We start from the raw sequence: 243793 nt of genomic DNA on the forward strand, positions 1-243793 counted from the left end.
AATGTGACATGCAATAATTTGTCCTTTATTTTAAACCTACTCCAGACTATTGGATCCCCCTAAAATTGTTACTAATGTGGTAGGTCCCTTAATCTTTAAAGAGTTTTTTCTTATTCTCAGGGATGTATGTGTCACAGATGTGCAGCATACTTACTACTTAGTTAGACTGTTTGAAATGATCAATAAGCGAACATATATGATATTCTATAGAATGTCCAGATGGCCCAGGTTTCTTTGGACTAATTTATGACATAGAGTAGAAAAGCCAATACAGACTGGACAGACTGTCAGGGTAAGCTGTTTTCCTTCCCATGAAAGTGAACTTCAGTTCAGTAGCTCACTCGTGTCCAACGCTTTGCCACACCATGGATTATAGCACATCAGGCTTCCCTGTCCATCACCAACTCCCGGAGCTTACTCAAACTTATGTCCATTGAGTCGGTGATGCCATCCAACCATCTCATCCTCTGTCATCCCCTTCTCCTCCTGCCTTCAATCTTTCCCAGGATCAGGGTCTTTTCTATCAGGCATTTGGCATCAGGTGGCCAAATTATTGGAGCTTCACCTTCAACATCAGTCCTTCCAAAGAATATTCAGGACCGACTTCCTTTAGGATGGACTGGTTGGATCTCCTTGCAGTCCAAGAGACTCTCAAGAGTCTTCTCCAACACCACAGTTCAAAAGCATCAATTCTTCAGCACTCAACTTCCTTTATAGTTCGACTCTCACATCCATACATGACCACTGGAAAAAAACATAGCTTTGACTAGATGGACCTATGTTGGCAAAGTAATGTCTCTGTTTTTTAGAATGCTGTCTGTGTTGGTCATAGCTTTCTTCCAAGGAGCAAGCATCTTTTAATTTCATGGCTGGAGTCACTATCTGCAGTGATCTTGGAGCCCAAAAAACTAATGTCTGTCACTGTTTCCATTGTTTCCCTATCTATTTGCCATGAAGTGATGGGACCGGATGCCATGATCTTAGTTTTCTGAATGTTGAGCTTTAAGCCAACTTTTTCACTCTCCTCTTTCACTTTCATCAAGAGGCTCTTTAGTTCTTCTTCACTTTCTGCCATAAGGGTGGTATCATCTGCATATCTGAGGTGATTGATATTTCTCCTGGAAATCTTGATTCCAGCTTGTGCTTCATCCAGTCCAGTATTTCTCATGATGTACTCTGCATATAATTTAAATAGCAGGGTGACAATATACAGCCTTGATGTACTCCTTTCCCGATTTGGAATCAGTCTGTTGTTCCATGTGTAGTTCTAACTGTTGCTTCTTAACCTGCGTACAGATTTCTCAGGAGGCAGATAAAGTGGTTTGGTATTCCCATCTCTTGAAGAACTTTCCAGTTTTTTGTGGTCCACACAGTCAAAGGCTTTGGCATAGTTAATGAAGCAAAAGTAGATGTTTTTCTGGAATTCTCTTGCTTTTCCAATGATCCAACGAATGTCGGCAATTTGATCTCTGGTTCCTCTGCCTTTCTAAATTAAGCTTGAAGATCTGGAAGTTTACAGTTCACATACTTTTGAAACCTAGCTTGGAGAATTTTGAGCACTATTTTGCTAGCATGTAAGATGAGTGCAATTGTGTAGTAGTTTGTGTGTTCTTTGGCATTGCCTTTCTTTGGGATTGGAATGAAAACTGACCTTTTCCAGTCCACTGGCCACTGCCAAGTTTTCCAAATTTGCTGGCATATTGAGTGCAGCACTTTCACAGCATCATCTTTTAGGATTTGAAATAACTCAACTGAATTCCATCACCTCCACTAGCTTTGTTCGTACTGATGCTTCCTAAGTGCCATTTGACTTCACATTCCAGGATGTCTCACTCTAGGAGAGTGATCACACCACCATGGTTATCTGGGTCATGGAGATCTTTTTTGTACAGTTCTTCTTTGTATTGTTGCCACCTGTTCTTAATATCTTCTGCTTCTGTTAGGTCCATACCATTTCTGTCCTTTATTGTACCCATCTTTGCATGAAATGTTCCCTTGGTATCTCTAATTTTCTTGAAGAGATCTCTAAATCTTTCCCATTCTCTTGTTTTCCTCTATTTCTTTGCACTCATCACTAAGGAAGACTTTCTTATCTCTCCATGCTGAACTCAACATTTAAATGGGTATATCTTTCCTTTTCTCCTTTGCCTTTAACTTCTCTTCTTTTCTCAACTATTTGTAAGGCCTCCTCAGACAACCATTTTGCCTTTTTGCATTTCTTTTTCTTGGGGATGGTCTTGATCACTGCCTCCTGTACAATATCACAATCCTCTGTCCATAGTTCTTCAGGCACTCTATCTATCAGATCTAATCCCTTGAATCTATTTGTCACTTCCACTGTATAATCATAAGGGATTTGATTTAGGTCATACCTGAATGGTCTAGTGGTTTTCCCTACTTTCTTCAATTTAAGTCTGAATTTGGCAATAAGGAGTTCATGATCTGTGCCACAGCCAGCTCCTGGTCTTGTTTTTGCTGACTGTATAGAGCTTCTCCATCTTTGACTACAAAGAATATAATCAGTCTGATTTCAGTATTGACCATCTGGTGATGTCCACATACAGAGTCTTCTCTTGTGTTATTGGAAGAGGGTTTTCCTATGACTAGTGCGTTCTCTCAGAGAAGGCAATGGCACCCCACTCCAGTACTCTTGCCTGGAAAATCCCATGGATGGAGGAGCCTGGTGGGCTGCAGTCCATGGGGTCGCGAAGAGTCAGACACAACTGAGCTACTTCACTTTCACTTTTCACTTTCATGCATTGGAGAAGGAAATGGCAACCCACTCTGGTGTTCTTGCCTGGAGAATCCCAGGGACCGGGGAGCCTGGTGGGCTGGTGTCTGTGGGGTCGCACAGAGTCGGACACAACTGAAGCGACTTAGCAGCAGCAGCAGCAGCAGCAGCAATGCGTTCTCTTGGCAAAACTCTGTTAGTCTTTGCCCTGCTTCATTTTGTACTCCAAGGCCAAATTTGCCTGTTATTCCAGGTATCTCTTGGCTTCCTACTTTTGCATTCCAGTACCCTATAATGAAAAGGATGTCTTTTTTGAGTGTTAGTTCTAGAAGGTTTTGTAGGTCTTCATAGAACCGTTCAACTTCAGCTTTTTCAGCATTTCTGGTTGGGGCATAGACTTGGATTACTATGAAACTGAGTGGTTTATCTTGAAAATGAACAAGGATAATTCGGTTGTTATTGATATTGCATCTAAGTACTGCTTTTTCCCTCTAAATACTTCTTCAGCTATTACATATCTATTGATATGTAATCTTTTCATCTTCACCCAATTTTAAATATGTTCTAATTTTTTTATTTTAATTACTTCTCAGTTCCATGAATTATTTGGAAGAGTATTTTTAATTTCTAAAATTTTCATTCTTTTGGGTAATCTTTTATTATTGATTTCTAATAGTAGTACTTTGTGGTCTCCATATCAGTTTAATAGTTTGATACCTTTAGGCCTAATATATATTCAATTTTTGTAAATATTTCAAGTATGCTTGAAAACAAGGAGTATTCTTTAACTGCTGATTTGAGTTCTATAAAATCTATATAGGCTTACTAATTTTTTGTCCATTTAGTCAATTACTGAAAGTGATGTGTTACAATCTCTCACTGTATTTGTCAGCTTGTCAATTATTCTTTGTAATTTTATTCATTTTTGATTTATTTATTTTGAGGATTTATCAGGTGTCTACAATTTCTGAACTGGTGTATCTTTCTGGTGAATTTTTACTTTTATATTATGTAGCATAAGGGAGTGAGTTTGAGCACTTCGGGGCTGAGCAAAGATAACGTTGTGGCCATGAGGTGGCAGTAGCTGCACACGAGCTGTTCTGGCACTACTCAATAGGTCTGCAAGTTGGGAAAGGCCCTAGCACCACCCAGAGCTTTAAGGCATCAGGCCCCCATCAAGAAGGGAAGGAGGGCCAGCATACTGAGGGGGAAAGGCACCAGAGACAGAGGTTTTTTGTCTAGGGGGCTTATGTATTATGTTACTCAGCAGCACGTCAGGAGTCTCTGAGTTAGAGAGTTCCAAAGCAAAGAGGCAGCTTAGAGTCTTTGTTGCCCAAAGGCTTATTTCATCTTTGGCAAGCAGATTTTGGACAGTTTCACAGGTTATAAAAAGTAGGCAAGCTCTAAATGGCTAAAAATTGTTTGTTTGGATTATGTTTAAAACAAGTAGATGGGTGAAATTTTGGTTTGGTGTCAGCGGCTTTTGAGCTAGTGGGTCACAACCTACTCTGAAGAAATAAACCACCCATGGGCCAATATACAGAGGCCACCTTTGCTTCATAAACATAACATATGATAGCTTTCTTTATCCCTTTTTTTGGTTATCATTGTTTATTGTATTTTACTTTTTTATTAGTATTATATTATTTGGCAAAGTTTGTTTATAATGGTCTGCTATCTTACTATTTATTTATTATTCAAACTGCTCTAATAAGAATTACTTTATTCTTTGCTTCCACTTACCCAAAACTTCTCTGGGTAAGGTCATAAAGTGACCTTCATGACATCAAATCCAATTAATGTTTTAAAACTTTAAAAGCTTTCTTATTTTATATGCACATGTTTAATTGATATAATTTGAAAATGAGATCTCATACATAAATTTTTTTTTCTATTTGCTTATTCTTTCCTCTCTCCTCTTCCCTTTCCCACCCAAATTCCCATCTTTACCTACCCTCTCTAGATAAAAGATATCATCTACTTTCAGTTCAGTTCAGTCGCTCAGTCTGTCTGACTCTCTGCGACCCCATGGACTGCAGCACTTGTCCATCACCGACTCCCAGAACTTACTCAAACCCACGTCCATTGAGCCGCTGGTGCCATCCAACCATCTTATCTTCCGTTGTCCCCTTCTCCTCCTGCCTTCAAGCTTTCCCAGCATCAGGGTCATTTTTAATGAGTCAATTCTTTGCATCAGGTGGCCAAAGTATTGGAGCTTCAGCATCAGTCCTTCCAATGAATATTCAGGACTGATCTCCTTTAGGATTGACTGGTTGGATCTCCTTGCAGTCCAAGGGGCTCTCAAGTGTCTTCTCCAACACCACAGTTCAAAAGCATCAGTTCTTCGGTGTTCAACTTTCTTTATGGTCCAACTCTCACATCCATAAATGACTACTGGAAAACCATAGCTTTGACTAGATGGACCTTTGTTGGTAAAGTAATCTCTCTGTTTTGATACATCATTTTCATTTTTCTTCATGCTATAAATCATATGCAAACATATATACATACACACACAACCCAAAATAAGAGTATATAATATACATATTAATATATATCCCATCACTACTGCATAGAAATACTACATCAACTAATATAGCTCTAATATGTATTTTCCCTTAAGATCAATGTTGCAATAAAATATATATATATATGGACAAATATACTGTTTTTATTTCTGTAGGATTGCTGTGACAAAGAATATATTTCCTCCTAAAAGACTGTCACAATCTGTATTTCTTACTGCTCATATATGAGAATACTTGGTCCCTCCTGGAAAATTCCCACCAGCGATGGGTATTGCTCCTCTTTACATGTGACTACCTGTCTACTGGGGTATAAAATGACAGTCTTCTAGAGCTTTATTTGTATTTTCCTGATCACTAGTGAGTTTGAGCATAATTTTATATATCTTGTTCATTTGGACTTATTCTTCTACGGTTGTATCTTTGTATTTGCCCATGGTTTTGTTTGCCTTTTTTTTTTTTTTTTTGCCCATTTTTCAGTGCTCTATAATACATGTTATCATTACATATTACATAATCCAGAGCAATATAGATATTAACTCTTTGTAACCTACATTGCAGTTTCCTCCATGTTTATTATGTATAATTGATATTTGACTTTACCTCTTTTGTCACAAAAAATTGTTAATTTTTGCCACTTAGGTTTCCCTATCTTTAGTCTCTTTTCTTCTTCCCCACCCCCAACTCTCTTTCTAAAATAATAAAAAATATTTTTTTTGTTTTTGGCCATGCCCTCTGACTTGTGGGATCTTAGTTCCCCAACCAGGGGTTGAACTAAGGGCTCTGGCAGTGAGAGCACTGAGTTCTCACCCCTGGACTGCCAGGGAATTCCCAGTAATTATTTTTAAAATAATTTTATATCACATCAAAGCTTTTAATGAAAATTAGGAGTCCAGTGTTGTTTTCTGTTTGAATTAAAGCACCATATTCATCATATGTTAAATTTTCACCTCAATTCTTTTCTACCAATCTAGTTTATTCTTATTTAATGCAGTTATTTTTCTTACCATATTGACTTGATTCCAATGACTGTAGTATATGCTGATATCTGGTGAGTAAAGTTTCTCTCATATTGTTTGTTTTTGTAGAATTTTCTGACTATTCCAAATGAATCTTAAGATAGTTTAATCCAATTTAAAAATACTCATAATTCTAATGTGTTCTATTCAATTAACTTTAAGAGATTTGTATTTTTACAGTAGTGTTTTTTAGTATGTTTAAATTTTGTTCAGTATCTTATAGTAACATTTTTATAGGTTATTTTTTTCTTATAAGTATTGTACTTTTCTGAGCAAATTTATCCTACCTTTTGGGCTTTTTTGCTATTGTGAATGAAATATTTCTCCCATTAGCACTTCTGAGTGCTTATTGCTATTAAATTTTGTATATTCATCTGGTTTCTGAGTACTTTACTCAAAATCCCTCTCTAATTCTGTCTTTTCCAAGCTCTGGCATTTCCTAGGCATATAAAATCATATCAACAGTCACTGGATCCTCCAAAATACTCTTTAATAATTGACAGTAACCATTCCAGTTAGTTCCTGATTTTAATTGAAACAGCTTACAATTTTAAATAATTGCAGTTTTCATAAATACTCTTCATTGTTTTAAGCAGTTTCCTTCGATTTCTGTTTTACTCAAGAATCTTCATTAGGAATGGCTACTAAATCTTAGTAACGTGCCTTTCACCATCTATCGATATGATCATGGAGCTGAAGCTTCAGTACTGGGGCCACCTGATGCAAAGAGCCAACTCATTGGAAAAGACAGTGATGCTAAGAAAGATTGAAGGCAGGAGGAGAAGGGGATGATAGAGGACAAGATGTTTGGATGGCATCACCAACTCAATGGACATGAGTTTGAGCAAGCTCCGGGAGTTGGTGAAGGACAGGGAAACCTGGCGTGCTGCAGTCCATGGGATGGCAAAGAGTCAGACACGACTGAGTGACTGAACAACAACAAATATGATCATGTTTTTGCTTCTTTAATCATCTGGGTAACTGTTTCTGTTAATTGTTGTTCAGTTGCTAAGTCGTGTCCGACTCTCTGCGACCTCATGGACTGTGCATACCAGGCTTCTCTGACCTTCACTATCTCCTGGAGTTTGCTCAAATTCATATCCATTGAGTCAGTGATGCTATCTAACCATCTCATCCCCTGCCACCCCTTTCTCCTTTTGCCTTCAGTCTTTCCCAGCATCAGGGTCTTTTCTAGGGATTCTGCTCTTCACATCAGGTGGCCAAAGTATTGGAGCTTCAGCTTCAGCATCAGTCCTTTCAATGAATATTCAAGTTTGATTTCCTTTAGGATTGACTGGTTGGATCTCCTTGCAGTCCAGGGAACTCTCAAGAGTCTTCTCCAGCACCATGGTTCAAAAGCATCAATTCTTTGGTGCTCAGTTTTTTTTATGGTCCAACCCTAACATCCATTCATGACTTCTGGGAAACCAGCTTTGTCGGCAAAGTGATGTCTTTGCTTTTCAACACGCTGTCTAGGTTTGACATAGCTTTCCCTCCAAGGAGCAAGTGTCTTTTAATTATGGCTGCAGTCACCATCCACAGAGATTTGGGGGCTCAAGAAAATAAAATCTGTCACTGCTTCCTCTGTTTTCCCTATTTGCGAAGTGATGGAACTGGATGCCATGATCTTACTTTTTTGACTGTTGAATTTTAAGCCAGCTTTTTCACTCTCTTCTTTTACCCTCAAGAGGCTCTTTAGTCCTCTTCATTTTCTGCCATTAGAGTGATATCATCTGCATGTCTGAGTTTGTTGATATTTCCCTGGCAATCGTCATTCCAGCTTATGTGTTCATCCAGCCCAGGACTTCTCATGATGTACTCTGCATATAAATTAAATAAGCAGGATGACAGTATACAGCCTTGATGTACTTACTCCTTTCCCAATTTTGAACCAGTCCATTGTTCCATGTAAGATTCTAACTGTTGCTTCTTGACCTGCATACAGATACCTCAGGAGACAGGTAAGGTGGCCTGGTATTCCCATCTCTTTAAGAATTTTCCATAGTTTGTTGTGATCCACACAGTCAAAGGCTTTAGAATAGTCAATGATGCAAAACCATGTATTTTTCTGAAATTCCCTTGCTTTCTCTATGATCCAATGTATGTTGGCAATTCAATCTCTGGTTCCTCTGCCTTTTCAAAACCCAACTTGTACACCTAGAAGTTCTCGGTTCACATACTGCTGAAGCCTAGCTTGAAGGATTTTGAGCATAACCTTACTAGCATGCAAAATGAGCAAAATTGTCTGGTTATTTTAACATTCTTTGGCACTGTCCTCCTTTGGGATTGGAATGAAAACTAATCTCTTCCAGTCCTGTGACCACTGCTGAGTTTTCCAAATTTGCTGACATATTGAGTGCAGCACTTTCACAGCATCATGTTTTAGGATTTGAAATAGCTCAGCTGGAATTCTGTCACTTCCACTAGCTTTGTTTGTAGTAATGCTTCCTAAGGAAGGCCCATTTGACTTCACACTCAAGGATGTCTGGCTCTAGGTAAGTGACCACAGTATCCTGGTTATCCCAGTCATTAGGACAAATAGATTCAGAGGATTTGATCTGGTAGACAGAGGACCTGAAGAACTATGGACAGAGGTTCATAACATTGTACAGGAGGCAGTGAGTGACCAAAACCATCCCAAAGAAAAAGAAGTGCAATAAGGCAAAGTAGTTGTCTGAGGATGCTTTATAAATAGCTGAGGAAAGAAGACAAGCAAAAAAGCAAAGGAGAAAGGGAAAGATATACCCAACTGAATGCAGAGTTCCAGAGAATAGCAAGGAGAGATGAAAAGGCCTTCTTCAATGAACAATGCAAAGAAATAGAGGAAAGCAATAGAATGGGAAAGATTAGAGATCTCTTTAAGAAAATTGGAGGTATCAAGGCAACATTTCACCTCAGGATGGGCACAATAAAGAACAGAAACATTAAGAACCTAACAAAAGCAGAGGAGATTAAAAAGAAGTGACAAGATTGTATTAATAGATGTGCTGAAATCAAAACACTCTTGAATTCCTGGAATACAATCCTTTTTGCCATCGTGATTTTTTTTTTAACAGTGCGACACTTTTGTTTGGGCTTCCCTAGTAGCTCAGCTGGTAAAGAATCCACCTGCAGTGCAGGAGACCTGGGTTTGATCCCTGGGTTGGGAAGATCCCCTGGAGGAGGGCGTGGCAACCCTCTACAGTATTCTTGCCTGGAGAATTCCCATGGACAGAGGAGCCAGGTGGGCTACAGTCCATGTGGTGGTAAAAAGTCAGACACAAATGAGTGACTAAGCGCAGCACACCTTTATTTAGAATTTTCATCCATATGTATAGATGAGATTGGTCTTTTTTTGGGGGGGGGGCTTCTGTTTCTTTATCAATTTTTTATATTAATATTATACTAGCTGTATGAATTGGAGAAGGAAATGGCAGCCCACTGCACTATTCTTGCCTAGAGAATCCTGTGGACAGAAGAGCCTGGTGGGCTGCTGTCTATGGGGTCGCACAGAGTCGGACAGTTTGCAGCCACAGCAGCAGCAAGCAGCTGTATGAAATGAGTTGAAGAGTTGTTCCTTTTTGAAGAAATTTGGGATACTTTAAATCACATTAGAATCATCTCTTTGCAAACCTGCTGCTGCTGCTAAGTCACTTCAGTCGTGTCTGACTCTGTGCGACCCCAGAGACGGCAGCCCACCAGGCTCCCCCGTCCCTGGGATTCTCCAGGCAAAAACACTGGAGTGGGTTGCCATTTCCTTCTCCAATGCATGAAAAGTGAAAAGTGAAAGTGAAGTCGCTCAGTCGTGTCCGACTCCTAGCGACCCCATGGACTGCAGCCTACCAGGCTCCTCCGTCCATGGGATTTTACAGGCAAGTACTGGAGTGTGTTGCCATTGCAAACCTGGAACTTTTAAAATTAGGATTTTCAAATTTGCTTCTTTCATTCATATCTGAAAATTGGTCTATTAACATGTAGAATTTTATCTTGGGTCGCTTTTGATCTTTTATGTTTTACTAGGAAATTATCCATTTCCTCTAGATTTTCCAGTGTGTTGCTACACAGTTGCATGCAAAATTTTAAAGTGAATGTACTTCTGCGTTCATCTTATTTCCCTTCATGGCAGCAGCATCTTGTTAAAGACGCTGTACTTCTGTCTTAAATTATTGAAGGGATGTTATTGATTCTTATCTTTAGTGTGATTAATGCAGAGGAATTTATGATGGATACTAATGGAAAATTACAGGAAATTTGAGAATTTAGTGAACGTTGACATTTTAATTTTCAATTACAAGGTTCATCTCTGTAATTATGCAATTTACTACTCTTCTCCCATTTCTATATTATTTTGGAAAATTACAGCTTTATAATAAACATCAGTAACTTGTAAATATTGTGGCTGGTTTATTTGACAACAGTGTTTTAAGAGAACAGAGTCACAGAATATACTTTTTGTAAGCAAGAATCAAGGATTCAAGCCAAAGGAAACTTAGAAAGTGATGTCCTTTCTGGCAGAGATAATGCCTCTCGGAACAGATTTTCAGTGTCCTTCAAAACCATAAATGGAACTCCCTGGAGGTCCAGTGGTTACGACTCTGTACTTCCACTGTGGGGGTCATGGGTTCAATCCCTGGTCAGGGAACTAAGATCCTGTATGCCATATGGCCAAAACACACACACACACACACACACACACACATTTATATATATATATATAAACCTAGTAGAAAATTGCACAATAGTACTGCTAGTAAGTAATATGGTCTACTTTTTATATAAAACTAATGCTTGCTTCAACATAACCTCCAAACAAATTGGATTTCTGCGAAAGATAATAGATGTCTCTCTGAACATGATACCATGAGCTTCCAGTAAAAAGTTACTGTGACAACTAAATCATAATCTCAGATGACGCAGCATAGCTAAAACAGAGCAACAGCCCTGAGTCTTCTACAGTCCTATCTCTGGTGCAAAGGGACTATGTGGTCAGTAAGGCAGTCACAGAACTACAGCTGAATGACTTTAAACATGACTTGTCATCCTCCCTAAGGTGGAGGAGGTTATCTAACTTGATTTATGTGGTTTAAATCAGTGTTCCTTTAGTTTTTCTCATATTTTAGCAAATTAAATTATGTAGTGAATTAATCATTAAACCTGAAACATGTTTCAACTGAATGAAAAACTGCCTATGAGAAAGCCTCCAAATATCAAGGAATGAGTCAAGGTATTTCCTGCATAAACTTTCCACCTGGATACCACTTTAAGCACTCAGCTTTTAACTGTATGAAGTAGAAATTGGTATAACCAAACAAAACACAAATCCTACCTTCTTACATACCTTAAACTACTTCAGTTCAGTTCAGTCGCTCAGTCGTGTCCAACTCTTTGTGACCCCATGAACCGCAGCACGCCAGGCCTCCCTATCACCAGTTCCCGGAGTCCACCCAAACCCACGTCCATTGAGTCAGTGATGCCATCCAACCATCTCATCCTCTGCTGCCCACTTCTCCTCCTGCTCTCAATCTTTCCCAGCATCAGGGTCTTTTCCAATGAGTCAGCTCTTCACATCAGGTGGCCAAAGTATTGGAGTTTCAGCTTCAACATCAGTCCTTCCAATGAACACCCAGGACTGATCTCCTTTAGGATGGACTGGTTGGATCTCCTTGCAGTACAAGGGACTCTCAAGAGTCTTCTCCAACACCACAGTTCAAAAGCATCATTCTTCGGCACTCAGCTTTCTTTACAGTCCAACTCTCACATCCATACATGACCACTAGAAAAGCCATAGCCTTGACTAGATGGACGTTTGTTGGCAAAGTAATGTCTCTGCTTTTTAATACGCTATCTAGGTTGGTCATAACTTTCCTTCCAAGGAGTAAGCGTCTTTTAATTTCATGGCTGCAATCACCATCTGCAGTGATTTGGAGCCCAGAAAAATAAAAGTCAGCCACTGTTTCCACTGTTTCCCCAGTTGCCAACATCCGCTGGATCATGGAAAAAGCAAGCGAGTTCCAGAAAAACATCTATTTCTGCTTTATTGACTATGCCAAAGCCTTTGACTGTATGGATCACAACAAACTGGAAAATTCTTCAAGAGATGGGAATACCAGACCACCTGATCTGCCTCCTGAGAAATCTGTATGCAGGTCAGGAAGCAACAGTTAGAACTGGACATGGAACAACAGACTGGTTCCAAATAGGAAAAGGAGTACGTCAAGGCTGTATATTGTCACCCTGCTTATTTAACTTATATGCAGAGTACATCATGAGAAACACTGTTCTGGAGGAAGCACAAGCTGGAATCAAGATTGCCAGGAGAAATATCAGTAACCTCAGATATGCAGATGACACCACCATCTTGATACAAATCCATCATTAAACATCACTTGTGTAATTGGACCACAGTGATGCTCTTAGGCACTGTGTTGTGGAGGACCCTACTTTAAGTTTTCTCAAGTTGCTACACTTTTACTGTTCACATTAAATTTATTTTTTGGTTCCCTCCCCTGCTGTCAGCTGTCACATTATTTACCTGACTCTAGAAGGACCCTGTCGATACTTGTGATTTGTTCAGGAGCAGAAATCAGATAAATAAACTTGTTAGAATTAGAGGTGAAGTAATAACAAGCCAGGGCTTCCCAGGTGGCGCTAGTGATAAAGAACCTGCCTGCCAGCATGGGAAATGTGAGTTTGATACCTGGATCCAGAAGATCCCCTGGAGGAAGGCATGGCAACCCACTCCAGTATTCTTGCCAGGAGAATCCCATGGACAGAGGAGCCTGGTGGGCTACAGTCCATGGAGCTGCAAAGAGTCAGACACGACTGAGTGACTTAGGACAGCACAAGAACAGGCAGACGCTGAAGTCGGGGATCTGCGAGCACTTCTAAACAAAGTCTATAAGCCTAGTAAGAGCTCTCCTGATCTTCTCAGGATTGGTGATGCTCCACAACTGAATTCTAAACAAGTAAAGGCAGTTAGATGTTTCTGGTAAGTAGTAAATAAAATACCTATCATAATTTAAGAACCCTGTTTAAAAAAATTTAAAACTCTCTTTGCAAGGTAATAGCATGTTTCTAATGCAAGACTGTAGGATTACAGTAAGGAAGACAGAACTATATAGATCAGCAGCTGGCTTAATTAGCTTGCCATAAACTTATTAACAAATTAGGTTACAAAATACAAAAGCAATTTAATGAATCATCATATGAAACATTGAACTCAAAACTGAATTGTAATGTGCTTTTCATAATGTAACTTGCTTAATCACCTGTAAGAATGAATCACTAATACCTCAAGTCCTGCTCAACAGTTTTGGATACTTATTTATGTAATGGTGGTGCTCACGTCTGAGTAAGGCAATGACTGACTGGTTTCCTGGGTAAGGAGCAGTAGTCCTCAAAATGATTATAATGTGACAGTAACAATATGGCTGTTTCTAGAATGTTCTAGGAACCCAAGATATGTATTTCAAGAGCTAAGGTATCCTCCATTGTATCAATTTACATGTAATTAGATTTCAATTAAATATCAATTTTTTAAGACAGACATGATAGAATTCTGTGAACTTACAAGAGGAAATGATAGCAACTGGTAACACTGCTTATGTAAAGAAGTAATTAAAATAACAGCTTACTACCAGCCCAGGGCTTCTGAAGGAGTTGCACATGTGGGAAAATATTTGGGTGCAAATGTAGGGAGGAAAAAACCGTACTCAAGAGTATTACCTTCTTTTTTTTTCTTCTCCACATTTTCAATTGTTAAAATTGGTTAAAGAAAGAAATGGCCTAGAAAAGAAATGACTGTTTCTTTCTTTAACCAATTTTAACAACAGAAAATGTGGGGAGGAAAAAAATCTTATTCAAGAGTGTAACCTTCTTATTTTTGGAGTATTAGAATTACCTTTTATGAGATGAAAAAAGTTCAATTTTTTAAAATCTTCCTACCTAACAATTTTAACATTGGTAGTTTCATTCTAGTCTCCACATTGGAGAAAATTTGACCTTCTCTTGTAAGATCTAAGAATGACAACTACTAGAACATGTACAAAACCATGTTGCTCTGATCTGCAGTGAACAGTTTTCAAGAAAAGCATTATGGACCAGGCTATGCAGAGTCTCAGTGAGGAGCGTTTTCCCCAAGTCTTGTGATCAACTGTGGAAAAATAACTGGTTAATCTGACAGTTGAAACCTCAGAAGGGTGTTAAGAAAAAGGTCTTAGGGAAAAAATACCAAAAGTGAGAGCAATGTCGTATTTCTTCCTACTCACAGCAGAAGAAAGAGCAACAATTTTGTACATACACCTTGTAAAACTTCTCAAAACCATACCTACATTTCTAACCCTAACTTAAAAATTCCTGCTGTTGTTCACCAGAAACTCAAGATCACCTAAATCGACAGAAGCTTTGATATTAAATGTGATAAACTCTTCATAAAGATCCAGGTATCATGCTTAGTGCAGTGTTGTTACATAAGTACACAGTAACTATTAGCTTTGATGATTATTGGAAGAATTAAGTATGACTGCCTCCTGAACCGTCTTCATATATAAAGAAAGCACAGTGGACTGACTGATAGCTATTAATATAAGAATTGTAATATGAAATTAAATTGACTCAGGCTAAAAAAACTACGAAAGTTTTAAAGATTCTCCAATAAGTTTATTTTGCACACATTTTGTATTTTGTTTTACTGGTTTACACTGTAATGAAGAGGAAAATGTTTATACAGATACAATTTTGAACAATGAACTATTATCATATTACTATAAATTCAGATTTTTAAAAACTATTTCATATTGGGGTTCAGCCAATTAACAATGTTGTAATAATTTCAGGTGAACAGCAAAGGGATCCAGCCGTACCAGATTTACTTTATTTTTAACTGACCTTCAAATTGCAGCAGCTCATGAGTTGAGCTCTAAGTAGTCTTGCCATCCTACCCGACTTTGTCACGGAGTCAGACGGCTCTGACATACACACACACAAGACATGTAAACAGACACAAACAAACCTTTTATAAACAAGTCTTTTATAATGTAAATAATTGTTCCTGGTTGAAACTTTATACCCAGTTCCTGTTTTTTCTGAAATTCGGGTATTCACATTTATAGAGAACAATATTTTAAAAGCAAAGAGTTTTTTTCTTTGAAAACTCAAGCAATTCTGACAGCAATATTTTTCTTACTGACCTAAAAAGAATGAAATATGGAAGGGGAAAAAAATCACTGCAAATGATCAAAACAGAAGGGTACTAACTATATACATATTTAATAGTGGAGGCAGACATTTATAAAGTATAGATTCCGTTGAAAATATTGATGTTCAAACAGCTTTGCCCTCATTGCCAAAACCTTCTCAATTAAAATTAAAAATGTTGATTTTTTTTTGTAGGAAGATACATTAATTCTTTGAAGTCAGAATGAAAGAACTGTCATTTAATTTCTATATAAAGACTGCTTGAATATACAAAGTATCAAATATAAACAGTAGTGTAAAAAGAAAATAAATTGGCAGAAATAATTATTCAACCAGTAGCAATAATTAAGACCACCATTTGAAAGATCTTCTATAAACAAAGAATGCAAAAATATTGTTCTAACTTTTTACAGCACAGAATTGAATTCCATCCTAATTCATTACTATTACACTTCTTTCTTCTTCAGTATTAGTGGACCCACATTATCTCCTGTCAATTCATTGTGTTTATTATGTGAACCATCACAGGCAGGAAACTAGAAAGGAAAAAATTGCAGATGTTATTTTTCAAATGAGTCAGTAAGTAGAAATATTTTTGACATGCTCTTATAAAGAAAGTCCATTACTTTGGGAGAAAAAAAAAACAGATAGCTTTTCTGAGCAACAGATATATTCTATAGCTAACTACCTTCCAATACTATGGCAAACCTAACATTTAAGTATTTCATTATTTGGCAGATTTTAAAAGCTTTGGATGATTCCATACAAGTCAATATGATAGTCTTAAAGGGAGATCAAAATAAGCTCCTATTTTTTATACAGCTCTAACTCTGAGCTTACCTTTTCAATTATTTTAAATTTTTAAAGGATGTAATTTAAATTCAAATTAAATTCGTTCATGTTTTCTCACTATAAAACTTATGCACACTATAATACTTTAAAAAACATTATAAAATATATTTTTAAAAACTTACTCATAAGTAATAATTAACAATTTGGTATCTTTTTTCCTCTATTTACTATGTGCACTCTTGTATTATACCATACTGTAATCATTCCTCTATTATCAGATATCTAGATTGTTTCTAAGATTTTGTTATTATAAATGATGTTATGATGAACATTATTGTTCTTAAAGTCTCAAATAGCCTATGACCAAAGTAGCAGAAGAAAACAGATCTCATCAACTACTTACAATGTATCATTCCAAACTCCTCCTCCTTGTCTATTTATTTGTTCTTAATTGAAATATAATTGATTTACAAATTGTCGAAAATACTGCTGTATAGCAAAGTGATTCAGTTATACACATATATACACTCTTTTTTAAAAAATATTATTTTCCATTACGGTTTATCATAGGATACTGAATAGTTTTCTATGCTGTACAGTAGGACCTTGTTGTTTATCCATTCTATATATAAAATCTTTATCTGCTAACCCTCACCTCGCACTCCACCCTTCCCCACCTCCCACCCCCTTGGCAATCACCAGTCTGTTCTCTGCCTTGATTCTCTGTTGCATAAGTAGGTTCATCTGTGTCTTATTTTAGATTCCATATATGATATTATATGGTATTTTTCTGTCTGACTTAATTCACATCATATGATAATCTAGTTGCATCTACCAAATTCCTTTTTAATTTCCATATTCAAAATCATCCATAATTACAGCTGCCATTCACTAGCTCATACTACATAGAAGGCACTGTACTATACATACATCATCTCACTAAATCCTCAAAAATTTCTGTGATATTATCAGATTAAAAAAAACTGACAGAGATTAAGGATTAAGTAACTTGCTCAATTAAGTTTCCGTGCTGCTCTAACTTTCCTAATGTAGGAAGTATATTGATCAGAAGAGGCAAACTTTAATTTATAACAGATTTTCAGTGCTGAATACTATGGAAAATTCTCTCATCTCACAGAACCTCAAAACCAGGGATTTAAGAAGCAAAACCATGTTAACTGCACAAAATTTTAGTGTATGTGTAAATGGACATCTTACCGTCTTAGAACGCCAACACCTACAATAAGCTGCTTTAGTAAGGCACAAATCTTCGATGTTTATTTCATTCACCACTTTGGGATTTTCCTTTTGTATTTTAAGATTAATCAAGCTATCCTTCTGTTGCTTTTTCTTCGGGAGGAATGGACGAACCGCAAGGTAGCCAAGTAGTGCGAGTACGCCAAGGAAAGGCAACAACCGAAGCCATTCTGAAACTAAAATTACAGATTTGTTAAGAGTCTGAAAAAGGACTCAAATAGGGATGGACTGGGAGTTTGGGGCTGACATGTACAGACTGCTATGCTGTGACCAACAAAGAGCTACTGTAGTCTAGTTAAAAATGAAACATAAATATTTTAAAATTAAATAATACATGTAAATTACCTAGGTCAATACCTGTTGCATATAAGTACCAAATAACTGCTTATTCCAATTGCTAATGATAAATTAATAAACTTTCATTGATTCCCCCCCAAAAAAGGACCTACTGTAAATAAATTTTTTTCCAGTTTTTAAAAATTTATTTTTTATTTTTTATTTTTTTTGTGAATTTTTAAAAAAATTTTATTTAACTTTACAATATTGTATTGGTTTTGCCATATATCAAAATGAATCTGTCACAGGTATATATGTGTTCCCCATCCTGAACCCTCCTCCCTCCTTCCTCCCCATACCATCCCTCTGGGTCGTCCCAGTGCACCAGCCCCAAGCATCCAGTATCGTGCATCGAACCTGGACTGGCGACTTGTTTCATATATGATATTATACATATTTCAATGCCATTCTCCCAAATCATCCCACCCTCTCCCTCTCCCACAGAGTCCAAAAGACTGTTCTATACATCAGTGTCTCTTCTGCTGTCTCGTATACAGGGTTATTGTTACCATCTTTCTAAATTCCATATATATGCGTTAGTATACTGTATTGGTGTTTTTCTTTCTGGCTTACTTCACTCTGTATAATAGGCTCCAGTTTCATCCACCTCATTAGAACTAAAAAAAATTTTTTAAAGAACTTAAATAGCATGTCTCACCCTTCAGCTAATTCTTTACTTCTCACTCTAATTTCTTACCTTATTTGTAAAACTGTGAATAAATATCAAGGAACCAGTACCTAGGACCACTTCATTTTATTTGTGGACTGCCTTGAGACTTTTGAAACTGGAAAACAAAGTTTTCAGAAATAAACCCTCTATCCAATACCCTATCTCATTATCCTAAGTATATTTGTGTTTAGTTTTATTTCAGGAATTACAATCACCATAATTATAAATAAAACTCAATTTTATATGTTTAGAAAACATTTCCACCATGTCTAAAATCATACAACAGAATTTCCTGTAAACTATTTACCACTGATTTATAATTTCAGACAGACTATGTCTTCAGTGCTTTAATTTACATTTTTTGGTAAGGCATAGTGTGATTCCTATAGAAAAACCTAAATGTTGTGTTGTGTAAAAGCTATTTTAAAGAGCTAGGTGAAATTTTCACATACTAAATAATCTCATTATTAGATACATCTTACTTCATAAGTATTCATTAAAGCCTCTTGTACTCAGCACTGTTTTGGGGGATAGGAAATATAAGTGACATAAATGAAATGTTCTCTATGTCTGCAGAGAGAAACACACCAAGGAGGCAAAATATTTATATTTCAGCATGCATTTATCAAATGTTGGCTAGTACACTGCCTCTGCTGGGTTCCATAGGGAATCCCTTCTGACCTTAAGAGTTATCACTTGTCATCATTCACTGAGTGCTAACTGACACCTTGCTAATAAGCACTGTAGCTTAATGGAGAAAAAGAAAAATTGAAGGTCATATGCTAAGGCATGCTAATAACTGTTAATAATAAATGAACAGATTATGCTAAGAGTGCAACTATAATACCTCAGTTAACATTGTGTTAACTGAATTTAGTAGGCACCATTATTATTCCCATTTTTCATGTGGGTAAACTGGAGCTTAAGCAGGTTTAGCCCAGGAGAGTAAGTACAAAGCCTATTCTCAGTCACTATGAATGAAATTCAACAGAGCCAAAATTTTATCTGTTCTTCTCTCAGTAAAACTACTCTCCAGAGATAACTGTTCTTACTATTCAACTATTAAAAGGCTGGCTTAATACTAACTCTTCCAAAACGAAGCTATTTTTGATATAACACCATGCCAAAGGTTTGTTATGAGCTCTAGATGAAACAACCTATTTACATATGTGCAGCACCTATAAGAGTGCCTGGCACAGAGAAGGTAAAAGTGAATGGTAGTTTTTATTAAGATTATGAAAAAACATTTTGCCGACTCAACCTGACAATACTACATGGCAGAAATCTTTGGGGATATAATCTTTCAGTCACCAGAATGAAATTCTGTAAGGGTAAGATCTTGCCAGTCAGGCTGATCTGTTCTAGTCTCTTAACAAAAGTGCAGACACTCCACAGAAACACTCTGAGTGAATTAACATTCTGAAAATGACAAAGAACTGCTTCCTGGGGTTAAGGGTCTATTTATAGATCTTTGCTATCCAAGACCGTAACCACTAGCCACAGTTTTGTTTGCACCCAGGATTTTGTTATAATCAGATATGGTAAGACAACAGACATGGATACAACTGCCTTGAAAGAAAAGTTTACTTACAATTCACAAGAGGAGGGAGCACAACAGGCCACCCATGACCATATAGGTAAGTATGAGGCTTGGTCAGGAGCAAGGTGAGAGAAAAGGGCACAAGCCTTTATTGTGGTTTACAGAAAAGGCAAGGTAAAGCACAGTGAACAGTTTAGTATTGGCCTGAATAATTTCAGTGGGCTTTGGGCTAGAGAGGTAGTCCCTAACTGTCTCATATCTGGCCTTGGGTGATTTAGGGCAGGGTGAATACTGCTTGGTAAGTGAGAGTTAGATAAAGGTGTTTGGAGTGTAGGCTTTGGATTGGTTGGTTTGCATATCAAAAATACGCTCACAAGCAAGTAGTTTACTATCTTTTGGCATCAGCTAGTCCGGGGAGTGGGCAAACCTCCCTGGCCAGCAAGGTCCCCAAGATGTCCAATTATCATAAAAAATAGAACATAAAAAACATGATTAATACATGTGGCTATTTAAATAAAATTAAGTAGAATTCATAATTTAGTTTCTGAGACACACTAGTCACATTTTAATAGCGCCAGAGCTATTATGTGTGGCTATGCTATGCTATGCTATGCTAAGTCACTTCAGTCGTGTCCGACTCTGTGCAACCCCATAGACGGCAGCCTTCCAGGCTCCCCCATCCCTGGGATTTTCCAGGCAAGAGAACTGGAGTGGGGTGCCATTGCCTTCTCCATATGTGTGGCTAGTGGCTACTATGTTTGATAGCACGGAAAACATTTCCATCATCACCAAAAGGCTTTTGGATGGTGCTGCTGTAGACCAAGTTTCCACAAAGTACCATGTCTATGACATGGGAAGGCTACTTTGACAGTGTCAACACCCACAAATATCCCATCCCTCTTGTACTTAGAGCCAGCCAAAGCTACTGATTACCTAGTGGCAGGTTTCCTGTGTCCTTTGCATGAGGGATTCCTTCTGTCTGCCGTGCCTTTCTACTTGTGGTCTACCTGACTCATTTATGTGGACCCTTTAAAACTAGGGTCAAATACTGCTTCCTCCAGAAAATTAAAGTGAAGTTGCTCAGTCCTGTCTGACTCTTCGGGACCCCATGGACTGTAGCCTATGAGGCTCCTCCATCCATGGGATTTTCCAGGCAATAGTACTGGAGTGGATTGCTATTTGCTTTTCCAGGGGATCTTCCCAACCCAGGGATGGAACCCAGGTCTCCTGCATTGTAGACAGATGCTTTACCATCTGAGCCACCAGGGAAATCTTTCTCAATTTCACAAAGCAAATCAATCGCTCCTTCCTCTGCTTTCAAGCCCCTTTTCTTCATTTTCTTTTATCATACAAAGTTTACAAAGTTGATTCCTCCATAATCCTACAGGAAAAGGAGCTCCACTTCCTGGCACAAAGTAGAACCTCATAAATGTTTTATGAGTGACTTAACGAATGAATGAATTTAAGTGACTTAATGAACGAATAAATGACATCTAGAGTGTAAATGTCAGTCCCTTTCTCACTCACATTGTACTGTAATTATTTATTTACACTTATCTTACAGATCAGGCAATAAATGTCTTAGACTGTTATTGGCCCCAACATCCAGTACAATATTTTGAACCAGTACTTATTCAATAAATGTTTTTGAATGTAGTATAACATTAAGCATTATTATGTATACTACGAAATTTAAAAGTCTCAAGAGGTTGAGTAAATCAAAGTCAAAAAGTTAAGAGAATGAACATGTAAAGATGATAACCTCAACTTAGATTCTTAAGTTTAACATTCCCTATCTTAACCTACAAATCTCAGGGAATAAATAGAATGCTGTTTTAAAATTTACTTCAGAAAATTTTCTTCTTTCAACACTTAATTCCTCGGTAAAACATCGTAGGAATACAGTGATGAAAGGTACTATTATTTCCTACAACAAAATAATTTATACAACAGTCTTATGTGGGAAAATTTACTTTTAAAGATGACAAACTTCAATTTAAGCACAGGAAAAATTATACAGGAAAATAATACAGCCTATAAAGCTCAATTAAATCATTTAAATTATATGTTAGAGCTGATTTTTGGTAAATATGAAATACAGAATAAACAAGAAATTTTTTTAAAAAATTTAAGATTGGCTATTTCTTATGAACCTGTTTAATATATATTGAGCTACGGCAGATATATTAGGTCTGTAAAGGGAAATCTACTACCCACTAATTGTTAGGTTTAATGTGTATTTTGTACAGTACATTCTAAAAATGTTTAAGGATTACCAGAAATAGCATTTAATTTATAAAATCTGAAAATTTTTAAAAAGTATAAAAAATAAAATAACTTGTAATCCCACCAGTCAAGAATTGGTAACACTGTTCATTTCTATTTTGCTCTGTTTTTTCTTACTTTTCAAAAGGTTGCATATAATGATCCCATAAAAATAACACTGGTAACTTGATTGCTGATAATTTCATAAATATTTTCTAATGTTTTCTAATGTATCAACATGGGTAAAACATAGAAATGACTTCACTTCTGAACTATAGAAAGATGAAAATAAAATATTTTTAATGGATGGCTTTACTATTACCACGTAAAGACTACTTAGGACCAAAGGGCCAATAAAATGAAATTAATAATCAATTTTTCCACTCACTGCTATAAACAGAACAGTGTCCCAGTATCTAGAACATTGCCTGTCCCACAGTAAGTGCTCAACAAATACTTGATGACACGAGGAATTCTAAATTGCAGAGTGGTTACATGGAAGAAAATGTTTTAAATGACATCAAAATTGTTCTTCATAAAAGCTTTTTAATTACACTGACTTTTAAATTTAGTTGGTCTACCTCGGAAGAGGGGAAAAAACTTTTTTTTTCTTTAAAAAGGGGAAAAAACTTTTACAACTTACAGTATGTAAATATTTTCCCAAAGTCTCAAAAATAAGTTTTCTGAAATAAAATTCTTTAATCTTTTAAAAATAAACTTTATTATTTACATGTTAATAAATGCAACTCTTTAGCTTGAACTTAATCATTTATTACACTTTCCTATTAAGAAAATTCATCTTTTGTTCCATTTCTTAAAAAAAAAAAAAAAAGGTAAATTTACATACAATAAAACAAACAGATCTCAGGTGTTCAGCTCTGAGCTGTGACAACTAAAGACACTGTTTAGCCTCCACTGAGGGGCTTCCAAAGTGGCGCTAGTGGTAAAGAACCCTCCTGCCAATGCAGGAGACATAAGCATTTGATCCCAACTAGTTGCTTCAGTCATGTCCAACTCTTTGGGACCTTATGGACTGTAGCTTGCCAGGCTCCTCTGTTCATGGGATTCTCCAAGCAAGAATACTGGAGTGGGTCTAGGCTTCTGGGGTAGCTCAGCTGGAAACCCCAGTTCAATTTCTGGGTTGGGAAGTTCCCCTGGAGAAGGAGTGAGTAGGCTACCCACTCTACTCAAGTTTTCTTGGGCTTCCCTTGTGGCTCAGACAGTAAAGAATTCACCCACCATGCGGGAGACCTGGGTTTGATCCCTGGGTTGGGAAGATCCCCTGGAAGAGGAAATGGCAACCCACTCCAGTATTCTTGCCTGGAGAATCCCCATGGACAGAGGAGCCTGGCAGGCTACAGTCCATGGGGTCACAAAAGGTCAGACACAACTGAGCAACTAAGCACAGCACACAGCCACCTTCAGTCTATTTCCTCGACACTGATTCCTACAGACAAAGGCTTTCTATAAAATTTTTGAGATTCATGCAGTAGATCAGTAAATCATTCTTTTTTATTACTAATCAGTACTCCATTCCATGAATACACCATAATTTGTGTATCCACTCTCCTGATGGTGGGTACCTGGGCTGCTTCCAACTTGGGATTATTATGAATAAGGCTGCTATGAACATGCTTGTATAAGTCTTTCTGTGGATATATGTTTTCAATTCTGTTCCACTTCTTTAATTCTTTGCTCAAAACTGGTACTTTCTAGAGTTAATCCTCTTGAAAGTGTCAGCTCTGACATATTTGTGTTACTCTGGGAAAAATATTACAGTCCAAGGATTCATAGCTGTAAGAGTAAAACCATTACATTTCAAAGAAACTAGCTTTTTAAGTGGGGAAGAACTACTATATTCAGTTTCACAACTAGCTTTTCAATCTAGAAGTAAACTTTTTTGACTTTTGAATGGGAAGCTTTTTGTTATTCTATTTTAAAAGGTTGTATGACAGGGAAAGCTTTTTTAAAGGTTAATATATTTGAATACAATATACTTTAAAAGGGGGAATTATACTAATTTACCTTAAAAGCCTCACTGTTAACAATGTAACCCAAACAAAGACAGGTTTTTGACAAAGTTGTCTTGACAGGTAAGGGCTGTCTATAAATACTGTACAGTAATGAAGGATCTCCAAGTGTTTACTAAGAATGCAGAGTCATCATGAGAGAGTCAATTGCTTTAAAACACCACTGGATCCAAATACGGAAGGAAAAACAGGCAACAATAATGTGAAATGTAACTTTTTTTTTGCTCTAATTATCATAGAGAAGAAATGAAAATATTTTTGATCTGGTAGACATTTTAAACAATTTATTTTGAAAAGTTATCTTCCAGGTTTTTATTTCAACCAAAAAAAGGTCTAAGATGGATTCTAAAAGTAGTTCATTCAAGACATCCAAATGTCATTAGCTAATACAATCTAATCAAGAGACGCAGCTCAGAGAGGAAATTGGTCTTTGAAGTTTTTCTTCCATAGTGCTCCACAATAGATTCTGCAACTGTCATATTATCATTGTCCAGTGCAAAGCAGACTGTCTCATTTTTTGTAATTATTACAAACATCATTTCCTAAACAAATGGACATTACAATGAGAACTAAAATGTAGACACACTGTAATGCGACAGGTTAAATACGCACTATAAAGATATTTATCAGAGTTGTCATTATTTCTGAGAATCATTCTTCACATTAAGTATTTAAGAGCGTCAAAGAAGAAACTACTATATATTATTTATTCAAGAGGGAAAAGGTTTAGGTTGAGTTTCCTTAATGCCTTAATAGGAATTAAATATTTGTTGACAGAATTTCTTGAGAGGGAAAAAAAAAGTTTGAAAGTCTTCTAGTCATTAAGTCAAATATCATACCTTCCAGTCTCCTTCATCTACACTCTATTTATGGAAAAATTTAATATAAAACCAGCCACATTCAGAATCAACACACATAATTAAGGTTAAACTGGGTTCACCCTGGTGGCTCAGGGTAAAGAATCTACCTGCAGTGCAGGAGCTGCAGGAGACCTGGGTTTGATCCCTGGGTTGGAAAGATCCCCTGGAGAAGAAAATGGCAACCCACTCTTGCCTGGAGAATCCCACGGACAGAGAAGCCTGGCAGGCTACAGTCCATAGGGTGGCAAAGAGTTGACTTAGCATGCACAGGTTGGCATGGGAGTAAGGGGATTTTTTTTTCTTTCTTGACTGCTAAAAACTCATCAGTTAATTTACACAAATTATTAAGAAAGTAAGTTGGCAACTGGGAACAAATGTCACAAAATGATTGTATCTTTTTGATGTATTATTACCATTTAATGAATACATTTAAAGGTGTAATTTAAAGAGGGAAAAAATAATTGGTATAGGGCTACTTACCCACTGAACATTAAGAATAAAATATATATATTAAAAACATTCAAAACTTCCAGCTGCAGGGAAATGGTTAGGCCTGCTGCTGCTGCTAAGTCGCTTCAGTCGTGTCCAACTCTGCAAGACCCCAGAGACGGCAACCCACCAGGCTCCCCTGTCCCTGGGATTCTCCAGGCAAGAACACTGGAGTGGGTTGCCATTTCCTTCTCCAATGCATGAAAGTGAAAAGTGAAAGTGAAGTCGCTCAGTCCTGTCGGACTCTTATCGACCCCATGGACTGCAGCCTACCAAGCTCCTCCGTCCATGGGATTTTCCAGGCAAGAGTACTGGAGTGGGGTGCCATTGCCTTCTCCGATGGTTAGGCCTACTGTGATGTAAAAAAAGGGGAGAAAAAGTCAAAATTTTACATAATTGCTGTAATCCATCAGAATAAAATAGTAAAATCAAAAGAGGACTAAGATGTTTACAAACTCTTGATCTGCAAGCATTTTCATCTTATGTTACTTTTATGTTTCTCCTTATGTATCGATTTTTTTTAGTGTTTATTACTCAGTTACCTGGTGGTTCAGACAGTAAAGCGTCTGCCCTCAATGCGGGAGACCTGGGTTCAATCCCTGGGTCGGGAAGATCCCTTGGAGAAGGAAATGGCACCCCACTCCAGTACTCTTGCCTGGAAAATCCCATGGACGGAGGAGCCTGGTAGGCTGCAGTCCATGGGATCACAAAGAGTCGGACACAACAGAGCGACTTCACTTTCACTTTCACTCAGTTACCACTCTTTCTATTCAATTACATGCTTTCTGTCAAACCTTTTAACACCTAAAAATGTTAAATTTTCACAATCCATTTGTCAACAAACCAAATGTCTGTGATTATTATTTAAAGAATCTCTAGATTTAGACTAGATTTAGACCTAGTTTACCACATCTTACCTATCCACCACCAGACACCGCCTTTTGTTTTTTTTAAATCTCTGAGAGGGGATAGCTCTCACAGCACCCTATTAAGGTAAAGCATTCTCTAATTAAAAAATAAAAAAAAAAAGAATTCCTTTAACATGCAACTAAAACCCATGTTCAAATAACAATCACTAACTTGGCCCTAGTTGTCTTCTGGTCTACACAAAATACATCTTATTTTTCTTCTACCTGTCAGCCTTCCAAATACTGCGTTTTAAGTCAGCTACCATAGATGTCTAAACTGCTCCAGAAGCAGCCCTATTTACCTCAAAATTATCTTAATTCATGCTTACATTCCCTGGTAATCAGTCAGAACATATGAGTTCAATGTTTGCTTTATCAATAACCAGCTTCCCCTCCCTCCTCCCCCACCATCATCCTAATCAGTCCCTGAGTCTGGTTTACCCATATGTCACTTGCATTGTAAAGCTCAGAACCCAACAATATCTTCCAAGTTTTGGCAGCATTCGGGAAATGTTCATCTTTTAGATATGAAATCCCGCGCTGTGGGTTGTATTTTGTAAAGGAGGGAACTTAAGTGCAAATGTTACATGTCATCAGTAAATTTCACTTTCTAATTTTTGGTCTGTCATGCCAGCAAAAGTATCTTTCCTCCAACTCAAGTAAACTAAATTGCTTCCAGGCCCATAGTTACGGTGATGACCTCAAATGACCCCATGACAGGTTGACACTCCCCCATGGAACTGGAATTGTCTAATTTTGTTAGTAAATAAAACCACCAAATACATGTGTATGTGTGTTTCTCTCTCACACAGACACACCCACACTATGTGGGTCAAACTCAGCCAAGAGCTGGGACGGCCTGATACACAGAGCCTTTGAGCCTTGGATAACGACTTTTCCTACTTTAAAATAAACCAGCAACCTTGCAGGGAGCGACGGAGATGAAAAAAATGGGCCTGTTCCCAACTCAGCACCTTCTCTGCAAAAACCTGGTCTCTCAACACGGAAGGACACTGCAGACAGACACGAAGATAAGCTCAGGGGGCCGCCAAGTCCCAGGATGTGGCCTCACACACACTCTGAGGATGCAGTGCCAGCGCGTGCCCACCTATTCCGCGACTGCAGTGAGAGTGGCAGTGGGGGTGCTGTGCTCAGTCCTGTCCGACTCCTTGCGAAACCACGGATTGTAGCTCACCAGTCTCCTCTGTCCACGGGATTATCCAGGCGAGAATACTGGAGTGGGATCCCAGGTCACGCGCCACCCGCCAGGCTCCGCCCCGCCCCTCGGCCGAAGGACTTTCAGATGCCCGCCCCCACCCTCCGCGTGGAGAAGCCTGCAAGGATGGGGACTGGCTGAAGGCCAGGATTACCTGTGAGTCGGGCGAACCCTGTAATACTCTCGGGCACTGGAAGCCGCTTCAGATACGCGGGGAGCTGCACCTTTACGATGCGGGCCACGCTCTCCAGCACCATCCTGGCCAGCGGCGTCCGCTCCTCGCCCGACTCCCGCGGCTCTCCGGCGGAGCTGCTGCGCCTGCGCCCAGAGCGGAAGCGGCCTACCGGCGCTCTCTGCCGGGGCCAGGCCGGGGCGGGGCTGGGCGCCTGCACTGAGAGGTGAGCTGCCGGGCGCCGATTGGCAGCGGGCGGGTGACGTGCGCGCCCCGCGGAGGCCGAAGGGGCGCGGGCGGCGGTCGGGCAGCGAGGCCCGCTTCTGAGTCTTGAGGGGAAGAGGGCCTTCACGGTGGGCCTTTCACGTCCGGAGGCCCAAGAAAGGATACTGTGTCCAAGGAAGTAAAGCACGTGAGAGCACTGTGTAACCGGAAGGTGCCTTTCAAAAGTGAGTTTCTCCTGGCGTCGCTTTTTACCTCGGGCCCTCTTGTCCCAGCCACGACCCCAGAATTGAAAATTCTCCTTAGAGCAGCCTTTCCCTCGAACCCCCGCAGTGCCTAATTTCGCTGTCTCCCCTCTACAAATTTTTTTTTTTTTTAAAGAAAGAAGATACCTAAACTAGGCACTGCTCACAGCCTTGCTCTTTGGCTATTTAGTGCCATCTTGCTCCGAGGCCTTGACTCAGACCAGACCCGTTAGAGTCCTTACTTAGATATCTGTTTTCAGTAGATAATTCTTCTTTCCTACTGTAGATCAATTTTTTTTTTCGGTTAACTAAAACTGGGAACGTGGTAAAAGAATATGAAGATTTAGGGTTTCCTTTATTTCATGTTGTAGGGCTTCTGCTACAAACTAAAGTATCCTTGGAGAGCTTTAATTTTTATTTAGGTTTATTAACACCGAAAAAACAGAAAGGAGATAGCTTCAGTCCCTTGAAGCACCTTCCTTGACATGACTGTTTCATGTTTTTAAAGTAAAGTATCCGAAGTAATGCACTTGCTGATTGCATGCTGTGTATTTGTATCTTAATAACCCAGCCTCATTTCCTTTCTGAACCCTGCTTGACCAATAACATAGAACAATGAACTGCAGAAGGGCCAGTATTTCACCTTGTATGATTTAAAATGTAACAACCAATTGTTAACATGTAAGTTTAAAAAATTTTTTCTCTTGGTATTTCATCTTAAAGTGAAAAGGAATTTTTTTAAGCAACTTTTCATTCTCTGGACTGTTTAAATTTAATATTTGTTATCGTCCTTCACTAAAAAAATAATCATCAGTAAGATAATTAATTGAAATCTAGATAAATCGGTTTTCTGTCATTTTACCTTGGTCAAAATTGTCAAAGTAAAATTATAATGGAAATTTCTTCCAAGATGTTTAGAACAGATTCATGTTCATGAGCTAGGGTAGTATAGAAGATGATAGACTACGTGATGATTGAAAGGTTGGTGTTTACATTCAGATTACTTTCAGTTTACTCCTGGGAGCTTACTTTTGATTTAGTGAAAGAAGGACCCTGGAGCTTGTTTATCCTGAAAATGATGATCTCAACGGCCTTGTCCTTAAGACTGTTCTGTTGGGAGGTGGTTGAGGCAGGGTGGTTTGAGGGAGTGGGGCCATTAGGGGAAGAAAGCTTAGAGAGGCCACTAAATATTCGTTTCTTATTTAGAGGCTTTGTTGTCCTGACAGGAGCAAAGCAAGCTGTGTTGAGTGAGATCCCTAAGGCCTCTAAGAAGTTTTTCTTTAAAGGATTAAGAGATACATACCTCAGTTAAAAGGTATGTAATGAAATGCTCAAGTGCCAAATGACCAATTCAATGTAACCAACAGCCAGATCCACATACACAGAATACACCAAACACACCATAGAGTCTCTCTATGTCCCTACTAATCACATCCCCTTACCACCACCACCACTGTTCTTCCTCTACATGTTCTTACATCATATAAAAGAAATTATCCTCTGTGTAGTTAAATTATCCTCTATGTAGTTCTTTTGTGACTGACTGCTTTGAGCAGTGGATAGCTGTTTTACTATTTCCAAGTATAAGAAATGCAGTGAATAGAAGTCTATATGGATGAAGCATTTTTCTTTTTTTGTCTTAAAATTTCAAGATGTGTAGACATATATTCGGAGAAGGCGATGGCATCCCACTCCAATACTCTTGCCTGAAAAATCCCATGGACGGAGGAGCCTGGTAGGCTGCAGTCCATGGGGTCTCGAAAAGTCGGACACGACTGAGTGACTTCACTTTCACTTTTCACCTTCATGCATTGGAGAAGGAAATGGCAGCCCACTCCAGTGTTTTTGCCTGGAGAATCCCAGGGACGGAGGAGCCTGGTGGGCTGCCATCTGTGGGGTCGCACAGAGGTGGACACGACTGAAGCGACTTAGCAGCAGCAGCAGCAGCAGCAGACATATATTAGCTATTTCTGATGCATTAAATAATTATATATATGTATATATATAACGTATAAAAGGAGATAGTTCCTAACCCCACCAATTAAAAAAAAAACCCTTATTGTGCATTTTAGGGAACATTTTCTTACATTCCCTTTGCTTTAAATTTTAAGTCCTGTTTGACTTTATTTTTTAATTTGCATTTCATTTCCACCACCCCACCTTCTTGGCAGAACATAAAGTAGAGGAGCTGAAGGTAATTGTTACAAACAGGAGTGGCAGGTTTATCTGACCACCTTCTGATGTTGTTGTTAAGTTTCTAAGTCACCTCCAACTCTGTAACCCCATGGATTGCAACACACCAGGCTTTCCTGTCCTTCACTATCTCCTGGAGTTTGCTCAAACTCATCTCCATTGAGTCCGTGATGCCATCCAACCATCTCATCCTCTGTCGCCCCGTTCTCCTCCTGCTCTTAATCTTCCCCAGTATCATCTTCTGATGTAATACCCAACAAAATGTGGGGTTTTAAAAATTAATTAATTTGGCCATGTCACATGGTGTGAGGGATCCCCAACCAGAGATGAGACCCACACACCCTAAAGAAACTTGGAGTCTTAACCACTGGACCACCAGGGACATCCCCAAATCTGGTTTTATTATAAGTGTTTATTTCTTATATTTAGATCTCATCTTTTTGCCTGGAAAATCCCATGGATGGAGGAGCCTGGTAGGCTGCAGTCCATGGGATCGCTAAGAGTCAGACACGACTGAGCGACTTCATTTTTACTTTTCACTTTCATGCATTGGAGAAGGATATGGCAACCCACTCTAGTGTTCTTGACTGGAGAATCCCAGGGACAGAGGAGCCTGGTAGGAGGCCGTCTATGGGATCACACGGAGTTGGACATGACTGAAGCGACTTAGCAGCAGCAGCATCTGTAAAAGACTTAGTTATGATCAGAAAAAGCCAGAGAAAATAGTATGTCGATAAGGTTAAAGCAGTTATTAGTATTAAGAATTTGAGTGAGCAGACTTCCCTGATGGTCCAGTGGCTGAGACTCTGTGCTTCCACTGCAGGGGGCATGGGTTCCATCTCCGGTTGGGGAACTGGGATCCCTCATGCTGTACAGCCCCAGGCTGGATAGGGGAAGAGTGAGGATTGGTAATCCTTTGCTTGCTTTATGTCCTAGCTAGGCCCAAATTTCTATTTGCCTTACATGCTGTCCTGGAAACTCATCTAGTTCTGTGAATTCATATATGATAAGTAAGTTGATACAGCCCAAATCTCTATTTCCAGCCCAGATTCTCTAGTACTAATCCCAAATGCCTCCTGGGCATCTTTGGGCATCTTTGTCCATTTTTTCTATTGCTTTGCTCATCTTTTTCATTGATATATGTTTTCTGGATAATAATACATTGTAGGTTGTATTAGTTGCATGTCATCCTCCAGTCCATGCCTTTTCTCTGGCGTTTGTTATGGTGTTTTTTTTTACACTGAAATTTAGTTTGAATTAATCAGATTTGTTCATCTTTTCCTGTATATTTTTTGCTTTGGGTGTCTGATTTAAGAAATCCTCTCCTAAAGAAAAGAAGTCATTTCCTATCTCCGAATCACAAAGATATTCATCTTTTTGTTAAAAATTGTAAACTTTTATTCTTCGTATTTTATTCTTTTTTAACTCAAACTACTATTTTTGTGCATAAGGTAGAGATCTAATTTATTTATTTCATATATAAACAACTAATTTTTCTAGCAGCAACTATTAAATAGTGTGACTTTTCTTAAGTTTGTAATGTCATTGATTTCAAATCAGGTTTCCACACATCCATGGATTGTTTTTTCTTTACCATTGGGCAATGTGTATGACCTCTACTATATTACCACACTACCATAATTGCTGCAGCCTTATTATAAGTGTTAATACCCAGCAAGATATTAACAATGGTTAATATTCACGTATTTCCTTGGAAATGCCAGATTCTTTCCTACTGTATATGAATTTCAGAATCATTTTATTAAGTTTTATGAAAAACTTTAATTTTACTGAAAATTTCACTAGGGCCTCAGTTTCTCTTCTGTAATATGCTGATAGTAATGGTTGTTATGACTGAATTAATTTTTTTTAGTGTGTGTGCTTAATAAATGGTTATTATCACCAGTATCATCATCAATGAATGAGCATTATTCTGGCTGTGAGATCTTAAATTCAGAAATCCTATCTTCTAACCACAACTTGCTATATTTGTTTATACATTGTCCACTCTGTTACTCCCTCTAACCTTATTCTTTGACTTCTTCAATATATTTAGTGTTGAAACCATTTCTATTTTTCTAGCTGTCAGTTCATTCCTGGCTTTATTTATTTTTTTTCCCATTCCTCACAAAAGTTGCTCCAAATCTTCACCGTTCTTTATTAATTACTTATTAAGCCTTCTAAGTTGATGCTACCAGTCTTATTTTGTGCTCAGATGACCTTGATTTTTAGTTACTGGAGATTTTTTCCTCACCATCATCTCTGAATGTAGCTATAATTCCTCCTGCACTTAGCATCTTCCCAGTCCTTCAGGTCTACCAGCTCCCTATGCTCTAGAACTGATCCTCTAAGATCTTGTTCCATCGGTTATCTTGCCTCAAATGTTCATTGTCTTTCTCTCTACTGGTCCTATAAATCGGTGATTTCCAGGTTTTCACATTTCACCAGCCAATAAATTTTTAAATTATGGAAATAAACATGGGTTTGCCAACTTTTTATTTTGTCAAGAAAAGATATTTTAAAATAGTATAGTAAACAGCAAAAACTGACTAGCATCTACTACTGGAAAGTAGTATAGCATAATAGTTAAGATCCCAAGATTCTGGAGCTAGACTGTTTGGACTAGAATTCTGGCTGTGCCAGGGTAGATTATGTAACCTATAAAATGAAGATAATACTTACCTCTTAAGGTTGTATGCTATATACTAATTCAGTGAGTTAATATGTATGAGGCAATTGAAACAGTACCCGGCACATAGACGTGCACGATACTGTTAGCATTTATTTTCATCATAATTATTATTTTTACATCACCATCAACACATCTTTTTCTCTTGCAGCTGCATCTTGTTTTGTTTTTTACAGTGGTTGCTCTAGGGTTGCACAATGTGTGTGATAGTACAGTGTGCCGGTGCTAATCACATGTGGCTCTTGTGGTGGGGGTGGGTAATTAAGATTGCTCTAAGTATAAAATGCTGAAGGGGACCCCACGCTGATTTCTGGAGCTTTTTTCCTGTGTATCTCCCGCCTTTCTCTTCTCTGTAAAGATAACAAGTAGAGAGACAAAGAGTAGATTGTTCAAGTTTATAGAGAGAAAAAACAGATTTCATATGATTCGTACAGAGATGAATGTGTTAGACTTCTCAGTAACAATTCTGGAAGCAAAAGGGTAATGGAGCAATGCTCCAAAATTCTGAAGGAAAATTACTTATAATTTAGAGTTCTGTACAGGCCATGCTAAAATAAATTATTTTCAATCCTAAAAGGTCTCAGATATGCAGTTCACACATCCTTTCTAAAGAAACTAATGAAGGATGTGTGCCACTTACATGACAAACCAAGAAGAAGTAGGACATGTGATCAAGGGAATAAGCCCAAAGTAAAAGAAAAGTAAAAGGAATTGCAGATTGACAGACTGGAACAGTAAGATGAAATTAATGGGATACTTAATATGCTTGAATAGATTGAGAGGAGACTTACCCTCCTGGGCTCAAATGGATGATTATTACATGAACAACTAACCAAATCTTTTTTAAAAAATAATTTAAACCTGTCAGTTTATGTGTTAAAAAAATTTTAAGAGATAAACAAAACTTTTTTTAAAAGAGGATTTTGATTTTGGTGTTTGGCATTTTTATACTTCCCCTTTCTTTTGAGGAACCACGTTTTAACTGCCCTCCCTTACCCACAGCGTTAAGAGGAAGAGGAAATGCAGCAAACTGGAAATAAAAGCAAAACTAGAGAAACAAAACTGGTATTTTAAAATTAATAACAACTGGTAAAACTTTAAAAATCATTTTCTGAAATACTTGTGGTGCTTAAAACAAACAATATACACAAGCACCTAATAGAAAATTCCTAGAGACATGGTAGAGTGAACTTGGAAAAAAGGCTTTTTATCCTGTAATAGAATCTATGAGTGTGTATTGAGATGCCACTTTTTCAGTCATTGACTAGGAAAAGATTATAATTTAAAAGTAAATACTGGAGAAGGAAATGGCAAACCACTCCAGTATTCTTGCCTGGAGAATTCCATGGACAGAGGAGCCTGGCTGGCTACAGTCCATGGGCTCGCAAAGAGTCGGACACAGCTACAATACACACACACATAGAGATCAAAATAACAGTGGCTTAAATAAAGTACATTACTTTGTTTAAAAACATACAAAATCTATGTATGCAGATATAATAAAGAGTTTGATTCTATATAGATCTTTGAAGTTTTTTTTAGAAGCCACCTTTTTGCCTTAGAAACTCCATGCTTACTGTAATCTTACTTATTTGGCAGCATCGTGTCTTAGCTGTGGCACGCGCTTGGGCTTCCCTAGTTGTGGTACGAAGGCATTTCTCTAGTTGTGGCATGCTCCCTGCACTGGAAGCTTGAAGTCTTAACCACTGAACTGTCAAGGAAGTCCCAAGAAATCCACTTGAAATATAAAGACACAGACAGGTTAAAGTAAAAGAATGGAGAAAGATCTACTATGCTAATACTAATCAAAAGAAAACTGTAGTTGCTGTATTCAGACAAAACAGACTTCAAAACAAGGAAAATTATCAGCGATAGGAAAGGGCATTACATAAAGAGGTCAGTGCTTCCAAAAGATATACCGGCCTTTAATGTGTGTATGTCTGACAACAGAGCATTAAAGCAGCTAAGGCAAAACCTGATAGAACGGCAAGGGGAAACAGACAAATGCACTATTATACCTTGAGAATTCATCACCCCTCTTTTAATAAATAATAGATCTAGCAGGCAGAAAATCAGTGAGGATATATTCATTAGTTGAACTGTGTAGTACCATCAGTCAATTGGATCTAATTGACAGCTATAGAGTATTTTACACAGCAGCAGCAGAACACACGTTCTTCTTTAGAAAGATAGACATTTGTCAGTATAAAAGACAACTTGTATGCAAAAGATATAAACATAGTTAAAATTAATAGACATAGACTAAAAAAAATATGAGGTTTAACATCTTTAATATTAAAAGAGCTCTTTAAAATTCACATCAAGGGAACAAGCAATTCTGTAGAAAATGGCTGGGCAAAGAATATGAATTCAGCAAAGAATAAATCCAAATATGAAAAGTCACTCAAAATCAGAAGAAATCACGATAACGCAAGTAAAAGTAATAAGATGCCAAATTCAGGCCTATGTAACAGATTGGCAAGCCATTCATTAACTAGTCTTTATTAAGTGCCTGTTGTGTGACGGGCTCTTGGCTAAGCACAGACCTACTGTAGTGCTCACCAGATCATTGTGAAGCAGATCTTATCCCTGTTTTACAGTTGAAGAAAGAGGATCAGATAGGTAAATCGACTAGACAGAAATCACATAAAGGAATCTGGGGAAATACTAGAACTATTTTTCTTTTTCTTTTTGAGGAGTAATTCATTCAAATGGTAATGTGTGTGTATGTGTGTGTATCTAGATAGATAGGTATTTATGTTTTGAGTTGAAGCTTCCCCCCACTTATCTGTCATACACCCATTTCCTGTGCCAATACTACCTGTCTCACAACCACTTTATTAGTTTCTCATGTAGTTCTCATAGCTTTTTTTATATGAGTTTATTCTCCTTTTTATTAAAAAAAAAAGGTTATAATAATGTGCTATATTTGATAACTCAGTTATTTAAGTAGCTCATAATGAGAGTCCTCATCCTTTTAACAGCTGCATAGTATTCCACTATGAATAAATTCCACTACAGGAATGCCAGAATTTATTTTACCAAGCCTTTACGATGGATGTTTGCTTTGATTTCAGTCTTTTGCCTTTGAAAACAACGTGGTAATGGATAATACTGTGTACACTTTTGCCTCACATGTTCAACATTTCACAGAAATAAGATTGTTCCATCAGAGGGTTTGTATATATGTGTGATTTTGCTAGATACTGCCAGATTTCCCTGTGTTATATAAACAAGTAACTGCACCCACAGCATTTTCATTACAGTATGTTATTGAACTTTTGGTTGTGGGACTGATAAGTGAAAGTGTTTAATCTTGCTGTAGTTTTACTGGGCATTTCTTCTATTATGAAATTAAGTGAGAATCTTTTCAGACTGGGCAAACGTTAAATGACCAATAGCACCTGTTGCCAGTTGGATCCAAGTGAAAAGTTTTGTTATACGGTGCTGGTATAAATGGGCTTCCCAGGTGGCGCTAGTGGTAAAGAACCCTCCTGCCAATGCGGGGGACATAAGGATGCGAGTTTGATCCCTGTATTGGGAAGATCCCCTGGAGGAGGGCACGACAACCAACTCCAGTATTCTTGCCTGGAGAATCCCCATGGACAGAGGAGCCTGGCGGGCCACAGTCCATAGGGTCGCAAAGAGAAGGACATGACTGAAGTGACTTAGCATGCATGCACGCTGGTATAAATGTGAACTTTTTCAACCTGTTTGCAAAACGGTCTGGCAACCTGTGTTAAATGTTTTAAACTGGAAATATCTTTTGTCCTAGCTATTTCTTTCTTGGGAATCTGTCCAATAGGTATAAAATATGTAAGTGAAAGTCACTCAGTTGTGTCCTACTCTTTGTGACTGCATGGATATATAGTCCATGGAATTCTCTAGGCCAGAATACTGGAGTGGGTAGCCATTCCCTTCTCTAGGGGATCTTCTCAAGCCAGGGATCGAACCCAAGTCTCCCGAATTGTGGGTGGATTCTTTGCCAGCTGAGCCACCAGAATACTGAAGTGGGTAGCCTATCCCTTCTGCAGCAGATCTTCCCGACCCAAGAATCAAACCAGGGTCTCCTGCATTGCAGGTGGATTCTTTACCAGCTGAGCTACAAGGGAAGCCCTTAAAATATGTAAGGATCTAACTATAAGAATATTCACTGTAGCATCATCCATAGTATCTAAAAACAAGTAGCAAAGTGAAAGCTCATTATTAAGAAAATGGTTGAGTGAATTACAGTTTTTGTATCCAACAAAAGGAATAAATTAAAGCAGTATTAGTTGAATTGTGATTTCCACAAGATACTACTACTAAATGAGAAAAAGCAAGATGAAGAAAAGTGTGTATAATGTGATCCCAGTCTATAAGTCAGCAGCAGCAGCACACATAAATGTTTACATATTTGTGTGTGTGTATGTTTACACTCAAAATATTTGTATTTGTAGATATACATATATACATGTGTATTTGTATATAACTATATGGGGGAAATAATGGAAAATACATATTACTTGGGATATAGGTTTGGTTGCTTAAAGGCCAACATAATAAGATGAAAGTTTATTTTTTTTCTCTTGTAACATTTCAGAGATAATCAGTTCACAATTGATACAGCAGCATTAGGTGTTAGGGATCCACCCTCATTCTAGCTTGTTAATCTGCTATACTCAATATGTGGCTTCTATTTCATGGCCTAAGATGGTTGTTTCACCTCCTGCCAAGATATATCTGAGAATGGGAAATGGAAAAACAGTATGCCTCTTCTTTTTAAGGGCATGTCACAGAAGTTGCAGCCATCATTTCCTCTTTTGGCCAAATTGTAGTCGCATGGCCAGACTTCCAAGGGATGCTGGGAAATACAGTCCTTGCCTGTGTGGCAAAGTCCTAAGTCAAAACTTGGGAGTTGTAATACTAAAGGAAGAAAAGAAGAAGGGACATTGAGAGACAAGATCAGTCTCTGCCACAGCAGACTAGATTATCTTCCTGCGCTATGAGTCAATCACAAACTTAATGGCTAAAGTCAATAATGATTTATTATTTCTCACCATTCTTTGTTTTGACTAGAAAGTTTTTCTGTTGTTTCTTCAGGGCTCATTCACGTGGCTCTCTTCACATGGTCTTTCATTCCAGACTTACAACATAGAGGCCCAGGGCAGTGTTCTAGAAGGTGACAAAGGAAGCTGTAGAGCCTCTCTAGGCCTCATCCACAGAAGTTGCACTAAGTCACAGCTACTGCATTCGGCGGTCAAAATAAGTCACAAGGAAGGCTAGCCTAGACTCAAGAAGTGGGGAAATAAAGTACCTTTTGATAGTTAAAGTGGCAAAGGCACATTGCAAAGAGGCACAAACAAAAGAGGCATGATACACTGGGAACAAATATTGTAACAATCAAACATATGACATTTTTATACTTACATGTATATGTAAATTTTTGTCCACATAGTCAAAGAAATATAAATAAGTATAATTAGTTAAGCAAATTCATGGTGTGCAGATATGACAAACAGGACCACATCACTCCCTTATTATTGCTTTACAGATTAAAGCCCAAGCCCCTTGGCCTGTACCATTTCTCCTATATTACAGTATCTCCCATGAGATGTAATGAAAACCAAGCAGAAAGATAAGTCATTTCTAGCTGAAGTGGTTGGACTTCAAGTTAGTTGTGGAATCTGAACCAGGCCTTGAAAGAAGTGTCTGAATTGATGGCGAGGGGCAAGTAGGCATAACTGGTAGTTCCCAGTCTTATTAGCACTAGCCTTTTAAAAAACTGAAATACAGCATACTGCAGAAATAAATGCAGTATCTATCAGAGGTAAAAATATCCCTCTATCCACCACCCAAGAAATAGAATATTACAAGTTACATAGAAACCTTTTATGTGACATCCCAATAATTATACTGCCCAACCTCTTCCCCAGATGTAACCACTCATACTAACTTATAACCATAGATCTGTTTTGAATCATACATGAATGAAATTATATGTGTATTTCAACCATTATATTTGTAAGGTTTATCTAAGTTGCTTGTAGAAGTAGTTTGTTCATGTTCATTGTTATATTCCGCTTGTGGACAAGCTGCTCTGTCCATTCTGTTGTAGCTATTTGAGTTGTTTCTACTTTGGGGCTGTGTGTGCATGCGTGTGTGCTAAGTTGCTTCAGTTATGACCGACTGTGCGATACTATGGACAGTGGGCAGATAAAGTAGATTTGTAGTACCAATTAAATGCTCAGTTCTTCCAGTTTTCTTACACTAAGGTTAGGATTGATGAGAAAGGAGTGGGACCCTGAGACATTGAATGGGGACAGTTGGGCAGACAAGAATGAAGCTTTGGGGCAGCTCTCTCTCGTTAAGTTGATTCCTACTGTCCTCAGAATTTACCCTCGCCACCTCCCAGTTCCTCCAGGCAAATCCCGACATAGCATCCCCATCAGAGGAGTACACAGCTTGCTCTGGCAAGTGATAAACTACAGAAGAATTAAAGATCTTGCTGTTTTGACCAGTGAGAACCCGAGGAATTAAATTTGAAGCATCTCATCCAAGTCACAGACTTGGTACTTCTTGATGGGGAGAGATTTGGCTCCTTCAAGGAAGAACCCTGCAATGCAGCCACAGCAGTATAATCATTGATCTTCTCTAGACCCAGTGGTCTCCAAACTTGTCTGGACATAAGAACACCTTAGAATTCTAAAGCCAAGGATACACCCCAGGCCAGTTAACTCATCATTTCTGGGGGTAAGACAGGCCTTTCTTTGTATTTTTTAAGCTCCCCCAGTAATTCCAGTGAGCAAGTTAGGCAATCATTGTCCTAATCCTTCTCCATTGGCTATTTATTGGTTAGAATAGGGGCCCCCAAGAAAGTCGAGTGACAGATGGAGTCCAGGCCTGAGTCTGGCTAACAGCCCAGAGAGACCCATACTGGTTACTTCTCCAACCCCAGATGTGTGGTAAGAATGAATACATTTTAATAACTGAAGCAATCTTCATTTTCATTTCCTGACCAATGGAATGAGTGTTGTTATGGTAGGTAGGACTAGATAGAAGTTCAGAACTGATCGATACCACTCCCTCTCAAGACAGTAAAAGAAAAGCAGTACAGAAGTTAGTGCCCCTGTGCTGGCATGACAACTGATAGCATATTCCCATTTAAATTCCGTGTGTGATCACCAGATGGATCATGGAGATGACAGTGTAAAAACCAGATGGGTAGTGAAAGATGACAATGGATTATTGCAGAGCTTAATCAGGTGTGGGTGGAGGTGGGGGGCAACTGCAGTTGTTCTAGCTGTGGTATCTTCATTGGAAGAAATTAATATAGACTTTGACATGATACATAGGTATTGATCTGGAAATGTGCCCTGCCCCCACTCCCACCTCCTTTCTAATCAGTAAAGAAAATCAAAAGCATATTGCACTTAAATGACAGTGACAACGGTAAACCCTAACTGTCTTGTCTCAGGGCTATGTCAACATTCCTGTTGTTTCTGTGGTGTAAAGGGACCTTGATCATATCACTATGCCACAGAATATCATACTAGTCTATTATATCAATGAAATTATGTTAAATGAACCTAGTGAGAACGGAGTAGCAAGCATTCTGCATGATTTGATAAGACATATGCCTGCCAGAAGATGCAGCAATAAACCCAGGACTGCACCAAGTTTCTAGGGTTGCAGTGGCCGGAGACATGTTTGAGTATCTGTTCAAATAAGTGATGGGTAGTTGTGTTTCCTACCACTACAACAAAGAGAAAGGAAAAAAGGTGTAGCAGACTTCTGGGGGTTCTGTAGGCAACAAAATAAAGCACATTTGGGTGACCTGCTCTAACCTGTTTTCTGGGTAACCGTAAGATTGCAAGTTTTGATGGGGGTGGCCTTGTGATTAGGCAGGTCCATTGGTACTGGAAGTTCACGTGGTAAGAAATATTAAATGAAGACTTCAGTAAGTTCCCATAGGGGAATTACAACACAGACCCTTCGGTTTGGAAATAAGGACATATCTTCCTCAGCCAACAACATTTTCTTTTGTTTCTTTGAAAGGCTGCTCCAGATTTGCTCCTGCTACCTGGTAGGATGGAACACCTGACCATGGGACATCAAGTGACTGCGTGAATAATCAAACCACCTGTCGTGAACTGATGTTATCTGATTCACCAAACCATACAGCTGGATGAGCACAGAAGCAGTCCACTCCCTGTTAGACTGGGAACTGGCTACAGCTAAACTAAATGAGCAGGTGACTCAGACTCCTGTAGTCTCTGACCCTGCTCCTTCAGCATTTCTCCCCCAACCCATATAAATTGGCTTCAGGAGGAGTTCCTTCTGTCCAATTAATGGAAGAGGAAAAAAGTGTGGGTCCTATTCATTCTTGAAAGAATCTGCAGTAAGCTGGCCACAGCTGGATGTGAATGGTCAGTAAAACCACCACTCATCAGTGGCCCCAACACATAACAGTAAAGGGAATCTTTCCATAGGGAATAACTTTAGGAGACATGGCCTGAGGTAAGGGTATATACTTGTCACTGGCTTATGAGTTGACAGGCTAGACGAGAACTCAGAACAAATCAGAGAACTGGCCAGTTATGATACAATAACCTGCAAATTAGGGATGCTGGCCTAAACAATGAAGTATATGCTTAGAATCCATAATCAATATATGGTGCTACCTTCCCCAGAAGGTGCATAGAGTGGGGATGAGAGTAGTCCCTCTATTTTTCAGTATGATTAATTTTGTAAAAAAAAAAAAAAAAAAAAAAAATCAGGTGGCATGTTTTCCAAATTTGGTGAAAAGCATAGAACTATAAATCCACAAAGCTCAGTAAATCGCAAGCAGAAAAGTTACAATGAAAGTCACACCTATGCATGTTATAGTCAAACTGATAAAATACAGAAAAACAAAAGCATCCAGAGAAATTATACATTATATGCAAGATGACAGTTGTATTTTTTTTAAATAAGCTTTTTAATGGAACCATAACATATGTATAGAAAACCACAAATATAGTTGTTTAGCATGACATCACAAAATGAAGGTAACTATAGTCACCACCCACATCAATAACTATGTCCATTCTTAGTCATTACTCTTCATCCTTCCCAAGGGTAATCACCATCCTGAATTCTAACACCAAAGATTAGGTTTGATAGTGGTTAACCTTTATATAAATTGAATGCATAATGTATCTTTAGTTTTTGGCTTCTTTTATCTAACATTGTAAGATTTATCCATGTTGTTACCTGGAGCAGGTAACATTCATTCATTCATTTTCATTGCTATTCAGTATTCTACTTTATATCACATTTATTTATCCATTCTATTCCTGATAGATTAGAGATGTTTCTAGTCTTTGGCTATTAGGAGAGCTTCTATGAACATTGTTGTGTATGTCTTTTGGTGTACACACATACGCATTTGTGCTGCATTCTCTTATTATGCCTAGTAAACCACTAGAGGAATTTTTTGGTCCGTGAAGCATCAGTCTTAGTGGCTTTGGAGGTTTTAGTACTCAAGGGAGGAATGATTGCTAGGAAACATGGTTTCAGTGAATTAGAAGTGGACATGGCTTGCTGGCAGGACTTTTTCCTATCATTAACCAACGAGGGGGTGGGGGTGGGGTGCAGGGGAAACACTACTGACAGAAGGGAAAGAGTCCTTTTAAAAGGGGGAGCTTCGATTGCTGTTGCTTAGTGGAGTGAGTAGGACTTTATATGGAATGTCTGATGTTCACCAGTATTCTCTTGGCCAACAGTCAGTGAAAACACTAGGGTAACCCAAAAAGGACCTCCACTTGGTTTCATCTTCTAAGAATGAATGTTTGGATCACCCTACCTGGCTCAGACGGTAAAGCGTCTGCCTGCAATGCGGGAGACCCGGATTTGATCCCTGGGTCGGGAAGATCCCCTGGAGAAGGAAATGGCAACCCACTCCAGTACTCTTGCCTGGAAAATTCCATGGATGGAGGAGCCTGGTGGGCTACAGTCCATGGGGTCGCAAAGAGTCGGACACAACTGAGCAACTTCACTTTTACCTGATAAAGAATTCCATTAAGCTTAGGTGCAAGCAAGGAGTGAGAGAAACCTAGATGGGTGGTGATAGAAAGCAGCTATGCTCACAAACCTAGTCTTCATGACCAGCTAAAACACTGTTTTATGAAACTATAAATTATGTTTTGTTACTTATTTCTTTTCTCCCTTACCATATATGAAGAAGTCTGGGGTGGATGTTTTTGGCTTCAGATGAGAGTGTGACTGAATTGATACCACCCCATGATCAGCTATCACCCGTAGCTGATAGAAGGAGTGTATGGTGGAAAAGAGTTGAGATAAGTGCTTATATTCCCCCTGGCTCCCTCCATTAGAGGTTGCTCTGAACTGATGTGTACCGTGACCAAAGAGCTTTGCCTCTCTCACCTTGAACTCTTGACAGTTCTCTCTCCCTCAAGACTTTGGTTAATTTCTTCTGTCTCTTGGAGCTTAAGAGAGGTACAGTTCCCCTGTTGTTAGCCCTGGATTACAGAACTATCCTTGTAATTCTCTTATACCCTATACACACATTTGTAATTAGTCCCTCTGTTTAAAACAAACAATCCTGATTGTGTTACTTGTTTCCTGTTAGGGCTCTTGACACGTGAGCTTTATATCTCCTGTATTGTGTCTTGGATATTAGCATAGCCAGTCTTTCTTTTAGTTTTTGCATATCTCTTCACTTTAAACTTTTCTGTATTCTAATATTTACCTCTTGAAAACAGCTTAAAGGTGTATCTTTATAAATCCAAGGCAACAGTCTTATCTTTTAATTGGGATAGTCAATTTAATGTTAGTACTGATATATGAGGCTTTAAAGCTGCTATCCTACTCTTTGTCTCCCGTGCTCTTCACTCTTTTTTCTCTGCTTTCTTCATCCTTTGTGATGCGTCAGATTTATTTATTCCCCTTTTCCTTATAGTTATGTATTTTTGTTGTTGTTTAGTCGCTAAGTCATGTCTGACTCTTTTGTAGCCCCACGGACTACAATCCACCAGGCTCTTCTGTCCATGGGATTTCCCAAGCAAGAATACTGGAGTGGGTTGCCATTTCCTTCCAGGGGATCTTCCTGACCCAGGGGTCAAACCTGCGTCTCCTGCACTGGCAGACAGATTCTTTACCGCTGAGCCGCCAAGGAGGCCTGCATGTCTTTTTACTATAGTTTAATTGCTCTAGAAATTAGACTGTGCATCCTTGACATCTAAAAGTCTAGTATAGGCACTTCTCTGGTAGTCCAGTGGTACAGACTTCAGTGCTGTGCAGGATCAATGATAACAGCACTTATCAATGCTGATCCTGGTATAGGATCAATGCTGGGGACCCAGGTTTGATCCCTGGTCAGGGAACTAGATCCCACTTGCAAAACTAGGAGTTTGCATGCTGATATAGAGTTCACATGCCGCAACTAAGACCCATCGCAGCCAAATAAATTAAAAATAATAATAAAAAAATAAAAGTCTAGTATACTTTAGTACTTTATCCACTTCCTGGACAACGTGAATACCCTTGACCACTTTATCCCCTCTTCTCAATTTATGTGTTGTTAATGTTAAAATCTGTATGTTTTAAATACCACAATAAGTCAGCATTGTTTTGTAAAAGTAATTATTTGTTGACATTTACCCATATATTTTCTTTACTGTTCTTCATCCCTTTCAAAATCTAAGAACTTCCATCTGAGAACATTTCTCTCTACGCAAAGGTTACTCTTTCCTCCAAGGCAGAGGTGAAAAAAGTGAAAGTGAAAGTCTGGCAGTTGTGTCCGATTCTTTGCGACCCCATACATGGAATTCTCCAGGCCAGAATACTGGAGTGGGTAGCTGTTCCCTTCTCCAGGCGATCTTCCCAACCCAGGGATTGAACCCAGGTCTCCTGCAATGTAGATTCTTTACCAGCTGAGCCACCAGAGAAGCCCAATTTTCAGTTTCTGTTTGTTTGAAAATAGCTTTATAGTGTCTTAACTTTTGAAAGTTATATCATCTGAATATGAATTCTGTTTTCTTTTAGTACTCTAAAGATAGCATCATTTGGTTCCAAAGGAGCTGTCTTATTGTCATTCATTTGATAGCATAATTTTCTTATCTACGGATGCTCAACATTTCCCCCTCTTTGAATATCAGCAGTTAGCATCTTTCACTTTTAGCATAGTTAACATAGTTCACTTTTAACATGAAGTGCTTAGGTGTTATTTTCTTTGCCTTTTCCTTAAAGGTTTATAATGCTTCTTGAATCTAAAGCATGATGCTTTTTGTTTATTTGAGACAGCTCTTTCAGTATTGCTTTGTTACAGTCCCTCATGCTTCTCCTTCTGGGTTCTAATTATATACCTATGTGGGACTTTTTTTTTTTTTACTCTGTATCTCCTACCTTTTAAATTTTTTCCGTTTTTCATCTTTTAGTCTTTTTGTTAATCTGTCTGCAGATTCTTCTGAATTTTCTTCCAGTTCCCTAATTTTGTCTTCAACTCTGTATAATTGGCTATTAAATCCATTCACTGGGTTTTTGTTGTATCTTTCAATAATAGAATTCCATTTGGTTGTGTTTCCATTCTCCACATACTTACTCATATTTTAAGTTCCTGAACAGATTAATCATAGTATTTTGGGGAATTTGGGGGAGGGCTGTGCCACATATCTTGTGGGGTCTTAGTTCTCCCCAGCCAGGGATTGAACCTGGGCCACCTCAGTAAAAGCCCTGAGTCCTATCCAGTGGACCACCAGGGAACTCCCTAATTACACTGTTTTAAAGTCTTCATTTCATAATCCCCGTGAGTCCTGTTTCTATGGTTGCTTCTCTGTCTTGTCATGTCATCTCATATACCTGATTATTGTTTTATGTGTGCTGGATATTGTATATAAACAATTGTAGAGATATTTTGAGGCTTGGGATAGCATGAGTTTCTTTTAGAGAGGATTTTTTTACTTCTTTAGGTAGCAAGGGCCATTAGCATCCTCAGATCACTGCAATCCAGTTGAGAATGGAGATGATTCAGTTCCAATCTATTTTTGGTTCACTCTGACTTGTAGGGTGCAGCACGTGAGAATCTCAACAGAAAGACTGAGGTGCTTGTCTCTTGGTGAGCCCAACTCTAGTTTTTCTCCTCTTCTACCCTCATCTAGGTCTGTGAGCTTGCAAAAGGCTTTGTTCTTAGTTGCTTCTGGAAGAGACAGAGGCCTCCATCAGAGAGGCTGTAAGCGCCTCTCCAACCTGTCTGCCTCTACTAGGTCTTAGCCGTGAAATCCTCACAGTTTTGAGAGCTTTCCAATGCCTTCAGACAGATATATTTCTTTGTTTTGTCTCAGCTTTCCTAGTTGTTCTCAGCAGAAACGTGATCAAAACCACATAGTCCTTCATTACCAGAAGTGGAACCGCAGCGGTCTCATTTTTTTTAATTACGGTATAGCTGATGCACAATATTGTACTAGTTTCAGATATACAACACAATGATTCACAATTTTTAAAGGTTATAGTCAGTTTATAGTTATAAATAAAATAACCATATTCCCTGTGCTGTACAATACATCCTTGGAGCTGATTTATTTTATGCCTAGTTGTTTGTATCTCTTGATCCTCTACTCCTGTTTTGCCCCTTCCCCAGTCCCTGTCCCCTTTGGTAACCACTAGTTTGTTCTTTGTACCTGTGAGTCTGTTTCTTTTTTGTTATATTCACTAGTTTATTTTTTATATTCAACATATATATGAGATCATACAGTATTTGTCCCTGACCTATTTTACTGAGCGTAATACCCTCCAAGTCCCACTGTGTTGTTTGCAAATGGTAAGATTTCATTCTTTTTAATGAAATAGTATTCCAGTGTGTATGTGTGTGTGTGTATATATATATATATCTCACATCTTCTTTAACCATTCATGCACTGATGGACATTTCTGTTGCGAAGACTTTTTTTTTAATGTCAAAAATTTTACCGCTGCTTCCTGCCCACTCTCCATCAAAACACACAAGGCAGTAGTTATACATATACATGGTCTATAAACTATATATAAATAATGCATATATATATAATAAATGTTCAGGTCCCTGCAATAATTGTTACTCAGGGATATGTAACTCAGAGAAGGGAAACACTGCTAAAAGCAAAGGCAGTCTCAGGAAAGTTAAAAGTTATGTTCAAAGGAACAAGAGAAGCCCGGTATGATTAGAGATTTCACATATGAAACAGAGATAAGATTCTGATCTTTACTGTCTGCATAATAGGAAACCATTGGCAGCTTCTTTATTGAGATATCTTTCAGTAAAAGCTGTGTTTAATCTGATACTGATACGCAAGATAGAGGTAAGAGTAAAGGCAGAGAAAATCACTAGAAATCTAGAGTAATGGACCAAATATGAGTTGATGAGAGGCACCATAGTGTAATGAAAAGAATGGTGACATTAGGATCACAGGACTTGTAATTACTGGTCCTGTCAACTTAGGCAAGTAATTTAACTTCTTACTCTGCTTCCTGTTTACATGCCAGTCACCTTGTAGGCCCTTCAACAGGATGATGAACTGTTTATAACTTCTGCGTTACTCACAGAGTGGTTATACAAATACAATGATGAACATATTTTAAAATGTATATTAAAATGTATGCATTTGAAGGCCCAACACAGAGACTGATAAAAGAAAGATAAAAGAAAAAAAAAATTAACTCCAATATTGAATCTTGAAGACTAGAAAATACATTCATCTAAATATGTCAGTTAGAAGAGGAGCTGATTTTGGAAATCAGGAAAAGGGTTTGTGAAAAAATAGTGATTTACTTAATTTTAATTGTGGAAATGTTCAGCAGGTAGTTGTTAGTTACATTTACTAGTTTCATGTATTATTAGGTATTTTTCATGTGAGGTCATTTCATTCAGTCTCCTTCATAAATTTTTAAGTTCTTAGAGAAAGAAATTATTTCCTTGGGAATTTGTATTCCTCTTCATTTTTAACTTCAAAAAAAGTTTGTACCTACCAACTAATTTGATAAAGTTTGATTTCTTTTGTCCAATTCATTGGTAAAGTGATTATATAGGGCATTGACTGGTTTAAAGATTGTTTGGTCCTCTCAGTTGAATACCAAACTGTAACTCTTTATGTACCTCACTCTACAAAGTTGTCATGCTAGTACCTTACCATAATCCAGGCAAACAGTTTCTTTAACCTGTATTTGAATTCCATGTGAGACATAAAAATGTCTTATAGAAAGTCATATGTATATGTTTCTTTTATATTTTAAATGTATATGCTTTTCATTTGGATCCTGAAATTTAAGATGGTTTCTATTCCTCCTGAAATCCTTCGTTTCTCTTAATACTTTTAAGTTGAGGTACAGTTGATTTATAATGTTGTGTCAGTTTGAGTTGTACAGCAAAGTGAGTCAGTTGTACACATACATATATTCACTGTTTTTTAGATTCTTTTCCCGTATAGAGGCCATTACACAGCACTGAGTTCCCTGGGCCATACAGTAGGTCCCTATCAGTTATCTGTTTTATACACCCATGTTGTATGCATGCGTGCTAAGTTGTTTCACTCACATGTAACTCTGTGCAACCCTATGGACTGTGGCCCGCCAGGCTCCTCTGTCCATGGCATTCTCCAGGCAGGAATAGTGGAACGGGTTGCCACACCCTCCTCCAAGGCATCTTCCTAACCCAGGGACTGAACCTGCATCTGTCTCCTGCATTGGCAGGCGTGTTCTTTACCTCTGGCACCACCTGGGAAGCCCTATTTTATACATAGTATAATGTGTGTATGTCAATCAATTTTTCCCTCTAGAACTTAAAAAAAATAAATTGTAATGAACACTCAACTGTATCAGTCACTTACTATCTTTTGTGCTTTAAGAATTTGCCTCTCCTGCCCAGTTTGGCATCTCTAGACTGCTGTACTGTGTCACCAAATCTGTAACTTTAAATTTCTGATGGCATCCAGAATCTTGGTTAAGTTTGGACTTCCTCTCGTATCATGGTTTGCTCCTTCTCATTGTAGTCTAGTTTCCTCTATTCCTACGTGAATAGAAATTTGGTAATATAGAGCTGTTTACCTTTCCTATTTTTTGCCCATTATAATTTTCTGTGTTTAACATCCTTTGTAGTAATTCTTCTACAAAAAATATTTTATGTATTTTTTTATTTCAGATCACGAAAATAATACATTAGCACCCTTCCTTACCCATTACTCAAACTTTGGCATTCTCAACCTTAGGAAAACTTGGAAGTAAGAAAAAAACTGAGCAGCAAGGAAAATAGGTGTTGTAAGCTTTGTTCTGTAACAAAAATATTGATCTGTTCTTGAGGAATTGTTTCACAAAGGTGAATTCTCCATGTAACTGAAGCTTCATTATCCATCATGGACAGTAAGTTAGTGTAGTTTGAAGGGTCTTTACCAGTATGCTGTAAGTTTAACAACTAGCCTCTCCAGGGTTAAAAAAAAAGTTCTGATTGTGATGTTTGCTAATTCCAGTGGGGTTAAATACTCCCACTGTGACTCTCACTTCAAGCTAACACAGGACATCATTGAACACAGAGTTGGAAAGAGGGGTGGACTATCAGATTATAAGATTTCCCTCATGTGCACACAACAGACATAATCATAAAAACATGGATAATAATGAAATAGTAAACTAAAAATGAGTTTTGAGTATTTATTATTCAGTAATATTGGATTTTACTATATTGACTCATTGGAAAAGACTCTGATGCTGGGAGGGGTTGGGGGCAAGAGGAGAAGGGGACAACAGAGGATGAGATGACTGGATGGCATCACTGACTCGATGGACGTGAGTCTGAGTGAACTCTGGGAGTTGGTGATGGACAGGGAGGCCTGGCGTGCTGCGATTCATGGGGTCGCAAAGAGTCGGACATGACTGAGCGACTGATCTGATCTGATCTGATCAGTTTATATAATTTCTGATAATGGCTGTGTTTAAATTCTGCAGAATTCTTAAACTTTTTTTTTTTATTTCATTTATTTTTAAACTGAAGGATAATTGCTTTACAGTATTGTGTTGGTGTCTACCAAACATCAGCATGAGTCAGCCATAGGTTTAACCCTTCTGAATCAGCACTCCTGAGGCAGCGTGAGCCAGCCCTAGCACACTGCTGTCGATGCTCTTAGCTGTGAAGTGACAAGGACTGACCAGTATGAGTTGAAGTGGTTCTGCTAGCTAAAGCTAAACCAGATTTAATACTCAGATTTATATAGTGAACCCTGAAATTCCACTGTCACACAAAGTAAAGTCCTTGATAAAAATAAAGTCTACATATTCTTCGACGTATATGCTACCTTGTTGTGTGACTTGGTTACTTCTTAAAATCTTGGCTGCTGTAAATGTTTAATCTGTGTTGCCTGTAAATAAATACTGACTAAAGGAACCCAACAAGCAGTGGGCAAAAAAATGGACATAGACATTTCTTCAAAGAAGGTATATGAATGGCAGAGCAGCACATGAAAGGATGCTGAACATCGTCAGTCACCAGAGAAATGCAAATTAAAAGGACAATGAGATACTACTACATACCTATTAGAATGACTAAGATTGAAGACAAATCATAAGAAGGCAGGAGGAATTGGAATCCTCATACACAGCAGGAAGGAATGTAAAAAGGCATAGTCACCTGAGAAAGTGTAGCAGATTCTTAACGAGTTAAACACATGCCTACCATATGATCCAGCGATTCCACTTCTAGCTATTTACTCAAGACAAATGAAAGCACATGTCCATATGAACAATCATACAAGAATGTTCATAGCAGTTGTATTTGTAACAGACAAAAACTGGAAACAACCCAAATGTCCACAGGTGAATGGATAAAATAATTGTGGCATATCCATAAAATGGAATACTACTCAGCAACTTAAAAAAAAATGAACTATTAAGAGACACAACATAGATAAATCTCAAAACAATTATGCCAAGTGTAAAAAGCCAGAGAAGAGAATAGGGCATACTCTTATGACTCTATTTAAATAAAATTCTAGAAAGTACTAATCAGAAAACAGACCAGTGGTTTCCTGTGTATGAGGGATAGAAGAACGAGGGGGAGAGAGTTCACACAGGAGTACAAGGACACTTGTAGTGTCATTTTGATTTTGGTGATAATTTCACAGGTGTATACATATGTCAACTCATCAAACTGCATACTTTATATGCAGCTTAGTTTATTGTCAATTATATTTCAATAAAGCTATTAAAAAACACAGTCTACTCTCATATGACCAGGAGACATGAGCAAAAAAGGAAACTGCTTTGTTGTGCATAACTTAGTTGCATCTTTCATGGTAAAAATGTATAGGTCCTTTGGGCAGCCCTAGGCATATCACTGTTGTCTTTATCACATGCTGTTAGGCCAGATTCTCTTCATCTGAGTGCCTGTCTTCACATTTATCTCTAATTAAACTTCATATTGTTTTTGTTGTTTAGTCGGTAAGTCGTGTCTGACTCTTTTGTGATCCATGGACTGTGTAACCTGCCAGGCCCCTCTGTTCATGGGACTTCCCAGGCAAGAATACTGGAATGGGTTGACATTTCCTTATCCAGGGGATCTTCCCGATCTGGGGATCGAACCCACATCTCCTGCATTATTTGTTTTACATGTGACTGTTACAGTGAGGCTTCAGTATTAATATTCATTAGATCTTTGGTTTTTCAGACCGTGTTTAATGAACACTAGGGATACCCACAGAACCATCTGAGGTATCCTGAGTGGAAATGGGGAGTGAAGATGGAAGGAAAGTGATGATCTGAATGGACAAGGCTTCAGATGTCAACCCAGGCACATTCTTTGTTTTACAGACTTAAGGACTACTGGGGAGAAAAATAAAATATGAAAACAATGTAAATTTTACAAGCCAAGCTCAGAGCTTGATGCTTGGTAGATGTTCAGTAAATATCCACTAAGTGAATTTTGATTAAATGTAAACTGCCTCTCCTTTCTACACACCCTCTTTCTCAATTTGGCATAAAAAGTTTTATTCTGTCATTTGAGTTTCTTGAGATGGGAACAAACATTTATTTTTGAGAAGAACTGTTGATTTTATACTTTAAAAACAATTATACAACAACATGGAAAACTTCGCTAACAAATTCATGATCTTCTACGTTACGCCCTTAAGGAGGCCTTTTTTTTTCCTTTCTTCAGTTCTTCAGTTTCCCTCTTCAGTAGTCCCACACTTACCTCCTTTTCTCATGCCCAATTCAGTCATCACATAGCTCTCCTTCCTATTTTACCAAGAAAGCTGAGAACATTGATCATTAATGGCCAACCTCCTGCCTCCTCACACCTAAAATTTATCTTCATTTTTATGAAGATAAAATTTATAGAAAATCTTATCTTCATTCTAATCTTCTTGACTGTAGTCCCTGATAGGTTGCAGTGCTAAGTCTTGTCCAACTCTTTGCAACCCCATAGACTATAACCCACCAGATACCTCTGTCCATGGGATTTTTCAGGCCAGAATACTGGAGTCATTGCCATTCCCTTTTCCAGAGGATCTTCCTGACCCAGGGATCAAACCTGCATCTCTTGCATCTGCTGCTTTGGTAGGTGGATTCTTTACCACTAGCACTTGTCTGAGCAGCCCAGATACATTTATCCCTTTTATAGAATCAAATACTGTTTGACCTCCTGTCATGTCTTCTGAAGAAACTAATTAATTAATCTTGCCATTCTGTTCTGTCTCATTGGAAAAGACCCTGATGCTGGGAAAGATTGAGGGGAGGAAGAGATGGAGGCAACAGAGGATGAGATGGTTGGATGCATCACCAATTCAATTGACAAGAATTTGAGCAAATTCCAGGAGCTAACGAAGGACAGGGAAGTCTAGCTGCAGCCCATGGGGTCACAAAGAGTCAGACATGACTTAGTGACTAAATAACAACAAAAACCACCTTTGATCCTGAGTTCCTCTTACCTAATACATGGGAGAAATATCAATAGCCTCAGATATGCAGATGACACTACCCTTATGGCAGAAAGTGAAGAGGAACTAAAGAGCCTCTTGATGAAAGTGAAAATGCAGAGTGAAAAAGTTGGCTTAAAGCTCAACATTCAGAAAACGAAGATCATGGCATCCGGTCCCATCTCTTCATGGGAAATAGATGGGGAAACAGTGTCAGACTTTATTTTTATGGGCTCCAAAATCACTGCAGATGGTGACTGCAGCCATGAAATTAAAAGACGCTTACTCCTTGGAAGGAAAGTTTTGACCAACCTAGATAGCATATTCAAAAGCAGAGACATTACTTTGCCAACAAAGGTCTGTCTAGTCAAGGCTATGGTTTTTCCTGTGGTCATGTATGGATGTGAGAGTTGGACTGTGAAGAAGGCTGAGCGCCGAAGGATTGATGCTTTTGAACTGTGGTGTTGGAGAAGACTCTTGAGAGTCCCTTGGACTGCAAGGAGATCCAACCAGTCCATTCTGAAGGAGATCAGCCCTGGGATTTCTTTGGAAGGAATGATGCTAAAGCTGAAACTCCAGTACTTTGGCCACCTCATGCGAAGAGTTGACTCATTGGAAAAGACTCTGATGCTGGGAGGGACTGGGGGCAGGAGGAGAAGGGGACGACAGAGGATGAGATGGCTGGATGGCATCAGTGACTCGATGGACGTGAGTCTGAGTGAACTCCGGGAGTTGGTGATGGACAGGGAGGCCTGGCGTGATTCGATTCATGGGGTCGCAAAGAGTTGGACACGACTGAGTGAGTGAACTGAACTGAACTGCAATATCCTATTTCTAATTCCCTGTTGTGGCCAAGCTCTCCATTTTTTCTCTTTCCATTCAGTTCCCAACACCTCCCTAGTATATATGTAACTTCTATACCATGTGACACTTGATATTTGGAGTAGGTGGTCAAATACTTTTTAGTTGGATAAACTGGAATCTGTGGAGGAAAAAGTCACAATTTGAGACCCGAAAAATCCAACATTAGGTATGTGACAAAAGGATTTTTATAACCTCTATATCAGTGTTTCTCAAACTAGAATATTTGAATTCTTTACCAGATACTTTTCCTCATGTTGCGATTTATTTCATTAATCTACAGAAAGAAATATAAATATTGTCCAGATCACCTGGATCCCACTTACAACTTAGTACTACCGTGTGATTCCAGAGCCTGTGTCATGTTTAGGATTATGATCTTGTTAGTACCATGTAACAGTACTTTGTCTTAGGCAAACGAGAACAGACATAGATAACAGTTGCTTATTTCTGGCCATCAGTGGAATGACATCAGTGAAAGAATGAACAAGGTCTCCTAAAGTGTCTAGTAGAGAAAGCTGGTCACTATATATAGAACACAGCAGTTAGTTATGCCAAATATAAAAGAACCTAAATTGTAGCAGTCAGCTCTATATTTGTTTCTAGAGGTGATTTAATTTGTAAAGAATAAAAAATCAAGTAGCACATAAATATTAATTTTATTAGTTTACATTTTCCCACATTTAATATATAAACTTAAGAGCATAAAGTTTATATCAAGTATTTTATTTTTATTATAGTATTATATGTTATTGTCATCTTAGATATGTGTGTGTGCGTGTATATATATATATATGATTTTATTACATTCTAATAAATAACTGGAGGGGAAACCTCAAAAATTTTTTTTTCTTAACGTCAGCTCTACCCATTAAATACCCTGTACTATGTGTCTTTACTGCAGTTTAGTTCAGTTAAGTCGCTCAGTCACGTCTGACTCTTTGAGATACCATGGCCTGCCGCACTCCAGGCTTCCCTGTCCATCACCAACTCCCAGAGCTTGCTCAAACTCAGTGTCCATTGAGTTGGTGATGCCATCCAACCATCTCATCCTCTGTCGTCCCCTTCTCCTGCCTTCAGTCTTTCCCAGCATCAGGGTCTTTTCCCAGTGAGTCAGTTCTTTGCATCAGGTGGCCAAATATTAGTTTCAGCTTCAGCATCAGTCCTTCCAATGAATATTCTGGACTGATTTCCTTTAGGATGGACTGGTTGGATCTCCTTGCAATCCATGGGACTCTCAAGACTCTTCTCCAGCACCACAGTTCAAAAGCATCAATTCTTCATCACTCAGCTTTCTTTATAGTCCAACTGTCACATCCATACATGACTGCTGGAAAAACCATAGCTTTGACTGTATGGACCTTTGTCAGCAAAGTTATGTTTCTGCTTTTTAATATGCTGTCTAGTTTGGTCATAGCTTTTCTGTCAAGGAGTAAGTGTCTTTTTTAATTTCATGGCTGCAGTCACCATCTGCAGTGATTTTGGAGCCCAAGAAAATAAAGAATCTCACTGTTTCCATTGTTTCCCCATCTATTTCCCATGAAGTGATGGGACTAGATGCCATGATCTTAGTTTTTTGAATATTGAGTTTTAAGCCAACTTTTTCACTCTCCTCTTTCACTTTCGTAAAGAGGCTCTTTAGTTCTTTGCTTTCTGCCATAAGGGTGGTGTTATTTGTGTATCTGAGGTTATTGATATTTCTCCTGGCAATCTTGATTCCAGCTTGTGCTTCATCTACCCTGGCATTTCACATGATAAGTTAAACAAGCAGGGTGACAGTATACAGCCCTGACGTACTCCTTTCCCAATTTGGAATCAGTCTGTTGTTCCATGTTCAGTTCCAACTGTTGCTTCTTGACCTGCATATGGATTTCTAAGGAGGCAGGTAAGGTGGTCTGGTATTCCCATCTCTTGAAGAATTTTCCAGTTTGTCGTGATCCACACAGTCAAAGGCTTAGGCGTAGTCAATAAAGCGGATGTAGATGTTTTTCTGGAACTCCTGCTTTTTCGATGATCTAACGAATGTTGGCAATTTTGATCTCTGGTTCCTCTGCCTTTCCTAAATCCAGCTTGAACATCTGGAAGTTCACAGTTCACATACTCTGGAAGCCTGGCTTGGAGAATTTTGAGCATTTCTTTGCTAGTGTGTGAGATGAGTGCAATTGTGCAGTAGTTTGAACATTGTATGGCATTGCTTTTCTTTGGGATTGGAATGAAAACTGACTTTTTCCAGTCCTGTGGCCACTGCTGAGTTTTCCCAATTTGCTGGCATATTGAGTGCAGCACTTTAACAGCAATTATTACAACTATTTTAGGTCTTTCTCACAATCACAACTCATCTAGATTATTTCAATACCACCTCAATTGGTCTCTTTAATCTCTATCCTAACATAACACTTTTGCTAAATCTTTCACATTACTATCATAGTTATCTTCTCATGATTAAAATATGATCATGACTTTATGCTAAAAATTTAATTCCCTCGTCCCATACCCTTCACAATTAAATCTGAGCTCATTAACATGGCTTATAAGGCCCTCAAGATATCCAGGCTTGTCTTGGCCAAGTTTTGTCTCTCTTCATCTTTGCTCATTCATCTCTCCCACCCCTACACACACCACCACTATTCCTCCTGTAGTCAAAGTACGTTCTAAACTACCAAAGTACCTTGGAAACTTACTTTCCAAAGTTTTGGAAACTTGTAATTCCCAAAACTTATCAGGCCAAGTTCTCTGATTGTTTTGCACGATGTTCCCTCTGCCTAGGAGCATTCCTTTTTTTTTTTCCCTGGCATGACCTTCTTTTTATTTGTTTAAATACAACTCCTTTCTGAAGATGGCCTCCCCATCTCCAGCTGGCTTGGGCATATCAGTATTACTCTATGATCCCAGGTGGCACAGTGGTAAAGAATCTCCCTGCCACTGCAGGAGACACAAGAGTCTCAGGTTTAATCCCTGTCAGGAAGATCCCCTGGAGAAGGAAATGGCAACCCACTTCAGTATTCTTGCCTGGGGAAATCCACAGACAGAGGAGCTTGGTGGGCTACAATCCATGGGGTCGAAAAGAGTCAGACATGCCTGCTGCTAAGTTGCTTCAGTTGTGTCCGACTCTGTGTGACCCCATAGACGGCAGCCCACCAGGCTCCCCCGTCCCTGGGATTCTCCAGGCAAGAACACTGGAGTGGGTTGCCATTTCCTTCTCCAATGCGTGAAAGTGAAAAGTGAAAGTGAAATCGCTCAGTTGTGTCCGACTCTTAGCGACCCCATGAACTGCGGCCTACTGGGCTGCTCCATCCATGGGATTTTCCAGGCAAGAGTACTGGAGTGGGGTGCCATTGCCTTCTCCAGTCAGACATGACTAAGTGAGCACAATATTACTCTATATATGCACTTATAGCATTGTATACACCCTAATGGTGAGCTCATAGTTAATGGGCTCCCTACATAAAAATTTTTCCTAAAGGTGACAGCTGGCTTTCATCTGTGTATCTTCAACATCTAGCTCAGTGCCTAGTACATAACAGGCACTCTATTTTTTTTAAATGAACACTTAAGATGGGAGTGATTATCATCAACAAATCTGTTACATTAACATCCTTTGGCCTAAATCTGAAGATACCACCTAGCCTGCTGCTGCTAAGTCGCTTCAGTTGTGTCCGACTCTGTACGACCCCATAGATGGCAGCCCACCTAGCCTACTTAGACCTAAATATCAGGGTTTTTTTTTTTTTTTTGAAGAATGTTTTAAATTAGTTTTTGGCTGCGCTGGTTGGTTGTTGCTTTGTGTGGGCTTCCTCTAGTAGCCATGAGTGGGGCTACTCTTCACCGCAGTGTGCTGGCTTCTTATTGTGCCGGCTTCTCTAATGGCAGACAACCGGCTGTAGTCTCGTGGGCTTCAGTAGTTGCAGCATGTGAGCTCAGCAATTGCAGTTCATGGGCTGTAGAGCACAGGCTCAGGAATTTTGGCACACAGGCTTCACTGCTCCGAGACATGTGGAATCTTCCCGAACCAGGGATCAAACCCGTGTCCCCTGCATTGGCAGGCAGATTCTTATCCAGTGCACCACCAGGGACGTCCTGAGTATCACTGACAACTCACCTCGAAAGCAGTCCCATTTTATAAATCCACATTTTTAAAACTGTAAATAAGGAATTTGGGGGGGAAGGCAAAACAATTATATATGAACATGTTACAGGGACCAGATTTTTAAGCTAGCAAGTATTAATACAAAAAAAAAGGCAACTAAGTTATGTAAAACTGAACCACTGTAAATAATGGTGGTACCCTGAATTCTGTTCTTCCAGCTAGAGTAGGAGACCTTGTAGTGCTTGAGTAAAGAGGAAGAGGAAAAGGTTGCCTCTTCACTTCCAGTTCCCTCAAGGGAAGTCTACCTTTGACAGTTTCCTTCCTACTTCTTTCTGTAAATCTCTCCATCTAGTTTCCAGTGTCCTTAACCATCCCTTTTGTCCCTAATCATAGCCCTGTCCAAGCCAGGGGTACCCATTTAGCCCTACCCTGAAAATACTCCAGGGTAATCTTCCCCTTCTCTCCATTTGCACAGAATAGAAACAAGGAATGGCTAAATTTATATAAACCTTCAAATATCTAGTTATGTCTTAACTCTTGGCCTTTGTGTCTAAATTACTGTTGGAGAATTGATCAAGCATTGTAGCAACCATGTTCTTTCTTGTATAGGTCTTTTTGTAAGATGGGGAACCTGTATCATGGTATCATGCTGTTCTTACTGTATATGATAAAGTCCATTCACATTATTACTTAATCATTGAGATTTAATACATTTTGATGATGGGATATCTCTGAAATTGTCATACTTCAACATCAAATGAGCCAAATTCTTAAAAGTTTTTAGTTTTTAGATGTAGTAGAATGTTTCTTAATAAGTTTCAGTCTTTCTTACTGTGCCATGTGTTAAATCATTACTTCCCTGCAATGAAAAAAATCAACAAGTACTAGATAGTATTAATGGAGAAGACAATGGTACCCCACTCCAGTACTCTTGCCTGGAAAATTCCATGGACGGAGGAGCCTGGTAGGCTGAAGTCCATGGGGTCGTTGAGAGTCAGACACGACTGAGCGGCTTCACTTTCACTTTCCACTTTCATGCATTGGAGAAGGAAATGGCAACCCACTCCAGTGTTCTTGCCTGGAGAATCCCAGGGCGGGGGAGCCTGGTGGGCTGCCGTCTATGGGGTCACATAGGGTCGGACACGATTGAAGCAACGCAGCAGCAGATAGTATTAAAAACTAAAAGCCTCTCATATGTGGCTCCATTAAGCCACTCAGATACTATATAGATCGATTCTTTAGAACCACACAGTACAACATTCCCATAATCACACCTAATTTAAAATTCTCTAATGGAAGAATTTTACATTTATCATCACTGTCTTATACATTCTCACCTATATACTTAAATAGTCAAATTCAGTATGGGTTAAATGATAATTTTGGTCTAAATTACAACACATCTCTGTTTAGATTTTGTAGATTGTTATTGAAACAAGAAACACTGTCATTAATGTTGGGAAGTAATTCTAATTTGAATTCCTTACTTTTAGTTAAGTACGTTTAAAGTTAATTTGTATTTTGGAACCCAAAATTACGGCAGCCACCCCAGTGGCTTCAGCCCATGCCACAAACCTAAATGTCAGTCAGCTTGCACTTACATGAAACACCTAACTTAGAAACCTAACATATACCAATCACAAACTTCCAACTCAGCTTAAATAGCTCACCTGACCCTAGAAAACAGGACCTGCTGGCCTTACAAGAAAATCCCTGACCTCCGAGGCAACCGTGCTCTGTTTTGGTGTTGCTGCTTCTAATGATCTATAAAACTCTCTCTTGCCTAAAATCCCTGGAGAAGGGAAAGAGTGTTCCACTGCTTACAGCCTCAATCTATGGATTGTTTTTCCTTGAATAAAGGACATCAAGGGACATCAAACTCATTACTAAGTTGTTTTAATTTTGTCATTTGATAGCACCTAATCCTCAAATTTCTTACCCCCAATTTTCAACTACTTGATTTTATTTGAAATTTTAAAGAAAGATTTCTATATTTAGAGTATACCAAAATCAGATGTATTCTATTTCTGATCATAATCAAGAACTTTAACTTTCAATAAAATATGCTATTTAAAATTAATGTTAATCACTATGTTTTATGCAAATACTGATAAAAATACCTCCAAACTTAAGACTGACAGCAAATGATTATTATGTTAAAACCAAATCTAAATTACATTGTTGTTTGTATTGAAGGAAAAATCTCTTACTGGATATAAACATCAGGTTATCATCAATAACCTGAGAAGTATGAGATATTGAAAATATTCAGTAATAAGAATATTCTTATTTCAGACTGATCTCATGTTTTTGTTCTAATTCATTAGTTTTTAAAAACCTACATTGAGGTAATTCACATACCATAATACCCAGTCTTTTTAAAGTGCACAGTTTAGTGAATTTCAGAATATTCACAGAGTATTATGTAATCATCATCATTATCTAACTTTCATCACTTCCCCATAAAAGACCACATACTCATAAGCTGCCACTCCCCATTCTCCCTGCCCCTAGTCATCTACTAGTCATTTCATATGAATGGAACCATACAGTACATGGCCTTTCATGTCTGCCTTTTTTCATTTAGCAGAATGTGGTCAAGCTTCTAGATACATGTTGTAGCAATATCAGTGTTTTGTTCTTTCTTATTAATTAAAAATATTCCATCATATAGAGACACCATATTTTATTTATCCATTTATTAGCTGATGGACATTTGAGCTGTTTCCACTTTTTGGCAGCTATGAATAATACTCTGAACATTCATGTATACAACTCTTTACATGGAAAGTGCTCAGATTTAATTTTTAGCTTTACATTTGGGCATGGTTCATTATGTGCCAAAAACCATCTTATTTTAAGGTCAAACGATGTTCTCAGCATGAAAATAAGTCTCCTAAACCACACTAACTTGCCTTGCTTACAAAATAAAATTGTGAACTGGAAAGATATAAAGACTAATTTGATTTTTATGCAAAAAATATCAAATAACATTTGAGTTGGGGTCCATATTACCTATTCCAAGTAGAATTTGGAAACATCCAGTTTACATATTTATAACTTTATATTAAATCTGGACCATAACATTTGTAATTTAATCAATAAAATGGCATAAACTGTGTTAGAGCCAGTGTCCTTAGCAAGCTATAAAACTATGACAACACAAGTCAGAATGGCCATCATTTAAAAATTTGCAAATAACAAATGCTGCAGAGGGTGTAGAGAAAAGGGAACCCTCCTGCACTGCTGGTGGGAATGCAAATTGATGCAGCCACTGGAAGACAGTATGGAGATTACTTAAAAAGCTAAAAATAGACGAGCCATATGATCCAGCAACCCCACTGCTGGGTATATATTCAGGGAAAACTAATTTGAAAAGATAAAACTCAGCGTTCATAGCAGCACTATTTACAATAGCCAAGACATGGAAGCAACCTAAATGTCCATCAACAGATGAATGGATAAAGATGGAATACTACTCAGTTGTAAAAAATGAATGCAATAATGCCATTCGCAGCAACATGGATGGACCTAGAGATTATCATACTGAGTTAAAGACAAATACCTAACAACCATGATGAAGAAGAGGATCTAAGTATACGTATAACTGAATCACTTTACCGTGCACCATAAACTAACACTGTAAACCAAGTATACTTCAATTAAAAAAAAAAATTCTGTAACAAAGATACAAAGATCTGAAAATACAGATGTAATATTAATAACGTAAGTATATGTACTAATCTGTAGTACTCACATTATTACAATAATGTACATAATATTAGTCGTTATTCAATTAGCATAAAAGTGGCAACAGAATAACGAATCCAAGTAATAATGTGAGTACAGGGGTTAGTTAAAATGTAGTTAACACAGACTAGTTATTAATACTATTAATATTACGTCTATATTTTCAGATCTTTGTAACTGTCACAGAATTTTTTTTTTAATTGAAGTATACTTGATTTACAGTGTTAGTTTATGGTACACAGTAAAGTGATTCAGTTATACATATACTTAGATCGTCTTCTTCATCATGGTTTATTAGGTATTTGTCTTTAACGTACTTAGTATGATAATATAAATGGCATTATTGCGTTCATTTTTTACAACTGAGTAGTATTCCATCATGTACATATACTACATCTTTATCCATTCATCTGTTGATGGACATTTAGGTTGCTTCCATGTCTTGGCTATTGTAAACAGTGCTGCTAAAGAATAGCAAGAAGAGATAAGAAAGCCTTCTTCAGCGATCAATGCAAAGATTCATGGGGTCGCAAAGAGTCGGACACGAATGAGCGACTGATCTGATCTGATCTGATTCATTAAGAAGGAAGACTGTGTCAGTTCTTCAGCATTTTTGTATGTTTTTAATTTCTGAATGTAACCATTTATTTCAATATATAAAACTGTAATCTTTTTTAGCACATTGCACACTACAATATAAAAAATGATTATTTTCTGTTTGTCAGATGGGGACATTTCTATCATTGTAACTCAAATAGGTTAAATGCAACTGTCAAGTGGGTTCTGTATATTACCAGATATGTGAATGGTGTTTTAAAATCTGAGCTACTCCTAAACTGCTTCCTAAAACATCAAAATACTTGTAGGCCATGGTCCTTTTCATTTTAACCTTAGCAAAACTGAGTAGAAATACGTTTGTTAGTGTAAATACAAACAGAAAGCATAATCAGCCAATAAATCTACTCTAATGACAAATAAAAATGAATTTGGGATGACATAATCAGTTCTCTCCATTAAGCATGGATAATCTAGAACTTCATATATTAGGATTTATTTACATGCAGTAATTTCTTGGATACAACCCTGATAGTAATCAATATAAAAAATACAGTAGCACTATTATAATACAGAGGTTTAATTTCAGATATGAAAGCATGTTTCTAGGGCATGGAAAGACATGAGTGGATTTCTTCATCTTCTAAGCAAAATTCCATTACAAAAATTTCTGTAAAACAAACCCTCTTCTAGCCTCAACCGATAGCCCACTTATTTTAAAGGTGGTGTTGGATATAAGCAATATAACAGCAAAGAGAGAATTTAGAAAATTCCTTTTATAACACAACATTGTAAATCAGCTATATACCAGTGAAAGCATTTTGAGGCAGTGAATATGTATTTGTTACACTAGTGGGCAAATTAAAGTTGGCTAATAGTCGAAGGGTAAAAAAATAAACACCTTAGTAGTTGAGAGAGCGAGCTTTTCAACTATATTTCAAGTTAAAAAAAAAAAAAAAGAGCTTGGAGATCAGACTGCCTAGGTTTAAATCCTGGCTTTATTAGTAACTGTAAGACCTTGAATGTTTCCTCTGTGCAATGGGGGTTTGATGAGATAAAGAATTCAAGCGCCCAGCACATAGTACTTCAAATAATTGTTAACACCTATTATTAAGAATTTTAAATATATATTACTTTTAATATATTTCATCTTTGCTTATTATTTTCATTTTGCAGTTCTTCCACCATGACTTATGTGTAAAGGTGTGTAGTAATTAAGAGTGATACAGTAAAACCTAAATTATCTGGAATGCTTGAGAAACCCAAAGAATACATTTATAGGTATCAAAAAATAAAACAAATGGGATAAATTTATTTCCTATCCTATAACATGCTTCCATGTCTTCTAAACAGGAGTATACCAGTGGTAAACTTTTTATTAATAAATCACTATTATTATGGATATCAATTATATTTCTATGTTAAAATTTCATAATCTCTTAAAAGATTACCAACAGGAATATGCCTGTTTGATTCCACCCAAGGATTTTTTAACATTAAGTCAATGAATACAATTCAGGGAGTGTGTGAAACTGAATTTAAAAAATTACATCTTTATATTCACTAAATCTCCCAAGTGAAAATTAGTATTTCCTTCAATTATGAATGAAAGCAGCAAACAGCTGGACCTACATATGTATCTCCAACAGGAATCACAGATCCTTTGTATCACATTACAACTGTTGCAAACTCTGGAAATTTTATGTTTATTATTATTTCAAAAACTTGATCTTTATTAGAGCCGCCAGTAGATCTTACTGTATTAATAATAAAGGACATATATTCCCATATCAAAAGTTTATTTTTCTTGGGACTTCCCTGAAGGTCCAGTGGCTAAGGCTCTGCTCCCAGTACAGGTGCCCCAGTTTGATCCCTGATCAGGTAGCTGGATCCCACATACTGTAATTAGGAGTTTGTGTAATGCAAGTAAAAATTCTGCATGCCACAAATAAGACCCGGCACACATAAATAAATAAAAGTTTGTTTTACTTTAATATTCTGAGATTCTGTTTCAAGTTGTTTTATTTTGTAATGCTATGAATTCTGTTTTATACATTTAAAGGCATAAATGTAAGAAGAGTCCATGGTTTCACCAGACCGCTAAAGTAGTTTGTGGCTCAAAAAAGTTAAGAAAGCTGACTTCAAATTCGTCCCAGTCTGCTGTGCTCTGTTAATTTAGAACACTAACATGGTCCATTATATTTTCATACCAAAGTTTGTTTAGATTAGGGTAGTACAAATTAGCTTCTCTGGGACTTTTCTTCATGGACCCCTTGGATATCATGCGTTCCCACTGAGTAGGTAGGAATATTTCCTGCCTTGTACCTTGGCTTCAAAGAGCAAAACAAGAGGGAGAAATAAGTTAAATAAAAGTAGCTTGAGATACACTGAAAGTAGAAATATAAAACACTCTACTCTTCCACTTTCTAAATTAAGAGATAATAAATACTCTATTCAATAATTTACTCTGGCATTAACTGCATGGGTTCAAATTCTACATCTATTTATCAGCTGTGTGACCTTGGGACAGTAACTTAATCTCTCTGTGCATCAGTGTCTCTATTTGTACAAGGAGGTTAATAAGCACTGTACCTGGTACATTATAAATTTTCCATAATGTTATAGATTTGTTTCACTCTATGGCCAGTTAATGTTTGAGCAATTAATAACATTTATATAGCACTGTAGTCTACAGTGCCCTTTCACATGCATTATGACATCTGAAGCACATAATAACCCTGTGAGAAAGGACAGCTATTATTACACCTACTTTAGTGTTGAAGGAACTAAGACAAGTAACCTTACCAATATCACACAAATAGGAAGCAAAGGAACAAGAACTCAAACCTGGATTTCTTCTCTCACTCCAATTGCCAAATCCTTTGTATCTACCACATTAGACTGGTTACAAGAGAGAACAAAAGAAAGCTTTATTCAGGGAAGAGGGAGGGGGCAGAGGTGTCAGCAGGCCATGAGGTAAGCACTTCTGTGCTCTGGAACTCACAGGGTGGTCCTCTGAGTAATCTATATCACCTAGGACAGTGTTAGAATTATAGAATCTCAGGCTCCACCCTGGCCTACTAAATCAAAATCAGCATTTTTGAACAAGTCTCTAGTGACTGAAGATACTAGTTTGAAAAGCAGTTTCACTAATTGTTCTAGTTATGCTATTATGATCACTTGAATAATATACATTTATCACATACCTAAGAAGTGTTTATTAGGTAATACTCTAGCTTACTGCTTTCCTTTTTTAAAACAGGAATTTTTTGAAAACAAATTTTTATATCCATTTAATTCTTAAAGACCTTCACACTGTGAGACCATTAAGGAGCGTTAGAAAACTTTAAGCAGGTCAGTGTTTTATCTTTCAATTCCTTTTAAAAATTAGCGTCTTGCTACCCTTTGCCTGAGGTATGATATACCGGAAAGCAAAACCACCTGTCCTTTGTTTTCACCGGCAGAATAAAACCGTACGTTTCTCCCCCTGGATATTTCAGATACTTTCAGTAAGTATTCAGTTTCTCGGACTCCAAACTCTGATTTCTTTAATGAGTTTTGTAACTTTCTGGCTCTAGGGGCTGAAACAGAGCAACAGGAAGAAAAAGGTATTAGGCCTACTCCCATACCTAAACTTTGGCGATGGTGACCATTGATTATAAAGGCAAGTAAACGGCCTGCCCCAATCCCTATTCCCCATCCTAATCATTCACAGTTGAGCTTAATTTCTAGGCTGCCCTAATTCCGGGGATTGGTCAATCGGCACTCTCTTCTCAGCGTTGATCCTCGAGGCCCTGGGTCAGAACAGCACAGACTTTCCGCACGTGGGAGCGCTGATCAGTGACCTGCCAGGTTCTATTTAAAATAACTGTTCCCATTTTGAGGGGCTACTCCTCCCAGAGGTTAATCAGTCCTGGCCAACAGGCGAGCCAATGTCCCTCACCTGCTCCACCAGAAACTTCAAACGCAGACTCAATCTAGACTAAAGGTATCCAGTAATTAACGCATAGTTCCTCCCACCGCAACATTCCTGATTGGGCGCGTGAGAGAGGGATGTGTCGGCTCGCGCTCTTACCAGTCCGGGGAATTCCATTTCCTCTCCCTCCCACCAACATAAGCATTCAGGGGCGGTGCTTCCCGGTCGACGGCCCGCCCCAGCTCGAGCCTGTGGCCCATCGGCATCTCGCGAGAATTTATGGATTTGGGGGCGGGCCCCTACCAGGAAGAGTGCACAAAACTGCCCTTAAGTCATTGCAGCGCTACAGCTCCTGTTACCAGCCTCGAGGTTCTCGCGAGATCCGCCTCCTCAATACCAAGTGAGGAAACTGGGGGACACTTTCGGGAGGGGCGTGGGGCGCGATCGCGCAGCTGCCGCTTCCATTACCTTCCTGCCATGGTCTCCTTCCGGTTCTCGATGCTTCTCTGAGTCTGAGGGTTTCCGCCGGTCGTCTACCCTTCCCCCCCAGCCCATGACCCGCCTCCGGCCCCCGCCCTCCAAGTCCAACCTCCGATCTGTTTAATAAGAAGGTGCTGTTCCGAAAAGGAGAAAGGGGTTGGCACAGATACGCTCGGCCCTTGACGTGGGGAGCAAACCGTCCGCCTTCAGCCTTAGATTCGTCCTGTGCTCGCGACGGCGGCGTTGGCGGACTGATACGCGGCGGTGAAGAGGCAGGAGGAGGGGGGAGGGGCGGAGCGTGGCAGCTGGCAGTAGTTCCGTCAGAGCGGACATCTTGTGGCTGTGTCGTGCGCGTGAGCCCCGTAGGGCCGGGGAGGCACCAGCTGCCGCGCGGGGAGGAGGCCGAGGCCGCAGCGTGAGGGAGGCCCCGGCCCCTCTGTACGCGTGGGTGTGGACGGCTAGGGGAAGGGAAGGGAGGCTGGCCCACTGGCTGGCCGGGTAAGGGGAAATGCAGGCCTTCGGTGGCTTCAGGGACCAGCCTGTTGGGTGGGGTAGGGTGGGAAGGCTAGAGAAGCCGGGGCCTCTTCTGCTTCAGAGGGAGGGGGAATGGGCGCGTCCTCGCGCCTAAGCCGGAGCTTCAGGGGCAGCTCGGGCGCGTGGGGGCTGGCGGTGGCTGGGCGGGCGCGCGCGGGAGCGCGCTGGAAGGCGGAGTGTACGGTGGCGTCAGGGGCGACACAGAATAGCTCTAGCTGCGGGGACAGCAGCACACTTCAAGCCTGTTTCCTTCCCCTCCCCGGCCGCATCTTTGAGCAGAAACCGAAAGGAGCCGGGCGTCTGTCCGGAGTCTCCTGTTTCCCCCTCCCCCCTTGCCTTTCTTTGCCCTACTGACGCCGGCATAGCGCCGACTAGGCCCCGGCTCCTCCTCTGCTGCGCCCCGGACCCTGCCCCGCACCCACCCCTTTCTCCTCCGCCTCTTCCTTTCCCACCCGGGTCTCTTCCTTTCTAGAGGCCGGGAAGTCAAACTTGTAGCCACCCCTCCGCTCTTCCCGTCACCCTGGCCCCCTCTTCGGGCCGGAGCACGACATAGAGGCTGGTGGTGGCTCTGCCACCCCACCCACCCCGGATCGCGACCGTTTTTGAGGGACTTGGATTCGTCCGGGTCTCTGCGGGGCCTGTGCGAGTGCTGATTTGCTCCGTTTTTGCAAAAGGCGCCTGTGTCTGGCAGAGCCGGTGTGAGACGAAGAGACAATCCTTCCCAGCCGCCAGGATAATCAAGAGTTTTGGCCGGACCTTCGAGCACACACCGAGATAGTGAGGAGCCAGACGAAAAGCACAGACTATGGCGCTGAAACGGATTAATAAGGTAACCCTGGGGTTGAGGGGAATGGGGTCGTGCGATGAAAGGGAGGCTCAGCCTGGAGGAAAGCCTTGAGGAGGGGCAGTATAATATGGAAATATCCCTCCTTGGGTCACTTCCATTGGGGGATGGGGAATGCGGATATACTTTATGAAGAACGCGATTTGGAAAGAACGGAACACTTCTGGCGAGTGAGGAGTGTTGTCTTGAGTGTGTTTCAATGGAATCGGTGCAAATTCGGGATGGAGAGTGATTTCAGGCGCCTCGGTTCTTCTGTAAGAAGTGTTAGTCCCCTCTGGGAGTCAGACTTGGCCAGAGACGCTCCCGCAGATGTCATGGCGTTCCTATTCTCATTGCTTGAAAACTTTGTTGTTATGTGAAGGCTCTGTGCCTTCTGGAGGAAGAAACATGGGAAACTCAGAGGAGAGAAAATCCAAGAAATCGGCAGGTCCCAAACTTGATAAAGGGGTCAGCGTAGAAGTCTTGGCAGCTGAAGAGTAGTGAGTGAGTCTTAATCAGAAAGTGATCGTCGATTCTGGGCAGGTTACACAAGCGTAAGTTGGGTTGGGAGAAGATGGGCTGACAACAGTGTTGCCACTTCCTATGTTTTGTAGTTGGGCTTTTCACCCGAAGCTATTTATCAGAGGCACACCGGGAACTGATGTAAAACCCTTCTGGAAGCTCCGTTTTTCTTTGGCATGGGAAGAGGGGGAGGGTAAAGAGTGAGATGGCAGCAGGAGAAGGCTAGTACCTATTTTTGCCTCTGTCCATTTAATAACATTCTCTGGGGAAATTGCTTCGCCATATACAACGAGGTTTGATGCTCAACTGTGGCTCCAAGTTGAAAAAAATAGGGTTTTTTGAGGTTTTGGGGGTGAACGGAACCTCTACCTCCGGTAGTTTAGTCTCATTTTCTTGCTCTAACTTCTGTCCCGCATTTTAAGATGGCGGCTGCTTTAACTGGTTCAGGCTCTTTCCGGCATCTCTTCTTGTAATATGAAATAATAATCTTTGTTTAATGTTATCTTTTATATCAGACTGTACACTGCTCTAAGACCTCCTACTTAAGACTTAGCTATATTCAAACTCTCAGACTGTATTTCCCTTTTTTGTAACGTGTGTGTGTGAGAGATGTTTGGTTCTTGCACAATCAAGGAGGGTGGAGTATTTCCAGCTTATTTGAAAAAAATGCTGTGGAGTAAATTCAGTCTTAATAAAACTAGGAAACAGAGAAGGTTGTGGGTTGCAAACTTTGGTCTTGATAGGTTACTTCTTTTAAGAGTTTACATGGAAGGAATGGCTAGGACTTGGCTTTACTAAAAATAGACCTGATTCTGCTTAATTTTACCTTTAATGTGTGACTTTGGAATATATTTGGCAAACTGCTGTTTTATGAAAGATAAAAGTTTAGATCTTCAATGTATTGATGTTGAAATGGTGAATTTTATTTCAGGGCATCATTGTCATTGTGGGTGTATGTGAAATATAAATTTTTTATTTTTGAGACAATGGGAAAGGAGTTTAGGAGTTAAGGCTTTTTAAAGTAAAAAGGATTATCAGACCTCTTTCTGTGACCACTTTGAAGGCCAGCAACACATTGGCGAAGCATGGTTATGTTTTGCAGTATAGTTAATACAAAGAACATAGCATTCATTGCAAGTCAACACCTTTTTTCTATAGGAATTCATCCAGGCCACTAAGATGTGGAATGATTTCAGAACCATAGATTTTTATGCATGTGAAACAGAATACTTTAAAGGAAGGTCTCATTGGTTTTTTTTCTTTTACAGGTGATACCCAGCTGCTGTGACACCACTTTAATCATTTAAAAGCTCTAGAGAGGCAATATAATGGTTAAGGGTGTGAACTTTGGAGCAATAAAATGCTGCAGTTAGAATTTTAAGACTGGGAAAGTTTGTATTTGTGTGCCTCTGTGTTATGTATGAGCTGTGAATAATTGAGTGTTGAGTATGTACCAGGCACTATTCTAGATCGTACTAAGGATGCATCAGTGAGCAAAACGAATAGAGTCCCCAGGATTTTTTTTTTTGGAATTAAATCAGTTCATGTGTGGCTTTGAACAGACTCCCAGCACCTGGTACTCATACTATTACTGCAACTTTAATATTACTGTTTTTAATTTGCAAGAGCTTTTATTAAAGAACTTTTCTAGTCTAGTACTCTTCATCAATACCAGACTCTCCTTTTATAAATACTTAGAAGGTCTGTATAATACAGAAACTGGACGTAATACTTTCCAAAACTGGAAAAATGTTTACGTGGGACATTATTGATTCAGTCTGTAGAAAAGTTGTGTTGTTTTTGGTTTTTAGCTATTTAGTGTCAGAATCACATGGTCAAACTTAAAAAACCAAAAACTCAAAGTTTTAGCAAATGGACAGCTCTGATGGGAGATACTCTTTATTTTAGGCACTTTTTTAATTTTTGAATTTTTTCTTTCCTGCAGCTGCCCAGATTCTAAATAGATAGATCTAAATGATAGATCTGTATCCTTTGTTGATATTTTATTGAAATGCTTATTTTGGGTATATTTTTAATCAATAGTTCATTTGATTAAGTTTTTGAATTTCTTTCCTGAAGCTTATGTTACAATTTTGTTTATTTCTTGGACCAAGCAACCTTATCAATCAACTCTGTTATTTTTCCTCTTGTCTTCTTTGTTTGGACACACTGTGATTTTACAAGGCTGTTAAACAACAAGAATCAAAAAATGGGAACTCCCACAATGGTTGGTGCTGTTTTGGCGGCCATAGGCAATTTTACTACTCTTATTAAACAAAATAACCACTGTCCATGTATTTTGAGGAAGTATAAAGAGAACTTTACATAAAATATAATATGAACCAAACCTGAAAAGCTCAGGCTTTGAGTGTTTGCAATGTGTCAGAACTGTTTGAAGCACTTGTATTAACTCATTTAATTTTAAGACAGTCCAAGGAAGTAGGTATAATTGTTACCTCCATTTTTGAGATTAGTAAACCTGAGGCACAGAGAGATTTTAAAAATCTACCTAGGGTCATAGCATGGGAAAGTTAAGATTAGAACCTAGGCTGTTGGACTCCAAAGTGTGTGCTCTTAACCACTACATTTTCATGTTATCTTTTTAGGGGGTTGGTATTCAAAAAGGTTTCTTTTGCATGTATCTTTCTGCTAATAGCTAGGTTTTAGCATCTACTGTGTATTGAATACTATTTCTAAGCCCTTTATGAGTATCTACTCATTTTATCCTCACAACAACCATATGAGATGGTTGCTCTTACCATTCCATTTTACACATCAGGAAATGGGCATGGAGTAAGTTACTTGTCTTATGCTCAGATGGCTAGGAAGGGACTGAGATTCAAACTAGTCTGCTGCAAGAATTCAGACTCCTAAACTCATTGTGAACTGCTACTTTGAACAATTTCAATTCCTAAATTTAATTTTGCTTCCTGAAATAACCTCTCCTCTTACTGAACGTTTAGATAATTGGGATTTAACTTTATCCTTAGGTTATAGCTAATTCTTGAGTTTAGATCTGAACTAATACAAGTTTTGGAAGTAGAAGTGAATTTCTTTTTTGGTTAGTATCTTCAAGGACTAAGGGAACTACTGTGTGCTGATTTTGCTGACTAATCACTAGGGGGATCATAAACTGGTTTCCAGTGAACGTACAGGCTGTATATGCCATGTGTCAAGGCTCGTCTATAACCAGCTAAGTTTGCAGGGCATTCGTTGAGAAATGCTGATCATAAAATTACCTGTTTTTATTTTATTTATTTGAATAAGGTTAACTGATACTTGCTTTGGTTTCATCATGATCCTCTGCATTGTTAATTCTGATAGTTAAACAAAAGGGAAGTTGAATACTCTTGCTTTAGCTCTGGGGAAAAGCATCACTGGCTTATCTCTATCATATTGTGTGTTAACTCGTGGGTTCAGGTGTCCTTTGATACCTCAATTTTTGAGGATTTTCCAAAGCATTTCACTATAATCTCTTTATTAAAGATGACAGACACCAAGTTCCTAGAACTGAGATTGTGTTAATTAAATCCTAAATTAGGTTTTGCATTCTATTACATACTATGTATGTGGATTTTGACAGGGGTTACATTTATGTATTAGAATGTTAAAAACAGTTTTTAGAGAGTATAAGTACATGAGGTCTTAGCAGACTTACTGAATCATAAATCATTTCTCTGGGATCAGGCATAATTTTGAGATGTTCCCTAGGTGATTCTGAAGCCTCCTCTGGTTAAGAACCTCAGACATAAGCAGGGGGATGTGTGTGTTTTCGGTCATGTCTGAGTCTTTGTGACCCCATGGACGATAGCCCACCAGGTGGCTCTGTCTGGATTTTCCAGGCAAGAATACTGGAGTGGATTGCCATTTCCTTTTCCAGAGGATCTTCCCGACCCAAGGATCAAACCCATGGCCCTGGTGTCTCCTGCATTGGCAGGCAGATTCTTTACCACTGCACCACCTGGGAAGCCCTAAGACATAAGGAATAATCATTGAATCTTACTGAGGTCTTAATGTTTGGCACAGTAGTCTAGTCCCAGGGGACAAAATACAGGGAAACCTGTTATTACCTGTGGGACTCTGTTTTGAGTGAAGGAAGCAAGCATATAAATACATAAATTGATATTTGTCACCCTGTATAACTTTTCAAAGTTACTATAAATCAACAAACATTTATTTAAGATAAAGGGAATTGTTATTTAAATATCAGATTTATCCATTATTAAAACTAGATTTGTCTAAATATCTTTCTCCACTATATTTTGTTATTGTTGAGTATGTTTTTTCATTTATAACTACTTTAGCCCCCCCTTCCAGAGACAAGCTAGTATTGACAAAATTAATTTTATTTCACTGGAAATTTTGTGCTCTTGATCTAGTTTTGCTATCCAGTTATATAGTGTAACTAAGAATGGATGCGTTTAGTGAGTTTATTATTTGCCAATCTATGTTAGATGAGGTTTGGTCTCAAAATGGTACCCTTGGCCCTGTTATGTGGGGAGGGTAAAAGTTCAAAGAAGTATTTTATACTTGCTCAAACATCTGATTTTTATCTCCAACTATACTGTGAACATGATATATCGTTTAGAGACCTCGAAACCAGCTTTGTTTAAATTTGTTGTTTTTAACTTTTAGATCTCCTTGTGTTTTACCACTCCTTGGTTACTTGTTCATGCAATACTTCACATTAATTCTAGTCTTGTTATAATTTCATGGATGTTTTCAACTAGTGGGCTGATGTTAATTTTGTCTTCCCTGTCTTTGAAATGCCTTATTTGCTTTCGTAGTTCAAAGCGTAGAAACTAGATTTGGTTCTGTGTCTTTACCCCCATTTAGAGATAATGCTTACAAAAGAATAGCTTTGAGTAATCTTAAGTGAGTTACTTTAATGGTGATTGAAAGAAAGAAAATTATAGTATTATTCACTCAAGCCATTCTTTGTACTTTGAATGAATAAGCATACTTGTCTCATAATTATAACTAAACAGGAAGTTAATTTCTTGTCAGTGATGTAATGAGACATGGTATGCAGCACTTATCTCTTAATCCTTAAAGTAAAAGAAACTTTTCAGAATTTCTCAGAAGTTACAAATCCCAAGCTAAATTGACTTTTAAAAGGGCTACTCCTTACATATATGAAATTGTTCAGACCTGAAAATCTTTTTGCCAAACTCCCTTCTTTTGAAATCACTTCCAGTAGCCATGCATTTCTGAAATATTTGTTTTTCTTCCTTACTGTTTGTTTCTATGTACAGTATTTAAATTTCACAGCATTGAAGTTTAAAATTTTTTTGTTTACTTCGTAGCAGACTTGATGTTTATAAGAATTAGAGCAATTATTGTCTTACTAGTTGGGCAATTAATACTTCATGTTGACCTTTATCATTGGTCTGAGGATATACCTTTATATTTGCTAGATTGTAAAGCCTCTTTGAGGGTGATTCTTATCTCAAAATTTCTTAAGGCACTTATTCTCTTTGCTTCCTACATCATGCCCTCATCTTATCCATCTCCTAGGGTAATATTTTATGTTGGTCAGTATAGGTTTAAGAGGCAAGATCTGTCTTTATCGTGTGGATTTCCATGGTCATACAAATCTTCAAGTGAAAGTGTTGAAAGAAATTGGCTCTTAAATAAAATACAAGAAATAGCTTATACTAAGGGAATGAACTTTGTTTTCCCCAAATTGATGATACAAAATGTGTCTGTGCTACTTTAGTCATTATGACTTTGATGCAAAATGGATGGCAGAGATTGGAATAACATGATTGTGGAATGTGGTGGTAATTATTATACTTAGTATCATAATTATTGTACTTGACCTTACCATAGTAGTCATCTGAGTTAAGTTTTGCCAAGTCCTTGAGAGAATGATGGAACTAGACAAACTAGAAAAGGTTATTTAGAAAGTTACACCTCAACAGCAGAATTGATTAAATAGGAACTTTGTTTTTGTAAATGTTGGCTTTGGTTATGTTGCTCTAATGAGTAAGTAGTGGTGGTCATTAAAAGAATGTTTAGTGGAATGCATAAATAATAGTTACTGGAGGTTTTGAATCTTACTAGTAACTCATCCACCCATATGTCTGGTCTATAATTTTGTTATTCATAATCTTATTTTTTCAATTTATAAGCTAGAGAAACAAAAGCAAATATTTAGCATTATATTTAGACTTCTGCTCTTAGCCAGTATCTCTCATCCTTCTCATGTTTTACCTCTAATAGTCAATTGTCAAAAATACTGTGTTCCATGATGATAGAAGCAAAGATCTTCCTCAAAATAAACTGTAGGCTTTTGAGTCTCACATAAACAATGGTCAGACTCATTACTGTTTAATCATGTACCTCCAGATGAAAACACTCACTGGCTTAAGCTATACCTGTTGGTTGGCTGTTAGAGAAAATTCATTGACTTATTTTTCTATGGGTCTATTTAGGCTTTTAAGGGAAAGGAGAAGCATATTTCCCAGTGGGAGAAGGCCTGGATTCTCACACTGCCAGGTGTTCAGGAGGTCTCAGGAGAAGCAATTCAAAGGGAAGTGATCCTCAAAGGAGATTTCCCCACAAGAGCACATCATGGTGAAAAAGTGTCTTTTTTTTTTTTAATGGACAATACAGTTTTCAGCATTGTGCCCTAGTTATATTAGGGGCTTCCCAGGTGGCATAGTGGTAAAGAATCTACCTGCCGATGCACGAGATGCGAGTTCGATTCCTGGGTTGGGAAGATCCCCTGGAGTAGGAGATGGCAACCCACTCCAGTTTTCTTGCCTGGAAAATTCCACAGACAGGAGCCTGACAGGCTGCGGTCTATGGGGTCGCGAAGAGTCAGAAGCAGCTGAGTACACACACATAAGCATACGTAGTTAATATGTTGTTGATCCATCTTAGTGCCCTTTCAAGGTGAGTGAAGCCTTTAGCTAATGTGTGCCAAACTCCCTGCCCCCTATTTTCTATTTCAGTGATCTTGATAGTTGGTAAAGAACCCACCTAAGTAATGCTTTTCTCTATGGTCTGGAGGTATGGTCAAATTACGAAGACTTCGTTGGTTATATGTATGAGCTGTTCTTTCTGATTCTTGCCACTGTTCCTCTTAAACTACTAAGAAGCAAAAAGCTGACAATTGAAGTTTTTCGTATAATTTTATAAGTTGTTTTTGTCTCAAGCCTTTGAAACCTTTAGGTTCTAAAGTCATTTTGTAAGGTGAACAGCAAAGACAAAATAGCTTTTGAAAATTCTTTGAATAGATGCTACATTGGAAACTGATCTCAAATCTAATAAATACAGTTCTTGCAGTGCCACAAATAATTGTTTTCTTACTTGACTTTAAAGTCCACATAACTTGAAAAATGGGTAACATAGGCTCAATCTGAGTATAGTGAGATACAAACCAACGGTGAATAAGGAGAAACAAGAAAACACCAATTTTCTGTGTCTTGTTTAATTTGTGGCATTTATTCCTTGAGTAAAATGAAGAGTTGGGTTGGTGGGATTGAAATTTTTGTCTCCAGTTTGCAAAATACCGTGTCCAAGTAGTCATTAACTTTAAATACATCTTTGGAGCAAGGACACTTGAGAAGGTAGCCTTAAATGTGTCTCTAGACCTATCTTTTAGGTTGTCTAGTAGATAACACTGCTTTGCTCTCCAACCAGTCCTGAAGCTCAGCGTGTCTTACATTTGGTTTGATTCAGTCTTTGCTTTCCCCTCTTAAGGGGGCACTAATGTAAAATGGATAGAAGACCTATTTCCATAAGATTGTAAGGGTAAAGTGATCAGTGTGTTAAGATAATTTTCATCCTTGGTGACTTAAGTTTATGTTCCTAATGTAGTTATCTATTCATCTATCCTTTGTAGCAGGAGTTCCTACAATATGTGGGTGAGGATGGTCTTTGATATCCCGTAAGTTAAGTAAAAGTTATTGTGTGGGCATCTGTATTAGGGATAGAGGGTCAGCAGTTCATCAGATTATTAGAATTCCTAGTCTTTGTCACAAATAATGCCATGTACATGGCTAGGAGTGTATGAAAATATGAAGAAACTACAGAAACCAAATTTAGGATGGTCAAAAAAATTTAGGATAGTCTTGTTAACTTGTCAGGGAAAGGGATGGGTATGTGGGGAGTACATGAAACATCTGCAACACTTAAAATCTGAAAGAGGTATGGTAAAAAGATCTAGAAAGTCAGTCATTTCTAGTATACTATTGCTGCTGCTGCTGCTAAGTCACTTCAGTCGGGTCGGACTCTGTGCGACCCCATAGACGGCAGCCCACCAGGCTCCCCTGTCCCTGGGATTCTCCAGGCAAGAACACTGGAGTGGGTTGCCATTTCCTCTAGTGCAGGAGAGTAGAAAGTGAAAGTGAAGTCGCTCAGTTGTGTCTGACTCTTAGCGACCCCATGGACTGCAGCCCACGAGACTCCTCGGTCCATGGGATTTTCCAGGCAAGGGTACTGGTGTGGGGTGCCATTGCCTTCTCCAATACTATTGCTGGTACATCAAAAAATTCAACCATTTGTCTTGCTCAGAAAGCGATCAATGGCTTCGCATTGCCTGTGGAATAGTCTTTGCCATAGTATTCAAGACTCGAAAGATCCAGCCCTGATTAACCTTTCTAGCCATACCTGCTACTCTCTTAACCTGTACCCCACTGTGTGTCTGGTATACCAAACTACAAGCGAGTTTTTTAACATCCTGTTTTCTTTCACTCCCCTGGATTTTAATTTCTCTATCTTGAATGCTTATCCCTCTATCAAGACCGAGCTCAAATATCACTGGTTTAAACTCAGGCAAGGTTAATGATAACCGTTTCAAAATTCACAAAGCAGTTGAATGCCTTTTAAGTATTCAGGTTGTTTGAAACGTAATTTTTTAATTTTTTTATATTATGTCTGCTTTCTATTAGTCTATTGGGGAAGGCATTCATGGTCTATCTTGTTATTTTCAGATGTAATATGCTTGACACCAAAAAGGCAATCTCCATATAAATGAATAAATGCTTTGGTGAAATGTGCTAATATTACGCTTTTTATTTAAAAATAGATTTTACTTAAGCTTCTGTCACTGAAAGTTTAGCTCTTTACCAGGTAAGACACATGATTTCTTTCTGGTTCTCTAGTTTGATTTTTCAACTTGGCTTCATTTATGTTTCTTACACATGTTACAGCCAGATTAAAGCAGTACATTGTATTTTCATGGGATAAATGTGTATAATAGTAATAGAACCCAGGTAACACTCTGCTTAAGATGGTTATCTCTATTTTTTTGTCCCCCTACTTATTGGATTTGTTAGGAGAAAACTGGAATAGTTAACAATCAAAGCAGTAACTGTAGGAATTAGAGCAGGCTACAGCCTTAGGAACTGAAATTGCGTATCTGTATGCCAAGTGTGTCTTTTTTAATCTCTGCTGCCCAATGTGGCCTCTTTTTCTTTGGATTCATCATGTAATTTCAGGGCTTGTGCCTGCCAATAGCTCTGGGTCACATCCCTGCAGCTCCTGATTAGAGAAGGAAGGAAATGACCTTTCCAGTTTTTAGCTTCAATTTGAAAAATCTCCGGTAGGGATAGAGGGACAGAATGATACAATCAGGTTCTAGCTTGCGTTATTTCCAGCTCTGAGCTAACCACTGAAGCTGAAGGTATGAAATTCTATGATTATCCTTTCTGAATAGTTGGTTAATGGTAACTAACAATCACCCAACACTACAGTCATACGTTGAGAGTAAGAGAAAAACATTTCCAGAAAGGGAAGGTGGTTTGAGCACACTTCAAAATGCTGCATAGAAGAGCACCTGAGATGACTTCTTAAGCTTTTCTCATGTTTTTTCACTGCTCAGATATTTTTATGTTTTGGTGTCGTGAGAATTATTTGGTATCTTTGAAGTAAGTCCTTGTATTTATGTAAAAGGTATTTTGATCCTCAAAGTTCGGATGTTAAAGTGGATTTTGGTACATAAGTTAATTGGCCAAATAATAGATCTTTGAGTATTAAGAGATGTCTTAGTTATGGAGAACTTGGAACATAAAGCATTTACAAATTATCTGAGGGGAAGAAGATCCTGAAATTATGGGAGTGAAGAGCTGAAATTCAGTGCTAACTTTTCCTGAAAATTGTTCATTAACTCTAAAGGAGTGAATAGTAACACATAAAGGCTTGGTGATTCAAAGATGTCCCTGTGCAGGAAAACTGTTTCAAAATATCTTCTTAGGCTTTTTTCATAAAATGTGCAACTTTTAACAGGATATAGATATATTCCAGGTCAACTGTAGATTCCTGAATTTTATTATGAAGGGGTTTCAGCATCACTTCTGTAATGTGTTTAAGTACATAAAAGTACATGATTTGGGGTAGATCTGTGTAAGAAACTAATGTTAGTAATATTTGAATGCAAATGCTTACTAGACATTTTTAGATAGAACTGCATGAAATTGCAGTTTCTGTAGTTCAGAAAAGGTCAAGTATTAACAATTTTGTGTGATTCAACCTGGGCTTCCAGGTGGCACTAGTAGTAAAGAATCTGCCTGCCAGTGTAAGAGGCATAAGAAACTGGGGGTTCGATCCTCTGGGTTGAGAAGATCCCCTGGAGAAGGAAATGGCAGCTCACTCCAGTATTCTTTCCTGGAGAATCCCCATGGACAGTGGAGCCTGGCAGGCTACAGTTCATGGGGTCACAAAGAATCAGACACGACTGAAGTGACTTAGCACACACGCACGCAGTCTGGTAAAATGGTTTCTTTAAAACCACATCCACAAATAGTCCCTGAATTGCTGACCTGTTATTACTAATGTATATTGTAGCATGAGCCAGACAGTTGCTAGATGATTGTTATAGACAACTAAGCATAATCACACAGGCAAAAGATTTAAATGAGCTAAGGCTATAATAATGTAGCCTATTTATAAAGCAGATTGATTTTGTTTAATAAATGAGCCACCTATCCAAGAAATCTTGCCTTCCAGATGGGTAGTCTGCTTGCTAAGTACCTAATACATTAAATACCAGATAGTGTGCTAGCATACTTTTACCTCATTCATCCCTTCAAAACTTCTGTAAAATAGGCATTTCTATTTTAGAGTGAGGAAATAATGCTAGGACATAGTGGGTCTAAATTGGATTAAAAGTGAGACTCCACTATGATCATGTTGAGGGAGGAACATATTCATCGTCCTTATTTCATGTTGCTGTGTTTGAGCATTTGAGTTGTATGCACAAGTTTGTATTTGGTTTTAGTAGCATTTTTGTGTTAATTTATTGTCGTATAGGAAAGCAGTGAGGGTGGTTCAGAATAGGTACGTTTTTAACCTTAAAATAGACTTTTTTGGACCCTTATGATCTTTAAGAGGAAATCAGACTGCCTAGGTTTCTGATGTATCTTTTTTTCATTGAACCAGTTAAACAAAAGAACTTGTTAAAGAAGTTTGAGACATGGAAAAAAATTCTCTTTGTATCAGTTAGACTGTACTGGATTCTTAACTACAGTGCTTTATGGGAGTTAATCTGGCCTATGACAGAGTCATCTGGATAGTTGATTAGTTCAAGTTGCCAGCATTATTTAATTTTCTCAAAAAAAAAACAAAACTGTGGTTCAGTTCTAAGCTAAAGGGGTGTGTGTGCGCATGTACTCGGTTGTGTCTGACTCTTCAACCAGTTGACTGTATAGCCCACTAGGCTCCTCTTTCTGTGCTTAGTTTCACTTGTGGGGTTTTTTGTTTTGTCTTGCTTTAGCTATTTGCTTAACTCTGGGATAAGGGCTTCTGTAGTTCCTACCCTTCAGAATCAAAGTGTTTAGAATTAATTTTCTCAAATATGTTGAACATATGAAATAAATTTACATAGGCAACTGTAAAGGTCTGATCTGAACTTCTCATCCATCTTCTTAAAGTTGGCTCCTGGCATTCCCTGGCTGTCTTGATAAACTTAAAAGTAGTTGTAGTTTAAGTTTCAGAAGCAGATTGGCAAAGTGTCTATCAAGGCACTTTTCTGTATAACTTAATACATGTACAGCACAATAATTCTGCATGTATAGTGCAAAATGATTACTCTTAAGGACAATTCTTTATTGACACTTTTTTTTAAACTGGAATGAATCTAAACTCACATTTCTAAACAGTTGACTGTTTTCTGAAGTGCATTATTTTGACCGCGTAGTAAAGGCACATACTTCTCGTTATCTTCCTAAAGTGTATTCCCTGCCTTTTCTTTGAAGTCCATTATTGTCCATGTGTGCTCAGTCACTAAGTCGTGTCCCACTCTTTGTGACTCCATGGACTGTAGCTTGCCAGGCTTCTCTGTCCATGGAATTTTTCAGGCAGGAATACTGGAGTGAGTTGCCATTTCCTCCTCCAGGGGATCTTAACAGGGTCTATAAATTCCTATGCTGTAGAAATTTACATACTGGTATTTAGAGATAAGGCTGTATCATAAATTTTTTAAAAACTTGTAAAAAAGCAGCTTTGTTTTCTTACAAGATTATCCCTATGGGTTATACACAAGTCATGGAAGGGTTAGATACACTTTGGGAATTAAGGTCAAATGGAATTGTGGAAGCTCTGTATTTTGCTATGTGCAAACCACTTTTCTACCTAGAAAGATGGATTGTTCCAGAGTTATACTCAATGTTGAGTGAAAGACAAGGTGTTGAGTATAGGGATAAGGAGATCAAACCAAAAAGGATACTTACCTAGCCCCATGAGAGATTTTTTAAGGAGAAAATGAGGTCACTGGGTAGTGTGCTTCAGAAAGAACAGTATTTAAGAAAGTAAGGGCCTGTGAGATGGTCTGAAAGTTCAGCAATAATATGAATGTTGAAAACTGCCCTAAGTTCTTAACCTAGGGAAGTATCAGATTACAACATTTTCATTTTGTAGGACAGCTTTTGTTCATGTACAGGCACACCTTGAAGATAATGAGGGTTTGGTTCCAGATGACTAAAATAAAGCGAATATCACAATAAAGCAAGTCACACGTATTTTTTATTTTTGGTTTCCCATTGCACATAAAAGTTATGTTTACTATAGTCTGTTAGGTGTATAGTAGCATTATGTCTTTAAAAATGTACATACGTTCATTTAAAAATACTGTATTACTAAAAAACACTAATCATCTGAACCTTGAGCAGGTTGTAATCTTTTTTCTTTAACTGACATAGGGTTTGAAATAGTGCAAGAAATTATCAAAATATGGTATAAAGACAGAAAATGAGCAAGTGCTTTTAGAAAGAGGGCCCTGATAGCCACAAACCTTCAATTTGTTTAAAAACAAAACACCCTCCCAACCCCCACACAGTATCCATGAAGCATACAACAAAACAAGGTATGCCTGTGATGGAAATTCATATCAGTGTGTGTGGTGTATGCTTTCATGACCCTTAGCCAAGATGATTGTTCTGCTATGCGTCTATAAAATAACTATGCCTAGTGTGTCCCAGGAACTGGACTAGGGTTGGTTATGTTTTCATTTCTTATGAAATGTATTGTTGATGTAAATTGTGATTATATGTCCCTTAAAGAATGGTGTGAAAATAACAAAGCAGATGACTCTTTCTGTTACGGTCTTATGACCCAGCATTTTCTATCTTGGTGTAGGAACTTAGTGATTTGGCCCGTGACCCTCCAGCACAATGTTCTGCAGGTCCAGTTGGGGATGATAGTAAGTAATTTTCAAGTTTGATTTTTTACCATTAGTTTCAAAAAAGCTTGTATATTTTTAGACAATAACAAGAGTATTTTCTTTTTCTAGTGTTTCATTGGCAAGCCACAATTATGGGACCTGTAAGTACTGATAATGAAAAGCAAAGATTTAATTAAAAACGCAGCATTAATCTAGTTTGTAGTTTTTAACTAACTCTTTATAGCTTTATTTCATTACATTGTAATTCTATTTGGGATATGCCATAATTGTATTGCTTTTGAAAGAAACTAGTCATTTGTTAAGTACAGTATTCCCGGGGTTCTATGTTTAGCATTTCTGTGACCTGTCAAATATCTCTTCTAATTTTCCCTCATAGCAGTGTAAAGTATTGTCACAGAACTTGCTGATTTACAGAGCCAATTAGTTTTCTGACCATATCATGGTGTTACTCAGAGACTCTGAATGTGTAACTGCCTAAAATCTAGCTTAATTGTATTATTTTGATATTTTGAGTTTTTCTAGAACTTTAGTTTCATATAAAATTTGAATATTTTTAGGTAGAAAGTGATATTTTGAATACAGCAAAATTCCTTTCTATCCTGGGTAGATAAGAAACTGTATTGCTGGATAATTGAATATTCAGAATTATGGATACCATCTAAGAATTTCACAGAATTAGAGCGCAGTAAAACATCTTGGGGTAAGACTGTATCTTGCACAATACTTAACATTTTTTTTTAACTTGGAAGGCACGTGAGGATTTCTGTTCTGAGTTGTGTGTTTGTTACTGAATTTTCTGCTTTCTTACCCCTTTTGGTATTTTAATTTCAATATAAATGGCAATAATGTACTAGGTGAGATAATAAGTAGTTCATAATTATAAAAGAGGAAATACCCTTGAAAAGTTAGCCAGAGGGTGGGTTGGATTAGCACATGTTTATTTAGCAGTTCTGATTATAAATAAGCTGGAAGGGGATATTTTTAATAGTTTAAAGTATGTCTGGATTATCCTAATGAAAACTACAGAGTCAGGATTGTTTCCAGTTACCTCCAGGTATATTTTTACTGTTTTAAGTGCTTGCTTTTGTCTAATTGGTAACAAAACTGTGATCTGCCACTGCTCTATGCTTCCCACCCCCTTTAAATATACATATTTATGTGACTCATGGCTGACCCAGTTTGGCAGTGTTTTATTTTTTATCTGCACTGCATGACTTGGGGGATTTTATGATTTTCCCAGCTAGGGATTGAACCCGTGCCTCACTGCAGTGGAAGTACTGTGTCTTACCACTGAACCACCAGAGAATTCCTGACCCACACAGTGTTTTAAAAGTTGACAGTCTTCGCATAAAAACCTCCTGACTAGGCTTAGGATGGAATAACAAGTGCTTCCTTTTTTTCAGATGAGATGTGTGTATCTGCCACAGTCTACCAAGTCCACTTAGGCACTTAAATTTGCAACTTGTAGAATTTTCCCATTATAGATCACCAGTTTTCAAAGCACAGAATTCAGTACAATGCCTTGCCATATCTGAACCAAATAAAACTCATCTTTGATTCGGAGGTGCTTTAAGATACTCTCATGAAAATGAGTTGTCAGTACTAATAAAGCATGAAAGAGTTGGTAGTCAAGACTTGTGATTGGATGGTGTGTGTAATAAACCAGTTATTTTAAAACAGTGTTATGTTTTTCTGCTTGATTTTTGAAACTGCTTTTTTATTTATTCCCTTCCAAAAGTTCACCTTTAGTAAATCAAAGTGAAGCATAATTGAGGAGCTCATTAGTAGTCTTCCATAGAATAGGAAATTGCTTATCTGAAAAAATTTTGGGGTGTTTGATTTGCTTTTATTTTCAGGAAACATTTTTCATTTATTTCATATATATATTTCAGATTATGGTTATTTTTTGCTAATTTTTTTTCCAGCAACCTGTTAATATAAAGGATAGCAATTTTCTTCTTTCAAAAACAAATATTTTATTTTCAGAACTCTACCCCTGATTAACAAGAGCAAAAATTATGTTTATACCATAATAACATAGTTCTGCTTTAGTAACATTAGCCTCTGAAATTTACTGGTTTTCTACGGAAGTTAATTCTCATTTTTTGACAATATCAGGAATGAGTCAAAAGTTATAAAAACTCACCGAAAATGCAGATCTTAATCGCGTTTCATAAGTAAGCACCTAAGTTTCGATGTCGGCTTGTACATGGTTAACAGTTACCCTTACTATTAAGTATATCAATGAAACAAACCATGTTACTTTGACTTTTGACTGCATCTTTGTGACAAAACATCACAGTTTGATTAGATAATTTTATTTTGTTAGTAGAGTTACTGTTGGATTTTGGTGGAGTATAGTAAGGAAGTGCTCTTGATGATTGAGCAAAAACACATGATTCTTAAAACCTGTGTGCTACCTTATTCTTTCTGAAGACAAGATACTTTGGATCACACATGCTGATAAAGCTTTGAAAGAATTGGCAGACCATTGCTAGTTACGTGGTGTTTAAATTTTGTTGGTTATTTTGTACTAAGGGAAATTTCTGTAACAAATTGATGCAGTGAGAAGAAGCTTAATTTCCTTACCTGTTTCTGATATTTCTGTGCTTACTTTTTAAAATTGGAAATGGAGCTGTTAGAAGGAATTTGAAATTATTTTGAGAACCACAATAACTTCATTCCACCTAATCTAAGATAAATAGTCATTCACATACTGTGTATGTGAATAATGTAATTGTTGGCAGCCTGAGCAGAATCAGCTACAAAAACTATCTGAAGTAAAATATTTGGTCCATATGAAATGTTTTATTGTTACACAGGGGTGAATTTTTCAGTTTATGTTGACTATTACGTTTTCCCTGCAAAGGCTAATAATACATGAAAACTCATCTTTAGTACCTTACTCTTTAAGGAGCTATATAGTGTAAGAGGAAAATTAAATGTTAAATTTTTGTTGAATAATAGTAACTATACAGAGCAAGATATTTTAAAAGGGCAGCCAGCAGTTTGGACTCAGGGAGGACTGTATTATTTACCTTTTAAAAAACATTTAAGCATCAGATGGACCCTACAATATAGGTAGAATCCTGTGGGTAAGGAAGAATATTCCAAGTGTAGGGGAAAGAAATATGAGAAAAAGGAAATGTGAAGCATTATTTACTGTGAAGTAAGAAACGTATTCTGGAGAGGAGGTGAAAGATGAGACTAGATTGTTGGAAACCAGATCATTAAAGCACAGGAATTTGAACTTCAGTCTTGGCAAGCTGTGCTTGATTTCAAGCTGGAGTTAACTTTTATCTTGAAAAGACCACTTCAGCATTAGGGTGAGGCATAAATTGGAGGGGAACACCAGAGTGAAGGCAGGAATACCAGTAGTAAACCATTGCCATAATGTAGACAAAAGTTAGTAAGATTTTGAGCTAAAGCAGTGGATACAAAGGAGAGGACTCCGGTTCAGAAGACTATTACGGATTTTTGAGATTTGGTATCTACTATGAGAAGATGGGAAAGAATCAATGATGAGATCCTAGTTTGTGGCTTGACTATTGTGGTTTCAGTTTGAGACATCTGAGGAGAACATACTCAATAGGCATTTGAATGTATGTCCTAGAAGGAATAACTATACTAAAGATAGATCCTAGAATTACCAAAATAAGTGTGGGACAGGAGATAGAAGCAGAATATCAGTATATCATTGTTGCCTTAGGGGAAGAGTACAGACAGACTCTGAGGGAGGAGCAGTTTGGACTAATTGTAGCAAAACCAGGGTAGAAGGTTTCTTAAGAAGAGATCCGTTAAGTGTTCTTCATTTCTAAGATTGGCTCAGTTTGTTTATCAAAGTATTCCTTTTTGTTTTTCTTGGTATATTTGTTTGATTTATGGTAAATTCAAATGTAGAGCCTTAGTTTTTAGGTGACATGTTTTGGTTATCTTTAGATCGTGTATTGTTTTTACCAGTTTTTCCTCTTTGCTGGAGTTTTGGTGTTAATTTATAACATTGAAATATTTTCATTCTATAAGTTTTTTTTTTTTCTTGAACAAGTGAGATGAAATTTGATTTTGACTAAATCTATTGTTAGACTACCTTTAAGAAGCAGTCAGATATAATGCTTGATTGTATGAAACTTGGAATGAAAGCTTAAACAGAATTTTTGAAATTAAGCTTAACGAAAACATGTTTTCGTTAAAACAGTTTACCCTTAAATTGTTAACTGTACTCAGTAAAAATGTATCTTCCATATGAGCCTATTTTATAAAAGTGTTTGCTATTTGAAGCATCTATTTCCAATGAATAGTCATTATTCAACAATGATATGTTAATCTAATAAATTTGGATCACATTCTTGTGTCTTTGATTTTTCTGTACTTCTCAGATGCTATTTTGCAGTCTTAATTTTCTTGAATTAGAGTTTTGTAGGCATTATGAAGCAGAGGGACATGGAAGTAGGAAAGACATTCAAATAGTAGCTCTCCCATTAAGTAGTATGTATCTTTTAACTTGATGGTCAGTAAACTGACCATGCTCCTTTAAACGCCAGGTATATACCCTTGTTCATTTCTTCATAATAGCTTATAAAATTTCACTATATATCTCTACCAGACTGTAGACTTACCAAGATGAGAAATTATTCTGTGTCCCTTTCACTTACCTAGTAAGTAGAATGGAGTTAGTAATTCAACTAATGTTTATTAATTTTACAGAGGGGTGGGATTAAATGAGCTGTACTACAGTGTCAGCCCTGCCAAGGTTATTTGCCTCGCATAAGGAGTGGGCATAATACAATAAAATGTTCATGATAGCACTGTATACATCCTCACTCAAATGGAGAGGAATGGGTATTGAGATTTTCAAACACATTTGCAGGTTGACTCTGCATATCCAGAGGCAATTATGCAATTCCATTAAAAAAAAAAAAAAACTCTTTGACCTTAAAATCCTTGACCATATCACTTTCTTTTTATTCTTTGATATGTTGGTTTTCAGAATACCTGGGTTTGAATCCTGGTTTTATCTTGAACAAATTGTATAGTTCACTAAGTTACTTTAAGTCCTATTTTATTTACTCATGAAATGGCAACAGTGATATCTTTTTCTTGGTATTGGTTAAATTAAATGTGGAATACTAGTAAGTTTCTCCCAAATGTTACTTCATACTAATGTTATATGATGTTTATTTACTGAGGAGTTTTTCGTACTCAAATTACAATGAGCAAAACATTTAAGGAGAAAAAGTACTGCTGTAGCTTGAAATTTTATATCTTCTGTTTCAAGTGTGCAAAGCAAACATCCCAAGTCTTCCAAATCTAGTAATTTTATGTATTGACTTACTATAAAGAATTTAGTGGTGTGATTTTGAAGAAAAGACTATCATGGTTTTATTAAATGAGAATTTTGAGGGGCCAATTGGGAACGAAACTTCTTAGAAACTTCCTTTGTTTCTATTCTACTTCCCTTACTGAGGGGAGTTTTTCTGGTTTGGCAGTGACCAGAATAGCCTGTTAAGGTACAAAGTTGTTTGTGTATATGTGACTGTCATTAGAAGAAATACTCAACAAATACATGTAAACTGTATTTTCAGATTATAATTTGATACATTATTATGTAGACTTCATTGTTAACTGTACTTTATGAGAACTAGGATCTAGAACCTTGTGTTTCTGAATAGTTTTTCTAAAATTCTTAGACTTCATGTAAAACAGGATCTAAATTACAATTCCTTATTCTATAGTAAATATTGTGATTTTTCACTAATAAGAACTTTATCATGGAATAATTTAGACTATTTTCGTGTAAATAGGTAATTTTGCTTCATATTAGAGAAATGCTTAGAAAATAAATGTTAACATGAATTATTTAGCATCATTTTAAATAGCAGAGTTAAGCATATTTTTCTTTTCACAGAATGACAGCCCATATCAAGGCGGTGTATTCTTTTTGACAATTCATTTTCCTACAGACTACCCCTTCAAACCACCTAAGGCAAGTATTCCCCCCCACTCCGAAGTCTGTAAGTAAAGATTTGTATTTTATTCCAGAGGAATAGAACATTCCTAGACATTAGGGTTCTGATTAAGTTAAGGCTAAACTAGTGTGAGTGTATAATGAATAAGAATAATTGGGGCTTGAATGCATATACTGAATTAAATCACTGATGTTGAATGCTGTTAGCCTTAGTTAAAAGAAGAGCTAAACCTGGATTTGAACTTTGTAACTGAAGTTAAGAATTGCCTTATCCTTTATGTTGCAAGGCTCAAATACACCATGTGGATGCATTTTTCCCACTTTATTGTGCTTACACAGATTTGGATCAGTAACTCTAGTGTCTTAAATACTAGCCTTCCAAATACTCACCTTCATTGTGCATTTTCACATGTTGCTAAAAAGTATACCATATTTGTGTTGGGATTTAAGACTACAATATATTTTGGGCTTTGAGTTTGCACACATAAACTATCTTCACAATTCTGTTACAGGTACAATATGACAGTTACTTTAAATGAAGATACTTTTGTGATACTCAAATGTGTGTTTTATGTACAGTTGGAAATGGAGGTTCTAATACATGCCTTTGTACCTTGATGCCTTAAATGAGCTAGTCTGTATGCTTTGGTCTACATCGGAAAGTTTCTAATTTGTTAGTGAATCCTGAATTCCCTTCAGGTTGCTCCTTTGATAATCATGCTATGGTAGGGCCAAAGTTAACCTTCGAAAAAACCCACCATACCACTGATAATAAAATTTTTGCCACATGGTTTTATTTTCCATTTTAATTAAAAAGAAGCCCCTGAAGGATCTTGGTCAGAATATAGGTGCTTTTATGTGTATAACTTTTAGCTATTATATTTTTAAAATTTTTAACTATTTTAAGTGTAGCTACAGTTTTTTGTCAAAGTTTACAATGCTTGTTTTTATTTGGGAAAAATAAAGTTGTTTTTTTATTTTAGGTTGCATTTACAACAAGAATTTATCATCCAAATATTAACAGTAATGGCAGCATTTGTCTCGATATTCTAAGATCACAGTGGTCTCCTGCTTTAACTATTTCTAAAGGTAAAATACTAGCGGCTTTGATTTTTCTAATAGTTAAAGGAGTTTCATTTTTGAGCTGACTTACCAAAGTATTTTTATAATGCCAGCTTTTTTATAAAGATGGAGAAAGGAACAAGAAGTACATGCTTTTTGCTTTTAGCAGTATTGATTAAAGATTTTGTGGGAAGAAGTTAACATTCAGATGGAGGGGGCCATTATTTGCAAATAACAATAGCAGCATTTAATAGCTTTCTTAGTATATTTTTCAATCCCAAGCCACTTGTACATCTCACTCACTTGTTGCCATTTAGCAAAAGTGGTATACCTAAAGTTAACAGAGCTTTTGAACTTGAGGTTTCTTATGGGAAAATTCTGATTTCATTTTCCTGTGTTTCTTATTTTTTAGATAAAAAACCTTTTTAAGAAACCTTTAGTTAAGTTTTCATGTATCATGGTAGGTTGTTTCCTACCTAATAATAGTCTAAAATGCATAGTCTTGGGAAAGGTCTCTAGATATCTGCTCTTCTACTATAATAGGGATCTGTTGTGTGGCATCTTTAGTAGGTTGTCTGGTTTCCACATTGGTGTTCCAGATGGAGATGGAATATCTCTCCATCTCTTTCAAACAACTCTGGTGGCTTTTATGTCACTTTTACCCCACAAATAAAAATCACCTACCACAAAGCTACTTAATGAGAAGGAAGTCTGCCTTTTAGTGATTTTCAGTTTTTGATGCTGGCTTATTAGGATTCCTTAGTACACAAAATGAGTTTTTAATGTTGCTAATTATGACTGTATTTCAGAAATTTGAGGATAGCAGCTAACTCTAAGCATTCTTATTTTTTGGCTGAATACTTAATGTAGCATTCCCCAGATTATTTCTTGAAATAGTTAATAGTGTTTTACAAAAAGTTTTATTTTTAGAAGTATGGTAAATGCCAAGTGAAACAGGTTTTGTTTGTTTATTCATTTGTTAAGTCAGGACATCAAGCCTTTTGTGTCCTTGTACAGTGCATTTGAATCTCTTTGAAGGGACTGTCTAGCATTCCCAAAATTTTGTTTGATTAATCAGAAACACTTTTGTGTGAGGAGTGGGGACAATTTGGGTAAATGCTGCTGTCGTTCTGTTAGGTGCAGCATTATTTTAGGCCCATTTTTCACCCCCCTGGATACATTCAAGTTTCTTTTCAGGTCTTTTCCTTTCTCTTAACACCAGGCACCTGGTATGAAGAAGACTTTAATACTATTTTCCAGGTTTGTTTGGTTTTACCATCATTGGGAATGCACTGTAATACTGAACACTGTTTCTGTAAGTGCAGATTTAGTTTTATTTCTGATCCTGCACTTGAGTTTAAAGTTCTATTTTCTGTAATTATTTTTTTTCATGGTATTGCTGTTATCTTTAAGGATTGTCATAACCACATTAAGCTTTTATATCATAAACTTTTTATAAAACTTTGCACAGTGGCACATAATTTGTATTCACAATGAATTAGATACATATTCCTAATGATGCTTTACATCTTTTAAGTTAATGTTTTGAATAGGTCAGAGTGAGAGCTGTAGCTGAAGAGCTACTCAGTAGTAGATCTTGGTGTTTTTTTTTTGTTTGTTTTTTAATTTAACCAAAATTCTTGGATATGGTCTCTACCTTATAAATTCTGGGAGATAAAACCTGTAGTCATTGGGGCAGTTGGGTGTTTTTGTGAAACTCCTCCGAGAGTAGGACAGAAAATGGATTATTTTATCAAGCTAAACAGCTAAGCATATATTGCATAGCTGTACTCTAATTCAGAGTCCCCACCCCCACCCCCCACCTCCCTCCAGCCATTACCAAGAAACTCCACTTCACTATTTGAGAAGGTTCATATAGAGAAGTCCCTGGTGGTCTAGTGGTTAGGACTCCACACTTCCACTGTAGAGGATACAGGTTCCGTCCCTGGTCAGGGAACTAAGATCCCGCATTCAACGTGGCGTAGCAAAAGAAAAGGTAATATAAATTAATACGGCATCATTTCACTATCTCAGAACTTCTGAATTTGGCAGATTTTTGTATCTGGTCAGTAAACTAGCTAACAAATATCTATTTTTAGGATCTCTCAACTACCAGGAACTTGTCTTGTATGAATCAAAATCTCTATAAAGCTTTGTCTTATGGAAATTAAGATAGAAACTAATCCTCTTTTGAGGATTGAGGTTTATATTATAATACTTGTTTTTAAATACTTTTATTCAACCAAATTCCCAGTGGTGGGTAACAGACATTTGTTTTCTTCCAGTTCTTTTATCCATTTGTTCACTGCTATGTGATCCAAACCCAGATGACCCCCTAGTGCCAGAGATTGCACGGATCTATAAAACAGACAGAGATAAGTAAGTATGTAGTAATTTGAGAAAACAATATAAAAAGTGGCTTTTCTTAATGAGTTAGTATTATATACTTTGCTGTAAGTTGTGGCATGATGCCAAGGAGACTTGACGCTTATTTCTGGTAAGATGGTAGTTGAAATGTGCAGAAGCTAGTTATTGAAATGTAATTGGTTTTTTGTTGGGTTTTTTTTTTTTTTTAATTTCCTAGGTTATGTTTTCTTTTTCTAACATGTTCAGCAGTTTATCACGTTTAAGTTTGAGGAAGAAAGGTGTTTTTTCTTCACCCCAATCACATTTAAAATGAGAAAAATATTGGTACTATTGTAAAAATTTAGTCTAAATATTTTATATATTGAATTCTTTATGTACAACTTTACCATTATAATTTCCGTATGTTATAATTAATGCTCAGTATACTTGTTCAATTAGGTACAATAGGTTAGCAAGAGAGTGGACAGAGAAATACGCTATGTTGTAGGGTAAGAGGATCTGCACAATATGGTGCGCTTATTCATGGTACTGCCAGCACATGAGTGCTGCATGCGTTAAGGCACTATATTAACTAACCAAAGGTAACTGATGTGGCAGTTTCTGAAAACTGTACACTTAACTGCTTGTTTAGCGTGAAAGTATACCCAGCAGTCATTATTGCTTGAGAGTATTTTTGCATGGCAAAGCAGAGTTTATATAGCACCAGTAAGAAATGAAAATTTTAGTATCTTTTTCAAACTACTATAGTATTTAAATTTTAACTTTTAAAGTTGGTATATTTTAAACTTCAATACTATATGGAATGTGGTAACTTAGTTAAAATTTTGCCAAGAGATAATAATGTAAGGGATAAACACTTTTTAAAGCCTCACTATCTATACTAAATGTTCATTACTGACAAGCATGCATTAGTGATAGCTATACTTTGTGGCTACCTGTATGCTAAGTGAAACCTTTGCTTTAAAGTGCTGGCTTTACGAGAGGTATCCTTAAGTGAGGTAACCACGAATTTGTAGAGAAAGAACTTAAAGTTAGAAAAATGGTTGAACTATGTTTAGTTCTTGGTTTGAAACGAAGTTAGTACTTTTATAGAGGTCAAACTGTAAATATAAATCAGTTCTATGTCCTTTTAGATATTCCTTTCTTAAGGTTATCACTATAATTTTTGTTCTGTGGCATGGTAGTAATAGGGAGAAATTGATAGCATTTTATCAATATTTGTGATCTTCCTCAGCAGGAAATATCCTTGCTTGTGTATGAATTACCGTTGATCATGTTAAACAAAGATGCCCCTACTTGTACTCCTCCTAGTTTCATCCATCAGGTCTCAGGTGGGGTTTGTTCATTGCCAGCCGCCACCCTTTAAAAGTAACAGATGATTTTGATTAGCACATATAACTCACAGCCCACCTACTCTTAAACATTACTGTTTTTTTATCATCTTCCCTAGTGTCTTAATCTTCTACCTATGCTAAAGTCTCAAAGGCATTTTCTCTTTTAGGTAATATCCAGGGTGAAGTAAATTATCATGAAGTCCAGGATTCAGATAAAAATGTTTATTAGTTCATTGCCCAGTCTGGCTTTCATGGGAGTTTCTATAGATCTACAGATAAGTGCACTATTCTGATAATAGGTCCATGGCAAATTGTGAGAAAAGGTTAACATTTGTTGGAATGTATACTAATTGTAAAATTTCTAATAGACCAGTAGCTCAGTAGTAGGAGAGAAAAAAGGTCTTTGATTTTTGCTAGCCTATCTGTATGTTTATTATAATATTACTTTGAGTGATTAGGACACTCACCATATTGAAGCATAAGGGTCTTGTTTCCTACAGTGCTTTGAGTACCAGTGTTTTTTCTTCCTTGGCTTTATCCTAATCGTAGCCATTAAAGATGACTCCATGATAAGTCTAGAAATAAAATACTCTTTCCTTACCTTTTAAGTGTTAAGAATTATTTTAAATTTTTAAATAACATCTTTTTTATTTACAGGTACAACAGAATATCTCGGGAATGGACTCAGAAGTATGCCATGTGATGCTACCTTAAAGTCAGAATAACCTGCATTATAGCTGGAATAAACTTTAAATTACTGTTCCTTTTTTGATTTTCTTATCCGGCTGCTCCCCTATCAGACCTCATCTTTTTTAATTTTATTTTTTGTTTACCTCCCTCCATTCATTCACATGCTCATCTGAGAAGACTTAAGTTCTTCCAGCTTTGGACAATAACTGCTTTTAGAAACTGTAAAGTAGTTACAAGAGAACAGTTGCCCAAGATTCAGAATTTTTAAAAAAAAATGGAGCATGTGTATTATGTGGCCAATGTCTTCACTCTAACTTGCTTATGAGACTAAAACCATTCCTCACTGCTCTAACATGCTGAAGAATCATCTGAGAGGGAGGGAGATGGATGCTGAGTTGTCACATCAAAGGAAGCAGCATTATTCTAACAGCATCCATTCTTGTTTAAGCCTTCCACTGTTAGAGATTTGAGGTTACATGATATACTTTATGCTCATAACTGATATGGCTGGAGAATTGGTATTGAATTTATAGCATCAGCAGAACAGAAAATGTGATGTATTTTATGCATGTCAATAAAGGAATGACCTGTTCTTGTTCTACAGAGAATGGAAATTGGAAGTCAAACACCCTTTGTATTCCAAAATAGGGTCTCAAAACATTTTGTAATTTTCCTTTAAATTGTTAGGAGGCTTGGAGCTATTAGTTAATCTATCTTCCAATACACTGTTTAATATAGCACTGAATAAATGATGCAAGTTGTCAATGGATGAGTGACCAACTAATAGCTCTGCTAGTAATTGATTTATTTTTCTTCAATAAAGTTGCATAAACCAATGAGTTAGCTGCCTGGATTAATCAGTATGGGAAACAATCTTTTGTAAACGCAAAGCTGTTTTTTGTATATACTGTTGGGATTTGCCTCATTGTTTGACATCAAAGATGATGTAAAGTTCAAGAGAGTGAATATTTTGCCATGTTCAGTTAAAAATGCGCAGTCTGTTACAGGTTGACACATTGGTTGACCTGATTTATGCAGAATTAATAAGCTATTCAGATAGTGTAGCTTTAGTATGCTGCACATGATACTGGCAGCCTGGGAGTTCATAGATGGACTTGGGACCCAGCAGATTTGAAACATGTATATGGAGTTTCAGAAATTTATTTTCCAGGTGCAACCCCCATCTAACTAAATTTTTTCTTCACCTTGTACGCTTGACAGCTGAAAAGACCATAACATGGGAGTAATAATGGGTCAAAATTTACAAAATAAAGTACTGTTTTGGTGTGGGAGTTGTCATGAGGCTATGTTGAAGTGACTTTAACCATGTGGGATATTGAGTTTTTTTAATGGATTGAATATCCATTAAAATGGATTTGTTCAGCCATTTACATTAATGAGCATTTAAATGCAACAGATACCATTTCAGGTGACTTAACGTGAATGAATAAAAGTCAATGCTATTGGATTATTTTTTGTTTGACAAGTGCAATCTGTGCCACTTAATGTAACTTCTGTAGTAACAAGGGCATTATCATTCTTCACCCTTTCTAATTCTGACCCTATAGTTTTATTACTTTTTCCTAGTTTCTTTGATTTGTCCATTGCTTTCTTATGGTCCTGTATTCAATTTCTAGCACATCTGTGATTTTTCTCCACTTACACATATTTGCACTGCTTACACTTATGTGCAATCTTACTCCTTGTCTGCACACAGATGTGGAAAGCTAGATATAAAATAAATGTTAAAGCTTGATTTTTATAAACATTTTAATATGTAGTTTGGACATGATTTATTGAATTAAGGTTCTTTAAACTGAAAGTGAAATGCATGCCTTCCGAAAATGTTTTGGCTTTGTTAATTCTGTAATAAGCATTTCATTGAGAAATATCAATCCAGTTATACCATTTTCCAATGAGTGAATTTTTCATTCTATCTTTGCTTTAAAAATAACTCAAGGGTACATATTATACTGTTAAAACTGTGTTGGATTCAAAGTACAAATAAGTAAGATACCTCCACAAGGTAAGAAACTTTTTGGCTCTATTTTTAGGATAATTACGAGATTCCCTCAAAATAATAGCTTTTATAGTAGGCATATCATTTCTTGAAAACCAGCAATGAATAAAATATTTGTCAGAGCTGGATTCTACTTGGCTTTCAAATTGACCTTTTTAGCTATAGATAACCCTTAAGTTTTTATAGAGATGACTTCCTGAAGCTATTGTCATAATGATTAATAGATGTGTCCAGTTCTCTGTATCTTTGACTTGATGCTTTCTATTTTTCCTATGTCACTTCTAAGGGAACAAGCCATAAAGGCTTCTCCAGGTTTAACAGAACAGTAAAAGTACCTGGAAAACCAACATTTTTGAATGTATGAACACTGGACTTGAGATCATCTGCAGTGAAACCTTCTAAAGAATCCAAGAATTTGTCCTTTCCCCCATATACTAATAGTGCCATGTATAGCACTGAAATGATGATTAACATTAAAAATTGATTTTGGTTCTTCCTGTTTCTTACATCTTTTAATGCATAATTAAGTTTTAAATTATGTTGTTTATCTTAACCTGTGAGGATTATAGTCCAGTTGACGTAATGGTAAATTACATTTTAAGTGACTCATTCCTGGGCAAGTTTGCAATGTGATAATCAGATTTAAAAGAAACTACTTGGCTTTCTTGTGTGGGTGTACTCACAATTTTTTAAAAGTATGAACCACAGTTAACTGGTGGTCTCAGGGGTAGTGAAACACTCACTTTTTTTTTTTTTAATGGTTTAGTTGACATACTTCAGATATTGACCATCCTGTGTTAGTGATTTTCGAAGTGACTCAGATTAGCCATGGTTTGTGTTGGCGTAACAAAACTGTTAAATGATTGTTGATTATAGTTTTAAGTGAATTTGTCTCTATTTTATGAGGAACCCAGTACAAGTCACTAAATATTGTCTAATAGTGACATCGGCATAACACTTGTAATAGCTAAGGTTAACTGAGCTTAAAGAATTGTTACCATTAAAGTCTGTGTTTAAAGACACTCGGGTCTTACTTGGTAATTCCAGCTAACATGAAATTCACACTTAATGTCCTGTGTGAGTTCTGTTTTGAACTTAAAGTTGTAACAAAAACTGGTCTATAAAGAATTTAGGATTCTGAAAGTGTGACCCCAAGACCAGCAATATCACTATCATTTGAGAAGTTCTTTAAAATGGAAATGATCAAATCCCAACTCCAGGCCTACTGATTCAGAAACTATGGAATGACACATTGGCCTGTTTGAAGAAGCCATTAAAGTGGTCTTGGAAGTCTGTTCTTCGCTCTCCCTTGTATAGACTACAGCAGTAGTACTTTGACCCTCTGATTATTTTACTCTTCTTTCATGGCTGTAGGAACATATATGCTCAAGTGTTAAATTTCTAACATACTTCATACTACTTTGAATTATGCCATAGGTTGATTGACATGTTTACTTAATGTATTATTAACATCCCACAATGAACTAATTTAAGTAGCAGTCTTAACAGATAGAACTTTATTCTGGGAAATGTGATTCAACTAATAGCCAAGTAGTGTTTAAAAAGAGTAACCAGGTGCTAGAGTTTTCTGCTAAGGATTGGCTAGATAGCTAGCTGAACATGGATTTGAGCCCTGGTCATACTCTCTGGCTGAAGCAACTTTTGGGAGAATGAGAGGGTTGAAAGGTAAGATTTCATGGTAAGGGTGTTTGGAGTCTGAATTGAACAGATTCTAAACATACCATAAGGTAACTTAAAACTTTTTGTACTCCCCTGGTGTAATGGAAAAATAAAAGGTAGAGATATTTGGACCAGAATTTTGAAAGGTGACAGCCTCTCCCACTCCCGAAGTGTTATGTTAAAAGATGAAAAAGTTCACAAAAGGCTAGGAAGCTTGCAGTTGGCTGTCCCCACCCCCTGCCTCCAGGTTCCCAGTAAACCACTATTTCACATGCTTTCCTGCTACCCTGCTAACTACTCATTCCTTTCTTGGCCTCATTTTGAAAAAAAAAAATTCTGATACAGTGTTCCTCATAGTTGCTTTTTTACATGGAATATGTTATTTAACATTCCATTGTTAATTCTCTCTTGCCAGGTTGTGCACGTTCTGGATGAAATGTGTTTTTTAAGAGTCCTCTTAATTTTTTTCTGTATTGTAGAAAATGGTTTTATGAAATAACTACTTTTCATTCTTATATACTAGTGTCTGAGCCTCTGTGTAAACTTGGTTTCTTGTTTACCCTGTCAAATTTGAAAATTATCAAGTAAGGCCAAACAGTGAAATACTTTGATATCCCTAGTTGCTTAAGAACAGTTGAACACTACCGTATGATTACCAGCCATCACTCCTGGACACTTGTGTAGCTTCCTATTCATCCACCTCACTTTCTAAAGAATGATCGGCTTGACTGCTATACACAGACACATATTTCTACCTCTTGGCCTCCGTAAGTGTAAACATTTCAGTTGCACTTGCCCCAAACCTAGGCATCGTTTCTCAAACTTAGAAATTAAACGTCTCTGTCAGTTCTACCTAAAACTTTTTTCAGAATCTACCTGTTTACCACATTTCACTGCTGCCATGATGGTCTGTCTATGTGGTCTAAATCTATATTGTTTCTTCGGTTATTGTAAAAGCCTAAGTGGTCTCCCTTCTTTTCATTTCATAGCAATTTATCATCCATGCAACACCAGGCATATTCCTTTTAAACCATATTGGATCATGTCATCACTTTGCTCCAAACCTAATGGTTTCTCATCTCATTCAGAATAAAGGCCAAATCCTAAAAGCAGTTTACAGGCTGGAAGTGACTTCCCACCACTTCATCCCTAATAACTTCCCCACCAGCTTCCTCAGCTCAGTCACACAGGCCTCTGCTGAGGCTTGAACACAGTGGGCTTTTTCTTACCTCAAGATGTTTGCCATCATTCTTTACCTGGGATTATCAAAGATAAAATACCGCTCGCTCTTTCTTAATTGTTACGTTTCAAATGTCAATATCAGTGATTTTTCTCAACTATTCTACATAAAATACCAACAGCACTGCCACAGTAGAGTGGACCATGGTATGTTAAGTAATAACCACCTTAACATGGGGGCTCCCCCAATGTTAAGGGGCTTCATCTGGCTCAGCAGATGAAGAATCCACCTTGCAATGCAGAAGACGTGGGTTCGATCCCTGGGTTGAGAGGATCCCCTGGATAAGGAAACTAGCCCAACTAATATTGCCTGAAAAATTTGATGGACGGAGGAGCCTGACAGGCTACAATTGACGGATGCTTCTTGACTCAAGTATCTCAGTGAGTGGATGGACGTTTCCGTTTCTGTCAGTATAGATGATTACACTGACCAACTCTTAGGTGAAAAAACAACGAAACGCTGGGGGTAAAGCACTTTTTTTAAAAAAACATAAATTTACTAATCTCTCAAGCCCAAACCAAATTGAAACCAGGAACCCAAAAGAAGCAGGCTATAATCAGAAACTAGCTAGCATCTTAAGAAGACCTGAAGAATCAAATGAAGACTCGTATATTTTCATTTTCATGACCCTGGCAAAGCCCAGAATACATCCAAAGAGTGGTGTCAATTAGGATAAACCCATCCCAAATACAGACAGATGAGTTTGCGTGTCTTGAATCTTTATTCTTTGTGGCAGGAGAATGTTCTCTCAGAATGTGTAATAATGGTTTGACTTTGTGAAAATTTGCAGCTCTAAATCTTACTACGTGGATAGTCTGAAAACCCAAGCAGAACATTTTAAAAAGTTGTTCCAAATCAGCAACCTGGTACTGGTGGAAGTAAACAAATACTCTGTAGGGACTCAATAACAGCTCACAGTTAAAAACCAGAAAATAAAGAACAACAGAACTTAGTACTGTACCATGAGTAGGAACTGATGTGCAAAAGTTTCAGACATTAAAAACATCAGGTCATACAAACTAAAATTTTCTTCCTTTCCAGATGACAGAAAAATCAATATAAATTATTGGAGCTAATAATTGAATTTAGCAAAATTACAGGATACAAAATCACAAATTAGTTGTACTTTTTTTTTTTTTTTTTGGCTGAGCTGTGCAGCTTGCATGATCTCAGTTCCCCAACCAAGGGCTGAACCTGGGCCTTGGCAGCGAAAACCTGAAATCCTAACCATTAAGCTGACAGGGAACCCAGTTGTATTTCTACTATAAGTAGCAATGAAGAATTACAAAATGAAATTAATAAAATAATTCCATTTATAACAACATCAAAAATAAAATACTTAGGAATAAATTTGATCAAGGAAGCAGCAAAACTTGTATACTGAAAACTACAAAATATTTCTAAAAAAATTAAAGTCCTAGATAAATGGAAAGACATCCAGTGTTCATGTATACAGGTCAAGAAGCAACAATTAGAACCAGACATGGAACAACTTACTGATTCAAACTTGGGAAAGGAGTACGTAGGACAAGGCTGTATATTCTCACCCTGCTTATTTAACTTATATGCAGAGCACATCATGCAAAATGCTGAGCTAGATGAAGCACAAGCTGGAATCAAGATCACCGAGAGAAATACCAACAACCTTCACAGGTATGATAGGTATGCAGATGATAACACTAATGACAGTGAAGATGAACTAAAGAGCCTCTTGAGGGTGTAAAAAGAGAGTGAAAAGCTGTTTAAAACTCAGCTGTTTAAAACGAAGATCATAGTATCTGGTCCCATCACTTCATGGCAAATGGAAGGGGGGAAAGTGGAAGCAGTGACAAATTTTATTTTCTTGGGCTCCAAAACCACTGCAGATAGTTGACTGCAGCCATGAAATTAAAAGACACTTGCTCCTTGGAAGAAAAACTATGACCAACCTAGAGAGCATATTAAAAAGCAGAGACATTACTTTGCCGACAAAGGTCAGTCTAGTCAAAGCTATGGTTTTTCCAGTACTCATGTATGGATGTAAGAGTTGGAGCATAAAGAAGGCTTAGTGCAGAAGAATTGATACTTTTGAATTGTGGTGGAGAAGACTTGAGAGTCTCTTGGGCATCAAGATCAAACCAGTAAATCCTATAGGAAATCAACCCTGAATATTCACTGGAAGGACTGATGTTGAAGCTCCAAAACTTTGGTCACCTGATGAGAAGAACAGACACATTGGAAAAGACACTGATGCTGTGAAAGATTAAAGTCAAAAGGAGAAGGCAGAGGATGAAATGGTTTGATAGCGTCACCAACTCAATGGACATGAATTTGAGCAAACCCTGGGAGACAGTGAAAGACAGCGAAGCCTGGCATGCTGCAATCCAGCGGGTCGCAAAGAGTCAGACATGATTTAGCAACTAAACAACAACAACAACATCTGTGTTCATGGATTAGATTTGTTATTGTTAAGATGGCAATGATCCCCAAAGCAATCTACAGATTCAATACAATCCCTATCAAAATCCCAGTGATTGTTTTTACAGAAATGGAAGATACAAAAAAATTCATACAGAATTACAAAGGAGTACAAAAAAACAAACGTGAAAAAAAAGGGGACTCCCTAATTTCAAAATTTATTACAAAGCTACAGAAATCAAAGCAGTATGATACTGGCATGAAGATGAACTTATAGGACAATGGAATATAACTGAGAATTCAGAAATAAACTCATATACATCTTGTGGTCAACAGGATGCCAGGACCACTCATGGTGAATAGTCTCATGAGAAATGAATAGTCTCTTCAACAAATGGTGCTGAGACAACTGAATATTAACATGCAAAAAAACAAATTTGGGCCCCTACCTTACATTATATCCAAAAATTAACAAAATAGATCAAACTCCTTAGTGAAAGACCTAAAACTATATAAAACTCTTGGAACAAAAAAGGAATACACTTTTGTTAGTTTGGATTCAGCAATAAATTCTTAGAAATGATACCAAAAGCACAAGCAATGAAAAAAATAGATAAATTGGACTTGCTCAAATTTTTAAACTTCTGTGTATCAAAGTATACTATGAAAAAGACAACTTAAAGGATAGGAGAAAGTATTTGCAAATGACATATCTGGTTAGTGTCTAATATCCAGAATACATAAAGAATCCTTAAAACTCAAACAAAAGGTAAGGAATCCAATTTAAAAATGGGCAAAAGATTTGAATAGAAGAGTTCTCCAAACAAAAGTGGCCAGCAAATGTGTAAAAGATGCTCAACATCATTGGTTATTAGAGAAATGCAAATCAAAATCATAATCAGGTACCACTTCACACTGGGATAGCTATAACTTCTTAAAAATGGAAAATTAGTGTTGAGGATTTGGAGACTCTGGAGCCATTTGTACATTGCTGGTGGGAATGTAAGAAGATAGAGCTTTTATGGAAAGTAGTTTGCTAATTTCTAAAAAAATTAAACAGAATAACCATATGACCTAGCAATTCTACTCCAAAATATATCCCCAAAAGAATTAAAAACAGATATTCAAATAAATATTTATACATGAATGTTCACAGCATTATTCATAATAGTCAAAGATGGAAACAATGGGTGAATGAATAAACAAATTGTGATATACCCATACAATGACATTCGGTTCAGTTCAGTTCAGTTGCTCAGTCATGTCTGACTCTTTGCAACCCCATGAATCGCAGCACGCCAGGCCTCCCTGTCCATCACCAACTCCCGGAGTTCACTCAGACTCAAAGTCCATTGAGTCGGTGATGCCATCCAGCCATCTCATCCTCTGTCATCCCCTTCTCCTCCTGCCCCCAATCCCTCCCAGCATCAGAGTCTTTTCCAATGAGTCAACTCTTCACATGAGGTGGCCAAAGTACTGGACTTTCAGCTTTAGCATCAGTCCATCCAATGAACACCCAGGACTGATCTCCTTTAGAATGGACTGGTTGGGTCTCCTTGCAGTCCAAGGGATTCTCAAGAGTCTTCTCCAACACAGTTCAAAAGCATCAATTCTTCGGCACTCAGCCTTTTTCACAGTCCAAATCTCACATCCATACATGACCACTGGAAAAACCATAGCCTTGACTAGACGGACCTTTGTTGGCAAAGTAATGTCTCTGCTTTTGAATATGCTATCTAGGTTGGTCATAACTTTCCTTCCAAGGAGTAAGCGTCTTTTAATTTCATGGCTGCAATCACTATCTATTCAGCCATAAAAAGGAATGTTGGGCTGATACATGTTATAACATAGGTGAATCTTGGAAACATGACACTAAATGAAAGGAGCCAGACATAAAAGGAAATATATTGTATGATTATATTGGTATGAATATCTAGAATACTTAAGTTTATTAATAAAGCAGATTAATAAATCTGACAAAAGTCAGATTTATGTGTGCCACGGATGGGGGTGGGTGTCATGGAAAGGAATGAGGATTGACTGCTTAATGGGTATGAGGTCTCCCTTGTGAATGATAAAAGTACCCTGGAACTTAGAGGTGATGATTGTACAACATTGTGAACGCACTAAATGCCACTGAATTGTACATTTTTAAATAGTTAATCTCATGCTATATGAATTTCCTGTCAAAATAATCAGCCACAAAAAGCAGAAGCCAACACTCATGTAATACTTTTTCGGTGCCAAGAATTGTTCTAAATTCTTAACTCCTAATTCTCATTACAAGCGTATACTTATTACTTACACGTTTATTATCAACAAACGTATATACTCATTAACAAACATATTCTTACATGATTATCTCTGCTTTACAGATGAGGAAACTGAGGAACAAAGAGGATAAATGACTTACCCAAGGTTAATGGCAGAAGTTAGGATTTAAATCCAGGTAATGAAATTCCAGTCTTTCCTCTTAACCATTATGCCAGAAATAAAAGTTTCAAACATGAATAAAGAGCAAGAGACTATAAAAAATGACAAATCATATTTGAAAAATAACCAAAATCAGTACTTCCAGAAATTTTTAAAAATAAAATACCTTAAATTTCATCTGTGACCTTGCAGCCTTGGCCAGGTGATAAACTTTTTGCAGTCCCCTTGACATGGAAATCAAAGCTCCTACATGATTTGCTTTTTGTGGCCTGGAGGGTTACACACCTGAACAGCTTGGAGGGCTGTGTATAGCCCACCTACAGTCCAGGGGTCCACACAGAGCTGCCATTTCCTCTGCAAATAAAGTGTGTGTGTGCACATGCGTGCACACACACACACACACACATCAACAGGTAGATTGACTGAAGAGCAAAAATGGAAGATTTGTCAACAACGGAAACAGAAGATAGTGTAATATTAACTTCAATATGCTGAGAAGAAATACTTATCACCCTAGAATTCTATACCAAGGAAAATATCCTGCAAGAATAAGGGTGAGTAACATGGGTAAGTCTGAAAAACAGTGTTGAACAAAAGGAATTTTTAAAAAAGAAAAACGTAGTATGTGAGTCTATCTGCATGACATCCAAAAAGACACAAAATTAAATGATGGCTCTAGAAGTGGAGCAGCCATCACCTGGAACGGGAGGAATTTGGAGAGAAGCACAAGAGAACTTTCTAGAACGAAATGTTCTGTACCTAATCAGGGTGTGATTACACACGTATGTATGTTTGCCAAAACTCACTGAACTGTGCACTGTGATGGTTAGTTTTATGTGGAACTTGACTGGGCCATAGGATGCCCAGGTAACTGGTTAGACATTATATCTGGGTGATTTGATGAGGGTCTTTGCAAAAGCAACCAGCATTTGAATCTGTAGACTCAGTAAATCAGACTGTCCTCCCTGAACTGAAGTGACATCATCCAATTCATTGAGGGCCTAAGCAGAACAAAAAGATAGAAAAAGAAATAATTTGCTCTCTGACTAACTACACAAGTTAGAACATGGGTGTTCTTCCAGAGCTGTTTGATATACAAACATCCTTTATGAAAAGATTGTCTGGGACAAAAAAAATCCAGTGCCTCTACTCACAAGATGTTCAGAAATATCAGAGAATTATCATCCAATATTCCAAAACAAATTTGGTATGTGAATTTTTTCACTGCAAAATTTGTGAAATTGAATATAGATCAAAGCTGAGATGGGTGAGGAACTTCCCTGATGGTCCAGTGGCTAAGACGCCATACTCCCAGTGCAGGGGGCTCAGATTCAGTCCCTGGCTGGGGAACCAGATCTTGTGTGCTGCACGCTACTAAGGCCTGGCACAGTCAAATAAATAAAATAAATATTTTTTACAAAGTGAGATATGCTGTAAGTATAAAATTTACGATAGATTTTGAAGTCTGAGTATGAAAAAAGAATGCAAAATACTCAATAATCACAGCATATTGAATACATGTTAAAATATTATTTTAATATATTAGTTTAAATAAGATAATTAAAATGTCACCTGTTTCCTCTTTACTTTTTAAAAATATTTATTTACATTTATTTTTGACTGCACTGGGTCTTTGTTGCTGTGCATGGGCTTTAGCTGTGGCGAGCAGGGGCCACTCTCTAGTTGCAGTGCGTGGGCTTCTTGCAGTGGCTTCTTTCGTTGCAAAGCACAGGCTTTAGGCACATGAGCTTTGGTAGCTGTGGCTCTTGCACTCCAGAATCCAGGCTCAGTAGTTGTGGCACAGGAGCTTAGTTGCCTCGTGGCATGTAGGATCTTCCCGGACCAGGGATCAAACCAGTGTCCCCTGCATTGCAAGGCAGATTCTTAACCACTAGACCACCAGGAAAACTCTCGTTTTACTTTTTAAAATGTGACTACTAGATATTTTTTAGTTACTTTGGATTATTACACAATATTTATATCAGACTGCTCTGGATGTCTAACTTTTATTGGATAGCCCTAAAATGATTGAGTAGCCTGCTGCTGCCGCTGCTAAGTCGCTTCAGTCGTGTCTGACTCTGTGCGACCCCATAGACGGCAGCCCACCAGGCTCCCCCATCCCTGGGATTCTCCAGGCAAGAACACTGGAGTGGGTTGCCATTTCTTTCTCCAGTGCATAAAAGTGAGAAGTGAAAGTGAAGTCGCTCAGTCGTGTCTGACTCTTAGCAACCCCATGGACTGCAGCCTACCAGGCTCCTCCGTCCATGGGATTTTCCAGGCAAGAGTACTGGAGTAGGGTGCCATTGCCTTCTCCTGAGTAGCCTAATGAATATAAATTGAGAGAGAATACTGTTTTTGCCTGAGTACCCTAGCAATCAGTGACTGAGGCATACCTTAATTACGCATCTTTTAAAATGTATATATTTATTTTTGTGAGGTACAGTCCCAGAATAGAGTGTAGGCAAAAGGAATTAAGACAGAGGAAGAAGGAAAAACCCCTTTGGGTAATTGCTGGGGAAGCCTGATCCCATGTTCTGTGGCTTCGTGCCCCACTGGAGATTACAAATGATGACAGAAGCCAGGATCCCCAAGGGACTGATTGGTTTAGGCCTTGGATCCTAGGGCGACTGAGGATCTTGTCATGGTGGGCTGTCTTTGTTGGGTCATGGTACCTGTAATTTCCCATTGATAGTTAACAGTGGGCATGGAAGTAGTAAGAGATGTTCCAGTGACTGTCCTAGGTCCTGTTCTCACTGGATTGTAGCAACTCTAGCTTCATCTGATAATCAGTTCATTACCCCAGTCAGTACATTAGCTCATTCCTTACCTGCTTGTCCACTAGAACAAGAAACCCCAAATGACTCCACAGTATTAGTCACAACTTCCAAATGGGTGGAACCCTGCACCCTTCTCCAACCCTGCATTGAAGACTTCTGACCTAACAGAGTCAACAGTTTCAGGAACAGGAAAAATTCCATTAGTGAGTCACTGACAGTGATGATGAGAGTACCTACATCTGCTTTTCCATCCTGGTTTTTATACCTGTGGATTCTAGTTCTGGGGACACATAGCACCATATATTGACCATTTTGTCGGCCATTTTGTCGTTGTTCAGTCGCTAAGTCATGTCCGACTCTTTTGCGACCCCATGGACTGTAGCCCACCAGGCTCCTCTGTCCATGGGATTCTCCAGGCAAGAATGCTGGAGTGGGTTGCCATTTCCTTCTTCAGGGGATCTTTCCAATGCAGGGGTCGAATCCGTGTCTCCTGCATCGGCAGGCGGGTTCTTTACCACTGAGCCAGCAGGGAAGCATACTGACCATAGTTCCGTGCATATACCACATCCTGAAGGAAAGTGCTACAACCTCATGAGGTCTGTCCTCAGGCTGAAACTGCCACAGGCCATTCCACTGTTTTTTGTTTGTTTTTGAGAGGAAGTCGTCTGCTCCTGTGATAGGGTACTTGGGAAAATAAGTGATTCTCAAGGTCATGAGTTCACCTGCCCATCTTCACATCTCCTTTTACTCAGGTGTGTCTGTTTTCTAAGGCAATGTGGCGGGGATATCATTTTAAGAGGTAAAGAATTCTGTAAAGTCTCAGGTGGTATTAGTGGAAATACTGCAGTCAGTTAAGGCAGAAAATATACAGAATCCGTGTTAATTCCAGTTGATGCCCCAATCAAGGAGGTCCAATGTAATTAATGTACCAACAGGTGGCTGCCTAGTCCTCCTAAGTAATGGTACCCTTATCTAGGGCTCAGAATTAGTCTCTGCTGCCGGGTGGTTGGGCAATCAGAAGAGGCAGTAAGATATCCTTGGTGAGAGAAAGCCCGTATTGTTAGGTTCATGCATAGCCTTCATCTCTGGCCAGTCTCTTCATGAGCCCAGTATCAAGTACTGAAACAGTGAATAGAGAGGCCAGCTAAAATTCACAGGACTGTCTTTCTGTGTACCTAGCTGTCAGGAGCCCCCTCTGCACATGTTCTCTGGCGAATGTCAGTGTCCATGCACATATTATCTACCCAGACCTCCACATCCTCTGTATTCTAGTTTTATTTTTTCAAGGCCGTGATGAACCAAACAAGACTTTTGGCTATGCCTCAAGCCACCTCTCCTTCCACATGAAGTGAAAAATAAACATAGAGTTCACAAGTCTGTGCACTGGGCAGATTCTCCTTCACCAATGTCATTCAGAGCCACTCCTAAGTAGGACTGTGAGTGGCAGCAGTCCTTTTATGGCCAGCTCTAACACATATTGCATCAGCCCAGGTAGGTATCAGGCCTATCCGTCAGGCATAAGGAACCACCCATGAGGTCATTAGTGTCATCATCAGTGCAAGTCTGTAATTTCTGTTTTGAGTCTGGATGTATCACTTCTACACACAGTGGAACACTGCAGCCCTACCCAGCTTTATGGCTTGGTTGATTTATTTACTATGCCAAAGCCTGTGACAGTGTGGATCACAATAAACTGTGGAAAATTCTGAAAGAGATAAGAATACCAGACCACCCGACCTGCCTCTTGAGAAACCTGTATGCAGGTCAGGAAGCAACAGTTAGAACTGGACATGGAACAAGAGACTGGTTCCAAATAGGAAAAGGAGTACATCAAAGCTGTATATTGTCACCCTGCTGATTTAACTCATATGCAGAGTACATCATGAGAAACACTGGGCTGGAGGAAGCACAAGCTGGAATCAAGATTGCCGGGAGAAATATCAATAACCTCAGATATGCAGATGACACCACCCTTATGGCAGAAAGTGAAGAACTAAAGAGCCTCTTGATGAAAGTGAAAGAGGAAAGTGAACAAGTTGGCTTAAAGCTCAACATTCAGAAAACTAAGATCATGGCATCCAGTCCCATCACTTCAAGGCAAATAGATGGGGAAACAGTGGAAACAGTGTCAGACTTTATTTTTATGGGTTCCAAAATCACTGCAAATGGTGAGTGCAGCCATGAAATTAAAAGACACTTACTCCTTGGAAGGAAAGTTATGACCAATTTAGACAGCATATTAAAAACTAGAGACATTACTTTGCCAACAAAGGTCCATCTAGTCAAGGCTATGGTTTTTCCAGTGGTCATGTATGGATGTGAGAGTTGGACTGTAAAGAAAGCTGAATGCCGAAGAAGTGATGCTTTTGAACTGTGGTGTTGGAGAAGACTCTTGAGAGTCCCTTGGACTGCAAGGAAATCCAACCAGTCCATCTTAAAGGAGATCAGTCCTGGGTGTTCATTGGAAGGACTGATGTTGAAGCTGAAACTCCAATACTTTGGCTACCTGATGCGAAGAGCTGACTCATTTGAAAAGACCCTGATGCTGGGAAAGATTGAGGTCAGGAGGAGAAGGGGATGACATGGCATCACCAACTCAATGGACATGGGTTTGGGTGGACTCCGGGAGATGGTGATGGACAGGGAAGCCCGGCATGCTGCAGTTCATGGGGTCACAAAGAGTCGGACACAACTGAGTGACTGAACTGAACTGATCTGCAAATCCTCAGTTCAGGCTGCAGAGTCACTTGGTGTACTATGGTCAGATATTTGGTCTCTATTAAGACCCAGCAGTACAGTTGGACCTATTTTTTCCAACCAGCTCAGTTCTTTATGGTGAAGTACACAGCCTTGCTCCAGAATATAAGTGTCTACACTGTGACTCTTCTACTAGAGCTTGTCCCAAACTCAATATATCCTCCATGGATATCTCTACCACACTCAGACCTAATGGACCACAAGATAAACGTATGATTTTCAGGCTTGCCCACAGGCAATTACAAAGACTTTACTTGATGGATTTCATGAGGGAAAGGTGTCCTCCCCAACTAGACTTGGTATACAGTCACAGTGAGGACCTATTATTGCCCCTCTGACTGTTTATGCTTCTCATATTTACAGTCCTAGTTTCAGTGACTTCCTTCCTAGTTCTCTTTATCTGAGGCCTTAACCAGAGGTCTTGTGCAGGTGAATGTGCTAATATCTCCTTACTGGGGAGGAGAAGTGGGAAACCTTGAAGGTATTTATTCCTACTCGAACTCAGTACCCAGCAACTTTCCACTCTTAGCCCTTCACCCTCACTCTCCTCCCCTATTTAGGGCCTGTAAAACATCCAGTGCCTTTTGTTCAGGGCTCCCTCTATGTGAGACAACCACCACATCTGTGCTGATCCACCTGACCCTCGACTGGTATGCCATGTTATGGGGGAATGAGGCAGGAGGGAGTTGGCATCTTCTCCAGTTTTAGCCCCTTGCATACACTACCACTCTCAGTGATTAACAGCTTCACTGTTACTTTCAGTCAGGCCCCTTGCTTTAATTAGCTGTTGTGATGCCTAAAGTCTCAGTTCTCTCTTCTAGTTCAGCTGAGTCCCTCATAGGGTAGCGGTAATCCTCCAACTTTGTTCTTCTTCAATACAGTGTGGGTTATTCTGGGTCTTTCGCCTCTCTTATAAACTTTAGAATCAGTCTGTCAAAATCATAAAGATAACTGGCTGGGATTTTGATCGGGATCACATTGACTATAGATCACGTTGGGAAGAACTGACATCTTGACAATATTGAGTCTTCCTATTCATGAACATGGAGCATCTCTCCATTTATTTAGTTCCTCTTTGATTACTTTCACCAGAGTTTTGTAGTTTTCCTCATATAGATTTTACACATTTTTGTTATATTTATACTTAAGTGTTTCTTAATTTTTGAGGAATTTGTTTTTTTATAATATTTATTTTTATTTGTTTGGTTGCACTGGGTCATAGTTGCAGCATATGGGATTTGTAGTTGTGGCAAAGAAACTCTTCAGCGAGTTCATGCACACTCTTAGTTGCAACATGTGGGATCTAGTTCCCTGACCAGGGATTGAACCAAGACCTCCTGCTTTGGAGCAAGGAGTCTTCACCACTGGACCCCCAGGGAGGTCCCATACTTAAGTATTTTATTTTGAGGGGTGCTAATGTAAATAGTGTTACATTTTTTATTTCAAATTCCAATTGTTGCTTGTTGGTACCTAGGAAAATGATAGAGTTTTGCATATAATATCCTGTAACCTTGATATTGTATCCAATATCCTTGTATATTGTATCCTGTAAACTTGCTATACATTGCTTATTTATTATTTCCAGTTTTCTTTGTTATTGTTATTGATTTTCTACATAGGCAATCATGTCATCCACCAAGACAGTTTTATATCTTCCTAAACTGTATACTATTTATTTCCTTTTCTTTTCTGATTACATTAGTTATGACTTCCAATATGAAGTTGGAAAGGAGTGACAAGAAGAGTCATTCTTGCCTCATTCCTAGTCTAAGCAGAAAAACTTCTAGCTTCTCATGATTTAATGTAATGATAGTTCTTTGTGAATGTTATTTATCAAGGTGAATAAGTTCCCTTTATTCCTAATGTGTGTAGAGTTTTTATCATGAATGGTATTGGATTTTGTCAAGTTATTTTTTTTTCATCTATTGATAAGATTCTGTGATTTTTATTTTTTAACCTATTGCTGTAATGAATTCATTAATTGATTGAATGTTGACCCAGCCATGCATACCCAGAGTAAATCCTGCTTGTTTATGGTATATATATATATATACACACACACTTTAAAAATATATTGTTAGGTTCAGTTTGCTAATGTTTTGTTAGGGATTTTTTCATTTATGTTCATCAGAGATATTGGTCTGTAGTTCTCTTTTACTGTAAGGTCTTTGTCTGGTGTTGGTATTAGGCCAATGCTGGCCTAATATTTTAAATTCTTGTCCTGATAACTGAACATCCCTGCTATACATGAGTCTGGTTCAAGGGCTTGCTCTGTTTTTGCCTTGTAATTTTTTGTTGAAAGCCATACATGATGTATGGGATGAAAGGAACAGTGGCAAAGAGGCCTTCAGTGATTTAGTGGGAGGGCATGAGGAGAGAGGAAACTTATAGTCATAGAGGAAGCTTTTTATAGTCCTGTGATTAGGCCTTAGTCTTTTGGTGAACTTGAACACTGTGAATTTCCTAAGTGTCTCTCGTGTTTTTTACAGCCCCTTAGCTAGGGCAAGAAGGCTAGGGGGTATTTCCCTTCTTCTACGTTAGGCTCTGATAAAACTCCATCAGGTAAGGCTCTGATAAAATAATTTCTCTTGAGGTAGTCCTTCAGAATGCTTCAAGTATTTCAGAATAGTTCCTTTCCCCTGTCCCCCTGCTGGAAGTTTGAGGGAAATAACCTGAGAATCTTCAATGTGACAGATAGATTCGGAAACAAAACACAAAATCCTAGGAGACCCACAAAGGCTGAGTTCCTGTGAAGTTTTTAAACTCTCAGATTTGTCCACACTGAGCCTCCAGCAACTCAGCAATTAGAGTTTAGATTTTCTTTCCCTAGTACTGGTTTTCACAGAGTTTTCTACTCATGGGTTTCTGCTTTGGTAAGTTGTGATTCTCTGTATATACACCTGTCTTTTTCTCCAATTTCGGGGGCAGCAGTTTGCCCTTTCGCCTGAATTCTCTGACAGATCTAACAAAAGCTGGTGATTTTCAGTCTGTTCAGCTTTTTACTTGTTTTTAAGGATACAGTGATGACTTTTAAGCTCCTGACATGATAAAACAGTAATTGAAAGTCTTTCATGTCTTTGATCCATGGATATATACGTATGTGTGTGTGTATATATATATATATGGAGCAATTTTATATTAACATCAAAACTGAATAGAAAATACAGACATTCCATACATGCCCTGCCCCCACACATGCACAGTCTACCCCATTATCAACAGCCCCCACTAGAATGGTACATTTGTTATCATCCATGAACCGAGCTTGACTCATTATTATCACCCACAGTCTAAAGCTTACATTACAGTTTTACAGTTCACTCATGGTGGTGTACATTATATGAATTTGGATCAATGTGTTTTCAAAGTGAAATAATCCTAATGATGTCATATTTGTGTCTTGGGCTGAAAGGAGGAATGCTAAGTCTCTATTCTTGTTTTTTTAAATGGATGCCCTAAAATGTTTGTAATAGAATAACAGAATATATCCAAACATATTCACAGGGATGAGATGAATTTTCCTTTGACTTGGCTTAATGGGCTCTCTGGGATTTACAAACAGAAGCAAACACCCCTTTGCCACCCTTGCTGCTGTAAGTCTTGTTATCAGTTCTGAACAGACTTGGGCTAGCCGTTTAATGCCATGAGTCAGGGAATATAATTTGAGTTTAGAGCTCCGTTCCTATTAGAAGTAAAAATGCTTCTGGAGTGAAGAAGCCTTTGAACCAGCCAGAGCCTTTCCCCCTTAACATCAATGGGCCCCACGGCAAGGAGATGAGAGCCAGGAAAGGCATCCTTTCTGAACGTCTTACAGGTGGTCACCTGACTTCTTTGGACCTTGTTCCCTCAGCTGTAAAGCCAGAGCCTTGGGCTGGATAATCCAAATGTCCCTAAAAGCCAAGATGCTAGGCTTTTGAAAACGCTGACTGTAAAAAAATAAAATACCATTCTGTGTCTACAGAATCAGGCAACTCCAAGGCCATCATAAGGCAAAACAAAGGTTGGATTTGATGAGGGGAGAACTTCTTTTCAAAGACTTCTGCTTAAATATAGGAATAAGGCAGATAACATCAACACAGTCATATGTCAGTCTATTTTATGCAATGTGAAATTCCTTCTTAACTTCCCAGATCACAGTTACATCCAATTGCAAAATTGGGACTCAGGTAAACTGTGCTGCCATGAGACTTGACATAAACCTGTGGTGTTTTGGGGGTACCTTGGCATTCCTAGGACAGCCAAATATGTTAACTCATTGTGTGCTGATCACAACCCGGAAAAAAGAGTACTGTCTCCATTTTCGAGTTCAAGGAACAGGGGTATTAGAAATTTCGTGGCTTGCCTAAGTCCCACAGCTACTGAGCGACAGAGGATTTTAAATTTGCCTGTGCATTTTAGTTCAGGTTTCCCGAACGTCAGGAACCTCCTCTGAGTGACATTACAAAACAGAAGGTTGTAGTCCACGAACATCAGGCCAACGTGCTTTGTTTTCTCTGGCTGGGCCCTATGTTGCACGCTGTACACGAATTTTCTCAGCTCTCACAACAACCCTACGAATAGGTACTTTAGTATTTATACTTGTTTACTGCGCAGACTGTTCTTGAGACCAACCTGTAGAGCAGCAAAAGATGCGCGTTACCCGTGCCGGGGAGACGCCTGCAGCACCGACGAGGGTCTGGGGAAACTGGGGGAAACTGAAGTGATGGGGTGTCTTGGTTTTCTGTTCTTTGGAGCGTCTCTGGCTGTATTCTCCTCACACTACTGTCTGTCCCTGAGCTCCCCGAGGCTGTGCGCCACTTTGCGCCCAGAGATTTGTGTGTCCCAATTACCGTGCATGGCTCTCGCCTTCCGTTCACACGCCGAAGCAGTTGGAATAAGCCCAGAGGAGGACGCAGACCGCGGCAGTCCGAGCCCAGAGCGATCCGAGCCCGGAGCGAAGCACAGGTGCAGCGGCTCCAGCACTCACGACCGCAGGCTTCCGCCAAACCGAGCGATCTCTGCGCTGCCAGCCCGCCCGCGGAGCTGGGGAATCCGTCGAGGTGCCTTTAGCTCAGCTGACCTGGGGGCGTGGCCGCGAATCGGGGGCGTGGGCGGGACCGGGGGCGGGCCCCGGGGCGGGGACAGCCAGAGCTCAGGCCGAGCGTGGCTTCCGCAGCCCACCGCATCCCTCGGGTTCTTGCCCTGTGCGGGTACCGGGCAACACCATGCTCCTCCGCCTGCTCCTGCTGCTTGCGCCGTGCGGTGCGGGCTTCGCTACCAAGGTGGTCAGCATCAGTTTGCGGGGAAACTGGAAGATCCACAGCGGGAACGGTTCGCTGCAGCTGCCCGCGGCGGTTCCCGGTTGCGTGCACAGCGCCTTGTTCAACAAGAGGATCATCAAGGTATTGTGTGCGGCCGCCCCGCCAGGAATCTGCGCCCAGGTCCCTCGCACGGTGAGAAGGGCCCAGGAACAGCCTGGCCGCCCCCGAGCCCGGCGGTGTTCTCCTGGGTTTGGCACTAACTTCCGCTTTGCTTCTTGTGGTCTCCAGGGCGTTGGACGTGGCGGGGAGGGTGACGAGGCAATGTATCTGCTCTTGGCGAAGAGCACCGCTGGGGTCCGGGCTAGATGGAGACTGAGCCACCCTCACACTGGGGCCGCAGTAACTCAGGAAAGCGGAGCTTCAGGCAGTTATACTGGCAGTGTTATTGCCATGGTTCTCCGCTGAAGCGTGGATTAGAAAGGACATGTCACTGACAGAGCCTAAGGCGGGGGATGAGTGTTTCAACTACCTGAACACTGCAGGGGACGATAGTGTTTTCCGAAGTAAATGTTAACTATATTCAATAATGCCTTAGTTTTTCATTTTCGCTTTTAGGGTCAGATTTGGAATTGATACAGCAGCACATAGGCTGAGGAGAAGAGACGCGCAGGTGTAAGGTTAGGATTGTCAGTGCTAGTGTGAAGGCTAAATAATCGTTAAGGCTGGGATATGAAGAAAGATGCTGTTTCCTTGCACTGCATGTGATGTGGTGTGTGTGTCCCAATAGAGGCTTCAGTTTATAGACTTGTTATGGAGGACGTTTTCCTATTTGGCTGCCTGTGGGTAGAGGTTTGCAAACAGACTGCCACTTCCCACTGTTTTTTCCTTCCATCTGCTGCATATCTTTAATGGCTTTGCTTGGGACAAGATGTACTTGATAAGTGATTGGCACACATTGTTCGGATCCTCCTAAAAACTCCAGGGTAAGTGTCACACAGTATAGGAGGCTGTGAAGTCGGGCTAGGCTGGTTTAGAATTCCGTTTCTGCCACTCTAAAGAATAAGTCTTCTTATATGCGTTTTATTGATGATACGAATTATGGAGCCCAGAGAAGTTAGAGAATGTACCCAAGATCACACAGCAATTTAGAGTGACAGAAATGGAATTCTAAATCAGCCTGGCCTGACTTCATGGCCTTCTGTATTGTATGACACTTCCCCTGGTGGTTTGAAAAATCATGTATTTTTAAAGCACTGGAGTTAACTGTCAGGAATATAGTTCAAAGTTTACTTAAATGACAGGACAATTGACAGGTTATGTAGATTTCTGATCTGGTATCATTAGCTCTTTTTCAAAGAAACAAATGTAAATGACACTGACCATGGTCCTGTTTATTTTTTTTTAAGTAAGTCATTCTCAAACTTAAGTATTTAAACTATTTTTAGTTAACACACTGCTTATGACATGGACCCTAAGGCTTCACTAACCCATACTGTGAGGATGCTTTTGTTTATATTGCAGTGTCTCTCCTGCCTCATTTTCCTGATTAAGGCGATGGGAAATCACTAGTGGCTGTAGTAAATCAGAATACTGTTCCATGTTACAGGGCTGCGTACCAAGAAACATTTTGTTACTCGTTAAAGTGAATGATGTGCTCATCGACTGAAACAACTGACTTTTCCTCATGGGAACAATTTACAATGTCTGTTAGATCTGTTAATAAATTCTTAGGAAAACTTTAAGTTTCAATAAGGTAGATGTGGGCTTCCCTGAAGGCTCAGTGGTAAAGAATCCATCCACAGTGCAGGAGACATTGGGTTGGAAAGGTCCCCTGGAGAAGGAAGTGGCTACCCACTGCAGTTTTCTTCCCTGGAGGATCCCATGGACAGAGGAGCCTGGTGAGCAGCAATCCTTGGGGTGGCAAAGGAGTCAGACACAACTTAGTGACTAAACAACAACAAGGTAAATGTAGGTATTAAATGATAGATAAGAGATGGGGAGCTTTTGGCGACTGGGGAACTCCAGGACTATTGATAATAACCTACATCAAGTATCATGTTGAGTAATATGATGTTGTTATTCCACCTGCTTTATTATAACATCCATTCTTGGTGTTGACCTCAGGAAATATTCTATAGCTTAGAGCAGATGCTGGTCTAAATATGGTGTTTACATGAGAACTTGAAACATATCTTCTTGAAGTCATTCATCTAATTATCTCATAAATATTTATTTGGTACCTCCAAGCATTATTCTAGGTGCTTGGAATTGATAGCTTATGGTGAACCATGGATTCATGATCTCTGAAGAAGATTTAGCTTCGGAACCAGGGACCAGGCTTGATCACTCAAGAGCTTTTGTGTAGCAGAGTTTTATTAACGTGAAAAAGGGACAGAGAAAACCTCTGACATAAACATCAGAAGGGGACTGAGAGTGCCCCACTGGCTAGTCTTAGGGAGGTAAAAAAATATACTTTTTTCACTTGGTCATTACAGTAAATCAAAAGAATGTCTTAAGGTTGTAGACCCACTCCTACAATATACATTTTAAGATAACAGATTAGAACTAACAATAGAAAGATCTTACCAGACCCACTCCCATAATACACATTTTTAAGATGACAGGATTAGTCAGAAAGTTCTCAAGAAGGAGAAACAGTCCTCAAGCAGGATACATTGTTGTCATATAATCATTGGTACAGAGTTTAAGGGAAAACATATCCTTGAGCAAGATGAATTGTTTTGTTGTTCAGTCATCAGCTCTGGGCTTAAAGAAAAAAAATGTCCTTTTCTCCTTCTTGAGAACCAGACCCCTATCTTCTAGAGAGCCTCAGACCACCCACTCCCACAATATATATCTTAAATTAACAAGATTAGAACTAACAATAGAAAGGTCTTACCAGACCCACTCCCACAAAGTCTTGAGATAACAAGGTTAGTCAGAAAACCTTGTTAAGGAGAAGCATGTCCTTGAGCATGTTACACTGACTAAAACAAAGCAATGTAGAAAATAAGTTTGTCTTTTTCTCCTTGAGAGCCCCAGGCCCTTTTCTCCTTCTCCAGGACTCTGGACCCCTTTCTCCTCCTGGAGCACCCTGGACTTCTTATCAACCTACCCAGGAGTTGGCTCTCAGAATCAAGTGGTGAAGAAAACAGTTTTTGTCCCAATAGACATTCTAGTGGAGGAGATAAATAATAAACAGATATTAATAGATAATATAGTGACAGCTGATATACTGAAAAAAAAAATAAAGCAGGTTAAAAGAAGAGAGAATGAAGGCTGATTGGAAAAGATTCTATTTTTTAAAAAGTGGTTAAAGATAGCCATTTTGATAAAGATCTTCTGAGGAGATCAGTTTTAAGCCAAAATGCATTTCCAGCAAAAAAAGGAAGAAAAGATGGCAGTGGGGAGAGGAGAAGCCTTGAGGCAGGAACATGCTTGGTGAGCTCCAGAAATAGCCAAAAGGCAAGTGTGGCTGTAACCCTATGACCGAGAGGGCAGGTGGATAAGTTAAAAGTAGGCCTCTAGGGTAGATCATGCAGGAAGGCCATTGAGAAAAACTTTGGATTTTATTCTGCAATGATGGGGAAATTTTTTAGCTAAATTTTAGTTAGTATACATTCTTATTTTCTTAGACAAATTTTTAGAAGTGTAATTGCTGATTCAAAAGAATATACATTTTTTTCTTTTACTATATACATCTAAATTGTTCTCCATAAAAATTGTACCAGTTTTACACTCCTGTCGTGACTTTATTAGAGTGCTTATTTTAAGTGCTAGATTTGAATATTATTAAAAAAATCAAAAATAGAAACAATTTACTTTTTAGTGAGGTTAACCATTTTTATATGTTTATGTTATTTGTGATTCAGGATTACTTATTCCTATTTTTAATCTATTTTTGACTATTTTTAATCTATTATTGACTGTCTTTTAAAATTTTATATGTTTATGTTATTTGTGATTCGGGATTACTTATTCCTATTTTTAATCTATTTTTGACTATTTTTAATCTATTTTGACTATTTTTAATCTATTATTGACTGTCTTTTAAAATATAGATTTGTTAGATCTCTTTTTATATATTTTCAAAATTTTCCATGTGTTAATGATATAGTTTATTATATAGATGTTTTAAAGTTTTATTTGTTGAAATCTTATAAACTTTTTTCTTTTATGATTGTTTCTGTCTTGGTATTATGCTTTGTAAGTAATTTTCTCTCTCCTAATTAAATATTTACCTGTAGTTTCTCCTTCTAGTATTTTTATGTTTCCTCTTTTGTATGTTTGTATTTAAAATTTTGATCCATTTGAGTTTTTTCAAATAATTAAGCAATTTTTTGTATCCCATGATTTGACAGTTTCTCTTTTGTCCAATAATAAAACATTACTTTTATCATGCACAGAGTTGATGGTTGATACAATTGATATATTGATACAATTTTCTTATTCTCTACTTTAAAATTCTTTTTAAAAGAATAATAAATGTTCAGTACTTATTGTACAAAAATGATTCAGAGAAATATAAAATATGAAGTCAATCCCTGAGATGGTTTTGTAAGCTACTTCATTTAAAATATATGATGAACATCTGTTTGTATCTATTCAGTTCAGTTCAGTTCAGTCGCTCAGTCGTGTCCGACTCTTTGCGACCCCATGAATCACAGCACGCCAGGCCTCCCTGTCCATCACCAACTCCCGGAGTTCACTCAGACTCACGTCCATCGAGTCAATGATGCCATCCAGCCATCTCATCCTCTGTCGTCCCCTTCTCCTCCTGCCCCCAATCCCTCCCAGCATCAGAGTCTTTTCCAATGAGTCAACTCTTCGCATGAGATGGCCAAAGTACTGGAGTTTCAGCTTTCGCATCATTCCTTCCAAAGAAATCCCAGGGCTGATCTCCTTCAGAATGGACTGGTTGGATCTCCTTGCAGTCCAAGGGACTCTCAAGAGTCTTCTCCAACACCACAGTTCAAAAGCATCAATTCTTCGGCCTTCAGCCTTCTTCACAGTCCAACTCTCACATCCATACATGACCACAGGAAAAACCATAGCCTTGACTAGACGGACCTTTGTTGGCAAAGTAATGTCTCTGCTTTTGAATATGCTGTCTAGGTTGGTCATAACTATAAATATAGATCTTCAAAAATTTTTAATTACTGCATGGACTCCATGATAAAGATTTTCCTACTCAAATCTACACTTAAAAATATAAGAAACTATATTGATTGTGAAGAGTTGTACACAACCGAGCAACTGAACACAAGCACATATTGAAAATATATTGTAAATACACATACACTACCAAAAACAGTAGGCACCAGATACAATGACTGGTACCAGATGGTATAAAAGTGTAGGTAAATGGGAATGAAGCCTGTAGTTCAGTTGAAAAAATGCAGACTTTGGTGTTGGCCTAAGTTTATTTCATCCCTGGATGTACTTCTGCTTTGTCATGGGACCTCAGGAAAGACACTTCACCCTTTGGAGCTTTAGTTTTTTCCACTATAAAATGGTATTTACTGCACAATTTTGTTATAAGGATTAGAGTAACTGAGTGACTATCTTGGAGGCTAATATAAAGTAAATGGTCAACAAGTGATACTCTTACTGTCTTTAGGGTTCATGGCTTTGTTTTAACAACTCATTACTTATGTGGGTCCTTACTCATCAGAGGTAATGCTGAGCTGCTGTTTGCTTCAAACAAGACTCACAATTTTAATATGAGCAGAGGAGATCAGACCACTCCGGAACCAAATTAAGTTGGTTGCTTAGCATATGCAGTATCTATTATAAATGTAATGTGAGCCTCCACAACTTTTATTTTAGAGAGAGTAAGGTATTTGCCTTTAGAGTAGTTTTTTCATAGGTTTTATTTATTTTTTTGGCGGGGGGAGCAATTTTAGGTTCTCTGCAAAATTAAATGGAAAATACAGACAGTTCCCATATGTCCCCCACACATGAACAGCTGCCCTACTACGAACACCTCCTGTCAGAGTGGTACATTTGTACCATCAGTGGACCTTACTGTGACACATTTTTATTCCTGGAAGTCTGTAGTTTATATTATTATTCATTCTATGGATTTTGACAAATATATAATGATATGTGCCCACCATCATAGTATCATTCAGAATAGTTTCACTGCCCTAGAGATCCTCTGTTCTCTACCTATTCATCCTTCTCTCCTTCTTTATCTCTAGTAGCCACTGATGCTTTTAGTGTCTCCATAGCGTTGCCTTTCCAGAACATCATATAATTGTCATCATATAGTCTGTAGCCAGAGTGCCTGATGAACTATAGAGAGATGTTCATGACATTGTACAGGAGACAGGAATCAAGACTGTCCCCAAGAAAAAGAAATGCAAAAAAGCAAAATGGCTGTCTGAGGAGGCCTTACAAATAGCTGTGAAAGAAAGGGAAGTGAAAAGCAAAGGAGAAAAAAAAAAGATATACCCATTTCAATGCAGAGTTCCAAAGAATGGCAGGGAGAGATAAGAAAGCCTTCCTCAGCGATCAATGCAAAGAAATAGAGGAAAACAATAGAATGGGAAAGACTAGAGAACTCTTCAAGAAAATCAGAGATACCAAGGGAACATTTCATGCAAAGATGGGCACAATAAAGGACAGAAGTGGTAGGGACCTAACAGAAGCAGAAGATATTAAGAAGAGGTGGCAAGAATACACAGAAGAACTGTACAAAAAAGATCGTCATGACCAAGATAATCTCTATGGTGTGATCACTCACCTAGAGCCAGACATTCTGGAATGTGAAGTCAAGTGGGCCTTAGGAAGCATCACTACGAGCAAAGCTAGTGGACGTGATGGAATTGCAGTTGAGCTATTTCAAATCCTGAAAGATGATGCTATGAAAGTGCCGCACTGAATAAGCCACCAATTTTGGAAACCTCATCAGTGGCCACAGGACTGGAAAAGGTCAATTATCATTCTAATCCCAAAGAAAGACAATGCCAAAGAATGCTCAAACTACCTCACAATTGCACTCATCTCACACGTTAATAAAATAATGCTCAAAATTCTCCAAGCCAGGCTTCAGCAATATGTGAACCGTGAACTTCCAGATGTTCAAGCTGGTTTTAGAAAAGGCAGAGGAAACAGAGATCAAATTGCCAACATCTGCTGGATCATGGAAAAAGCAAGAGAGTTCCAGAAAAACATCTATTTCTGCTTTATATGACAAAGCCTTTGACTGTATGGATCACAATAAACTGTGGGAAATTCTGAAAGAGATGGGAATACCAGACCACCTGACCTGCCTCTTGAGAAACCTATATGCAAGTCAAGAAGCAACAGTTAGAACTGGACATGGAAAAACAAACTGGTTCCAAATAGGAAAAGGAGTACGTTAAGGCCGTATATTGTCACCCTGCTTAGTTAACTTATATGCAGAGTACAACATCAGAAATGCTGGGCTGGAGGAAGCACAAGCTGGAATCAAGATTGCCGGGAGAAATATCAATAACCTCAGATATGCAGATGACACCACCCTTATGGCAGAAAGTGAAGAGGAACTAAAGAGCCTCTTGATGAAAGTGAAAGTGGAGAGTGAAAAAGTTGGCTTAAAGCTCAACATTCAGAAAACGAAGATCATGGCATCCGGTCCCATCACTTCATGGGAAATAGATGGGGAAACAGTGTCAGACTTTATTTTTTCTGGATTCCAAAATCACTGCAGATGGTGATTGCAAAGCCATGAAATTAAAAGACACTTACTCCTTGGAAGGAAAGTTATGACCAACCTAGATAGCATATTCAAAAGCAGAGACATTACTTTGCCAACAAAGGTTCGTGTAGTCAAGGCTGTGGTTTTTCCAGTGGTCATGTATGGATGTGAGAGTTGGACTGTAAAGAAAGCTGAGCACTGAAGAAGTGATGCTTTTGAACTGTGGTGTTGGAGAAGACTCTTGAGAATCCCTTGGACTGCAAGGAGATCCAACCAGTCCATCCTAAAGGAGACCAGTCCTGGGTGTTCATTGGAAGGACTGATGTTGAAGCTGAGACTCCAATACTTTGGCCACCTGATGCAAAGAGCTGACTCATTTGAAAAGACCCTGATGCTGGGAAGGATTGCGGGCAGGAGGAGAAGGGGACGACAGAGGATGACATGGCTGGATGGCATCACCGACTTAATGGACATCGGTTTGGGTGGACTCTGGGAGATGGTGATGGACAGGGAGGCCTGGCGTGCTGCGGTTCATGGGGTCGCAAAGAGTCGGACACACCTGAGCAACTGAACTGAACTGAACTGAGTCTGTAGCCTTTCCAGATTTGCTTCTTTCAAGAAATAGGAAATATTTAACATCTGAATTCTCCTTTTCTAGAAAAAATGTATCTTAGATGATTACCCCCTGGAGCTCAACATGCTGATTCTTTCAAGGATCTGGGAGATAGGAAGCAGTCTTGTGCCTCGTCAGCCATCCCTGAGGTTGTTAGCGGGTTGAACTTTAGCAGGTTGAAGTGTTGCAACTACATTAGCCTTCACACCTTCTTTCTCCTGATATATTTAACTATATTGGATTGAGTCCATAGTGTAGAGTTATAAATAGGGCAGGGTGGAGACACATGGGCAGGCTTATATTTAGGTGCCTCTTCAAACCTGTATCCTTAACTATTTACTTCACATTAGTTCAGTGGAAAGTGCTGGGCGCCGTGTGTGGGGGAAGAGAAGAAAACGAAGCAAGTGGGCTGGGCCTGACACCCCCCATTTAGCAGAATAAAAAGCTCACAGGTTAACCAGACCTTAAAAGTCAGTTTGGTGATTATTGGTTGTTGTTAAATCTGGTTAACTGCTGATCGCCCCTGTGATACCAAAATGTTTCTTCCAGTCAGGAGTAGTTTCTGGTTGACACGTTTTCTTTCCATCTTGATACACACCCAGTGATGTTATAGTCCCTCTTACATTTTGTGCCCTGGGCAGGTGCCCAGCTGGCTGTTGTCCGCGGAACGTAGATAAAGCTGGCTTTTCCCTCTCAACTTGGAGTTCCTGAGGAAATCACCCTTGGCCCTGGCCCAGTCAGAGGCAAGAAGCCCTCTGAGCCTGCCCGGTGTCCCCCTGTGTAGCTGTGGTGTTGTTCACAGACAGGTGAACTAAAAAGCTTCTTGTACCATTCTGCCTCCTGCCTGGGAGCCCTCATCAGGAAGGTAAAGGGTAGAAAATGAGAAGGGGAAGAAAGACGTAAGTATTATGGACGAGGAATTGGGGCTGGACCCTCAGATAGAATAGCATCTGTGAACAGCCAGCAGGCCAGTCATCTAAGGCAGAGGCTCATGAAGGGCGAGATATTATTAATACTGTTTTAGGCATCATGGGTCATTTGGTCTCTGTCATGTCTACTCAGCTCTGCTATTATAGCGTGAAAACTGCTGTATATAATTTACAAAGGAATGGACCTGTCTGTGCTCCTGTAAAACTTTACTGATACATGTCCATTCTTAGTTCACTGGCCACCCAAAAACAGATAGCAAGCTGCATTAGGCCTGTGGGTTGTAGTTTGCAGACCTGGTCTAGGCTAGTACAGGAAACATGAAGTCTGTAAGTTTGACAGTATCTATGCTCTGTTCTCTGGAGAAATACTTTTTGTGCTCACTTAGGAGAAAGAAATGGCAACCCACTCCGGTGTTCTTGCCTGGAGAATCCCAGGGACAGGGGAGCCTGGTGGGCTGTTGTCTTTGGGGTTGCACAGAGTTGGACACGACTGAAGCGACTTAGCAGCAGCAGCAGCAGTAAAGCTGAGGGCTTCCCTGATGGCTTGGATGGTAAAGGATCCATCTGCAATGCAGGAGACCCTAATTTGATTCCTGGGTCGGGAAGTTCCCCTGGAGAAGGGATACGTGACCCACTCCAGTGTTCTTGGGCTTTCCTGGTGGCTCAGATGGTAAAGAATCCACCTGCAGTGTGGAAGACCTGGGTTTGACCCCTGGGTTGGGAAGATCCCCTGGAGGAGGGCATGGCCACCCACACCAGTATTCTTGCCTGGGGAATCCCCATAGACAGAGGAGCCTGATGGGCTACAGTCCATAGGGTCACAAAAAGTCGGATATGACTGACTGACTAAGCATAGCGTAGTAAAGCTGAGGGCTCCCCAGATGGTGCTAGTGGTGAAGAACCCACCTGCCAATGCAGAAGACATAAGAGGTAAGAGACAAGGGTTCGATCTCTGGGTCAGGAAGATCCCCTGGAGGAGGGCATGACAGCCCACTCCAGTATTCTTGCCTGGAGAATCCCATGGACAGAGGAGCCTAGTGGGGTACAGTGCATAGGGTTGCAAAGACTTGGATATGGCTGAAGCGACCTGGCATGCACACACTTACAGTAAAGCTGAGTGAAAAATAACTTTGTAAATGCAGAGTAAATACAAGGAGCTGGGAATTTGGCTGATCTTTGGGCAACAGAGAGGAAGCATCCCCCCAGGGAAGCCAGCTGGGATAGTAGCAGCAAAATGCAAAGTGAGAACCAGAGAGCAGTGAGTGCCTGATGGTGTCACACCATTGCAAGTTCATTCTCTGCTGTGATCTTGCAGGGTCTGTGTTTGGTTTTAACAGGGGAACCCAATCTTCATTTCCACATCTCCACGTATTTCTTTGATAATGGAACTATGTGTGTCCTAGTCGCTTAGTCATGTCCGACTCTTTGCAACCCCATGGACTGTAGCCCACCAGGCTCCTCTGTCCATGGGATTCTCCAGGTAAGAATACTGGAGTGGGTTGCCATGCCCTCCTCCAAGGGATCTTCCTGACTCAGGGATTGAATTCAGGTCTCTGGCACTGCAGGCAGATTCTTTGCCATCTGAGCCAACAGGGAAGCCCTAATGAAACTGTAATAGTTATAGCTCATCGTGCTTTCATTTCAGGTATTTTGTTAGACTTTTACATTTAAAAATATTTTTAGTATTTTTAGGATGCTAATGCCATGGCAACTTTGTTTGAAAGGTAATGGTCTCTTAAATAGATGGAGCTTTAGCCTTGAGGATGGGATGGGCCAGCATATGAAATGCTTGCAATCCTAGGCCAAGAGTTAATTGATTTTTAGATAATAAATAAATATCATTACTAGTTTATTTCATGCTTATTTAATTAATTATTTTTGCATATTTAATCACCTACTGTATTTTTTATCACCAGGATCCTTACTACAGATTTAATAACCTTGACTATAGATGGATAGCCTTGGATAACTGGACCTATATCAAGAAATTTAAACTCCACTCTGATATGAGGTACATATGTGTATATATCTATATTTATATCTATGTCTGTTTATTCATTTATTATTATTATTTGAACTTTTCTTCTTTTTCTGTTTGCAGTAATCTTTTGTTTGTTTAGGTTACATTGTCATACTAAAGCCTGAACTATAAAAGTGAAAATATGATTTATGTTTTGATTTGTGTATGAGGATTGTGCTGCTGATCATCAGTCACAGAATTATCTCTTATTCAGTCATTTTTTTCCAGTGGTTATAATGGCATCACCTAGACTTAGTTCTTTTATCCGCCTTTTCTTTTCCCTGCTCTCCCAGTAATCCAAACGTGTATATATTTACAATATTGTCACATAGTCTTAGATATACATCATTTGTTTGATATAGTGTTAACCAGCCACAGAAACTATGGTATTGGCCTTATATTATATCATGAGGACACGAGGAAAGATATGGTATAGTTTTCAGTAATGTCCTATGTAGCAGAATGTAACCCAATTATATGTGCATGTGCTGAGTTGCTCAGTCATGGCCGACTCTTTGCAATACCATGGACTGTAGCCTGCCAGGCTCCTCTGTCCATGGAATTTTCCAGGCGAGAATACTGGAGTGAGTTGCTATTTCCTACTCCAGGGGATCTCCCTGACCTATAGACTGAACCTGCGTCTCCTGCACTGGCAGACAGATTCTTTACCACTGGGCCACCTTGGAAGCTTCAACCTAATTATATTAATATCTATCACCATTATTGTTAAATTAAAAAAAAAAACCCTCTGTCCTTTTAATATGACCTTTTTTGGGGGGTGGGGCGTAATTAATCACTAGCTTCTTAAAAGAGAAATAAAGCCAGAAAATAGTGCTCAATATCATGGAGTTACAGTGTTCCAGACTCTTATTTCCAGCTAATACTTAAAATATCTCCAATAGGGGGTGCTCTTTCATCCTGGACTCAACATTTAGTTAACCAATTGACTGTCCGACTTAAAGCTTGCATCAGATTCCAGCCATCTCATTGTTTCTCTGAGTATAATATCTTCCCAATCTCCCATGCCCAAGGAGTTTTGGGCTTATCATATCTTTTCTTCATCTTCCTGTATTTGGCCTGTTTCTGAGTCCTGTTAATTTTTGCCTATCATTTCTCTTGATTCAGCCCCTGCCTCCTCATTTCTAAGTTTCCATCTTTGCCTAGGCCTTTATACCTGGCCTTTATACCTTTGCCTAGGCCTTAATACCTGGCATTAGGCCTGTGCTACCTACTAAGATTTCTTGCTTTGTCTTTGTATTCTCTAGTCTTCTTTATGTAGAAACATTAGATTCATCCCTCCAAATTCTTATTTATTTTATTTTTTGGCAGCTTTGGGTCTCTATTGCTGTGCTCAGGCTTTCGTTATTGCTGTGGGAGTTACTCTCTAGTTGCGATGTGCAGGCTTCTCATTGCCATGGCTTCTTTTGTTGCATATCATGGGCTCTGGGCTTCAGCAGTTGTGGTACATGGGCTTAGTCGCCCCGAGGCATGTGGGATCTTCCTGGACCAGGGATTGAACCAGTTAGGTGAATTCTTAACCACTCAACCTCCAGGAAAGCCCCCAAATGTTTATTTTACCATGATATTCTCGCTTAAGAATGAGAGTGTCTTCCTTTTAATTGGCAGATCAAGTTGAACCTTCTCTGCTTGTCTGTGAAAATGCTGCTTACTGTTGCAAATCCCATACCACTTCCTGCATCCTCATCCCCCTAGTCCTCTCCCAGCCCTAGGCAACTGCCAATTTATTTTTTATCTCTATGCATTTTTCTCTTCTGGAAATCTGAAAGAAATGGATTTGTACAGTATATACCTACTTTATGACTGGCTAATTTCACTTAGCATAATGATGTTTTCAAGTTCAAGTTCTGTGTTGTCATGTCCACCAGTACTTCATTTGTTTTTATTGCTGAATACTATTTTATTGTATGGATATACCACATTTTATTTATTTTGTTCTTTAAACTCTTGTTTCCTTCTGAAGTCCTTCCTTATAATAAACTCTGATATCACTTGTAGTCTGTTCATCAAGACTATATCACAAAGTAGAAGAGATTGAAAACTTTCTCTTTGTTTCCTGTGTTTTAGGCTTGAATGCTAAACAGATTTCAGATTCCTTAAATTCAGAGACTGTTTTAGTTCTCTGTAAGGCTTAGCAGAGTACTGGGCACATAATATTTACTCATAGATACTTGCCAGTTGGTTAATATGTTCTCTTACTGTCAGTAAATGTAATAGTTTGTGAAAATGTTTTGTGTCTGTTATCAATATTGAACTTGATTCAAATAAGAACTTTGTGAAGCTCTAGGGGAAAAGTCAATGCATGGAAATTAGAAGTCATGGTCGTGATTTGATAATGATTGAAATATTATCAAGAAAGTTAAACTGGATGACTCAACATAAAAATGTATTAAAGCAGTATTTCTGAAAATTTTATTGAAAATTGCCTTCCAAGAATGTATATTTTCTCTGAAATATTTATTCCTTTCATTCTTAATAAAAAAAGACTAGTTATCTAAGTTAATGTTTTATTCATCTTGTTTTAAAAATCTCTTTTTTTAGCACATGGAGTAAAGTAAATTTGGTTTTTGAGGGTATCGATACAGTTGCAGTAGTCCTGCTCAACAGTGTTCCCATTGGCAAAACAGACAACATGTTCAGAAGATACGTAAGTACATAATGACATCAGGTGAAAAAGAACCGCTGTTTGTATTTGTGTGCATTGTTATCACGAGCAGCGAGAACAAGTCCTTTGATGCAATGGGTAAGTTACTTTATCTCTCAGTTGCCGTATTTGTTGAATGATGAAGACACTCAAGCCCTATAAAATTATTGTGAGGATTTAATGAGTTAATTGTATGAAATGATTGGTTTAGTTTTTGGCACATAGGAAATGTTGGAAAATGCTGTTCCCTTCTCTGTTGTTTGGAATCCAGAGTTTCAAGGGAAATGACAGCTGACAAGCCATTTTTAAAAGGAAGTATTCTTTACTTTCTGGAAGTGTTACCTGAAGAGATTGTATCCTGATCTCCCTTCCCTGTTAAGGGTAGACTTTTCAAAACAAAAATAACTTATGACTTAGAAACTACATGCTATGCATACCAGAGGGTCAGGTTATTATGAGGTATCTAGGAAATACTTGGCAATTCAAAGCCATATGTAAATAGCAAGAGCAGACTTTCCAGGACTAAACACAGTCTCTGTTTGCACTGTTGGCCTAGGACCATCATCTCTCAGTAAAAATAGCAGGAGAAAACCTAGAAATCTACGTTTGGGTAGGAGAATGTGATCAGTTATAACTAAAAGTTGGCAACTAAGTTATACAAGCTGGATTTAGAAAAGGCAGAGGAACCAGCAGTCAAATTGCCGACCTCAGCTGGATCATAGAAAAAGCAAGAGAGTTCCAGAGAAACATCTACTTCTGCTTTATTGACTACATCAAAGCCTTTGACTTTGTGGATCACAACAAACTGTGGAAAATTCTTCAAGAGATGGGAATACCAGACCACCTTACCTGCCTCCTGAAAGATCTGTGTGCAGGTCAAGAAGCAACAGTTAGAACTAGACATGGAACAACAGACTGGTTCCAAATTGGGAAAGGAGTATGTCAAGGCTGTATGTTGTCACCCTGCTGATTTAGCTTATATGAAGAGTACATCATGTGAAATGCCAGGCTGGATGCAGCACAAGGTGGAATCAAGATTGCTGGGAGAAATATCAGTAACCTCAGGTATGCAGATGACACCACCCTTATGGCAGAAAGTGGAGAGGAACTAAAGAGCCTCTTGATGAAAGTGAAAGTGGAGAGTGAAAAAGTTGGCTTAAAGCTCAACATTCAGAAAATGAAGATCATAGCATCCAGTCCCATCACTTCATGGCAAATAGATGGGGAAACAGTGGAAACAGTGTCAGACTTTATTTTCTTGGGCTCGAAAATCACTGCAGATGGTGATTGTAGCCATGAAATTAAAAGACACTTGCTCCTTGGCAGAAAAGCTATGACCAACATAGACAGTATATTAAAAAGCAGAGACATTACTTTGCCAACAAAGGTCCATCTAGTCAAGGCTATGGTTTTTCCAGTGGTCATGTATGGATGTGAGAGTTGGACTGTGAGGAAAGCTGAGCGCCGAAGAATTGATGCTTTTGAACTGTGGTGTTGGAGAAGACTCTTGAGAGTTCCTTGGACTGCAAGGAGATCCAACCAGTCCATTCTAAAGGATGGGTGTTCATTGGAAGGACTGATGCTGAAGCTGAAACTCCAGTACTTTGGCCACCTCATGCGAAGAGTTGACTCATTTGAAAAGACCCTGATGCTGGGAGGGATTGGGGGCAGGAGGAGAAGGGGACGACAGAGGATGAGATGGTTGGATGGCATCACCGACTTGACGGACATGAGTTTGAGTAAGCTCCGGGAGTTGGTCATGGACAGGGAGGCCTGGCATGCTGCAGTCCATGGGGTCACAAAGAGTCAGACATGACTGAGCAACTGAACTGAACGAAGTTATACTATCTTGGAGAAGTTCTTTCTTCAGCAAAAAGGCTAGACCTAAAGATTTCAATTACTTTATGCATCTTTCATACATTCTGCTTGTGTCTAAAATTTTATACATGAGGATGCTTTCATATTTGTTCTTTCTGTTTAATTTAGAGCTTTGATATTACACATACGGTCAAAGCAGTGAACATCATTGAGGTGCGTTTCCAGTCACCAGTGGTATATGCGAACCAGAGGAGCGAACGTCACACTGCCTACTGGGTGCCCCCCAACTGCCCTCCACCTGTGCAGGATGGCGAATGCCATGTCAACTTTATTCGCAAGGTAAGGCTGTCACAGTGGAGGGGCGTTAGCCTTAAGGATGGGATGATGGTATATGAAATGCTTGTTTGAAGACTCCAGTTGTATTTCAGAAGATGGGCATCTCTCTCCTGCCCTTAGTGGGATTTATAGTGAAAATTAGAAATAAGAACCGAACGTTATATGAATTTTTGAGGAGAACTTTTCTTTCTAGTTTCCCTTCTTAGGAGTACCTAAGAACTTAGATAACATTGGACAAAGAAGAAAGATAGGTGACTGATAATGCACCTTTACAGTTTTTATTTTGGCTCTGCCACGAGGCTTGCAGGATCTTTGTGTCCTGACCAGCGATCAAACCCATGCCCCCTGCAGTGGAAGGCCAGAATCCTAACTACTGGACTGCCAGGGAATTCCTCTTTTCAATTTTTTTTAAAAGCACTTAAGCTTATCAAGCTTTACGTGAGACTGTAGGGTTCATATTTATGAGCAATAGTTGTTACTAGCCTTCTGCTCCTGTTAATGCATTTGTTGATGTGCAATATTTTCCTGCGAGGTTCTCATAACATCTAACAAAAGATAACAAAGCCACAGGTGATTAATTTCCTTTGAGTCTGTTCTCAATCTAGATGACTAATACAGGGATGAATTAGTATATTATGTCACACTTAGTTTTTAATTTTATTTTAAAAAAGTTTAATTGTGGTAAAATACACATAACACAAAATTTACCATCTTAATTCTTTTAGGTGTACATGCAGTAATATTAATTATATTCACATTGTGTGAAATCAGTCTCCAGAACTGTTTCATCTTGCAAAACAAACTCTGTACTCATTAAAAAAACAACTCCCCACTTTCCCCCAACTCTCAGCCCCTGGCAACCACCATCTTTCAAATTCTAGGAGTTTTAATCCTCTAGATACCTCATACCATTAGAATCATACAATATTTGTCTGTTTGTGACTGACTGAGTTCACTTAAACAATCTTTTATAACCTAATTTTGGACGTGCTCTCATCACTGCTCTATTCTGTGAGTTAAAAGTGATTCATTGGGTCATATCATACTCAGATATCAATATAATGTCTTCAAGTTTCATCTATGTTGTAGCACATCCTAGAATTTCCTTCCTTTTTTAAGGCTGACTAATATTCCATTGTATATAGATCCACGGGAGCCTAAAGCTCATTGTGTCCAACACTGCACCTGGGATCTGAACCCTGCTCCCAGGGCTCTCTGTCTCACTGAATGGAGTACCATTTGCAGCAGTTGCTCAAGCCAGAAACCTCAGAGTTATTTTTGATACCTCCCTGTCTCTTTTTAAAAAGAGATTCAGAAGTCCTTTTGATGATGCGGATGTTACCTTTTTAGTAGTTACTGAGTCTGCTCATGCTTCATCTCTACTCCCACACTTGGGTTCCATCTGTTACCATTTCTTGCATCAAGTATTGCTCTGGTTGCACAACTGGTACCCAATGACCTCATTTGCCTCACTCCAATTAATTTGCCCAAGGAACAACCAGAGTGTTCCTTTTAGATAAAAATCATTGCGGCACCACCCCCCCCACCCCCCTTGAAACTCTTCAACAGTTTATCATTGCTTTTAGGCTAAAGTCCAAAGTTCTTAGCTAAGTTTGGCCCATGCGCCCACTGTTCTGGTCTTCTGCTCGTCTCTTCCCACTGTTTTCATTTCCTGGAACGCACCATGTTCTCTAGCATCTTGAGGCCTTCATCCATGCTGTTCCTTCTGAAAGCATGCCTTCACTCCCTCTCCCCTAAACACCCTGGGCAAGTGGTACTCACCTTTAAAGTCTCTATTTAAAAGTCACTATTATTCAGGGGAACTTGTCTTGACACCATTATATATTCCCTGGCTATTTCCTTTATGACTATTTGTTCAATTTGTTTCCTTTATTTTCCTTTGTGACTATTTGTTCAGTGCCTGAATCTCTTGCTATATACTGTGAGTGCTGCAAGCAGAAGGACTGTTTCTGTCTGGTATGTTAATATACTCCCAGGGCAAAACAGAGAGAGCACTGCACACATATTTTTGAATAAGTGAAAACTTTTATTTGGAGAGATTATATGAATTAGAGTGATTTGTAACCCTTGCTGGGGAAAATAATCTGCCTTATAAGATGTTGAATATTTTTGCCCTCCTCCTTCTCTCTATCCCTAATAAAATAATTACATATCTGAACTTAAAAACCCTGCAGTAACTATCCCCAAGATGGTCTTCATTCTGAACATGAAATCGTTAAGTCCTGATTTTATGCGGATACAGATGCTGTGAAGTGGTTTTAGTTCTTTGTTTTCCTCTGTAATGGAAACTGAATTTTCTCTGTTACAGATAAGTACAGAACTTAGGAAATAATATCAAATGCTTAAATGAGAACAATGTGGCCAGATCCTTAGGCTCTATTCTGCAAGTGCACCCTTCAAGAAGATCTCAGTACTTCCTCTGGTGCTTGTTCTCTTTTAAAAGCTTAACTCAGCCTCACACATTTTAATTGACTGTGTTTTGGAAATTTTTTCTTTTCTTTTATGAAGTGGAAGTTAGAAAAATTCTGCTCTGGTTACCTGTGTCAGGGTCTGAAGTCTTTTTTTTTTTTTTTTAATGAAGTGATGAGACTGAATGTCATGATTTTAGTTTTTGAATGTTGAGGGCTTTTTTTTTTTTTCTTGCTATTTTGTTTTTTTCTACTTTCAAAGATTTATTTATTTTTAATTGAAGGGTAATTGCAATAGGTGTGTAAATTCTGAACTTATTATTTCTGGGATGTAAGTTCATAACCTAGGACTTCTGAATTCATCCTGGAGGAAATAGGGGTTTGCAAGTCTAGCCAGAGTTTCTTGTCTGTTTATGTATATTTTTATCTTTCAGTATGTTTCCTCATTTTTTATAGTTAGAAGGAAAGTTATGACTAACCTAGACAGCGTATCAAAAAGCAGAGACATTACTTTGCCAACAAAGGTCTGTCTAGTCAAGGCTATGGTTTTTCCAGTGGTCATGTATGGATGTGAAAGTTGGACTGTGAAGACGGCTGAGCGCCGAAGAATTGATGCTTTTGAACTGTGGTGTTGGAGAAGACTCTTGAGAGTCCCTTGGACTGCAAGGAGATTCAACCAGTCCATTCTGAAGGAGATCAGTCCTGGGTGTTCATTGGAAGGACTGATGTTGAAGCTGAGACTCCAATACTTTGGCCACCTGATGCAAAGAGCTGACTCATTTGAAAAGACCCTGATGCTGGGAGGGATTGGGGGCAGGAGGAGAAGGGGACGACAGAGGATGAGATGGTTGGATGGCATCACCGACTTGACGGACATGAGTTTGAGTAAGCTCCGGGAGTCGGTGATGGACAGGGAGACCTGGCATGCTGCAGTCCATGGGATCACAAAGAGTCAGACATGACTGAGTGACTGAACTGAACTGAACTGAATAGTAGGTTCAGAGATATTTTGAAGAAATTTGAAGAGTATCTATTGTGTTGCTTCAGTGTAATATGCTTTTGAAGGATAAATGTAAAAAATTAGATTTTATAGTCTTGGAAGTTTTCTACCAAATTTAACTATGTTGCCTAGGTTGATCGATTAGTTATTGTATTAAGTTATCTATTGCTATGTAACAATTATTCCAAAATTTATCAGCTTAAAACAAGATTTGTTATCACAGTTTCTGTCAGGAATGCAGGTGTGTCTTAGCTGGGTACTTCTGGCTCAAGGTCACTCATGAGGTTACTGACGAACTCTGGACCAGGGCTGCAGTCACTTTAAGCCTGGGTGAGGCCTGCCTAAGCTCCACCATGTGCTTACTGGTGGGCCTGAGATCGGCCTCCAGGCTCACTCATGTGGGCCTTTTCCAGAACTGCCTCGCAGCATGGCAGCCAATTTCCCTCTTGGCCAAGAGAGAGCTGAGTGAGCACCTCAGACAGAAGGTACAGTCTTTTATAACCTACTTTTGGACATGCTCTCATCGCTACTGTATTCTGCTGGTTAAAAGTGATTCATTAGGTCATGTCATACTCAAGGGAAGGGGTTAGACTGGGGTGTGAATACCAGGAGCTGTGCATTGTGGGTCATTTTAGATGCCATGAATGGGATACACACACTATTATGGACTTAATTCTGTGCCCCTACCCCCAAATTTATATATTGAAGTGCTGACCCTCAATAAGTTCAAAATGTCTCCCTGTTTGGAAGTGAGAACTTTAAAGAGGTGATTAAGTTAAATGAGACCATTAGGATTAGTCCTAATCCAGTATCATTCCCTGAAGCTCAAACAGTAGAGAATCTGCCTGCCATGCAGGAGACCAGGGTTTGATCCCTGGGTTGGGAAGTTCCTCTAGAGAAGGGAATGGCAATCCACTCCAGAATTCTTGCCATGGACAGAGAAGCCTGGTGGGCTACAATCCGTGGGGTTGCAAAGAGTCGGACACAACTGAGCAACTAACACACACCATATCATTGATGTGCTTATCAGAAGAGGAAATTTGGACATTAAGGGTGTACGTGTGTGTTCACAGAGGAGGCTGCTAAGGGCACTGTGAGAAGGCAGCCGTCTGCAAGCCCAGGAAGCCAAACCTACCAGCACCTTGATCTTGTACTTCCTCACCCCTAGAAATGTGCAAAACTTAATTTCTGTTGTTCAAGGCACCCAGTTTGTGGTATTTTGTTACGGCAGCCCTGGCAAACCAATATACACATACGTACTATTTTAAAGGAAAAGGTTTTTCATAATGTTTAAGTCTCATGGTAATTAGAGTCTATCTTCTTTTTTTCCCTTGAAATTACAGATGCAGTGTTCCTTTGGTTGGGACTGGGGACCTTCTTTTCCTACCCAGGGCATCTGGAAAGATGTTAGAATTGAAGCCTATAATGTTTGTCATCTGAACTACTTCATGTTTACCCCCATCTACGGTAAGCTAAGAGCTGTGATTTTTTGTTTTTCTTTTCTGAGCCTCCTCTGTATTATAAACATTGGCTTTATAATTTGAATATATGCAAATATACAGTTGACCTTGAACAACATGGGTTTGAACTGTGCAGGTCCACTCATATGTTTTAATGAGTTTGTTTTAATGAATATTACAGTCCTGCATGATCTAAGGTCTGTTGAATCCATGATTCAGAACTGCAGATACGGAGGGCTGACTTTGAGCATCAGTGGATTTTGGTACCTCCAGCAGGTCCTGGAACCAATCTGTTGTGGTTAATGAGGGACAAGTGTACTTTTCAGAGACTTACTTTTAAAAAATTTTTACGGTGCATTAAGTTTAGAAAAGTGAAAAATATGTCCAAACTGATCGGTCATGAAAATTTATTTTCCATGGAAAAACCCAAATGAACTTTTGTGGCCAACCCAATATAAAGCAGGTAAGTAGGTGGGTGGGTAGCTACCTTTTAATATATTCTGAAAAATAAAAAAAAAATGAGAGGAAGAAAGAAAGGAAGGAGAGAGGGAGGTGAGGAGGGAAGGAAAGAATGAAGGAAGGAACTCTGTTTTCCTAGCTATGTATTCTTTCTTAAAAGAGTGGGTCTGCTGGCTTGCACTCCTTTTTGCTGCCCCTGTAGTCACTTTCAGAACTCCATGGTGCTGAGTTCTTGGTTTGCTTAAATCACTGGGCTGACTTTCTATCACTGCACATTTTGTCCTCTGAAGGCCATGACATACCAGCCTCGTTAAGAGTTGAAAGTAAACTGGAAAGCAAACAAGGCATTAAAGAAACTCGGGTACAGTAAAGAACACTGCTTTTTGTTGTGGAAACAGCATTGAAAAAACCCTCAGAAATCTCACAGATGTCAACAAATTGGTTGAGTGCTGGTCAAATATTTGTTGAGCTCTTTGTTCAGCGCTGTGTATGTTTGGCTTAGAAAAGAACTGCAAGTTGGTTGTGGTGTGGAGGGGAGAGATAAGCAATTATCAAACCAAATTAGATTGTGTTGCAGTCTTCGGGATGGCAACCCCAGTAATTTGGAAATTCAGAGATCAGAAGATTTGAGAAGTTAGAGAAGTCAGGGTGAAGGTGGAGGCAAATGGGATTTTAAATGGTAGCTCATGATGCTCAGTCCAGTTCACTGCAGGCCTAACTAGACGTCGTTTATATGCAAGGATGTGATTCGTCCATACAAGAATTCTGGTGTCTTTAGGGCCCGTTGACCCTAGATTGCTCCACATGGAGCCAAATCTGTGTTTTCTGAAGGCAGAAGATGAAAGCACATCAGAGATGGTTGATAATTGAGGAGGCTATTAGGTGCTGCTGGCATTTTTAAATGTTAAAAAGGCATTAAAGGCCCTGATGTAAATTGCGCATATAAATGTGGCTATTTAGAGCTTTCTAGTTTAGTGTTTCTCAAACTGTTCTTCAGAGACTCAACCCAAACTGAGCCTTGCTATAAAATCAAATACATAATGGTTCATTCTCCCCGACCCCCATCCATAATTTTTCTCAGGTATATATAATAAAACCTACTGTAAGAGAGGGGCCTAATTTCCCCAAAAGTTATTTATTCAATAGTTTAAAGTTTAATCAGCGTTTGGGTGGTTAGAAAAAGTGCTCTGAGTTCCGGTATTCTGATATCTGAAAAAATTTGAGTAGCACTGCTCTGCTGCTGCTGCCGCTAAGTCACTTCAGTCGTGTCCGACTCTGTGCGACCCCATAGACGGCAGCCCACCAGGCTCCCCCATCCCTGGGATTATCCAGGCAAGAATTCTGGAGTGGGTTGCCATTTTCTCCTCCAATGCATGAAAGTGAAAAGTGAAAGTGAAGTCGCTCAGTCGTGTCCGACTTGTAGTGACCCCATGGACTGCAGCCCACCAGGCTCCTCCGTCCATGGGATTTTCCAGGCAAGAGTATTGGAGTGGGGTGCCATTGCCTTCTCTGAGCACTGCTCTAGTTTAATTTAAAAGCTTGAATATGAACCTAAATATTTCTTTCTGATTGTGAGTCATTAAGGTTCAGTTTATTAGCCATTAGTGATTAGGATGAATTTTACTTGAATTAAATCAATTTAAGTGATGCTTAAAATTTAATTTAGACTCACTGTAATTAATTAATTGTCCACATCAAGTACATTTTTGATGTCTTATGACTACAATATATTTTGTACTTAAAAAAGAGAAAAATATGTTTCTAGTTCAGAAGATGTGTCCTATGCATATTAATCAGTAATTCTTATATTTTTGATAAATTTAATAGATTTCAATTTGGTTGCTTGATGTAATAGAGAAAATGGAAGCATAAACTTACAAAGCATTAGGAGAGAAACTTCCTTTAGGAGTTTTCTCAGAATTTTTTTTTTCAGTTTGTATTTGGAAGATAGCAATCATCACTGAAATCAATAGAAAATGAGAATAAACTAATATATTTTGGATACTTTTTCATTTATTTTGTACACACTTTAAAGCAGGGTTGTGAGAGTTACCAAACATTTTTTAACAGGAGTAATTCAGAATCTAAAGTAGATACACATTATTTTTATTTAAATCAAATACCGTATTCATTTTTAAAATTGAAGTGTGAAATGAGGTTAATCAAAATTAATGCAAGCAGTGGCTAATCTCTGTATACTAATACTACAGTTAGTTTGCATTTAATTCTTATAAATGTATATATTGAGCTTATAATGATTGTCTCTATAATAAGGGAAGAAAGCAAATAAACTAATCTAATATCTAGTAATTTCAGTCAATTTATTATGAAAGGCTAAACTACTTTGACTTTGTGGCACTTTCTGCTTTCTGCCTGTTGCGGTTAGAAGAAAATAACTTTTTGCTTTTCCAAATATTCAATTTATTTCTTTATTTAAAATTAGTGTGCTTACCCCTAAAGATCAAATGACCAACCATAGTTCTCCAATTTAATTATATAAAGTATGACAGAAAAAAGCTATTAGACTTTAAAAATTAACTTGAAATTTTTATTAATTAATTTTCTTTACATATATATATACACACACATATATATATACACATATATATATTTGTCTCTTCCTACATTCTTAACTTTTTATCATAGTGCACTTTTCAATATCCTTTAGTCATTTGTTTGATTTCCCTCGGCTTCCTAAATGATTTTCAAGTATTCTTAATGTTTAAGGTAATAAAAACAAATTTGTATTTGAAAAAAACACTGAGGTCAAAGGGAAACAAGAGTTGCTCTCATTGTCTCTTAGACTCTTATTTAGGTTTTAAGAGATACTGATGTATTGATATGATTTTCTTTAAAAGTTTATTAGAAAATATTTATTTGAATGCATATATGTGTGTGTGAGAGAGACAGAGACATATATTCATATATTGATCATCTCATATTTGTAATCTGATGTAAATTGTTCATATTAGGCCCTAAAATTTATTAGGGAGGGATGGTTGTTTACTTTTATGAACTTTCCATAAGGTTACGTAGACATTTTAAGTCCAAATATATAATGTTCTCATGAAACACTTCATTGTTTAATCTTTTGTTACCACAGTTAGAAAAAAATAGTGCAGAGATGTTTTTTGCCACATGTAAATCTTCCTCTTGAGCTAAGGTGAGCTCTGGGTCTTTGACCTGTGCTTGGGCACTTCCATTCCTCAGAGACACTGTCTTCCTGACCCTATCCACATTTACTTGTTGCCTCAGCCTAACGCACCCCATCTCTTCATTCTTGAAGACCTAGCCTTTGCATTGGAGGAGTGGGCCCAGCTCCTAGCTAGGCTCTAGTCTGCCTAACAGAGGCCTGTATTGAAGGTCACTGCTGCCCTTTGCTTACAGCTTTCTACAGAGCATATAATATTACAGTGTAGCAAAGATTTGTCCATCTTGCTCTGCTGTCCTTTAGTCCATAAGTTGTGTCCCACTCTTTGCCACCCCATGGGCTATATAGCCTGCCAAGCTCCCCTGTCCATGGGATTTCTCAGGCAATAATACTGGCGTGGGTTGCCATTTCCTTTTCCAGTGGATCTTTCTGACCCAGGGATCAAACCCACATCTCCTGAATTGGCAGGTGAATTCTTTACCACTGAGCAACCTGAGAAACCCGTCAGTCTTGCTTAGTGCCTTGTTTATTGCATACATTTTCGAATGCAAGCATGCGTTTTCTTGCGTTCATTTTGAATCACTTTTCATTACCCATAAAATGACAGTATTCAGCCTTAAAAATATATTTATGGGTAGGTAGGTTGTTGAATAACCTCCTCTGATTATTGTTGTGTAAGTCAGCTTTTTTTCTTCTCTAGAACTTACCAGTTTATCCTGGTTTGGTGTTGGGGGTGGGGGAAGATGTTGCTTTGTGCCTGTTTTGTCTTGATTTCATCTTTGAGGATTTTGTCCTGCTGAGTAGGCAAGGAGATCTTGCTGCTTGGCAAAGAAGGGGAAAACAACTATTGTAACTACGCAAGCCTGCTTTTTGGGTAATACAAGCTATACAGCTCTTTGAAAAGCAGCTACTGAAGTCTGTCCTGTAATTCCAGCAGAAGGATGGGAAAATATCCTATGTCTGAATTTAAACATTCTGAGGCTTGTTGTCATTGCTGTTCCTTCAGGTGCACAAGACTACCTGTTCCCTGCAGCTCTGCATCACCTGTGAAAGACGCAAGCTGCAGCTCACAGGTAGAGAGAGGAGCTGGGAGGAGCCAGCAGGGCTAATGAATGCAGCCATCTTTGAAGAGCTTCCCCCTCAGTGAGATTAAGCATGTTTTTCATTTTACATAAGCAATCTACCAACGTTGGCAGACCCATCCCATGCTAACCTGAGTGTGCTTCCATGTCCCTACTGGTTCTTAACCCTCCCAGATGCCATCCTGTATTCTTAACCCTGACCTTTTGGGTATATTTTGTTTCTTTGGGTAGACCCAACATTTTTGCTCTTTGTGTTTGTCGTATAATGTATAGTGCCTGTCAAGATTCACAGACAGTAATTATTCAAGAAGTATATTTCCACTGTTCGGCAGAAATGCCCACATAACCAGTGTCATGCCTTTGTCATGTAGTTTAGATTACAAAGATGGTATTCTGACAAATAGAGGATCTGGGCACCATGTAATTATGCATTTGGTGGGGGTCAGACACCTTCTTTATGTTTGTAGATTTCAGTGTTTTTTCTTTTTCTTTTTTTTTTTTTTTACAAAGACTCTCACATTAAGAGGCTAACATTCTATTGTACACCCTTGAAGTGCTTTTTTTCACATGTCGCATATTTACTATTAGGACTTAGGACTCAGAAGGGCAAAAAGCACATTTGCTTTTGTTCCTCCTCATTGTTCAGTTCCGTTCCGTGCGTGCGTGCTAGCGTGCTTCTCTTTGATAGGCACCTCTGTGGGAGAGGCATGCAAGATGGAGAGCACTGGGGTCAGGAACCCTGGGCCCTCGTCCTGTCCACTGCTGAGGGACTTTGAGCTAATTCTGCAGTCAAGGCCTCAGCTACCACGTCTACAAAGTGACTAGTAGATCACCACGTTTCCTCTGCCTCTAACATTTCACAGGTTTTTTCCCCATGTTTGTAAATTACAGCACTCATTATAACCTAGTGAGGGCATATGTGTGGAAGAACTCAGGTTTTTTGAAGCTAGATGCATGATTAAATGAAGATATTGATACTTGAGGCTTAATTACAATCAGTTAAAGCAAGGCTTAAGGTGTAGTTCTGAGAGTGTCTTTCTGGTAGTTATAGACGCATTTGTGTGTGTGTTCAGTTGCTCAGTCATGTCTGACTCTTTGCGACCCATGGACTGTCACTAGATTCCTCTGTCTGTTTGAATTAAGGTAATTCAGCCATCTTCCTATTTTTCTACTTCCATGACTTGTTTTCTTTTTATTTTCTCTTAGACAACGCAATAAAGCTTTTTTCCCCTGACCACATCTTGACAAAAAAGTGTACTACATGGGAGTGTAAAAGGAGCTGGCGCATTTTAGACTTTTAAGTATATATATATATATATATATATAGTTATATTTATTTGGCTGTATCGGGTCTTAGTTGCGACATGGGGGGTCTTTGTTGTGGACTCTCAAGTTGTGGCGCGTGGGCTCTGGAGCGCAGAGGTTCCGTAGTTGCAGTTCACAGGCTTAGTTGCTCTGTGGCATATGATATTTTATTTCCCTAACCAGGGATTGAACCCACATTCTCTGCATTGCAAGGTGGATTTTTAACCACTGGACCATCAAGGAAATCCCATAAACAGTTTCAAAGGCTAGTGTATTAGCCACAACTGCATGCATTGGAGTTGTCCTGAAGATTGCTTGTATGAAGCAATGGCACACATTAATCTGGGCTGTGTGGCTGGTTACCCTTTCTGCAAATTCCTGTTCAAGTCAGACTTATGCTGATTTGGTTGATTCATTGTTTTTAGAAACCTCATACAGAATCAGCCTTTGAAGAACTTGAGAATGATTCAATGGCCAGAACCGTGTTCTCTGCCGTGTCCTGGGTCGCCTGCCTGGTTGAGTTCTTGTGGAGCAAACTGTAAACTGCAGTGTCTTCTGCGGGGAACAGAACATCTGCTAGGACACTGCTGGGGCTGCAGGCCAGGGAATGCCTTGGTTGTAGAGGGCGGGCATGTTGGCTCCATCCTGCTCTGACGATGAGTTCCTGTCCTCTTTGGGCCTAGGGTTGATTAGTCAGGGTGAGGAAGATTGCAAAACTTGATGTAACTGAGAAGGAGACCTGGGAGGGGATTTTGAATCATGTACTAACCTTTCTTCTTTATTCCATCCAGTACTTTATCCAGTTTTGAAATGATCTTGCATTCAGATTCAGGAGAGCGGGGGGTGATAGGTATCCTTTAGGGAAGGATAATTTGTTAGTTACAAGAGATATGCTAGGAAGCTGTGTTCTAGAAATGGGTCTTGATTTATAAGAGGGAGCATTCCTTAACTACATGTAAGATTACACATTATAAAATTAGCCAGTGAAAAGAAGAGACTGGGTAGTAACAGAAAATTATTGTTTAAGTGTGCTTTATGAACCTAAACTACTGAGATTTTCCATGACTTCTGGTGGGAAGGGTGGTACTCCATTTGGAAGATGAGAGGGCAAAATGCATTGGTGTAGGGTTTGGTAATGACGATAGGCTCGTAACTCCTCATGTTGGGTCTTTAATTTCTCAGCCTTAGTTTTTTCATTTCGTGGCATTCAAGGAAAATAATGGGATGAGCTCCAGAAGTGTGATGGTTTATTTTAGAACTTTCTGTGTTAGAAGCAGTGGACACTGGGCAATTTTACCAGTAACCTTTGGGAGTTACTGTTACAGATGGAGGCAGTTAAAAGCAGCAGATTCTCTGTTGAAGAAGTGATAGGAAACAGCTGAAGAGCCTGCTTGACCTTAGTGGTTATTGGTTGGTAGGAGAGGCCTAGAGGGCAGAACTGAAACCTGTAGGTTGAAGGAAAAGTGGATTTGAGATCAGTGTAGAGAATGACTCCCCTAGTCAGTCGGTCAGTTCATTCGCTCAGTCGTGTCTGACTCTTTGTGACCCCATGGACTGCAGCACACCAGGCTTCCCTGTCCATCATCAACTCCCAGAGCTTACTCAACTCATGTCCATTGAGTCGGTGATGCCATCCAACCATCTCATCCTCTGTCGTCCCCTTCTCCTCCTGCCTTCAGTCTTTCCCAGCATCAGGATCTTTTCCAGTGGGTCAGTTTTTCATATGGGGTGGCCAAAGTATTGGAGTTTCAGCTTCAACATCAGTCCTTCCAGTGAACATTCAGGACTGATCTCCTTTAGGATGGACTGGTTGGATCTCCTTGCAGTCCAAGGGACTCTCAAGAGTCTTCTCCAACACCACAGTTCAAAAGCATCAGTTCTTCAGTATTCAGCCTTCTTTGTAGTCCAACTCTCGCATCCATATGTGACCACTGGAAAAACCATAGCTTTGACTCAGTGGACGTTTGTTGGCGAAGTAATGTCTCTGCTTTTTAATATGCTGTCTACATTGGTCATAGCTTTTCTTCCAAGGAGCAAGCAATCTTTTAATTTCATCGCTGCAGTCACCATCTGCAGTAATTTTAGAGCCCAAAAAAGTAATGTCTTTCACTGTTTCCATTGTTTCCCTATCTATTTGCCATGAAGTGATGGGATTAGATGCCATGATCTTAGTTTTTTAAATGTTGAGTTTCAAGCCAGCTTTTTCACTCTCCTCTTTCACTTTCATCAAGAGACCCTTTGGTTCCTCTTTGCTTTCTGCCATAAGGGTGGTGTCATCTGCATATCTGAGGTTATTGATATTTCTCCTGGCAATCTTGATTCCAAGATTCTTGTGCTTACAGCTTGTGCTTCACTATGAGTCAAGGCCTGAAAAAAGGGAGGCGGGAGTTTTTGTCATTACACATGTTAAAGAAAGATTAACACGGCATTTTGGGGGATATATTTTAGGATAGAGAGCAGCAAGCTTTTCTGTAAAGGGTCAGGTAGGGAATATTTTAGTGTTTAGGTTCACGTGGGCTTTGTTGCATTTACTCAACTCTGCCTTTGTGGCACGAAGGCAACTGAGAGCAGTTTGTGAGCAGTGAGCATGGGTGCTGTCTGGGCTGCTGGAACAAAATACTGAAGACTGGGCAGCTTCAGCCACAGAAATTGATTTCTCATGGTTCTGGAAGCTGGAAAGTCCAAGATGAAGGTACTGGCCAATTTGGTTTGTGGTGAGAGCCTGCTCCCTGGCTTGTAGATGGTAAACTTCCTAGTTATGTTCTCATGTGGTGGTGGTGGGGGAGAGAAGTGGGGAGATGGAAGGAGTGACGGGGAGGAGAGGGAGATGGAGGGAGAGAGAGGGGGGGAGGCAGAGACATGGAGGGGGAGGGAGATGGAGAGAGTGGAGACAAAGAGGCATGGAGGGGGAGAGGGAGACACGGAGGGAAGGACATAGAGGGGGAGAGGGACATGGGAGAGAGAGACAGAAATAGGGAAGGGGTGAGAGACATGAAGCGGGGGAGGCAGGGAAGGGGAGGGAGGGAGGGAAAGGGAGAGAGAAATTGCCCTTTTTCTCCTCTTGTAAGGCTACCTTCCAATCAGAATAGAACCCCCACCCTTATGAACTCATTTAACGTAATTACCTCCTGAAAGACCCTGTCTCCAGATAGAATCACATTAGGGGTTAGAGCTTCAACACATGGAGTTTGGGTGGGAGAAGTGATACAATTCAACCCATAGCAGCTGTGTTCCAATGGAATTTTATCTGTAGAAACAGGAGGTGGTACAGGTTTGGCCCACAGACCGTAGTTTGGCAGCCTGTGGTCTAGAGAAACCAAACACATCAGAAAGTAGGCTAGGTGATCTGTCAGCACACTGCAACAGTTTTGCAGATATGTGCTGTTTTGGTCAAAGACTCAGCCAGAGGACATATTTGATGTCTGGCATAGCTTGCCATCATGTTCTCCTGTATAATAAAACCCTCTCCCCACCGTAAAAATCCTGAACACCACTAAGATATGGTTTGGGTGAAATTATTTGGGTGAGAGTGGCCGCATTTAAAGGTTAAGTGTACAGTCTCTAGTTTTAGACTGTCTTGGTTCACATCCAAGTTGTGCTGCTTACTAGCTGTGGGACCTTGGGTAAGTTATTTAACTTCTCTGAATCGGGTTTCTCATTTATAACATGATAATAGTGGAATTTACCTTATAGTAATGGTGCGATGCGTAAATAAGTTAATGCATGTTGGGGGCATAATGCAATGCCTAGGTCATAGTATGTTCTTGGTAAATGTTGTCATTTCTTGAAATAAGAGATAGTAAGGGCTTCCCAGGTGGCACTAGTGGTAAAGAACATGCCTGCCACTGAAGGAGATGTAAGAGATGTGGGTTCAATCCCTGGGTTGGGAAGATCCCCTGGAGAAGGGCATGACAACCCACTCCACTATTCTTGTCTAGAGAATCCCATGGACAGAGGAGCCTGGCGGGCTACAGTCCATAGGGTTGCACAGAGTCAGACATGACTGATGTGACTTAGTACGCACACAAGGGAAGCCAGAGGCAATATGATTAGGAGCTAAAGGTGAGGCAGGTGTCAAAGATTTAGGGATATTTTAGAAGATAAATAGCTTTGGATCAGATTGGAGTGTGTGCTTCCATTTAAAAATGATTAAAATGCGGTAAAGGGAATATGAATACTTTTCTGAATAACCTTTTAGTTCCCCTGTTGTTGTATCATCACACTTTTGTTCTTATCCATAGCCCATTATTCTCTTAGCTCATAGGTGCAGGGGCCGTGTTTGTTTACCCTGGTCGCTACTTAAGTCCTATCACTTAGCAAAGTACATGGCATATAGATGGTTCTATTTTTTGGATTAATAATCTACATTTAAAACACATCTTTATTTTTTGCACATCTGATTAATTCTAATACAACTAAGTTTATAATTTATTATATGGCTTAAAAACCCTTAGTATTTTTACTTTATAAAAAGGAACAAGCAAGAGTTTATCAATCTTGAAAGACATATACTATCTATTCACTTATAATTTTCTATTTATGCCCTGTTTATAAAGTTTTTGTGATTTACAATTGTAATAGTTTTGAGTAGAAGTATATACAAAAAATATAACTTTGGTTATTCTTCTTTAAAATGAAGGATTAAACATTAAAACAGTTTTCACTGAGCTCTTGATCATGATTGCATTTGTGGAGCACTTACAGTTTAAAAGCTGCTGTGGTCTTTTTTCAATGAATTCTACATAATATATATATATTTTTCTTTTTATACCGTAGATAACTATATGAAGACATGGAATCTTAAAATAGAGTCGTCTTTTGATGTTGTCAGTTCAAAGCTGGTTTCTGGTGAAGCAATTGTAGCCATCCCTGAACTAAACATACAGCAGACAAACAACATTGAACTTCAACATGGGGAAAGGACTGTTGAGCTCTTTGTGAAAATCGACAAGGTGAATGCCAGCACTTTCTGAGAGGCTACAAGATGGAAAGCCATATTGTTCAAAAGAAAGGCTTAGAAAAAAGGAACTGAATATTAAGGAAAATGTGCCTTTTCCATTTTCTCTTTAACTTTTAACCTGTTATATATTTTTTTGTGTGTGCTAGCTAAGGAATGATTTCTTCCGATTTTAAGATTAATAAAATGGAGGTTATGTGATTAATTTGGCATCCTCTCCTCTCAAGAAGTCAGGTGTGTTATAGTTTAATTTTTCTGCAGTATTTGCAGTATCTAAATGCAAAATGCATCCTAAGCATCATATTTGAATGCTGTGATTATTTTTGATACTGGTAAACTATTTTGAATATTGGTGCTTATTCTGAATACAGAATTCTAATTCTCAACTTATAATCTTTCATGAGTAGAAGTGGACGGGATTTTACTTTCTCTTTTTCCTTTTCTTTTCTTGCAATTGACAATTGTGAGCTGAAAAGGATGGAGCAAATCAGCATTCAGTAACTGTTCAGATAAAGTAAGAACTCAAAACACTTTTCTAGTTCTGGGCTTGAAAGAAGAGTTCACCTCAAAGTCCAATTCTAAATGTTAAGAATGTAGAATAAATGTCAATTGAGTGTTGGAATGAGGATGAGATGGTTGGATGGCATCACCGACTCAATGGACATGAGTTTGGGTGAACTCCGGGAGTTGGTGATGGACAGGGAGGCCTGGCGTGCTGCAGTTCATGGGGTCGCAAAGAGTCAGACATGACTGAGCAACTGAACTGAACTGAGTGTTGGAATGGGAAGACTTGTTTTTCTGAATGTCCACATTATTTTGTTCTTTTTGTTCTTTCTCTTCCCTTTTGATATAAATTAATCCGTGCTAAACTCCCAGCATGTCGTGTTTTTTTAATATTATCTATGTATTGGTATAATTTGACATGAAACAGGGAGGGAGATTGATATTGCTCTGTGCTTGACTATGAGAAGTTGCTGTGATGCTTTGATTTAATGTATTATTTTGCTGAAAATTTGCCACAGATTACTTAGACGAAGTTAATATTATTTTTTAAAAGGCTATTATTGTAGAAACTTGGTGGCCTCATGGACATGGAAACCAGACTGGGTACAACATGAGCGTTATTTTTGAGCTGGATGGAGGCTTACGTTTTGAAAAATCAGCTAAGGTAAGCAAATACTTTAAGATATTTTGTGAACAAAGTATATTTTTTGTTAAAATAGCAATACAGATCTTTATAGAAATAGAAGAAAACAACAAAACTTCTGTAACCCCACCACTTGGAGATAGTTGCTAGTAATAGTCATATGCATTTAAAAGCTTCTAATATGTGTGTATTTATCTTTTTAATGGGCCAGACATTGCACATTATTTTATTTATATTCTACTATGCTTTAAATTGTGCTTTATGCCAACATAATAGATATATGTAATTTTGTTGTTGTTATTTAGTCAGTGCAACCCCGTGGACTGTAGCCCACCAGGCTCCTCTGTCCATGATATTCTCCAGGCAAGAATACTGGAGTGGGTTGCCATTTCTTTTTCCAGGGGATCTTCCTGACCCAGGGATCGAACCCATGTCTCCTGCATTGGCAGGTGGGTTCTTTATTGCTGAGTCACAGGGAAGGCATATATAATTTTACAGCTCAAATATTACTACAAGTTTCATATGAAAAAATAGAATCCCTTGTCCATCCAACCCTTTCTATTTCTGTTTTCTACTCCTCAGAATCAGTAATTTTTAACTTTTACTTGTATATTCTGCTGATTACTTTTATTTCCTCAAATAACCTGCTTCTACCAGTATTTCCTAATTTTTCAGGTTTGTATGTTATCTATGGACTTCAGACCTAGAGGATGAGGAACCTACATGATTCTCTCTGATGACCCCCCTTGGCCCCCAATATATCCACTTGCCTCTCTCTCCCTCCCAGTGTAGTCATATGGCCATTAGTTAGCTCAGTTTTCAGTGTGTTTATACTGTTATGTTATGAAAATGCTCTTCAAACTTGAACCACATGGTGTCCTAAAATTTTATTTTCTTTCTTGTGCAATTTTCTGTTTTCCTTACAGTTAATAATTGCCTCATGTTTCCAGTTTTTTTTTTTTTTCATTTTTTACTTCCTTTAAATCATATACAAACTCTCGAATATACCTTTTAAATTTAGTCACACTCACCTGGTAATCTATTTGTTGCTTATTATTGCATTTTTTAAAAAAAATTTTTGTTATATTTTGAAACTCTGTCTCCTAGGGCCATTTTCTTGTCTCCCTGATCTTACTTGTTTACTGTCTAGACCTTCTATTTAACTGCAACTTCCTTTTATTATCATTCTAGAAATTCCCTTAATCTGTCTTCTAGGAGTTCTGAGTATTTCCTTCATCTTTCTCTTGGATTGAAAATAGAATCCTGATTCTTTGGACCCATGTTTCTTTCTCTCTTTTTTTTTTTTGACTCTCCACTTTTGTTAAAACACTTTCTTCAGTAGAGTCCTGAGAGTGTGTTGTAGCTAAAGTGTAATAACATTCTAATTTCTGTTTTCTTATATAGATCTGTTTGTGTTTACTTCTGGAAGCTTTTAGGATTTTGTTATCTTTCATCATCTAATATTTGAAAATTCGAAAATGAGAGGATTTTTGTTTTTGTTGTGCTGGTTGTCTTGTGGGCTCTTCTGATCCTGAAACTCAGTTTGGTTTTGTTTTATTTTTCTGGTACAGCTATTAATCAGAATGGACCTCCTAGAGTGAGAAATATTCTTAGATAACCCCTTCTTTATCCCATCTTGTCTTAGTCTGTGTTCTGGGAAATTTACTTGATTTTATCTTAATTTTTTAAAACTTCTCATTTTATGTTGGAGTATAGCTGATTACCAGTGTTGTGATAATTTTAGGTAGACCGCAGACGGACTCAACCATACATATACATGTATTCACTCTCCCCCCAACTCCCCTTCCATCCATGCTGCCACATAATGTTGAGCAGAGTTCCCTGTGCTATGCAGTAGGATTATCTTAAATTTTAAAATTACATATATTTTGTTATCACTTTAAAAATTTCTACAAAGTTTTGATATTTTAAAAATGCATCATATTTATATTTCATGGTTATAGTATCTTCTTATTTCTCTGAGAATTTTAATTATTAGTTTTGAAGTTCTCTTTGCATTTTTGTTTTCCACATTCCTTTATTTCTTTACTTGTTTTAGACTCTTTTATATTAGAGACTTTTCTGGAGTGTCAGTTATTCTTGACATGAATTCATTCTGAAGATTAAATCACAAAAATGCAGACGAGAAGACCTGTATGAGCCTCAGTGTTCAGTATTCAGGTGGAAATCAGCTTTATCATATGGTGATGCCCACGCGTGTATAGCTATAGATCTTCCGTGTGTGTGTGTGTGTGTGTGTGTGTGTGTCTGTATCTGTGTGTTTAGCTTTGCCAGTGAGGACATTCTCCAGTCTTGTGTCTGGGGAATATAAAACTGGTTGTTATCATTCAAAAAGTCTAGTGGCAGGAGGAGATTAAACTTCTGACTGTCAAATGTAGTTTCATCAGTCCACCCCCCTCTCACGGTGTGCTTTGTATCCTCAGGCCTCTCTGAGCTTTTCAGTTGCTCAGTCATGTCTGACTGTTGGCAACCCCATGCCAGGATTCCCTGTCCTTCACCCTTTCCCAGACCTTGCTCAGACTCATGTCCATTGAGTCAGTGATGCCATCCAACCATCTCATCCTCTGTCATCCCCTTCTCCTGCCTTCAATATTTCTCAGCATCGTGGTCTTTTCCAATGAGTCAGATCTTCACATCGGGTAGCCAGTGTATTGGAGCTTTAGCTTCAACATCAGTCCTTCCAATGAATGTTCAGAACTGATTTCCTTTAGGATTGACTGGGTTTGATCTCTTTGCAATCCAAGGGACTCTCAAGAGTCTTCTGCAACACCACAGTTCAAAAGCATCAATTCTTCGGTGTTCAGCCTTCTTTATAGTCCAACTCTCACATCCATGCATGACCACTGGAAAAGCATAGTGTTGACCATATGGACCTTTGTCAGCAAAGTAAGGTCTCTGCCTTTTAATATGCTGTATAGATTTGTTATAGCTTTTCTTCCAAGAAGCAAGAGGCTTACAATTTCATGGCTGCAGTCACCATCTGCAGTGATTTTGGAGCCCAAAAAAGTAAAGTCTCTCACTGTTTCCATTGTTTCCCCATCTATTTGCCACAAAGTGATGGGACTGGATGCCATGATCTTAGTCTTTTGAATGTTGAGTTTTAAGCCAACTTTTTCACTCTCCTCTTTTATCCTCATCAAGAGGCTCTTTAGTTCCTCTATACTTTCTGCCATTAGGGTGGTGACATCTGCATATCTGAGGTTATTGATATTTCTCTCTGCAATCTTGATTCCAGCTTGTGCTTCATCCAGTCCAGCATTTCACATGACGTACTCTGCATATAAGTTAAATAAGCAGGGTGACAGTATAAAGCCTTGACCTCCTCCTCTCCCAATTTGGAACCAGTCTGTTGTTCCATGTCTGGTTCTAAGTGTTGCTTCTTGACCTGCATACAGGTTTCTCAGGAGTCAGGTAAGGTGGTCTGGTATTGCATCTCTCTAAGAGTTTTCCACAGTTTGTTGTGATCCACACTGTCAAAGGCTTTAGTGTAGTCAATGAAGCAGAGTAGATTTTTTTTCTGGAATTTTCTTGCTTTTTTGATGATCCAGTGGATGTTGGCAATTTGATCTCTGGTTCCTCTGCCTTTTCTAAACCCACCTTGAACATTTGGAAGTTCATGGTTCACCTACGGTTGAAGCCTCACTTGGAGAATTTTGAGCATTATTTTGCTAGCATGTGAAATGAGTGCAATTGTGTAGTAATTTGAACATTCTTTGGCATTGCTTTTCTTTGCAATTGAAACGAAAACTGACCTTTTCCAGTCTTGTGGCCACTGTTGAGTTTTCCAAATTTGCTGGCATATTGAGTGCAGAACTTTCACAGCATCATCTTTTAGGATTTGAAAGAGCTCAACTGGAATTCCATCACCTCCACTAGCTTTGTTCATAGTGATGCTTTCTAAGGCACATTTGATTTCACAGTCCAGGATGTCTGGCTCACGGTGAGTGATCACACCATTGTGGTTATCTGGGTCATTAATATCTGTTTTGTTTAGTTCTTCTTTGAATTCTTGCCACCTCTTCTTAATATCTTCTGCTTCCTGTAGGTCCTTACCATATCTGTCCTTTATTGTACCCATCTTTACATAAAATGTTCCCTTGGTAGCTCTAATTTTCTTGAAGAGGTCTCTAGTCTTTCCCCTTCTATTGTTTTCCCCTGTTTCTTTGCATTGATCACTGAAGAAGGCTTTCTTATCTCTCCTTGCTATTCTTTGGAACTCTGCATTCAAGTGGGTATATCTTTCCTTTTTACCTGGAATCAAGAAAGAAAGCTTCTCTTCTTTTCTCAGCTATTTTTAACGCTTACTCAGACAGCCATTTGCCTCTTTGCATTTCTTTTTCTTGGGGATGGTTTTGATCACTTCCTCTGGTACAATGTCACAAACCTCCATCCAGAGTTCTTCAGGCACTTTATCAATCAGATCTAATCCCTTGAATCTGTTTGTCACTTCCACTGTATAATCATAAGGGACTTGACCTAGGTCATACCTTAATGGCCTATTGATTTTCCCTACTTTTTTCAATATAAGTTTGAATTTTGCAGTAAGGAGTTCATGATCTGAGCCACAGTCAACTCCTGGTCTTGTTTTTGCTGACTGTATAAAGCTTCTCCATCTTCGGTTGCAAAGGAAAGCTCTCTGATGCTGACTGGCAAAGTGATAGGTGAACTTCAGGATCCCTCCTCCAAAACAACATGTTTCAGTTCTGCTTTGGGATTAAAACTTCTTAGTCATTAGGCATAAAACTGCGTATTTTTTCATGTTACTTTAAACATTCAAAAATTGAGTCAAGATTGGGAGTGGAGCTGTCTAGAGAAGACAGTGGGGAAAAACAGCCCTTGCACTTTAAAGTAATGCTGTCGAAGTACCTCTCGAGAAGGACCAATCCTCCCCTGCTCCATATATACCTGGGACGGGAATTTAAAGCAAAATGCACCTGTGGCTAATTCATACTGACGTATGGCAGAGATCAAACCAATATTGTAAAGCAATTATCCTTCAATTAAAAATAAATAAATAAAAAATGCAATAAAAGTGTTTTCCTCTGAAGGTCTAACCATGTATTTTGCCTCTAAATCTTTAAATAAGTCATATAGTAACCTCAGATAGAGGATACTGAAGGACACAATTTGACTTTAGTCTAAAGAAATGACTAGGTCCTGCCAGGACTCAGGATTGCTTGGTATTTACTAGCTTCAGACTCCTTATTGTCCTTCAAATACCATTTCCATGCATGTATGCTGGGGACAGTAAAGATGAGGTAACTTCAGTGTGGCTTGGGATAGCGTGTAGTAAGTAGTGTTAATTACTTCCATAGATTTCCTCTTTCCCCTGACGTCAGCCTTTGGTGTTTGCGCCTGGCACTGGCTGTGGTTGTCCTCTGGTGTCACCTCCCATTTGGTTTTACCTCTTCTGTGGGCCAGACACCAAGCTCAGTTCGGAGCTCTACCCTTGAGGAGAGGGTTTAGTTGTGCTCTGTGTTTTCTAAGGCACTGTATGCGTGTGTGTGTCCATAATATCTACAGGGAGCATGTCCTAGAGTTACCTAAAGAGCCAAGACTTTCCCCTCATTCTAACTGTCTTGACAGAAGACATGTGTGCTCTCCCATGTTGAGTTTCTTGTGAGTTATCTTTATGAAAGGGTAGAAAAGAATGAGTCATTCCACCTTACCAAAGAAAAAGAAAAGGAACTTCTGAGTTGTTGTGTGTGTTGGATATAAGTCTATTTCAATTCAGGCTAATAGGGTTGCATTATTGTTTATTGATATAAAGATGCCGCTCTTTCAATTGATGAGCTACAGAAGTAAAGGAATACGTATTGCCTCACTCCTCTTGTTAATGCATGTTTGTGCAATGTGCCTGTTCACGGGGGCTGCTGTAGAGTATTTTTGAAGCTCATTCATTTACTCAATACTTAGGTATGATCTACTGTGTTCCTGCCACTTTGATAGACTCTGATGATAGAGCAGTGAATAAGACACCCTGTCCATTTCTTTCTGAGATTTTAGTAAAACTAATAATTCAGCTGGGAAATTAAATATTTAGACAAGCAATTGCAATAAAGTATGATAAGCACTCTAGAGAAATAGAGAGCACTCTGTGAGCACAGGGCAGGGCCACCCTGGGCAGATTTGCAAAGCAGGTGATCTGTGCCCTGAGGGATCAATAGAATTCAACCCTGCAGTACAGCAAAGAGGCAGAGGGCAAGAGTGTGTCAAAGCCAGGGTCTTGGAGGAATATTGTGTGTTTGCGGAGGTGAAAGGAATTTCCGTGTGGCTGTGTTTGAGTGTGAGGTAGAATAGGATGATATTATAAAGGTAGGCTCGGGCAAGAGTCCATGGAGCCTAGTAAGCCATGTGAAGGAATTGAACTGTCCTGAGGACATTGGAGATTTTTGAAGGGTTTTAAGTGGTCTTTTGACACACTGTTTTTATAATTTGCATCATTGGCTAATTAGTTGATATTTAAAATTCTTTGACGATTTCTCTGTGGTTTCCTGCTTGATTTCTTGCCGAGTATTTGTAAAAGAACAGTTCTGTATGTTTTCCTTGCTGTTGGAGTTCTCTGACGGTGTGTCTGCTTTCATCATTGGTTTTGATTTCCTGTCTCATCCTGCTGTCTGCTTAGTCGTCATCAATCCAGACCCCAGCCTCCTACCCCCAACGCTGTAGTTTACCCATCCATCTCCCCTCCCCTGTCCCCCCACTTGCTCTGGTCACAGCACTGCTGTGGTCCACAGCGTGTGTCTCCTTAGTCAGGTTTGTGCTTTGTCTTCATGTCTCATTAAATGGTGTTTTTCCCCCATAGCAGTAAGTTTGAATTAGTGTATCACTATGCAGTTACAGGAGAAGGCAATGGCAACCCACTCCAGTACTCTTGCCTGGAAAATCCCATGGACGGAGGAACCTGGTAGGCTGCAGTCCATGGGGTCGCACAGAGTCGGACACAACTGAAGCGACTTAGCAGTAGCAGCAGCAAGGGGAGAGCAGTGATCATACTTGTTTTATGTAGATTATGTAGATAAGATTGGAAGAATGACAGGATTAGGATTAGTCATTTATTAGGATTAGTCAGAAGATTATGGCGGTAACTCAGGCACAAGATGACAACTGCTGAGGAGTTAGATTTGAGAGAGATTTAGGAGGTAAAATTTGAGAGAAATTTAGGAGGCTTAAAGATGTATAGAGATAGGAGAGGATGATTTATGAATGATTCTTAATTTGCTGGTTTGTGCCACTGAATGTCAGGTGGCAATTCTGTGTCAAAGACTCAGAACGAAGAACACATTTGGAAGATGAGAAGGAACGAAAATTATTTCTGTGTTACAGGTGTTTTGTGTGGAGTGACTGAGAGATACCCCCAAAATAATATTTGATGAGCACTTCATTATGTGGGTCTAGAGTTTAAGAATTAGATCTAGGTTAAAGATACTGATGTGTAAGTCAACAGAATATAGATCATTGTAGCCATCGGCAGGGGATGAACTACTTAAGTTACTTAAGTAATGGGGGCCAAGCTAGATATTTGAGGAAAGTGAAGACTTGAGAAAAGGCTGGAGAGGGCTAAGGGACTGTGATAGGATTGTGAGGCAGCACTGGGGTTGAAAACTGTGCGTCTCTTTTCTGAGAGTCACAGTATCTTCACTTTGAAAGAATTATTGATTTCTTTTTTTAATTTTAGTTTTTTAACACCAAAAACGTTTCATACTGAGATATAGCTGATTAACAATGTTGTGGTATTTTCAGGTGAACAGCAGAGGGACTCAGCCATACATATACATGTTTCCATCACCCCCCAGACCCCCTGCCCATCCAGGCTGGCACATAACAATGAGCAGAGTCCCATGTGCTGTACCGTAGGTCTTTATTGGTTATCTGTTTTGAATATAGCAGTGTGTACATGACCTTCCCAAAGTCCCGAACTATCCCTTCCCCTGGCAACCCTAAGTTCATTTTCTAAGTCTGGGAGTCTTTTTCTGTTTCGTAAGCAAGTTCATTTGTATCATTTCTTTCTAGATCCCACATATAAGGGATGCTGTATGGTATTTCTCCTTCTCCATCTGACTTACTTCACTCATTGTGACACTCTCTAGGTCCATCCATGTTGCTGGAAATGGCATTATTTCATTCTTTTTTAATGGCTGAGTAATTCCATTGTTTATATGTGCTATATCTTTTTTTTTCTCTTGTAGAGAGAAATTTTGTTTTGCAATGTTTTCAGTATATTCACTTCACATGTCTTTCAGTTAGCTGGAGCCTCGTACACAGTTTGGTAGCTTGGAGTCAGCTCCAGTGACAATATATTCCCCTCTGCACCACACATCCCATATACTTCTTAACTTCGGGAAGAATGAAGTGGCCCTAATGTTCATACAGCTGAAAACAAAGCCCTAATTGGCATTCTGACAACACAACCATTTGTTGATCCATACGCCATTTGTAATTTTTGCCCTTTCCACTCAGTGTATCCTGAAACCCAGTGACTTGCCAGGGTACCCTGATGTCAGCTCCCATCATTCCTCTACTCTCAGAACACTCAGCATGGTGAACACTTGTAACTACTGATTTACTGAATTACTCTGTTCTTCTCAGCAGAGTGTGAGCTCCACGAGCAGGATTCCTCTTTCACTACCGGTCTCCTCAGCACCAGGCATATTATGGTTGCCCAATAAATTATGTTGAATTGAAGAAAATGAAAGTTTACCTTAAAAAAAAAAAAATCTGTCATTGATAGCACCCGGGTTAATTGTTACGTTTGGGGAAGTGAGATGGGTAGTGACAGGGCAGGGTCATGAAAAGGTTGCTCGCGTGTTCTGTTCCTTCACCTGCTTACCCGGGCACGTTCACCCCTTGATCATTTATACAGCTGAACTTGTGATTGGTGCATTTCCTGAATGTGCTGTTGTTTAGTCACTTGGTTGTGTCTGACCCTTGTGACCCCGTGGACTGTAGCTTGCCAGGCTCCTCTGTCTGTGGAATTTCCCAGGCAAGAATACTGGAGTGGGTTGCCATTTCCTTCTCCATATATGTACAGTATCTTCTTTGTCCATTCCTCTGTTGGTAGACATTTAGATTGCTTCTATGTCTTGGCTATTGTAAACAGTGCTGCAATGAATATTGGGGTGCATATATCTCTTTGGGCCATGTTTTTCTCCAGATAATGCCTGAGAGTGGGATTGCAGAGTCATATGGTAGCTCTATTTTTAGTTTTTTAAGGAACCTCTATATTGTTCACCATAGTGGCTGTATCAATTTGCATTCCCACCAACAACAGTGCAGGAGGGTTCCTTCTCTCCACACCCTCTCCAGCTTGTTGTTTGTGGGTTTTTTGATGATAGCCATCTGACCCATGTGAGGTGATATCTCATTTTGCATTTGCATTTAGCATTTAGTTTTGATTTGCATTTAGCACTGTTGAACATCTTCTCATGTGTCTATTGACTATCTGTATGTCCTCTTTCAAAGAAGGCAATGGCACCCCACTCCAGTACTCTTGCCTGGAAAATCCCATGGACGGAGGAGCCTGGTGGGCTGCAGTCCATGGGGTTGCTAAGAGTCAGACACGACTGAGCGACTTCACTTTCACTTTTCACTTTCATGCATTGGAGAAGGCAATGGCAACCCACTCCAGTGTTCTTGCCTGGAGAATCCCAGGGACGGCGGAGCCTGGTGGGCTGCCGTCTATAGGGTCGCACAGAGTCGGACACGACTGAAGCGACTTAGCAGCAGCAGCAGTATGTCCTCTTTGGAGAAAAGTCTATTCAGGTATTCTGCCCATTCTTTTTTTGAGTGGGTTGTTTGTTTTGATGCTATTAAGCATCATAAGCTGTGTGTAAATTTTGGAGACTAATCCCTTATTGGTCACAACATTTGCAAATATTTTCTCCCAATCTGGGTTGTCTTTTTATTTTGATTATTGTTTCCTATCATGTGCAAGAGCCTTTGAGTTTAAGTAGGTCTCATTTGTTTATTTTTGCCTTTATTTCCATTATTCTGGGAGATGGATCAAAAAAGATGTTGCGGTGATTTATGTCAGTGTTCTACCTATGTTTTCCTCTTGGAGTTTTATTGTGTCTGGTCTCACATTTAGGTCTTTAATCCATTTTGAGCTTATTTTTGTGTATGGAGTTAAGGAATGATCTAATTTCACTTTTTTACATGTGGCTGTTAAGTTTTCCCAGCACCGTTTGTTAAAGAGACTGTCTTTCCAATATCGTTTAGTCTTTTTTCCTTTGTCATAGAATAATTGACCATAGGGTGCATGGGTGTATCTCTGGGTTTTCTATCCTAGAACCACCGATTTCTGATGGTGACATTTTAGGCTGGTTTGGTGGTGTTTTGCAAGCCATTATAGGTATGTGGTAGGTTTAAAATTGTTTTCTGAACCCTCTGCCTATCCTGATTTTATACATGCTAATTATATTTATCATATTTGAGCAATACTTTAAAGTTTAGGTGAGGCTTGAATTCAAAACTCAGTATGTTTCTCTTCTGTGGTTTTTGAAGTTATCTTCTTATTCTAAAATGTTAGGGGAATGATAATTCTGTATCACGTAGAAGTCAAGGTACTATTTTTTTTAGCTCATTAAAATCGTAACAATAACACTTGAATCAGTTTTGTAATTGTGCTCCTTAGGAGATTCAGAAGAGAGCTGTGAAGGTGATGAGAGGAAGAAAGGATAAAGGAAAGAGATAATGTAACTGGAAGGCGAGCTGGTTCTTTAATTTGTTATTTATGGTATTTTTAGGTCATACCTGAATGGTCCAGTGGTTTTCCCTACTTTCTTCAATTTAAGTCTGAATTTGGCAATAAGGAGCTCATGATCTGAGCCACAGTCTGTCCCCGGTCTTGAGAAATAGATTTAAGGGACTAGATCTGATAGATAGAGTGCCTGATGAACTATGGACTGAGATTCATGACATTGTACAAGAGACAGGGATCAAGACGATCCCCACAGAAAAGAAATGCAAAAAAGCAAAATGGCTGTCTGGGGAGGCCTTACAAATAGCTGTGAAAAGAAGAGAAGCGAAAAGCAAAGGAGAAAAGGAAAGATATAAGCATCTGAATGCAGAGTTCCAAAGATTAGCAAGAAGAGATAAGAAAGCCTTCCTCAGCGATTAGTGCAAAGAAATAGAGGAAAAACAACAGAATGGGAAAGACTAGAGATCTCTTCAAGAAAATTAGAGATACCAAGGGAACATTTCATGCAAAGATGGGCTTGATAAAGGACAGAAATGGTATGGACCTAACAGAAGCAGAAGCTATTAAGAAGAGGTGGCAAGAATACACAGAAGAACTGTACAAAAAGATCTTCATGACCAAGATAATCACAATGGTACGATTACTCACCTAGAGCCAGACATCCTAGAATGTGAAGTCAAGTGGGCCTTAGAAAGCATCACTAAGAACAAAGCTAGTGGAGGTGATGGAATTCCAGTTGAGCTCTTTCAAATCCTGAAAGATGATGCTGTGAAAGTGCTGCACTCAATATGCCAGCAAATTTGGAAAACTCAGCAATTGCCATAGGACTGGAAAAGGTCAGTTTTCATTCCAATCCCAAAGAAAGACAATGCCAAAGAATGCTCAAACTACCGCACAGTTGCACTCATCTCACACGCTATTAAATACTCAAAATTCTCCAAGCCAAGCTTCAGCAATATGTGAACCGTGAACTTCCAGATGTTCAAGCTGGATTTAGAAAAGGCAGAGGAACCAGAGATCAAATTGCCAACATCCACTGGATCATGGGAAAAGCAAGAGAGTTCCAGAAAAACATCTATTTCTGCTTTATTGACTATGCCAAAGCCTTTGACTGTGTGGGTCACAATAAACTGTGGGAAATTCTGAAAGAGATGGGAATACCAGACCACCTGATCTGCCTCTTGAGAAACCTATATGCAGGTCAGGAAGCAACAGTTAGAGCTAGACATGGAACAACAGACTGGTTCCAAATATGAAAAGGAGTACATCAAGGCTGTATATTGTCACCCTGCTATTTAAATTATATGCAGAGTACATCATGAGAAACACTGGGCTGGAAGAAACACAAGCTGGAATCAAGATTGCCGGGAGAAATATCAATAACCTCAGATATGCAGATGATACCACCATTATGGCAGAAAGTGAAGAACTAAAGAGCCTCTTTGATGAGAGTGAAAGAGGAGAGTGAACAAGTTGGCTTAAAGCTCAACATTCAGAAAACGAAGATCATGGCATCTGGTCCCATCACTTCATGGGAAATAGATGGGGAAACAGTGGAAACAGTGTCAGACTTTATTTTTGGGGGCTCCGAAGTCACTGCAGATGGTGACTGCAGCCATGAAATTAAAAGATGCTTACTCCTTGGAAGGAAAGTTATGACCAACCTACATAGCATATTCAAAAGCAGAGACATTACTTTGCCAACAAAGGTCCATCTAGTCAAGGCTATAGTTTTTCCAGTGGTCATGTATGGATGTGAGAGTTGGACTGTGAAGAAGGCTGAGCGCCGAAGAATTGATGCTTTTGAACTGTGGTGTTGGAGAAGACTCTGGAGAGTCTCTTGGACTGCAAGGAGATCCAACCAGTCCATTCTGAAGGAGATCAGTCCTGGGTGTTCTTTGAAAGGACTGATGCTAAAGCTGAAAGTCCAGTACTTTGGCCACCTCATGTGAAGAGTTGACTCATTGGAAAAGACTTTGATGCTGGAAGGGATTGGGGGCAGGAGGAGAAGGGGACGACAGAGGATGAGATGGCTGGATGGCATCACTGGCTCGATGGACGTGAGTCTGAGTGAACTCCGGGAGTTTGTGATGGACAGAGAGGCCTGGCGTGCTGCAATTCATGGGGTCACAAAGAGTCGGACACGACTGAGTGACTGAACTGAACTGAACTGATGGTATTTTTTCATTCAGCTGTAGTAGGACCAACAAGAGAGAAGACGAGAGCTTGAAGTGGAGTGTTTGAGGTTGAGGTTACTCCCAGGAGAGGCTGTACCAGAGTCAAGGTGTTTATGCTAGAATGGGTAACTAAAGAGCAACTCCAAACTCATTTGCAGGGAACTTTAAAGAGTTTTTATGTCCATTTGACTGGTAGAGGTTGAAGTGAATGATCTCTTATGCCTCCCTACACTTACATGATTGCTCACAAGAGGAAATCAGAATGATGTAAAAATTTGAGCTGTTTTGCAAATTTCAGAAATCAATATTGGCATCTGAAATGTAGATTAAAAGTATAAATTATTTCCAAATTTGGTTAAGAGAGCTGATACCTAATTCACCTTTGTTTCCATCTGGAGTAGCTCTTCCAGGAAATTCAGTTTCTTGCCCGTCCCAAATTTCTTAATGTTTTCGAACTTGCCATTATTTAGCAAGTGAAGAGATGTGACTGCTACTTGCCATCATAATCTGTTTCCTGGCAGGAGTCTCTTAGTCTGAGTTCTTTCCAGCCTTTATTTGGTGGGAATGTGTCAGACTGGGATTTGTGTTTACTTATTGCAGAGTATAACACACAAGAGAAAAGAAACGGAACATAAGTAAAATGTTTAATGAGTGATCAGAAGTTGAACACTCATGTAGCTGTCATCCTGACTGAGTAACAAGAGAATTACTAGCACCTCAGAGGTTCCCGGCTCTTGCCAGCTTCCCTAATTACTACCCAGTTTCCTTTCTGCGGATCCACAACTGGCTTCTAACACTATAATTTATTTTTGCCTGGTTTTCAGTTTTGTTTCCATGGAACTACATCATTGTAGCTACCTTGGCTCAACATTATATTTGTGACATTTAGATACATTGTGGTTGTGTAACCCTAGTTTGTTTACTTACACTGTTTTGTAATATTTCATTGTGTTACACTTTCTGCTGTTGAGATTTGGTAGTTTCCATTTTTGGCTTTTCTGAATAATGTTGCTATGAACATTACTGTATGACCCTCGGAGCACGTATTCCCCCACCAGAATTTTTGCTGGCGGTGAGATTGCTGAATGCTAGGGTATGCATGGGTACAGCTTTTACAGAGAGTGCTAAACTGTTTTCCAAAGTGTTTGTAATTTCGCCTTTACTCATGCTCACATGCTTGTTAACACTCAGTACTGTGTCAAAGAGGAATTTTTTCCCTCATCTCCGGCTCTTCGGCCCTCTCTTATTGGCTCTCTATTGTTCATATTTCCTGATGGTTTCATTGTTATCCTGGGCTTACTTTATGCAAAAATATTTTCATATTTTTAAAGTATCTCATTGAAATCCATATTGTTAGGCTTATGTCTTTCTTACTTGTCTTCCATCGACATTAGACATATGCATTTTAATTTTTATGTTTACTGGACAGGTCGCAAGCCAGCAGCACAGTCTCAGACAGAATGCCTTGAGGAAGTTATAGATTTTGGTTGTAGCCCATGCAGCAGAGATGTACTGGGTCTTAAAAAGAATGCAGGCACTGTGGGGAAGGGAAAGTGCTGACTGTATTTCTTTTGGACAGGAAAGAATATCTTGTCTGAAATTTGTTTTTGTTAAAAGGAGTAACTTTGGAGAAATAGTTTTAGTATGACGGGAGATAATATGAGGCAAAATTAATGAGTACTTAAGTAAATTACAAAAATGAAAGTAAGTGGTGGGGTATTATAAAGTCTGTCAAGCAAGTTATTTCAAGAGGAACCTTAGAATGTGAGTCATATTGCTAAGTGAAAGAAGCTAATCTGAAATGATTCCAATTATATGATATTCTGGAAAAGACAAAACTATGGAGATAGTTAAAAGATCAGTGGTATTGCTACAGGTTGGGAGGTGGAGGGAGAGATGAATAGGTAGAGCACAGAGGCTTTTTAGTACAGTGAAACCACTCTGTCTAACACCATAATAGTGATGGATACATGCATTATGCATTTGTCCAAACTCATAGAATGTACAACATTGTGAGTGAGCCCTAATGTAAACTATAGACTTCGGGTGATTATGAGGTATCAGTATGGGTTGATCAGTTGTAACAAATGTGCCACTGTGGATGTTGATAATGGGGGTAGATATTGATGTATGGGATCAGGGGATAAGCTTTGCAGCTTATTTGCTGTGAGTCTTAAACTGTTCTGAAAAACTTAAGTCTTTTCTTAAAAAAAACTTGAAATAGAGAAAAGTGTGAAATGTGATGTGTAATATATAATATTTTGCTTGGTAAGTGCATATTTGGGTTCATATATGAAATGTTGGCTTCCCAGGTGACTCGTTGGATAAAGAATCTGCCTGCAATGCAGGAGACAGAAGAGATGCGGGTTTGATCCCTGGGTCAGAAAGATCCCTTGGAGAAGTAATTGGCAACCCACTCCAGTTTTCTTGCCTTAAGAATCCCATGGACAGAGGAACAGGGTGGACTATAGTCCATAGGGTCCCAAAGGGTCGGACATGACTGAAGCGACTGAGTACATATGAGATGTTTTGCTAATTTTAGTATCTTTAGAATTGAAATTAATTTTTTTTACTAGATAATTGTTTTAAAACTAAGGAATCAAAGTAAAATGTGACATCAGTGGTGGCAGTTATTAAAAAAACCCCAAAGTACCTTGGAATTCTTTTTGGTAGCACTCCAGATGCTCCATACAGAGATCAAATGTGTGAGTTAATCAGATATGTCCATAGAGAAGGTGATAGAGTTGAAATAAAGAAGTATTCTTCTATTTCTGGAAAGACTGCTGCTGTACTTACAGGTATCTTAAAACACCTGGATCGTTTTTTATAAACCTCTGTTGTGGTTAGCTCCATAAGAGTACTGCATATGTGGCCAGTATCAACCATGGAGTTCATAGAAAAATCAAGGCGATTAATCCCAAATTTTGCTTTGCTTCCTGAAAATCATTCTTTGAAACTTGCAGAATTCGCTCTTTTGGAAACATCTCTTTTTTTAAAAAAATATTAATTTTTGTCTGTGCTGGGTCTTCATTGCCGCATGGGCTTTTCTCAAGTTCTCGCAAACAGGGGCTGCTCTCCAGTCGCAGTGCATGGGCTTCTTACTGTGGTGGCTTCTCTTGCTGGGGAGCACGGGCTCTAGGGCACGCAGGCTTCCGTAGTTGTGGCTTGTGGGCTCTAGAGCACAGGGTCAGTACTTGTGGCTCACAGGCTTAGTTGCTTTGAGGCATGTGGGATCTTCCTGAACCAAAACCCATGTCTCCTGCATTGGCAGGTGGATTCTTTACCACTGAGCTATCAGCAAAGCCCAGAAATATCTCTTCATCTGTGAAGTTTTCTGGAAATTTGGAAAAATTTTATTCATTCTTTTTAATCTCAATTCATCATTGAAAAAAGCTGCAGAAAGTCTTTCCTAGACAAAAAGAATGCTCGTTATGAAGCTAGGGTACCAGAAGGCTGAATTCTGAAAAGATAATCTTGGCTTTGAAGTCCTGTGTGAGTCAAAGAAAATGTGGACATGTGTGAATCAGCTCATTTGTGTCCTCTGCTAGTGTGGCTTTTTCCTTCTGAATTTTTCTGTCCTTAGTGTAGAATTTTAGATGAGGTTAATCAGATACAAATATATATGCTTTAAACAATGTACAGTGAAATTCCAAGCTTTTAAAACTCTTAAAAAATTTGAAGGCTATTTATTTTGCAAAAACAAACTGTGAAGAAATGAACATTTACATAGGAAAAAAACTCCCAAACTTGAAGAGGAGTGCCAGGAGAAGCAACAAGAAATGCTGATCTTACATTACCTGAAGAAACCAAGGTTTCTTGGTTGACTGTCCCAACCATTTTCACCAAGAACTGGAGGCTTGTTTGAGCTGCATGGAGTACTGAGCAACATGGATAGACACGGAGATTAGCATACTAAGTGAAGTCAGTCAGAAAGACAAATACCATGCGATATCACTTGTATGTGGAATCTTAAATGTGATGCAAATGAACTTACCTATGAAACAGACCCACTGCATCAGTGAGCAGCTTTTTTCATCCAGTAGTATTCCGTATTGTATATATACGGCATCCACTGTATCCATTTCTCTGTTGGACATTTAGGTTGTTTCTGTATCTCGGCTATTGTGAATAGTGCTGTTAGGAACACAAGAGTTGCATGTATCATTTTGAACTATAGTTTCATTTGGATGTATCACTAGGAATGGGATTGCTAGATCATATGGCAACTCTATACTGTTTTCCAAAGTGACTGCACCAACTTACTCTCCCACCAACAGTGTAGGAGAGTTCCCTTTCCCCATACCCTCTCCAGCATGTGTTATTTTTAGACTTTTTAATGATGACCATTCTGACTGGCATGAGGTGATATCTCATTGTAGTTTTGATTTGCACTTCTCTAATAATTAGCAATGTTGAGCATCTTTTCCTGTGCCTGTTGGCCATCTGTATCTGTTCTTTGGAGAAATGCCTGTTTAGGTATTCTGGCTATCTTTTGATTGAGTTACTTGGTTTTTTTATATTGACCTGCATGAAGTACTAAGTGAAGTTGCTCAGTCCTGTCCGACTCTTTGCGACCCCATGGACTGTAGCCTACCAGGCTCCTCTGTCCATGGGATTTTCCAGGCAAGAGTACTGGAGTGGGGTGCCACTGCCTTCTCTAGGGGATATTCCCAACCTAGGGATCAAACCCAGGTCTCCCACATTGCAGGCTGACATTTTACTGTCTGAGCCACCAGGGAAGCCCTGGAAGCATGAGCTGTTTGTAAATTTTGGAGATTAATCCCTTGTCAGTCACATGATTTGCAAACATTTTTTTTTCCCCCCAGTCCATAGGTTCTTTTTGTCTTGTTTATGGTTATGGTTTCCTTTGCTGTGCAAAAAGTTGTAAATTCGATTAGATCCCATTTGTTTATTTTAGCTTTTATTTCTATTACTTTGGGAGACCAGCCAAAGAGATTTGTGTCAAAGGATGCTTTGCCTGTGTTCTCTGCTAGGAGTTTTATGGTGTTACGTCTTCTGTTTAGGTCTTTAAGCCATTTTGAGTGTATTTTTGTCTACTGTGTGAGGGTGTGTTCTAACTTCACTGGTTTATGTGCACTGATTTACAGCTTTCCCAGCACCACTTGCTGAAGAGACTTTTTCCCATTGTATATTCTTGCCTTCTTTGTCGAAAAGTAATTGACCATGGACGCGTGAGTTTATTTCTGGGCTCGCGTTGTGATGGGTCTTTTATGCATGTATGATATTGTAATATAATGCATGGGTTATTTGAAAAATGTTGATGTCTGGAGATTTTTAAATGTTTCCAGATGTTAAACCATTTCAGTATATAAAAATCACATTCACATTTGTTAATATCACAGTCAATAACTTCTGAAATGTTTCTAAGTATTGGGAAGTTCTCAAGCTCTTGGTAGGGTGTACAAGTTTTCCTAAATCCTAATTTTTAACTGTTATTTGCCTTGAAATGACAAGGCTCAGTTAGTCATTTTCAAGAAAATGTCTAGCAAGTCACCAATCTGAATAAACGTAGTTTGTCCAGTGGTTCTTTCAAGTTAAAATAAAGCTTTGTGAACCAGATGGCTAATTCAGCTTGCAACTCAAACTGCGGCCCAGATGCTTTTCCTCAACACATCCATCCTGCATGATGCTTTATTCACAGTTCCCACTTCATCATTTCATCACACAGACTACTACAATGATGTGTATTCAAGATTGGGATTTAATAGATTTAATGATTTTTTGTTGCTTTATCAAGGACGTCCTTAAGTGAAACTGGCTCCTCCCACCAATAAATGCATGAAGGTGAGGAATATAATGACTCCAGCACAAATTGGAGACACTGCCTTGATTTCTGCCAAGGCAGCAGCAATGTTACCCTCTGTAACACTCTCTTAGCTAGCACGTGTGCTTCTCTAGCAAATGCGGTGTGATAACCAACCCTGTGAGATGTACTAGTGGGTTTTTTCATTTCTAGTTCGAAAAATATTATAATATGACATAAACGATGTACTACAGTAAAGAATGTATTAGCCTTTAGAAGAGCTTATCACATCTAAGTTTAAAATATTCAACTTCTTTTTCTTTATGCTTAGAATGATTGGTCTCAAAGTGATACTACAATGTAACTGGCACCATAAATATTATTATTATTTAAATGTTCCATTGCATAATGTATGCGTGCTAAGTCACTTCAGTTGTGTCCAGCTCTTTGCAGCTCCATGGACTGTAGCCCACCAGGCTCTTCTGTCCATGGGATTCTCCAGGCAAGAGTACTGGAGTGGGTTGCCATTTCCTTCTCCAATTGCATAATGCACTGTAAGATAAATTATTACCATCTATAAAGTTGAAGGGAATATGGCTTTCATCACAATCTCGTTTCTTATTTATTATTTTCCCCAGTTTCTTTGGAGTAGATTCCTCCCTTCCTTGAGTCAGAAGACTCTCTGATAAATCAGTTTTATTTTTTCCAGCACTTTTAAATGTAGACAGTGTGGTGGTAGGTGAGAATGTTAATCTTCTAGTCCCATTTTAAGACAATAATTTAAGATAAAAATTAGGAAAAACATTATAAATACGTTTACTTTTAGAATGAGATGAAATATCATTAAATGAGTCTCAAAAATAAAAATTTCTTTTTATTTGACAACTTAAAAATTATTCCTTGAACAAGTTCACCAAAGGTACCTCATCCTTTTGTGTTTCTGTATAAGTTGCAGGGAAAACTTTGGCTTTAAAAATAAGAATTTATTGAACAGTAATGAGGCTACAGAGATGATAGCAGGAATAACCACCAACAGCTGGTAAGAGCAGAGTAGTACTGAGAACACATTGAGCTAATCTCTGAAAACCCACCTCTTTATACACTCAACCTCTGTTATAGAACACACCAGAATATACAAACACGCATTCCATTAGCTGTCAGAATGATGTCATCACACATCTTGTAGCTTCTGGAAAATTCCACTGCCCCCTCAAAAGAGTAAGAGAGAAAAAGGCACATAATGTTTTAGTTTTACTGTGAAGATAGTTTTGAACTCAGAGATCCCCTTGAAAGGTCCCCAGGGATCCCGTATGGTCCCCTGCTGCTGCTGCTGCTGCTGCTGCTACTGCTAAGTCACTTCAGTCGTATCCGACTCTGTGTGACCCCAGAAACGGCAGCCCACCAGGCTCCCCTGTCCCTGGGATTCTCCAGGCAAGAACACTGGAGTGGGTCGCCAGTTCCTTAGTCACACTTAAATAACTGTTGTTCTAGATGTTTGAAACTACCATCAAGATGTTTTAAAGTTACCTCTGAAAATAACCATTTTTTAAAAGAACATCTTTGCATCCTAAAGCAGATGTGGTAATTCTCTGTCAAGATCATCCTCATCAAGGCCTTGTTCTGTGTCTCTTACAATTAACTCTGGTATCTTTTGTTATGTCATATTAATTAGGGTAAGCGCCAGAAAGTGGAAGAACAGTGGGCACTTCTACTACATGAAATAAGTTGATCTATTAATTAGTTAGAGAAGAAATGCATAATCTTGTTTTCAAGATGAGGCTTTATTGGTATGCAACTATCTCCCTCATTCCTTGATCCAGTTTATGGCTGGAAAGAATGAAGATTTGGATAAGAATACAATCTTTTCTAGTTTGCTGCTCATGCTTAACTGTGGAGAAACCTGGCTGGACTGTCTCTGGGACAAAGATCTTAGCTTCTCATGCAGCAGTGATGACACTGGACTTTGTGCTTCCGTCCCTTCTTCCAGTGGAAACATCACTCGCATTTCCAGTCTCTCTACTTGTGCTCTCTCAGACATTGAGTTTGATGGATAATTAGTTAGGATTAAACTGCCCACTAAACAAAATGGTTTTTGTAATATTGAGGTCCTAAGATGGAAAATTGTTAAATAATGAAATACCTTGTGCTGTCTTTCTTTGATTCTAAGGTGCACATTTTGGCAGATTTTAGCAGCACTGAAATGAGAATGTGTTTTTTAAAGGTGTATCTGCTTAACTGGTGAATTTTCTCCCCCACTTTTGTGAAGTAGTATCAATTTTTCTTTTAATTTTGAAATGTTATCTCAAATATATATTTTTTGTCATTATTGCAAATGCTACTTCATGGGAAAGACTACAATATATTTTCACTCTTTAATGGTTTCTGTGTTTTTCTTTTCAAAGAGAAATAACAGAATCTGGCAATAATTTACATATATATCTTCTTAAAAATGCTCTTTCTCATTAAGTGCTTCAAGTGGATAAAAAATTAACACTAAATTATCTTCATATAAACTGCTCAGAAGTTTGCTTTTTAAAAAATAAAAACTCTTATTTTTTTAAGGCTATAGTAAATAATATAGTTTGGTTTTGGCATATGCTTATGTTTTAAATTTTATATTCATTATTTAATTCTGTTAACAATAGGTTTATTTTAGGACAGTGGAACTTGTAGAAGAGCCCATACAAAATTCTCCTGGTCTGAGTTTCTACTTCAAAATTAATGGACTTCCCATATTTCTGAAAGGCTCGAATTGGATCCCTGCAGATTCATTCCAGGATAGAGTAACCTCTGCCATGTAAGTTATCATCTTTTATTTCTTGTTCCTCTTATTATTATCAATCCCACAGAGCTTAAGAGCTACTCATTTTAAGTTTTTTTGTTGTTGTTGTTCTGGTGGAAGGAACCAAGAGGTAACATATAAATCTAGGATGATGAAAACTCTAGAATGGAAAAAATTTTTAAGTCATTTCATTCTCATGAGCTATAGGCCATCTGACAGCTAAACTATTTGAGGCTGCTGAAACTATCTAATTTTTATAAATTGTGTCTAGAGGAACAAGAAAATGGCTAACGTGCATCTTGGATAGTTAGCCCCTGTAAAAAAAGATGATTAAATCTGACTTTAAAATTCTTTTTTGAATACTGTGGGTTTTTTTTGTTTGTTTGTTTGGTATGCTTTACCAAAAAAATGGTAAATGATAAATTTGGTAATGTAATGCTTTATCAAAACTATTTACTTCTTCATGCTAAGAATTTACACATTCTTCATGTTTATTATACTTTAATAAAAAGAACTAAAGAAATCTTCAGAGCGTCTTTCTGAAGCTCTGAAAATAGAAGTTAACAAGAAAATATTTCCTGATTATATTTATAAACTGCTATCTTTGTAACAGTAAAAATAAGCTTTGTGAGGTGAAAATAAACACATTTCAGTTCACTTCAGTTTAGCTGCTCAGTTGTGTCCGACTCTGCGACCCCTGGACTGTAGCACGCCAGGCCTCCCTGTCCATCACCAACTCCCGGAGTCCATCCAAACTCATGTTCATTGAGTTGGTGAAACCATCCAACCATCTCATCCTCCGACATTCCCTTCTCTGCCTGCCCTCAATCTTTCCCAGCATCAGGGTCTTTTCTAATGAGTCAGCTCTTCACATGAGGTGGCCGAAGTATTGGAGTTTCAGCTTCAACATCAGTCCTTCCAATGCACGCCCAGGAATGATTTCCTTTAGGATGGACTGGTTGGATTTCCTTGCAGTCCAAGGGACTCTCAAGAGTCTTCTCCAACACCACAGTTCAAAAGCATCAATTCTTTGGTGCTCAGCTTTCTTCACAGTCCAACTCTCACATCCATACATGACTACTAGAAAAACCATAGCCCTGACTAGCTGGACCTTTGTTGGCAAAGTAATGTCTCTGCTTTTTAATATGCTGTCTAGGTTGGTCATAACTTTCCTTCCAAGGAGTAAGTGTCTTTTAATTTCATGGCTGCAATCACCAGTTGCAGTGATATTAGAGCCCCCCAAAATAAAGTATTCCACTGTTTCCCCATCTATTTGCCATGAAGTGATGGACTTACTTACATTATACAAATATGCATTGAGGTATATTATGTTTAGAATGTAGATGTGGTTGGTATATGTAAACTCTAATTTTGCCTAAAGTTGTATCTATAGTAATATCCTTTTACTTTAAAATGTGTAATATTTTTGAATTTCATATGAAAATAAAATCATTCTCCAGACAGACCACAGAAAATTTGCTGTCTCCTCTTCACCCTAGTGGCTCAGATGCATTTACCTGCAATGCAAGAGGCCCAGGTTTGATCCCTGGGTTGGGAAGACCCCCTGGAGTGCACACATGCTAAGTCGCTTCAGTCATGTCCGACTCTTTGTGACCCCATGGACTGTAACGCACCAGGCTCCTCTATCCATGGAATTCTCCAGACAAGAATACTGGAATGGATTGCAATGCCCTTCTCCAGAGGATCTTTCTAACACAGGGATTGAACCCAGGGATTGTCTCTTTCGTCTCCTGCATTGGTAGAGGGTTCTTTACCACTAGCACAGCCTGGGAAGCCCTCCTGCGGTAGGAAATGGCAACCCACTTCAACATTCTTGCCTGGGAATCCCATGGAGAGAGGAGCCTGGTGGGCTACAGTCCATGGGGTTGCAAAGAGTCAAACACAACTGAACGACTAACACTTTCACTCTGCTCCTGGTAGGTTTTGGTGGCGACTGTACTGAGCAACTGGGTCAGTTAGTAAACCTGCCCATAGGCGTCTTTACTAGGAGCACAGCGCTGTGGGTCCATGGTCTTCCTGTTATTGGACTTTTTCCTTCCGTTCTGGGTGCTGTTCTGGAAATGGAAGGTTCATGCTGTCAAAGTGGATGCAAATTTCTAAACTTTCCTGAAGGTGATGTAAATAGGAATTAGAGCAAGAAGGAAATTTACTAGATAAGGGGGTCCTGGACTGGAGGAATTGTTTAAAAAAAAAAAAAAAAGAATGAGGGTGAGCTAGAAACTAATATTCAAACTCTGATTTTTGCTTTACAGTTTGAAATGGTTATATAAAATGAACACATAGTTTCTAAGGTTTACAACAGGAATAACTTTAAGACAAAAATTTAATTTTAAAAATAGTGTAATAGCGTGACTGAAAATTTAGAAAGCAGAGAAAAGATATCACTCATAATTTTTCTACATTTATTTTTATGTGGTTACAGTTAGAAAGTGAAGTGAAAGTGTTATTCGATCAGTCGTGTCCAACTCTTTGCGACCCCATGGACTGTAGCCTGCAGGCTCCTCTGTCCATGGAATTCTCCAGAGAAGAATGCTGGAGTGGGTTGCCATTCCCTTCTCCAAGGGATCTTCCCAACCCAGGGATTAAACCTGGATGTCTTGTATTGTAAATGGATTCTCTACCGTCTGAGCTATGAGGGAAGTCAATTACAATTACAGTTAATGTGTATATATATACTTTTGTCTCATTTTCTTCACTGTGCATTGTATCCAAACCATCATAATTAAAATGTGTTCTTCTAACAGTTATTTGAAATGTGTTTATCAACCACAGCATATTTCTTAAAATTTTGTTCATTTTTTATTGTTCCCAAGATTTTAAATTAGCATTTGTTTTAAAACTTTCTTCTGTAGGTTGCGGCTCCTCTTGCAGTCTGTTGTGGATGCTAACATGAATGCTCTTCGGGTCTGGGGAGGAGGAGTTTATGAGCAGGATGAATTCTACGAACTCTGTGATGAACTAGGCATAATGGTGCGTAGTTGACAGCTCACCATTTTGTAGATATGTCACCATATCCTCAGTTTGACCTCCAGTGTTCTGAGTGGGTGACATTGCCCATTCCTTTTTTTTTGTTGTTGATGTGGTGTAGTTTATTTACAATGTTGTGCTAGTTTCAGGTATACAACAAAGTGATGCAGTTATACATATGTATGTATATTCTTTTCCATTGTGGTGTATTACAGGATATTGGATAAAGTTCCCTAGGCTATGCAATAGGTCCTTGTTGTTTATCTATTTGATATCTAATAGTTTGTATTTGCCAATCCTAAAGTCCTAATTTATCCCTCCCCACCTCCTTCCCCTTTGATAACCATAAGTTTGTTTTCTGTGTCTGTTTCTCTTTCATAAATTCATTTGGGTCATATTTTAGATCCCACATATAAGTGGCATCATAGCCCATTCCTTCTTTTCTCAGAGCCAAGAATGATGTTCCACTTTTTTTTTTTTTTTGGGCAGAGAAATAAATGGCATCTAGCAAACCCAGAGCCATGATTGATAGTAAATATCATAATTATTTGATTATTTTAAAATACTAGACATTCTGCATATTGGTTATATCTAAGCATATATCTATATTTTCTTTGTAACTCTCTTTGTGATAGGTTAAGCATAAAAAGGAAAGTAAAATATTAAAAACATTTTAATTTTAAGGAGATCTAACAAGACCTAGAGAGAAGAAAAATGATTACATTTTAAAAGATGTGCTTAATACTGTCATTAAGTACCTCTGAACATAGTTTGCATTGGTGAGGGTTAAGCAAAGGAAATATATTCTTTTAATTCTAGTCTTACAGTTCTAAAATATAAAGCACTTCATAGGAGAGTAGTAATTTTAATAATATTGATAATGCTGATGGTCATGATGTGTCAATATTCTGGAATATTCTGGACATTGTTCTCAGTGCTCTGCATTTATTATTTTATTTCATCTTCATGCCCAGCATATGAGGGAGTTACTGTTGTTCTCTATCCCCGTTTTACTGGCATGTGGAGAGGTTAACTAACTTTCCCAAACTCACAGAGTGGGTATATGGTGGAACTGCAGTTCTGATTCAGGCCGACAGATACGGCGCTGTGCTGTAAACCACGCTCCTTGTGGTCTCCTTGAAGGGTGCATCCTGAGTCGTGTCTGGCACTTTGCAACCTGTGGACTGTAGTCCACCAAGCTCCTCTGTCCATGGGATTCTCCAGGCAAGAATACTGGAGTATGTTGCAATTTCCTACTCCGGGGGATCCTCTCAACCCAGGGATCGAACCCATTTCTCTCTCGAACCCTGCATGAGCAGGTGAATTCTTTACCACTAGCGCCACCTGGGAAGCCCAGTTGCACTTACGTGGTTTCCTCTAAAATGTCCATAAAGGGATCCTTTTGGCCATGAAAAGTTAATTCTTCGATTTTTAAAAAAGTACATTTCTTAACAGTCTGGACCATTTCTCAAAACCAAATTCCTGGTGAAAATTAGAATGAATTAGAAATGAGGAGAGGTTGGGAGAAATGTTTACTGAATTTCACATTCTCCACAATACAAGCACTATTTCCTTATTTGCATTCCTCTTTTTTTTTTCTTTTCTGCCCACCTAACATTTTCTCTTCTCAGGTTTCCCTATGGCTCTGGTGAGTTTGTAAAGTGCCTTTCCTAGTGCCTCATGCCTTGTGCTGCTAAAATGGTCACATACATCGGGCTGAGTTGATTTTCGTTTTCGTGAAAGATAATGCCCAAGGTTTAGGACAAAGACTTTCCTTCTGTGCAATGAAACCTATGGAAGTACTGTGTTGCCTCTTATTTGATTTGCCAGATATGGCAGGATTTCATGTTTGCCTGTGCGCTTTACCCAACTGATAAGGATTTCATGGATTCCGTGAGAGAAGAAGTCACTCACCAGGTATGGCATTACGTAACATTCCAAGAAGGAGTAAAGGCTTAAGTTTTAGTTTTGCGTTTTGTTAAACCTGTCCTTGTTTTTCTTGTTTTAAATTCCATTGAAGTACAGCTGATTTACAATGCTGTGTTTAATTTCTTCTCTTTGTTTCTTTTTGTTCTCTTTATTAAATCCCATGGGGAAAAAAAAATCAGCCAGGTGATTGACTCCTTGAGTGAGTCCATCCAGTCTCATGGTTCTCATTCCACTTATTGGTGGATGACTGTCAGATTTATTCCTGGCCCTGACTTCTCTGCTGAATTCCTGGTTCTTATTATCCAGCTCCCTGCTTGGTAGCCCTACCTGGAGGTGTAATAGGAATCTCAAATGTAACATGTCTAAACCAAACTTACATTACCTTCCCCAGACTTGCTTTTCTTGCTGTGTTCCCCACCTCAATAAATGGCAATACCGGTCTTTGAATTTCTCAGGCCAAAAATTTTGATTCTTAACTCCTTGATTTCTGTTGCATTCCACATATAAATACCTTGTATTTATAGATCTATAAATGCAAAGAAGTGATTATATCCTAGCTCTGTTCACTGAAAAGTCTTAAAAAGAGTAAACAGCCTAGTCAAATTGAGCATCCTTGTATTGAAATAGTCTTTCCCACTAAGAGAAGAGTTCTTAGAGAAATGGCTGGTTCCAGGTCTGGAACAGAAGATGATGCTGGAATATTTTGGCATACAAATAACAAGGAGGCTACCAAAGATATGTTAAAAGAATATTGATGAGATTGACCGACCAAAAGTGGGACAATTTGAAATTCAGTAAGGATAAGAATGTCAGTGGATTGAAATCCACTGAGTATGTTAAAATCTATAAGTATGTTAAAATCTATAAGTGGGACAATTTGAAATTCAGTAAGGATAAGAATGTCAGTGGATCGAAATCCACCGAGTATGTTAAAATCTATAAGTTAAAATTGGTGTCTGTGAATGTATATTTGTGGGGAAAACCAAAAGAAATGAAAAAAATATTATGGCACTCAAGATACTGGTTACTTTTGGAAGGAAGGAAGGACTGTGATTAGGAAGGGGTACATGAGGGCTCCTGGGGTCTTGGTGAAGTTTTCTTAGTCTGGATGGTGTTGCAAGTGTGATTGCCTTATAATAATAATTCACTGGGTCACAGTTTGTTTTCTGTGTCTGTTTTTTCTTAAGTTTAGAAAGTGAGCATTGAATCATCCCTTACTCAGAGCCCTCTAGATACAGTTAAAGATCCTCCATGCGCTATCTTGTCTCTGCCTGTCTCCCCAGCCTCGTTAGATACCATATTCCCCGTACTTTCCCTGACCTGGAATGCCTTGCCCTATTACCCTCCTCTGTGGGTGATCTCAGTCGTTCTTTTTCTGACTCGTCTTACCTTGGGCATGCATGACTCTCTGGGAAGAAACTTTCTATGTCTGCAAGTCTAGATTAGGTCATTTTCCCTTTGTGACATACATCACACTTGAAATTACTTGTTCAATGTTTTGTCACTCCATCAAGGTTGTAATCTCCCTGAGGCTTAGGGCAAGTTCCCCCATGACCCGGCTGTATTAGTCATCTGATGTATAAGTGGATGGATGAATGAATAACTTTTAAAATATTAATTGTAGTTATGTAGGTTGTAAACATTTCAGTCTTATTTTAAATTTTCCTTCACACAATTAAAATATATCTATGCGTTTTCAGTTCTTTTATGTATTATTAAAGAGAACTTTCTGTGCAGGGTTTATTAAAATTTTAAAGTAAAGCTCATCATAAAATTCTAGGTCAGTTTGAAGGGTGTGTGAGCATAGAGTCACTGAAGTTTTTTGTCTCTTCGGTATTTGTATTTTCGTCAGTACCAGAAGCATGCCTGTCACAGTTGGTCATAGCCCTCTTTTACCTGTATATGAAAAGTGAAAATTGCTCAGTTGTGTCTGACTCTTTGTGACCCCATGGATTGAATAGTCCATGGCCAGAGTTCTCCAGGCCAAAATATTGGGGTGGGTAGCCTTTCCCTTCTCCAGGGGATCTTCTCAACCCAGGGATCAAACACAGGTCTCCTGTATTTCATGTGGATTCTTTACCAGCTGAGCCACCAGGGAAGCCGAAGAATACTGGAGTGGGTAGCCCATCCCTTCTCCAGCAATCTTTCTGATCCAGGAATTGAACCGGGGTCTCCTGCATTGCAGGCAGATTCTTTACTAACTGAGCTATCAGGGAAGCTACCTTAGAAACAGTATTTCCAGGGGCAAATAAGGAAATATTGTTTATAAGACTAGTTTAGAAAAAGCACAAACTTTAATTTTTTAAATGACATACATCTCTTTAAGGTATTCTTGCTGCTGCTGCTAAGTCGATTCAGTTGTGTCCGACTCTGTGTGACCCCATAGACGGCAGCCCACCAGGCTCCGCCATCCCTGGGATTCTCCAGGCAAGAACACTGGAGTGGGTTGCCATTTCCTTCTCCAATGCGTGCAAGTGAAAAGTGAAAGTGAAGTCGCTCAGTCGTGTCCGACTAGTAGTGACCCCATGGACTGAAGCCTACCAAGCTCCTCCGTCCATGAGATTTTCTAGGCAAGAGTACTGGAGTGGCTTGCCATTGCCTTCTCTGAAGGTATTCTTAATACATCTCTATTTCACATGTGAATTACTTAGCATATTGAATGGAGACCACAGTGAGAACATCAGCTGAAACCCATCATGTAATCATCCATTCCAGTGAAGAGAAGCTATGAATACCAATAAGGTTATATTGCTAAAACATGTTCCAAAAGAATTTCTCTTGACCATTGACTCACTCTGTTGTTCTCAGATTTAATTGCCCTCTTCTGCTGGGTTATCTTCCAGTGTGTCAGAAGAACTGAATCCTTTCCCGTCTATGAAGGGCTGGCCTACAATGAGCCCAGATCATGCAGGGTTTTCAGATTCCTCAATTTCTTTTTCTGTATTTAGATATATTCAATGACTTAACCTTAGTTGATTTCTTAAGACATTGCTGTTCATTCGCTAAGTCATGTCCAACACTTTGCAACCCCATGGACTGCAGCATGCTAGACTTCCCTGAGCTCAAACTCATGTACGTTGAGTCAATAATACCATCCAACCATCTCATCCTCTATCATCCCCTTCTCCTCCTGCCCCCAACCTGTCCCAGCATCAGGGTCCTTTCTGATGAGTCAGCTCTTCCCATCAAGTGGCCAAAGTCTTAAGATATGACATAGTTATTTCAGAGGACAGACTCTTGATGTCTTAATCTTTTTTCCTCTAGAATGCTTCATGTCTTTGTAAATTCCAGAATCTCCTGTGGTACTCACTCGCTTTGTAAAGCCCTCTCTACCTGTCCTGGTGGTTTTCTGATCTTGCTGGAGACTGTGTGGGACTTCAGTCCCTCTCTCACAGTAGTGTTTGTTTTGTCTTATTTGTTTCTCCCTCAAAAACTCCAACTTGCTTTTGAGAAACTAACCTCTGTAATGTAATGTCTTCTGCCCTTTGTATTTCTGAGAACCTTTTTGTGGTGAGCCAGATAGTGATGAGCTGATTTGCTTTTCCCTTTTAGTAAAAGGGATTATATTTTCATCAGTTTTTATAAAACAGAAGAGGAACCATATTTTATCAATGTTTATAAAATGTAGATAAAAAGAATGTCAGAGGTTTCTTAAAATGTCTTCCCACATGTAACATTACTGCTCATTTTCTGATGAGTTTTCTGACATGTAAAAATACACATGCAGAAAGGCAGTGGTTATAATTTTATGAATAATTGCAACTCTGAGCCTTTTTATGTTGAGCATTTGAAAATTGTTTTATGTTTTCTTCAATTTTAGGTCCGGAGACTGAAATCTCATCCCTCCATCATCACATGGAGTGGGAATAATGAAAATGAAGCTGCACTAATGATGGGTTGGTATGATACAAAGCCCGGCTACTTGCAAACCTACATCAAAGACTATGTGACACTGTACGTGAAAAACATCCGAACGATCGTCTTAGAAGTAAGTTCGTGGACTCCCCTGGCGGTCCAATCATTAAGATTCCAGGCTTCCAGTGCAGGGGCTGTACGCTGGATCCCTAGCCGGGGAACTGAGATTCTATGTGCCTCTCAGTGTGACCAAAAAATTTTTTTAAAAAGCAGTGGAGTCCCTAAACTCAGCGTGCCTCAGTGTAACACAGCTTAGTACATACGTAGCACTCAATGAATCCGTCTGTGTCATCCCAGTAGGAACTGGGATGTGGGGGAGAAAGAACCAGTACAATGCTGTGCTCATGCTTGCCGTGCCAGAAGTAATAAAATGATCTTAGCTAGATCTTCTAGATAACTTGCTGCAGCTTCTACATTGAGCACTTGTTGCCTCACTTTGCACTCTTATGTTATGGAAATGGCTCCTTTCCTTAAGTCTCATGAACCAACCTCTGCTGGCTTCAGGCTCTTTTTCTGCAGCTTCCTTACCTCCCTCACTCAGCCTTCATAGAATTGAAGAGAATTAGGGCCCAGCTCTGGAATAGGCTTTGGCTTAAGAGTGTATGTGGCTGTTTTGATCTATCCAGAACTTCTCCATATCAGCAATAAGACTGTTTCATTTTCTTATCATTCATGTTTTCACTGAAGTAGCACTTTTAATTTTCTTCAAGAAGTTTTCCTTTGCATTCACAACTTGGCTGGTGAATAGAAGTGAGTAGATCTCAGGTGAAAGAGGCCTATCTTTTGGCCTATCTTGGATTTTGACATGCCTTCCTCACAAATTGAATCATTTCTAGCTTTTGATTTCAAGGAGAGGCATATTTTCTTGCTTTCACTTGAACACTTACTTGGCCTAATTTCAATACTGTTGTGTCTCAGGGAACAGGAAGGCCTGAAGAGAATGGCTGGTCTCTTCAGTCCCTCATGGGGGAATGGCTTGCCAGTGGAGCAGTCAGAACACCCACGACACTTAAGGATTAAGTTTGCCATCTTATGTGGGTGGGGTTCGTGGTGTCCCAAAACAATTACAGTAATAACCTCAAAGATCACTGATTACAGATCACTATAACAAGCATAGTAATAGTTTAAAAGTTGGAGTTATTGTATAAATTACCAAAATGTGACACAGATACAAAATGAGCAGATGCTGTAGGAAAATGGCACTGATAGACTCGCTGGAGGCACAGTTGCCCCAAACCTTCAATTGTAGTAAAAATGCTGGGCCTGTCCTGCCTTTTTAAAAAATGTATACACTTAAATATCCCATTAGATTTGCTTTGCCATCAAATGACTACCACAACAATTAATAGATTGCTGCTGCTAAGTCGCTTCAGTCGTGTCCGACTCTGTGCGACCCCATAGACGGCAGCCCACCAGGCTTCTCCGTCCATGGGATTCTCCAGGCAAGAACACTGGAGTGGGTTGCCATTTCCTTCTCCAATGCATGAAAGTGAAAAGTGAAAGTGAGGTTGCTCAGTCATGTCTGACTCTTAGCGACCCCATGGACTGCAGCCCACCAGGCTCCTCCATCCATGGGATTTTCCGGGCAACAGTACTAGAGTGGGGTGCCATTGCCTTCTCCAATTAATAGATTAGCAATGGGAAATATAGAGAATCCCAATATTTGGTGGGAATGACAATTATAACACTGGCAGGGATATTTCAAGACATTAAAAATCTGAAACATGGTTTTGGTTTTCTAAGATATAATTTCTGTAACCCTAAGGTCCTTGACTACTTACATATAGTCTAAGAGGAAATCTTCCTGTGAGCTTTAAAAGGAAAAAGTAAGACATAGAATGATCACATGTAACCTCATACAATTCACAAAACATCCATAATAATAATTAGGAAAATCTGAATGAAAGATGTGATAATAGAACTTTTTAATGGATAGGGTTTTTGAAAATAGAAGAAATGATGCATTTGAAAATCACTTTATGATAAAGTGATTTGGCAGATACATATACAATATATCTTCCATCACCCTGTGTAATTTTAAAATTGGATCATTGTTTAATTCACTTTAAATGTGATGTACTGATGCTTATACACTAGTATTAAAGGCATTATAATTCTTTGAGTGATTTTTAATTTTCAAAATAGCAAAAGAAATTTTTTGACATATAAGAATGCAATTATCCAGCATTTAATCTTCCCTTTTTTGTTGTCTAAAATGATGACAAAGTAAAATCATAGAAAATAAAACTAAATGTTTATATTTCAGTATCTACTGTGTATTTTCAGGTTTTAAGGCCCTCACTGAGTTTCATGACACTTTCAAATAGTAATATTCGGTCACATATAGAGATTCATATCCAATCAAGTTCGCTTTGATACAGAGGCCTATAACCTGATGAATGTAGGATGATGGAATTTTGTCTAGAGATTCTGAGGGCATGGGTTTTCTGACTTAACTTGTAGGTAGATAGAGGAAATGTCTATTTATTGGCTACGTTATTAAAATAGGCTAATGTATTCTGTGATAACACAACAAACCCCAAATTTCCATGGCTCAGAACAATGAAACTCATTTCTTCCGTATGCTCCATGTCACTGGCAGGAAAGTTTTGCTTTCTATCGCGTAACATGAACTCCACTGTAGTTTTCAGTATATTTTCAGTATTTGCAACTATCATCGCTATCTAAAATATACTGCATCTGTTAACACTGATTCCTGATTTGTGTTCCGCCTTCTCCCAGGCAAATGTTAATCTGCTTTCTTTCTCTATGGAGGTGCCTATTCTGGACATTTCATATAAGTAAGGTCACACAATAGGTAGTCTTTTGTGATTGGCTTCTTTCACTTAGCAAAATATTTTAGTTTCATCCATGTTGTAGCATGTATCAGTACTTCATTCCTTTTTATTGTCAAATAGTATTTTATTATACGGGTATCCCACATTTGTCTATCCATTAGTTGATGGGCATTTGTATTATTTCCACTTTTTGGATATTTTAAAAAGTTTTGTTGAAGTATAGTTGGTTTACAATGTTGTGTTGATTTCTTCCATGTAGCAAGATAACTCAGTTATATCTATAATATATATGATTTTTCATATTCTCTTGCATATGGATTGTCATAGGGTCTTGAATACAGTTGCCTGTGTTATACAGTAGGACATTATTGTTTATCCATCCTGTATATAATTGTTTGCCTCTGCTAATCTCAAACTCCTGTTCCTTTCCTCTCCTACCTCCCCTCCCGCTTGGCAACCACAAGTCTACTCTCTATATCTGTGAGTCTGTTTTCTGTTTCATAGTAAAATACATCAGTTTGTATTTTAGATTCCACATATTAGTGGTATAATGATATTTGTCTCTCTCTCTCTGACTTAACTCCATTTAGTATGATAACCTCTAGGTTCCTAGGAAAAATGGTGTGCCTGTCATGCTTTTTTTTTTTTTAAAAAATTGTTTACTTATTATTGGCTGTGCTGGGTCTTTGCTGTGCGGGCTTTCTCTAGTTGTGGAAGAGGGGGCTACCCTTCCTTGGGGCGCACAGGTTTCTCAATGTGGCGGCCTCTTTTGCTGCTGAGCACACGATCTAGGGCGTGTCGCTCAGTAGCTGCAGCACACGGGCTCAGTATTTGCGACTCTCAGGCTCTAGACCACAGGCTTAGTAGTCGTGGTGCACGGGCTTAGTTGCTCCGAGGTAGGTAAGATCTTCCCAGATCAGGGATCAAACCCATGTCCCTCACACTGGCAGACAAGTGCTCCACCACTGAGCCATCAGGGAAGCCCCGCCATGCTTTTTAATGAAGTAGAATGTTAAGAATCTGTTTTGAAAATGCAACAGTTTGAATACTGATGTATATTTTTTTTTAGTGCAGTCCAGTAATGCTGCAACATATGAAAGGATTCATGAATTGACTTCTTTGAGAATTAACCTGTCTGTGAAACTTAGCACATGTACACCAATATTGCACTTTGAATCACAGGTTGTCATGAACTCTTTGGAGGCTATCCATGGATCCCCAAAGGCTGAGAATGTCTGCATTAGATGCTTTATTGATACCCTGCTTCTTTCCCTCCCCCGCCTTTTAGTTCTTTAAGATACTAATATAGTAACTGTGCATGTGCTAAGTTGCTCAGTCATGTCCAGCTCTATGGGACCCTGTTGACTGTAGCCCACCAAGCTCCTCTGTCCATGGGATTCTCTAGGCAAGAGTAAGTGGATTGCCATGCCTTTCTTCAGGGGATCTTCCTGACCCAGGGATCAAAGCTGCATCTCTTATGTCTTCTGCATTAGCAGGCAGTTTCTTTACCAATAGTGCCACCTGGGAAGCCCCAGTATAGTGACCACTGTGAATTAATTTTCTAATGATAAGCTAGTCATAATTCAAGCTCTGTTTAGTCATAATGCCTTGTTCTTTTGCCCTGCTGGATTTGATTTGCTAAGATTTTGGTAGGATTTTAAAATTTATATTCACAAGTGAAATTGGTCCCTGATAGCTCAGTAAGTAAAGAATCCTCCTTCAATGCAGGAGACATAAGAGATGCAGGTTCAATCCCTGGGTCGGAAAGATGCACTGGAGAAGGAAATGGCAACCCACTCCAGTATTCTTGCCTGGAAAACCTCATGGTCAGAGGAGCATGGAAGTTTGCAGTCCAAGGGGTCTCGAAGAGTCAGACACAACTGAGCAATTAAACCACCACCTGTTGCCCAGGAGTAGAATTGGGTGGCTGGTGACAGAGGTGATACGATTAAGAATTGTAAACTCATTCCTAGAGGAGCCAAATTTGTTTTTAAAAATTGAATCTAGTAGATGAGACTCACAAAGAAAGATGAGGGGACTCTAGTAATAGGAGAATGGATGTTGGGTCTCATAACATTTATATTCAGTATTAAAAATGTTACCTAAACATAATTATTCAGTTTGGTTCAGTCATTTAGTCGTGTCCAACTCTTTGCGACCCCATGAGCTGCAGCATGCCAAGCCTCCCTGTCCAACACCAACTCCCGGAGTCCACCCAAACTCATGTCCATTGAGTTGGTGATGCCATCCAACCATCTCATCCTCTGTCGTCCCCTTCTCCTCCCACCCTCAGTCTTTCCCAGCATCAGGGTCTTTTCCAGTGAGTCAGCTCTTAGCATCAGGTGGCCAGACTGGAGTTTCAGCTTCAGCATCAGTCCTTCCAATGAACACCCAGCACTGATCTCCTTTAGGATGGACTGGTTGCATCTCCTTGCAAGAAATATTTGGGCCATGGGACCCAGCTTGTAGTGTTTGGGGTGCATGTGCTAATACTCACCTCACAGAATGAGTTAGGGGCCTTTTCCATTTTAATGTCTAGGAACAATATAAATAAAATAGAGATTATTGGCTTTGCTGAGACAAATTCACCCATGTAAGTCTGGACATGCCAGACTGGACATGTAACAATGACTTGGGGGGTGGGCAGAGGTTTTATTTTAGTTTGTTTGTTATTGAAGTACAGCTGATTTACAATGTTGCATTAATTACTGCTGTACAGCAAAGTGATTCAGGTATATATACACATATATATGTATACACACATACCCTTTTTAAAATATTCTTTTCCACTGTGGTTTATTATAAGATACTGAATATAGTTCCCTGTGCTACACAGTAGGACTTTGTTATTTGTCCATTCTGTGAATATATATATAAAAGCTTACATCTGTTAACCACAACCTCTCACTCTATCCCTCCCCCAACTCTCACTCCATTGGCAACCACCTGTCTGTTCATTATGTCCGTGATTCTGTTTCATAGGTTCATTTGAATTATATTTCATATTCCACATATAAACGATATCATATATTTATCTTTCTCACTTCACTTAGTATGATCATCTCTGGTTGCATCCATGTTGCTGCAAATAGCATTATTTCACTCTTTTTTATGACTGAGCAGTATTCCATTGTATATATGCATTACACCTTCTTTATCCATTCATCTGCTGATAGACATTTAGGTTGTTTCCATGTCATGGCTATAGAGTTGCATGTATCTTTTTGAATTATAGTTTTGTCTAAATACGTGCCTGGGAGTGGCTTTGCTGAATCGTATGGTAATTCTGTTTTTAGTTTTCTGAGGAGCTTTCATACTGTTTTCCACAGGGACTGCGCCAATCTGCATCCTAGGGTGCATTTTTTTTTTTTAACCCGCATGTATTTAATTTTCCCTGTAGTTAGTGTCCAATTTGGGTTTATAACTTCTCCTAAAGCTATAGATACTTAGGTTTTCTAGAAACATAGTATTGCATCTAGAATTTAGAAGTATCCATGTAAGTCGACATTCTTTATTTTAGAATATGTAAGCTGGGAGCATCTGTTCAGACTGAGAGATCTTTATGTGAAGAAACTTCAGTGAGGATTCATGAAAAACATAGGTTCAAAGTTTTTGCTTATCTGTTATGCTAAGTAGTCATGTGTCATGAAGAGTTTTTTAATTCACAAAATGTGATGGTATAAGCTTTAACATTATATAGAACACTTTTCTGTTTACTCACAGTATTGGTATCATGTTTTTCGTACCTGACAGTTTTACAAAATGGATGTTAATGTCAGAATTTTCATTTCGTAGCTTAGTGCTTAAGAGCACGTGACTCCAAGTCCTGGCTGGGCCACATACTGTCCATAGTAAACTTGGATAAATTACTTAATCTCCATTTTCCCATCTAAGAGTCAGCAACTCTTAAAAGATGTTGTGTAGATTAAGTGAGGTAGTGGATGGAAGGTGATTACACAGATTCTGGCACACAGCGGACTTTGACTTAATGCTTATCATCAGTATCATCTTCGTTGGTTTCCCTCAGCAATCTCTGGTTTTAACACTACACTGTTGAACTTAAAAAAAATTAGTCTGTGTGTACCACTTCTTATCCATCTTTTAAATGGAAGCTTGATGCTTTTCTCACAAGGGATCTTTGTTTTTATTTATTTAGCTTTTTTACAAGCTGTTATTTTTTTTAGAAACATAGTTATATTGCCATCTTGAACAGGAACCATTTCTTTCCTCCTTTCTTTCTTCCCACTCTCCCTCCCTCCCTTCCTTCTACAAACAGCTTGTGACATCTTAGTTTCCCAACCAGGGGCCTGGCCCATGGCAGGGAAAACACCAAGTCTTAACCACTGGATTACCAGGGAATTTCTCAAGGGAATCTGTGTTTTTGTTTTTGTTTTTTTTTTCTTTAATGATTTTGTGAGCAGTAAGTGATGTTTGCTAATTTATTTCAAGATGGACAGGATTAAGTGCTATATAGTCATAACTGTTGTCATTTGTATCAAAGTATAAAGTATTTAGGAGTCACGTACATTTGGGCTCCCCAGGTGGTGCAGTGGTAAAGAATCCGCCTACCAGTGCAGGAGCCTCAGGAGACATGGGTTCAATCCCTGGATCTGGAAGATCCCCTGGAGTAAGAAAGGGGAACCTGCTCCAGCATTCTTGCCCAGAAAATTTCACGGACAGAGGAGGCTGGCAGGCTACAGTCGATGGGGTCGCAAGAGAGTTGGACACAACTGAGCACACAGACCCAGCACACAAAGCATTTAAGGAAAAGGACCGTAAATTGGTTCATCCACACACTTACAAAATGATCAGTCTTCTTTTGCAATTCATGCTTTTTAAAGAACAGTCATTCTCTAAACATTCTCTGTTCAAATGGTTATTTGAACCAAGGTATCTCTTGGTTCAAAGAACCATTTAAGGTCATGATCTAGAAAGAAATCATCTGTGAGATCTGAGACTAAAAATCAAACAAAAAGCAGCAATTATACAAAAACGGAAATAAATCGTAGTGCATTATCACAGGTGGATATTTTTAGGCAGAGACTCTTTAGTAATTTTACTGACTGGCTTAACTTATCAAATTATTCAAGAATCTGGAATAATGGAGGGAAACCAATCAAGCTTGATTGTTCAGATCAGTTGATCAGCCTTTTCCAATTTTACTTTAAAGCCATTATAATAGAATATTGTTTAAAATTTTATTCCCTATAATCTTACGATGCTTTTTAATATTTTAAAATTCAACCAGAATTTGCTGGATATATATTTCTAGGAGCAAAGCCTCATTCTCAATGCTGTGGGGAACCTGTTATCCTCGTGGAGCTTATAGCTCTTGGGAGACATGAAAAGAAATACCAGCTCCACATGGCCGAGTGAAAGAAGTACTATGAAAAATGTAGTTCCAAAATGTTGGCAATTGTATGGAAGAACCAGTCATTTTAACTGGAAGGATCTAGAAAGGCTTTCAGTTATAAGGTGACACTCAAACCAAGCCTTAAAGGTAGGGTAGAATTTGAGGCAAAGTGGATCTTCTTTAGGTATTTTAGGCCATGTCGAGAAAGGTGAAAAGATGTGAAAACAGGGATGGATAGGAAGCAGCAAGCCCTGCCCAGTGCTTGAAGCAAAGGACTTGTGGATTGGTGTGGAGAGTCAAAGACAGAAAAGGCAGTTTGGAAACAAATCTTCAAAGGACTTTGAATCACGTTAGGGAGTTGGGCTTCATTCAGTAGACAGTGGGAAGCTAGTAGACATTTGTGGGGAGGGGAGGAATTTTATATGATCCATGTCCTAGATGGTACTATTGTTGTTGTTCAGTCAGCCCATCATGTCTGACTTTTTGTGACCCCATGGACTGCAGCTCACCAGGTCTCTCTGTCCCTCACCATCTCCCGAAGTTTGCCCAAGTTCATGTCCATTGCATTGGTGATGCCATCCAGCCATCTTATCCTCTGATGCCCTCTTCTCCTACTGCCCTCAATCTTTCCCAGCATCAGGGACTTTTCCAATGAGTCAGCTGTTTGCATCAGATGACCAAAACACTGGAGTTTCAGCATCAGTCCTTCCAATGAGTATTCAGGGTTGATTTCCCTTGATCTCCTCGCTGTCCAAAGGACTCTCAGGAGTCTTCTCTAGCACCACAGTTCAAAGGCATCAGGTCTTCAGTGCTCCACCTTCTTTATGGTCCAGCTCTCACAGCCTTGACTCTACGGGCTTTTGTCGGCAGAGTACTGTCTCTGCTTTTTAACACACTGTTTAGGTTTGTCATGGCTTTCCTGCCAAGAAGCAAACATCTTCTGATTTCATGGCTGCAGTCACCATCTCCAGTGAATTTAAAGCCCCAAAAGAGGAAATCTGTCCCTAGTTGCACCTTTTTTCCCTTTTATTTTCCATGATGTAATGTGGCCGGATGCCATGATCGTAGTTTTTTTAAATATCCAGTTTTAAACTGGCTCTTTCAGTCTCCATCTTCCCCCTCATCAAGACGCTCTTTGGTTCCTCTTCACTTGCACTTGCAGAGGAACTTGCAGTTCCTCTTCACCACTTCACATGCAGTGGTATCATCTGCATGTCTGAGGTTGTTGATGTTTCTCCTGCCTGTCTTGATTCCAGCTTGTAACTCATGAAGCCTGGCATTTCTTATGATGTGTTCAGCATATAGATTAAACAAACAGGGTAACAGCAGATAGCCCTGTCATACTCCTTTCTCAATCTTGAATCAGTCCGTTGTTCCATACAGGGTTCTAACTGTTGCTTCTTAACCTGCATACAGGTTTCTCAGGGAACAGGTCAGATGGTCTGGTATTCCCATCTCTTTAAGAACTTTCCACAGTTTATTATGATCCACACAGTCAAAGGCTTGAGCGTGGTCAATAAACAGAGGTAGATATATTTCTGGAATTCCCTAGCTTTCTCTATGATCCAGTGAATGTTGGCAATTTGATCTCTGGTTCCTCTTCCTTTTCTAAACACAGCTTGGACACCTGGAAGTTCTTGGTTCACATATGCTAAAGCCTAGCATGCAAGATTTTAAGCATGACCTTACTACCATGGGAGAGGAGTGCAATTGTCCAATGGTTAGCACATTCTTTAGTACGACCCTTCTTGGGAATTGGGATGAGGATTGACCTTTTCCAGTCCTGTGGCCACTGCGGAGTCTTCCAGATTTGCTGACATATTGGATGCAACACCTTGATGGCATCATTCTTTAGGGTTTTGAATAGCTCTACTGGAATTCCGTCACATCCACCAACTTTATTAACAGCAGTGCTTCCTTAAGGCACACTTGACTTTACACTCCAGAATGGCTGGCTCTGGCTGACCACACCATTGTAGTAATCCAGTTCATTAAGATCTTTTTTTACACACTTCTCCCTTGTCCTGTGCATTCTTCCCATCTATTCTTGATCTCTTCAGTGTCTACTACGTCTTTACCATTTCTAATCTTTATTGTGCCCATCTTTGGGCAAAATGTTCCCTTGATATCTCCAATTTTCCTGAAGAAATCTCTAGTCTTTCCCCTTCTGTTGTTTTCTTCTAATTTTATACTCTGTTCATTGAAGAAGGCCTTCTTGTCTCTCTGTACTGTCTTTTGGAAATCTGCATTTAGTTGGGTATATCTTTCCCTTTCTGGTACTATTACTAACAAAGAACTAGTGAGGTGAGAGATTCTAGGTGAGAAAACGAGTTATAATAATTGAAAATTCCAAGTTATTGGGAATATTATATGCCAGGCATTGATAGATTATGCTTATTATATTAACATAGTAATGATAAAGGTGCTTTGTAGGATTTATTTAAGGACCCTGGAATGTAAGTAATGTAATCTTGATTTTAGAGATGAAGATACTGGAGGGTTAGAAAGATGAATTGTTCAAGGTCATATAAGTCATAGGTAGTGGGGCTGGAAATGAGGTGATGGGGGGAAAAAAAAAAAAATTGATCCCGAGCAAGTGAGTGTGAGATGTGAGAGAGAGGAATAAATGGAAGATGATTCCTACTTAAGCACTTTTTATGAAGGTAGGAGGCATAGGCAAGTAGGTTTGGGGTAAGTAAATAAGGTGTTCTGCTTTGAAAGATTAGATTTGAGATGTTGGCAGGACAAGCCAGGTGGAATCTGGAGCCAGGTTATTGGAAACTGAAATGTGAGGGTGAAGTGATCTGGGAGCAATCAGAACATTGGTGAGAGGGCAGCCTTGGGAAAAGGTATAGAGCAGGAGAGGCTGAAGAGAGTGACGTCCATCCAAGAATGGAGAGGAGAGTTGGAGAAGAAATGATCGGAAAGGTTTGGGGAAACCGGAATGTGAAAGAGTAGTGAACAAGCAGTCAGGAGTGGGGAGAACGCCAGAAAGTAGTAAGTAGGTCATTTATTGCATACCAGAGGGGGAAGAGTGTGGGGACTCTTGCTTCATTTGGGAAGTAGAAGTTCATGGGTAGTTTATGAAAAATCCAAAAACAATTTCAGTGGATTGGAATGCTCAGGAATTGAGTGACAGGGGTTGAGAAAGGAATGGGTGGTAAAGAAATCTGATGGGCTGCAAGAGATTGGGGGATTTTTTTTTTTTTTTAATTAGGATATGGAAAGTCCTTAAGCTGATGGAAAGGACAGTGGAGAGATTTTTTAAAAGAGCAGATGATAATTTACTGGTGTTAATTCCAAAATGAAATCAAAAGACGACCAGAGGACTATGGAGAAGCTGGCAAAGGGAAAGAATAAGGGTTTTCACCCAGTGACAAAAGAGAAATGAGAAAAGAAAAAAATGAGTGAATATACCAAGAAGAAGTGAGAATTCTAATGGAGAAAAGTTGAGAAAATTATTTTCTGAAAACCTATTTCTCAGGGAGGCCTTATTGGCCTTCTGCAATATGTTTTATATTTTGAAAGAGCCCTGCACTTCTCCTTTAAAACATTCATCACACTTATACTTGCTCAGCATTTGGTTTCGCCACTAGATTTCAGTCTACTCTTTTTTATTTGTTTTAATCGGAGGCTAATTACAATATTTTGGTTTTTGCCATACATACACATGAATCAGCCATGGGTGTACATGTCTCCCCCATCCTGAACCCCCTCCCACCTCCCTCCCCATCCCATCCCTCAGGGTCATCCCAGTGCACCAGCCCTGAACACCCTGTCTCATGCATCAAACCTGGACTAGCGATCTATTTCACATATGATAATATACATATTTCAATGCCATTCTTTCAAATCATCCCACCCTTGCATTCTCCCACAGAGTCCTAAAAGTCTGTTCTTTATATCTGTGTCTCTTTTGCTTTCTTGCATATAGGGTCATGGTTACCATCTTTCTAAATTCTATGTATATGTGTTAACATATTGTATTGGTGTTTTTCTTTCTGACTTACTTCACTCTGTATAATAGGCTCCAGTTTCATCCACCTCATTAGAACTGATTCAAATGCATTCTTTTTAATATCTGAGTAATATTCTATTGTGTATATGTACCACAGCTTTCTTATTCATTCGTCTGCTGATGGACATCTAGGTTGCTTCCATGTCCTGGCTATTATAAACAGTGCTGCGATGAACATTGGGGTACATGTGTCTATTTTAATTCTGGTTTCCTCGATGTGTATGCCCAGCAGTGGGATTGCTTGGTCATATGGCAGTTCTATTTCCATTTTTTTGAGGAATCTCCATACTGTTCTCCATAGTGGCTGTACTAGTTTGAATTCCCACCAACAGTGTAAGAGAATTCCTTTTTCTTCACATCCTCTCCATCATTTACTGCTTGTAGACTTTTGGAAAGCAGCCATTCTGACCTGTGTGTGATGGTACTTCGTGGTGGTTTTGATTTGCATTTCTCTGATAATGAGTGATGTTGAGCATCTTTCCATGTGTTTGTTAGCCATCTGTATGTCTTCTTTGGAGAAATGTCTGTTTAGTTCTTTGGCCCATTTTTTGATTGGATTGCTTATTTTTCTGGAATGGAGCTGCAGGAGTTGCTTGTATATTTTTGAGATGAGTCCTTCATCAGTTGCTTCATTTGCTATTATTTTCTCCCATTCTGAAGGCTGTCTTTTCACCTTGCTTATAGTTTCCTTCATTGTGCAAAGGCTTTTAAATTTAATTAGGTCCCATTTGTTTGTTTTTGCTTTTATTTCCAATATTCTGGGAGGTGGTCATAGAGGATCCTGCTGTAATTTATGTCAGAGAGTGTTTTGCCTATGTTCTCCTCTAGGAGTTTTATAGTTTCTGGTCTTATGTTGAGATCTTTAATCCATTTTGAGTTTATTTTTGTGTATGGTGTTAGAAAGTGTTCTGTTTTCATTCTTTTACAAGTGGTTGACCAGTTTTTGCAGCACCACTTGTTAAAGAGATTGTCTTTTCTCCATTGTATATTCTTGCCTCCTTTGTCAAAGACAAGGTGTCCATAGGTGCATGGATTTATCTCTGGGCTTTCTATTTTGTTGCATTGATCTATATTTCTGTCTTTGTGCCAGTACCATACTGTCTTGATGACTGTAGCTTTGTAGTATAGTCTGAAGTCAGGCAGATTGATTCCTCCAGTTCCATTCTTCTTTCTCAATATTGCTTTGGCTATTTGAGGTTTTTTGTATTTCCATACAAATTGTAAAATTATTTGTTCTAGTTCTCTGAAAAATATCATTGGTAGCTTGATAGGGATTGAACTGAATCTATAGATTGCTTTGGGTAGTATACTCATTTTGACTATATTGATTCTTTCGATCCATGAACATATTTCTCCATCTACTTGGGTCCTCTTTGATTTCTTTCACGAGTGTTTTATAGTTTTCTATATATGGGTTTTTTGTTTCTTTAGGTAGCTTTATTCCTAAGTATTTTATTCTTTTTGTTGCAATGGTGAATGGAATTGTTTCCTTAATTTCTCTGTTTTCTCATTGTTAGTGTATATGAATACAAGGGATTTCTCTGTGTTAATTTTATATCCTGCAACTTTACTGTATTCATTGATTAGCTCTAGTAATTTTCTGGTGGAGTCTTTAGGGTTTTCTATGTAGAGGATCATGTCATCTGCAAACAGTGAGAGTTTTACTTCTTCTTTTCCAATCTGGATTCCTTTTATTTCTTTCTCTTCTCTGATTGCTGTGGCTAAAACTTCCAAATCTATGTTGAATAGTAGTGGTGACAGTGGGCATCCTTCTCTTGTTCCTGACTTTAGGGGAAATGCTTTCGATTTTTTCACCATTGAGGATAATGTTTGCTGTGGGTTTATCATATATAGCTTTTATTATGTTGAGGTATGTTCCTTCTATGCCTGCTTCCTGGAGGGTTTTTATCATAAATGGATCTTGAATTTTGTCAAAGGCTTTCTCTGCATCTATTGAGATAATCATATGGTTTTTATCTTTCAGTTTGTTAATGTGGTGTATCACATTGATTGATTTGCAAATATTGAAGAATCCTTGCATCCCTGGGACAAAGCCCACTTGGTCATGATGTATGATCTTTTTAGTATGTTGTTGGATTCTGTTTGTTCAAATTTTGTTAAGGACTTTTTCATCTATGTTCATCAGTGATAATGGCCTATAGTTTTCTTTTTTTATGGCATCTTTGTCAGGTTATGGTATTAGGGTGATGGTGGCCTCATAGAATGAGTTTGGAAGTTTACCTTCCTCTGCAACTTTCTGAAAGATTTTGAGTAGGATGGGTGTTAGCTCTTCCCTAAATTTTTGGTTGAATTCAGCTGTGAAGCCATCTGGTTCTGGGCTTTTGTTTGTTGGAAGATTTCTGATTACAGTTTCAATTTCCGTACTTGTGATGTGTCTGTTAAGATTTTCCATTTCTTCCTGGTTCAGTTTTGGAAAGTTATACTTTTCTAAGAATTTGTCCATTTCTTCCAAGTTGTCCATTTTATTGGCATATAGTTACTAGTAGCAGTCTCTTAGGATCCTTTGTATTTCTGTGTTGTCTGTTGTGATTTCTCCATTTTCCTTTCTAATTTTGTTGATTTGATTCTTCTCCCTTTTTTTCTTGATGAGTCTGCCTAATGGTTTATCTATTTTATTTATCTTCTCAAAAAACAAGCTTTTAGCTTTTGATTTTTGCTGTGGTCTCTTTTGTTTCTTTTGTACTTATTTCTGCGGTAATTTTTATGATTTCTTTTCCTTCTACTAACCCTGGGGTTCTTCATTTCTTCTTTTTCTAGTTGCTTTAGGTGTAGAGTTAGGTTATTTATTTTATTTTTCTCCTGTTTCTTGAGGTAGGCTTGTACTGCTATGAACCTTCCCCTTAGCACTGCTTTTACTGAATCCCATAGGTTTTGGATTGTTGTATTTGCATTTTCATTTGTTTCCATGCATATTTTGATTTCTTCTGTGATTTGTTGGTTATTCAGAAGTGTGTTGTTTAGCCTCCATATGTTTGTATTTTTAGTGGTTTTTTTCCTTTCAGTTCAGTTCAGTTGCTCAGTCTTGTCCAACTTTTTGCAACCCCATGAACTGCAGCACTCCAGGCCTTCCTGTCCATCACCAACTGCTGGAGTCTGCCCAAACCCATGTCCATTGAGTCGGTGATGCCAGTAGTTGACATCTAATCTTACTGCATTGTAATCAGAAAAGATGCTTGAGATGATTTCAAATTTTTGAATTTACCAAGGCTAGATTTATGGCCCAGGATGTGATCTATCCTGGAGAAGGTTCCATGTCCACTTGAGAAAAAGGTGAAATTAATTGTTTTGGGGTGAAATGTCCTATAGATATCATTAGGTCTAACTGGTCCATTGTATCATTTAAAGTTTGTGTTTCCTTGCTAATTTTCTGTTTAGTTGATCTATCCATAGTTGTGAGTAGGGTATTACAGTCTCCCACAATTATTGTGTTACTGTTAATTTCCCCATTCATACTTGTTAGCATTTGCCTTACATATTGCAGTGCTCCTATGTTGGGTGCATATATATTTATAATTGTTACATCTTCTTCTTGGATTGATCCTTTGATCATTATGTAGTGTCCTTCTTTGTCTCTTTTCATGGCCTTTATTTCAAAGTCTATTTTATCTGATATGAGTATTGTTACTCCTGCTTTCTTTTGGTCTCCATTTGCATGAAATCTCTTTTTCCAGCCCTTCACTTTCAGTCTGTATTGTGTCACTTGTTTTGAGGTGGGTCTCTTGTAGACAGCATATATAGGGGTCTTGTTTTTGTATCCATTCAGCCAGTCTTTGTCTTTTGGTTGGGGCATTCAACTTATTATTACCAATAATTTAAGGTAATTATTGATTTAAGGTAATTATTGATAAGTATGATCCTGTTGCCATTTACTTTGTTGTTTTGGGTTCGAGTTTATAAACCTTTTCTGTGTGTCCTCTCTAGAGAAGATCCTTTAGCGTTTTTGAAGAGCTGATTTGGTGGTGCTGAATTCTCTCAGCTTTTGCTTGTCTGTAAAGTTTTTGATTTCTCCTTCATATTTGAATGAGATCCTTGCTGGGTACAGTAATCTGGGTTGTCGTATTTTAAGTATGTCCTGCCATTCCCTCCTGGCCTGAAGAGTTCCTATTGAAAGTTCAGCTGTTATCCTTACGGGAATCCCCTTGTGTGTAATTTGTTGTTTTTCCCTTGCTGCTTTTAATATTTGTTCTTTGTGTTTGATCTTTGTGAATTTGATTATTATGTATCTTAGGGTGTTTTGCCTTGGGTTTATCCTGTTTGGGACTCTCTGGGTTTCTTGGACTTGGGTGATTATTTCCTTCCCCATTTTAGGGAAGTTTTCAACTATTACCTCCTGAAGTATTTTCTCATTGTCTTTCTTTTTGTCTTCTTCTTCTGGGACTCCTATGATTTGAATGTTGGGGTGTTTAACATTGTCCCAGAGGTCTCTGAGGTAGTCCTCATTTCTTTTAATTCTTTTCTTCCTCTCTGCTTCATTTATTTCCACCATTCTATCTTCCACCTCACTTATCCTATCTTCTGCCTCAGTTATTCTACAATTGGTTCCCTCCAGAGTGCTTTTGATCTCAGTTATTCCATTATTCATTATTGATTGAGTCTTTTTCATTTATTCTAGGTCCTTGTTAAACTTTTTTACATCTTCTCAATCCTTGTCTCCAGACTATTTATCTGTAACTCCATTTGCTTTCAAGACTTTGGGTCATTTTTACCATCATTATTCTGAATTCTTTTTCAGGTAGACGCCCTATCTCCTCTTCTTTGGTTTGGTGGGCTTTTATCATGTTCCTTTACCTGCTGAATATTTCTCTGCCTTTTCATCTTGTTTTGATTGCTGTGTTTGGGGTGGCCTTTCTGTATGCTGGAAGTTTGTAGTTCCTTTTTATTGTGGAGTTTCCTCTCTGTGGATGGGGTTGGATGAGTGGCTTGTCAAGATTTCCTGGTTAGGGAAGCTTGTGTCGGTGTTCTGGTGGGTGGAGCTGGATCTGTTCTCTTTGGAGTGCAGTGAAGTGTCCAGTAGTGAGTTTTGAGGTGTCTGTGGGTTTGGTGTGACTTTTGGCCGCCTGTATTTTAGTGCTCAGGGTTGTGTTCCTGGGTTGTTGGAGAATTAGCTTGGTATGTCTTGCTCTGCAACTTGTTGGCTCTTGGGTGGAGCTTGTTTCAGTGTAGGTATGGAGGCTTTTGGATGAGCTCTTGTCGATTAGTGTTCCTTGGAGTCAGGAGTTTTCTAGTGTTCTCAAGTTTTGGATTTAAGCCTCCTGTCTCTGGCTTTCAGTCTTATTCTTACAGTAGCCTCAAGACTTCTCCATCAGCACCAATGATAAAACATCTAGGTTAATGGTGAAAAGATTCTCCACAGTGAGGGACACCCAGAGAGGTTCACAGAGTTACATGGAGAAGAGAAGAGGGAGGAGGGAGATAGAGGTGACCAGGAGGAGAAGAGGGGGATTCAAAAGGGGAGAGAGCAATCTAGTCAGTAATCAATTCCCTATTTGCTCTCCACAGTCTGGAACACTCAGAGAGGTTCACAGAGTTACATAGAGAAGAAGAGAGAGGAAGGAGATAGAGGTGACCAGGAGGAGAGGAGAAGGAATCACAAGGATAGAGACAAGTCTAGCCAGTAATCAGTTTCCTAGGTGTTCTCCACATTCTGGAACACCCAAAGAGATTCAGAGTTAAGTAGAGAAGAGAATGGAGAGGGAGGAGATAGAGGTGACCTGGGGGAGAAAGAGGAGAGTCAAAAGGGGAGAGAGCAATCAAGCCAATAATCATGCTCCTAAGTAAAAATAGGTACTGGAGATTGGATTCTTAAAGGTTCAAAATTGATAACAAATACCAAAAAGCAAAAATTAAAAATCTAGAGTAGAGGTTAGACTCTAAAAAATACAATATTAAAAAAACAAAACAAAATTGCAAAAATTATAAAATATATATATGAAATTTGCTTTAAAAATAAGGTCTTTTTTTTTTTTTTACAAGGTAATAGGTTTTAAAAATGAAAATTAAAGGAGTCATAAAGAACTTAAAAATTAAAAAAATGATAATAGTAAGATATATCTAGAATTTACTCTGGAGCTGTTGAGGGGTCAGTTCAGTTTCAGATAGTTCCGTGTTCCAGCTTATACTTCTTCTGAAGGTGTATAGGCCCCTTCCAATATAGTCAATTCTAACTACAGGGTTTTAATCTCTTGCACCTGTCACTTCCAAAGCAGTTCCCTCTTCTTTGTTTATTTTGGCTTCCTCTGTTTGCAAGTCTCTTCAGTGTCTAATTTCTGCCCTAACACAAGGATGCGAAGGTGGTCATTTATTTAGGCTCATTTGTTCAATTGTGCTGCAGGGAGGGAGGAACACTGCAAACAAATATCACTGGCGTGTGTGGGGAGTGCTTGCAGTGTCTGGGCCACACTGGGTTTGCCCCCACTCACGGCGTGTGTGCTTTCCTGGTCTACGCTGCTCAGGCTCCAGGTTGCTCTGCAGGGGAACGTTCTAAAGTGGGCCCTGGGTTGCGTGCACTTCCTAGGTCTAAGCCGCTCAGGTTCAGGTTGTGTACTCCACAAAGGCACAGACTCCGTTGGGTCTGCATTTTTTGCCCTTCCCAGGTCTGAGCAGCTCAGGAGATCAGGTGCTTGGTGAGCGCACAGTCCCCAGGTGGGCAGTGCATCTTATCACCTGCCTTGTCCCGGCCATTTGGGTTTCCTGGGTGCGCAGCGGGAGCACCATCTCAATTGTGCTGTGTGTCTCCTCTGGGGAGCTGATCTATGGTTGTAACCCTTCTGGCAGATGTCAACCGTCCAGGATCCCAGGAAGACTTGGTTAGCAACTGGGAGCCTGCTCACAGTAGAGGATGCTGTCTCTGGGCCCGAGTTTGCCCCTTGCCTTCCGCTTCTGGCTGTCACCCGACTGCCTCCTTGCCTCTGGTGGGGGATGGGCTGGTCCTCAGCTGGCTAGCTCTCCTCTGGTATTCGCTCAGTCCTTTGTTCTGTGAGCGGGCCAGCAGTGCCTTGCTGCTGCTGCTGCTGCTAAGTCGTTTCAGTCGTGTCCGATTCTGTGTGATCCCAGAGACGGCAGCCTACCAGGCTCCCCTGTCCCTGGGATTCTCCAGGCAAGAACACTGGAGTGGGCTGCCATTTCCTTCTCCAATGCATGAAAGTGAAAAGTGAAAGGGAAGTCGCTCAGTCGTGTCCTACTCTTCGCGATCCCATGGACTGCAGCCTACCAGGCTCCTCCGTCCATGGGACTTTCCAGGCAAGAGTACTGGAGTGGGATGCCATTGCCTTCTCTGGGAAGTGCCTTAGGTTAGAGCTTTTTACGGGAAAGTTCTCTCTCTCTCTTTGTCTTTTTTCTCTCTTTCTCTCTGGCTATCCCACAGTTTGGGTTGCTGTCTCATGTTAGCTCCCTCAGATTGTCCTCAGGGCATTCAGGCCCAGTCCTTAGGCTAAGCAATGCAGCCCGTGCCTCCCTGTTCAGCCCCCACTTGCTGGTGGCGGATGCGAGCGTCTGGGCTTCTCCACTGGGAGTTGTGGTTAGGTGCGGAATCTGTGGGTTTTATTTATTTGTTTTTTTCCTCTTGGTTATGTTGCCCTCTGAGGTTCTAAAACTCCCCACAAACCTACTGGTGAGAGGGTTCCCTGGTGTTTAGAAACTTTGTCCTATCTCCTTTTGAAGACAATGGGCTGCCTTTCTGGGTGCCTGGTGTCCTCCACCAGCATTCAGAAGTTGTTTTATGGAATTTTCTCAGCGTTCAAATGATCTTTCAAAGAATTTGTGGGGGAGAAAGTGGTCTCCCTGTCCTATTCCCCCACCGTCTTAGGACCGCCCCCCTCAGTCTACACTTTTAAGAGGGCAGTCAGCATGTCTGCCTTGTTCCTTGCTGAACCTCCAGTATATAGCAAAAACTGCATACCTGGTGCATGGTAAATGCTCAGCAGAGATTTGATGCATTAATACTTGACATTGCCATAGATTCTCTCTCTCGTTCTTGCTGAAAAATGCCTGACTCGCAGTGAACACTTGAGAGAGACTTGCTAAATGAATGATTCTTGTCAATGAAATAGGAAGTCAGTTCATTAAGTGAGATAATAATTAAAACATTTTGAGCGCTAGGTACTGGATTAAATAATTATATCCTGGCTGCTGTAACAAACTGCAGCGTTTTAGTGGTTTATGTAGTAAAAGTTTCTTTTTTACTGAGTAACACTACAGAATGGCTATTTCTAATGGGCAGGCAGCTCTCCTGTTTTTCGAGACCCAGACTCCTTCCATCTCCACCATCTCCTAGGCCTTTGCCTGTGAACTGGGGAAGACAACGAGAATGTAGTCTCACAGACTTCGAATAGGTTAAGAAGCCACATCCTACAGGCAGCTCCAAATTACAGAAATGGAAATATGAATTTCAGTGGACCCTGAGCCATCTCTTCCACACATTTCCTTTTTTTTTTTTTTTTTTACCATTCCACAATAGCCCAATGACAGAAGTACTATTTATTATCCCCATTTTACAGATAAGACAACTGAGGCTTAGACCTGTCCCAAAACAATATGATTCTAATTTGAGATTTAAACTCATGTTCCTCTGATTCCATATCCCATTCTACACTTAATTATAGCCAAAAGGCCAAGAAACGATCCATAGCCCATTCTAAACCATTAGACCTTTGTTTCTCAAGTCGAAGTGATTTTGTTCCCAAGATACAGGAGAACATTTGGCAATGTCTGTAGAATTTTTTGAGGGGAGTGGGGGTTAGGTATTACTGGTGTCTAGTAGGTAGAGGTCAGGTATGCTGCTCAACATCATAGAGTGTATTGATATAAAACCTCCCCCACTCACAGCATACATACACAAAACAAAAACTTATTAGGCTCAAAATGTCACTAGGCCAGAATTCTGTACCAGACTGTATACTACCCATGATGGGGGAAGGTCAAGTGTAGGTAAGACATGATTGGAAAAGATTAGGAACAGCAGCTGTGAGGTATAAGCTATGATTCATTATGAAACGGAGAAGGCAATGTCAACCCACTCCAGTGTTCTTGCCTGGAAACTCCCATGGACGGAGGAGCCTGGTGGGCTGCAGTCCATGGGCTCGCTAATAGTCAGACATGACTGAGCGACTTCACTTTCACTTTTCACTTTCCTGCATTGGAGAAGGAAATGGCAACCCACTCCAGTGTTCTTGCCTGGAAACTCCCATGGACGGAGGAGCCTGGTGGGCTGCAGTCCATGGGGGTCGCACAGAGTCAGACACGACTGAGCGACTTCACTTTCACTTTTCACTTTCCTGCATTGGAGAAGGAAATGGCAACCCACTCCAGTGTTCTTGCCTGGAAACTCCCATGGACGGAGGAGCCTGGTGGGCTGCAGTCCATGGGGTCGCACAGAGTCAGACACGACTGAAGCGAGCGACTTAGCAGCAGCAGCAGCATTATGAAAAGATATGAAGAGCGACTTCTTGGTGGTCCAGTGGTTAAGACGCTGAGCTTGAGGGAGGCCTGGATTCAATGCCTGATCAGAGAATTAGAGCCTGAATACCACAACTAAGACTCTGTGCAGCTAAATTAAAGTAAAAAAGAGATATGAAGGATTGGCAAACAGCAGAAATGTGCTGGTGGCTGTCAAATGTGAAGAATGTAGGTGGCTCTATCATTTTTCTATTAGCTACTTGACTAAATGACAACTTGGCATTTCTGGGACCTGATGATACTTTTAAAGAAGTAAGTGATCTGTACTTTCCTGGGTGAAAATATTATCTCTTAAACCATTTTATTTCTGAATTCAGGGAGACCAGACTCGTCCTTTTATCACATCCAGTCCTACAAATGGGGCCAAAACCATTGCAGAAGGTTGGCTCTCTCCAAACCCCTATGACCTGAATTATGGGGACGTACATTTTTATGATTATGTGACTGACTGCTGGAATTGGAGAACTTTCCCCAAAGCTCGATTTGTATCTGAGTATGGATATCAGTCCTGGCCTTCCTTCAGTACATTAGAAAAGGTAAGCCATCTTTGATTTCCCAGGGATTCAGAATTGTAGACTATGGGCATATGTCACTTCCTCACCGTGGTTCTGAAAGTCAAATGAAATCTATTTCTTGTTTAAACAGAAGTTTAGGAAGAAGATAATAGGGAAGAACTTTTTATCCTTAACTTTTGGGGCACTAAACTGTTATAGTCATCATTTTGTGGATTATAACTTTTCCATATTGCTTTTGTTTACATTCTTTCAAGAGCATTTAAAAATTCAGTGGGAAGCCAGTGATTACTTAAGCCTGATTTGTTATGTGAAATACATGAAAATTACTTTCACTTACTACTTTCTATATGTCCTACAACTGTTTTTATTATTTATGGATACTCAGAACTGGATAGTTTGCTACAGTAAGAGAAATGAGTAAATAAACCTTTGTCTGATGTTATTATGTTGTAGCATTCCTTTTTATTTTCCCAGCGACAGAATTTTTTTTATATTTAAAAACAAAAGCAATTGCCCCCCAAAGAACCTCCCAACAAACAAAAAATCAGATTAAATAAAAAAGTTACAGTGAATACACCCAGCAAACATCTGTATGTGCAACTCACTACTGTGTCTGTTACTGCGGCACAAACCTCAAACAATATACAGTGTTCTGGGGGTGTGGATGGAGGCCCAAGTTTAAACTCTGTGGGGTTTGGGGAGACAAGATGGGGTGAGAGGGGAAATCAATTTTTCTTAATTCTGTCCATATAAATATATTTATAAAGACCAAAAAAGAAAAGGGAGCTTGGAATGATAAGGGAAATAGGAGAATGGGGGAGTATGGGACCCTCCCAATTCTACCTGACCAAAAAATATGAATTAATTTCATGGTGAGAGAGGAGATAAAAAATGATAGAAGAGGATAGGAAAGAGAGGGAAGCAGACATGGGCCAACCAGGGAAAAGGAGGGACCCTTGGCAGGGGAGTGAGAAAGAGTCCAGTGCCGGTGTGAGTGTCTGTTTCCATCTTCATCCCCACCGTCTTAGGCTCCAGTTCAGCGTCTGTCTGTGGACCTTATCTTACTTGCTGCCTCTGTCTGTGGTCTGACAGGGCCCCTCGATCCCCTCCACCTTGCCCCGGCCCCTGCCATGCTGGTCCCTTCTCTTTTCCATTTATTGGGATCTGGCTTGCTCCAGGATCCTCAGGTCATAGTTCTTTTTGGCCACTCTAAGTTTGTTGAAGTGAAGGGAGGCATTCTGAGACGCCAGGGGACTGGGGAACACAGCCACGATGCCTTACAAGGCAGTGAAGTCCGAGTGACAGCTGTTCTCAGCAGTCCCACCATTGTCCCCCCTCCCCCACCCCATGGTAATGTAAGTTTCCATGTTTGAAATAGTTGGAATTCCATCACCTCCACTAGCTTGTTTGTAGTGATGCTTCCTAAGGCCCATTTGACTTCTCACTCCAAGATGTCTGTCTCTAGGTGAGTCATCACACCATTGTGGTTATCTGGGTCATTAAGATCTTTTTTATATACTTCTTATGTGTATTCTTGCCATCTCTTCTTAATATCGTCTGCTTCTGTTAGGTCCATACCATTTCTGTCCTTTATTGTGCCCATCTTTGCATGAAAAAATTTGATTCTGTGAAAGTGCTGTACTCAATATGTCAGCAAATTTGAAAAACTCAGTAGTGGCCACAGGACTGGAAAAGGTCAGTTTTCATTACAATCTCAAAGAAGGGCAATGCCAAACAATGTTCAAACTACCACCCAATTGCACTCATCTCACATGCTAGCAAAGTAATGCTCAAAATTCTCCAAGCCAGGCTTCCACAGTATGTGAACCATGAATTTCCAGATGTTCAAGCTGGATTTAGAAAAGGCAGAGGAACCAGAGATCAAACTGCCAACTTCCACTGAATCATCGAAAAAGCAAGAGTTCCAGAAAAACGTCTACTTCTGCTTTATTGACTACACCAAAGCCTCTGTGTAGATCACAATGGACTGTGAAAAATTCTGAAAGAGACGGGAATACCAGACCACCTTATCTGCCTCCTGAAAAACCTGTACGCAGGTCAAGAAGTAACAGTTAAAACTGGACATGAAACAACAGACTGGTTCCAAATTAGGAAAGGAGTACGTCAAGGCTGTATATTGTCATCCTGCTTATTTAGCTTATATGCAGAATACATCATGTGAAGTGCCAGGCTGGATGAAGCACAAGATGGAATCAAGATTGCTGGGAGAAATATCAGTAACTTCAGATACGCAGATGACACCACCCTTATGGCAGAAAGTGAAGAAGAACTAAAGAGCCTCTTGATGAAAGTGAAAGAGGAAAGTGAAAAAGTTGGTTTAAAACTCAACATTCAGAAAACTAAGATCATGGCATCAAGTCTCATCAATTCATGGCAAATAGATGGGGAAACAATGGAAACAGTGAGAGACCTTATTTTGGGGGCTCCAAAATCACTGCAGATGGTGATTGCAGCCATGAAATTAAAAGATGCTTGCTCCTTGGAAGAAAAGCTATGACCAACCTAGATAGCCTATTACAAAGCAGAGACATTACTCTGTCAACAAAGGTCCATCTAGTCAAAGCTATGGTTTTTCCAGTAGTCATGTATGCGTGTGAGAGTTGGACTATGAAGGAAGCTGAGCACTGAAGAATTGATGCTTTTGAACTGTCGTATTGGAGAAGACTCTTGAGAATCCCTTGGACCGGAAGGAGATCAGATCAGTTCAGTCACTCAGTCGTGTCCAGTCTTTGCGACCCCATGGCCTGCAGCACACTGGGCTTCCCTGTCCATTACCAATTCCTGGAGCTTACTCAAACTCATGTCCATCGAGTTGATGATGCCATCCAACCATCTCATCCTCTGTCCTCAAATCAGTCCATCCTAAAGGAAATCAGTCCTGAATATTCATTGGAAGGACTGATGCTGAAACTCCAATACTTTGGCCACCTGATGCGAAGAACTGACTCATTGGGAAAGACCCTGATGCTGGGAAAGATTGAATGCAGAAGGAGAAGGGGATGACAGAGGATGAGGTGGTTGGATGGCATCACTGACTCGATGGGCATGAGTCTGAGCAAGCTCCGGGAGTTGGTGATGGACAGGGAGGCCTGCTGTGCTGCAGTCCGTGGGTTTGCAAAGAGTTGGCCATGACTGAGTGACTGAACTGAACTTGCATGAAATGTTCCCTTGGTATCTCTAATTTTCTTGAAGAGATCTCTAGTCTTTTCTAGTCTATTTTTTCCTCTGTTTACATTGATCACTTAGGAAGGCTATCTTATCTCTCCTCACTGTTCTTTGGAACTCTGCATTCAGATGGAGGTATCTTTCCTTTTCACCTTTGCCTTTCACTTCTCTTCTTTTCTCAGCTATTTCTAAGGCCTCCTCAGACAACCATTTTACCTTTTTTGCATTTCTTTTTCTTGGGAATGGTTTTGATCATGGCCTCCTATACAGTGTTACAAACCTCCATCCATAGTTCTTCAGGCACTCTATCAGATCTAATCCTGGGTTTTGTAATAAACTGATCAGCATTTGTATATTAGAACTTCTATACACTCCAGTGTTCTTGCTTGGAGAATCCCAGGGACGGGGAAGCCTGGTGGGTTGCCGTCTCTGGGGTCGCACAGAGTTGGACATGACTGAAGCGACTTAGCAGCAGCAGCAGCAACACTAGCTGTATTGCCTTGAACAGATCATTCATTCTTTTTGAATTTCAATGTTCTCATCTGTAAATTGGGGTTAATAGTAGTAGATACTTCAAGGAGCATTTGTTTTTTGTGTGTGTGCACATTCAGATATGCATGTGTGCCATATGATTGTGTATAAACACTAAATTAATACACTGAAATACAGCACAGTTCTTGATACATAGTGATGAGCTCTTAAAATGTAAGCTATTGTTACTATTCGTATAGTCAACGCTGCGTCGTGTCTGACTCTGTGCGACCCCATAGACGCCAGCCCACTAGGCTCCCCTGTCCCTGGGATTCTCCAAGCAGGAACACTGGAGTGGGTTGCCATTTCCTTCTCCAATGCATGAAAGTGAAAAGTGAAAGTGAAGTCGCTCAGTCGTATCCAACTCTTAGCGACCCCATGGACTGCAGCCCACCAGGTCCTCTGTCCATGGGATTCTCCAGGCGAGAGTACTGGAGTGGGGTGCCATCGCCTTCTCCAAAGTCAACGCTAGCTATATGGTTTAAAAGAAAGTTGGAGCTAGACTACACTAACTAGCTTTGGATTCTGGGCAAGTAACTTTATCTTTCCATGCCTGGTTTTCTCATTCTGTAAAACAGGGTGATAATAGTACTTAGTCATAGGGTTGTTATGATGATTAAGTGAGTTAATATTTTGAAAGCAATCAGAGCCTTATCTGACACTTTTGCCCTAGATGTAGACCCTGAATATACAGTAGAATCACTCTCAGATGTTTTTCTCGCCTGGACTGTACCTCCCCAAACTTGGATTCACTTGTTCTAAGGTGTCGTGTGAGCTTTTCTTTCCTTATTTTAACTCTCCTAGGGTTCTGATGTGCATCTAGGATTGAGAACCGCTACTCTGGATATTCACTGAATAAGTAACTACTTATCTACCATGTGCTCAGAACTTTAGAATATCAGTCAGATAGATCAATCAGTCCTTCAGGCAGTATTCCCCACCTCCATCCCAGTGGAGCCTCGAGATGAAGGCAGCCTCTGGGAGAGGCAGAAGCACCGTGCTAATCTGAGCCCGGATTCCTGACCCACAGAAACTGAGACAATAAAGGCTTGTTTTCTGGTTGTAGCATCATTACAGCTGAAATTTACAAGAATTTCAAAGCATAGCTACCAGAAGGTAGAAAGCTTCCCACATAACAGATCAGATTTATGATTATGGAATATATTCAGATTATTAGCAGTCAGAGGGCTGAAAGGCCTGGAGAAATTTCCGACTTTGAAAAGAAGGAAATATAGAAAGAAGGAAAAGCTATTGCTGGTAAAGTCTTGTGCATCTCAAATGTGTACAGGATGACTGTAAATACTAATACCTCTGTCTCAAATAAGTAATAGTAATTAGTATTCTGTCTGGTGGTAACATTTTCCAAAAATTAATTCAATTTGGAAAGACACCCTTCTTAAGTATGGCCAATGTATATTGCATGTATTTTGGTATAAATAAATTCCTAAGGAATACCTTTTTCCTTTTTAAGTGGATTGGTCTATGCATTGCATGATCACTGGGAATTATAAGTCATTTTATAAACAGGGATTATTAAGTTTTCTAATTTTCAGGGTTTTTTCAGGGTGGAGCAGAACATGTTTTTTCAGTCTCTGTGTAGCTTGGATTAAAATTAAACTCTGATATTTTCAGATGTAGCCAGCAGTTGTCTTACATCTTTGTCACATGCTAACAGTTCATTAAATCACAGGCCTGGAAGCCAGAACTATTGCTTTTTTTTCTGTAAAAGGTACACTGGTGATATTTTATTATTGTTAAAGAATTGACAGTTTTAAAAGAATGTTATTTTCAGTTTATTATTCAGTTTTGACAGTTTCTATGCTTTGATGAGATGACATTTTAAAATGTGCATAATGAATATTCTAAAAAAAGCAAACATGTTTTGATGAGAGAAGCCTTTTGATAGAAATACCAAATAGAATAAGGCTGCTGCTGCTGCTGCTAAGTCGCTTCAGTCGTGTCCGACTCTGTGCGACCCCATAGATGGAAACCCACCAGGCTCCACCGTCTCTGGGATTCTCCAGGCAAGAATACTGGAGTGGGCTGCCATTTCCTTCTCCAATGCATGAAAGTGAAAAGTGAAAGTGAAGTCGCTCAGTCGTGTCCGACTCTTCGAGATCCCATGGACTGCAGTCCACCAGGCTCCGCCGTCCCTGGGATTCTCCAGGCAAGAACACTGGAGTGGGGTTCCATTGCCTTCTCCGAGAATAAGGCTAGTCTTGCACTAATAACAAATATGATGCCTAAATGTGAGGTTGGTCCCAGAGCTCTTTTCCAGTGTGTATCATTTTCCAAGTTTGCCAGGAATTCAGAAAAGGGTAGTTTCACTCCTCTAACTTCCCAGTTTGAATCTCTTATTCTTTACTCAAAAGGTTTCCTCTGAAGAGGACTGGTCTTACAGAAGCAGCTTTGCACTTCATCGGCAACATTTGATTAACGGTAACAATGAAATGCTTCACCAGATTGAACTTCACTTCAAGCTCCCAAACAGTACAGATCAACTACGCAGGTTCAAAGACACTCTTTATCTTACTCAGGTAAGCCGTTTTCATTCTGGGCTTCAACAGCTATCTGCAGTTAACGTAAGAGATCCTGTAGAGTTTGTAAGCCTTTTGTGGTGAAAAATATTCAGGGTTTCATCTTGCTGATTTAAAAAAAATTATCTTCTTCAAAATAGAGATATGATGACAGGTAAAACCTGAAATAGTAAAATTTGTGGCATTTGTCTTTCTTAAAAGAACAGCTCACAGAATTCTATAACAAATTGTGTATTCAAATATTCCCTAGTTCAAGATTACTATCAAGGTTCCATAATTAAGTCTAAAGTAGCATTTGCCAAGGATAAAACGAGAAAATGGAACACAGGAGAGACCAAAAACAGACTCATGTACGATACAGTCATCGACTAATGGTGCAATATGCCATTGCAATCTATGGGAAAAGATAGTCTTATCAATAAACAGTACTGTATCAAGTGGGTATCTTTATGGGAAATAAATGAGCTATGATCCCCATATACAAAAATTAATTAATGATCACTCAACTGGGAAAGGTAGTACAATAAAGCTTCTAGGAGAGATCGTAGGAGATTATCTTCATGACCTTGGCATAGGCAAACAGTTTCTTAAACAGAACATAAAAAACAGTATGAAGGAAAATAATGATAAATTGGACTTCATTAAAATTATACACCTCTGTGTATCAAAGCATCATCAGGAGAGAGAAAATGCAAGCCACAGATTGGGGAACAATGTTTGCAGTACATATATCTGATAAAGGATTTGTATTTAGAAGAAAGCACTTCTGTAAAGCAATAAGAAAAAGATAACCTGTTAAAAATGGACACAGTTCTTTTTTTTTATTATTTTAGACAAAGAATTTAATATTCTTATATTTTTTCATGTTTTATTCCAGCTTCATATTTCCCAACTTTTGAAAGCATAATTTGAGTAATTAACACTAAATTATTTTATTCAACTATTGCTATAATTATTATTCTTTGTATTTTATACCTCATCTTTTTTTTTTTTTTAAGTTTTTTTTCCTAGTGGCATTAAGAAGTAATTCTTGATCAGGCACTTCATCAGAGAAGGTAACCAGATGGTCAGAAAGTATATGCAAATGTGCTCAGTTTCATTCTTAATTAAGGAGATGCAAATTAGAGCCATGCCAGGATACTCCTACACACTGTGTACACAATGTAATTTTAGCACAATGGCTAAAGTTAGAAAGATTGACAATACCAACTGTTGGTGAGGAGGTGGGACAGCTGGAACTTCTAGACATTGTTGGTAGGGCTGGACATTTGTCTAAACAGTTTCGGAAATTTTAAGGCAGTTTGTACCCAAGCTAAACATTTGCTTCCTCCTTGAATCAGCATTTCTACTCTTAGTTGTGTACCCACAAAAACAAGTGCATATGTCTGTCACAGACATCTAAAATAATGTTCATTACATGTTTATTCATAATACCCCCAAACTGGAAACAACCAAAATGTTCTTTAACAGAAGAACTTACAAATTGTGGAATATTTATACAGTGGAATGAAAGTGAAAGTCACTCAGTTGTGTCCAACTCTTTGTGACCCCATGGACTACACAGTCCATGGAATTCTTCAGGTCAGAATACTGGAGTGGGTAGCCTTTCCCTTCTCCAGGGGATCTTCCCAACCCAGGAATCGAATCGGGGTCTCCTGCATTGCAGGCGGATTCTTTACTAACTGAGGTATCAGGGAAGCCCAAGAGGGCTCCACAGCAATAAAAAAAGAATGAACTACTGATATCAGCTTCAATTCAGATAAATCTTACAGATGTTATGTTGAGCAAAAGAAACATTGAAATTTCACTGTGGACAAAATGAGTCAAGGTGATATACAGCAAATTAGTGGTAACCACTCTTGTGGAGGAAGTTGATGCCTTATGATTAGAAAAGGGTACAAGGAAACTTTCTGGAATGCTAAAAAAGTTTTGTGTCTTTCTCTGGGTGCTGGTTACATGGGTGTATACATATGTTAAAATTCACTGAGTTATACACTGAAAATCTGTTCATATTATATTATGCACCTCACTAGATTTTTTTTAATGGCTCTGTTGAGATATAAATTGACATACCATAAAGTTCACTTGTTTTAAGTGTACAGTTAAGTGATTTTTAGTATATTTGTTCAGTCATGTGACCATCACCATAATCCAATTTTAGAACATTTCTGACACTCCAGAAAAATCTATCTTACCCATTTGTGATCACTCTCCTTTCTCACTTCCAGTCTTCAGCAAACATTAATTTGCTTTCTGTCTTTGTAGATTTTATTTTCTCAACATTTCTTATAGCTGGAATCGTATAATACCCCTCTTTGGTATGTGGCTTCTTTCACCGAGCATAATGTTTTTGAAATTCTTCCACGTTATAGCATGTATCTGTACTTCATTTCTCTTTCTTGCTGAATAATAGCCTGTTGTATGGAGATCATGTTTTATTTGTCCATTCATCAGTTGATATACATTTGGGTTATTTTACATTTTTAACTATTATGAATAATACTAATATGAATATTTGCATACATATCTTTCTACCTATATTTTCATGTATCTTGAGTAGAAATATATGAGTAAACTTGCTGAGTTATGTGATAAACTTATGTTTGACTTTTTTTGGAGTATAATTGGTTTACACTGTTAGTCTCTGCTGTACAATGAAGTGAATCAGCTGTATGTATACATATATCCCCTCCCACGTGGACCTCCCTCCCCCTTCATCCTACCCCTCTAGGTCATCACAAAGCACCGAGCTGAGCTCCCTGTGCTATACAGCAGGTTCCCACTAGCTAGCTGTTTTACACGTGGTAGTGTATAAATGTCAAACCTAATCTCCTGGTTCATCCCACCATTCCCTTCTTCCCACCCATGTCCACATGTCTGCTCTCTACATCCATGTTACGTTTAACTCCTAAAGAAAAGAACAACCTGGATTTTAGACAATATTTTCTCTTTTTATTAATATAAATTTATTTATTTTAATTGGAGGCTAATTACTTTACAAGGCTGTAATGGTTTTGCTATACATTGACATGAATCCGCCACAGGTGTACATAGACAATATTTTCATCTTAATATTTACATTTGCCTATTTTATTTCATGAACCTGTGAATGCACCATGTAAGACTATTTGAAAGCAACTGTTTATTTATCTTTTATTTCTGCTAAATTTGTTTCAAGTTCTCAGAGAGAAGGGCAGAACCTAATCTCAGTCGTATGAGTTGATCTAAAGTAACATATTGCTGCTGCTGCTGCTGCTGCTAAGTCGCTTCAGTTGTGTCCGACTGTGCGACCCCATAGAGGGCAGCCTACCAGGCTCTGTCCATGGGATTTTCCAGGCAAGAGTACTGGAGTGGGGTGCCATTGCCTTCTCTGGAAGTAACGTATTAGACATTTAAATTTTTCCATGTCAGCAAATGTTCCAATTTTTATTCAAGCTTATTCTCATCAGTTTTCTCCTGTATAAAAACACAAAACCCTGGATGGAAGTTGAAACAGAAAACTGTCAGCCAAAAGAATACTCTTTTTTGGAACAAACTGATGAAGAGAATTTTAATTTTTCAACTATTATCAGTTCAAGAAGTTTTGCTCATGTGATATGTAATTTATAAACTTACTTCATAGAACACAAGTTTAAGGATTCTGTTGATATTTGTCCCTTTTTTGGTGATAATTTTTTTAATTGGAGGATAATTACAATGTTGTGTGCGTTTCTGCTGTTCAACAACATGAATCAGCTATAAGTATACATATATATCCTCTCCTTTTGTAAAAATTTTTAATTAGAGGATAATTGCTTTACAAAGGTGTGTTGGTCTCTGCCGTACATCACTGTGAATCAGCCGTTAAGTATACACATGTTCCCTGCCTTGCGGGCCTCACCCTCATCACTCTCCTCTGGACTGTCACAGAGCACTGGCTGAGCTTCCTGTGTTACACAGCAGCTCCCCATTAGCCGTCTGTGTGAAACATGGCAATGCATGTTTCAACACTGCTCTGTCAGTCAGCCCCACACTCTGCTTGCACTCTTTCCACAAGTCTGTTCTCTGTCTGCATCTCTATTCCGGCCCTCCAAATATGTTCATCAGGAACATTTTTTCTAGATTCCATGTATATGTGTTAATGTATGATATTTGTTTTTCTCTTTCTGACTTGCCCAGAAAAGCATAATTCAAAAAGACACATATACCCCAGTGTTCATTGTAGCATTATATACAATAGCTAGGACCTGGAAGCAGCCTAGGTGTCTATTGATAGATGAATGGATAAAGAAGTTGTGGTACAGATATTTGTCCCTTTTAAAGTATGTGCTGCTGCTAAGTCGCTTCAGTCGTGTTCGACTCTGTGCGACCCCATAGACAGCAGCCCACCAGGCCCCGCCGTCCCTGGGATTCTCCAGGCAAGAACACTGGAGTGGGTTGCCATTTCCTCCTCCAATGCATGAAAGTGAAAAGTGAAAGTGAAGTCGCTCAGTCGTGTCCGACTCTTAGCGACCCCATGGACTGCAGCCTACCCGGCTCCTGCGTCCATGGGATTTTCCAGGCAAGAGTACTGGAGTGGGCTGCCATTTTTCATGGCCAATATTCTATAAAAGCATCTCAGTTTTGATATATGAAATAGGATAGTCCCTATTCCTGTGCATATGTGTTATGTGTGAACCTTTTCAGCTGTTGTGTTTTCATGCTGGCTTCCCCCCTCCCAGCTGTTCATTTTATTGTGGTTACTTTATTCTGTTTCCTCAAAACACATTCAAAGAACTAACAGAAATAATTGTTATTTTCAAACTCATGAACATTGGAGATACACAGTTAGGAGCTGGGGTGTGAGTGTGTTTTCAGTCATTCTGTTGTGTCCGACTCTTTGTGGCCCCATGGATAGCCTGCCAGGCTCGTTTGTGCATGGAATTTGCCAGGCAAGAATACTTGAGTGTGTAGCCATTCCGTTCTTCAGAGGATCTTCTTGACGCAGGGATCAAACCCACGTCTCCTGTGTCTCCTGAATTGGCAGGTGGACCACTGAGCCACCTGGGAAACCCAGGGACTGGTGTACAGTGGAATTATGTATTGGTGGTTTTTCTTGGTGATGACTTTTGTCTGATCCTGTAAGTATGAGCTTCCTATCAGGCATTGGCTGGGAACTGGACTTGTTGGTTCTACCTTGAGACTTTCTGATGCTTGATGGATCTGAGATGAAAGAAATCAGAATTATGATTTTTTGTTTGTTTATCCTTAGTGTTGGACTTTCTTGACTGAGTATAGACAGGAAATGTTAACAAGTTTTTCTTTCCTTATTATTTTCATATTAGAACAGTCATCTTTAGTGTACATACAAGAAGTAAATCATTGGTCCATTTTCTCTGTTCCCACTCCCACCTCTTGATCTTATTCTCATAATCCGTTATACTGTTCTGAAGAACCAGGGTACTTGCCTGTGTGCCAATTTTTAAGACATTCTATTAAGGAATTCAGATTAAATTCTAAATTTAAACCTCTGTGGTGGCTCAGAGGTTAAAACGTCTGCCTCCAATGTGGGAAACCCGGGTTCTATCCCGTAGTTGGGAAGATCCCCTGGAGAAGGAAATGGTAACCCACTCCAGTATTCTTGCCTGGAGAATCCCATGGATGGAGAAGTCTGGTAGGCTACAGTCCATGGGGTTGCAAAGAGTTGGACACGACTGAGCAACTTCACTTACTTGCTTACTTACTTATTAAGGAATCTATTTTGTATGCAACTTTCAGAAAACTCTTGGCTGAGAAAGCTGTGCAATAAGTTTCTTTACATTTAGATCCTTCCCTGGCTTCTCTTTATCTTGCAACCACAAAGGCATCCCTTAGGCTCTTACCTCTTTAATTCTTCTAATGTTCCAAAATAATCTTGCCCTACTTTTCATTGTCCTACTTTAACCTGTTGTATTCCAAATAACCTACATGCCTAGGCACACTCTCTTCAGCTATGTCACACAGACCTTGCTGCTTAGTTTGGGGACTGTCTACACTAACGAATCTGTTAGGTGACTTACTTGACCACCATGGTTTCTTGCTAGCCAGCTAGAGAGGAAGTTGGCCTGTGGACTGTCTTCACTAACCCATTAGCTTATAGCCCCCTCTAGTGCTTTCATTTATTCTTCGTGTATTTATTGAGCATGTAATGAGCGCTAGAAGTTTGGTGATGTACTTTGCTGGTGCTGCTGCTAAGTCACTTCAGTCATGTCTGACTCTGTGAGACACCATAGATGGCAGCCCACCAGGCTCCCCTGTCCCTGGGATTCTCCAGGCAAGAACACTGGAGTGGGTTGCCATTTCCTTCTCCAATGCATGAAAGTGAAAAGTCAAAGTGAAGTCCCTCAGTCGTGTCCGACTCGAAGCGATCCTGTGGACTGCAGCCTACCAGGCTCCTCCATCCATGGGATTTTCCAGGTGGGATCCATTTAATCTACTACATTGCAAGTGACTTGATCATAAGCAGCAAGGTGGGGGCAGGGGGTGGTGAAAAACAGACTATGCGGTAGGCCCAGGTGTTGATGATACCTGCTACTCTGAAACAGTTTCCTTTTTGGTAAGCAAATGTGGTGGGGATCCAGAACATGCTGAACTTTTAAATTTAGGGGTAGGGTGGGTAAAGAAAGGGAATGAAGGTATGCTTACTAACATCACATATTACACACTAGTATGTTGTATTCATATACATCATGTAATTTAACAATCAAGCAGAGATCAGCATTCTTTGCATGTCTACTGAAATACTTGGCCCTGAGGCATGAGGTGCTTCGTATACATTCTCATGTAATTTGAACAACATCTCCTGACATCTCTGTTACTGTTTTCCTTTTACACACGAGGAAACAGAGGCTCAGAACAGTTAAGTATTTTTCCCAAGTTCTCAGGGCAATGAATGAAGTAGGTTTCTGCTTTTTAAAATACACTATTAAATCTCTCTACAGCTGAGATAAGGGAAATTCTGTAACTACTGAGGTGTTTAGTTAAATTATAACATCAAATTTTCAGCAGTTAAGTAAAGCAGACATTAGAAATTTAGCACATTAAAAAAGTCCTTATTGGAACAATAGAGAAAATGAACAAAATCAAAAGTTAATTATTTGAAAAGATCAACAAAATTGAAAAACATTTAGCTAGCTTGGCCAAGAAGATGAGAGAGGAGACTCAATTTCTAAATCAGGAATGAAAGAGGGAACAATACTATTGACCTTACTGGATAAAAAAAAAAAAAGAGTCATTATGGAATATTATAAACAGCTGTAGGGCAACAAGTCGTATATCCTAAATGAAATGGACAAATCCATAGAAACACACAAACTATGAAAACTTACTCAAGAAAAAACTGTGAGCAGACCTTTAACAACTAAAGAAGTTGAGTTAGTACTTAAAGGGCTTCCCTTAAAGATGGCTTCACAAGTGAATTCTAAAAAACACATAAGGAAAGATTAACACAACCCTTCACAAAATATTCCACCAAAATAGAAGAGGCAAAGTCACTTCCTAAACTCTTTCTATGAAGACATTGTTCTCCTGATACCAAAACTGCACAAAGACATACCAAGAAAAGTGACTGCATGCCAATGAGTACCCTTATGGGCTTCTCTGGTGGCTCAGATGGTGAAGAATCTGCTTGCAATGCAGGGATCGATCCCTGGGTCGGGAAGATCCCCTGGAGAAGGAAATGGCCACCCACTCCAGTATTCTTGCCTGGAGAATTCCATGGACGGAGGAGCCTGGCAGGCTACATAGAGTCCATGAGATTGCAAAGAGTCGTGACTGAGCGACTACACTAGACTAGAGATGAGTATAGACAGAAAAAAAAATTCAACAAAATAGCGGCAATTCAAATCCAGCAACACAGAAAAAGGTTTATATATCAAAAGTAGGATTTATCTCAGGAATAGAAGACTTGTTCAACATATGAAAGTCAACCAATATAATATACTATGTTAATAGAATGAAGGAAAAGCAACTATATAATGATAATCTCAATAGATGAAGAAAAAGCACTAGACAAAATGTAACACCCTTTCATGATAAAAAATTCAACAAACTAGGAAGATAAAGGAGCTCCCTCGACCTGAAAGAGAGCCATCTATGAAGAACCCGTAACCAATATCAAATTTAATAGTGGAGGAAAGAATGCTTTCTCCCTAAAATGAGGAAGAAGACAAAGAAGCCTTCCCTTGTCCCTTCTGTTCAACATTGTACTGGAGATTCTGGTCAGCACAATTAAGCCAGAAAATGAAATAAAGGCATTCAAATTGGAAAGAAGTAAAAACTGTATTTGCAGATGCATGATCTTATATATATAGAAAACCATAAAAACTACCTAAAATCTATTAGAACCAGTAAATTAATTTAGCCACTTTGCAGGATATAGGATCAATATACAAATATCAATTGTATTTTAAGCAATAAGCAGTTTGAAAGTGAAGTTTACTAAACAGAACCATCTACAATAGTAGCAAAAAGAATAAAATACTTTGGAATATATTTAACTGAAGAGATATAAGACTTGCACACTGAAAACTACAAAACATTAGTGATGGAAATTAAGGAAATGGGAAGACATTTTGTGTTAATGGATTGGAAGACTTACTACTGTTAAGAACTCCACAAACTGATTTACAGATTCAGCATAACTCCTATCAAAATTATACTACCGTCTTTGGAAAAATGGGCAGAGTGATCCTAAGATTTATATAGAAATGCAAGGCACTCAGAACAGTCGAAACCATCTTGAAAAAGAACAAATTTGGAAGACACACTTCCTGCTTTTAAAACTTACTACAAAACCGTAGTAATCAAGGCACTGTGGTACTAACAAAGAACAGACACGGATTGATTGAATAGACTTGAGAGTCCAAAAATCAGCCCATCTATGGCCAACTGATTTTCTCCAAGGATGCTAAGATGACGAAATGGAGAAAGAATAGTGCTTTGAACAAATGGTGCTTGAATAACTGAATAACCACATGTCAAAGAATGAATTTAGACTTCCACCTCACACTATATACAAAAATGAACTTAAAATGGATTAAAGATCCAAATGTATGAAACTCTTAGAAGAAAATATAGGTGTGGATCTTTGTGACTTTTGATTATGTAACAGTGTCTTAGATATGACATCAAAGCAGAAGCAACTGAAGAAAAAATTCAATTGGACTTCATCAAAATTAAAAACTTGTGTGTCAGAGGACACTATCACAGAAGTGAAAAGATAATCCATGAATTGGGAGAAAAAATTTACAAGTCATGTATCTAATAAGGGTCTAATGTCCAGAACATATTAAGAACTCTTACAACACAGTAATGAAGATGACAACCTAATATACAAATGAGTGAAATATTTGAATAGACATTTGTCCAGTGAACCTGACCAGTAGGTACATGAGAAGATGCACAGTATGTCACTAGGAAAGTGCAAATCAAAACCACATGAGATACCACTCATATCCACTAGGATATCTGGAATTTAAAAAAAGAAAAAAGAGACAAATATTGGTTAAGTATATTGGTTAGTGTTTTCTAGAGAAATAGACCAAATATGATACATAGAGATAGATAGAGGCTTCCCAGGTGGCCCTAGTGGTAAAGAACCCACCTGCCAATGCAGGAGACATAAGAGACTTGAGTTTGATCCCTGGGTCAGGAGGATCCCCGGGAGGAGGGCATGGCAACCCACTACAGTATTCTTGCCTGGAGAATCCCATGGGCAGAGGAGCCTGGTGGGCTACAGTCCATATGGTTGCAAAGAGTTGGGCAGAACTGAAGCGACTTAGCACATAGATATATAAAACAGGAAATTTATTATAGGAATTGCCTTAAATGATTACGGAGGCCAAGAAGTCTTACAGTCTGCCGTCTGCATGAAGGAAAACCAGGAAAGACTATGGTATAATTCAGCTTGAGGTCTGAGAACTGAGGCGCCATTGCTGTAAGATCTGGAGTCCCAGGGTCCAGTGACCAGGAACTCCAGTGTTGGGAGTTAGAGAAGCTGTGCCTCAGCTCAAGAGAGAGAATGCACCCTTCCTCTACTCTTTTGTTCTATCCAGGCCATTCAGCCACCTGTGATGACACTCACCCTCATTCATGAGGACCGACCTTCTTCGTCTATGGAATCACCAATAACATCTTCACAGACACACCTAGAAATAGTGTTTACCAGCCATGTGTATGTGTGTGTGTGCTCGGTCCAACCCCTTGTGACCTGAGAAGGCATCCCCTAACCCAGTCAGATTCACACATAAAGTTATAACCATCACGATAAGGATGTAGAGAAATTAGAACCTCAAATGGTTTGCTAGTGGGAATGTATTAATAAAATAGTACAGCTACTATGAAAAAGTTTGTCCATGTCCCAAAAGTTAAAACAATTACCATAGGACACAGAAATTCTACTCTTAGGGATGTATCCAAGAAAATGGAAAACATATTCACCCAAAAAGCTCTGCCCCAAAGTTCATAATAGCCGAAAAGTTAAAACAATCTAAATGTGTATCAACCAATAAGTGGATACACAAAATGTGGCATATCCATGCAATGAAATAGTATCCAGCAGAATAAAAAGGTTTGAAGTACTGGTACATAGTCCAACATGGGTGAGCCTTGGAAACTTCAGGCTAACTGAAGGAAGTCAGTCACAAATTGTATTGTACGTATTGTGTTATACCACTTACATGAAACGTCCAGAATAGACAAATGTATGGAGACAGAAAGTGGATGAGTGGTTTCCAGAAGCAGAGGAGAGGGAAGAATGAGCAGTATAATACAGGAATAACACTGTATTAACCAGCACAGAGTTTTGTGGGGGAGGATAATGAAAATATTCTGAAATTATGTAGTGGTAAGATTTGTACAACATGTGACTATACTAAAAACCAATGAATTGTAAACTGTAAAAGAGTCAGTTGCGTGGCATGAGTTATATCCAGTTTAAAAGTGGCTTTATAGGAAGACTGTTATTGTCAAGATAATTTTAAGTAAATATATCAGGAGAACTTATCACACGGCTACTCCTAGTTCCAAAGGCAGAGGTGTGGTTCTGAGCGTATAACCCAGGTATAACCCTACCCATCTGGAGGAAGGGGAGATAGGGGTTTTATACACAGCAACCTGTATCACAGTGGCATAGCTGGAATTGGAACCTAGGTCTTGCTGTCCTGGTCCCATTTCTTTTTCCCATGCCGTGTTTCTCTGAGGAGACTGATTTCCTAAGTGTAATCAAGTGAGCTGCTGAAAATAGGCATATTTCTAAAACTAAAATAAGATTTGTCTGCTAACAGTGGGACTGAGTAACCTAGGAAATGACTAAGCATTTATCCTTCTTATGTATAAAGACTGTTTTCTTTAGGAGAAAAATGCATGAATGTATAAATATGGGTACAATTTTTGAAGGGAAAGAGACAGTTGCAGAGATTTTTTTCCAGGCAAGTAGGATTATACAGTTTCCCTTTAAGATGGACAGTGGGCAATGGTCTTCTGCATTTTTATGAACAAAGGTGTCATTCATTAGCCCTAACTGGCACCCGCTGGTATGGATAAACCCAGATGCGTGTTCCAGGCATGGCACCAGCTGTCTGTGGAGGGTGCTCCAGGGTGCACACGACAGAACCCGGGGCCCTGAAGAGCCTTGGTGGTCACTTTCACATCAAGTTCTGGTGTGATCGGCTATGAGGTAGGGCTTACCTAGTGCTCTTTTCTTTTCATTCCTATCAAGGCTTAGGAGTCCTGCTTGCCTTAAAATTTTTTTCTAAGTATAAAAGAATCGCTAATGCTTACTTATTAAGCCAGACAAGGTAAATGACAGCTCAGAAATGGTTAGATATACAGAAGTAAATATATTTTGCAAGTGATTCTGAGAGTTGGAGTAGTTTAGGGACTGAAAACTCAATGTTTGTAGGAGCCCAGCAGGTAATTTAAATGGATGAGAGTGTAAATATTGGTGATTGTGGCAAAATGGAGTATACAGGCCTTGACTTAAGACACTAAACTATAATACCAACAACAATGAGAGACAAGAAGCACCTGCTCTGTGAGCCAATTAAAACCTGTGTGGGCTGAGCCCTGACTGCAGGCTACTAGCTTATGGCAATCTCTCAAGTGGAACATAATAGAGCAGCATGCAACCAGGACTTTAAAATGTGTCATATATTGACACATTATATTGAAATTGTATTATCGCATTATTTTGTCATATATTGACATGTTATATGACATTATATTGTCATATATTGACAAGAGAGACAACACAAGAAGCAAAGAGATTAATTTGAACATAAAATGTTCTTAATTCTTGTATTTAAAGAAAAAGCTGCAAACCATTCAAATGCCTAATAATCACTGGAGAATGATTCCTCAAGCTATAACTATATAACCCTTTAAAGCACAGAGATATATAGAAAATGCCAGTGCGTCTCATGGAAGTGTTCATAGGTGAAAATTAACTGAGTAGAATACAAAACTGTAAATGCATGAGTTACAATCAGTTCAGTTCAGTTGCTTAGTCATGTCAGATTCTTTGCAACCCCATGGACTGCAGCACGCCAGGCTTTCCTGTCCATCACTAACTCCAGAACTTCAGTTCAGTTCAGTTGCTTAGTTGTGTCTGACTCTGCGACCCCATGAATTGCAGCACGCCAGGCCTCCCTGTCCATCACCAACTCCTGGAGTTCACTCAAACTCACATCCATCGAGTCAGTGATGCCATCCAGCCATCTCATCCTCTGTCATCCCCTTCTCCTCCTGCCCCCAATCCCTCCCAGCATCAGAGTCTTTTCCAATGAGTCAACTCTTCGCATGAGGTGGCCAAAGTATTGGAGATTCAGCCTCAGCATCAGTCCTTCCAATGAACACCCAGGACTGATCTCCTTTAGGATGGACTGGTTGGATCTCCTTGCAGTCCAAGGGATTCTCAAGAGTCTTCTCCAACACCACAGTTCAAAAGCATCAATTCTTCGGTGCTCAGCTTTCTTCACAGTCCAACTCTCACATCCATACATGACCACTGGAAAAACCATAGCCTTCACTAGACGGACCTTTGTTGGCAAAGTAATGTCTCTGCTTTTGAATATGCTATCTAGGTTGGTCATAACTTTCCTTTCAAGGAGTAAGCGTCTTTTAATTTCATGGCTGCAGTCACCATTTGCAGTGATTTTGGAGCCCAAAAAAATAAAGTCTGACACTGTTTCCACTGTTTCCCCATCTATTTCCCATGAAGCTTAGTCATGTCAGATTCTTTGAGACCCCATGGACTGCAGCATGCCAGGCTTCCCTGTCCATCACTAACTCCCAGAGCTTACTCAAACTTATGTCCATTGAGTCAGTGATGCCATCCAACCATCTCATCCTCTATCGTCCCCTTCTCTTCCCACCTTCAATCTTCCCCAGCATCAGGGTCTTTTCCAATGAGTCAGTTCTTCACATCAGGTGGCCAAAGTATTACAATATATGTTACAATATAATAAGTTATAATACATATTAACAAAGATCTGAAAGAATTTGGATTGTTAAAAAAAAAAGTGTTGCTCTTTGTATTCCCCCTCCCCCGCCAAAAAGAAGCTTAAATTCACCTTGAAGAAAATGCAGGTCACCTCTACCAAAGCCATCAGTAAATCATCTAATCGTCCTTTGGATCAGATCTAACTAAGCATGAGCGTGACTGTTTCAATGAGTATGGCTTTGTCTTCAAGCTTGTATTTTTGCCTGAAAGAGATGACCTAATTTCCTACTCTAGTACACACTGATGTTTTGTTTCCCACCTCGAAATTCTGTTTTTCACTTCTCTCCTGTTCACCCTGTTTTCTAAACCTGGATGCAAGGAAAGAGATTCTAGTCCCAAACTTCTTGAATGACACCCCTCCTTCCCTTCTGCTTATGAGTCCGTGCGGAATGAAGTCCCGTAGCAGAATATTGCAGGTTCTTTGGCTCCCTTGGTGTATCAGGAATGGCTCAAACTTTGAAGACACTTCAGGTCCTGGGAGTTCCAGAATTGTAGGCCAGCACCCAAAGCAAAGTGTCCGTGGTTGCCATTTGATGCTTGTGCTCAGCCTGTTGGGGCTAGGCCAGAACTTCGGACTGTCTGGTGAACGGACTGCCTCTCTCTATATGTTACTCTTTGGTGTGATGAAGCCTTCCTTATCTTTTCCCATGACCCCTTCACACACAGTGCATAAAGCCTCTGATGATTGCTCAGGAATCTCAGGAGGAGAACAAGAAACTTCTCTTTCAGAGCCTCAGGTGTGCATGCTACCGGGCAGGGACTGCCTTGATTTTGTGCCCAGGGGGACACTTTTCACTTGGTTGGTGGGGACATTATTTGGGGGTCCAGGTAAGATATTATCAAATTTTAAAAACAAATACCAAGATTGCTTTCCATACTGACATGATGATGTGAGGTCTGTAGTGGGCATGGATTGTAATTGGTGTTGCCCTGCTTCTACTGAGATTTCATTTGCCTGCTTTATTTTCACTGAACTTTCTAAAAATTTTTCTGCAACAATGATTTTGATAACTCAACAAACATTTGAACATTTAATGAAAGAACTTGATTTCTCTGTGCATAGCTTTCCAGGCCTAGATGTAGATAACTCTCTGTCTTCTTTAGTTTAGCTCAGATAAGATCCTTATGTTTTATAAGGAACTTGTATAGACATCCCGAGTCCAGCTGTTACTCACCTGGGTATGGACTCTTTCATCACTAGAAATTGATGAGGTCGGATGAGAATTCAGGCAAGGCTTTGCTGGGATTTGTGCTGCAGCATGAGGGAGGGAAAACAAGTAACAGATGCCCTTGATTGCCTGGCTCCGAAAACGTGGGTGAGGATGGAGGCCGATTGGTGAGTTGGGCAGGAGGCATCATTTAGGTGGTCTGCTCAGCCCTGTGGTGGTGCTGTGTGCAGAGACCATGTGTGGTACCCTGCTTTTCCTCCCAGCATCTCAGAAATGATAGTTGGTTGGTGGCCTTTTTGTATCTTATTGTTCATAATTTGCCCCAACTGTGCATGTGTGAGTAGGTTTTAGTCTCTTATTGTTTCTTTGTATTCTGTTGCTTGAGAAGACATTTGTTCAGAAGCCAGTACTGCAGTAAAGGGTCCCAGGTCTCAGCCTAGCTCATAATTGCAGATTAATTTGACTGTCATAGATCATAGCCCTTCAGCCTATTTTTCTATTTCACTCCTTGACTTAGTGATAGACTGATATATTCAGGTAGTATCCTGTGGTCCTTTTGAGCTGGCACCCTCCCCCTTCTCTTTGTGAGATTCTTACTTTCTTTGGAGTGTTCTTTGCCTGTTATCATTGCTGTGGTCCCAATGGTCTGCTTCCTAAATGGGAAAGGCATTTCTTTATCTGCTCACAGCTAGTATCATCTCTTGCCTAGAAGCTGGTAATAGATTTCTAAATGATCTCCCTAAATCCACTCTAGTCTCTTGACTGCTTTTAGTGATCAGAGTCACCTGCTGGAAATGCAGGTCTGATCACTTCACCCTTTAGCTTAAAAGCTTTCTGTGACTTCCAGTTGCCTTTAGGATGCATTCCAAACCTTCCCTTGCTCCCAGCTTTCTGGGCTCAGGCTGCTTTGCCTTCTTGCAGTTCTCTGCTGTGCATCCTCCTTTCATCATGCATGTCTCCTCTGGCTGCAGAATTCTGCCCCTTTTCTTTTCTTTTCTTTCTCCTTTGAGGCCAATTCCACTGCTCAGCTAGACCCATCTCCCCTCCTGTTCAGGCTCCTAACATCGTGTACCTCTCTTTCTTAGCCTTCATGACTGTTCAAAGTTTCCATATAGTTGTGTGATTCTTCGGGTAAGGCCTGTCTTCTATACTAGTCAGTAAGCTCCAGAAGGATGGGCTGTTTCTTTTTTGCTGGGTGAGTGGCTTACCCTTAACAGCATGTAATATGTAATGTAGGTACTTATTAAATATGTATTGAATGGCCATTGGGTTTCTCTTTGCTTTACCCTTCTGGAGTGTTACAGCTCTGCCTCATGTAAGTTCTAACTTCATCTGTGACTTCCTCCCCAGCCACCCCTCCTCTGTCTAAAGGTGTTACCCTCACTGGAGCTTTTCTCAGTTTTTAGGAAGGTCTCTGAGCTTAGTCTTCCAGTGGCCATATGTGCGTCCCTCTTTCTCCTCTTCTGTGAAATCCCAGGCCCTACTCTAAGATTGTCCTTTTCCTTGAAGCTCTGTCTCTCCAGGCTCTCCTTGGTGACCTCTCCTCTGAGCCTGCTGACCTTCTCTTTGTGAGCCTTGCCGAACTACAGCTCCAAGCTGAGAGATGTGATACTTGCAATGTCAGTAACAGCAGCAGTAAAGGAGACTGGGTTTTCAGTGATGATGACAGTAATTAAGGGTTCTATAGGAAGTTCTTTTGTGCCTCTTAAACAAGAACTAAATTTACTCATCTCTTTGTTGCAGTGTTACCATCTGTTCTGCTATGATGAAGGAACTGCACTCATAAGTTTTACGTTATCAAAGTCATGATATAAAAACAATTGCTTGACTAGAAAAAAAGGGGTTAGGAATTTGACAATATCAGTCATAATAAAGTTTTTTTTTCCTACAGATTTTTTTTAATAAAGTATTTTCTTAATAGTCACAAAGTGAAAGTGAAAGTCACTCAGTTGTGTCCGACTCTGTGACTCCATGGACTATACAGTCCATGGAATTCTCCAGACCAGAGTACTGGAGTGGCTAGCCTTTCCCAGTAGCCACAAACGTGTTAGTAAAACTGCTCACTGCCTGAAACTTAGTATCTGACTCCATAAAGCATTGGCTCTGTTTCTGTTTTCTGGAGTCTTTGTTTTCTGTCATTGCCCCCACCATCAGTGGCAGAGAACTTTTACACCATCCTATTTCCATGATTACCTATTGTTATGATAAACCAAACACCATGCTTCCCCCCAAACCTAGCCATTATAAATAAGAGCTTCTCATAGGGTTGGTCCCAGATCTAGTATAATAATCGTATATAGAATGCTAATTAAATTCCCCAATTTCTTCAAGCCTCTTATTTTTCTCGAATCTAGACAGCCTACCTCAAACAAAAACACCTGTGTAGGTTTTGTTTTTGTCTGGCAATGGATTAAGCTTCTCTTTTTTTGAAAAATCGAGTTCTAGTTGATTTACAATGTTGGGGGTATCTGGTGTATAGCAAAGTCATCCAGTTATACATGTACATGTTCTTTTTCATCGTTTCTGTTACGTTTACCACAGGATATTGAATATAGTTCCCTGTGCTATTGTTGTTGTGTTCGTTGCTCAGTTGTGCCCGACTCTTTGTGACCCTATGGACTGTAGCCTGCCGGGCTCCTCTGTCCATGGAATTCTCCAGGCAAGAATACTGGAGTGGGTAGCTGTTCCCTTCTCTAGCAGATCTTCATGACCCAGGGATTGAACTTGGGTCCCCTGCACCACAAGCAGGTTCTTTACTGTCTGTGCAACCAGGGAAGCCCCCCCTGTGCTATACAGAAGGACTTTTTTGTTTTTAAATCCATTCTAAATGTAATAGTTTGCATCTACTAATGCCAAACTCCCAATTCAACCCCACCCCCACCCCTTGGCAGCCACAGGTTGGTTCTCTGTATCTGTGAGTCTGCTTCTGTTTCATAGATAAGTTCGTTTGGAAACACCTGTGTTTTACCGTTTTCCCCTGAATCAGGTGATGCAGGCCCAGTGTGTCAAAACAGAAACTGAATTCTACCGTCGCAGTCGCAGCGAGATAGTGAATGGAAAAGGGCACACCATGGGGGCGCTTTATTGGCAGCTCAATGACATCTGGCAGGCTCCTTCCTGGTCTTCTCTAGGTGAGTGTTTTAGCATTCTTTGTGTGTGAGAGAAAAAGCCAAACCTGTGGGGAGAGGCGCTGAGGCAGCATAGAGCTGGAGGCGGCCAGTGAACCCAAACAGGACTCCAGGGAGGGGAGGCTGTTCAGCTGCCAGTCTCTGACCTCCGGCCACCTCTCCCACCCCGAGAGGCAGCCTCACTGTGAGTTCTGTTCTGTGCGGCCACAAAAGCAGGCAAATGAGGGGATAGATTCGTGCGTGAATATCTCAGCCACGTGTGTGCGTGCTCAGCTGCTTCAGTCGTGTCTGACTCTGTATGGCGCTATAGATTGTAGCCCGCCAGGTTCCTCTGTCCATGGGATTCTCCAGACAAGAATCCTGGAGTGGGTTGCCATGCCCTCCTCCAGGGTATCTTCCCTACCCAGGGATCGAACCCATGTCTCATACATCTCCTGCATGGACAGGTGGGTTCTTTACCATTAGGGCCACCTGGGAAGCCCCGCTCTCAGCTTCTTCTCATTGTTGCTTAGAATTTTGAATTTATTTAAGAGGACTTCCCAGGACAAAAGGAAATTTACATAAGCACCTCTTCTGTTCAGGAGAATTCAACTGTGGGAAAGTCTAACCCAGCTAAGTGTTAAAAATGTCCCTTTACTACTGATTCCCCTCTAAGTTCACCCGATCATCTTTATTTTGCCCTGTTTGTCTCTTGAGGGGAAAGGGAGTCAAGTCAGAAGTACAAGTAGGAAGGGTTGTCAGTTGGACCTGTTCAGTTGAGCAACAGGTGAGATGGCTGACACGGTACTTGCAGTTTGAATTATTTTGTTTATTTTGGTGCATTAAAAAAATTAAGGTGTAGTAATGAATCACTAGAGGTGATTTGAAGCCAAGTTCAGTTAATGATATGAACAAAAGTTTTGGGTCAAAAATGAGGCAAAGTCATAAAATAAAAGGGTGGTTTTGCTGGGTGAGGCTCTTGAGCTGTGAATGCAGATCATGGGGTTTTTTCCCCACGTGTTTCGATGAATGCTCATCTCCTGTGGGGAACTGCAATCTTGGACAGGTTTCCCTGATCAGCCTCTTTATCAATATCAACCAGAGAAAGGGTATTGAATGAGAATCGGGGTAGATCGGAGAAGGCAATGGCACTCCACTCCAGTACTCTCGCTTGGAAAATCCCACGACAGAGGAGCCTGGTAGGCTGCAGTCCATGAGGTCGCGAAGAGTCGGACACAACTAAGCGACTTCACTTTCACTTTACACTTTCATGCCTTGGAGAAGGAAATGGCAACCCACTCCAGTGTTCTTGCCTGGAGAATCCCAGGGACGGGGAGCCTGGTGGGCTGCTGTCTATGGGGTCGCACAGAGTCGGACACAACTGAAGTGACTTAGCAGCAATATCAGCAGCAGCAGCAGCAGGGGTAGATGCTAGCAAAATAGCCTCTCTGGGATGCTTAAACTGGACAGAGAGATATTGTTCAGAGACACTAGGAGCCCGACCCTGCTTCCTGTCTATGGATGAGGTGGTGTCTTCTGAAGTTGAGTTCAGTTCAGGAAATGGGAGAGCTCAGGCTTATAACTCTTCCCTTAAATGACTCTGTGTTTTTCAGAAAGGATATAAGAGTATGATGTTAGAGTAAGAATTTTCCTGCTTTCTAAGCTTTGGCAGGTCAGTGCTTTCGAGGAGAGGGTCACCATCTCTCGGAGGTGTCACTGTTTAGTAACGGAAGTGTGTATCACTGACTTTTTGCTTCAATTGCTGTTCTCCTGATTGTCGTTTTTTTTTGGCCTCCATGGCTGGAATCTCATGTTTGAAGTCTTTTCCGTGTAATGGATGTCCTAATGAGAGTGTGTAAGTTATCTCAGGTTTGAGTCATTTTCCATTTATGGGAAAACGTTCTAGAGCTTTCTATGTTCTAGTTCATTTCGTAGTTCTAATTTGATAGGCCTCCGTCCCTTTCCCCCTTGTTATTTTTAAGGGGAAATACTAAGAGTTGGAATTGAAGTACTGGAGAGTCAAAATTTTGCAAAACCTAAAGAAATTAGTTCTAGCTGAACCTCAAGACTGTGTTCCTCCGTTTCAACAGCTTGCACTGGTGAATTCTGAAAGTGACACCCATTCTCTCCCCCTCTCCCCATCGCCTCCCTTTCTCTCACTGTATACCTCTCTCTGAAGTTGTTCGATGCAGCGTTTCATGAAGAAGAAGAGGCGTGTTGAAAGAGTTTAGTTTGTGGGTTTAGCGTACTGCACATGCCAACAAGGCACAAGATTCTGAAGGTTCTTGACGGCTTCTAACTGTACTTTAGGAACTGCCATTAATTGTCATGAGTTTGGGTGTCCCCCCGTCAGTCTGACCCTACCAGACGTATTTGTGATTGCTGTTGTTTTGTTTCACTCAGAGGATTTGTGCCTATGGAAAAAAGAGACTTTGAGTTTTAAGTAACTTTATTTTTTTTAATTAACTTTATTATTTATCTATTAATAAAAATAGGTAAAAAGAGGTATAGTTGGTCTACAATTAATTTCAGGTACACAATATAGTGATTCTAAATTTTATAGATTATACTCCCTTGAAAGTTCTAAGGTACTGTCTGTATTCCCTGTGCTCTACAGTATAGCCTTGTAGCTGATTTATTTTATACATAGTCGTTTGTACTTCTTAAACTCCTATGCCAATCTTGCATTTGCCTCCTTCCCTCTCCCCACCTATAACCAATAGTTCGTTCTCTATATCTGTGAGTCTGTTTCTGTTCTGTTATATTCATCCATTTGTTTTATTTTCTAGACTACACGTATAAGTGATAACATGGATTATTTGTCTTTCTCTTTGTGATGTATTTCATTAAGCATAATACCCCTCCCCCCCCAGGCCCATTCATGTTGTTGCAAATGGCAAAATTTCATACTTTTTAATGGGCATCTAATACTCCATTGCATATGTATGTATATCTACATCTGTCTATATGTATACCACGTCTTTTTTAAAAATTTATTTTTAACTGAAGGATAATTCCTTTACAATATTGCATTGGTTTCTGCCATACATCAATATGATTTAGTCATAGCTGTACATATGTCCCCTCCCTCTGAAACTCTCCCACCCCTCTAGGTTATTACAGAGGCTTGGTTTGAATTCCCTGAGTCGCACAGAAAATCCCCATTGGCTGTCTATTTTACATATGGTAGTATATACGCTTCCACACTACTCCATTCGTCCCACCCTCTCCTCCTTCCCCCTGCACACACGTCCATTCGTCTGTTCTCTGTGTCTGCATCTCCATTTCTGCCCTGAAAGCAGGTTCGTCAGTACCATCTTTCTAGACTCCACATGTATGCATTAATAGACGATACTGGGCTTCCCCGGTGGCTCAGATAGTAAAGAATCTGCCTGCAATGCAGAGATACAGATTCGATCCCTGGGTTGAGAAAATTCCTGGAGAATGGAATGGTAACCCGCTCCAGTATTCTTGCCTTGAGAATTCCATGGACAGAGGAGCCCGGTGGGCTACAGGAGTTGCAGAGTCGGACACGACTGAGCGACTAACACTTTCACTTTCTTTTCAGACAATACATTTCTCTTTCTGACTTACTTCAGCCTGTATGATAGGTTCTAGGTTCGCCCATTTCATTAGAACTGACTCAAATGAGTTCCTTTTTATGGCTTGGTAATATTCCATTGTGTTTATGTACCACAGTTTCTTTATCGAGTCACCTGTCAATGGCCATCTAGATTGCTTCCATGCCCTAGCTATTGTAAATAGTGCTTGGGGATACGTGTGTCTTTTTCAGTTTTGGTTTCCCCAGGGTATAGGCCTTTTAGTGGGATTGCTGGGTTGATGGTAGTTTTAGCCCTTGTTTTTTTTAAGAGGTCTCCATACCATCTTCCGTAGTGGCTGTATCAATTTATATTCCCATCAGCAGGGCAAGAGGGTTCCTTTTTGTCCATACCCTCTCCAGCACCTGTTATTTGTGGATTTTTTGATGATGGCCATTCTGACCATCATATTTCATTGTAAGGTGATTTCTCATTGTAGTTTTAATTTGCATTTCTCTGATAATGAGTGATGTTGAACATCTTTTCATGTGTTTATTAGTCATCTATATCTTTAGAGAAAAATCTGTTTAGGTCTGCTCACTTTTTGGCTGGGTTGTTTGTTTTTCTGGTATTGAGTTGTATGAGCTGCATCTATATTTTGGAAATTAATCCTTTGTCAGTTGTTTCACTTGATGTATTTTTCTCCCATTCTGAGGGTTGTCTTTTCATCTTGTTTATAGTTTCCTCTGCTGTTCAGAAGCCACCACATCTTCTTTATTCATTCATCTATTGATTGATACTTGGATTACTTACACACCTTTGTTGCTGTAAACAATGCTGCAGTGAACAATGGGGTACATGTATCTTTTGAATTAGTGTTTTTGTTTTCTTTGAATATATACCTAGAAGTGGAATTGACAGATTTTATGATAGTTCTGTTTTTAGTTTTTCTGAGTCACTTCCAAGTTGATTTTCATAATGGACACATCAATTTACATTCCCACCAACAGTGTAGGAGGGTTCCCTTTTGCTCCACATTCTTGCCACTGTTTACTTGTGATTGTTTTGATGATAGCCATTCTGACAGGTGTGAGGTGATACTTCATTGTGGTATTGATTGGCATCCCTTATGATCAATGATGTTGAGCATCTTTTCATATGCATGTTGGCCATCCGTATTTCTTCTTTTGAAAAAACTCTATTCAGGTCTCCTCCCAATTTTTTTGATTGAGTTATTTGTTTTGTTTTGTTTTTTTCTATATTGAGCTGTATGGGCTGTTTATATATTTTGTATGCTGCTGCTGCTGCTGCTGCTAAGTCGCTTCAGTCGTGTCCGACTCTGTGCAACCCCATAGACGGCAGCCCACCAGGCTCTGCTGTCCCTGGGATTCCCAGGCAAGAAAACTGGAGTGGGTTGCCATTTCCTTCTGCAAGGCATGAAAGTGAAAAGTGAAGTCGCTCAGTTGTGTCCACTCTTAGTGACCCCATGGACTGAAGCCCACCAGGCTCCTCCATCCATGGGATTTTCCAGGCAAGAGTACTGGAGTGAGGTGCCATCGCCTTCTCCAATAGTTTGTATATTAACCCCTTAATGGTCGCATCATTTGCAAATATTTTCTCCCAATCAATACACTGTCTTTTCATTTGGTTTATGGTTTCCCTTGCTGTGTGAATGTTTTTAAGTTGAATTAGGTCTGTTTGCTTATTTTGGCTTGTGTTTCTTTTGCCTTAGGAGGCAGTTCCAAAAATATATTGCTACGATTTGCGTTGGAGTATTCTGCCTGTGTTTTCCTCTAGGAGTTCTATGGTTTCTGATCTTACATTTAGGCTCTTAATCCAGTTTGAATTTATTTTTGTAAATGATGTGAGAAAATGTTCTAATTTCATTTTTAATTTCTTCTTTCTCAAGATTGTTTTCACTACTTGGGGTCTTTTGTGTTTCCATACAAATTTTAGGAATATTTGTTGTAGTTTTGTGAAATATGCCAGTAGTATTTTGATACAGATTGCATTGAATCTGTGATTGCCTTGAGTAGTATGGTCATTCTAACAATATGAGACCTATCCATGAGCAAAGTATCTCTACATTGGTTTGTGTTGTCTGCAGTTGGTTTCATCAGTGTCTTATGTTTTCTGGGTACAGGTCTTTTCCCTCCTTAGATTTATTCCTGGGTCCTTTATTCTTTTTGATGTGGCTTCCCTGATAGCTCAGATGGTAATGAATCTGCCTGCAATGCAGGACACCCAGGTTCAATCCCTGGGTCGGGAAGATTCCCTGGAAAAGGGAATGGCAACGCACTCCAGTATTCTTTTCTGGAGAATTCCATGCCCAGACTATGGGGTCACAAAGAGTCAGACACAACTGGGTGACTAACACTTTCACTTTCGTTTTATTCTTTTTGATGTGAAGGTAGATGGGATTGCATCCTTAATTTCTCTCTTATAGTTCGTTGTTAGTATATAGAAATTCAACAAATTTCTGTAGGTTAATTTTGTATTCTGCATCTTTACCAAGGTCATTGATGAGCTCTACTAGATTTTGATGCTGTCTTTAGGATTTTCTTAGTATCATGTCATCTGCAAACAGTCACAGTTTTCCTTCCTTTCCAGTTTGAATTCTTTTTCTTTTTGTCTGCTGTGGCTAGAGCTTTCAGTGCTGTGTTGAATAAAACTGGGCATCCTTGTCTTGTTGATCTTAGAGGAAGTACTTTCAGTTTTTCACTGTTGAGTATGGTGTTAGCTGTCTGCTTATATATAGCCTTTGTTGAAGCATGTTCCCTCTACATCCACTTTGTGAAGTTTTTTTTTTTTTTTTTTTTTTTATCATAAGTGGATGTTGAACTATTTCAGAAACTTTTCTGGATACATGGAGATGATCATAAGGTTTTCCCCCTGGTTTTTGGAATCGCGTTGATGCTGGCCCCATGGATGAGTTCAGAAGCATTCCTTCCTCTTCCATTTTCTGGAAGAGTTTGAGAAGGATTGGTATTAATTTTTCTTTGATGTTTGGTAGAATTCACCAGTGAAGTCATGTGGTCCTGGACTTTTATTTTTTGGAGGCTTTTGGTTACTGATTCAGTCTCCTTAGAAGTAATTGATCTGTTCAGATTTTTTAAAAAAAATCTTTTCGTGATTCAGTCTTGGAAGTTTATATGTTTCCAGGAATTTATCCATTTCTTCTAGCTTGTCCAATTTGTTGGTGTATAGTTGTTCATACTAATCTCTTATGCTTTGTACTTCTTTAGTTTTAGTTGTGTCTCTTTCATTTCTGACTTTATTGATTAGACCTCTTTTTTTGATGATAAGTCTGGCTATAATTTTATCAATTTTGTTTATCTTTTCAAAGAACCAGATCTTGGTTTCATTGATCGTTTCTATTTTTTAAAGTCTCTATTTTGCTTATTTCTGCTCTGATCTTTATTATATTTTTCCTTCTACTAAGTTTGGGTTTTGTTTGCTTCTCTTTTTCTAAGTTCCTTTAGGTGTAGGGTCAGGTTGTTTATTTGTAATTTTCCTTGTTTTCTGAGCTAAGTTTGTATCACTAAAATTTCCCTCTTAGAACTGCTTTTGCTGCATCCAATAGATTTTGGGTCATTGTGTTTTTGTTCTCATTTGTTTCCATGTATTTTGATGATCCTTTGAGTTTCTTTGGTGACCCATTGGTTGTTTAGTAACATGTTGCTTAGCTTCCATGTTAGTGTTTTTTGCAGTGTTTTTTTTCTTTCCTTGTGGTTGAGTTCTGAGTCTCATAGGCTTGTGGTTGAAAAACATGCTTGATATGGTTTCAGTTTTCTTAAATTTATTGAATATTGTTTTGTGGTACATCATGTGGTTCATCCTAGAAAATATTCCTTGTACATTTGGATCAAATGTGTATTCTGCTGATTTGGATGGAATATTCTGTATCCGTCCATTTGATCTAATGTGTTTCCTGACTGATTTTCTATCTGGATGATCTGTCCACTGATATGAGTGGGGTGTTAAATTCCCCTACTCTTATTATGTTACTGTCAATTTCTCTCTTTATGTCCATTAATATTTGCTTTATGTATATAGCACTCTTTTATATATAGGTGCATATCCATTTACAGTTGTTACATATTCTTAGATTGATCCCTTGATCATTATATCACATCCTTCTTTGTCACTTATCACATCTTTGTTTTAATGTCTGTTCTGTCTGATATATTAATAAATATTGGCATCTGGCTTTTTCTGGTTTATATTTGCATGGAATACTTTTTTCAATCCCCTCACTTTCAGTTCTGTGTATGTGTTTAGATCTGAAGTGTGTGTCCTATAGGTAGCATATATATGGGTTTTGTTTTTGTGTCCATTCAGCCACTCTGCATCTTTTGATTGGAGCATTTAGTCCATTAGTATTTAATTACTGATAGGTATGTACTTCTATTTTGTTCATTGTTTGGGGGTTATTTTTGTAGTTCTTTTTAGTTCCTGTCCTTTTCCCTTCCCTGTTGATTTGATGACTATCTTTAGTTATGTTTGGATTCCCTTATTTTTGATGTTTATCAATTGTAGATTTCTGGTTTGTGATTACCATGCAGCTTATATATAGCAATCTATATATAGTGTAATGCAATTTATGGGATTATTTTAAGCTGATGATCTCTTAATTTCAAACATTTTTAACAACCCCGCATTTTTACTCCCCCACCCTTGTCATGATTATTGTTTTTAGTTTCATATTTTACATCTTTTTGTGTATCTCTTAACTAATTATTATGGATATAGATGATTTTTACTGCTTTTCTCTTTTAACTTTCCTGATAGGTTTGAAAATGGTTGATTTACTACCTAATATTTGCCTTTATTAATGAGCTTTTTCCTTTCATAATTTTCATGTTTCTACTTGTAGCCTTTTCTTTTTCACTTAGAGAAATCCCTTTACCATTTCTTATGAAGCTGGTTTGCTGGTGCTCAGCTCCTTTTTAGCTTTTGCTTTTCTGCAAACCTGGGGGCTTCTTTATCAAATCTGAATGAAAGCCTTGCTGAGTAGAGTGTTCTTGTTTGTAGGTTTTCCCCTTTCATCACTTAAAATTTATTGTGCGCTCCCATCTGGCCTGCAGAGCTGCTGGAAGGCAGTTGATGGCCTCACTGGAGTTCCTTTGTATATAACTTATTGCTTTTCCCTTGTTTTTTAATATTGCTTCTTTAACTTTAATTTTTGCCATTTTAATTACAGTGTATCTTGGTGTGGACCTCTATGAGTTGATCCTATCTATGTTCCAGGACCTAGATGTCTATATCTCTTCCCAAGTTAAGGAAATTTTCAACTATTGGGTCTTCAAATATGTTCTCTGTCCCTTTCTCTCTTCTTCTGGGACCATATAATGTGAATATTAGTTCCCTTGATGTTGTACCAGAGATCTCTTAAACTCTATTTTCTTTTTACTCTTTTTTTTTTCTATTCGGCTTCAGCAATTTCCTCTGCTCTGTCTTCCTTCTCCCTGATCCATTCCTCTGTATCATTTAATCTACTGTTGATTTCTTCTAGTGTATTTTTCATTTCACTTGTATTTTTTGTCTCTGCTTAGTTCTTCATATCTTCTAACTCTATGTTAAACTTCTCACTGTGTTCATCCATTCTTCTCCCATGTTCTTTGATCATTGTTGTGATCATTACCTTGAACTCTTTCTCAAGTAGTTTGCCTATCTGCACTTCAGTTGGTTCTTCTTCTGGGGTTTTATCTCCTTCCTTTGTTTGAAACATGTTCCTCTGTCACCTCATTTTGCCTAATTGGTTCTTTTTATTTCTCTGTGTCTGGTAGGTTGGTTACATTTCCTGACCTTGGAGAGGTGGCCTTTTGTAGGAGATATGCTGTGTGTCCCAGCAGCTCACTCCTCTCTGGTCACCCCTACGTGGGGTGTATGGGTCCTTCTGTGTGGTGGACCAACTACTGTCATGGTCTGATAGACATGGCTGGCTCTTGGCCCAGTTGGTTGCCAGGCCCTGCCTTGTGCAGAGCCTGCTGGGTAACTTGTTGGTGGGGCCAGGTCATGAGGCTGCTGGCTGCAGAACCCTGGAGGATCCTGCACTACTGCTTGCTCACGAATGGTCAGAGCTGGGTTCTCAGGTGAGTGGTTACAGGGCTGGGGCTCATGGATCTAGTCTTCGCCTACTGATAGCTGGAGCCAGTTCCTAATATGGCTGGCACAGGTTCTAGGGTATCCCAAATGGGCCAGCACCAGCTGACCCACTGGCTAACTGGGCTGGATCCCAGGGCAGCTGGCTGAGGACTCTAAGGTTTCTCAGAGCTGGTTTTGGTCTGCTCTTGGGTTGGTGCCAATCTGCTGTGTTGATTGTGTCCTAACAAGGTAGGCTTCAGGGCTGTAGTGGTCCTGGGGCTGGTGTCTACCCCCTTGCTGGGTGAAGTTGGGGCCAGTAGGTGAAGCCAAGGCCCAGAATATTTTGAGGCTGGTTCTGGCTGGCTTGTGGCTGGAACGTGGGTCTCCAGATTTCTGGCTGCATGTCCCTGGGGGGCTAGTGCTTGTACACTGCTGTGTACAAGCTTGTACACTGCTCTGGTGAACAGGAGTATGACCTTAGGAGCCTTGGGCCCAGGAGGTCTAAGGCAGCCTGTCTGCTACAGGGTGAGGCTGTGTCCTTGTCTAGCCAGTTGCTTGGCCTGAGGTGTCCCAGCACTGGTGCAGACAGGTGGTGGATGGGGCTGGATCCTGGTGCTAATTCTCTAGAAGAAGGATTCCAAAATGGCACCTGCCAGTGCCTTTGCTTCCAAGGTAAGCTCCAGTTGCTTCTTGCCTCTTCAGGAGACCCTCCAAGGTCAGCAAATGAGTCTGACCTGGGCTCTTTTCAAATGACTGCTTCTGTCCTGGGTCCCAGGGGATGTGAAATTTTGTGTGTGCCCTTTAAGAGTGGTGTCTCTGTTTCCCCCAACTCTCTGTGACTTCTGAAATTAATCCCTGCAGGCCTTCAAAGCCAAGGTTTCCAGGTACTTGTCTTCCCAGGGCAGAATCCATGGGCTGGGGAGCCGTATGTGGGACTCAGACTCCTTGAGTAGCAATTGTCGTTATTCTTATATTTGTGGTTCACCCACCCCTGAGGTGTGGGTCTTGACTACGTAACTTATGCCCCTCCTGCCCATCTTATGGTTCCTTCTTAATGTCTTTAGCTGTCGATGCTCTTTTCTGCTAGATTTTGTCTTTCTCATAAAGAGTTGCTCTCTAAATAGCTGTGATTGTAGTGTGCTCGCGGGAGGAGGTGAGCACAGGGTCTTCCTACTCCACCGTCTTGTCCAGCCTCTCCAATAGTACTTCCTCTAAGTAATTCTTATAAACGAAGAGTTGTAACAGATGTTCACTGCCAATGCTCCTGATTCCCTTTTTCATGTGTAAGTAAGGAAAAAGGAACGTTGGCGCAGTGATCTCCTGGAAGCAGAACTGCAAATGAGCAAGTGCCAGCCAGGAATCATGTCCAGGCTCAAAATACTTCATGTAGCATGTGTGACTTAACTGCTTGTGCTTCCATTTCCTCATTTGAAGGGTGGGATGGTAATGGCTGCCTCCTCCAGGTTTGAGGCTGACATGAGGTGATGTCCAAAATGCTCCCTGCGTTCCACAAAACGGGTTCTCTCCGCTGTCAGCTCTCTTCCATGCTCAGTGCCCAGAATGTGCCAGGTCACACGCCTGGGCCATGTGGACAGTGACTCTCACTGCTTGACCCTGCCCATCTCCTAACCCACCTGATTCTTTGTAGAGTATGGAGGAAAGTGGAAAATGCTTCATTACTTTGCTCGGCATTTCTTCGCCCCCCTGTTACCGGTGGGTTTTGAGGATAAAGATATGCTTTTCATCTATGGTGCATCAGACCTTCACTCAGACCAGCAGATGATGCTCACTGTAAGTTGCTTGGACATTTTTTTCTTTCTGTGGTAGAGGGAGAATTTTAGATTTTTTTCATTATTTTGTTCTGTTATTTTTGGAAAAAAGAAAAGAGAAATTTGTATCAAAGTGTTTCTAGTGTCTGTAGCAGAAAATGGGCTATTCTTAAAATCTGAAAATCTATATTCAGGACAAAATCCTGCTGTTTATTCCATGACCTTAATGTCTTGGTTCAGTTTTCTCATCTGTAAAATGACACCAAGGTGCCTTTTTAGAGGATTTCTGTGGATAGTGAATACAATAATTAGATGAGTGTGAATTGTAAACTGTAAAATGACACTTAAAGATTATTTATAATCATGAGAAGCTGGAAAAAGCCTAAACTTTATAAAAAGAAATCATTTTAAACAGTATATTAAAGTGGAAATCAGTAAAATTATACAAAATGTATATGTGGGAAAGTGAAGTTGTATTTAAAACAAAGTTAGGTAAAAAAAAAAGAGGATAGAAACTTGAAGTCTTAGGTGGTTGCCATTGGGAGGACATTGAGAATAGGTCAGGTTGTGGAATAATTACAATGCCTGAGATCCTATGCCTTCCACAGATTATTTAATTCTCACAACCGCCTATGAAGTTACTGCTTTTTATTATTTGTTGTTCTCACTTTATGTATAAAGAAATGGATACTGTGAGAAGTTGAATTCACATCTTAGTTACATAACTAGTACTTGGCGGAGCTGAGGTTAAACTCAGGTTTCACAGTCTCTTAATCAGTTCTGCTATTGTGACTTCCATCTATTATTACTATTCTTATTCTCTAAAAAAAATTAGGAACTAAGAATGTTTGGTTTCCTTCTGTCTTGTTTCTCCCCAGGTGAGAGTCCACACTTGGAGTTCCCTGGAGCTCGTATGCTCTGAGTCAACTAACCCTTTCGTGATAAAAGCTGGGGAGTCTGTTCTCCTCTATACTAAGCCAGTGCCTGAGTTGTTAAAAGGATGTCCCGGATGTACACGACAAAGCTGTGTGGTTTCCTTTTACCTGTCAACTGACGGGGAACTCTTGAGCCCAATCAACTATCACTTCCTGTCCTCACTGAAGAATGCCAAGGGGCTCCACAAGGCAAATATCACTGTAAGCACCAGTGGTCTGGAGTTGCTGGGGCTTTGAGGGCTGTCCTGCTGTTTTGCAAAATTTTCCCTTGATACTGAGTTTATTTGGGACCTGGGGAAGATTAATTCCCCTTCCCACTGGAAGCAAAGAGCAAATAATTTTTTTTCTGATTCAGCATTTGTCAAAGTTTACGATGCCTGCTATGCCGGTGGTCCCATCACCTCTCTTTGTCAGGCTGGCGCAGCGGAGGCCGAGGCAGCAGGGTCCTCCCCGCTGACTGCTCCTCTGCTGGGTTCCAGGCTCTGACCTGGGGGCTTTACTGCACCAGCCCTGAAGTATTACCACCTGCACTTGTAAGTGAGAAAGTCTCACTTACTCACTTTCGCAAGTGCCTCAGTGGTAAAGAATCTGCCTGCCGAGGCAGGAGATACAAGAGACGTGAGTTTGATGCCTGAGTTAGGAATATCCCCTGGAGAAGGAAATGGCAACCCACCCCAGTATTCTTGCCTGAAGAATCCCATGAACAGAGGAGCCTGGTAGGCTACACTCCGTGGGGTCACAGAGAGTTGAACATGACTCAGCACACACACACCAGCCTGTTTGGTGGGGCGAGTAACTGTTCGGTCTGTAGCCAGGAAGTGTCAGAGCCCAGTAAAAGCACTCTTTTGTTTTTAATTTAACAAATGATTTCTTCTCTCTTTTTTTTTTTAACTTTCTATTTTATACTGGAGTATAGTTGATTAACAATGTTGTGATAGCTTTGACATTTAATAATTTTTTAATTTTAGCTGTTTGTTTATTCATTGTTTGGCCGTGCTGGGTCTTTGTTTCTGCATGGGCTTTTGTGTAGTTGTAGCAAGTGGGGTCTGGTCACTGCAGTGAGATGCTCTCGCATTGCAACTAGAGAGCAGCCCCTGCTCATAATTTACATTAGGGTACACTCATTCTGTTGTGTGTTCTATGGGTTTTGACAAATGTACAGTGACACGTGGGCTTCCCTGGTGCCTCAGTGGTAAAGAATCCATCTGCCAAGCCGGAGACATGGGTTTGATCCCTGGGTCAGGAGGATTCCCTGGAGAGGGAAATGGCAACCCACTCTTCCTCACAACTGAGTGGCTAAGTGACAGTGACATGTAACATCTGTTACAGGATCATACAGCGTACTTTCACTGCTCTACAATCCATTGCTTTCTGCCTCCTTTATCTTTGCTTGTGCCCGGTCACTCAGTCGTGTCTGACTCTTTGCAACCCCACCAGGCCTCCTCTGTCCATGGGATTCTCCAGGCAAGAATACTGAAGTGTGTTGCCATTCCCTTCTTCAGGGGATCTTCCCGACCCAGGGATCCAACCCATGTCTCCTGCATTGGCATGCAGGTTCTTCACTGCTGAGCCACCTGGAAAGCCCTCCTTTATCTTTCCCTCCCCTCAATCCCTAGGAAATGCTGATCTTTTGGCAATTTACATATTTTAATTTTTTCCAGAATGTAGTTCTTTCAGATTGGCTGTTTTTTACTTAACAACATGCATTTAAATCTTCTCCGTGTCTTTTTTTTAAACTTTTGAATTTTGTATTGGAGTATACCCGATTAACAATGTTGTGGTGGTTTCAGGTGGACAGCAAAGGGACTCAGCCATACTATAAAAGCACCCTTAATTTTGCATTTTTAAGGAGAGTCTATTAATGTAAAAAACTTTCACTCTCCACTATGATTTATTACTTTCAAGTTGCTTAATCACCAGATCTCTTTGTCATTATCAAGAAAAAAATGGGATGATCAGGATAGGCTGTGTTGTAAAAATCGTGTAGCTGGAAAATATGGAATCTATCTAGTTGATTGAAAACTTTCCTTCCTTCCCCCACCTCCACATGGTGATTGAAAGTATGTTTCTAGAAGGTTTCATTCTCTATTTTTAACCAATTATAAGTTTATTTTAGACTTCATTGAAAAGACTTGAGAGGATTTTTTTTTACATTTGGTTTAGAAATATCAAAACTCAGTCCTTGAAATGAAAACATAGCTTCCTTCCTAGTTAATAGTAAAATGTTCCCTTAAGGAAATCTAACTTATTTGTAACATCCGATGTAGAGCAGATATGAAGGAAATGACATACATTTACATGGCTTCTTTCCAGAAAAAAGTACAAAACTATTACTGGACAAATTTGTAGTCTGTACACAAGATTTTGAAATCTTTCTTCTTTTCTCATCTAGGTCTCTATTACCTTGAGACAGCTGGGAGTGGGAAAAGAGCAGGCCTTCTTTCTCTGTCCTACCTCAGTTGTATTTCAGTGATACTTCCCATCCTAAAGGGATCCTTATTACATCCTAAAGAGATGTAATAACAGTAGCAACAATAATAGTAATGATAGTTAACATTGTCAGGCTTAACATAGCCAGGCATTAATTCTATCCCCTGGGGCATCCCCAGGGGCCTTGAGCCAGAGTACAAGCTTGAGCTCCCTGCTCTGCTGTCAGATAATGTAGAAGTGAGATTTCCAATTAGAAGAAGGCGCCAACAAGAGTGAGTGGGCGCCAGTGTCCCTTCTGGCCTTGGCCTTGGAACAGAGTAGCTGTTCCTGCAGAGTAGGAGAGTAGCTGCCTTCCTGCAGCCTTGGTAGTGGCCAGGGCCAGCCACGTGAACTGTGTGCCTATGACTGCTTTAGGGTCTTCACTGGAATGAGTGGGCAGCATGATTTGGGAATTTGACACCATCACTACTTTGGTAGAAGCAAGAAAAGAAATTTAAAGTGTATTAGGTAGCTCTCTTTAAATTTCTATTCTTGTTTCTACCAAAGTAGTGATGGTGGTGGTGGTAGAGTCATTAAGTCACATCTGACTCTTTGCCACCCCATGGACTATAGCCTTCCAGGCTCCTCTGTCCATGGGGATTCTCCAGGCAAGAATACTGGAGTCGGTTGCCATTTTCTTCTCCAGGGGATCTTCCCGACCCAGGGATGGAACCCAGGTCTCCTGCATTGCAGACAGATTCTTTACCAGCTAAGCCACTAGGGAAGCCCTACCAATGTGGGATTTCTTGTTGACAGTGCAGAACCCTGCATGATGTAGCAGGCTAAGTTATATATAGTAAAATTTGCCCTTGGATATTCTTTATGTCACACATAGCCTGTAATGTCAAACCTATGGCATGGCATGTATGCATATTGAAGGATTCTGTTTTGTGGCAAATGCATGGCTTGATTACCAGGTCCCACTCAGCTGTGTACTCACAGTGAGAGAGGCTCACAAACCCCACCTTCCAGGGAGCAGCTGTCCTCACTCTCAGCCTGTGCCAAGAGGCTGACGGGTGACAAGACTTACACCACACTCGCTTTTGCTATATTGTGTGGGATTCACACACGTTTGAGGTGCTCATAAAGTGACTTTACCCACGATGCATTAAGAGCACCAGCTGTAGTGGGATAGCTTCTGGAGATGTCTGGCTGGCTGCTGTCTGGACCGCAGGGTCTCCTCATAAGACCAAAAGGTGGGTGCCATGGCTGTGCTCCACAGTCAGCTCCGGACAGATCCTGAGCAAGTCACTAAAATCACCAGCCTTGCTGCAGAAATGTGCCTCTCTTGATGAGACCCTGAGGAAAAGATACACAGCTACAAAGCTCTGAGCTTCCTGTGAAATATTCTCCTGAATCTTTGGAGACCACATATTTCTACCCCTGATGTGAGATTACAATTTGGTAATTCTCCACAGCCTTCAGTAAATTTCCATGTATATTTTTTTTTTTAGCATCTGACACAGTGCATGGAATATATGACTTTAGCAGTAATGAAACCAAGGTTGTAGGCAGTGCATTCTGTGTTAGCTATGTAGAACAGAGAGTTCTGCTCTCCACCTTCACTTCATTTATCTTTTTCTTTCAGGCCACCATCTCGCAGCAAGGGGACACATTTGTTTTTGATCTGAAAACCTCAGCTGTCGCTCCCTTTGTTTGGTTGGATGTAGGAAGCATCCCAGGGAGATTCAGTGACAATGGTTTCCTCATGACTGAGAAGACACGGACTGTATTCTTTTACCCTTGGAAACCCACCAGCAAGAGTGAATTGGAGCAATCTTTTCATGTGACTTCACTGGCTGATACTTACTGAGGGAATCAGGTTGTATTTTCGAGAGCTGAAGGCAACTAGAAACAAGTTGAAGAAGCCAGGAAATGCATCTGCTTGCTGTCAGGTGTCTGGTTAGCCACTTGGTTCTCCCAGGGAAGGCTGTGTATATTCAGGTGATGTTCTCAACAAAGCTGTGCCTGGGTGCTGTTCCGTCTGCACCAGGGCTGTGTCTTTAGCTCTTCCTTTCGCACCTTTTGCACCACGTGAATCAGTTCTAACCCAACTGTCTCTCCTACCCCCAAAGGAGGTCCTGTCCACACGCAGTCCTTTAAGGGAATCACAGGAACATGACCAAGTAGCCCTTTAAGAGAATTACAGGCACACTCCCAGGTAGCCCTTAAGGGAATCACAGTAATGACCATTGTGGTATCTGTGGAATCAAATGTGGAAGATTGTGAGGGCATGTAGGCCCCTCAGGATAGCTTTGAGAAGTACCAAATGATTGAAAAGAAACTGCTTTGTCATTATTTCCAGAGGAAATAGAGATTCAGATGTTGCAACAGAAAGAGATGTCTGGGTGGTAGCCATATTGGTTGTTGATGCTGGAAAGTTTGGTGGGATTGATTGTTGCCATTCGATTACTTTTTGAGTAGTAGTCTTTTTTCAGTTGTGAGGTTTTTTTTTTTAATAAAATATTTGTTTTAACAATAATAATTTATTTTTTCAAAGGCAATTAGTGATTCTTCTTTGGGAAAAAAAAAACTCACATTGGAATGGACATCACCTTGATCATGTTGGAAACTTTTGGGTGTCCTGACATAAGTGGTCACCTGTATTAAGTATGGGCTTCAGATTTGGTTAAGTCCAGTGAACTTTCCAGTTCAAGGCTATGGTTTGATTTGCATGTGATGAGCCTGGCAGCAAAGTGGTATTGCCTTTAACTTGAGATTGAACCATTTTAAAAAACACTGATTAATTATAATTGCTATGAAATCATTTTGTTCTCATCATCCTGTTTATAAAATTACATTGATAGTGAAGCAAGGGGCAAAATGTTAATAAGTAGTCAATTTGAGTAAAGTTGTATAGGAATATTTTTGTTCTGCTTTTGCAACTTTTCTGTAAGTTTGAAATATATAAAAATTTAAGATTATATAAATTGCATTGACAATTTGGTGTTCCGTCTGTGACTTATTTCCCCATTCCATGAACACTCATTTGTGCCCAGTATCATGCAAAGCATTAATTTCCATTTAGCTCTGGCCAGGTTTTTAGTCCACTTGATAAACTGGGAGGGTTTGAAGAATCTAGACCAGGATATTTGAAGGGTCTTCTAGAAGAAGAATCAAGTAATTGGTTATGGAATTTACTGGAGGTGAGAGTTTGGCTTTAGAATCAAGACTAAATAGGTAATATTTTGGTTTTAAAGCTAAGAAACTTTTGGCCATGGTTCAGAGACTAAGAAGAAAATAAATGCAGACAACCCACTCCTCTCCTTCAGTATCTAAGAGTTCCCTCATTTTATGTGTTATTTCAAAATATATATTTATATACAGCTTTTCATATATATATATGAAATATATATTTCATACAGCTTTTCAGAAGATTCTTACTTGATAAATATTATATCACTTTCTTGTCACTGTTGCTGGGTGGGCAGGGGGCACCCTCCTCTCCATTAACTAGAGCATTTTTCTATTCCAGGTGCCCTCTGAGTTGGGCTTTGAGGTTGATGGGCAGAATTTACATTGCAATTCTGCCCTTTCTAGCTCTGTAGCCTTAATCAAGTAATTTAACCTCTATGTTCAGTCTTCTTCTGGTGAAATGGGAATAATTACCCCCACCTTGTGTGTTTTGAAGAATAAATTAAAAATGTGGCTCAAGGGCTTGGCCCAGTACTGACACTTAGTGACCACTCTGTGAATGGAGGCACCGTCTTGGGTGCGACCCTGTTGTCTAAAGAGGGCAGGGCTTCCAGCCACACTGACTTGAGTTGGAATCCAGGTTCTGAGGCTTATTGGCTCTGTGACCTTGGGCAGCCACTTGGCCTTCTAGATTTTAGTTTTCTCATCTGTTAAGTGGAGATGATTATCTCTGACCTTCAAAGGTAGTTGTAAAGATTAAACAGATAGGGTCTGGAACAAAATAAATGCTAAGTGGTGGTTGTACTTTTCAAACATCGTTATCACCCAATTAGTACATGAAGCAAGGGTAAAAATGAAGCAAATAAAGGCAGATTCTTTTTTTCTTTTTTTACTCTGACGTATAGTTAATACAATATTGCATTAGTTTTAGGTGTACTGCAAAGTGATTCACACACACATATATATACTCAATTATTTTCTGCTATAGATTATTATAAGATATTGAATATAATTCCTTGTGCTATACAGTAAATCCTTGTTGCTTGTCTGTTTTATATATAACAGTGTGTATCTGTTAATCCCACATCCTGTTTTGTCCTTCCCTCTCCTTCTCCCCTTTGCTAACCATAAGTTTGTTTTCTATGTCTGTGAGTCTGTTCCTGTTTTGTACATAGATTCGATTGCATTTTTTTTTAAGATGCCAGAAGAAGTTATAGGATATAATATTTGTCTTTCTCTGGCTTGCTTCACTAAGTGTGATAATCTCTGGGTCCATTCATGTTGCTTCAAATGGCATTATTTCATTCTTTTTTATGATCAAGTAATATTTAATTGTATCTGATTAGCCAAGAAGTTCATTCGGGTTTTTCTGTAAGATGTTGTAGGAAAACCTGAATGAACATTTGGCCAACCCAGTATAAACATTACCACATCTTTGTCTGTGCACCTGTCAATAGGCATTTAGGTTGCTTCCATGTCTTAGCTATTGTAAATAGTAAATTTACACTATGTAATAGTATTTAATAGTAAATAGCACTATTGTAAATCCCATGGATGGAAGAGCCTGGTGGGCTGCAGTCCATGGGGTCTCTAGAGTCGGACACGACTGAGCGACTTCACTTTCACTTTCCACTTTCATGCATTGGAGAAGGCAATGGCAACCCGCTCCAGGGTTCTTGCCTGGAGAATCCCAGGGACGGGGGAGCCTGGTGGGCTGCTGTCTATGGGGTCGCACAGAGTCGGACACGACTGAAGCGACTTAGCAGTAGCAGCGCTATTTACAATTGGGGTGAGTGCATCTTTTCGGTTAAGAGTTTTTGCCAGATATAAGCCCAGAAGTAGAATTTGTTGGATCATATGGCAACTCTATTTTTAGTTTTTAAAATAAATCTCCATATTGTTTTTCATAGTGGTTGGGCCAATTTACGTTTCCACCAAAAATGTAGGAGGGTTCCCTCTTCTCCACATCCTCTCCAGCATTTA

The 243793-nt window shown here is 39.2% G+C and overlaps 3 protein-coding genes and 1 long non-coding RNA gene across 17 annotated transcripts; 3 read left to right on the forward strand and 1 right to left on the reverse strand.

The window, feature by feature from the left end:
* Nucleotides 1-14890: 14890 nt before the first annotated feature.
* CISD2 (CDGSH iron sulfur domain 2) lies at nt 14891-28069 on the reverse strand. Its single transcript, XM_061419546.1, has 3 exons — nt 27967-28069; nt 17460-17674; nt 14891-15985 (listed from the first exon to the last, which is right to left on the reverse strand). The coding sequence occupies exons 1-3, from the start codon at nt 28067-28069 to the stop codon at nt 15896-15898; spliced, it is 408 nt and encodes a 135-aa protein (XP_061275530.1). The 3' UTR covers nt 14891-15895.
* Nucleotides 28070-28344: 275 nt separating this feature from the next.
* On the forward strand, nt 28345-50629 carry LOC133249312 (uncharacterized). Its single transcript, XR_009736902.1, has 2 exons — nt 28345-28433; nt 41371-50629. It is a non-coding gene; the product is annotated as an uncharacterized LOC133249312 (long non-coding RNA).
* Nucleotides 50630-66725: 16096 nt separating this feature from the next.
* On the forward strand, nt 66726-95593 carry UBE2D3 (ubiquitin conjugating enzyme E2 D3). 13 transcript variants are annotated; one of them, XM_061419533.1, is made up of 9 exons: nt 66726-66815; nt 68104-68258; nt 82356-82419; nt 82492-82541; nt 88307-88384; nt 89350-89455; nt 91714-91807; nt 92234-92283; nt 93787-93891. In XM_061419533.1, exons 2-8 carry the CDS (start codon nt 68235-68237, stop codon nt 92280-92282), a joined length of 465 nt encoding a protein of 154 aa, XP_061275517.1. In that variant the 5' UTR covers nt 66726-66815; nt 68104-68234; the 3' UTR covers nt 92283; nt 93787-93891. The 13 variants fall into 13 exon arrangements, with proteins under 13 accessions (XP_061275517.1, XP_061275524.1, XP_061275518.1 ...); XM_061419534.1 differs by lacking the exon at nt 66726-66815 and adding an exon at nt 66937-67026; XM_061419544.1 differs by lacking the exons at nt 66726-66815; nt 92234-92283 and adding exons at nt 67243-67333; nt 90651-90688.
* An 18644-nt stretch (nt 95594-114237) lies between these two features.
* MANBA (mannosidase beta) lies at nt 114238-241619 on the forward strand. 2 transcript variants are annotated; one of them, XM_061419512.1, is made up of 17 exons: nt 114238-114555; nt 125506-125600; nt 128169-128274; nt 130258-130428; nt 135198-135321; nt 146088-146263; nt 147326-147436; nt 168722-168873; nt 171732-171849; nt 173677-173763; nt 177596-177763; nt 199651-199869; nt 205938-206102; nt 223756-223900; nt 235151-235293; nt 236150-236407; nt 240264-241619. In XM_061419512.1, exons 1-17 carry the CDS (start codon nt 114328-114330, stop codon nt 240486-240488), a joined length of 2691 nt encoding a protein of 896 aa, XP_061275496.1. In that variant the 5' UTR covers nt 114238-114327; the 3' UTR covers nt 240489-241619. The 2 variants fall into 2 exon arrangements, with proteins under 2 accessions (XP_061275496.1, XP_061275497.1); XM_061419513.1 differs by having other exon boundaries at nt 114238-114504.
* Nucleotides 241620-243793: the final 2174 nt, after the last annotated feature.

Source organism: Bos javanicus, chromosome 6, assembly GCF_032452875.1.
Source record: "Bos javanicus breed banteng chromosome 6, ARS-OSU_banteng_1.0, whole genome shotgun sequence".
NCBI lineage: Eukaryota > Metazoa > Chordata > Mammalia > Artiodactyla > Bovidae > Bos > Bos javanicus.

What these genes read in the sequence shown, in the direction of transcription:
- MANBA (XM_061419512.1), top strand. Translation starts at nt 114,328, where the DNA reads ATGCTCCTCCGCCTGCTCCTGCTGCTTGCGCCGTGCGGTGCGGGCTTC. An exon ending in AAACTCCACTCTGATATGAG is followed by an intron (nt 125,601 to 128,168) that starts GTACATATGTGT and finishes CTCTTTTTTTAG; the next exon opens with CACATGGAGTAAAGTAAATT. An exon ending in TCCACAAGGCAAATATCACT is followed by an intron (nt 236,408 to 240,263) that starts GTAAGCACCAGT and finishes TTTTTCTTTCAG; the next exon opens with GCCACCATCTCGCAGCAAGG.
- UBE2D3 (XM_061419533.1), top strand. Translation starts at nt 68,235, where the DNA reads ATGGCGCTGAAACGGATTAATAAG. An exon ending in CGCTGAAACGGATTAATAAG is followed by an intron (nt 68,259 to 82,355) that starts GTAACCCTGGGG and finishes ATCTTGGTGTAG; the next exon opens with GAACTTAGTGATTTGGCCCG. An exon ending in ACCCCTTCAAACCACCTAAG is followed by an intron (nt 88,385 to 89,349) that starts GCAAGTATTCCC and finishes TTTTTATTTTAG; the next exon opens with GTTGCATTTACAACAAGAAT.
- CISD2 (XM_061419546.1), bottom strand. Translation starts at nt 28,069, where the DNA reads ATGGTGCTGGAGAGCGTGGCCCGCATCGTAAAGGTGCAGCTCCCCGCG. An exon ending in AGGGTTCGCCCGACTCACAG is followed by an intron (nt 17,675 to 27,966) that starts GTAATCCTGGCC and finishes CTGTAATTTTAG; the next exon opens with TTTCAGAATGGCTTCGGTTG. An exon ending in GGTGTTGGCGTTCTAAGACG is followed by an intron (nt 15,986 to 17,459) that starts GTAAGATGTCCA and finishes TTTCCTTTCTAG; the next exon opens with TTTCCTGCCTGTGATGGTTC.